Here is a 288,358-nt window from a genome sequence, read left to right as displayed (position 1 = left end):
AAACATACGAATTTAAATAAAAAAAAAATTACATTAATCTACTCGCGTGGTTCTACACAACTCCACTGTACTCGTATAGAATGACGCGAGTAAAACAGAATGCTCCGTTTTAAAAAAAAAATTTCAATAATCGTAATCTACGTAACGAAACAATCAAAAAAATGTAAGAATTACCTCCGATTTGTTATCGTCTCGGTCGGGATCTGAAATCGAAGTCCGAAAGCTTGAGAGAGTTTTTGTGGAAATTTACCTTTTGATTTTTCAAAAATGGTAAAAAAAGTGCCTGCACGATTAAATTGTGCCAGCACAAATCATTTCAGTTTTTCTTGTCTAGCATAGAACAAGCGTTAATAAAAAAAATTAATTTTGTTCACGTAGTAATTGAATTTTAATTTTCTTCGTTTCATCTTAATTTTTTTGTTTTTTTAAAATAACCCAATGCATTGTAATTAGTACTTTAACATATTCAATCAACATTTTTTCACAATAAAGAGTAATTCTTTATTTAATTACAAAACAAATATGATCCTATTCGGATCAAATCAGAAATGATTCTAATTAATGTGGATAAAATTGGTTGTGATAAAAGGAGGAAATTAATTCAATATAATCTTAATTTTTTTAGTCAACTCCATCAATATTTATTTCATATATGTATTATATAATTGTATTTCATTTATAGATAAACATCGTATGTATATTAGTGACATCATCAATATATTCATATATACAATTATTTTAAATAATATAATACATGAATTGCTATATAAAATATAATAGAATATCACAGTGTGTGAGAGATTAGTGCAATAAAAAAGAGTTTTTTGTACTTGAATTTTACATAATTTGTTCGTTGTTAGCTATTGGAAAGAATCCAACCACTTCATAATTTCTTGATACCAATATGCTCTTGTTTTTGTGTTTGTGCACAGTGACAATAATAAAAGATGTTCATAAATAAAATATGAACAATATGAAAAGAAAATCGCAGACGATGCAAAGGAATCCATCCAGGCATGCGTCTCCGAGTTCAACAACTTCATTACTGTCGAGGCGAACAACATATGCCACCGCGACTACCGAAGAACAGTCACGCCGGAGGACGTGTTGGCGGCGATGGCGTTGTTGGGTTTCGGCGACTACATAGAGCCCCTCATCGTTTTCCTCAACAAGCATCGAGCCCATCAGGACCTCGAGCGCGGCTCCATGAATCAGTTGGCGCAATTCGTTAGGCGCGACGACGACAATGCATATATGTCGTGCAGCTGTGGCCGTGGAGAAGGCTCCTCCGACAGCCGCGAGTTTGATCTGTTTCATAAATTTTAATTAATGCAAGTGTATTGTGATATAAATGCACCAAAAAATTATAGACAAATTAAATACTCTTTTCTATTTGTACCTTTTTATTTAGTTTACTTATTATTATTTTTATGGATTGTTAGAGATTTTTCTTTGCATTTAAGAATTGTTTTAAATTTCTATTTTCTAATATTCAATGATTTCATTATAATATGTTTCTTTACAAAAACATGACTATACAATATAGTCAATATCGTGATACGATAATTTTTTTATAGAAACGATATAACTCAACAATCGTGCGACCCAATAGGAAATTTATGATATTTTTTAGGGGGTTATTTGTGCGATTTCATCATATTTTGGGATGATTTTGTCCGATTTTCATCATATATGTGGTGATTTGTGCGATTTTTATCACATTTTGGGTGATTTATGTGATTTTCATTATATATATAAATATATATAACGAGAAAAATATATATAATGAGAAAAATACAGTTTACGTTCCTCAAGTTTGCACCGTATTCACATTTGGTCCCTCATGTTCACAAAAAGCACATTTGGTCCCTTATGTTTCAAAAATTCAACACTTTTAGTCCTTTTAGTCAATCTCCCGTTAAAACTAACGGAATCAAGCGTGATCCCGTCACTGCCTTAACTAACTGACTAAAGGTAAATTGACGGAAATGACCAAAAGTGTTAAATTATTGGAACATGAGCGACCAAATGTGTTATTTGTGAACATGGGTGACCAAATATGAAATCGGTGCAAATTGAAGTATGAAAACTGTAATTTCCCCATTTTACTATTAATTAATAAATAATTTGAATAATATTCTATTCCAAATAATTATCAATGTCACAAAATATTATGTTAATAACAATATAACTATCATAAATAAATTAAAATTAGATAGAAAAATTAATACGACGCGGTTGCACGCACCTTGTTAGTATTTGAAAATTTATGAAAGTTTTTGAAACTTTAAATATTAAAACTCATGTGGTTTTCAAAATTTTCTTACCTTTCGGAATTGAAATGAATTTCTAAATTGCGAAAATTTTGGAATTGAAATTGGAATTAGTTTTTTACTTCAAAAAAAAAATGGAAATTTTCCAAAAATGTTAACTTCGATCCGTTCCATCCGACTTCGCCCCTGTTAAATACCAATATTAACTAATTTTAGAAGTTCATTTCAAATTTTCAAAAGTTCACTATCATCGTTCAAAATCTATTATCATATTTTTGTTCATAAGTTTATTGCCAAAATTTTTAGTCTTACCGAGAAACGTCGTGGTTTCGAAGTGGAAGAAGACCGCCCATGGAAAAGCACCTTTGTGGAAGAAGTTCGGGTGGCTTCCACCATTGGAGATTTCATCACAGTAACGCAAGTTCTAGCCGCCGCTCTAACACAGCGAATGACTAGTTTTGTGATTTTCGCCGCCGACCTGAGATTGCACGACGGAGAGAGAGAGAGAGAGAGAGAGAGAGAGAGAGAGAGAGAGAGAGAGAGAGAGAGAGAGAGAGAGAGAGAGAGAGAGAGAGAGAGAGAGAGAGAGAGAGAGAGAGAGAGAGAGAGAGAGAGAGAGAGAGAGAGAGAGAGAGAGAGAGAGAGAGAGAGAGAGAGAGAGAGAAGATTACCAAATAATATATTTATGTTCAATTACAATATAAAATCAAGGGGTGTTGCTAAGATGCAAAAATAGAATGCACTTAAGGAATGTAAATGTGTTTTGAGGTCTTTGAGATATACCATTGTCCAATATTTGTTTCTTAGTGTGAACACCAAATTCAAAATTTCTAGGATTTCAAAAAAAAAACATTATCCAATAATTCTAATTCATCCTTAATTTTATCAAATGTGTAATCTGAGTCGACCATCTCAACCATAAGGGTGACATGCTTTCTTAATTTATCTTATCATACATGATTTATGTTTATTGTGGTTTACATCTCTCGTTTGATCTGCAAGCTATACTGTACAAGAACAGAGGTTCATCCAGTGCTCTTATATGATTGTGTATTTTTTATTATCTAAAAAATACTGATAAACTATAAAAAGTAAAAATAAACAAATAAATAAATCGTCTAATATCAATTATTTTTTAGGGGAACTACATATTACCCAAGGAAGATGACTTATTTGTAATCCTATTCAAATCAAAATGGTCATACCAAAAAACTCATCTCTTTGTCTCTTGCCCAAAATGCCCCTCACAATATAATTAACATCAATTTCATCCTTAATGTCCCAACTTAAGAATATTGCATATTGACCCCAAATTTAGCAAATATATCACATTAACTATTCGAATTTCAAATATATCACATTAACTTTAAATATTGTAAACCTTAACTATGCAAATTTTATGTACATAATGTAAAAAATTATGTAGATTCCTTAAAAAACACAAATCTACTTCAAATACTTCGAACATAAAATATACTATATATCCAGTTAATGAAGACATTCCCGTAAGTCAAACTTTACGAATTCCTTTTTAGTTTTCATCGATCTTGTCTCCATTTCAATGCAAATCGAGTAATAACTAGAAAAGCTGGTTCTCCTTCTTGATCGACCAGCAATTTCGACAAACTTATCGGATCCCATTCTTCTCTTTTACCGCCACAATCGTTTGGCAATTCCGGCAGACTTTTCGGACGCCATTTTTTCCGATTTTAGAAATTATAATTTGACAGTTCTGACAGAGTTACCGTACGCCATTCTTCTTCATCGCTGTCCTTAATTTGCAAGCTCACTTGCTCCAAATCTTGTTTACATAACTCATTGTCTTTTTCTCCAAGAACCTCCATCTACATTATAAACAATGCCTATATCATCTTTCCGACGATTACATAGACAAAAATTGCAACGGTCCAAAAAAAATATAGAATTAACAACCAACTTGCAAAAAATGATGGAATTATATGGATATGAAGTAACCGATACAAGAACCACCCGGGAAGCTCTAACACAGAAAGTGCTTCGAAGGTTAAATTCAACACACACTCAGACGCTCGGAGAAGACGAAGATAGACAACACAATATCAGCTGCCATCTCCATACTCAAACTTAGTATATATATAACCCTAATAATAGAAAGTGTTGGATAGAAATAGAAAACGTGAGAATGAAACACGACTCTAAGTTGTTGAGTATGAGCTGGAAGTCAGCTCCTCGGTTGCCGCGTGTCGTTCCCTCATTCGCCGTTACAAAGTAAATAATATAATAAACGCTACTGCTACTACTAAAAGAAACGCGTACATGAAATGCGTTTTGACTCAATACGACTTTACCCTACAAAAGTAATTATAACTATGTAATTATCGAACGTAATTAAGATGCATGGGCTGAGCTATGCATGGGCTGAGCTCTTCTTCTTTCTTAATGTGGATGCCATTTTTCTTGCACGTAACAATTCCCTCTTCTCGAAATGTCCTTGTTCTCAAGGAAAAATGATGGATAATGTCTCTGAAAATCTTCATAGTCTTCCCATGTGGAGTCTTCCTCTGCCATGTTGAATGATTTAATTAAAAGTTGAGTTGGTGCTCAGTTGGTGCGCTTAACTATCCTGCGATCAATAACAAACTGTGGTTCAAGTATAATGTGCCCGTGTGCAGTGATTGAAGTGGGGAGGTGTTTTTGACTGATATGTGTGCCTATTTTCTTCTTCAATTGAGAGACATGAAATGTACGATGAATCTTAGAGCCTTCTGGCAATTCCAGTGTATATGCAACCTCTCCAACTATATGAATCACCTTATAAGGACCAAAGTATCTTGCTGACAACTTATGATAAGTGTGACCCTCACTGATTGTTGTCTATACGACTGCAACTTCACAAAAACCCAATCTCCTTCAGCAAAATATCTCTCACTCCTCTTCTTGTCTGCATGCACTTTCATTCGATTTTGTGCTTTCTGTAAGTGATCCTTTATAATTCTGAGTGTAGCTTCCCTATTTTGTAAGCTTCTGTCCACCATATCATTGAGTGACTCCATGGGTGAGTAAGGTAAGTGCAAGGGAGGTTTCTGCCCAAACATGACTTTCATAGGATGTGGTATGAATAGCTGAGTGGTAGGTGGTATTATACCACCACTCTGCCAATGATAGCCAATTGATCCATTCTTTAGGTCTGTCTCCAGTCATGCACCTCAGATAAGCTTCTAAATATTTGTTCACTACTTCTGTTTGTCCATCTGTCTGAGGGTGGTAAGCAGTAGAAGTGTGTAACTGAGTTCCCTGCATTTTGAAAAATTATTGCCAGAAGTTGCTCATGAAAATGGGATCTCTGTCACTCACAATCACCTTAGGAATCCCATGTAATTTGTACACATGATCCATAAAAACTTGGGCCACTAAACTTGCTGTGTATGGGTGTTTGAGTGCTATGAAATGTGCTCATTTGCTTAATATGTCTACCACCACCAAAATAGAATCCTTTCCTTCTGAGCTGTGTAATCCACTGATGAAATCCATGGAAATTTCCTCCCAAATTCTATTTGGAATAGGTAAGGGTTGTAACAATCCTGGGAAGGCCACTGTCTCTCCCTTGTTCCTTTGACACACATCACAGTTTTGAATGAACTTGTAGACATCAGATTTAAGACCCTTCCAATACAACAATTGTTTGAGTCTATGTAATGTACTATGAATGCCAGAATGTCCCCCAACTGAGGAAGCATGGTAGTGGTGGAGGATGAGTTGTTTCAAATTTTCTTGGTTTCCCACCATGAGCTTACCCTTTCTGAATAACAGATTGTTATTCCAAGTAGAAGATGCCCTCTAATTGGTCCCATTCTGTATAGCAGTGATTATTTTCTCCAGTGTAGGGTCCATTCTATAAGCAGCCTTGATCTCTTCTACAAATGGACATTGGTGCAAGGTTAAAGTGAGTAATGTGGGATGTGTCTTTACTCTAGATAGACCATCAGCCACTACATTTTCCTTTCCCTTCTTGTACATAATGGTAAAGTCATATCCCATCAGTTTCACTAACCATTTTTGCTGAGCTGGAGTACATACTCTTTGATCCATAAGATATTTCAAACTTTGATGATCAGTTTTAACCACAAAATGACTGCCTATGAGGTAAGGTCTCCATTTCTATGAGGTAAGGTCTCCATTTTTGGATGGCAGTTACCAATGCTAGGAGTTTTTTCTCATAAGTAGATAGCCCCCATTGCTGGATAGTTAAAGCCTTACTCATAAATGAAATAGGTCTTCTTTGTTGCATGAGAACTGCTCCTAACCCACTGCCAGAAGCATCTGTCTCTACCACAAACTCCTTGGAAAAATCTGGCAGTTCTTGAACTGGAGTTTGTATCATGGCTTGCTTCAGCTCTTGGAAAGCCAATTGAGTTGATTCATTCCACTTGAAATTACCTTTCCTTAGAAGAGGAGTTAATGGTTGGGCTATCCTTTCATAATTTTTCACAAATCTCCTATAATAACTTGTCAGACCAAGGAACCCCCTTAACTCCCTCAATGTTCTTGGTACTGGCCATTCCACCATGGCTTGTGTTTTGGTTGGATCTGCTGCCACTCCATTAGGTCTAATGGTGTGTCCCATATATTCTATGAAAGTAGTGCCAAATAAGCATTTATTTTTCTTAAAAAACAGTTGATTTCTGTGTAATATTTCCAAGGTTTCTCGTAGCTGATTCAAATGAGAATTCCAATCTCTGCTGTAGACTAAGATATTATCAAAGAACACTAATATAAACTTCCTCAACTGCTGTTGCAAAACATTGTCCATTAAGCTCTGAAAGGTTGATGGTGTATTAGTTAATCCAAATGGCATCACTAGGAACTCAAAGTGGCCATGGTGTGTTCTAAATGCAGTTTTCATCACATCTTCCCTTTGCATTCGAATTTGGTGGTAGCCAGATCTTAAATCAAGTTTGGAGAAAACACTAGCCCCATGTAATTCATCCAAAAGTACCTCAATCACTAGAATAGGGAATTTGTTCTTGATAATATGCTTATTCAACTCCATGTAATCTATACACATCCTCCAAGTGTGATCCTTCTTCTTTACCAACACCACATGATAAGAGAAAGGGCTAGAACTAGGTCTAATTACTCTTGATTGCAGTAGTTCTTCTACTATTTTCTCAATCTCAGTCTTCTGAACAATGGGATATCTGTAAGGCCTCACATTTACCGCTTCAGTTCCTCCCTCCAAATGAATTATGTGATCATGTGATCTATTAGGTGGTAAGGACTTGGGCTCCATGAATAGTCTTCCATACTCAGAGAGTAAATGTTGTAAGGGTTGATCTAGATAAGCTTCCAATGACTGGAAGCTTGCTTCAATGGTGGCTGATTCCCCCTCAGCTCTTCCATACTCCTCACATTCTTGCATTGTTCCAATGCATTGGTATGTAATCTGTGAAGGATTCTGCAGAATCTTGTTAAGCTTTTTGTTGGAAACCACCTTAACATTATTCTGATGGAGGCCTCTAAGCATCACCTTCTTGCCCCCATAATTAAATTCCATCTTGAGCTCTTGATAGTTGCTAATTATATCTCCCAAGGTTGCTAGCCATTGTATTCTCAACACTAGATCACAAGTGCCCCATGGTAATGTCATCACATATGCTGTAAACTCCACACCATGCATTACAAAAGCAGTGCATTTGTACTGACTTCTCAACATGTTTCCTTCTGCTACTGTAACTGAGAAGGGTTTAGATTCCACCAGTTTACATCCCAGTAATTTGGCTGTTTCAATATCTATGAAATTATGAGTGGCTCCATTGTCAATCAATATCCTAATACTCTTCCCTCTAGCTGAACCCTTCAGCCTCATAGTTTTGTAATCATGAGCTCCAATTATTGCATGCACAGATACATGGGAGATAGGTTCATCTCCATCCTATTCATCTTTATCCTCAGATGTCAAGGTGGAAGGAGATTCCAACTCACTTTCCGGGCTCATCTCCTCATCCCCAATTTCCATTACATACATCTCTCTCCTTTTTGGGCAGTGATTATCTCTGGAGTACTTCTCATCACACAAAAAACAAAGACCCTTAGCTCTATGTTCATCAAAATCTTGGTTGGGTATTCTTCGGTTTGGGCTCATAGAAGGGTTTCTGGATGGATAGTTGCTTGGTTTAGGCAGGATTGGGGGTGAATAATGAGGGTTGTAGAGGGTTTGGGTGGTTGGGAATGGGGTGTGTAAGTAGGGTTTCGGTTGAGGGGTAAGGGATTGGGTCGATGGTGGGTGTAATTGGCTCTAATGGGTGGTTGAGGTGTGGGTTTTTTTGATGAAGTTAATTCCATGGACTGTTCTTGTAAGTTGGCTAGGCTCACTACTTCCATCATTGTCTTAGGTTTAAACATACAAATGGAACTGCAATCTCTGGTTTCACTCCTCCTAAGAAGCAACTAACTGCTTGTGACTCTGAAAGATCAACACTATTCATCAGCACATCGAACTGGTCCAAGAACTCTTGCAGCGGTCCAACTTGCTTCAGATTTATCAACTCAGACATGGGATCTTCGAAAAGCAGTGTTCCAAATCTGTTGTTGAGGGCTTGAATGTACTCCTCCCAATGAGGAATCTCCCTGGTTAATCTGGCCTTCATATATGTTTGATGCCACAGTAACGCTCTCCCATCCAAGTTCATGGAATCCAGCTTCACCTTAGATCCCATCGGTGTTTCATCCACGTCAAAGAATTGTTCACATCGGTACACCCATGCCTTCAAGTCTGTACCATCGAACCGTGGAAACTCTACTGAAGAGCATTTCGTAGGCATCTGGTAGTCCTGACCCCCTTGATATTCACCTCTGCTCTGTCTTCCCTCTGGATCTAGGACTCGAGGCACCTCCGCCGGTGGATCTGGAATTCCGGTGAGTTTAGCTAACATCACTGTCGTTCCCGCACGCATTTCTTGCATATGTCTGCTACTCTCCTCTCTACTCTTATCACTGCTCTCTGCCAGAGAATGGATCTGGTCCATTAGTTAATCCATCTCCTTGCGCAGCTCAGCGTATCTGGTTCCTTCTGCCATAACTACACCTTTCTACTCGTGTTCCCGAGCCGCCGAGGATCGACGGCTCTGATACCAACTGCAACGGTCCAGAAAACAAATATAGAAATAACAAGCAACTTGCGAAAATGATGGAATTATATAGATATGAAATAACGGATACAAGAACCACCCGGGAAGCTCTAACACAGAAAGTGCTTCGAAGGTTAAGTTCAACACACACTTAAGACGCTCGGAGAAGAGGAAGATAGACAACACAATATCAACTGCCATCTCCATGCTCAAAGTTACTATATGTATAACCCTAATAATAGAAAGTGCTGGATATAAATAGAAAACGTGAGAATCAAACACGACTCTAAGTTGTTGAGTATGAGCTGGAAGTCAGCTCCTCGGTTGCCGCGTGTCATTCCCTCATTCGCCGTTACAAAGTAAACAATATAATAAACGCTACTGCTACTACTAAAAGAAACGCGTTCATGAAATGCGTTTTGACTCAATAAGACTTTACCCTACAAAAGTAATTATAACTCTGTAATTATCGAACATAATTAAGATGCATGGGTTGAGCTATGCATGGGCTGAGCTCTTCTTCTTTCTTAATCTGGATGCCATTTTTCTTGCACGTAACAATTCCCTCTTCTCAAAATGTCCTTGTCCTCAAGGAAAAATGGTGGATAACGCCTCTGAAAATCTCCATAGTCTTCCCATGTGAAGTCTTCCTCTGCCATGTTGAACGATTTTTTCCTGAAATTTTTTTCCGGCCGGTTAACCACCGTTGACCGCCTGTCTCCGGCGTTGACTTTTTTTTTTCTTTTTTCGATTTTTTTTTTTCTTAGAAAAAAACATTTTAATTAATATTACTGTCTTGGCTACTAAATTACTGTCTCAGACAGTAATATTACTGTTTGGGACAGTAATATTATGAATATTATTTTCCCGAATAGCAATATTATTAATATTATTGTCTAAGACAGTTAAATTACTGGTTGAGAAAGTTATTTAGCAGCAGAGACAGTAATATTAATTAAAATCATTTTTTTTAAGAAAAAAAAAGTCAATTAACAGTTAAATTATTATCTCCAACAGTTAAATAACTGCTGGAGACAGTAATTTAGCAACGAATATAGTAATATTAATTAAACATATTTTTTTTAAGAATAAAAAAGTCAATTAACAGTTAAATTAATGTCTCCGACAATTAAATAACTGCTAGAGACAGTAATTTTGCAACAAATACAACAATATTAATCAAAAATATATTTATTAAGAATAAAAAAGTCAAGTAACAGTTAAATTACTGTCTCCGACAGTTTCATAACTGTTGGAGACAGTAATTTAGCAACGAATATAGTAATATTAATTAAAATATTTTTGAAGAAAAAAAAAAGTCAATTAATAGTTAAATTACTGTCTCCGACAGTGAAACAACTGCCGGAGACAGTAATTTAGCAGTCAAGACATTAATATTTATTAAAATATTTTTTTTAAGAAAAAACAAAATTACTCAATTAAAAAAAAAGTCAACGCCAGAGACCCAGGGAAAAAAATTTCAGGGAAAAAAGGTTTTTCAAAAAAAAGAAAGAAAAAAAAAAGGTAAAGTCAACGCCGGAGAAAGTTGGATTTTTGTGGACAAAATTGATTAAACCGGGGGTACAATTAAGAATTGGGTATAAAGGGTTTGGGGTAAATTGGCATATTCATGAATGTTTTTTTTATTTATAATAAATATTAAAGGGAGGAGTTTGTTGCTGAAAAAGATATATCCCCTAAACTTCGAATAATAAAGATGGTTTGGTTGGGGACTTATGCACAAAAACCTATAAAAGAAATAGTTATTATTTAGTAATATATTTGTGGGTTAATAGAAAAAAGGGCCATGACAATGACACTTAATTAAAAAAAGAAACTTTTCGTCTTTTAAATATTTCTAGTTCATTCAAATTTATTTGCAAATAAGGAAAACCCTTTTGCATATACAAAAATTACCCCCAGTTCCTTGAAACTCAATTCATCTCCAATTTCATGATTTACACCCCAATTTAGTCCAATTTCACCAATTAACCAATTTTGACCCGCCACCACCAGAGACCGCCGGTCTCCGGCGTTGATTTTTTTTTTCTTAAAAAAAATATTTTAATTAATATTACTGTCTTGACTGCTAAGTTACTGTCTCTAGCAGTTATGTAACTGTCGGAGACAGTAATTTAACTTTTAATTGACTGTTTTTTTTTTAAATAATTAAATTAATAGAAGTATCTTGGGTGCTAAATTACTATCCCAAACAGAAATTTAACTGTCTGAGATAGTAATTTTACTGCATTAATTAATTTGATCGTCTTGGCCAGCAATATTACCGTCTCCGACCGTAATATTACTGTCTCCGACCATAATATTACTGTTTGGTATAGTAATATTACAGTTCGGGAAAATAATATTGATAATATTACTGTCCCAAACAGTAATATTACTGTCTCAGACAGTACTTTAGCACCCAAGACAGTAATATTAACTAAAATAAAATTTTCTAAGAACAAAAAAAAAAGTCAACGCGGAGACTTGCTGTCAACGGCGGTTGACCGGTGGAAAAAAAATTCAGAAAAAAAGACGTTAACGCCGGAATCTGGCCGGAAAAAAAAAATTCAAAACAAAAAAGTATTTTCCAAAAAAAAAATCAAAAAAACTTTAAATGGATTAATGTGATATATTTGTTTAAATTCGGGGTCAATGTGTAATCCTAAGGAAGTTAGAGTATAATGGATGTAATTGATAAAAAAAATATATTATGGAGGGTATTTTAGACTAAATACATGGTGATGGGTTTATTTGAAAGACTGTTTTTTTTTTTTTTTTTTTTTTTTAGACTAATGTGCATTTAAGTCCCTTGTCATATCCCTCTTGGCCATTTGCCCTAAATTTGTATATGTCAGTTTTCTTGTTTAATTAATTAACTAGTAATTGTACATGTGCGATGCACAGGACAACAAATTGCATTGTTTTGATGTTGTAAGAATATTAATAAGCGTTTGATGTATCGTATGATCAAAATTATATTATAATCATTTATTAATAATTCATCGGTGGAACATTACTAACTATACTACGCAAAAAAAAAAAAAAAAAAAGCAAATAATTTTACTGTAGAATAATTTCCAAATGAATTGAATCAGCTAATTCCAGCAGATTGAAAATTTGAACCAGGAACAAAATCATCAACTATGTCCTTCATGTTGAGCTTAAAAGTAATTAGATTTAATAACTTAGTTAACATAATCAAAACTAAACTATCGACAACATACCATCGTAAAATGCCATCTATACATCTTGCATCGAAACTAAGTCCTTCTCCACTGCCTCGTTTTGGTCATATTTTGCCACTGGAATTAACAATTGGAAAATTAAGAAGCAAAAATAAATATAAACAATAAATTAAATGTAGCATACAAACAATAAGTCTTGAAGGCCGACTTCCAATAGCGTGTGGCTCTGCCCATTTTTTGTAATTATCTAAAATCACCCCTTTCAATAACATGTCCAATAACATATAAAATGAAATAATTGTTATACATAAAATTTGAAATCTTTGGTATAAATTAATGAAACACATACTTTAACAAAATGAAATTACCTATCAGCCATGATGGAAAAAGATGCAAACTAATTACCACACAGTCAATAGGATGAAGAAGAAAATAAGACAAAAAATCTAAAGTCGGGTTACCAAAAGAAGAAGCCTTAGGTAGGGAAGAAATAAAACTCAAACGTTGCAGACATTCTGCAAAACGATGTCACAAAATCTGCTAGGGATGAAAATAAGATTTATTTACCCTTTTTTGTAAAAATCGAAAATCAGATTTATTATGAACTATGAAGAGAAAACAAATTGCAAAATAGCTAACCTTTTATGAAGCCACAAACATTTGGTAGAAACGGGGAGCGATAAAACTGGGTGAAGAAGTTGAGAGATGGGATATAAATAAGAAGAGAAAACACAAACGTGTCGAAGTGGAAGAGAGAAGTTGAAAGTGTTGAGAGTCCTAAGGGAAGTCTTTCGGAATCGTCCGTCTTTCGGAATATGATAGTTAGTATTTTGTCATCAAAAAATAATATTTACTGTTGAGATGTTTATGGCTGAAAATTAGGAGATAAAATAATATTTAGGAGATTTAATTGGTTGTGCATTAGAGATATTTATGGATGAAAATAAGAGTGATTAGACTAGTTCGGGAAAAAAATCGAAAATAATATTTAGGAGATAAAAATCTGATAAAAATCAAAAATAATATCGATGAGATAAAATTTTGATTAAAATCGATAATAATATTTAAAATAATATTTATGAGATGAAAATCTGATCGAAAAATAAAATTTAAAATAATATTTTGGAGATAAAAATTTGATAAAAATCGAAAATAATATTTAAAATAATGTTAATGAGATAAAAGTTGATAAAATACGAAAATAATAATTAGAATAATAAGTAGGAGATAAAATATGATAAAAATAAAAAATATCATTTAAAATAATATTTAGGAGATAAAAATTTGATAAAAATGGAAAATAATATTTTAAAAAATATTTAGGAGATTAAAATGAAAATAATATATAGGAGGCAAAAATATGATAAAAATCAAAAATAATATTTAGGAGATAAAAAACTAATAAAAATATGATAAAAAAAACAAATTACAAATATGACATTAGGGTTTCTTTGGGTTGGCCTAGCGTTTCTTTATTTTATGGGATCATTAGCAATAAACCCCTCATATAGCTAATAAATGGTGATATGTCCACCCCTTAAATCTTTCTTTGTGATAAACCCCTTGAATTTGTATTTCCAATTCTACCCTTATGTCAATTAGCATAATTAGTCTCAATTATTCCTTTTTTCTCTCTTTCCATAACAATAATCTAATTCCTAAAAATATGCTTCCAAATTCCTAAACATTTGCTACCAAATCAAAAACAAAAATGATTTTTTTATATTTTTTTATTATTTCGGATTTTTTAGCTTATTTATTTATATTTTGAATATTTTTTCTAATAAAAAATATATTTTTTAATTTTTTTTTAAAAAAAAATTGAATTTTTTTTTCTCGACAGATTTACAACTCCGAATATGACTATAGTTGAATATGACTATTATGTGACTACGCTGTATATAACAGTGTAATTAAACTATTGTAGAAGCATAATTATTAAGATAACAGTAAGAATATGACTATTATGTGAATGTGACTGTGCTTTGTAAAACATTATAATTAACGGACAAGATAACAGTAAGAATATGACTATTATGTGAATGTGACTGTGCTTTGTAAAACATTATAATTAACGGACAGTAGAAGCATGATTCTTAACAAAAACAGAGAGAATATGACTATTATGTGACTACGGTTTGTATAACAGTGACTGAACATGATAGTGAAAATATGACTATTATGTGACTAGGTTCTGCGTAATGTGACTACAAGTAATCAGCACTTGAAAAAACTTGCAATATTAATAGCAAAATACATTGCAAAAAGAAAAAAAAAATGACTAAAAAAAACAAAAAATAACTAATGTGATCTTTCAACAATGGCTATCGAACATGTTTTTTTGTTGCGGTATCCAACTCAGTTGCACCGACTGCACTTAATCTTCCGTTTGATCTTGTGTGTTAAATATGACTACACTTTTGAATGTTGAACATATGCAACACTATGAAAAAAAAGAACAAATATAACTAAGTTGTTAAACATGACTACTCTGTCAAATATGACTACTCTGTTAAATACAGAGCACTACAACCGACTAATTTCGTAATTCAATGGGTTTTCCAGATCTAAACATTCAGAATATGCAGAATAACAAACCAATAATAGAACTGAAATTCAGATCCATAACATATTCCATTGCTAGTTCGACAATTAATTCGAGAAAAATAAAAAAATAAAATTTACCAGTTAATATAGTATAAATTGGTATTCAACTTCGAGAGAAGGGAAATCTCCATGTAGAAATCCGACGGAGGCGGCGACAAGGTGGGGGAGGCGCCGCCGCCAATTGTACCAGGCGTCGATGTGGTGGTGTTCGACGAGGGTGGAGACGATCTCCAACATCGGCGGAGGAGGGCCTCCTACAACGGGTTCGGCCGGCAGCGTTGAAAGATATTGTTGACTCCGGCGGCCGACATTTACAGATCTGAAGAAGAAGATAAAAAAAAAAAAAAAAAAAAAAAAAAAGAGAAAGAACGTGAACAGAGAGAAAGAACGAGAGAATAAAAGAGAGAGAACGCGTGAACAAAGAGAAATATCGAGAGAGTGAAAGAGAGAGAAATAAAATTGTATTAGGTTAAAACTAACACATAGGGGCACTTTAGTCTTATCATGGCTGGTAAGGGGGGTCTCACTAATTTAGATTGGGATATGGGTTATGAAAAAAGTCTTTAAAGTCAATTGGGTTTAGTTCAAAATATTTTTCAAATAAGGGGTGTATTGCATATTTCCCCTTCTTTTATATATAAGACTAGTTAGTTAACTACTATCCAATTAATGTATGGTCACTTTACAAATAAACTCATCAAATGGGACTTATTCATAGAGGGGTTCAGACAAAAAACTCTTTCAGAAAAAAGTCCACACATTGTCCAGAAGTTTGTAAAAAACTAAAATAGCCCCTCACATTTTAATATGCTCAAATTTCATCATTTAATTTAATTTAACATCAATTTGACTCCAAATTTCACAAATTATTCAATTTTGACCCAAAACATACATTTTATTATAATTTCGTCCGTCGCCGGCGTTGACTTTTTTATTTTTTCCTTCCTGATTTTTCCGCCGGTTTCCGGCGTTGAGCTGACTTTTTCGATTTTGTTTTCTTTAACATCTTTTTGCCCTCGTTTAAACAGCAATATTATTGTGGTTGATAGTAATATTAACTATATTACTATTAAACACAGTAATATTAACTATAATACACTTTAACATAGTAATATTGTTATATTAATCTCTAGCACAGTAATATTAACACAACAAAAGTCATTATTATTGTGTACTAGAGTAATATTAATACGCCGAGCGTTCAACAAAGGTAAACATAATAAAAAGGCAAAAGAATTAATATTGATGTGGTTGACAGTAATATTACTGTAACATTACTGCCAACCACGGTAATATTATTGTGTTTACAGTAATATTACAATCGCAGACAGTAATTTTATTAAGTTACTCCGTCAACAACTCAAACAAAACAAAAAAACTCAAAAAATAATAATATTAATATGGTTGACAGTAATATTATTATGTTGACAGTTATTTTACTGTCAACGACAATAATATAATTACCAGTTAATTGCCAATTAAAACTAACAGGCTGTTTGGTTTGCATTTTGTACTTTTCGTAATTAGAAAATTACCAGATAAAATAATATATATATATAATTACAAAAATGTTATTAGGTTTCCTTGCCCTAACATTTATTTATTTTATATAATAAAGATTTAATATTCTGATTAATATTAATTATTAGTGTGTATATATACATTCTCAAGATTAATTATATATATTAATTATTTGTGTGTATATATTTTAATTAATACTGATTATATATACTCTCCAGATTGTTTTAGTTAGATAAACAGAGAGGATTGTGATTCTAATTTTCTTTATACCAATATATATAGGCTGTACGAATCATATGTGTTAGAATCCTTTGGATTCTGACTTTGCAAGGAAACGTGTAAAAGAGTTGTACCACAAGTCTAGATATGCCGTGATATAAGAAGGGGAGTTTCCTTGTGTTTTAATTCTTTTTTAATTTGTCATTAATTGATTAATATTAGGAATTATCTTTATACAAAGAGTTTTCTTATTTTCCAACTTATTCTCCTACGTGAATAAGAATCCCTAACATAATGGATTTTATTTCCTTAGTATTTTAATTAGTATTTTATTAATTGTGGGAATTAGTGTTTGAATAGGAGTTAATATCTTTTAATAAGATTTATATCCTAATATGCCTGATACGTTTTTTTATGTTGGACTCTTGTAGGATTCTTTCATGAGGCTTATAAAAGTGGAGAAAATACACGTTAGTTTTTTGACGTTCTTTTTGGAGAAAACATACCTCTGTTTTCTTTGTTGCCATACGTCTTATTGGAGAGAAACATATACACAGGATATATTTCGTTACTCTCGTTATTTTATTGACGTCTTTTTATCGAGAGAAATCCACAGAGAAAATATCATTGGCTCTCGTTTTTATAGTTCCATCGTGATACGTGATTTTCATAGAAATATATCGGCTTCAAGGCTTTGTGGTGAAGACACCAAGATTCAAGGAGTATCACAAGTTTGCTTCTTCTATACAAAAAGAAAATCAGTTCTTCGGGAGAGGGGCTTAAACAGATCTCGGGAGGAGATCGATCCGCCGACTGAGTGATTCAGCGTTGAAGGGAGTTCAACCGTGCGGAGCAAGAGACGTGCTGCAAATTGAAGATTTATAATTCAGCGTAGTATACAAGAACGGCGTCAACAAAGAGGGAGTCTTTGTATTTTGATTAAGTCCTATTATTGTATTCGTAAAACTAAAAATTAGTAAATTTTATTTGCAGGTCCCCGTGGATGTAGGGTACAATTGTATCCGAACCACATTAAAATTTGTGTCTCGTTTATTTCTGTTTTTACGAATTGCTTCACGAACTGTTGCAACTCTTCACGCAACAGTAACGAAAAACTGAATCTGACACAAATAATTTATATCTGCACGAAATAAATTCTAACAATTGGTATCAGGAGCCTGTCACTAGATACACTTAGTGAGATTTTGGGATTTAATTTTTTAATTTGTTTTGTGCAGATATGTTTCATCGTGAAGGAGCGTCTACAGTACGACCACCTCTCTTGGATGGATCAAATTACTCTTACTGGAAATCGAAGATGAAGATGTTCATCAAGTCCGTCGATGAACGAGCTTGGCGTGCTATCGTGACTGGTTGGACCCCACCCATGGCTAAAGGAACGGATGGTATGCAAACGGTAAAACCAGAAGAAGCATGGACTAATGAAGAGATATCACTTGCCAATTACAACTCAAGGGCGATAAACTCAATTTTCAGTGGCGTTGGTGACAATCAGTTCAAACTGATAGCATCATGTGAATCAGCAAAAAGGGCATGGGAGATCCTACAAGTGACGTATGAAGGCACATCAACAGTTAAAACATCTAAGCTGCAGATGCTAGCCACGAGATTTGAGAGTCTTCATATGGAGGAGGACGAGACGATTGCTGATTTCCACGCTAAGCTGTGTGATATTTCAAATGAATCGTATGCACTAGGTGAACAATACTCGGAAACAAAGTTGGTAAGAAAGGCACTACGTTCATTACCAGAAAGATTCGCCTACAGAGTTGCAGCAATCGAAGAAGTGAGAGATATCAACACACTGAAGCTAGATGAACTCATGGGTAAACTGCAAACCCAAGAAATGAATTTTAGAGCAAATATTCGAGAAAAGAAAAAGGTGAAGAATGTGGCATTCCAAGCTGAAGCTTCCCATGGCATCTCACAAGGCCAAACATTTCATGAGTGTGACATTGATGTTGAAGAATCCTTAGCAATTATGTCAAATAACCTCGAAAGCCTGCGTCAAAAAATTGAAAATAGAGAAAATTCCTCTCAATCAGGTAAGTCTGTTAACCCTAACAAATTTAAAAAGTTTTCTAATAATGGTTATTTTGGTGATGCAAAGTCTAGGAGAAAGCAATGTCGAGAGTGTGGGGGTTTTGGACATATTCAGGCCGAGTGTGCGAACACTTTGAAGAAAAACAAGATGTCACTCACCACTGTTTGGAGTGATAAAGAGGACAGTGATGAGGATGAGAACAACAAAGGAGATCAAACCACTAACTTTATGGCATTCAGCGGCACTACTTCGATGAGCAGAACCGAGGGACGAACTGTTGCAACAGTCTGTCCGACAGATTTCAGGTATGATGAATTATCTTTAAATAAGGAAAATAGTCTGACTTCATCATTTAATTTTGCAGGTGAATCTGAGAGCAGTAGTGATGATGAAGAGCCAACCCTCGAAGAGGTGAAAGATGTATATGAAAAAATGTACCGGAAGTGGCTTGAAGTATCTGAGGTAAATAAGCGCCTTGAAAATGATAAGCATGTTCTCATAGAGGAAAATAAAGTGTTAAAGGTAAGAATTTCTACTCTTGAACAAAATGTTATTTCTTCCAGTAGAGAAATAGATAGCTTGCAGGCTAAATTTGCTCAAACCCAAGATGTTATTTCTAAGTTTAATACTGGTAGAGTAACTTTGAATGAAATTTTGAACAAAAATCAGCCGAACTACTGTCGTATAGGTATAGGGGGTAATCAGCTATCTAATGATGCATTGAAACAGAAAGAAGATCCAAAAAGAAAAATCAATTTTGTTAAACAATCCACTGTTTCACAAACTGTTGCGACAGTTGCACCAACACAGCCATTTCAAAGAAAAGTTTTTGTTCCTACCTGTCATTTTTGTCATGTTTCTGGTCATATACGACCCAGGTGTTTTAAGTACTTGAAAATGGTTAAAAGAATAATGGCCCGCTCACCACTTTCCGCTAAAATTGATCACACTTTTGTGTCGTCTCAAAAACCCAAGATAAAGGTTGATTTAGTGAATAAAACTCAACAAAAAATCTGGGTAAAGAAGTCTGATCTTAATTGTTTATCTGCCATTACTTCTTTAAACTCATGTGATGATAGTACTAACTGTTCCAACAGTTCTGGTGACAAAGCTAGTTTTGGGAATAAAAAACTTGGTAATCTGAATTGTGATAATTTGAATGCGAAAAATAAGTTTATGAATCCTATTCAGCATTCGAGAACTAAGCTTACTGATATTTGTCATTGTTTCATAAGGGGCTTGGTCGAAAAGGGGGTTGTCTCAATTGATTATGGTGCAACGGAGAATGAATTAACTGATGCTTTTGCAAAAACCATTGATGCACAGAAATTTGATTCCTTGCGAAAATCGCTTGGAATTTATGTTGTTTAATCTGATGCAGTTGCATGAACTGTTGCAACAGTCTGTGTGTCCAGACTTGCAACTTTTAGAGGTAGGACACTTCATATGTTTTTGCATCTCATATAGGACCTGCATTAAGCATACTGCATATGATTGAGACAAATGTGAATTTGATACTTCGTGTATTTCTAAATTTTGTGGGGTAGAACTTCACCAATTCCCAAAATGATTACTTAAAAGGCTCCAACTTATTTATTTCTCTGAATAGTCTTGTCATGGTTGGATGTTTTTATAGGGAAAAGCTGCCTCTTTTAATGAGTGAAAGCTACTCTTGAACTACTGTTATTAATATATATATATCTATAACCATTTGGTCAGTGAATAGTTCGAAGCCTTTTTGAGTCGAGCCAGTAAATCACGTGGCCGAAAGCTCGCTACAAGGCTCAATTAGAAAGCCCAGGGAACTACACATTGCACGGCCAATATAAATTATATATATGGTCAGTGAATAGTTCGAAGCCTAGTTGAGTCGAGCCAGTAAACCACTTGACCGAACACTTACTACAAAGCTCAATTAGAAAGCCCAGGGGACTACACATTGCACGACCAACATAATCTCGTTCCTTTTAATTGCTCTATTTTTCATGGGAAAAAGCTACCATTAGACGTGTGTGTACGCTACCTAATAAGAGCATCTTTGTGTTTGACTTGGGATTATTAAGTTTATTGGTTGCATTGGCAGTCGGATTTTTGGGGATTGCGCTTATCGTGAATGTGAAGATAAATCCCATATGTTTTGTTTGTCCATGCAGTATCCTATTCACATATGTCTCTTCACTCATGTCTATTTCTCATGTTTACTTTTTGTACTGCATTAGGCATTATTTAAAAAAAAAAAAAAAAAAAAAAAAAGGAGAGAGAGAGACGGGATTTTTGTTTATGTGCCGGTTAAATTTGATTTTTTTTGTTGCAACCGGATCGATTGGGCTTACTCTTCACATTTCCACGTTTCTTATGAAGTTTGGCAAAGTCTGTAGTCTTTGCTATTTAATGTTGGATTTGATATCACTATCCTTTGATTTTCGCATTGCAATTATCGTGTGGTATTGAGCTTGTGAGTTTGTGATTTTCTGTGCACGTTATGTATAGTGATTCTTCTCACTTCCTTCCAAGATTCTCTCTTCGTTTTGATCTTTTTGTTAAGTGTTTGAACAGCTTGCTTGAATCATCAAGATCATTAGTCCATGTTGAGTTATCTCTGCATGGTGATTGCCCAGAAAGGGGGAGAAAAGAACAGGAGAAAAGAACAGTAACGATGGCATGAACACAGGGGGAGTTCAGACAACTGTTGAAACAGTGCATGAGACAGTTGCTGGGCAGAAATATAGGACAAATAATAAGCATTGTGAAGAGAAGTTGTTTCTGCTACTGCATATCCTTTTAACTCGTGCTTATCTGAACGAATTATCTGCTTTTATTTTGGAACTATGGTTTATTTACGGTTTACACTATCTGGTGAACTGTTTGATAAACTGTTGCAACAGTTTATATGTGCCGATGTTATTCTGAATTTGCTAACCCTTGTTCATGCAGGTATCACATATTTAGGGGGAGTAAATATTCTGACCAATCAATGCCAAAGGGGGAGAGTGTTAGAATCTCGGTGGGATTCTAAGTCCACAACACCAAGTGGAATTCTGTGGAGATGTGTATTAATATGAGGAACATATTTTCCTTAGTTATCTCATTAGATAATTTGAGAAGATATAAATTATCTCTCCACACTAACACCTGAACGTGTGTATTCAAAAGAGAAGGAATTTCATTTTTTCTAATATTGTGTTTATTGTCATTAATTGGTTTAGATCTTCACAAGAATGAAGTCATTTACAAGAGGAGCTGCCTAAGGATCATTCACAGAGGGAGATACACATGCAGGGGGAGCTGACTCCGTTGTGAACCACCTGCCGAAGCCACTACTGTGGGAGCAGTTGCTGAAACTGTGGCACTTACTATTACAGCAGTTGATGCTACTCTTGTTGAAAAGAGTTGATGATGATCTTTAGTTTTATTTTCTTCCATCTAATCGTTACTGATTGTATTATTTTCAGGTTATTTTACTCAGGGGGAGAAAATGATTATAATCAATAAACGATAAAGGGGGAGATTGTTAGAATCCTTTGGATTCTGACTTTGCAAGGAAACGTGTAAAAGAGTTGTACCACAAGTCTAGATATGCCGTGATATAAGAAGGGGAGTTTCCTTGTGTTTTAATTCTTTTTTAATTTGTCATTAATTGATTAATATTAGGAATTATCTTTATACAAAGAGTTTTCTTATTTTCCAACTTATTCTCCTACGTGAATAAGAATCCCTAACATAATGGATTTTATTTCCTTAGTATTTTAATTAGTATTTTATTAATTGTGGGAATTAGTGTTTGAATAGGAGTTAATATCTTTTAATAAGATTTATATCCTAATATGCCTGATACGTTTTTTTATGTTGGACTCTTGTAGGATTCTTTCATGAGGCTTATAAAAGTGGAGAAAATACACGTTAGTTTTTTGACGTTCTTTTTGGAGAAAACATACCTCTGTTTTCTTTGTTGCCATACGTCTTATTGGAGAGAAACATATACACAGGATATATTTCGTTACTCTCGTTATTTTATTGACGTCTTTTTATCGAGAGAAATCCACAGAGAAAATATCATTGGCTCTCGTTTTTATAGTTCCATCGTGATACGTGATTTTCATAGAAATATATCGGCTTCAAGGCTTTGTGGTGAAGACACCAAGATTCAAGGAGTATCACAAGTTTGCTTTTTCTATACAAAAAGAAAATCAGTTCTTCGGGAGAGGGGCTTAAACAGATCTCGGGAGGAGATCGATCCGCCGACTGAGTGATTCAGCGTTGAAGGGAGTTCAACCGTGCGGAGCAAGAGACGTGCTGCAAATTGAAGATTTATAATTCAGCGTAGTATACAAGAACGGCGTCAACAAAGAGGGAGTCTTTGTATTTTGATTAAGTCCTATTATTGTATTCGTAAAACTAAAAATTAGTAAATTTTATTTGCAGGTCCCCGTGGATGTAGGGTACAATTGTATCCGAACCACATTAAAATTTGTGTCTCGTTTATTTCTGTTTTTACGAACTGCTTCACGAACTGTTGCAACTCTTCACGCAACAGTAACGAAAAACTGAATCTGACACAAATAATTTATATCTGCACGAAATAAATTCTAACAATATGCATACTTTGGAACGACCTTTGTGCCAAGCAATTTATCGAAATGAGTATCTACGTTGTTCTAAATGTAATAAAGAGCGTAGTTAAAAAGTATTATTTTGTAAAATAACAAAGATAAATGGGGAGATGAGTGACAACCCCGTAGTTTTGAAAATATATATAAGGAGGATTAATAAATTTTTCCTTCCTAGTTAAAAACTCAAATTCTAATATTAATTAGTGAGATCCCCTGGACAACTTGAAGTACCCTATTTTACCCTTTTAGTTTTAATTCAATATATGCCCTAATCTCCTAATCTTATCTCCTCACTCACACGTTCCCACACCGCGCCGTTGTCTCCCTCTCTCGCAGATTTGGCTTCCCCCCGCTCTCTCTCTCTCTCTCTCTCTCTCTCTCTCTCTCTCTCTCTCTCTCTCTCTCTCTCTCTCTCTCTCTCTCTCTCTCTCTCTCTCTCTCTCTCTCTCTCTCTCTCTCTCTCTCTCCCTCTTTCTTACTCTCTCTCGCCAATCTCGCACCGACAAAGAAGAGGAAGAAGAAGCGCAACACAAACTCTCCACCATTCGCTGCGCCGCCACATCACCGTCGAAAAGCTACACCCTCACTCTTCTCCCCGGCGATGGGCCGACATTTACAGATCTGAAGAAGAAGACAAAAAAAAAAAAAAAAAAAAAAAAAAAAGAGAAAGAACGTGAACAGAGAGAAAGAACGAGAGAATAAAAGAGAGAGAACGCGTGAACAAAGAGAAATATCGAGAGAGTGAAAGAGAGAGAAATAAAATTGTATTAGGTTAAAACTAACACATAGGGGCACTTTAGTCTTATCACGGCTGGTAAGGGGGGTCTCACTAATTTAGATTGGGATATGGGTTATGAAAAAAGTCTTTAAAGTCAATTGGGTTTAGTTCAAAATATTTTTCAAATAAGGGGTGTATTGCATATTTCCCCTTCTTTTATATATAAGACTAGTTAGTTAACTACTATCCAATTAATGTATGGTCACTTTACAAATAAACTCATCAAATGGGACTTATTCATAGAGGGGTTCAGACAAAAAACTCTTTCAGAAAAAAGTCCACACATTGTCCAGAAGTTTGTAAAAAACTAAAATAGCCCCTCACATTTTAATATGCTCAAATTTCATCATTTAATTTAATTTAACATCAATTTGACTCCAAATTTCACAAATTATTCAATTTTGACCCAAAACATACATTTTATTATAATTTCGTCCGTCGCCGGCGTTGACTTTTTTATTTTTTCCTTCCTGATTTTTCCGCCGGTTTCCGGCGTTGAGCTGACTTTTTCGATTTTGTTTTCTTTAACATCTTTTTGCCCTCGTTTAAACAGCAATATTATTGTGGTTGATAGTAATATTAACTATATTACTATTAAACACAGTAATATTAACTATAATACACTTTAACATAGTAATATTGTTATATTAATCTCTAGCACAGTAATATTAACACAACAAAAGTCATTATTATTGTGTACTAGAGTAATATTAATACGCCGAGCGTTCAACAAAGGTAAACATAATAAAAAGGCAAAAGAATTAATATTGATGTGGTTGACAGTAATATTACTGTAACATTACTGCCAACCACGGTAATATTATTGTGTTTACAGTAATATTACAATCGCAGACAGTAATTTTATTAAGTTACTCCGTCAACAACTCAAACAAAACAAAAAAACTCAAAAAATAATAATATTAATATGGTTGACAGTAATATTATTATGTTGACAGTTATTTTACTGTCAACGACAATAATATAATTACCAGTTAATTGCCAATTAAAACTAACAGGCTGTTTGGTTTGCATTTTGTACTTTTCGTAATTAGAAAATTACCAGATAAAATAATATATATATATAATTACAAAAATGTTATTAGGTTTCCTTGCCCTAACATTTATTTATTTTATATAATAAAGATTTAATATTCTGATTAATATTAATTATTAGTGTGTATATATACATTCTCAAGATTAATTATATATATTAATTATTTGTGTGTATATATTTTAATTAATACTGATTATATATACTCTCCAGATTGTTTTAGTTAGATAAACAGAGAGGATTGTGATTCTAATTTTCTTTATACCAATATATATAGGCTGTACGAATCATATGCATACTTTGGAACGACCTTTGTGCCAAGCAATTTATCGAAATGAGTATCTACGTTGTTCTAAATGTAATAAAGAGCGTAGTTAAAAAGTATTATTTTGTAAAATAACAAAGATAAATGGGGAGATGAGTGACAACCCCGTAGTTTTGAAAATATATATAAGGAGGATTAATAAATTTTTCCTTCCTAGTTAAAAACTCAAATTCTAATATTAATTAGTGAGATCCCCTGGACAACTTGAAGTACCCTATTTTACCCTTTTAGTTTTAATTCAATATATGCCCTAATCTCCTAATCTTATCTCCTCACTCACACGTTCCCACACCGCGCCGTTGTCTCCCTCTCTCGCAGATTTGGCTTCCCCCCCTCTCTCTCTCTCTCTCTCTCTCTCTCTCTCTCTCTCTCTCTCTCTCTCTCTCTCTCTCCCTCTTTCTTACTCTCTCTCGCCGATCTCGCACCGACAAAGAAGAGGAAGAAGAAGCGCAACACAAACTCTCCACCATTCGCTGCGCCGCCACATCACCGTCGAAAAGCTACACCTCACTCTTCTCCCCGGCGATGGCATCAGCCCCGAAGTCATCTCTAGCTAGGAGTGCCCTACAACAAGTAGGTTCCATCGAATGAATCAAAGAGAATCGAATTTATTAGAAAATTAATGAGAATTTGCAGAGAATATTTTCTGTGTTGATTGAATGATTTGATTTTATGAGGTTTTGTGTGCTGCTTTCTGAAGTTGGATTTTCAACTTTCCCTTTCTCTATTCGGTACAGCAATTGTTTAAGGATTTGAAGAAATTAATTAATTAATTTTAATTAATTAATTGATGGTTCTGTTCATGTTGTTAATCTATCAACTAGAAAGGTGTTTTTTGTTCACCTTTTATTTTATTATATTTTATTTTATATATCTTTTGTTGGCACAAAATTGTAGTTTCTCTTGGGTAATGAATGATTTAATGGTGTCTCAAATTGCAGGTTATTGGTTCGTTGACTAAACATTCAAGTTCAGTTGAGTTTGCTGCTTTTGAACCAAGGTTTATAACAGCTCCAAAAAATTATTTATTATCCTTGATAATAGTTCCTTTAGCTCTATTATGATATGAATCTTTTGGTAGTCATATATAGTCATGTAATATGTAGTAATTTATATTTATATATGCCTATGTAGTAACATGTCGTAATATATAGTTATATATAACTTATGTAGTAACATGTAGTTATGTATGAGTTATGTGAGGAGTATATGCTGGTGATGTGTATGTATATTAGTAGGTGATAGTGTGTGTGCATATTCAAATTTGAAGCAAAATTCGTTGTTTATTTATGTTTTTTTTTTTCTTTTTTCGCATGTCTTGGTGACTTTTGCTCTATTACAAAATGTCCATGTTTTCTGGTAATGTCGTGGATGCTTTTTTTCTATTTAAGGTATTCAAAATTGCTCTCTTATCTTGTTCATTTTTGTTATAAATCATATGTCATTTATTTTTTTGTATTTATTTGAAGACGATCTAAAATGCCTCATGTTTGAGAGCTTTGTTTGTGTGTAGTAGAAACTTAATCAGTAGTGAGTAGTGGTTACTTAGATGGGTAATTTGAGTCAGGTGAATATACAGTTATATGTAGTCATATACAATTATATATAGTCATGTATAGTCATGGCTACATATAACTATACATTGCTATAGAACTTGTGGTATACTATAGTCATTTGTAGTCGATTTCAGTACAGTAAATTTATCAAAGAAAAAAAAAGTTCATGTTTTTTGTATTTTTCATGTAATCTAACTCGCATGTTCCATTTTACTCTTTAACTCGTATTTTTTTGTCGCAAGTTTTGCTTTTATTATAATTTTATGAGATGCAGAGAATAAGATGCGGTGAAGTGCCTTGTGAAGTTAGATTCATGTTACAGTAGTCTAGACTGTATGTCACTATATATAACTATAAGTCACATGTATAGGTTTTTTAATGTACAATAATATATTTTTATGTTTGAAGAATATATGCATGTAATTGTGTTTTTTTATTTTTTGTTTGTTAGTTGATTTATATATGAAGATCCAAATTGTGAATTTTGTTGTTGGTGTAGATGAAATTTAGAGTAAAAAGATAGTACGTTACTACATATAACTATACATGACTATTGAACTTGTAGTACACTGTAGTCATGTGTAGTATACTTTCAGTAGAGTAATTTTACCAAAATTCGAATTAATAAAAAATATTAAAAAATTAAAAAATTAAAAAATTAAAAAAATTAAAAATTAAAAAAATTAAAAATTACAAAAATTAAAAATTAAAAAAATTAAAAATTAAAAAAAATTAAAAATTAAAAAAAGTAAACAAATTAAACAAATTAAAAAAATTGAAATATTAAAAAAAAATTTTGTATAAAAAAATATAATAATAATAAGGAGTCTTAGGATATAGGTCCCTGGTGACTAAATTTATTAGAACTAAATGACAAGTCTAACTAAACAAATGCTTCGTCCTTTATAAATTTTATTCCAAAAATGCCCTCCACGCACAAAATATGAAATTTGCACCAAATAATATTTAAACTGCATTTATCATTTTTTATTATGCATTTAATATTTTCATTTTGCATCGAACATTTTTTTTAATTTTTTTACGTAGAACACATTACTTTTTATTATTATTATTATTATTCATTTTCGTATTCTTTCATTAGGAATCTATTTTTTCCATTCTTTTCTACGTAATATTGAAAATTATGAATTTTAAAAAGAAAATCGGTCTCAGTCATATAGACACCCATAGGAAACTGTAGTAATCCATAGTAACCCGTAGTAATCCATAGACATCTGGGATAGCATATTCTTGAAACCCTAGCCTCTCATTTTAACCCTAGCCGTCAGACACCCATAGTAACCCATAGACATCAACTCGATAAACCTTGGATCCATCCCACCAAACCCTAAATCCACCCACCAAACCCTAGATCTGTTACGCCCAAGGCCACCCATCCCATCCACGCCACTAAGGATACCACCCACCCCCAACCACGCCGCCATCATCTACCCCAGCATCACCGCGCCACCGATACCATTCTCTAACTCCGAGCGCCGCCGCTGGCCAGCGTCACCCTCGAATTCCGAGCGCCGCACGACCACAACGGCTCCCCATCGTCGTCGCTTACTTACCTTCATAACTACCTTCCCCATGCTGCCGCCTCCACCGCTATGGTCGTCGCCATAGCCACCACCTTCTTCAAGCAGGGAGTGGTGGGCGAGAGAGAGTGAGATTGAGCGAGAGAGAGCCAGAGAAAGCGAGAAGAAGAGAGAAGAAGAAGAAGAAGAAGAAGAAGAAGAAGAAGAAGAAGAAGAAGAAGAAGAAGAAGAAGAAGAAGAAGAAGAAGAAGAAGAAGAAGAAGAAGAAGAAGAAGAAGAGAAGAGATCTGACGGAGAAACGTAAATAATTAATTTTTAAGATTTAGTGTATAAGGGTAAGATAGGGATTAAATTTTTTTTAGGGATATGAGGCATATATTATTTCAAATTAGGGACTTAATTAAAAAAATGATTTAAACTTGTCATTTAGTTCAAATTATGTTTTGTTTGAAGGGCTCCTAGCATATTACCCCTAATAATAAACAAATAGTGCAATATATATACAGGAATAAAAAAATATTAAAAAGAAATCATAATATATGCAGTACAAAAGATACTAAAAGCAGGTCCAAATGCTAAATACAGTTGGTGAAAATGCTGAATGCAGTTGGACGAAAATTGCACATAAGGGCATAATAGTACTTTTACCTCTCCAGGGGGTATCTCAAAGGAAGAATTTTAGGGGTGGACTTATCCCTATATATATATATTTTCCATATAAGGGGTGTATATAAATGGACCCAAAATAAATTTCACATGTTGATTATAAATTCCACACATGTTTGACAATTGCAATCGTCAAACCGACACCAGTCACATCCGAAACACACATTTCTCGAAACCTCCACATTTTGAATCTCTTGGACAACCTCTGCATACTTTTCAACTTCCTCGCTCCTCAGCATCATCGCAAGTTAACCTAGAAAATTGAAAAGAAAAATTAACAAATGACCAATTATGATTTTAATCTCATTTTTCATTTATTTTTTTCATGTTTACAAAGTAAACTATCAGTGCTATCTAATATAATTAAGATGTCTATCCAATACATAGTTGCACATCTTCATTTTAACATAAACTATAATCCATTGTGAGTAGAGCCTAATTGTATTTAACATTCCTCATGCATGCATGCAAACTACTTCTCAATGAAGTTTTGCACGTGCAATTTTTCATGATTGAATGACAATTAAGATTTTTTTTCTTACCGAAGGTCGGATAGTTACTGCTTCCCCAATTTCAGACCGGGTAGCTCGCAAACCCATGATGAAATAGGTCCTATGTGCAAGGTGCTTACCAATAGGCTACCTAGTTTTGTTTAAATTAAGATTCAAACACTTCTACGACCATGATTAACAATTCGGCATGTGTATATTTGTCAATAAATTAATATGTAATTTCCATCTTTGTAGAGAGTGAAGTTAATACTTACGAGTGGTTTGGGACATCTGAACATCTCCAGTTATTGTTGGCAATTGAGCTTGATGGTAGATCTTGATACCCTCTTTATTCCGAAGAATAAATCTACGTTCTTTATTACATTGAGAACAACGTAGAAACTCGTCTCGATGAATTACTTGGCGCAAAGGTCTTTGGAAAGTATGCGTATGGTACTTCAGCAAACATGTCCTCCATAAAGCTATTTTATGCCCATCGTGACTAAACACCCAAATCTGGCTCTTCCAATTGTTATGTGCATTAGTTCTCCCAGCATGTCTCGCAAATTCAATTGGAGATATATTAACTGCAACATATAATTAATTAAAACTCATTAACTCAATGAAGTCACACATAATAACACGATATTCAAGTAAAAGAACTTGATTATATCATGTATTTTATTAGTTGATTAAAATATGTTATTTTGTGCAAAAAAATATGAACTGAATATATGCACTCGATCCACATTATTAAACGACTATTGTAGGAAGGAGATATTGAATTCATATATATGTATACCTTTTGGACAATTGTCCATGCAAGTGCAGTCAATCTCGATTTTGCCTTCAATATAAACTCTGAGTTTTCCAGGCGTGTCGCCATATTTAGGATTTGTACAGCCGCAGTCGATCTCTAAGAATTCTTGTGTGTTTCGGAAGACTCCATGAAATTGGATTAATTCTTCTTGAGTAAACATCTTTGATTCCTTAAATTTCTAGAATGATATCAAGAAAATATTAGAATCACAATCCTTTATGCGCCAAGTAATTCCTTATATGTGAAAATCAATAATAGATGAGTTTTACTCATTAAGGTATTATTATAGAGCACAACTTGTAAATAATTGTATTGGTTTTGGACGTATGAATAGTATTTTTTTATTTATTTATATTAATGTGATAAGAATTAAACTACATTTATTTACTTATCCTATATTTTTTCTTATTTTTATTTGAAGCTTACCCCACCTAAAATATTTCACGGGTCTGCCCCTGCTAGTTTTGTAGACGCTATATCAGGTGATCCTGTACAAGTTAGTGATCTACATATAATAACGCACATGTTTATGTATGCTCGTGGATGTGAATGATTATTTGTATAGATATATGGTGCAGAACCACCCGATGACTTTTACTAGATCGTAACCTCTGCTTTGTCACTATTAGAAAACTTAAAACAAAAGGGTTCACAGACATATATAGTTAGTTACAACATCGTCAAAATTAGCCTAATTTGTGTTTTCAAATTAAATCTATATATGTTGCTTTTTAGATTAATTATAATTTTAGAACAATTCTCTACAATGCCCTTGGATGTTGATTTTAACGATTCATTGATAATAAAATTCATGAATAACAAATGTATTATATGATACGTAAAACAAATTTATTGATTTTATGAATAAAAAAATGAATAAACATCACGTATATATAGAGTCAAACGTATATTTATGTTTATCATGAATCTAGCTAACAAATTTTGCACACATGCAAAAGAACTCAAAGATGTATTCTTAGTTATGTAAAAAGTGATTTCTTCTAAGAAAATTCAAAAAAGGAAAACAAAAACATACCTTGAATTTCTGAAAATAAATGTATTTGAATCCTTTTAAGTCTTGAATACGTGATTTTATGATTTCACTACTGTGTTTATATTTATAGTAGTAAAAGTAGAGAATGCCATTAATTTTATTTTCTTTTTCAAGATTCTCAATAAATACACAATCATGAAAAATTTAAAACTAAATTAATTATTTTTTTCCCATAATAGATTTTAACGGTATAAATAATTTAATGCATAACTTTTTCTACATATCCTCGTAAGTGACAAAAAGTATAGTTCACATAATTAAGTGAAGCAAAGCAACTTCAAGTAATTACTAAAATAACCAACACCTATTGCATCGATCTATCGTTATATTAATTAGATAAGACTAGTATCTCACCCGTGCGATATACGGTGCTCACCTTCGAGAACAAAATCACTATTCAATAATTTAGGGTCGTAAAGAAAAATATTTCAAAATAAATATAAAACTAATATAAGTTAAGATGTTGGATAAACAAAAAAATCGGTACCAAAGCAATATATTATATTTTTTTTTAAACTTAAGCATAAAATAATCTGTTCGACATGTCTTCCAGATGAAAATACTATAACTAATCTGTTCGACATGTCTTCCAGATGAAAATACTAAGACTAACTAAGTTAATGGAACTAAATGAATTGCACCATCTGGTCCACAGAAATCAAAAAGTACACAGTAGTTAACCTGCAAAATTTACGTATTTCGCATTAATTCAGTTCAATGCATTTCTGAAACAACAATCACAATAATCATGTGTAATTAAATAATATTTACATTATAGTACTTACCAAAAGCGACTGCAGCTAATATGCTAGAAATAAAAATCACATGCAAATATACATAAATAAAATGAGCACATACACACATTAATAAGACAAAATATAGTTATAATACGATAAATAGTGGATGGCATGCATGTTATATATCTTCATATATTCTGAAATACTTCTTTATACGCCTGGGTAGATACAAACCGACGTGGGAAAGTGGTTGATCCTGACTCTTATTGATGGTCATTGCGAAGGAAACCATCAATTGAAATTGTAAGATGATCTTCCAAATGAAAATGCTATAACTAACTAAATTAATGAAACCAAACGCATTGTACCATCTCGTAGGTCCATATAAATCAAAATGTACATAGTTAACCTGCAAAGTTTACGTATTTCGCATGAATTCAGTTCAATGCATTACTGAAACAACAATTACAATAATCATGTATAATTAAACAACATTTACATCATAGTACTTACCAAAAGCGTTTGCAACGGATATGCTAGAAATAAAAAATGACGTGCAAATATACCTAAACAAAAAGCATAAACACATTAATAAGATAAAATATAGTTATAATAAGATAAATTGTCGATGGCATGCATGATCTTTACCTTCATATACCCTGAAATACTTCTTTATGCATCATGTTCCTAGTAGAACTCGATAATCCACCGGATTCGGACTTGTTTAGGATCTTTATGCCAGATTTACTCTTGACTCTCGAGAGTGCTACATACAACTGAATGTGGTTGAATACATGCCTGAGTAGATACAAACTAACGTGGGAAAGTGTTTGAGCTTGACTCTTGTTGATGGTCATTGCGAAGGAAACCATCAATGGAAATTGTCGCCTTTAGGAACTTAATGGGCAAAGTAGAGTATTAGCTAAGGGGATTTTTTCTAATTACTTTTTTGAGGGGAATTTTCCTTAACTATATTTTCTAGATGTGGAGTTTTTGATAATTTTCCCTTATGTATATTATGTGCATATCTACACTAAAAAAATTATACGTACCCTTCTTTTTTTTTTTTTTTTTGGTTGAATTCCAAAAGCACCCATGACAAGAGAACTTATTTAAAAACGGGATATTCAATTTTTTTGTTTTCCAAATATATTCGCTCATCAACACTTATATATGCAACGAAGGAAACTCTATTATATATATCAGAAGTACGCATAACTCTTGAAACCCTAATTCTCCCAAATTTCATGATGTAAACCTTATTTTAGCTCCAATTTCAGTAATTAAGCAATTTTGACTCTCAACTAAATTTTGACCGTCACCGCCGGTCTCCAACTTGACAAGTCACCCAACTTAATATTAATTCCCAACCAATTGTCGAACTAGCTTAGCTCCCAAAAACCAAAAAAAAAAACAACAATGGATGAGTTATATATATTAGCATTTTTTTCAGTCTCAATTTTGTTAATGTCCATTTTCTGGCACATCAAATTCTTACAAGGAACAGCTCCTCCATTGCACCAGGGCCACGTGGACTTCCAATCCTCGGATATTTGCCGTTTCTAATCGATAAAAACTTAGCAAACAAGTTCACATTTTTTGGGCATAAATATGGTCCAATCTTTAAGCTCGATCTCGGTAACAAACTATGCATTGTGATCAGTTCGCCATCTCTTGTGAAAGAGGTGGTCCGTGAAAAAGACGGCATTTTGTCGCATAGGGACACTCCAATTCCAGCACTAATTGCGTCTTACGGTGGAAACGACGTTGTGTTTTCGGAGCCGAATTAACATTGGAGAGCGATGAGAAAGATATTTGTTCAAGAAATGATGAGCAACAAAATTAACGGAATCTATAAGATTTTGTGAATTTAACACCATAAGGATGGACGTGTAAGAAAATTCATATTTGAGATGCGTGGATGTATTTACCTAAACATGAGGAGCTAGGTTTTTTTGTGATTTGATTTACCTAAAGGGTGACCATACAATATATTATGTTGATGAATGAATTAATATTGTTTTGAAATCAATAAGACAATAACACTATATAAATACCAAGAAAATAAAAAATAAAAAAATCTTAGACCACCGAAAGAATATAAATATATATTTTCTTTGCCCATTACATACGTTATTCAATGTAGTCCATTTATAGAATTTGACAAAATTGGTACAAGTATTTTTTATTACCCTTAATTTATGTGGATGAATAATATTATTGAGTTAACAATTAGTTTACACACACAACCCTCCATACAACTTTGAGGTTTCAACTTACAAGGGATGAATAGTGAATACTTAACTTTTCTTTAAACTTGTATTCGAGTTTTTTTTTTCTGACTAAATCTTGACAATGGAAATTTTCCTCTCTACGTTATCTGGTGCTGCTCGTCTACCGTATGATTTGCAAGTTATTATACGAGAGTGTATGTTTACCCTGTGCATGCACCTATACGATTGACTGCGAGTTCATTCATGTATTTCCAATCCAAAACAAAGATTTTTATTTTTTTATTTTTTTTATTTTGCTGAATCGACTGAAATAAATGAAGGTGAGAAATACATCGGAGTAAGCACACCATTTAAAGGTATTGAAAAAGAAAATAATTTCTGTAGTTAGGTCAATATTTTTTTAGCTCAAAATAATTCCATCAACTTGTATTAATTAGCTCAATATTTTTTTAAGAAGATGCTTCGATCATGCCTACACGATATTTAATTATGGTCGGTGCCTGTCACAAAGTTATTAGTCATCCGATAACTATTATTATTATTAAGTTAGAAAAATAAAAAATGTTCTAAATTAATTAATTATTTATCCCTACCAAATCAAACCAGAATAAGAAATCAAAGCATATCATATATATCAAAGCATACCAGAATAAGAATCTGAATCCGGACGATGTTCAGAATGAGAAATCGAGAGGACAGCTCGTAGTTTTGGTCAACTACAAAACCTTTAAGGAGGACGAGGATCCCACCAATGTCGATGGGGTCCACAAGGCTCCGGAAGGAACGCCAGCTGGCGGTGGCTTGCTCCTCATTTTTGTCCTCGAAGCTCAGGATTTGGAGGGCAAGAACCATACCAATCCTTCTGCTCGTATACTCTTTCGTGGCGAGGAACACAAAACTAGGGTAAAATATATATATATATATATATATATATATATATATATATATATATATATATATATTTAAACCTCTATAAATTAATACAGTTAGGACCAGAGAAATTCTATTAATTTAACGAATTATTAAATTATTGTGTTAGTAATTTAACATTTTTTCACCGAGTCATGACCGGGAGAAACTATATATATAAATATGATTTAAGACGTAAATTTGTCACAATTTTGTAGGTTGTGAAGAAAAATAGAGATCCGAGATGGGATGAGGAGTTTCAGTTCATGTTGGATGAGCCTCCGACCAATGAAAGGGTTCATATCGAAGTTACGAGTACTTCGAAAAGAATGGGTTTATTGTACCCCAAGGTACACTTACATTCATATTTCTATGAAAAAAGTTTATTGTTGATATAATAAAATTAAAATAAAAAAATAATTATAACCATATTTCGATTTTTTATTTGTTTATTTTTGCGGTCGTAGGAATCTTTGGGGTATGTGGATATATACCTGTCGGATGTTGTGAGCAACAAGAGGATAAACGAGAGGTACCATCTTATCGACTCCAAGAATGGACGGATTCAGATCGAGATGCAGTGGATGACTTTGTCTTGAGGGGCATTTCGGACATTTGTGAATAATAAACAACATATGCAGCAATGAATTGTTTGATTTTAGGAATGATTTTCTGTAGTTTTTCGTTACTTATTTTTGCAAGTGTTTGGATACGATCGTAATTAGTTTGAACTTTTATTTTTTTAGGAGGAATCATTCATCCGATTTGTTTCAAGTTATTTTCAAATTTTAATTTTAATTCGTCGTTGTGAATTTGAAATTTAACATATTTATAACGTGAGTATCTCAAATTCATTCATTTCAAATTCTTGGACAATCACCAACGCGAATCGGGATTTCGGGTTTCGGGTTTCGGTTTTTGAGTTTCGAATTTCGGGTTCCGGGTTTCGGGTTTTCGGTCTTCGGGTTTTCGGGTTTCGGGTTTTCGGGGGTTTGCGGATTTGGTGAGGCGCGCTGGAGAGCTCGCGCAATTTGGTGGAACGCGTTGAAATTCTCGCGCGATTTGGTTAAGCGCGTCAAAATCTACGCGCAATTTGGTGAATAGTAGTAAAAGTTGTGCGCGATCTGAGGTAAGCGCGCGCTCCGAGGCAGGATTGGGAAGGCGCGCGCGCATGCATGGGAAGGCGCGCGTGCCGGGGCTGCTGAAAGGTCCCCAAGCGCGTGTGAGCACGCGCTTCTCAATAAAAAAAAAAATTTGCTGGTCGCGCGCTCTGCTCAATTGGCGAGTGGCAGTCACGCGCGCCTGCTGTGCACGCGCTCTTCCTCAATTTTTTTTTGGCCACGCACGCGCTCTTCTGTCAATTTAATTGGTGTGTGGCAATCACGCGCCCTTGCTGTGCATGCGCTCTTCCTCTCAAAATATTTTTTTTTCTTTTTTATTTTTTTGAGGTGGTTGATGTCCACCCCTTGGGAGATGGTTGTTCTATTTTTTGAGTAGGGTGACCATATTGGCGCTTGAAATGGGATGTGAACCCCCTTTGGGTTGAAATCTAAGGGTGATGTCCAACATTGGGATGAGATGCCGAACCTTAGGGTGGGATAGCCCCCAATCTTGGATGAGACAATCACAAACCATTGGGATGAGATGTCCAACCTTCGGGTGGGATAGCCCCCCAACTTAGGATGAGGCGATCACGAACCCTTGGCGATGTATGGTGCCACTGTTCCAGTGGTAGCACGAGTTGAATCTTCCGTGATCATACGCGGAAGGTCTTCTTGGGTTATCTGAACCGTTCGAGGAGCAAGTACAAGTTGATCCTGTTGAAGCTTCCGTGATCATACGCTGAAGGTCGTCCTCTTTGGTTATCTGAACCGTTCGAGGAGCAAGTAGAAGTTGATCCTATTGAGGACCTAGTGGAACATCACGAAGAGGGTCTCGTGGTGGATCCCAAGCACGAGGAGGGGGAAGTGGCAAGCCAGAGCCTTCACGAGGTTGGAGGTTGTTAGCAGTGTCACATCCCTTGAGCAAATGTCTCAAGGACATCATGCGCGCTACGTGATTATGTATGCCTTCCTACAGACGGCGCCAAAATGATGATACTAGAAATAAATCACCTTAGATAGTTGAAGTAGGATGAGCTGGAAGAGTAGAGTGGATCACTGACTCACGAGCTTGATGACCTTGAGATATCTGCGATCATAGATCACGTGAACTAGGCCGGGGGTTGATCTGGCAGAAACCCCTCCGACGCTCAAGTCAGACGTGCGGATAACGGAAATAGTCCAGAGAATACAGTTGGTAGTATTGCTTAGATAATAAGACGTACCTTGAGGAATGAGTTCAAACATTTATTTATACCTCATTGATTGGGTTGAAGTTTAATTAGCTGAGATTATGGGGCCAAAACCTTATTTAAAGGTAATTGGGCCTCGGTAGTAGTGGTTTTCAATATTGAGCTTGTGACCCAGTAGATAAAGAAATTATAAGCCTATTGAGTTGGCCGAATTAGACATATCGTTACAAAATAATTAAAAGCAAACAAAATACAAAAATTAAATAAATAAAAATAAGAAAAAGAAAAGAGGATACCTGTTTATATTCTTCACATCACTCTTTCTCTCTCTCTTTCTCTATCTATATGCACTAGTGGTGATGCACCGCACAAGGCGCGGTGTGGGTGCCCAATGAATTTAATTGTACGTCTGTAAAATTGTAAATGTAAGAGAGAGATGAATGGATGAGCGCAGACGACGTGACGGAAAACTTAGAGGCACGGATTTGTAACACCCAAAAAAGGGGATTCAACTAGTCACAGGTAGACGACAACTTAGAGGCACAAATTTATTTAAGAAAATTTCAGATGCAAAGAAGATATGCAATATTTATTTTAACTATCGCATTTTGTAGCACCCTGTACTGGTACAATTTAGGTGTACATTAAACAACCATATAGTAAAAAATTGTTTGGTTTATTCTCCCATATTTCCAGTCCTCAAACGATTCAAAAACAACAAAAACCCAGTCAGGAGCACGGCTCTTATATAGTATTAATTAGGGGTTATTTTACATACCCCATAACCACCAAATAAACTAGGGATAAACCCAAGCCCAAATCATCCTTTGACATACCCCCTGGGGACGCGAAAGTACTATACTACCCTTATGTGCAATTTTCGGCCAAACTGCATTCAGCATTTATGGTCCTGCATTTATCATTTTCGCTGATTTATTTATTATTATTTTCTTTTTTTTTTTTTTTTTTTTTTTTTATAAATCGGTTTGTTAAATATATATATATATATATATATATATATATATATATATATATATATATATATATATATATATATATATATATATATATATATATTTAATTTTTTTTTAAAATAAAAAAAATTATTTTTTTTTTTATTTTTAATTTTTTAATTTTTTATTTTTTTTTAATTTTCAAAACAATATGTTTACAGTACTGAAAATAACTACATGTAACTACCTATAGTAATTCATAGTTATGTTCGTTTTTTCCCCATATTTTTAGTCGATCAATTGTATACACACACGAATACTGACTTGTAAAAAATAAATTCATAAAACCCCAACAAAAATTTACAAATTTAAATATTTTTATTATAAATCACATCAGAACCAATAAAATACAAAACGAAAATACATAAATATACGCATATATAACTACATGTAACTACATGTTACTATAGTAATGTATAGTAATGTATACAGTCTGTTAAACAGATCTGATGTAACTTAAAAAAACAAAAATTTGACACCTTCAAGGAAAGAATCAATGGCCTTCCTTAAGCTGCAATTGCAAAATCAAAACAAAAAAAAATTACTTTAGTGCAAATCAACAAATTTGAATAAAAACATCAAAACACTCAAAAATCACCAAACATTATTAAGAGATCGAGAGATAGAGAGAGAGGTTATTGCTGGGAAATGCAAAAAAATATAGAAATAAATCTGAAAAGATAAAAATAAACGAAATTACCATCAAAATATAGATCCCGACGAGAGGAATCCAACGGTGGATGACCCGTCAAATTTCGACGGGTGGAACACAAAATAAAGCTCCGACAAGACCACCGTCTTCGAATGAAAAAAAATTGTAGAAACAGATCCGCGCTCGAAACTGAATGAAATCACCACCAAAAGAAAGAGCTCGACGAGAGGAATCCAACGGTAGTTAAACCATCGAATTCTGACCACCGGAGAGAGAGTTATGGCTCCGGGAAGCAATTTCGCCGGTGAGAGGTTTGTAGAGGCGGGATTTTGAATCTGGGAGAAGAAGAGAGAAACCGTGAGTGGCTAGGGTTAAAACTGATTTTAGAAGGGTATTATAGGTACTTCAGGGTAGCCCAGGGGGATATGTCAAAATATTTTTGAAATGCGGGGGGTTTCACCTAGAGTGTAATCCACTTGGTAGTTAGTTCTATATAATTTGGAAATGAGGGGTTCTACAAAATAATCCCTATTAATTAATATGTAATATATGTATAATATATATACGTGTGTGTGTGTGTCAATTTTTTTGTTTAATTAATTAATATATTAACTATAACATTTCTCAGGGTATAATATTTCAAAAGTTAAAAAATATTTATTTAAATATATGACAATAACAATTACATCCATAATTGACCGAAACACCGCGAAATAACAGAAAATATAGTTGTGTTCTTTGAAAAGAGGAAAAGACATATAACAAAAGAGAAAAGAAAGATGTAATTTTAATTAGAGATGTATGACTGAAAAATAGGAGATATTGAAAGGATTTTATACGTTTTGATTTGAATTTTGTACTTTTCATAATTAGAAAATTATCCGATAAAACAATATATATAATTACAAAAAATGTCACTAGGACTGCTTATGGTTACGTATCTTTCTTTTATAAATAAAAATTTAATATTTAATTAATATTACTTATTAGCATATACATTCTCAAGATTGTTTTAGCTAGATAAACACACATAAATTAAAATTTAGGCTCTGATTGGTTCATGAATTTCAATATAAGGAAAATGAAAATGCAAAGGAAAAGGAAATCAAGGACTTTTGAAATCCCAATTGTGTTTGGTTCCTAAGAAAAATGGTGATGAAAATAATTTGAGGAAAATAATCTTCTTTAGTTTTGTTTGGTTGTTAAGGAAAAATAATAGAAAAAAATGCCTAGTAAAATGATATTATTACTAAAAACTAAATTAAATCTCAAAATTATTTTAAATTACTCCCTAACCCCAGACCCCCTCACCCCCCCCCCACCTCCCCACCCCACCACCCACCTAACAATAAAAATAAACATAAAAATTAAATTAAAGACCACAATAATAATAATAATAATAATAATAATAATAATAATAATAATAATAATAATAATAATAATAATAATAATAATAATAATAATAATTTTAAAGCAAAAATAAGGAAATATAAAATTAAAATAAATGAATCTCAATTTCCCACTTCACACACACGATGGGCAATTTATAGGTGGAAGTGGAGAAATCATCTGGCGGATGACAAGAAAGAGTTGGCGGCGGCGCAATGGTGGTGGTGGGCGGAGCGAGAAATTATTATATATATTATATATAATAATATATAATATAAAAATTAAAATAACCGAATCACATTGATTCAGTGAAACTCATATAAGAGTGCCGGCAGTGGCGGTGGGTGGAGCCGGTGGTGGTGGTGGGTGGAGCAGAGAAATTATCGGTGCGGAGGAGAAGAAAGAATGGGCGGCGCGATGGTGGTGGGTGGAGCGGAAGACATGATTCGCCGCAGGCGGAGGTGATGTGATGGTGGGTGGTGCAGAGGACAAGAACGAGTCGCCGGCGGTGGTGGGGGTGGTGGTGGTGGTGGGTGTAACGGAGAAATTATCCGTGCGGAGGAGAAGAAAGAGTGGGTTGCGAGGTGGTGGTGGTGGTGGTGGTGGGTGGAGCAGATAAATTTTGCAGGCGGAGGAAAAAGAAGAGTCGCCGGCGGCGGTGGTTGTACGGGCTGAGTGGAGAAATTATGTGTGCAGATGAGGAGTGAGCGGCAGCGGCCGGTGGCGGTGGTGGTGGTGGCGGCACTGGTGGGTGGAGAGGAATCATAGAAGAACAGATTTGATGATGAAGATAGTGAAGGGACGAGAAAGGCAGAGAAGAGGGGATCTGAGATTTTATTCAACATTTTCATCACTTTTTTTGAGGAAAAAGTATTTTTCCTCTTTTAGTGTATTTCTTTTGCCACTTTTTCCATGAAATCACTTTACCCAATGTTTTACCGTGTAACCAAACAGGAAAGTCAATTTACTCCACGTTTCCATCTTTTTACCTATTGTTTTCAAAGAACCAATCAGATCCTTAGAGGATTGTGATTCTATTTTCTTTATATTAATTTATGTAGGCCGTAAGGAATCATATGCATACTTTCGAAACACCTTTGTGCCAAGCAAATTATCAAAATGAGTTTCTACGTTGTTCTCAATGTAATAAAGAGCGTAAATTTTGTCTTTGAAGTAAAGAGGCTTACAATGTTTACGAATTGAATCTATTTATTTTATTTATCTATGTATTTCAATATGAGTGAAATAACAAAGAATAAATTTTACATGTTGATTATAAATTCTACACATGTTTGACAATTGCAATCGTCAAACCGACACCAATCACATCCGAAACAAACACATTTCTCGCAACCCCCACATTTTGAATCTCTTGGACAACCTCTACATACTTTTCGACTTCCTCGCTCCTCAGCATCATCGCAAGTTACCCTAGAAAATTGAAAACAAAACAATAACAAATGACCAATGCATGCATGCAAACTAATTCTCAATGAAGTTACGCACGTGCAATTAATTGTTACTGATTGAATGACGATTAAGATCTTTTTTCTTACTTAAGGTCGGATAGTTACTGATTCCCCAATTTTAGACCGAGTGGCTCGCAAACCCATGATGAAATAGGTCCTATATGCAAGGTGCTTACCAATAGGCTACATTCTTTTGTTTAAATTAAGATTCAAACAGTTCTAAGACCATGATTAGCAATTCGCGGCATGTGTATATTTATAAATAAATTAATGTGTAATTTTCATCTTTGTAAGTTAATGCTTACGAGTGGTTTGGCACGTCTGAACATCTCCAGTTATTGTTAGCAAGAGCTTGATGGTAGATCTTGATAGCCTCTTTATTTCGAAGAATAAATCTACGTTCTTTATTACATTGAGAACAGCGTAGAAACTCGTCTCGATGAATTACTTGGCGCAAAGGTCTTTGGAAAGTATGCGTATGGTACTTCAACAGACAAGTCCTCCATAAAGCAATTTTATGCCCATCGTGACTAAACACCCAAATCTGGCTCGTCCAATTGTTATGTGCATTAGTTCTCCCAGCATGTCTCGCAAATTCAATTGGAGATATATTAACTGCAACATATAATTAATTAAAACACATATTAACTCAATGAAGTTATAGGAAGAATAGAATTGGAGAAACAGAGAAATAATAATACGTAATATAATAGAAACTCCCGTTCTGTTATATAGAAAAATAATATGAGGTAATAGAGTTTCACTAGGTAACTAAATCCTAACTAATCTAGGTAACTGAATTATAATAGAATCCTAATATTACAAGAGTTCTATAATATAATATTCTTTAACAGAAGTCACAAAATTAATAGCACGATGCATGCTAAGTAAAAGAAACGTAATTATATCATGAATTTTATTAGTTGACATAAATATATTATTTTATACATCGATAAACTACTATTGTAGAAGGGGATATTGAATTCATGTGCATGTATACCTTTAGGACAATCGTGCGTGCAAGTGCAGTCAATCTCGATTTTTCCTTCAATATAAACTCTGAGTTTTCCAGGTGTGTCGCCATATCTAGGGTTTGTGCAGCCGCAATCGATCTCTAAGAATTCTTGTGTGTTTTGGATGACTCCATGAAATTGGATTAATTCTTCTTCAGTAAACATCTTTGATTCCTTAAAATCTAGAATTATATCAAGAAAATATTAGAATCACAATTCTCTATGCGCCAAGTAATTCCTTATATGTGTTTATCAACATCAAATTTATTGATTTTATGAATTAAAAAAATGAATAAACATCAGGTATATATATAGTCAAACGTATATTTATGTTTATGACGAATCTAACAAATTTTGCACACATGCAAAACAACTCAAAGATGTATGTTTAGTGATGTAAAAAGTGATTTCGTATATAAGAAAATTCAAAGAAGGAAAACAAAAACATACCTTGAATTTCTGAAAATAAATTTATTTGAGTCCTTTTAAGTCTTGCAGTGATTTTATGATTTCACCACCGTGTTTATATTTATAGTAGTAAAGAATGCAATTAATTTTAGGGCGAATGGCAAAAGGCCCATCACATGGGACTTAAATGCATTTTGGCTCATAAAAAAAACAGTCTTTCAATTAAACCCATACCCATATCTGTAGTCTAATATACCCTTAATATGCTCTAACTTCCTTAATATTACACATTGACCCCGGATTTAAACAAATATATCACATTAACTCCCAAAACTTTTTTTTTTCAGAAAATAATTTTTTTTCTGAAATGTTTTTTTGCCGGCCAGATTCCGGCGTTGACTTTTTTTTGTTTTTTTTCCTAAAATTTTTTTTCCGGCCAGTCAACCACCGTTGCCTGCCGGTCTCCGCGTTGACTTTTTTTTTTTTTTTTTTTTTTTCTTAGAAAAAAAAGTATTTTAATTAATATTACTGTTTTGGCTACTAAATTACTGTTTCAGACAGTAATATTACTGTTTGAGATAGTAATATTATGAATATTATTTTCTCGAACAGTAATATTATTAATATTATTGTCTTAAGACAGTTAAATTACTGTTGGAGACAGTAATTTAGCCTCCAAGACAGTAATATTAATTAAAATATTTTTTTTAAGAAAAAAAAATAAAAAGTCAATTAACAGTTAAATTACTGTCTCCGACAGTTAAATAACTGCTGGAGACAGTAATTTAGCAACGAATACAGTAATATTAATTTAAAATATTTTTTTCAAGAATAAAAAAGTCAATTAACGGTTAAATTACTGTCTCCAACAGTTAAATAACTGCTGGAGACAGTAATTTAGCAACGAATACAGTAATACTAATTAAAATATTTTTGAAGAAAAAAAAAAGTCATTTAACAGTTAAATCACTGTCTCCGACAGTTAAATAACTGCTGGAGACAGTAATTTAGCAGCCAAGACAGTAATATTAATTAAAATATTTTTTTAAGAAAAAACAAAATTAAAAAAAAAAAGTCAACGCCGGAGACCCGGCGGTCAACGGCAGTTGACTGGCCGGAAAAAAAATTTCAGGAAAAAAAAAAGTTTTTCAAAAAAAAGAAAAAAAAAAGTCAACGCCGGAGACCGGCGGTCTCCTGCGGTCAACACCGGTCAACGGCGGTGGCCGGCGGTCTCCGGTGGTGGCGGGTCAAAATTAAAATTAGGGTTAAAATTGGTTAATTGATGAAATTGGGCTAAATTGGGGTGTAAATCATGAAATTGGGGGTAATTTTGGGATGTATAAAATGATTTTCCTTACTTGCAAATAAGTTTGAATGGGTTGTATTTATTTGAAAGACAAAAAAATTGGATGTCCCTCTTTCAATTAAGTGCCCTTATCATGGGCATATTTGCCACTACCCCTTAATTTTATTTTCTTTTTCAAGATTCTCAATAAATACACAATCATGAAAAATTTAAAACAAAATTAATTATTTTTTCCCATAATAGATTTTAACGGTATAAATAATTTAATGCATAACTTTTTTTAGATATCCTCGTAAGTGACAAAAAGTATAGTTCACATAATTAAGTGAAACAAAGCAACTTCAGGTAATTACGAAAATAACCAACTCCTATTGCATCACCCATCATCAATCTATCGTAATATTAATTTGATAAGACTAGTATCTCACCCATGCGATGATGCACTGTGGTCACCTTCGAGAACAAAACTTCTATTCAATAATTAGGGTCGTAAAGAAAAATATTTCAAAATAAATATAAAACAAATATAATTAAGTTAAGATGTTGGATAAACAAAAAAATCGGCCGCAAAGCAATATATATATTTTTTTTTGATAAACCTTAATGCATAAAATAATCCATTCGACATGTCTTCCAGAATTTCGAAATTTTAAGTTCACAAAACACTCCAAAAATAAGTTTATATTGTTAAATTTTAATTCAAATAGTACATATTATAATCTTGTCATATTTCAAGCATCCAAAAAAAAACTAATTAATCCAAATCATTCTAATAATGTATTGCATTTAATTATTTAAGTAGTTCAAAACACAGTTCCATTTTATTTTTTAGAGATATTAATAAAAGAATAAAAATTAAATACATAATTATAATTTTTTATTAAAAATAGTACTAGTTTTCACCATTTTATGTTATATTATTATATTAAATATAATATTCATATATATATATATATATATATATATATATATATATATATATATATATATATATATATGTGTGTGTGTGTGTGTGTGTGTGTGTAATTTATATAAAATTATGGTGACAAAAAAAAATATTGAAGGGTTAAGAAACATATTTACAAAACAATTGGCGCGGCAAGACTAATATTAAAAAAAAACATTAACTACGAAATAGCTAAATTACAAAGATCCGCCACTGATCATGTATAATTAAACAATATTTACATCATAGTACTTACCAAAAGTGTCTGCAATGAATATGCCAGAAATAAAAAAAATCACATGTAAATATACTTAAACAGAAAAAGGACATACACATATTAGATAAAATATAGTTATAATAAGATAAATAGTCGATGGCATGCATGATCTATACTTTCATATAAGCTGAAATACTTCTTTATATGGCATGCATGATCTATACTTTCATATACGCTGAAATACTTCTTTATACACCACGTTGCTTGTAGAAGTCGACAATCCACTGGATTCGAACTTGATTAGGATCTTTATGCCGGATTTACTCTTTACTCTCGAGAGTACGACGCACAACTGACCGTGGTTGAATCCAGATCTGGGTAGATACAAACCAACGTGGGAAAACGTTTGACCGTGACTCTTGTTGATGGTCATTGCGAAGGAAATCATCAATGGAAATTGTTGCCTCTGAAACCCTAATTCACCCAAATTTCATGATTTAAACATTAATTTAGCTCCAATTTCAGTAATTGATCAATTTTGACTCTCAACTCAATTTTGATTGTCACCGCCGGCCTCCAGCTTGATTTTTTTTATAAATAAAAGAATTTGAAATTCTTTTTCGGCCGGTCGCTGTTGTTGACTGTATTTCACTGACATTGACCCTTTTTTTTTTACTTTTTTTTAGAAAACATTTTTTCCAGTCGGTCGCCACCGTTGACCGCCCCTCACTAACGTTGATTTCTTTTTCGTGAAACTTTTATTTGGTCATCGCCGTTTAACACAATAATATTATTCTGAACACAGTAATGTTACTGTATTGGATTGTAATATTGCTCTCTCACACAATAATATTGTTGTTAACACACTAATATTATTGTTTGGTCTGCAATATTACTATCTCAGACAATAATATTGTTGTTAACACATTATTATTACTGTCTTGGCCTGCAATATTATTGTCCCAAGCAATTATATTGTTGTTAACAAACTAACATTGTTGTCTTAGTCTGCAATATTATTGTCTTACGATAGTAAAATTATTGTTAACACTGTAATATTACTAATATTACTGACTCTAACAGTAATACTACTTTTAGCACACTAATATTACAATGTTGGTTGTAAAAAAAATTAAATAAAAAATTAAAAATATTTAATATTACTGTGAACATACTGATATTACTGTGTAAGACAATAAGATTATCGTCTATGTTTACAATAATCTTACTATGTTGACTGGTCAACGACGTGAAAATAAGAGAATTCAAAAAAAATAGAAAAGAAAAAATCAGCGCTGGAGATCGCCTTAGTGGGTGTAAAAAAGATCAGAGAAAAAAATTATTTTCTAAAAACAAATAAAAAAATTGTGAAAATAATGATTAATGTGGTATATTTGTTAAATTATGGGGTCAATGTGCAATATTTGTTAAGTTGATACTTTATGGATGAAATTAATGTAAATTATATTGTGAGGGACATTTTGGGCAAGAAACAAGATAGGCTTCTCTGTATACTGATTTTGTTCATGATACAAATGTAAACAAGTCCTTTTTTTAAGTGTTAGCTTAACCATATTATTTTATTTTCTCCTATTAAGTATCACTCCAGACTCCAGAGTTTGAAAACATTTTTTTTTTGTTTTCCAATGAAAGAGAAATAGATTGTGAAAATCCACAAAAGGGCAATGTAACCAAAAAAAAAAAAATTTGCATAAACTCATGATTATTTAATATATATTTTTTTAATTAATGCGTACTATACGTAAACGACACATGAAAAAAAAAAAACGGAATCAGTATATCTCACACGGCGTAACATCTATAAAAGCGATTTGGTGAGCACCCAATTCTTTTAATAATAGCCACGTTGTAGGGGTGAAGTTAGTTATACACACAAATCTTAGCTAACAGCAAGTGATGGAACCCAATCCGAACACTCAAATCAATGCCAAAATTAGAATAAGATCAATTAGCTTTTTGTGTATCAATAAACGGAGTAACTAAATCAAGATCTGGATTTGATTCTTAAGATTCATAAGTCTATTAATTGTACAAGTCACCCAACTTAATGTTAAATTCTCAGCCAATTGCAAAACTAGCTTAGCTCCCAAAACAAAAAAAACAAAAAAACAATGGATGAGTTATATATATTAGCGTTTTTTTGGGTCTCAATTTTGTTAATGTCCATTTTCCGGCACATCAAATTCTTACAAGAAAAAGCTCCTCCATTGCCACCAGGGCCACGTGGACTTCCGATCCTTGGATATTTGCCGTTTCTAAACAGTAAAAACTTAGTAAACGAGTTCACATTTTTGGGGCATAAATACGGTCCAATCTTTAAGCTCGATCTCGGTAACAAACTCTGCGTTGTGATCAGCTCGCCATCTCTTGTGAAAGAAGTTGTCCGTGAAAAAGACGGCGTTTTCTCGCATAGGGATACTCCAATTGCAGCACTAATTGCGTCTTACGGTGGAAACGACATTGTGTTTTCGGAGCGGAATTCACATTGGAGGGCGATGAGAAAGATATTTGTTCAAGAAATGATGAGCAACAAATGTCTCGAGGAATCCTATGATCTTCGTAAAGACCAGGTTAGAAAGGCAATCAGACAGGTCCACAACGACATAGGAAAGACGATTCAAATCGGCCACTTGGCATTCCGAACTTCACGTCATAATGAATATGTTGTGGGGTGGAGCAATTACAGGAGAAGAAGGCGAACTATTCGAAACGGAGTTTTGCGGTGTCCTCTCGAAGGTTATTGATTTGATGGGAAAGCTGAATATTTCCGATTTTTTCCCACTTCTTGTGGGGCCCGCGTGATATTCAAGGAGTAAAGAAACAAGCAGAGACTTATATAAAATCGGTGGACATGATTTTTGAATCCGTTATTGCTCAACATAAAAATACGATATGCGGAGAAGTTACGATATCCAAAGAGATCCTTCAAGTTGGGACAATCCAAAGGAATTCAAGCCAGAGAGATTTCTTGATGGCGGTATTGGAAAATGCGATTATAGAGGTAACCATTTTCATTATCTCCCGTTTGGATCCGGGAGAAGGATTTGTGCCGGCATACCCCTTGCGGAGAAAATGCTATTCTATTTTCTAGCTTCGCTTCTGCGTTCTTTCGATTGGAAAATAGAACAAGGGAAAACACTTGATATGTCTGAGAAATTTGGGATTACGTTGAGGAAAACTAAACCATTGTTTGGTATTCCGAGTCCTAGATTGACCGATTCAATCTTGTTTGCGTAGTTTCATGTTTACATGGTCGGTTCTGACTATAGGCTAGAGAGACGGTCGCCTCGGGCCCCCAATTTTTTGAAATAAATAGGGACCCCAAATAATATTTTGTATTATTTATATATACTAGTCACTGATACTTCAAATATATAAATAATTCCACAATTTGAATAATCATTAGTATATAATTTCACATAGTTGAAGTATTTGTTGGAAATTTTCATTTATTCTTGTATTTGATGTGAATGAAATGTCTTAGAACAATTATAATTAGCTAGACATTGAATTCTTCTATCAATTTTTTCTTTATCGATTTTAAGATTTTAAACTTTTTTTTTTCGTGCATTATTAATAATTTACATTGTCTAACTTTAACTTCAAAAGGTTTCGGCAAGTTGAAATATACTAAAATTTTATTTTATTATATTTAAATAAATTTACAAATATTTACTTGTTCAATAGTATTTCTATGACTATCTTCAAAAAAACTCCAGGGCTCTGCCTCAAACCTCGTAAACTTTTGATTTACCTTAACTTTGTCAATATTTTTAGTCTATTTTCCCTCAAAATTCTTAACTTCTAATAAAACAATTATTGTCGAGTCGTGCTCCTTAATCAATGATATGTATATTGTTGGCGCCAGATTTCTACCGAGAAAGAAATCCGCCTCACTTGGGAAGTAAAGATTGGCGAAAGATTTATTCCCATGTTTATTTTGGAAATTTAGAGTCCTACCTTTGTAATTCTTTAGGACTTAGATTTATTTCCTTGTACTTTACTCTTGTTAGGAATCTTTTATAGTTGTCTAGATTAGAACTAGATATTGACTAGGATTCTGTTTCCTAGTTATTCGGTTTCATTGGAAGACAGGTCTTTGGAGGCCTATATAAGGCTCCTCGCCTCACAAAGACTGTGAAACTTTTTATTGGGAGAAAAATCACTCCATAGCTATGAAGAATCGCTGAAACGTTCTGCTGAACAGAACTGTGCCATCGTTGGATGTGTCAACTTATACAGATCTGCTGTATAGATCTCTTGAGAGATCAACCGCGTCACTGAAGGGAGTTCAGGCCAGAAAGGAGTTCTAGGCACGCGGTGTGGAGCTGCTGTTGGAAGAAATACGGAGTTCGAGTTGTGTACAAGAACGACATATTACATAAAGAGGGAGTCTTTAGTGTTTTTATTAAGTCCTATTAATGTACACTATAAATCTGAACTAGTGAAATCGTGTTTGCAGGTCCACGTGGATGTAGGGCACAATTGTGTCTGAACCACATTAATTCTTGTGTTATGTTTATTTACTTTAGTAGAGTATAACTGTGTCAACACAAGAATTACAGTTGTAACTAAAATCTTGTTTCATCTAAACAAACTGTTACAACCTAGAATTACTGAATTTATAGGCATATAAATTAACAATTGGCATCAAGAGCCTCACACTAGATATACATAGTGTGTGATTTTGGGAATTTGATTTATTTGCCATTTATTGTTCATAGGTACTATGAGTTCTCATATGGAAGGAGGTTCCACTACTCGTCCACCACTGCTCACGGGAACCAACTACTCTTATTGGAAAACTAAGACGAAGATGTTCATAAAGTCAATGGATGAAGACGCATGACGAACAGTGTTGACTGGATGGAAGCGACCCGTTGCCATAGATGATAAAGGAATTGAAACCGAGAAGCATGAGAAAGACTGGAGCAAAGCTGAACAAATTGCAGCAAATATGAATTCCAAAGCCTTGAATGCTATATTCAATGGAATCGATATCAATCAATTCAAGATAATCTTGGCGTGTGAGTGTGCTAAAGAAGCATGGGAGAAACTCCAAACAGCTTACGAGGGAACTGCTTCAGTCAGACTATCCAAACTTCAAATGCTTGCCACCCGGTTTGAAAATCTTCGAATGGAAGAAAATGAGACCGTGAGCGAATTTAACTCCAAATTATGTGACATATCAAATAAAGCTCATGGCCTCGGTGAAACCTATCCTGAAGTTAGACTTGTACAAAAAGTGCTCAGATCCATGCCATACCGACTCGCGTACAAGATCACTGCCATAGAGGAAGCTAGTGATGTGGACTCATTGCGACTTGAAGATCTGATTGGAAATCTACAAACTTTTGGAAACAAGTTGAACATCAGTAGAATGGACAAGGAGAGAAAAATTGCTCTGCAAACTGTATCGGACACCACAACATCGGTGCCTACTGCTCCTATGACAGCACTTGAAGTCAAGCTCACAAAATCCATGTCCTTAATAGCAAAAAACTTCGGAAAATTCATGAAGAGAAATGGACATCCTACAAACTCTGAGAGAAAACCCAGGACCTCTACAAATAAGCCAGAAGTCAAGAAGGGAATTCGATGTAAAGAGTGTCATGGTTATGGTCATATCCAGGCTGAATGTGCTAACACTCTGAAAAAACAAGGAAAATCACTTGCCACAACCTGGAGTGATGACAACTCAGATTCTGATGATGAGAGTGAAGCTAGTGACGATGATACAAACAATGACTTCTGTGGAACTTGCAGAATCACAGAAGACACACTCGGAGACATCACATGCACAGAACTGCCACATCTCAGGTATGTCACACAGAAAAATGAAAATTATGAAGATCTAAATATACCTTTTCTGTCCACAAAGAATTACGAATCAGAAGATGAAGGTGAAGATTCCATCCAACAAATTCAACAACAATTGGATGATCTCCTTAAGCAATGTCATGAAGTCAGTAATGAAAATAAACTCCTGAAAGAAAGAATCAAAGAACAAGAGGAAGAAAACAAAGGAGTTATAACAAAACTGAAAGACAAAATTGATGATTTTGAGATGGAGATTGAAGTCTTCGAAGTGGAACAGGACTTCGCACAAAGAGACATCGACAATCTCAAAGATTTGTTGAAGTATTGGCAGGACTATGATGGTGAAAGAGGAAAAAGAATCAGGAAAAATCTTTTTCCAAAAATACATGTTGATGATCACCAAGATATTTCACCACCTGTTGTCACAATGCTTGAGGCTTCTGTCAGTAAGTTAAATCGCACTGCATTTGTTCACTCAAATAGATTAGATGAAATCATAAATGCTCATCCTTCTAATCCCAAAAGAATTGGTTTGGGGTATACTGATGGACAATCTAATGCTAACACTGGTTCAAATCAGAAAATTAGATTCGTCAATCTCACATCTTCGCATATGACTACCCAATCCCATTCTACTAAGTTTATTCCTATCTGTCACTTCTGTCACAAAGTAGGGCATGTCAGGCCTAAATGCTTTAAAAGATGGAAACTGATAAATAAACAGTTAGGATATCAGATATCCAATTCCGCTGCGTGGGTTAGTTACCCCCAAAGTAAAAACTCTTATAAACAATAGATGACAAAGGATAGTACTAACTGCTGGTCAGCTATTTTATCTTTGAATGCATGTGCTACTAACTCTTGGTATTTTGACAGTGGATGCTCCAAACACATGACATATGAAAGGAATTTCTTGTCAAATTTGCATAACATGTCTAGTGGACAGGTTACTTTTGGAGATGGAAATAAGGCTTATGTAAAAGGAAAAGAGGACTTGAATGTTGGAGGATTGCTAAACTTGAACAATGTTCTGTATGTGGAAGGTTTGAAATCAAATCTTCTGAGTGTAAGTCAGTTGTGTGATCTATACGACTCAGTATTGTTCACAAAGCGTAAGTGTAAAGTATTTGATGAAAACAAAAATTGTGTTCTAAATGGATACAGGTCATCAGATAATTGCTACAAAATTGATCAGATTGATAAATCAGATCAATGCCATCACACTTCTTCTGACCTCACTGATCTCTGGCATCGGAAACTAGGTCACCTAAATTTTCATGATCTAATCTGTCTTGTTAATGCAGGATGCGTGAAAGGAGTACCACAACTGAAGAATGACACACCTGAGTCATGTGGTGACTGTTCATTGGGAAAACAAGTACGGACATCTCACAAGAACACAGATCATGCAGGGACTAGCAGGACCTTAGAACTCATTCACATGGACTTAATGGGACCAATGCAAACTGAGAGCATTGGTGGAAAAAGGTATGTTCTAGTTTATGTTGATGATTTCTCAAGGTTCACTTAGGTATGTTTCATTAGGGAAAAGTCAGAGACCTTTTATGAGTTCAAAACTCTGTGCAAAAAATTGCGAATTGAAAAATTCAGCAATATTGGAAGAATTCGAAGCGATCATGGAAGACAGTTTGAAAACTCTTCATTCACAAAATTTTGTGATAAACATGGTATCTCACACGAATTCTCAGCACCAAAGACACCACAGCAGAATGGTGTGGTAGAAAGAAAGAACAGAACTCTCCAAGAAATGACTCGCGTAATGCTTATCTCAGCAAGAGTGGCCACAAAGTTCTGGGCTGAAGCTATGAGCACTGCCTGTTACACCATAAACCGTGTACATCTCAGACTAGGTACCAAGAAAACTCCATATGAAGTATGGAAAGGTAAGAAACCCAACTTAAGTTACTTTCATGTTTTTGGGTGTGAATGTTACATCTTGAATGATAGAGAACAACTTGGTAAGTTCTCTGCAAGAGGAGATAAAGGTACTTTTCTTGGTTACTCTCTAAACAGCAGGACTTATCGCATCTATAATGAACGTACAATGACTGTCATGGAATCCATTAATGTAAGTTTTAATGAAGTCTTATCAGCAAGAATGGATGAGGAAGACTCTAGTCCTGGAGAAACCATTGTACCAGTACAAACTCCAGAAGTCAGCACAGAAGAAGTGACAGCGGTGAAGGAAAGCACAAAAGAAAGAAAAAGGCCATCAAAACGAGTTGTAAAAAATCATCCTTTTGAACAGGTGATAGGAGAAATTGATGAAGGTATGAAAACTCTAAATAAGCCCAAAGTTGATTACCAAGAAATGGTCAGGTATGTTTGCTATACTTCTACTATAGAACCAAAGAACATCAAAGAAGCAATTCTTGATGAATATTGGGTACAAGCTATGCAAGAGGAACTTGAACAGTTCACTCGACATGAAGTGTGGGAACTTGTTCCACGACCTGACCAGGTAAACGTAATAGGTACTAAATGGGTATTCAAAAACAAAACGGACGAACTTGGTAACATAACTCACAATAAAGCCCGTCTTGTTGCTCAAGGATACACCCAAATTGAAGGAGTAGACTTTGATGAAACATTCGCTCCGGTAGCACGACTTGAGTCAATACGACTTTTACTCTCGGTAGCTTGTGCTTTAAAGTTTAAACTTTTTCAAATGGATGTAAAGAGTGCGTTTTTAAATGGTCCTTTAAATGAAGAAGTGTATGTCGAACAACGAAAAGGATTTTAAGATCCACTCGAACCTCAACATGTTTATAAACTTAAAAAGGCTCTATATGGTCTCAAACAAGCTCCTCGGGCTTGGTATGATCGACTTACGACTTTTTTAGTTGAAAAAGGATACAGAAGAGGTGGGGTAGATAAAACACTATTTGTCAAAAATTTTAAAAACAAAATCCTTTTGGCCCAAATCTATGTGGATGATATTGTCTTTGGATCTACTTCTGACCACAAGAAAGATGAATTTATCTCTCAAATGTCAAACGAATTTGAAATGAGTATGGTTGGAGAGCTAACATACTTTCTTGGCTTGCAGGTAAAGCAGATCAAGGATGGAATTTTCGTCACACAAAGCAAGTATGCTAAGAATCTGGTAAGTAAATTTGTGTTAGATAATGCGAAGCCTCTAAAAACTCCAATGAGCCGTACTGAAAAGTTGGGACGCGACTGTGACGGGACAGACGTGGATCCCACATTATACAGGAGTATGATTGGAAGTTTACTTTATCTTACTGCTAGTAGACCTGACATTTGTTTCAGTGTAGGAGTATGTCCTAGGTACCAATCAAATCCTAAAGAAAAGTCACTTAAGTGCACTCAAACGCATCATACGATACGTGAGTGGAACTCTTGAGCTAGGGATATGGTACTCCAAAGATACTAATACTTGCCTTGCAGGATACAGTGATGCTGACTGGGCAGGAGATGTGGATGACAGAAAAAGTACTACAGGAGGCTGTTCCTACATGGGTAACAACTTAGTATCTTGGTACAGTAAGAAACAAAACTGCATCTCTTTATCAAATGCTGAGTCTGAATACATAGCTGCAGGTAGCTGTTGAACTCAACTTCTTTGGATGCAACATATGTTAAATGACTATGGCCTTCATGAAAAACTCTTGCATATATTCTGTGATAATGAAAGTGCTATAAATATCTCAAAAAACCCTGTCCAGCATTCTCGAACCAAACACATAGATCTTCGACACCATTTCATCAGGCAATTAGTTGAGCAGAAACGTGTGACTATAGATTATGTGTCCACAGACAATCAACTAGCCGATATTTTCACAAAGCCTCGTGATTTCCTTAGGTTTGATTCATTGCGTAAAGCGCTTGGAATTTGCCATGTGCAAAACTGAATTTTCTATGATAATGCAATTAATACTTATGTCCGGATTGCACTTGATTTTTTTTTTCTCGGACATTATATGTGTCACCTGCTCATGTGACATCATTTTTTTTGGAACAGTAATGATGGGAGTTTCATTTTCACTAATGGTTGTGTGTTAGTTTTTGTGAATTAATTTTTTGTTTCCACAGTTAGCCATGATAGAAGTATGTTGCCCCCTCTATCGGGAGTGATCAATGTCTATGACCTCATTCATCTCAAAGATCATACCTCTATTGGAAGAATTATGCTACCGCATATGCATTCCTGACTTCTATTTAAAAGTTATGTGGATTCTTAAGGAGATTGCGCTCCTAATGTTTGCTTGAACATCATATCAAAAAAAAAAAAAAGGGAGAAACAAAGTAGTCCGAATCTGCGAAAAAAAGGGGAAAAAAGTTGGGATGATATTCAAGCATATATTAGCGAAATTCTCCTTGAAGTCCACGATCGAATTGTTGTGCTAATCCGATACGCATTCATAACCCTAATAAAATTACCTAATTTATGGTTTCTTGAGTATGGTCATGGGGTTATAGTTATATCGTGCATCCAAGAGTTTGCTCGGTGGCCTTCTATTGTGATTATCTTTAAGATTATCAAATTAATTCATGAAAACCAAGCCCTCAACTTTTAATCTTGTGATCTTCTTGATTTTCTTTTCCTTAAAAGATGTGATTTTTTTTCCTTTAAAATTTTTCTTTTGTATTTTTTTTATATGGGCTTTGTGAATTTTTTGGCTCCTAGTTGTCTCTGGCCACGTGGCTATGGCCATGTCATCTGCCTTCTCTATTTTTTGATGTTTCGTATGGAGAATATTTTGTTTGTTATTGGTCACGGATTTTGTGGGATCTTCTTCTGATTTGAAAATATCCGGTATTTGAAGAGTCCTCTCTTTTTCTGCCTCTTTTCTCGGTCCCTGTGCTTTAAATATCTGCCCCTTCTAGGGTTTCCCTCTCTCACTTTATTCTCTCTTTATTTTCACCTCTCTCTCCATCATCTTCTCTTTTCTACCGCCATTCTTTTTCTCTCGTTTCTCTTTGTGTTCACTATTCACCATTGGCAAAAATCGATCTGCTGAGGGCTCCAAGAAATGACGCCACACTCCCTCTGCCTCGTGCTGAGAAGAAGTCCAGAAAATCCTCCAAAAACGTTCGCCCTACTGCTGTTGAAGTCTCTCATATTCCCGTTATCAATGATCTGGACCCCATATCTACTCTCGTGGCTTCACCATCACCGAGTCTTAAGACAAGTGATGTGTCTGAACCTGTTGATACCGGAGTGGCTGATCTTGAAGGTGATAGCCTTTGTGCAACTCCATAAGATGATTTGGATCTGCCCTCAGATCCAGAGATTGCCCCCCGCAACGTTGTGTTTCCTGCTCAACTCCGTCGCTCTAATCGAAAACACGAAGGCCCATTTGTCTCCATTCCTCTCTCCGAGTCTGAAGGTCATCAATCCTCTTCTTCTGAGCCTATTCCTGAGGATGACCCTTTGCGTTCTGAATCCTCTAATTCATCTGTGGGCTCTCAACTCTCTGTTGGTAACTGTTTCTCATCCCTCTTTTATTCCGCTCTTGCTAAAGAAAAATGGGATACTATGAGTAAGCGTGCGTGCTCTCCTGAGCGTGTTTTGTCTAGGGCTGTTTTACCTCTGTCTGGGATTTTTCGTCTTCTTAAATCTCAAGGGTTGCTTGGCACTATTGTGAGTGCACAACCTTTCGAACGGTCTGTCATTGTTGAGTTTTATGCCAATCTCTCTGATCGTTTTTCTGTTGTGGGGTCTCGTGGGTATGGGAAAGTGTATGTGAGGGGTTCTTTCTATTTTGTGACTCCTGCCTTGATTAATGATTTTTATAAATGCCCAAACTAGGTTTCTTCCAAACCCTCTGTTTCAAAAGATACTATGGCCTCTGTTCTCACTGCCAAAGTGTTGAAAAAATGGCCCGGCCCAAAGTCTGCTTTTCATGTCTCTAAGTTGACTCAGCTGTATTCGGTCCTGTTTAAGATAGACATTTCCAACTGGTTTCCCACTACTCACAACGCTACTCTCAATCCCACCCAAGCTGAGTTTTTATGGTGCATCACTCATGACCATAAAATCAATATTGGTGAATTGATTTTCAATCAGATTGGTGCATTAGCCAATTCCCGAACCGAGCGTGAGCATCTGCCGTTTCCTTCTCTGATCTATCAACTTTTGATCAAACAAGGCCTTCCCACTCGTGATGCCACTCAGTTGGATCTTCCTGGCCGTCCAATCACTATCCATGGTAAGGTCCTTTCTGAACATTTTGATGATCTGCCTCATGTCGATCCTTCTGTTGTTCAGACGGTTCCTCGTGCGAAAAAGGCTTCCATTGTCTCTGCCTCTGTTCCGCCGCCAGTTTATATGGTCACCAAGGAGGAGCTCACCCGTTTTCAGGAGTCTATTCAGGCTCAGCTAGCTCAGGGATTTGGGTCTATTCAGGACCAGCTGCTTAGGACTTTGGCACATTCTGGTCAGAAAGGGGGAGTAGCAACAACTCCAACTCCTGTGGCTTCAACCAAGACCAAAGACAAAGGCAAAAAGAAGGCATCCCTCCTCACTCCTCCTCAGCCCAACTTTCGTGATGAGGATGATCTGTTCTCTGGCTTTAGTTATTAAAGCAGAGATTTATTTTTAATTTTTGCGTTTTAATGTCTTTTCATCTTAAACTATCTGCTATTACTTTTGGTCTGTAATAGCTAGTATTGTTTTCTTCTTTCTGCATCTTAGACTTTGTTGGTTATCTTTTTGTCTGCATTGATAACTATTTTTGAGTTAATTTTGGAGTGATACTATATCTCTCTCTTATTTGTCTCACTGATGCTAATACTTCTCACTGCAGGAAATTTTTATGTAGCCACTGCTATTGTGCTAACAGTATGTGCTATTGTGTGCTAACAGTATGTTATGCAGGGGGAGTCTTTCTCTTTCTGTCTTATCTGCAGGGGGAGTTCTTGTTAAACATGGGTTCTGACCAAATCTATGCCAAAGGGGGAGATTGTTGGCGACAGATTTCTACTGAGAAAGAAATCCGCCTCACTTGGGAAGTAAAGATTGGCGAAAGATTTGTTCCCATGTTTATTTTGGAAATTTAGAGTCCTACCTTTGTAATTCTTTAGGACTTAGATGTATTTCCTTGTACTTTACTCTTGTTAGGAATCTTTTATAGTTGTTGATACGCGTAAAACCTACGTATGAATAACCGCAAGTGTACAATATCGCGTTTTGTAGAATAGTGAATTCCAGATATCGATCCACAGGGAATTAAGTTCCTAAATTTACCAAGTACCGTAATTATACTATCCTAAACTCTATCTAGACGATCAAGAATGGATAGGAGAAATAAAACTACAAGGAAACAATAAATAAAAACAACGGTCCGCCAGTAAAAGCGAGGAATTCCGACGTGTGATGGCTTCTTGGGTAAAATCCACAAGTGTACTATCGATAAAGATCTACAAATCCGAATCTAATGTCAGTTCAATATTCGCTAACCCAGACACTAAAATACCCTAACCCCCGTCTCCAGTGTAGTTAGAGTCTACCCACAGGTCCGACGTCTCCGTTCAGAACTTGATATTAAGAGAGCATTTAGGTCAAGTCCTTAAGGGCTACCCGAGGTGCATCACGTCTCCGTTTCCACAACCCGAGCTATGTTTTCCTAAAATCAAACAAGAAATTCTCTCTCGAGTTCATTTCCATTTACAATCAATTCAACTGTTGGCCAAACAATCGAAAGCATTTAATACAGGAAAACATAAACAGAATCAAAGAACGACAAATAGATCACAGATCTGGAAATCAAAATTAATATATACAAGGTTTCATTTCCCTAAAAGAAAATGCTCAATTCATTACAAACATAGCATCCAAATGAAGAACACGAGAAATCATAAACTAAACGTAAAGAAAAGATTATGAAAAACCCGAGTCGAAACCCTCGTCGAAGCTTCCTGCGAAGAACTGACGAGAACCGAAGAGAAAACCGAAGAAGAAGTCGAGAGAGAGTCGAGATATTGTCGAGAGATTTTCGAGAGATTGAAAAATGAAAAAGAGACCTTCTATTTATAGTGAAAAATCAAAGAAAAATATCTAGTCTCGATTTCTGTGCCCAGATCGCGATCTGGGCTTCTTGGATCGCGATCTGGCAACCTCGAAAACTGCCCACCGCCTTCCCCGATCGCGATCCAGGAAGTTCGGATCGCGATCTGCCCCAACTTTTCGCTGCTACTGGAATTTGCCACCAGATCGTGATCCGGTGATTCTGGATCGCGATCTGGCCTCTGCATCAACTTCAAACACTTTTTTGCACCCTTTTTCAGCCCGAATTCGACAATTGTGCATTTCACAAAAGTTGTAGACCTTGAAGTTAGCCTTCTAAATCCACTTGAATCAGCCCAATCGGAGGTCGTATGAGATAGTTACGCTTCAAATACCAAACACTGCCACAATCCGCGAAAATGCACTTTTGCACGTGTTTGGTTTGGTTCTCGGCTTCGCTTCCAAAATCGTTTCGAATCGGCAAAAATAGCTTCTCTTTACCTAAAATAGAAATAAAACAAAAACAACATAATATATACAAATAAAGCCGAAAACTCGAACGAACGAAGACCAAAACTCGAAGATTCGATAAGTAAAAGTTGTGCAAAATGAACACTTATCACACCCTCAAACTTAGATCTTTACTCGTCCCGAGTAAATCAAAACGAAACAACAACAAAAAGGAAAAGAAACAACAAACTAAACCTAGACCACTAACGTAGGGAAACACGATTGCATTTAGCGTATGCAACAAGCAGTTGAACCCCTGGGTACCCCCAAAGGACGAGTTGTGTCTCGTGAGGGTTTTCAGACAACACGCCTACAAAGTTGCCGGATTGGTCAAAGCATTGAAATTAATTCCAAAGATAAAACGAGCTAGATAACTTAAAATCTTAGAATGGCATACGGCTTAAGGTATTTGACTTTCCTACCGACGCAATTAGTTGTTTCTACACCAAAATGAAAGATAGACTCAAGTATCCGTAATTAAACAATAAACACAATCATCGAGGGTTTTGAGTAGAAATGTGGGTGAAAAGCAAGTTTTGATTCTGAAATTCAAAAACTCGAGTTGGGCATAAGTAGGTCTATTTATTCAATAAAAGAAATGACAACAACAATATTTTTGGTGATTTTCATCACAATTTTTTTTTTCTTTCTTCATTTTTTTTTGAAAGGGGCATAATCGTGACTCGTGCAAGGCTTGACACCACTGTGTTATCTCCCTGACCCATGTATCGAACTTTAGTCCAAGAAACCCCCAAGCTCGACAGCTCGAGAGACTTAGGCGACGAGGTGCACCCAACGGGTTAAGCTCGAGTCAGAAAGGCGGGGAAATCAGAGCGTGAATCACAACAATACCACAAATTATTATTTTTCTCTTTTTCTTCCTTTTTTTTAACATAAAACATAAAATAAAAACGTAAAGACCATTGATACAACTTTAAGCCAACAACTGGAAATCGTGAACACATAATTCAATTCTAACTCGCCCCCCAAACCTCAGACTATTATACCTCTCAGAAAAGTGCGCTCAAGCTTAATCGGAAAGGATTCGAAAGGCTATCCACACAAGTTGCAAAAACGCAGTCGGAAGGTTCATCTATAATTAGCCGGTTATCCACAATTTCAATTTTAAAATCAACTAGCCCATCTACTAATTCATTAATTGCTTCGCTTCAATAGAATCCGGAAATGCAACTTACACTCAATCCTAAATGAAATGCATGTGACAAACATAACAAAATTACGGAAATCGAAATACATAAATGAAACTAAATTATATGATATGCATGCAAAAGACCAAATCAAAATAAGTTAAACTCACCCCCAAACTTAAATCATGCATTGCCCTCAATGCGAAAAATAAAAGATAAGAGAAAGAAATACGCCCTGAACAGTCGTGCCGCAGATTGATTAGTGTTCTACGGTTGTGAAATTGTTCTTTGGTTGCACGGGGTGCCGTGAATTTTGGCACCGAGGGCGAATTGCCGGAATTGTCTAGACTTCCCGACTTCTTACTCATCTTTCCTTGGGAACGAGCTACCGGCAAAAATCAAGAAAATGGGTGAAATTTAGCTTTAAATCAAAAAAAATGCAAAAATAAAAGAAAACTAACAAAATAAATAATGGGTTGCCTCCCATTCAGCGCCTGTTTTACAGTCGACGGCTCGACACAATTTGGACGGATTATGTCCAATCCAAAGCCTTGTAGATTGCGCATCCATCCGTCAGTCTTGATACATACTTTGCAATCATATCATAGACTAGATTGCAATCTTGTAATGACCATCCCAGCCCATGGTACTTTTTGTTTGCTTGGGAAATCAGTCGGTAGGAGACTAGGATGGGTTGCTTGCCTACCGATCTCTCAAACTCGTATACAAGATATTCGAGCTTTGGAGAAAGCTCTACCTCAAATTTGAAACTCGTCTCCTCGCTCACACTCAAATCCGGAGTAGCAATGTGGAAAGGATTTTGTTCGTCAAGTTCCTCTACCACCATCTTCATCCCACTCTCATCACACGCAAAAGTATCTACAGATATGGGATGAATAATTCCCTCAAGGTGCTCAACCTCATCGTTCATACGAAAATCTGTAAATACCTCGTTGTCTTCATAAAGGATGGTCGGATGTGGTTTGTGAATGTGACATCGTTGAAAATTTTCGAAAACATTTGCCAGATAATGGAGTTCTTTTTGTAAATAGCACAAGTGCTCATTTGTCTGTGCAATTCCATTTTCTGGGTTCAACCCTCGATGTCTTTCAATATCCTCCAACTCTTGTTGAATGTAATCAGCTCTGGATTGAATCTTGCAAAGAGAGAGATCATAAATCGAGGCCATCAATGTATACGAATCTGCAAAAACAAATGAAAAAAATCAAAAGAAAAAAAAAAGAAAAAAAAGTCTAAAGTAAAGTAAGGATAGTTGGTAACGATATTAGGAAATTCAAGATTAACTAATTCCCCGGCAACGGCGATAAAAACTTGATACGCGTAAAACCTACGTATGAATAACCGCAAGTGTACAGTATCGAGTTTTGTAGAATAGTGAATTCCAGATATCGATCCACAGGGAATTAAGTTCCTAAATTTACCAAGTACCGTAATTATACTATCCTAAACTCTATCTAGACGATCAAGAATGGATAGGAGAAATAAAACTACAAGGAAACAATAAATAAAAACAACGGTCCGCCAGTAAAAGCGAGGAATTCCGACGTGTGATGGCTTCTAGGGTAAAATCCACCAGTGTACTATCGATAAAGATCTACAAATCCGAATCTAATGTCAGTTCAATATTCGCTAACCCAGACACTAAAATACCCTAACCCCCGTCTCCAGTGTAGTTAGAGTCTACCCACAGGTCCGACGTCTCCGTTCAGAACTTGATATTAAGAGAGCATTTAGGTCAAGTCCTTAAGGGCTACCCGAGGTGCATCACGTCTCCGTTTCCACAACCCGAGCTATGTTTTCCTAAAATCAAACAAGAAATTCTCTCTCGAGTTCATTTCCATTTACAATCAATTCAACTGTTGGCCAAACAATCGAAAGCATTTAATACAGGAAAACATAAACAGAATCAAAGAACGACAAATAGATCACAGATCTGGAAATCAAAATTAATATATACAAGGTTTCATTTCCCTAAAAGAAAATGCTCAATTCATTACAAACATAGCATCCAAATGAAGAACACGAGAAATCATAAACTAAACGTAAAGAAAAGATTATGAAAAACCCGAGTCGAAACCCTCGTCGAAGCTTCCTGCGAAGAACTGACGAGAACCGAAGAGAAAACCGAAGAAGAAGTCGAGAGAGAGTCGAGATATTGTCGAGAGATTTTCGAGAGATTGAAAAATGAAAAAGAGACCTTCTATTTATAGTGAAAAATCAAAGAAAAATATCTAGTCTCGATTTCTGTGCCCAGATCGCGATCTGGGCTTCTTGGATCGCGATCTGGCAACCTCGAAAACTGCCCACCGCCTTCCCAGATCGCGATCCGGGAAGTGCGGATCGCGATCTGCCCCAACTTTTCGCTGCTAATGGAATTTGCCACCAGATCGCGATCCGGTGATTCTGGATCGCGATCTGGCCTCTGCATCAACTTCAAGCACTTTTTGCACCCTTTTTCAGCCCGAATTCGACAATTGTGCATTTCACAAATGTTGTAGCCCTTGAAGTTAGCTTTCGAAATCCACTTGAATCAGCCCAATCGGAGGTCGTATCAGAAAGTTACGCTTCAAATACCAAACACTGCCACAATCCGCGAAAATGCACTTTTGCACGTGTTTGGTTTGGTTCTCGGCTTCGCTTCCAAAATCGTTTCGAATCGACAAAAATAGCTTCTCTTTACCTAAAATAGAAATCAAACAAAAACAACATAATATATACAAATAAAGCCGAAAACTCGGACGAACGAAGACCAAAACTCGAAGATTCGATAAGTAAAAGTTGTGCAAAATGAACACTTATCAGTTGTCTAGATTAAAACTAGATATTTACTAGGATTATGTTTCCTAGTTATTCGGTTTCTTTGGAAGACAGGTCTTTGGAGGCCGACCTCACGCCTATATAAGGCTCCTCGCCTCACAAAGACCGTGACACTTTTTATTGGGAGAAAAATCACTCCATAGCTTTGAAGAATCGCTGAAACGTTCTGCTGAACAGAACTGTGCTATCGTTGGATGTGTCAGCTTATACAGATCTGCTGTATAGATCTCTTGAGAGATCAACCGCGTCACTGAAGGGAGTTCAGGCCAGAAAGGAGTTCTAGGCACGCGGTGTGGAGCTGTTGTTGGAAGAAACACGGAGTTCGGGTTGTGTACAAGAATGGCATATTACATAAAGTGGGAGTCTTTAGTGTTTTTATTAAGTCCTTTTAATGTACACTATAAATCTGAACTAGTGAAATCGTGTTTGCAGGTCCACGTGGATGTAGGGCACAATTGTGTCTGAACCACATTAATTCTTGTGTTATGTTTATTTACTTTAGTAGAATATAACTGTGTCAACACAAGAATTACAGTTGTAACTAAAATCTTGTTTCATCTAAACAAACTGTTACAACCTAGAATTACTTAATTTATAGGCATATAAATTAACATATATTGTTATACATACAAATATGGGCCCATTTTATAAATTCTTAAAACCCGTATATGACCCCCATTTTATCAGGAACGACCCTGCATGTTTGTATATTGTTAGTTAAGAATAATTCGTGAGGTATATTCGCTCGTTGTGATATATCCAGTGGCGGTACTAAGAAGGGGCAGGGGCTGTGGATCCTAAGATTAAACAATAATATATGTATTTTGTCATTATATATTTTAAATATTGTTTTTGGCACCCCTAAAGTTTTTGTAAATACATGTCACAACCCTTCAATTTTTTTTGTTTATTCTATATAATCTTACATAAATTATAGGAAAAATTAGCAAGAACCCTCTATCTAGGAAATGTAGTTAAAGAAACACCCCCTTCCAAATCGCGTAAATCGAATAAACACGTTATATAAACGTGTATATATATATATATATATATATATATATATATATATATATATATATATATATATATATAATAATAATAATAATAATAATTTAATGAAGAAACATGCAGCCAACATTATAGGTGTATTGGACAAACCTACACTCTCATATAATAACTTGTAAATTATACGAGAGACGTAAACCACACTAGGCTAACTATATGTGTCACAAACCCGACTTAGCGACCGTTGTCCATTGGCAAGAGGATTCGAACTTGGAAAAAAATTATACTTATGCTTGAGTTAGAAATGTAAAGAGACATTTTTATATCGACACTACTAAGGTGGTGTTTGCAAACGATTTTAGAAATAGATTCTGAGCTTTTTTTTCTCGATAATCTGTTTAGGTGTCTGCAAAACAAATTTTTACTTATGTTTTTTTTAAATAAATTGTTTTAAGCTATAGTTGTAAAAGTCCTCATGTCCCTGTTTTTTCCATTTTAGTTGATATTCCAGCTAATTTGCAAACACACCCAACTTTTAGAAATAAGTAATTAATTCCAAATTAATTCACATTAAGTAACATCTACTTTTAAATAAACTTTCGCAAACACTACCTAAATACTTCTAACTCACTTTTTTTTTTGTTTTTATTTTATTTATAAGACTGGGAGGATCGTAGTCATGAATTTTACCAAGTGCAGTTTACAAATAAGCCCATCAATGTGTACTTATTCATAAAGAGGTCCAGACAATAAACTCTTTTACAAAAAAGTCCACACATGGTCCAGAGGTTTGTAAAAGACTAAAATAGCCCCTCATATTTTAATATGCTCAAATTTCATCATTTAATTTCATATAACCTCAATTTGACCCCAAATTTTACAAACTATTCAATTTTGACCCAAAACACAATTTGTGGATAATTTCGCCCGTCACCGCCGTTGACTTTTTTTTTATTCTTCATTATTATCATCATCATCATCATCATCATCATCATCATCATCATCATCATCATCATCATCATCATCATCATCATCATCATCATCATCATCATCATCACCATCATCATCATAAAAGAAAGAAACGTTGGATAATCCTAAAAAACCCTAATGGTTTTTTATTTATAATATTTTTTCTCTACTAATTTCTAAATACAATTTTTAACAATTATCAAAACTGAAACTAAACCATGAAGAATCATACCCTAATGGTACTTCTGTAATTATTTATCTGTAATATTTTTTCTCAATTAATTTTCAACAATTATCAGTTTCCTATTTTTCATCAATATATCTCAAATCTTAAGGATAAAGATAGAAATTCGATTTTTTAAATCTTAATAATCTATATATTTGGATTACAAATCTTAATATGTAAGATTTAAAAAAGGGGAAAGTACAGTTTGGACCCCTGAACTATGTTGTTTGTCTCAAATACCCCTTGAACTACAAAACGTAACAAAACGCCCCCTGTTTTTTGAGGTCAACTTCAGCATCTAACACCGGAATTTACTTATTTGCCCTTAAATGTATTTACAAAATTGATTGACATGCCAAATACAGGTTCACGAACCGCATGTAGGCGGAGATCGGCGATTCCGCCACATGATACACAAATGGAAGCGGCAGAAGTGGCTGAAAGGCTTGTTGAGGCCCCCTTTGAGTACCGCCGTTTGGGGACGAGGTATAAGCTGGAGTGGACAACAGATAATCTGGGTGGGGGCAAATCGTCTGGAAGCGAGAGGTGGCTGTTAGAGAATATTATATTATAGAACTCTTGTAATATTAGGATTCTAGTATGATTGAGTTACCTAGATTAGTTAGGATTTAGTTACCTAGTCAAACTCTATTACCTTGCAATATTTCTCTATATATGTTCCATGTAATCAACTCATAACATAATCGGGGTTTCTATCTATCACGTATTATTATTTCTCTCTCTTTCTCCTATTCTATTCTTCCTATATGGTATCAGAGCTCCAGGTTTATGTTTTTTAACCTAGCCGCCTTTCTTCTCCATGGCGGTGACCACCCAATTTTCTCCCTCCCCCGGTGGTGTATCTATCTTCTCTATCTTCTTCTTCTTCTTCTTCTTCTTCTTCTTCTTCTTCTTCTTCTTCTTCTTCTCCATGGCCTAAAACCTAGCCGCCGCTTCTCTTCTTCTCCATGGTCGGCGACACCAAACCGAATTTTCTCCTTCTCTCGGTGGTGTATCTTCTCTATCTTTTTCTTCTTCTTTTTCTTCTCCATGGCCTAAAACCTAGCCGCTGCCTCTCTTCTTCTCCATGGCCGACGACCCCTCTCATATCTTCTCCCTCTCTCTCTCTCGATTCATACATAAAAAAAAAAAAGTTGCTTATTTTTCTCTCACCCGTTATTATTATTATTATTATTATTATTATTATTTTTAAATTTGGCAGATATTTCAACAGAGGAATTCTCTAGCGAAGTGTTTCGCGGTTTCTGTCTACTCTTCACGTTTGAAGAAATACTTCCGACTGCGGGAGCGTGTTAGCAAGGGATTGTCCTGTCTTCACGTTCGTCACGTTTCGACTGCGGGGGCGTGTTAGAGAATATTATATTATAGAACACTTGTAATATTAGGATTCTAGTATGATTGAGTTACCTAGATTAGTTAGGATTTAATTACCTAGTCAAACTCTATTACCTTGCATTATTTCTCTCTATATATTCCATGTAATCAACCTATAACATAATGGGGGTTTCTATCTATCACGTATTATTATTTCTCTCTTTCTCATATTCTATTCTTCCTATTCTATTCAACCCATAACACAATGGGGGTTTTCTATTATATCACGTATTATTATTTCTTTCTCTTTGTCCTATTCTATTCTTCCTATATGGTATCAGAGCACCAGGTTTTTTAACCTAGCCGCCTTTCTTCTTCATGGCGGTGACCACCCAATCTTCTCCCTCCCAGTGGTGGTACTCTAATATTTATCTTTTTCTTTTCTATCTTCTATGAACACCCCCGAATTTCTCTAATATTTATCTTTTTCTTTTCTATCTTCTATGAACACCCCCCGAATTTCTCCCTCCCCGGTGGTGCATCTTCTTCTTGTTCTTCTTCTTCTTCTTCTTCTTCTTCTTCTTCTTCTTCTTCTTCTTCTTCTTCTTCTTCTTCTTCTTCTTCTTCTTCTTCTTCTTCTTCTTCTTCTTCTTCTTCTTCTTCTTCTTCTTCTTCTTCTTCTTCTTCTTCTTCTTCTTCTTCTTCTTCTTCTTCTTCTTCTTCTTCTTCTTCTTCTTCTTCTTCTTCTTCTTCTTCTTCTTCTTCTTCTTCTTCTTCTTCTTCTTCTTCTTCTTCTTCTTCTTCTTCTTCTTCTTCTTCTTCTTCTTCTTCTTCTTCTTCTTCTTCTTCTTCTTCTTCTTCTTCTTCTTCTTCTTCTTCTTCTTCTTCTTCTTCTTCTTCTTCTTCTTCTTCTTCTTCTTCTTCTTCTTCTTCTTCTTCTTCTTCTTCTTCTTCTTCTTCTTCTTCTTCTTCTTCTTCTTCTTCTTCTTCTTCTTCTTCTTCTTCTTCTTCTTCTTCTTCTTCTTCTTCTTCTTCTTCTTCTTCTTCTTCTTCTTCTTCTTCTTCTTCTTCTTCTTCTTCTTCTTCTTCTTCTTCTTCTTCTTCTTCTTCTTCTTCTTCTTCTTCTTCTTCTTCTTCTTCTTCTTCTTCTTCTTCTTCTTCTTCTTCTTCTTCTTCTTCTTCTTCTTCTTCTTCTTCTTCTTCTTCTTCTTCTTCTTCTTCTTCTTCTTCTTCTTCTTCTTCTTCTTCTTCTTCTTCTTCTTCTTCTTCTTCTTCTTCTTCTTCTTCTTCTTCTTCTTCTTCTTCTTCTTCTTCTTCTTCTTCTTCTTCTTCTTCTTCTTCTTCTTCTTCTTCTTCTTCTTCTTCTTCTTCTTCTTCTTCTTCTTCTTCTTCTTCTTCTTCTTCTTCTTCTTCTTCTTCTTCTTCTTCTTCTTCTTCTTCTTCTTCTTCTTCTTCTTCTTCTTCTTCTTCTTCTTCTTCTTCTTCTTCTTCTTCTTCTTCTTCTTCTTCTTCTTCTTCTTCTTCTTCTTCTTCTTCTTCTTCTTCTTCTTCTTCTTCTTCTTCTTCTTCTTCTTCTTCTTCTTCTTCTTCTTCTTCTTCTTCTTCTTCTTCTTCTTCTTCTTCTTCTTCTTCTTCTTCTTCTTCTTCTTCTTCTTCTTCTTCTTCTTCTTCTTCTTCTTCTTCTTCTTCTTCTTCTTCTTCTTCTTCTTCTTCTTCTTCTTCTTCTTCTTCTTCTTCTTCTTCTTCTTCTTCTTCTTCTTCTTCTTCTTCTTCTTCTTCTTCTTCTTCTTCTTCTTCTTCTTCTTCTCCATGGCCTAAAACCTAGCCGCCGCTTCTCTTCTTCTCCATGGTCGGCGACCACCAAACCAATTTTCGTCCTCCCCGGTGGTGGTACTCTTCTCTCTATCTGTTTTTTTCTATCTTTTCTGTGAATTTCGTATGTGATGGTCTACTTTGAGAGGTTGAGTAAGAGGAACAAAAGAGAAAAGAGTGTATGGAATGGAAGAAAAGACGCTATGAATAATACAAATTAGGTTGAGATCTTGAAGCAATTGAGGCATCCAAATTTACTGTGCTTGTTGGGGGTTTACTTGGTCGAAGATGAAAAAGCTCTGTTTACGCTTTTTTTTTTTTTTTGTTTTTTTTTTTTTTTTTTTTAAGTTCATTTTGGCTTAATTTAGTGTATTTGTTGGTAGTATGTGGTAATAATAATTTGTTTTTTAGTGTATTCGATGTCAAAACGACATTAGTAAAATTGAAACGACGTTTAACATTTCAGTATAAGTATATATATATATATATATATATATATATATATATATATATATATATATATATATTAGATATAATAAATTGAGGTTAAAAACGTCAAAAGATATTACAATATAAAAAAAGGATTAAACATAAAAAAAAAAGTCAACTCGCCACGTCATTACAAACAAACGGATTGAAAATGGAGGTACATTCCCTTAAAAAACTAATGTTATATAAAATATAAATAATACTACATTATTAAATTTTACTATGTTGGTGTATTTTCTTATTATTTATTAAATTGATTAATTTTTCTTTTCCCTTTTGAAATAATATGCCGTGCATCGCACGAGAAAAAAATGCTACTTATTATTATTGTAAGTACAGCTCATCAAGATTAAATAATCTCCAAATATTTTCTTCAAGTTTTCACCAATTTTATTTATGATTGAGTAGAACATTGGGTATAGTTCTAAAAACACTATCTTCTTCAAAGCTTTCACGAGGAAACGTTTACATGAAAGTTTATATTATTCATGTTTTGCCACTATAACATATTATTAATAAGTGTAGCAATAAAAAGTATGGGTTCCCTAGGGTCTAAGAAAACCGTACCTCTCCAATCATAAGAGAATTGTTTTTTAATTTTTTTTGTGAAAATAATAATCAGGTTTTTTTTTTTTTTAAATAAATTCAAGTCTATTATAAGGGGAAGTATGTGAGAGGGGACTCGGACCCTAGACCGTTTACCCTATTGGTAAGGCTATATACCAACTCTCCTAGTAAGGGTTGGTTATAACAGAATCGATTTGGTCTGATGCATAAAAACTACTTGATCATCAATTCTGTATATTTATTTTAGGTGCAGGGCTAGTACAACCCTAATATTCCGTAAATTAATGGAGATATAATATATACAAAATAGATTTAATAAATAATAATATAAAATTCAAAATAAGATCGTCGTAATTAAATAATAGAATTTTGATTATTTCGCAAAATAGTAGATTTTATCAAAATAAATTGTAAATTTTAAAATGATCCCATGTCATTACACAACATCCGCTGCAAACTAGAACATTAGTATTTTATTAAAAAGAAAAACCTCGTCGAACAAGCCTAAACGGTTTAATCGTCACCACTGCTAGGGGAGCCTTCTCCGTCACCACCAGTACCCCTAATCGTTCAAAAGGTACTTCCTAATAATTTCAGCAAACCTAATATATATACTCATCGGGATCCACTTCTTCGTCGTAATCAACTATCACCGGCCCATCACCCATTATCACTATTGGCGCCTGAGATGGTGGTGGAACTGGTGGAGCTACTGGAGCAGCCGGCGGTTGTTGGGCGGCACTGCGCATGGCCATCGGCAATTGAACCTGCACCGAGGCTGTGCGCTTGGGATCCTCGGCCCGATATTTATTGAGGAAAACTGTCAGGGGCTCCACGTAGTCATTGAACTCCAGTGAGGCCATGCCGGCGGTTACATCTTCCGGGTAGATTGGTGTTTTGTACTCGCGGTGGGCCGTCTCATTGGCCTCACTGGTTACAAAGAAAATGAACTTTGAGACACACTCTTGGATAGTCTTCTTCGCATCATCGGAAATTTTTGCATGGGGTGGGAGCGCCCTACGTAACACTCGGACGATGTAGGTCATCGGCATATACAGATCTGCCTTGCGCCTGTAGTCTTGCGGTGGCGCTAGATTCTGATCGCCGACATTTATTGCGGGGAGATTGTGCCTGAAATGAATGAATTACATATTTTTATTTAACAACATATGAAGTAAATGCAACCCAATCTTATTTAACGACTTTCTTCTCTTAATCCCATTAATTCACCTCATGGATATATATATATATATATATATATATATATATATATATATATATATATATATATATATATATATATATATATATATATATATATATGTGTGTGTGTGTGTGTGTGTGAGAGAGAGACATGTATAAATAAAATCCATAAGATGCAACATAGTATTTAATTTTACTTAAAGAATTGTTTTAAGATTGACTTTTCCCAATTTTTCCATCCCAATCCTATTTTTCTGCATCATGAACGCCATTTTGATTTAAAATTTACTAAAAAAAAAAACAGAAATTCTATTTTTTTTGTAACGTATCCACATAAGATATATCATGTAAAAAGGTAAAAATAAAAGGAAAAATAATAATTCAAGTATATAAAAGCAAAACCAAATAAAGTAAACTAACGTGTGTCGTGCGCCGACAAATCGTAAGTTAATCAATAATATAACTTGACAAATATAAAAGTAATCAAAATAGAATCAGATACGAATGCCGACAAAAAAAATAATTTATGTTAATTCAAACAACAGTCTCTATATGAGGTATGTATAAGATTTGCAATCTTGAATCGTATTCATATAAGATAATAATAAAAAAAGCTGATCCAAAGAGTTAAATTAAGAGCATGAATGGTAGATTGCTAATACAAGAAAAAATCAAATTAACATTTTTCATATAGATTTTATCTAAATCGAAAATAAAAATGATAGCAAATTTATTTTGTGCAACTTTTACCAGATGCCGATGCCGATGCGGATGCTCTTGTGGTATCCTTATGTTGGTTATTTGAGTTTCCTCCAATCTCCATCTTTATGGTTTCTTTCTAATTTTGTTTGTAATTTTTTTTCTTCACACTCAAATGGCACACATTAATTCACTATATGCCTCTTAGATTTTTGCTATGAAATGTGAAGTGAAAAGGCAATTGTGCATTCAATATATATAAATAAGTTTAGGGTTTGAAAATGAGTCCACAAGGGCAAATGAGGGCGGTGGAAATATGTCATTAGTGGTGAAGGTAGGAGCAAATATGGAAAAATAAATATTTCTTTTACTGTCCAAAACTAGTGTATGTATATATATATATATATATATATATATATATATATATATATATATATATATATATATATATATATATATATATATATATATATATATATATAATGTTGTCGAATTAAAAAAACTGTATAATTGCTTGCTTTTAGGAGTAAGTGAATTATAATAAAATACCATAAATGCATTTTTGAATATGACTGGATTTATGTTATTCATGCAAGAAGATGAAATATTTGGTTATTTTTTATAAATTTTGGATTATGGTATATAATAAGCATTATGAATAACAAAAAAAATATGTCCGAAATTTGCAAAATATTATGGTAATAAAATATATACATAGCAACTTCATTAATCTTGGTTCACACAACCCAAAACGTATAATCCATCTAAAAATGTAAGACGAAACTCACATCCTAGCTTGATTCTTCAATTATATAGTAGAGGTAATAGAATTTTCAAATAAAAATTCAACACTTTTAAAATATATTTATATATGTAAACATTTATGATTTCGGCAATTATCTTTAAAATTGAATAACCAAATGTGTATGTCGATTTTCAGTTAGCGGTTTGTTATGAGTCATGTCACATTTTCGGCTAATTGTTGGAATATATAGAATTATAAACGAATGTGACAAAATATAATATTTTTCTATTTAATTAACGCAGCCAAAAAAATCCATGCATGAAGTACCTATAAGATTTGTAGACTAAATATGTATATACCTTATTTGCTAATATAAGATAAATATCCAAACAAAACTAGAGAGTTAACTATTAGTATTCATTTTTTGGGTTTTTGTGCATAAGTTCCTGAACAATCATCTTTATTATTCTAGGTTTAGAGGCTAGGGTTGTGCATGAATCGGTTTTAACCACCAACCAACCCATTTTCGACCCATAATTTTTGACGGATAATCAACCATCAACCGACCCATTTAAGTTGGGTCAATAATCTCAACCAACCCATGTATAGTTGGGTCGATAATAGTTTCTAATATGCTATAAAGTTGGTTAGTCGGATAATATCGGCCAACTTTGAATGTAACCCCAATTTAATCATTTTTTACCACAAAAATTCAATTTTGACTTTTTTTTCTGAAATTATTTTGCCGCCGGTTTCCGGCGTTGAGTTTTCAATATTTTTTTTCTGGTCTGTTTTTTCCGCCGCCGGTCTCCGACGATGACTTTTTCAAAATATTTTTTCAAGTCTGTTTTTGCCACCTCCGGTTTCCGGCATTGACCGCCGCTCTCCGAGTTGACTGTTTTTAGTGATTCTTTTTTTCTCCTAATTTTTTTTTCGTTTTTGTACGCCGGTTGCTAAACGTTGACCGTAGTTGTATTCTCATTAACTGTAATTATACTGTCACTGACAGTATATTAACATAATTATACTGTCATTGACAGTACATCAATATAATAATTGTAATGTCGTACATTTATGTAATTGTACTATCGTTGACAGTACAATTAGAGTCAACGACAATATTATTATTTTCTCGGGTTCTTTTTTTTTTATTTTAATTTTGCTTGATTTGTTGACAAGTCAACGTAATTATATTACTGTAGTTGACAGTAAAATAACTGTAAACACAATAATATTACTGTCAACCACATCAATATTATTTTTTTTTTTAGTTTTTTGGTTTGTTTGAGTTGTTGAAGGAGTAACGTAATAATATTACTGTCTATTATTGTAATATTACTGTAAACACAATAATATTACTGTGATTGACTGTAATATTACAGTCAACCACATCAATATTAATTCTTTTGGCTTTTTATTATGTTTACCTTTGTTGAAATGTCAACATATTAATATTATTCTATAATAAAATAATAATGACTTTTATTTTAATAATATCACTGGGGTTAATTACATATATTGTGTAATAGAGGAGTTATTTTACATGAATGGTGTATTTTTTACATAGTTTACAAGAATGGTGTAAATCACATTTACCACATGCAATTTTTAACCAAATTCTGACATTTAAAAGTCATCTGCAACAGGAATCGTTTATGACAGTTACGAAGACATCAGAAATTGCCACTAGTAAATGTGATTTACTCCAATTTGGTAAACACGAAAAAAGTACACCATTTGTGTAAATTAAATTGGCTTCTACGCCATATATGTAATTGACCCGATATTACTGTGCTTGAGATTAATATAGCAATATTATTGTATTAAACTGTAGTATAGTTAATATTATTGTGTTTAATAGTAATACAGTTAATTTACTCTCAACCACATCAATATTGTTGTTTAAACGGGGGCAAAAGGATGTTAAAGAAAAAAAAAAGTTGACACCGAAACCTGGCGGCGAAAAAATTAGGAAGAAAAAAACTATATAAGTCAACACCGGAGACCGGCGGTCAACGGCGGTGGCGGGCGAAATTGTCCATAAAATTATGTTTTGGTTCAAAATTGAATAATTTGTGAAATTTGAGGTCAAATTGAGGTTAGATTAAATTAAATGATGAAAGTGGAGCATATTAAAATGAGAGGGGTTAATTTAGTGTTTTACAATCATCTGGACAATGAGTGGACTTCTTTTGTAAAAGAGTTTTTTGTCTGGACCCCTTTATGAATAAGTACCAATTGATGGACTTATTTATAAAGTGCCCTTCATTTTTTATGCGCTAACAATAAATGAGAAGAAATGTAATATCATACACACTAATTCAACTCCAATTTCATGATTTACACCCCAATTTAGCCTAGTTTCACCAATTAACCAATTTTGACCCGTATTCCAATTTTGACCTGCCACCACCGGTCAGCCGCCGTTGACCGTCGGTCTCAACCGTTAACTTTTTTTTTTGAAAACTTTTTTTTTCGGAAATTTTTTTCTGCCAGGTCAACCGCTAGTTTCCAGTGTTGATTTTTTGTTTGGAAACTTTTTTTATTCTTCTGAAATTCTTTTTCCGGCAGGTCAAATTCCGTTGACCGCCAGTCTCCGGCGTTGACTTTTTTTATTTTGTTTTGAAAAAAAAAATTCTTAAAAAAAATATTTTAACTTACTATGCTGCTAAATACTGTCTCCAACAGTAATTTAACTGTCGGAGTTAGTAATTGAACTGTCTGAGACATTAATTTTACGGTATTAACTAACTTTATCGTCTTGGCCTACAATTTTGCTGTCTTCGATCGTAATAATACTGTCTCTGACCGTAATATTATTGTTTCTTGCAATAATGTTACTGTTTGGGACAGTAATATTAGTAATATTACAGTTCGAGAAAGTAATATTCATAATATTACTGTCTGAAACAATAATATTAGTCATATTACTGTTTTGATATTCAATATTACTATTTCAGACAATACTTTTGTTGTTAACACAATAATAGAAAGAAAAAAGTCAACAACGTTTGACCGATCGGAAAAATATTTCAAAAAAAAAGTTTTCGAAAAAAAAAGTCAACGCCGTAATCTAGCCGGAAAAAAAATTCTGAAAAAAATATTATTTTTTCAAAAAAATATAAAAATGAGGGTTAATGTGATATCTTTGTTCAAATCCGAGGTCAATGTATATTATTGAGGAAGTTAGAGTATAATAGATGGAATTGATAAAAATTATAATGTAGATGGTATTTTAGACAAAAGACATTGGTATGAGTTTATTTGCAAGACTATTTTTGTCTGGACCTATGTCATTTAAGTCCATTGTCATGGGTCTCTTTGCCATTCGCTATAATTTTATAGAACTCCTCACTGAAAATGACTTTTCTTTAGAGACCTCCAGTCTCTAACTGGGTCATTAAAAGGAAACTTAAAGACTCGTTTTGCTTACTCTATTGGAGATGCCTTAATGAAACTTAAGGACTCGTTTTGCTTACTCTATTGGAGATGCCTTTATAAACTTTAAAAATAGAAATTACAAAGAAATTTCTAGAAAAAAAAAATAAAAAAAATTAAAAGAATACAGCTAAGATTTTCGGATGGGAGTAAAATTTTGGAAATTTAAAGAGAAACTATAAAGAATTTCGAACATAAGTTATTTTCAAAATTTTGGGCTGGGAAATTAAATTACGGAAAAAGTTGAGAATAAACATTTAGTACAATAGTAAGAATGATGTATACCTTTTGTAGACCATCAGATGGGTACATTTAGACATGGCCACGGGGCGGGGCGTGTTCGGGTCCGGGTTGGACCCGTCGGGTCCGGGTCCGACTTTTAGGGGACCCAAAACCGACCCGCGGGGAGGCGGGTCCGGGGCGGGTCCATCCGAGTCTGGGCCGGGTCCGGGTCCACCCGGTTTTTCAATTTGTTTTTTTTTTCTTCTTATTTTTACAAGAAAGAAATAAAAAACTTATATTGAAACATGAAAAAGCAAGAGATTAACTTTAAATTCACAATTAAAAAAATAATTGAATTTAAACACTAAACAGTTTTAGAAAAAAAAATGAAACGATTAGGACTTTGAGACATAATCTAAATAAAATGAAAGTTGTGAAGATTGAATTATGGGTATTTATAAGTGAAAGTAATAATTGAGAAACTTTTCAAATTTTCAAAATTCAAAAAATATCAAAATTCAATCTTTCTTTTAAATTAAAATGTATTTTTTTATATTTTTTAAAATTAAATATATATATATGCATTTGTTATTAGTCGAGATTTTTGATATTAATAATAGTCAACATGACAATTAATGATTTATAAAACATTAGTTATACAATTATTATAATCATTTTACAGTGTTATTTATATTTATATATTTATAGTTAGGATTATTTTAACAAGGAATATAAATAACATAAACAAAAGGTGTAAAATTATTATAATAAATAATGTTAAATAGATTATTAATTATCATATTCATTATCATTAAATAATTTTAATTAAATTATTAACAAATATAATATAATAAAAAAATAAAAGAAATTAAAAAGACTTGAGATTAATTCATTTAAATCTTACGATTCGATTCTAATATTTGAATAAAATGTAAATGTAAAAAAATGATTAAATCATATGACCTACGATTTAATTCTTAGGATTTTTACAAATTAAACCAATTCTATAAAGAGAAATCACATCATAATATTTTGATTATACTCGTCATATATAGTTTTATTTTTAAAGTAAAAAATTAATTAGAATGAGATATCATCTGTTTTTGTTAAAATAAACACTATCTATATTTTTAAATAATTATCTTATGATTAAATAATCAATAATTTTAATAAGTTATTGTCAACAATTGAGGTTAATCAATTTAAATTAATTGAAATGAGTTATAATCTATTTTTTGAAATAAACATCTTATTTTATTTTTCATTCGAATTTTTCATACTATCCATTTTAATAACATAAGTGAGTTTGTATTAAGTTTACGCGTTTGCTTATATATTGAATTGATTCAATACTTTATATTTATCAATAGTGGAGATTATATTGATATAGTTATTAATAGTAGATGTTTTAAAGTATTGAACCGTGATTCTATATATATTTTTAAAAGTTTCTTATATTGCATTCGTTAATAATTTAATTAAAATTATTTAATAATAATTAATATGAAAATTAATAATTTCTTTAGCATATTTATGATTTTACACTAGCGTTTTATATTATATATATTTATTGTCTATATTTAATGAAATATGTTCGTTGCCCCAGTGGTTAGAGTTACCGAATTCTGCCCATTTACCCGAGTTCAAATGCCCCAATGCTCAATTTTTGGATAAAAAAATACCCAAAATCCGGGTTGACCCAACGGGTTCTCGGGTCCAAAATATCTGGACCCGAAACCGACCCATGCTTGGGCGGATCCGTGGTCAACGGGGCGGGGCGGTCAACCGGCCGGGTCCGGGTCAAACCCGGCCCGTGGTCGTGTCTAGGGTATATCCGTCAGAAATCATCCAACAGTTAGTGCCACGGTCGGTCAAATATGGAAAGTGACAGATTTTCTAACATGGGGTAACATGAAGGCCGATTTTTTCGCATTTCGAAGTACCGAGGTTATGCGACATTGATGATAGTATAGGAGAGCAAGTTGCATTTAGCCCTAAATATTATCTAAAATAAAAGAAATTCATAAATTTTGGGTGAAAATTTTAGGCTAGGAACAAAATTGCAAAATGTCATAAATTTAAAAGGAAAATATAAATAATTTTTTGAGTATAATTTTTTCCTTCAGAAAATTTGGATGAAATTATTAGGTTGTGGAAAATAAAATTATGGAAGAACCATGAAGACAAAAGATGAGAGTAAACTAAGTGAAACAGAAAAAGAAAGAAAGAGGCACACCTTTTATATACAATAAGTGGGGTATTTTCGTTCGAAATTGTTCAGCATTTAGTGTAATATTCGGTCAAATTTGAAAAGAGACGGATTCTTTAACATCGCTTGACGGCAGGAGTCACTTTGTCGCATTTTGTAATACAAAGACGTATATGCGACACTGGTAGTAATACATAGGTGCAATTTGTATTTAATCCAAAAAATAACTGTTAACGACATTACTAAGAGCAACTCCAATGCAAAACATCAAAATTGAAATATCAAATATTCATTTGATAATTAAGATAATATTTTAATATTCATTTACAATTCATCTACTCCAACCATGGTTATTAAAATTAATAATCAATTAGAAGTTTTTTAGTAGTTTTATTTGTAATTGTCACGTGTCATTTTGTGATTGGATGTTTAGGTGATTATTTTTTTGATAACTCAATTTTCAGAATGTAATTTTACTTATAAAGAGGTAGATATTAAAATACTTACCCATTTTGATACTCACATTGGAGTAGAAATTTTTAATTTTGGGATATCAAAAAGGTAGTTTATGAGTTTGATAATCCATTTGATACTCCCTTTGGAGTTGCTCTAAGGGTGCAATTTGTATTTAACCCGAAAAAATAAATATCCAGCATTGCATTAAAACCATGTTCCTCAGTTTGCACCTCAGTGGGATAAAAAAGAGGAAAGACAACCTCAAATTCAATATTTAAATAGCAAACAAAACCAATGAACCAAGTCTGAAACTGTTTTAACTTATCTATATATTGTTACAGGTTTACAATCAAACTAAAGTTCTAAGTTACAATTTGCGAAAATTGAAAAGTGCATCAAAAGCACCATTTGAACCTACATTTGAAGGGGACTCGTAGTTTCTCGCAGAAAACATCGATTATTTGTTTGTAGCGATGAAACTATTTTCACATGAATAACAAGACTGCTACTATTCAGGTGCTCGTTTTTCTTGTTGTAATTTGATTCTGATATTAAAAAAATATCCGTGGAACGTTATGAAACATATTTGTAATCGGGAATTACGAGTCTATAACATCAATATAACAGGTCAATTAAAGACGCAAAATACGTCCGGATGCTCGAAATTATACACGATATTATTATATCCAGATTGGTTGAGAAATTGTACGAGATTACTGGTTGGGGATTTTATGAACGTTACGTTTTTTTTAGATCAACCAATATAGAAATGATTCAACTATGATTCCAAAGGGGAAGGCATCAATAGCGGTGTCGATAATAACGTTTCTATTCGAATATTTGCCGAATAAATTCATTCAAGTACCCCTTTAAGTTCTTGAATTTTCTCATGAATCAAGTGACGATCTATTTCGACATGCTTTTGTTCGTTCATGAAAGATCGGATTCGAGGCAATGTGTAAAGGCAACTTGATTTATCACAAAGCGACGATGGTTTGTCGATGAAGATTTTCTCCCTACTCTTGCAAACAGTCTTTCAACTCTTTCGATACAATCTATCTCGAAATAGGCGATTCTCCAAGATATATACAATATCCCGTCTCAGATCTTGTTGTCTCGGTTTCAACAATCTAATTTTTTCACTTATTACAAATCTCACCAATATCAATTTGGGCTCGTTTGGTTGCCCATATAAGATTAAATAATCTAATCAAAACCCAATTGTTATATTCCCGAAATGTTCAATAAAAGAACTCTCTAAAAGACATGATAACATAATATTTTCGAGTTGACGCGGGAAGTTATTGGGTATACCAAACATCAAATAAATTCCAATTAATAGAATATTTAATAACATGTATATATTTGACATTGAAATAGAAAATGAATATCAATAACAATAAATTTAAAAAAAAAAAAAAAAAAAAAGTAAAATTGGAGTCTACAACAAATTAGACCACAATCAACATTGATTAAGCCATAATCATCTTATAGGCAGCCATGGCTGCAAGTATCCACACACAAGATCTCAAGGCAGAGACGACTTCAGCCTCAGCCGTCGATACGGTGATGACGAGCTTCATCCCCTTGAAGCAATGTTCACCAATGGTACAAATATACAGAGCCGGTCCTGAGAAATCGGGGGCCCTAAGCGGAGTTTAACATTATTACTTTGATTTTTTAAATATTATCTTATAGATTATATTGTTATTGGTAAACATTTTTAACAAATATCTTATTGAATAAACAAACTTTTTTTCTCTTTTATTGAAAATAACAATATGAATTTGAAATATATCAAATACGAACCTTAATGTTGTTGGCATTGTAAAAACATTTGATGACATAATGATATATGCATCTATTTCATCCATAAACAACACGTTATGTGGAGGAAAAAAAACAATCTTGGATCAAAATTATTAAAAGTACATATATTGATCATTATATTGTTCGTCTCAACCGACAACAGATGGTTTCAATCTTTTTGTGATATGAATGTTTGGTTTAAGATTTAATACGTTTAATCTTAAGAAAAATTGGCATATACATTTGGATATTAATAACATACTATAAATAATTACATAATTAACTTATAAACAATATTATCTACAAAACACAATATTTAAATTGGTCTTTTTTTTTTTTTTGAATAGTTGAGATTATAAAATATTCCATTAACATATAGTTTAAAACAACATCTAATAAAATATTGAAGGACTAAAATGTATTATATAACTAATTATTGGGGCCATATAGTAGTTTTTGAAAAAAAATGTGGGGCCCCCTTGGGGGGTGGGGCCCTAAGCCAAGGTTTCCCTGGCTTACCCCCAAGGCCGGCTCTGCAAATATACCACCTCTTGCCAGGTGTCGCAAGAGGAACCACGTCATTTCCGGTAGTACGTGGGACCGCCGTTGCATTTGAAGAAGCGCATTTCATTACATTATATATATATATAATTATATATATATTATTATTATTATTATTATAATAATAATGGTAAATTACAATCACCCCTGAGGTATGGTCAAAATACGAAAATCTCCTTCATGTTTGGGTAATTACAACCACCCCTCAATTGTAAGTCATCTTACATGTCCACCCTTGCGGTTTCAAATTTAGTGGAATCTTTTAGACTAATGGAATATTCTCAAGTTTTTACCCGTTTTATCCCATTCGAGCTCCACATTTTGAAGCAAGATGATCATAAGATGCGTTTTTTTGCTTATATATATCAAATTGTAGTGCATTAGAAACTATATTTTTGCACAAAACGAGTACAAAGTAGAACACATTCCACGATACCAATTTAACTAAAACATGAAGAATAACTATTTTTTCATAATTTGACCACACCTCAAGGGGTTGGTTATAATTTAACCTAATAATAATAATAATAATAATAATAATAATAATAATAATAATAATAATAATAATAATAATAATAATAATATACACATATATATTGCTTTAATAGAACATACCTTAACAAATGAGTTAAAACTTTAATTTGTACTAAGTTGGAGTTATTTTGTTGGACCCAAACCTTATTTAAAAGTCTTTGGGCTTTCGTTGTAGTGGTCTTCTAAATTTGGCTCGTGACCCAGTAGATAAATAAATAGTACGCCCATTGGGTCGGCCCAATTAAACATTTATTTTGACCTTACAACTTTACAATATTTGAATATCTTATTGCCATAACAATTCAACAATTCACTTTTACTGTCGTAATTAAGTTGTGTCTATCCCGACCTAATGAATTTTTGGATTATTTCTAGACGTTTGAGCGACGAGTAATTAATAGCATCCGAATCGATATTAATTCCATTTATTTAGTATAAATAAATAATTGGAAGTGTAGAAAATCATATACATGTAATATTGCCTCAAAGAATTTTCACTAAATTTCTGCAAGTTTTTTTGACTTAATTTTGTCAATTTTGCTTCATACACGTATCTCTTAGGTTTTAGAAACAAAAATTATTGTTTTTTGCCGATTTTGCCTCTACTTTTTCACAACACTAATTTTACAATTGTGCACTCATTTTAAATATCTCTCACTTATCTATATATTGAATGCAATTGTGCCTCTGACACTTCACTACTCATCACACACACAAGAGTAAGAGGCATAAAAAAAATATTTTGTTACATTTGTCTGAACAAAAGAAAGAAAGTGAAAAGAAAACACAGCTTGAATTAAAAGTAAAACTTGAAGAAATGGAGAGAGGAGAAAGCTCAAACGTAGAACATAAATACACCAGAAGAGCACGCACATCTGGTAAAAATTTCACTCGTTTTTTTCTAATATTTTGTTTTTAAGACTAAATCTATATGAACAATGTGCATATATCTGTATTTTTTTTATGTTAACATTTCTTATTTGTTGCAGTAAAAAATACGTTTTAATTCGTTGGATTTGTTTTTTGGATAATCGATCTTTTATTAGCAAATTTGGTGCGATTTAAGTTCGCAAATCCTTTTAATGCTTCAGGGATCTCCTTGCGAATTGGATAGAAAAACAATTTTTTTTTTGTTTTCGTGTATCATTCCATTTTGATTTTTTTTTTTATGTTTGACGAGTAAAGTTTTTTAATTTTTATGGTACTCTTTTAAGAAAAATCATGAATCGGTCTTCTATTAGGAAATTTGGTGCGGTTTAAGTTCATAATGTTTTTTATGCTTCATGGATCTCCTTGCGTGAATTGCATAAAGAAAATGATATTTTTCTTGTCGCTTTCGTGTACCACATTCTATTCGGATTCTTTTATATTTTACAATCTTTGAATTTTTATGATATTTTGATTTTTTTTGTCTAGCATAGAACAAGCATTAATAAAAAAAATTAATTCTGTTCATGTAGTAATTGGATTTCAATTTTCTTCGTTTCATCTTAATTTTTTTTTTTTTTTAAATAACCCAATGCATTGTAATTAGTACTTTAACATATTCAATCAATGTTTTTCACAATAAAGAGTAATTCTTTATTTCATCACAAAACAAATGTGATCCTATACAGATCAAATCAGAAAGGGTTCTAATTAATGTGGATAAATTGATTGAAGAGGAAATTAATTTAATATAATCTTAATTTTTAAGTCAACTCCGTGAATATTTATTTTATATATGTATTATATAATTGTATTTCATTTATAGATAAACATTGTATGTATATTAGTGATATCACCAATATATTCATATATACAATTGTTTTAAATAAAATAAAACACGAGTTGATATATAAAATATAATGGAATATCACAGTGTGTGAGAGATTAGTGCAGTAAAAATGAGTTTTTTGTACTTAATTTTTACATACTTTGTTCGTTGTTAGCTATTGGACAAAAATCCAACCACTTCATAATTTCTTCACATCAATATGCTCTGCTTTTTGTGCACGGTGACAATAATAAAAGATGGTTATATATAAAACATGAACAACAATTAACAGAAAATTGGCTACTCAATTTTACACATGTTTTCTTGAACAAGATCGAATTTATAAATTTATTTCGCTTTATATTTTTGAAAAATATTATTTTTTCTATATTGAATTGCATTTGTCGATCCTATATAGCTTGCCTCTATATTATGTGATTATTATATTGCCATCGGTATATTTTATTTACAAATTTAAATATATCATTTCAGGCATTGTCATTAGGGAAGGGGGCGCCGTTACTGCCCCAACCAATGCCACGCCCGGAGAAGTGAACCAAGAGCAACAACAAGGCGTCAAAAGAGAGGCGGACCAATACATGCCGACAACAAATATAACTCACATCATGCGGTGCGTCCTCCCCGCCCACGTTAAAATCGCTGACGATGCAAAGGAGGCCATCCAGGTGTGCGTCTCCGAGTTCATCAACTTCATTACTGTCGAGGCGAACAACATATGCCACTGCGACTACCGAAGAACAGTCACGCCGGAGGACGTGTTGGCGGCAATGGCGTCGTTGGGTTTCGGCGACTACATAGAGCCCCTCATCCTTTTCCTCAACAAGCATCGAGCCCATCAAGACCTCGATAAATGCACTACAAAATTATAGACAAATTAAATACTCTTTTCTTTAGTACCTTTTTTATTTAGTTTACTTATTATTATTTTTATGGATTGTTAGAGATTTTTCTTTGCATTTAAGAATTTCATAGATTGTTTTAAATTGCTATTTTCTAATATTCAATGATTTCATTATAATATGTTTCTTTACAAAAACATGAGTATACAATATAGTTAATATCGTGATACGATAATTTTTTTATAGAAACGATATAACTCAACAATCAGCATAGGTATTGCAACACAATAGGAAATTTATAATATTCTTTTAGGGGGGTATTTGTACGATTTCATCGTATTTTGGGATGATTTTGTCCGATTTTCATCATATATGTGGTGATTTGTGCGATTTTATCACATTTTGGGTGATTTATGAGATTTTCATTATATATAAAGATATATAATGAGAAAAATACAGTTTTCACTTCTCAAGTTTGCACCGATTCCACATTTAGTCCCCATATTCATAAAAAACACATTTTGTCCCTTATGTTTCAAAAATTCAACATTTTTAGTCCTTTCCGCCAATCTCCCGTCAAAACTAACGGAATCAAGCGTGTTCTCATCACTGCCTTAACCAACGGACTAAAGGTAAATTGGCAGAAATGACCAAAAGTGTTAATTTATTGGAACATGAGGGACCAAATGTGTTATTTGTGAACATAGAGGACCAAATATGAAATCGGTGCAAACTTGAAGTGTGAAAACTGTAATTTCTCCAATTTACTATTAATCGATAAATAATTTTAATAATATTCTATTCCAAATAATTATCAATGTCACAAAATATTACTCTAATAACAATATAACTATAAATTAAAATAGAGAAAAAAAATTTAATACGACGTGTACAACGCACGCACCTTGCTAGTATTTGAAAATTTATGAAAGTTTTTGAAACTTTTTAAAAATATTAAAACTCTCGGCACCAATTTTAGAAGTTCATTTCAAATTTTCAAAAGTTCAATATCATCGTTCAAAAGTCTATTATCATATTTTTGTTCAAAAGTTTATTGCCAAAATTTTTAGTCGCACTAGTTCATTACTGCTAATTATTAGACAAGTTCATGTTTCACAATCCACTTTATTATTTGCATTTAAGAGATTCCCCTAACTTTTCATAACCCCATTTTACTCTTACAATATTCAAATTCTGCACTTTTCTTACCTACTATCTATATATGGTTTTATTTTCAACCTTCTTTTTCATTAATTTATTTTTTTAATAAATTCATTTTCTTAATAAATTTATCTTTTTTTTCCTAGCAGATTTACCACATGTAAACAATTACAAGTTACAATAATCATATATAATTACTAAATTGTAAAATTTCAGCAATCAACTACAAAATATTATAGCACGACTACCATTTATAACAAAAACAACTATAAAAACACATAAATCCAACTACAAAGTTTAGTAACCAACTACAAGCTATAATTTAAACTATAATTTATAGTAATCCACTATAATTTATCGAAACCAACTACAAAATCATTGAAGCATGTACAGTATATTGAAATCAACTGCAATTTTATTGAAATCTATTATGAAAACAGTGAATCAACTACAGATCACCGAAACCAACTATTCATTATCGAAATCAACTGCAATTTTAATTTAAACTATAATTTATAGTAATCCACTATAATTTATCGAAACCAACTACAAAATCATTGAAGCATGTACAGTATATTGAAATCAACTGCAATTTTATTGAAATCTATTATGAAAACAGTGAATCAACTACAGATCACCGAAACCAACTATTCATTATCGAAATCAACTACAAAAGAATTAATTGTATCTTGTATCGCGCGATTAAATCGTAAGACAAGGTTCGCAACCAATATCGATCCCTAGCCTCGCCGTGTAAAAACCATTGACGCCACCGAAACCCAGATAGCAATCAATACCAATCCCTAGAGTCATCGTTGCTGGAATAGAGGAACGTCTTACCGAGAAACTTCGTGGCTTCAAAGTGGAAGAAGGTCGCCCATGGGAAAGTACATTTGTGGAAGAAGTTCTGGTGGTTTCCATCACCGGAGATTTCATCACAGTCGCGCAAGTTCTAGCCGCCGCCCTAACACATCAAATGATTAGTTTTGTGATTTTCGCCGCCGACTTGAGATTGCACAGCGGGCGGGGAGAGAGAGAGAGAGAGAGAGAGAGAGAGAGAGAGAGAGAGAGAGAGAGAGAGAGAGAGAATTTGTGGAGTTGGAAGATGTAGAGTTTGGTATAAAATATGAGGGGTGTTGCTAAGATAAAAACAGAATGGACTCAAGAAATGTAAATGTGTTTTGAAGTCTTGAGATATATCATTATATTGGCTAATAATATTTCTTTTTTAGTGTGAACACCAAATTCAAAATTTCTAGGATTTCAAAAATATTTATCCAATCATTCTAATTCATCCCTAATTTTATCAAAGGGGCGATCTGAGTCAACCATCTCAACCCTAAGGGTGCTGTACAAGAACAGAAGTTCATGCTCTTATATAGTTACTTATTTTTTATTATCTAAAAAATACAGATGAACTATAAAAAGTAAAAATAAATAAATAAACAAATCTTCTAATATCAATTATTTTTTTGGGGAACTACATATTACCCATGGAAGATAACTTATTTGTACTCCTATTAAAACCAAAATCAGTCATACAAAAAGGTTCATGTCTTTGTCTCTTGCCTAAAATGCCCCTCACAGTATAATTAACATCAATTTCATTCCTAATATCCCAACTGAACAAATATTGCACATTGACCCTAGTTTTAACAAATATATCACATTAACGATGCAAATTTTAAATATATCACATTAACTATAATTATTGTAAACCTTAACTATGCAAATTTTATGCACAGAGTGTAAAAACTATGAAGTTTCCTTAAAAACCACAACTACTTCACAAACTTAAAACATAAAATATACTATATATCTAGTTAATGAAAGACATTCCTTGGTTAAGGAGTCTTTAAGTATTTAGAGTATATCCCTTCCTCACCTTCCACGCGTATATATATACATATACGATAAAAAAAATACAAATAATAGTTCTTATTTAGTAATAAATTTGGAGTAAAAAACAGTTTACCCCCTAAACTATGAGCCGTTTTGCACTTTACCCCCTAAACAAAAAAATTTTGCACGTTTTTACCTGAACTCATTAATTCGTTGTACGGTGCCCCCTAAACTTAAGTTTCCGGCAATTTTGATCGGAATGTCAAAACACATGCGTTGCACGTGATATTTGTGGGGGTAAATTCGTCACCTCACTTATATTCTATATATTATCTATGAATTAATAATTAAAAAAATAAAAAAAAATAATAATTTGAAAATAAAAAGAATCATCTTCCTCTTCCGTCCCAAACCACCGTCCCAAACCCATCCCAGCCAGAAAATCTCGCTGCCCCCAACCGCCGATTCACTCCGCCTCCATTCCTTCATTCTCCCAATTCGCCACCACCTGTTTTCTTGACGTTTTCCTTTACAGATTTGATCCATGGCTGTAAGAAGTAGGTCGAAATCTTTGGCCCAATTGTTTAGGGGGAGAATGCTTCTCCGATGAAAAATTTGGGGGATTTCGGTAAATATTTGGGGCTTGTTTTGATCGTAGTGAAACCTTGGGTGTGTGTTTAATGGCTTGATTTTGTAGTTGTTGAAGAGTTTGTCGGCGGGCAACGAGCTTGGCGACTGAAATCGAAGGTGAAATCGGATGAGGCGGCAAAGCTTATTGCTGCTTTGGATGTTCCTGGTTATTCTTCCCTATGCCGCCGTGGAAGTCGTGGTAGAAGACGGCGATACGGGTAGAGCTGGAGGAGGCCATGGTGGGTTTCTTCGATGAAAAATTTCAACCCCTTTTTGCCGTCCGGAAATCCATCCACTCGTTAGCCTTAATAGCTCCTTGGAGAATGGAGATGGTTTGTCTTTTTAGATTTGTTTTTTTTTTTAATTCTTTTGAAGAACACTTTTGGCCTCTGTAATGGCGCTCTGCCCCCAAGATTTCTTAGGGGTTGCATTTGCTGTGTCAATAATACCTTTAGTGTGTGTTTGAGAAATGTCGAGATGATTTATGATTAGTGGGAATTGAAATTTGTTTGGCCTAGAAATTGGTGCACAAAAGGGTTTTGGAGATGAAAAGAAGCAGCCATGATTCAAACCAGGGAGGTGGAGAAGAAGACCAAAATGGAAGAGAAGAGAAAAATTGAAGTCGGACAAGAATAAAAGTAAAAAGACAAATTTGCCCCTCCAAATCCCACGTGAATGGCACGTGCGTGAGATTCCGGTGACATTTGCCGGAAAATACCACCTTTAGGGTACCGTGCAACAAAAAAACGAGTTTAGGTAAAAACGTGCAAAAAAAAATTGTTTGGGGGGCAAAGCGCAAAACGGGTCATAGTTTAGGGGGTAAACTGCTTTTTACTCATAAATTTCTGGGTTAATGGCAAAGAGACCCATGACAAGGACATTTAATGAAATAAGGGATGTTTAACTTTTTTGTCTTTCAAATATTTCCAGTTCATTCAAACTTATTTGCAAATAAGGAAAACACTTTTATATATACCAAAACCAAAATTACCCACAGTTCCTTGAAACTCTATTCAACTCCAATTCATGATTTATACTCCAAGTTAGCCCAATTTCACCAATTAACCAATTTTAACCATAATTTCAATTTTGACCCGCCACCACCGGAGACCGCCGGTCTCCGGCGTTGATTTTTTTTTCTTAAAAAAATATTTTAATTAAAATTACTGTCTTGGCTGCTAAATTATTATCTCCAACAGTAATTTAACTATATGAGACAATATTTTTACTGTATTAATTAATTTTATCGTCTTGGCCTGCAATAATACTGTCTCCGACCGTAATATTACTGTCTCATGCAATAATATTACTGTTTGAGACAGTAATATTTGTAATAATACTGTTCCAGAAAATAATTATCGTAATATTACAGTTTGAGACAGTAATTTAGCAGCCAAGACAGTGATATTAATTAAAATATTTTTTTCCAAGGAAAAACAAAGAAGTGAACGCCGGAGACCGGCGGTCAACGGCGGTTGACCGGCTGGAAAAAGTTTCAGAAAAAAAAAATAAAAAAAAAAGTCAACGCCGGAATCTGACGGAAAAAAAATTATTTTCTGAAAAAAAAAATATTTTTCAAAAAAAAATTAAAGGGGGTTAGAGTGATATATTTGTTTAAATCCGGTGTCAATGTGTAACATTGAGGAAGTTAGGGTATAATTGATGAAATTGATAAAAAATATATTATGGAAGGTATTTTAGACTAAAGACATGGGCATGAGTTTATTTGAAAGACTGTTTTTTTTTTCTGTGGACCAATGTGCATTTAAGTGTCTTGTCATGTTCCTCTTTGCCACTTGCCCTAAAATTGTATATGTCAGTTTTCTAGTTTAATTAATTAAGGGGTTATTTTACATATCCCCCTAGCCACCAAATAAACTAGGGATAAATCCAAGCCCAAATCATCCTTTGACATACCCCCCTGGAGAAGGGAAAGTACTATACTACCCTTATATGCTATTTTCGGCCAAACTGCATTCAGCATTTTTGGTACTGTATTTATCATTTTCGCCGATTTATTTATTATTATTTTTTTTTATGAATAATAATAAACCTGTTTGTTAAATTTATATATATATATATATATATATATATATATATATATATATATATATATATATATATATATATATATATATATATATATATATTTTAATTTTTTATTTTTTTTTTAAAATTAAAAAAAAAAAAAAAATTTAATTTTTTTAATTTTCAAAATAATATGTTTGCTGTACTGAAAATAACTACATGTAACTATAGTACCTATAGTAATTCGTAGTTATGTTCGTTTTTTTCCCCATATTTTTAGTCGATCAATTGTATACACACACAAATACTGGCTTATACAAAAGAAATTCATAAACCCCAATAAAAATTTACAAATGTCAATATTTTTATTATAAATCACCTCATAACCAAAAAAATAAAAAATTGAAAATACACAAATATATGCATATATAATATAACTACATGTTACGATATATGTATAGTAATGTATAGTACTGTATACAGTTTGTCAAACACTGCTTCATGTACATGTGACTGCAATTGCAAAATCAAAACAAAAAAAAATTACTTAGTTGCAAATCAACAAAATTTGATGAAACATCAAAACACTCAAAAATCAACAAACACTAAGAGATCGAGAGATAGAGAGATGTTATTGCTGGGAAATGCTACAAATTTTAAATCAACCATACAGTGAATCATCACCCCCCTCACCTCCTACCAAAACCCTAGGCGCCGCTACTAACCACCCACAGTTTCGCGCACCCACAAATGCAAAAAATTATAGAAATAAATATGTAAATATAAAAATAAACAAAATTACCATCAAAATATAGATCTCGACGAGAGGAATCCAACAGTGGGTAGCCCGTCGAATTTCGACTGGTGGAACACAAAGAACACCTCCGGCAAGACCACCGTCGTCGAATGAAAAAACAATTACAGAAACAGATCTGCGCTCCAAACTGAATGAAATCACCACCAAAAGAAAGAACCCGACGAGAGGATTCCAACGGTAGTTAAACCATCGAATTCCGACCACCGGAGAGAGAGTTATGGCTCCGGGAAGCAATTTCACCGGTGGGAGGTTTGTGGAGGCGGGATTTTGAATCTGGGAGAAGAAGAGAGACCGAAGTGTGAGTGTCTAGGGTTTAAAACTGATTTTAAAAGGGTATTATAGGTACTTCAGAGGGGCCCAGGGGTATGTCAAAATATTTTCGAAATTAGGAGGGTTTCCCTTAGAGTGTAATCCACTTGGTAGTTAGTTCTATATAATTTGGGAATGAGGTGGGTCTACAAAATAAACCCATTAATTAATTAGTTAACTACTATCCAATTAATATATTGTCACTTTACGAATAAACACATAAAAGGGGACTTATTCATAAAGGGGTCCGGACAAAAAAAATCTTTTACAAAAAAATTCACACACTATCTAGAAGTTTGTAAAAAACTAAAGTAGCCCATCACATTTTAATATGCTCCAATTTCATCCTTTAGTTTAATTTAACCTTAATTTGACCCCAAATTTTACAAATTATTTAATTTTGACCCAAAATATAATTTTTAGTACAATTTCGTCCATCGCCAGCGTTGACTTTTTTTTAACCTTCTTGATTTTTCCGCCGGTTTCTAGCGTTGACACGCTATCAACGCCGGTCTGACTTTTTCGATTTTTTTTCTTTAACATCTTTTTGCCATCGTTTAAACATCAATATTGTTGTGGTTCACTGTAATATTAACTATAGTACTGTTAAACACAGTAATATTAACTATACTACAATTTTACATAGTAATATTCCTATATTAATCTCTAGCACAATAATATTAACACAACAAAAGTCATTATTATTGTGTAATAGAGTAATATTATATGTTGACTGTTCAACAAAGATAAACATAATAAAAAGCTAAAAGAATTAATATTGATGTAGTTGACAGTAATATTGCCATAACAACAGTAATATTACTGTCAACCACAGTAATATTATTGTGTTTATAGTAATATTACAATAGTAGACATTAATATTATTACGTTACTCGGTCAAAAACTCAAACAAAACAAAAAACCCAAAAAATAATTACAGTTATATTACAGTTATTTTACTGTCAACGACTGTGATATAATTACCAATTAATTATCAGTTAAAACTAACGGGCCGTTGAATTACCATGATTTACATTATTCCATCAAATTTAACAAAATAAAAGGGAAACGTGTAAATTGTAATTAGAAATGTATGACTAAAAATAGAAGATATTGAAAGGATGTTATAAGTTTTGGTTTGCATTTTGTACTTTTCATAATTAGAAAATTACCAGATAAAAAAAAACTATATATAATTACAAAAATGTTACTAGGTTTGCTTGCCCTAACATTTCTTTATTTATATAATAAAGATTTAATATTTTAATTAATATTAATTATTAGTGTGTGTATATACATTCTGAAGATTAATTATATATATTAATTGTTAGTGTGTATATATTTTAATTAATATTGATTATATATACTCTCAAGATTGTTTTAGTTAGATAAACAGAGAGGATTGTGATTCTAATTTTCTTTGTACCAATATATATAGGCTGTAAGAATCATATGCATACTTTTGAAAGACCTTTGTGCCAAGCAATTTGCACACAGGCAAAAGAAGAACTCAAAGATGTATTCTTAGTTATGTAAAAAGTGATTTCGTATATAAGAAAATTCAAAAAAGGAAAACAAAAACATACCTTGAATTTCTGAAAATAAATGTATTTGAATCCTTTTATGATTTCACTACTGTGTTTATATGTATAGTAGTAAAAGTAGAGAATGCAATTAATTTTATTTTCTTTTTCAAGATTCTCAATAAATACACAATCGTGAAAAAATTAAAAGTAATTAATTATATTTTCCCATAATAGATTTTAACCGAATAAATAATATAATGCATTACTTTTCATAGATATCGTAGTGACAAAAGGTGTAGTTCACATAATTAAGTGAAGCAAAGCAACTTCAGGTAATTAAGAAAATAACCAACTCCTATTGCATCACTCATCAATCTATCGTTATATTAAATTGATAAGACCACTATCTCACCTGTGTGATGTATTGTAGTCACTTTCGAGAAGAAAGGCGGCTAGGTTTTCACCGTCAGGGAAAAGAAAGGCGGTGTGATGTACGAGGAGAAAGACGGCTAGGTTTCACCGCCAGGGAAAAGAAAAGCGGTTAGGTTAAAAAAACCTGGTGCTCTGATACCATATAGGAAGAATCGAATTGGAGAATGAGAGAAATAATACGTAATAGAAACCCCATTATATTATGTGTTGATTTATATGGAATATATATAGAGAAATATTGCAAGGTAATAAAGTTTCACTAGGCAACTAAATCCTAACTAATCTAGGTAACTGAATCATAATAGAATCATAATATTACGAGAGTTCTTATAATATAATATACTCTAATCGTAAAGAAAAATATTTCAAAATAAATATAAAACTAATATAAGTTAAGATGTTGGATAAACAAAAAAATCGATCACAAAGCAATATAATTTTTTTTGATAAACCTAATGCATAAAATAATCCGTTCTACATATCTTCCAGACGAAAATGCTATAACTAACTAAATTAATGGAACCAAACGCATTGCACCATCTTGTAGGTGCACATAAATCAAAAAGTACATAGTAGTTAACCTGCAAAGTTTGCGTATTTTGCATGAATTCAGTTCAATGCATTACTGAAACAACAATTACAGTAATCATGTGTAATTAAACAATATTAACATCATAGTACTTACCAAAAGCGTCTGCAACGAATATGCTAGAAATAAAAATTCACGTGCAAATATACCTAAACAGAAAGAGCACATACACACAGTAATAAGACAAAATATAGTTATAATATGATAAATAGTCGATGGCATGCATGATCTATACCTTCATATACGCTCAAATACTTCTTTATACACTACGTACGTTGCTAGTAGAACTCGATAATCCACCGGATTCGGACTTGATTAGAATCTTTATGCTAGATTTACTCTTGACTCTCCAGAGTGGAACGTACAACTGACCGTGGTTGAATATAGGTCTGGGTAGATACAAATCAACGTGGGAAAGTGTTTGACCCTGACTCTTGATGGTCATTGCGAAGGAAACCATCAATGGAAATTGCCGCCTCTGGAACTTAATAGGCAAAGTAGAGTATTAGGCTAAGGGAGTTTTCTCTAAGTACTTTTTGAAGGGGATTTTCCTTAACTATATTTTCTAGATGTGGCGTTTATGTATAAGTATGTGCATATCTACACTATAAAATTATACGTACCCCTCTGTTTTTTTGGGTTAGTTGCAAAAGCACCTCATGACAAGAGAACTTATTTAAAAGCGGGACATTCAATTTTTTTGTCTTCCAAATATATTCACTCATCAACACTTATATATGCAACGAAGGAAAACTCTCTTATATATATCAAAATTACGCCTCACTCTTTGAAACCCTAATTCACCGAACCTTTATGATTTAAACCTTAATTTAGCTCGAATTCCACTAATTAATCAATTTTGACTATCAACTCAATGTTGACCGTCACCACCGATTTCCATCTTGACTTTTTTTATTAATAAAAAAAAATTGAAATTTCTTTTTCGACCGGTCACTGCTACTATTGACCGCTAGTCACTTGCATTGGCCGTTTTCTTCACTTTTGTTTTTAGAAAAAAACCTTTTTTCCAGCCGGTCGCCATCATTGACCGCCCCTCACCAACGTTGATTTTTTTTTCCTGAAACTCTTATTAGGTCGTCGCCATTGACTTCTTTTTTTTTCCATGACTTATCAACGGCCATAAAATAATATTACTATTAACACAATAATATTATTCTGAACACAGTAATATTATTTTATTGGATTGTAATATTGCTCTCTCAAACAATAATATTGTTGTCAATATTATTGTTTGCCCTGCAATATTACTATATCAGACAATAATATTGTTGTTAACACATTAATATTATTGCTTTAATGTTTTTAGGTGCCTAAAAACATTTTTTAATTTTCATTCAAAAACTAATTTTATTTTAATTAATAAAATTTCCAACAATCCCCCATATAAATGAAATTAACGAAAAAGGATGGATAATTGTTGAAATTCTATTAATTAAAGTAAAATTATTTTTTATCTTAATACGTTGTTCTCAATATAATCTAATAAAGAGCGTAGTTAAAATGTATTATTCTGTAAAATAACAAAGATAAATTTCACATGTTGATTACAAATTCTACACATGTTTGACAATTGCAATCGTCAAACCGACACCAATCACATCCGAAACAAACACATTTCTCGCAACCCCCACATTTTGAATCTCTTGGACAACCTCTACATACTTTTCGACTTCCTCGTTCCTCAGCATCATCGCAAGTTAACCTAGAAAATCAATAACAAAAAGGAAAAAAATTAACAAATGACCAATTGTGATTTTAATCTCATTTTTCATTTACTTTTTCATGTTTACATACATGACTTCATTTTAACACACACTATAATCCACTGTGAGTAGAGCATAATTCTAGTTAACATTCCCATGCATGCATGCAAACTAATTCTCAATGAAGTTTTGCACGTGCATTTTTTTAGGATTGAATGAGAATTAAGATTTTTTTTTCTTACTTAAGGTCGGATAGTTACTGATTTCCCAATTTCAGATCGGTTGGCTCGTAAACTCGATAAAATAGGTCCTTACCAATAGACTACCTTGTTTTCTTTAAACTAAGATTCAAACACTTCTAAGACAATGATTAACAATTTGGCATGTGTATATTTATAAATAAATTAATGTGTAATTCCCATATTTGTAGAGAGTAAAGTTAATACTTACGAGTGGTTTGGCACGTCCGAACATCTCCAGTTATTATTGGCAAGAGCTTGATGGTAGATCTTGCAAGCCTCTTTATTTCGAAGAATAAATCTACGTTCTTTATTACATTGAGAACAACGTAGAAATTCGTCTCGATGAACTACTTGGCGCAAAGGTCTTTGGAAAGTCTGCGTATGGTACTTCAGCAAACAAGTCCTCCATAAAGCAATTTTATGTCCATCGTGACTAAACACCCAAATCTGGCTCTTCCAATTGTTATGTGCATTAGTTCTCCCGGCATGTTTCGCAAATTCAATTGGAGATATTAACTGCAACATAGAATTAATTAAAACAAACATGAACTCAATGAAGTCACACATAATAACACGATATTCAAGTAAAAGAACTTAATTATATCATGTATTTTATTAGTTGATTAAATATAGTATTTTGTGCAAAAAATATGAACTGAATATATGCACATCTATCGACATTATTAAACAACTATTGTGTACCTTTAGGACAATCGTCCATACAAGTGCAGTCAATCTCGATTTTTCCTTCAATATAAACTCTGAGTTTTCCAGCTGTGTCGCCATATCTAGGGTTTGTGCAGCCGCAGTCGATCTCTAAGAATTCTTGTGTGTTTCGGAAGACTCCATGAAATTGGATTAATTCTTCTCGAGTAAACATCTTTGATTCCTTATAATTCTAGAATCATGATATCAAGAAAATATTAGAATCACAAACCTCTACGCGCCAAGTAATTCCTTATGATAGATGAGTTTTACTCATTAAGGTATTATTATAGAGCACAACTAATAAATAATTGTATTGTTTTTGGACGTATGAATAGTATATTAATATTTATATGAATGTGAAAAAAATTAAACTACATATATTTATTTATCCTATATCTTTTTTTTCTTTTTTTATCCGAAGCTTACCCCACCTAAAATATTTCACGGGTCCGCCTCTTCTGGTTTTGTAGACGCTATATTGGGTGATCCTGTACCAGTTAACGATCTACAAATAATAAAACACATGTTTATGTACGCTTCTTGGATGTGAATGGTTATTTGTATAGATCTATGATGCAGAGCCACCCGATGAGTTTTACCAGATCGTAACCTCTGCTTTGTCACTATTAGAAAACTTACATATATATAGTTAAAATTAGCCTAATTTGTGTTAACAAATGTATATATGTTGCTTTTTAGATGGACTATAATTTCAGAAAAAATCTATACGATTCATTGATAATAAAATTCATGAATAAACAAATGTATTATGTCTAATGTAAAATGAATTTATTGATTTTATGATTAAAAAATGAATAAACATCAGGTATATATATATAGTCAAACGTATATTTATGTCTATATATCATGAATCTAACAAATTTTGCACGCAAAAGAACTCCTATTGCTTAGTTATGTAAAAAGTGATTTCTTATAAGAAAATTCAGAAAAGGAAAACAAAAACATACCTTGAATTTCTGAAAATAAATGTATTTGAATCCTTTCAAGTCTTGCAGTGATTTCACTACTGTGTTTATATTTATAGTAGTAAAAGTAGAGAATGCAATTAATTTTATTTCCTTTTTCAAGATTCTCAATAAATACACAATCGTGAAAAATTTAAAAGTAATTAATTATTTTTTCCGATAATAGATTTTAACCGTATAAATAATTTAATGCATTAGTTGTTATAGATATTGTCGCAAGTGACATAATTAAGTGAAGCAAAGCAACTTCAGGTAATTACGATAATAACCAACTCCTATTGCATCACCCATCAATCTATCGTTATATTAATTTGATAAGACCAGTATCTCACCCGTGTGATGCACTGTAGTCACCTTCGAGAACAAAATTGCTATTCAATAATTATGGTCGTTATAGGAAGAATAGAATTGAAGAAGGAGATAAATAATACGTAATAGAACTCCCATTATATTATGGGTTGATTTACATGGAATATATAGAGAAATAATACGAGGTAATAGAGTTTCACTAGGTAACTAAATCCTAACTAATCTAGGTAACTGAATCATAATAGAATCCTAATATTACAAGAGTTCTTATAGGGGTGAGAAAAAAAAACCGAGGAACCGAGGAACCGAACCGAAAACCGACAAAATCGAACCGAATTGCACCGAACCAAAGCATAAACCGCATACTCGGTTTTCAATTTTATGTGAACCAAAAATTTCGGTTCGTATTCGGTTTTCCAAGTAGGAAACCGAAACGAGGAACTGAACCGACATCAATACAACGTCGTTTCATTAAATATATATATTTTTTTACTTGAATGAATATCATTGATTTTTGGGCCTACATTTGGGCTTGTTTTTTAATGATTTTTTTATTACTGAATTTTGAGTTGATTTATTGACGTTTTTTGGGCTGATTTTCGGGCCCAAATGAGCCCAAAATCGAACCGAAAACCGAACCATTATTGAAACCGAACCGAGAATTTTATGAACCAAGAAGGAACCGAAACCGAACCGAAACCGAACCGCAAGAAACCGATCGATTTGGTTTTTTGTTCTTTAGGAACCGAACACAACCTTTCCGGTTCCGGTTTGTGCCTAAAACCGAACCGAACCGACCCGTTCTCACCCCTAAGTTCTTATAATATAATATACTATAATACGCCTCTACAGTCAAAATGTGACGAACGTGAAGACTGGACAATCCCTTGCTAACACGCTCTCGCATTCGGAACAAATAAACTCCAAACGTGAAGACTGAACAAAAAAACCCGCGAAATCTAGCAGTAGTGAAATCCTTGCTGAAAATATCTGCCAAATTAATAGAAAGAAGAAAATAACCTGGAGATAAAATAATAATTATTATTATTATTATTTTTTGGTGAATCGGGAGAGAGAAGATATGAGAGGGGGAAGAAGAATAATTAAAAGAAGTTGTTAAGTGTATATTTTTACACTTTATCGTACCTTTTTATTTGAGCTTTTGGTGTGTTTTAACGATAATCGGTGCTTAAAAAGTTGATTTATTGTATTTTAGGTACAAATTGAAGAATTGGAAAAGTATGGGGTCAAAACTACAATTTTGGAGAAAATATGTGCCAAAAGTGAAGAAATAAAAAATCTGAAGAAATTAACATGGGACGACCGTCCCAGATTTACACTTAAAACTGGGACAGCCGTCTGAGAAGCAGAAGCCACCTCTGGTTTTGGGACGGCCGTCCGAGTTTTAGTAAAAATTCGGGACGGCCGTCCGAGATGATGAAAAGGCACAGTTAAGGAATCCTAATTGCACAAGGAAACTACCTTCTTCTCCATATTTTCCACCCTATATAAGACCAAGACAAGCACACAATTGGGGATCGATCTTTTTACGCAATTTCAAGGGCAATAAAGCAATAACGAAGACAAAGAATTCGATGACCCCAAGCATATATTTTATCGTTTATGACTTATTTTATTTGCGTTTTTCCTTTAATCATGAGTAGTTAATTTTCTTATTTCTAGGATTTTATTTGGAACCCTATGTGGGATTTATGAACCCAATTCTATGATTTTATGCAAGTTCTAATTCCGGATAATTTCGTCTACTTGTTTTATTAAGTGCATGAACTTGATCAACTTATGTGCTTTTATGTTATTGTTAATCGCATGAATCGGAAGATCGGGTTAATAACTATAACTGTGGTAGAAGAGCCTTTGTGGTATTAATATAGGAATATAGTTGCTCTCTTAGGTAGCCATTATTGAGATTTGTGCTTAATGTTGTGTTCTAGAATTAATTGCATAGGAATATAGTAATTGAATCTAGAGTATTAGAATCGTAATACACGCGGAAACGGGTTATGATTATTTTAGCATCTCAGGTTAATAATCCGGGTCAATTGCTTGCATAATTGAAGGAATTGGGGGAATAATAATCACATAGGGCGAAGAATAAAATCCTAGGCTTGTTTACTCTGATTAAACCTTCGTTTTTAATTGCTTTGGTGTTCTTGTCTTTTTAATTTTCTTTTTAATTTAGTTTAATTTAGTTAATTCTCTCAAAATTCGACTGTGTAGGGTGGGCTTGATAATAATTGGTAGAATTTAGCGTCTAGGTTTAGATAATTAAATATTCCCTGTGGGTTCGATATCCGGACTTAATTGTCCACTATGTTACTTGTACGATACGTGCACTTGCATGTAGGTATTTCAACCAACAAAGTATAGATATTAAAGAGACAAAAAAGAAATTAACACACTAAGAAAGAACAAGAAGATGATGTCGGAAAATAATATAGGTTGGAAGAAAAGATTGCTACCACCACCGGGGGAGGGAGAAAATTGGGTGGTGTTCATGGATCTGATAGAAAAATATGTCGGAAAAGATAGAGAAGATGCACCACCGGGGGAGGGAGAAAATTTGGGTGGTGTTCGTGGAAAAGATAGAAAAAGAAATATATTATAGTACCACCACCGGGGGAGAGAGAAAATTGGGTGGTCACCGCCATGGAGAAGAAAGGCGGCTCGGTTTTCACCGCCATAGAGAAGAAAGGCGGCTAGGTTAAAAAAAACCTGGTGCTCTGATACCATATAGGAAGAATCGAATTGGAGAAGAGAGAATAATACGTAATAGAAACCCCCATTATATTATGGGTTGATTTACATAGAATATATATAGATAAATATTGCAAGGTAATAGAGTTTCACTAGGTAACTAAATCATAAATAATTTAGGTAACTGAATCATAATAGAATCATAATATTACAAGAGTTCTTATAATATAATATACTCTAATAGTCGTAAAGAAAAACGTTTCAAAATAAATATAAAACTAATATAAGTTAAAATGTTGGATAAACAAAAAAATCGACCCAAAGGAATATATTTTTTTTTGATAAACCTAATGCATAAAATAATCTGTTCGACATGTCTTCTAGCCGAAAATGCTATAACTAACTAAATTAATGGAACCAAATGCATGACACCATCTTGTAGGTCCACATAAATCAAAAAGTACATAGTAGTTAACTTGCAAAGTTTACGTATTTTGCATGAATTCAGTTCAATGTATTACTGAAACAACAATTACAATAATCATGTGTAATTAAACAATATTTACATTATAGTACTTACCAAAAGCGTCTGTAGCGAATATGCTAGAAATAAAAAATCACGTGCAAATATATCTAAACAGAAAGAGCACATGCACACATTAATAAGACATAATATAGTTATAATAAGATAAATAGTCGATGGCATGCATGATCTATACCTTCATATACGCTGAAATACTTCTTTACACACCACGTTGCTAGTAGAACTCGACAATCCACCGGATTCGGACTTGATTAGAATCTTTATGCCAGATTTACTCTTTACTCTCGAGAGTGCAACGTACAACTGACCGTGGTTGAATACAGGCCTGGGTAGATACAAATCAACGTGGGAAAGTGTTTGACCTTGATTCTTGTTGATGCTCATTGCGAAGGAAACCATCAATGGAAATTGTCGTCTCTGGAACTTAATAGGCAAAGTAGAGTATTAGCTAAGGGGGTTTTCTCTAATTACTTTTTTAAGGGGGATTTTCCTTAACTATATTTCCTAGATGTGGAGTTCTTGCTAATTTTCCCTTATGTATAATTATGTGCATATCTACACTATAAAATTATATGTACCCCTCTGTATTTTTGGGTGAATTGCAAAAGCACCCCATGACAAGAGAACTTATTTAAAAACGGGACATTCAATTTTTTTGTCTTCCAAATATATTCACTCATCAACACTTATATATGCAAGGAAGGAAAACTCTCTTATATATATCAAAATTACGCCTAACTCTTTGAAATCCTAATTCACCAAACTTTCATGATTTAAACCTTAATTTAGCTCCAATTTCACTAATTAATCAATTTTGACTCTCAACTAAATGTTGACCGTCACCACCGGTCTCCAATTTGACTTTTTTATTAATAAAAAAAATCGGAAAATTTCTTTTCCGGTCGGTCATTGCTACTGTTGACCGCTAGTCACTAGCATTGATTTTTTTTTTTCACTTTTTCTTTTTTTAGAAAAAACCTTTTTTCCAGCCGGTCGCCACCATTGACCTCCCCTCACCGACGTTGATTTTATTTTTTCCCTGAAACTTTTATTAGGTCGTCGCCGTTGACTTCTTTTTTTTCCATGACTTATCGATAGCCATAAAATAATATTACTGTTAACACAATAATATTATTCTGAACACAGTAATATTATTTTATTCGATTGTAAGATTGCTCTCTGAATTATGAATATTGTTGTTACTTGTTAACACACTAATATTATTGTTTGCCCTGCAATATTACTATCTCAGACAATAATATTGTTGTTAACACATTAATATTATTGCTTTGGCCTGCAATATTATTGTCTCAAATAATTATATTGTTGTTAACACACTAATATTATTGTCTTGGTCTGCAATATTACCGTCTCATGATAGTAAAATTATTGTTAACACAATAATATTATATCTTGGCCGGCAATATTACTAACTCAAACAGTAATATTACTTTTTTTTTCTTTGAGGAAAAAGTGATAAATAAATTAGGCTGAATGCCCTAAGTCTGAGGGAATGTAAATACCCTCATTACATGAATAACTAAGGTTCGTGGCAAAAGAGTGAGCTAAAGCATTGCCCTTACGATTAATAAAAGAAAAGATGCAACTAGAAAACGAAGAAGAAATCGAAATACATTCTTCGATGAATGCGCCAAACGAAGCTGAAGTGTTCTCTTTGTTCTTGAGAAAGTTTATGACTGTGAGTTTATCTCCCTCCAAAATGATATTGTCCCATTCTTGTCTCCGAGCCCAGACCATGGATACTAGAGCTGCGTGGGCTTCACAATCAGTGGGTGTTGGCTTCCCCGGAAAGTGGCGAATAGCCCAACCAAGACATTGACGATCCTGATTCCTCGCCACCGTAGCACACGCATAAAACGGCTTACCAGGAGGTAGAGCTGCATCAAAATTGATTTTGATGCTGCCATTGGTGGGACAGTCCAAGTAGAGAAAGAGAGGGGCGGGGCCCGCCATTATGGTGCAGATGGTGCATTTGGAACAGGGACAACAGATTCTCGCACCAGCTCAGCAACTCCGTAACATGGATGTCGTCATGCCCATGCAAATGGTTGTTACGTAGCTGCCAGCTCTTCCATGCAATAACAATCGCCAAATGGAATAAATGGTCGTCCAAGTTCCGCCGAATAAATTTAATCCAGTCCCAAAAGGACTCCAAACGAGAGAAAGGTAGGAGATTAAATGGGGGGGCTGCCAAATTCGGGACATTCCACTACACTCATATGTTGTATGCACCATTGTCTCTATTCGGCTTCCACACCTCGCCCACTCAGGGGTCGGAGTAATTCTTCGCCGAAATAACTCAGCACCCGTTGGCGTAATTTCTGCACAAGCGCGCCATGCGAAGTTTTTAATTTTTGGGGGGAGCTTCAACTTCCAAACCATCTTCCAGTCCTCTGCCACTTCCCCGCTTCCATCGCCACCCGCTCGTCGCTGCGAAGCCCTTGGCTCCAACCTTCTATTGAGAGCATTGAGATAGCACGAGCGGACCGTAAAGTTCCCATTAGCCGAGTAATGCCACACCCAACTATCCTCGATCAATCCACTACCAATAGGGACGTGAAGAATCCTATCTTGATCCACTGGCCAAAAATATTGGTCGATGAGGTCAACATTCCAACTATTCGAGTCTTGATTTATAAGATCCACCACTAGATTTGGAAATGCAGATTGCATTGAGCGTCGAGTAAAGACGTTGAGGTTCCCGTCCTCCATTAACCACGGCTCTCCCAAAATCGCCGTCGTTTTCCCATTACCAATTCTCTTGCGCATTCCCAATAAAACCAAAGGTCGGGCCTTAAGAATACTTATCTAGGTTGCGCTTGGTCGATTCCCAATTTGTGCTTGAAGAAGATCGCCCGACGGGAAGTATCTCGCTTTCATTACCCGTGAGATAAGAAGATCTGGTTGGGTAGTAAACCGCCACATTTGTTTGGCGAGAAGCGCCAAATTGAATAGCCTCAAATCCCTAAAACCCATACCCCCGATTGCTTTTGGCTTGCAAAGTCTCTGCCAAGATACCTAGTTCATTCCCTTCGATCCAGCCCTTCCCCACCAAAACTGCCTAATCAACGACTCCAAGTTCCGAATTAATCCTTCAGGTAATACAAAGCAACTCATAATATAAGAGGGAATTGCTTGTAAAACCGACTTGATCATGATTTCTTTTCCCGCCTTTGAAAGTTGTCGAGCGCCCCAACCCTTGAGGCGACCCCATAATCTATCCCGAAGAAATTGGAATATCTCCTTACGAGATTTTCCTAGTGATGTCGGCATCACCAAGTATGTATCATGTCTCTCCAATTCCTTGAAGCCTAAAATTCCCCTGGTATGACCTTTGGTAGTTTCGCAAGTATGAGGGCTGTAGCACATATTCGTTTTGGCCAAGTTGATTTCTTGTCCTGAGATGCGAGCGTATAGGTCTAAAATATTTTTTACGGTGTACGCATCTCCTGGTTCGGCGCGACAGAACAGAAGGGTATCATCGGCGAAGCAAAGATTAGTGATGTCAGGCGCCTGTGGTGCAATACGGACTCCATGAGGTTGGCCACGAGAAACCGCCGTCTGAATCATCGAGATCATAACTTCTGCACACAAAATAAACAAAAATGGAGATAGGGGATCTCCTTGCCGAAGACCCCGGGATGGGGAAATAATTCCAAACTGCGAACCATTAAAAAGAAAAGAGTAAGAGACCGAAGAGACATACAACATGATAAGATCAATAAAATGAAGGGGGAAACCAAATCGAGATTATTGTTGGTTGTTTCCAAAAAAAAAATTGAATAAAAAAATAAAAATATCTAATATTATTGTGTAAGACTATCCCACAAATTCTATATCTTCTCTTAGTGGGTTGTTTATGGGCAGGGCATAATATTCCTCAACTCTATAAATAGGAGAAGATCCAAGTTCATTTGTACTAATTTTTGACGAGAATCAAGAGCGCATAGCAGAGAGTGTTGGAACATCATCTACAATACCTTGTATTCTTTATAGATTTCTCATTGCAGAATTCAGTCTGTTTTGTATTCAATCCTATTGAATACTAATCTGTATTCCTAGTATATCATTAAGTGCTTTTGTACTAGTTATTAGGAATTAGTCTACGAAGAAATCATCTTGTGTTTTCTTCCTAGAAGAGAAGAGCTTGGCTTCTCAATCGTATTCTTTTGAATACTGGTTTAGCCTGTAAAGGCTTCATCCACAAGTTATTTACTTGTGGATAATGATTTAAAAACTTGTGTCATTTACATTCCGTTGCATAATCTTTCTTAACAAAAGTTTTTGTTTATTGTTTGAAAGAAATATCTGACTTTATATCGACTTATATTTGTTGGGAATCAGGCACGTGTACACAGATCGTTTTGCGCAAGGGCGCGCATAAGACGTCGCGGAAAATAAAAATTTTATATGAAAAACAAGTTAATCTTATAAACACATACTCGATAATAACAATTAATCGCGTACCTTGATGCTTCCAGCGAAATTTAAATTACAACATGCATATAATTAATTCGCTCGCAGTAAATCACGAATTCATACATAAACAATTTCACATAATCATTCAAGTAAAATTATACTGCGAATATTAACGTTTAATTTAATCTAATTAAATTAAAATCTAATTTATAACAGATCCAAAAATTAACTCTCGAAGCATGAGACGAACTTTCGGATTGTTGCAAACTGTCACGGAAACCAATTCGTGCAGTTGGGAGAAGCAGCGGCGAAGCAAGGGAGGCGGACGCGCGGATCAGCGGTGGCGCGTAAGGTTCACGCGCTGACTTCGGGCGGCGCGTGAGAGCGCGTGCGTCGGCGGATTGATGGCGGTGTTTCAGCAGATCGACTCATTTCTCTTCCGCCTCTCGAATTTCACCTCGTATACCGAATTCAAATGATATGTGGCACTAGACACGGAAAAGTCAGAATAAAACGGAAGAATAATAAAAGGAAATACTACCGAAGAACTAAACGGGGCGTGGGCGCCGAATTTCGGCAACGGCGGTGACGGCGGTTGGCGGCGGACGTGAGGAGTGAGAGGAGTGAGCGGCTAGGGTTTGTGTTATGACTTGTGTGTGTGCAAGACCTATAAATCTTATATTTATAGTGTCTTGTATAAAAAAACTAACGGGCTTAAGTTGGACCGGGCCCAACAACTTTAGTTCGTTAGTCTTTCTTCGCTCGTTTCTCACAACTCATTGATTGGAAAATTATAACAATTATATTTTCGGAATCATTGAAACGTCCTAGTCATTAGAAATGCCAATTCTCGATTTTCAATTTCTAAAATTGAAAACCCTAATTCAGTAGACCTTCTAAATTTGGAAACTTCCCAATTTAGAAAGTTCATTAAGATGTTCGCCTAATTCTTTCCTTTTCTTATTCTCATTCATAATTCCAAATTACGAATGTTGGACTCAATCATATTGACTTCCAATTATGCAAAGATTAAACATTTTATCTTTGACCGTTTATTCAAAGAACTCGAGTGCACGAGCAGTGGAGACCGCCGGTCAGGCGCCGTTGACTTTTTTTTTTTTTTTTTTTTCTTAAATTTTTTTTTTTTAATTAATATTACTTTCTTGGCTGCTAAATTACTGTCTCCAGCAGTTATTTAACTGTCAGAGACAGTAATATAACTGTTAATTGACTTTTTTTTTTCCTTCAAAAATAGTTTAATTAATATTATTGTCTTGACTGCTAAATTACTGTCTCCAGCAGTTATTTAACTGTCGGAAACAGTAATTTAACAGTTAATTGACTTTTTTTTTTAAATATTTTAATTAACATTATTGTATTTGTTGCTAAATTACTGTCTCGAACAATTATTTAACTGTCGGTGACAGTAACTTAACTGTTAATTGACTTTTTTTCTTAAAAAAATGTTTTAATTAATACTACTGTCTTGGCTGCTAAATTACTGTCTCCAGCAGTTATTTAACTGTCGGAGACAGTAATTTAAATGTTAATTGACTTTTTCCTTTTGTTTTTGAATTTTTTTTTCTTAAAAAAGTATTTTAATTAAAATTACTGTCTTGACTGCTAAATTACTGTCTCCAACAGTAATTAACTGTCTGAGACAATAATATTACTGTATTAATTAATTTTATCGTCTTGGCCTGCATTTTTGATCTGTTCGATTGTAATAGTACTGTCTCCGACCGTAATATTATTGTCTCATGCAATAATACTACTGTTTGGGACAGTAATATTCATAATATTACTGTTCGGGAAAATAATATTCTTTATATTACTGTCCTAAACAGTAATATTACTGTCTGAGACAGCAATTTAGCAGCCAAGACAGTAATATTAATTAAAATACCTTTTTCTAAGAAAAAAAATCGAAAAAAAAATCAATGCCGGAGACCAACGGTCAACAGTGGTTGACCGTCTAGAAAAAAAAATTCAGAAAAAAAAATGTTTTCAAGAAAAAAAAACTAAAAAAAAATCAACGCTTGAATCTGGCCCAAAAACAATTCAGAAAAAAAATATTTTTTGAAAAAAAAAATATTTTTTAAAAAAATTATTAAAATGGGGTCAATGTGATATATTTGTTTAAATCTGGGGTCAATGTATAATATTAAAAAAATTAGAACATGATGAATGAAATTGATAAGAATTCTATTATAGAAGATATTTAAGACTAATTGTATATTTGTTTATTCCAAAAAGGTAAATTTAAACTTTTAACATAAAAAATATGATAATTTGTGAATCATTAAAAATTTGCTTGGAAGTTCATATGGCGAACAAATGGATTTGGCACTACACGAAGGACGGAAAATTTATGGTGAAGTCGTGTTAGCACCTCGCCCTAGCAACAACACACGGCTATCATGCTAATAGGGGTCTAGCGAATGAATCGTCGAGTGGATTATCAAGAAGATGATGGAAGAACATATGGAATTTGGCACTCTCCCCGAAAATTGGTATGTTTCTTTGGAGGGCCTGTTCTGATATACTCCCCACACAAGCCGAGTTGTTTATAAGAAAGATTGCCACATCTCCAATGTGCAACCATTGTGGGAGAGAGTGGGAGACACCTATGCACGTCTTTCTCCGTTGTCGAGGAATGAAAAAAATATGGAAGTCACACCCTTTTGGCATTATAGGGCAGCCAAAGCCAGTGTCTATGTGGGATTGGATAACTCAATGGCAGCAACGGTTAACAGAGGATTCCTTTCTCTTGGCGGTCGTCGTAGTGTGGAAAGCTTGGGAGTCAAGAAATCGAGAGATGCATGGACAGCAAGGGATGGCAACGGACGAGTTTATTAGCTGGGGTCTGACTTTTCTCAATTTGTATCAACAAGCACAACTTCCACGTACTCCCATACAACAACGCGCTCTTCCAACGGAGTGGAAACCGCCTCGAGAAGGAATAATTCTGAATTTTGATGCAGCTCTTCCAGCTGGAACAGACCATTATTCGGTGTCTGTGATAGCTCGAGATTGGCGAGGTGACTGTATTTTTTGGGCAGGTAGAAGCTTTAGAGGCCGACCAAGGGCAGTCGACTGTGAAGCTCACGCTGCACTCTTCGCATTGACTAGAGCCAAAGAGGAAAGTTGGCCATCAATTATTCTGCAAGGAGATTGCCTCAAAGTTGTCGAAGCTCTTCGAGGAGAGGATGCTCAATCATGCTCGTTTGGCGCTTATGTCGAAGATTGCTGGTGTGTGGCTAAATTTTTTGAAAGTTGTGCCTTTGATTTTGTTAAACGTTCGGGAAATATTTTTGTTGAATGACCATCACAACCAAAAGCTTAAGCTGTTAGTGAAATGTATCATTTAATATTAATATCTCCAATACGCCGCCTCAAGTGCAGGCGAATTACATTTAAAGTCTTGCACTTGAAATATTTTTAAATGGGTGGCAGTGGGATTCGAACTCAGGACCTTTCATTTGGCCTGGCTCTGATACCATGTTAAATGACCATCACAACCAAAAGCTTAAGCTGTTAGTGAAATGTATCATATAATATTAATTATCTCCAATAATTTTAGCTCATCTTATAGCTAAAAATTATGGTGACTCTTGTAACGAAGGTTATATCCTTCCTTCAAATTTGGCAAGGTATGCCTAAATAAAGTTATTTTTTTTTCCTCAACAAAAAAAATTGCTTGAACCGTAACGAACATATAAATCGCACACAAATTGTATAAATCGAGAGAATAAATGTCAAATTGAATTTCTATATATATATATATATATATATATATATATATATATATATATATATATATATATATATATATATATATATATATATATATATATATATATATATGGAAGCGGTTGAAGGAAGATTCATGGTTGGTGGTGTCACAAAGACATGTAGTGATTTTTTATAGTAGTAGTTGATTTTCGTAATGGAATTTGTTAATTGCATAGTGGTTTTCGTTAATTGCTGAGTGGTTTTCAGTAATTACAAAGTGGTTTTGGTTAATTGATAAGTTTATAGTGAATTTTTCGTAATGAAATTCGTTACTCACATAGTGTTTTTCGTTAATTACATAGTGGTTTTCATTAATTACAGACAGGTTTTTTTTAATTACAGAGTGGTTTTTGTTAATTACATAATAATTTTCGATAAGTTTATAGTGGATTTTCTTAACGGAATAATATAATCACGTAGTGGTTTTTGGTAAGTTTATATTTACATTTTTAATTTGTTAAAAACGTTTTTTTTAATTTAACATTAAAAAACAAAAGTATAAAAAATAAAAAATCGAAATTAAAAAAATGAAAATAAACTTAAAAAAAAATACAAATCACACTGTTCTTAAGAAAAAATCGAAAATAAATAAGAAGTAAAAATTGAGATTTTTCGAGTTGATTTGGGAGCATTATTGGGGGCATAAATCCTGGATCGTGATTTGGGGCCATAATTTTTGGAGGAAATTTGGCTGTAGATTCGGAGCAAGATTTGAATTTATGAACATAATTTATTTATTTAATTTCTTGGAATAGTTAATTGGGACATATACAGTATTTTTTATTGATTGGACTTATGGGAATATCAACTATTAAAATTGGATTTATTAAGAAGTCAAAATGGTATGAAGGGTGTTTATCAAATAGCCCTTATCCATAAGTCCATCAATGAGCATTTATCCATAAAGAAGTCCAGACAATAAACTCTTTTACAAAAAAATTCACACATGGTCCATATCATGTCTTTTGACCGCCAGTCCCCGACGCAGACTATTTTTTTTCTTTCTGATTTTTCCGCCACCGGTTTCCGGCGTTGACTTTTTCGATTCCCCCCGCCCCCCCGTTTAAACAACAATATTGTTGTGATTGACAGTAATATTAACTATATTACTATTAAACACAGTAAAATTAACTATACTACAGTTTAACACAGTAATATTGCTATATTAATCTCTAGCATAGTAATATTAACACAACAAAACTCATTATTATTGTGTAATAGAGTAATATTAATATGTTGACCGTTCAACAAATGTAAACATAATAAAAAACCAAAAGAATTAATATTCTGTGAGTGACATTAATGTTACTATAACAACAGTAATATTACTTTCAACCATAGTAATATTGTTGTGTTTAAAGTAATATTACAATAATAGGCAGTAATATTATTACTTTACTCCGTGAATAACTCAAACAAAACAAAACGACCTAAAAAAAATAATAATATTGATGTGGTGGACAGTAATATTATTGTGTTTACAGTTCTTTTATTTTCAATGACTACGCTGACTTGTCAACGGCAGTACAATTACGTTAATGTATTGTTAGTGATAGTATAATTACCGTTAATGACAGCACAATTACTGTCAATGTTTAGCGGCAACCGTAAAAAAAAAAAAAGAAAAAACCACTAAAAAAGTCAACGCCGAAATCCGGCGGCGGAAAAAACAGACCAGAAAAAAAAAATTGAAAAAGTAAACGCCGAAAACCGGCGGCAGAGAATATTTTTTGAAAATAAAAAAAGTCGAAATTGGATTTTTGTGGTCAAAATTAATTAACTTTGGGTTACAATTAAAAATTGAGTGTAAACGGTTGTTGGTAATTTTGTCATATACAATTAAAGGGATGAGCTTATTGGCGAAAAATATATAGCCCCTAAACCCAAAATAATATAATGGTTGGTTAGGGACTTATGCACTAAAACCCCTATTATTAATAAGGAAACCACGCGATGTGTTGGTTGAGGCCGTACGTAGCTGAGGAAGTTGTTAGGTTGTGAGTGGAGGGTTGATTCAACTATGGCGATGGAAGGTGTTTGATGTTTAGACTACGGTGCCTCGTCGGAGGTAGAGTTGTTTTGATCTCCAAACTCCTAGGCAGCGGTGGAGGTGTTTGATGTGCATACGGTGGTGCCTCAGCTACGGTATAGGTGTTTGATGTCCAGACACTAGTGCCTCGGCGACGGGTGTCAGTGAGGAAAAGGTTACCGGTGGAGTCAAAGACCATAGCCACAAGTTGACTTGTTGGCCACTTACTCTAATAACATTGAGCAATATATAAGCTTAATCCCACTTTGCACCCTTGAAATGGAACATTTTGACACTATGCACCCTTGAAAAACAATAATAACACTTTGCACCCTCAAAACACAATAAATCATTCACAATGCACCCTTCATTGATTAATAGAGGATAATTCATTTTTTACTGATTTTTTTTAGGGTTGCAAAATAACAAATTAAATATTTATTTTATTCAGCCTCTAACCTAATTTCGAGTGCAGAAAGTGCAAAAAAATAAAAATCACATCGAATAATTGAAAAAAAAAATATTTTCTTCAACATAAAATCAATGAACTTTTTATCACTAAATTATTCGATTGATAAATCTTTTATTGTAATTGGTGGAAATATTAGGTAGAAATATTTGGAAGAAAATATGATTTTCAAATAACTTGATAACGAAATAGTTGAAGGATTTTTTTTCGTAAAATATTTTTTTGTGATAAAAAATATATACCACCAAAAATATTAAATGATCTTTATGAGCTTTAAAAACTCACGTGGGGTGCATTATGCATAATATACTGTGTTTTGATGCAAAGTATTATTAATTTGTTGGAAGGTGCAAATCGTCAAAATGGTATATTTCAATGGTGCAATGTGAGATTAAGCTGAATATATATTGATGATGCTAATTATTTAGATCACCTAGGGTGGTGTAGAAAATGAACTGGGAGAGCAAAGCAGATCAGTAGCTTGACAACTTGATGATCCTGAGGTACCTGCGATCATAGAACATATGAACTAAGCCGGGGGTTGATCCGACGGAAACCCCTCCGACGCTCAAGTCAGACGTGCTGATCATAGAAATAGTCCAGAGAATACAATTAATAGTATTGCTCAGATAATAGGACGTACCTTAAGGAATGAGTTCAAACCTTTATTTATAGCTTAGTTGAGATTGTCGGGTCCAAACCTTACTTGAAGGTGATTGGGCCTCGGTGATAGTAGTCTTCGATATTGGGGTCGTGGCCCAGTAGGTAAATAATTTGTAGGCCCATTGGGTTGGGTCAACTAGGCATATCATTAAGCCCCCCACTCTCGAGTCGATGTGGGGGCCATGTTGAAATGGGTGACAGATCGTGTCGAGAGTGAAAATTGTAGTGGTCGATGGTGTGCGAAAACGCGTTGGAGCGTGTGTCAGAGGGGCGTGAATGCGCGTTGGCGCGACGATGTAGTAGCGAATTATCTCCTCGTGGGAGTTGTCTCGTGGCGGGGTAATATAGTTGATCGAGTTATCTCCTCGTGGGAGTTGTCTCGCGATAATGTGGTAGCAAGGATCAAGTAATCTCCTCGTGGGAGTTGTCTCGTCGTGGGGTAATAGAGTTGATCGAGTTATCTCCTCGTGGGAGTTGTTTCGCGATAATGTAGTAGCAGAGAGCTAGTATTCTCCTCGTGGGAGTTGTTATTTATCGACATTGTCAATGTTTTGACGCGTTGCTTGTATGTGTTTACATATAGCCTTGTGCGTGATGTACTTAAGGAGGAGATCAGGCTCTCAAGAGTTTTTTTATGGGGATCGTGCCCCTTGTTAGACCTCGTGGGTCGTAAGTATGTTTGGACCGTGGCCACGTTTTAATGAAGGACCCATCGAAAACAAGTAGATACATTTTGAGTAATCAAGCTGGCCAGGCTATATAGATTCTCATAATATCTTTACGTGTTTCTAGGGTTGTAATCGTGCTAACTTGAGCTTGCGATTATGTAGTGCATTGCGAGCGAGTTGTCTCTTCGAGAGAGTTGTCTTGCAGCGAAGTTGTAGGAGCATTGGATGACGCGCGATTGAGGCGCGTGCGGATTGAGGTTGCTCTGAGCGAGTTGTCTCCTCGTGGGAGTTGTTTCACAGCGAGTCTTATTATCGAGCGAGGTGGTTGCACGTGGGAGTTGCCTTGCAACGGATTTGTAGTATCAAGCGAGTTGGCTCCTCATGGGAGTTGTCTCGCTGCGGGTTCGTAGTACCGAGCGAGTTGGCTCCTCGTGGGAGTTTCCTCGCTGCGGGTCGTAGGATGGAGCGAGTGGTCTCCTCGTAGGAGTTATCTCGTTGTGGGTTCGTAGACCCGAGGGAGTTGACTCCTCGTGGGAGTTGCCTCGCAACGGGTTATATGACTGAGCGAGTTATCTCCTTGTGGGAGTTGTCCCGCTATGGGTATGAGACCCGAGGGAGTTCGATCCTCGTGGGAGTTGCCTCGCAACGGGTTATAGGACGGAGCGAGTGGTCTCCTCGTGGGAGTTATCTCGCTGTGGTTTCGTAGACCCGAGGGAGTTGGCTCCTCGTGAGAGTTGCCTCGCAACGGGTTATATGACCGTGCGAGTTTGCTCCTCGTGGGAGTTGTCTCGCGGTGGGTTTGTCTCGCAAGCCCCCCACTCTCGATTCGATGTGGGAGTCTAGTCGAAAATGATATCGGATCGTGTCGAGATTATATCGGTGTCGTGGTGTACCGATAACTGTTGGCGTGGTGCGGAGAAATAATAATTTTTTTTATTTATCCGTTTGAGAGCGCGCGCGAATTGGGGAGGTGCGTTGGAGAGCTCGCGCAATTTGGTGAAGCGCGTTGAAATTCTCGTGCGATTTGGTGAAGCGAATCAAAATCTACGCGCAATTTGGTAGAGGGTAGTCAAAATTGCGCGCAATTTGATGGGAGCGCGCGGTCCGAGGGCGCCTTGGGAAAGCGCGCGCGCGCTCTAATAATTTATTCATTTATTTATTTATTTTTTATTTTTTTTTTCTCCTGCGCGCGTCAGCGCGTGTAGGTCACGCGCGCTTCTTCCCTTTTTTTTTCATGCTGACGCGCGCGCACGTCAGCGCATGCAGGTTAGCGCGCGTGCTGTGCACGCGCGCCTCTTCCTTTTTTTTTTTTTTTTTTTTTGGCTATCTTTTTTCTTCTTCTTCTTCTTTCTTCTTTCTTTCTTCTTCTAATTCTTCTTCTTTTACTCTCTTTTTTCTTCTTCTTCTTCTTGTATTTTTTATCTTCTTTTTTCTTCTTCTTTCTTCTTCTCTTTTTTCATCTTCTTTTTTTTTCTTCTATTTTTTCATCTTCTTTTTTTTTTTTTCTTTTTCTTTCTTCTTCTGTTTTTTCATCTTCTTCTTTTTTCTTCTCTTCTTTTTTTTTTCTTTTTTCTTCATCTTCTTCTGGGGTTCCGCGTGCGCGATTTTACCCTTTTTTTTTTTTTTTTGGTGGTTGATGTTCACCCCTTGGGATGTTCTATTTTTTGAGTAGGAAGATTATACTCGTCTCGTGCGATGTGATGTGAACCCACTTGGGGTTGAAAGGTAAGGGTGATGCCCAACCTTGGGATGGGTTAACCACCCACTGTAGGATGAGGCGCTCGAGACCTATGGTCCGAGGTGAATGCACACGGTTGTGTCGTTGCTTCAGTAACAACACGAGTTGAAGCTTTCGCGGTCGTATGCTGAAGGTCCTTGTCGGTTATCTGAACCGTTAGAGGAGCAAGTAAAAGTTGATATTGTTGAAGTTTCGGCGATCATACGCTGAAGGTCTTCTTCGGTTATCTGAACCGTTCGAGGGGGGGCGGAAGTAGGCCCCCAGAGAGTCGATGACCCATGGCGAGCAAAATATTTTGGGGCACTATAAACCCCCAGGGAGTCGATAACCCTTGGCGAACGAAATATTTTGGGGGCAGATGTAAGCCCCTAGGGAGTCGATATCCCTTGGCGAGCGAAATGTTTTGGGGGCACTGTATACCCCTAGGGAATCGATAACCCTTGGCGAGCGAGATATTTTGGCGGCAGAGGTAAGCCCCCAGGGAGTCGATAACCCTTGGCGAGCGAAATATTTTGGGGGCAGATGTAAGCCCCCAGGGAGTCGATAACCCTTGGCGAGCGAAATATTTTGGGGGCAGATGTAAGCCCCCAGGGAGTCGATGGCGGTGGTGCCATAGGTGGCTCCACATGTGGAGCAAGTGCTGGTATCGCATTGGGAGCATTTGCTCCCATCGTGGCGATATATTGGGTCACGACCTCTATGGCAATGCGAGTTGAAGCTTCTGTTATCATGCGTTGAAGCGCATCCTCGGTTATTTTAACCATTCGAGGAGCAGGGGGTAGTGGATCGGCGAGTGGTGGGTCCCGAGGGGGGATCACCTGAACCTCGCGAGGCGGATCCATGGAACGTGGAGGAGGTGGCAAGCCAGAGCCTCCACGAGGTGGGAGGTCGTTAGGTGTGTCATTTTCTCTCCGAGCAGACGCCTCAGAAGGATCTTGTTGGCTACGTGATCTGGTTTGCATCGTTCCCACAGACGGCGCCAAAATGATGATGCTAATTATTTAGATCACCTGGGGTGGTGTAGAAAATGAACTAAGAAAGCAAATCAGTAGCTTGACAACTTGATGATCCTGAGGTACCTGCGATCATAGAACACATGAACTAAGCCGGGGGTTGATCCGGCGGAAACCCCTCTGACGCTCAAGTCAGACGTGCTGATCATAGAAATAGTCCAGAATACAATTAATAGTATTGCTCAGATAATAGGACGTACCTTAAGGAATGAGTTCAAACATTTATTTATAGCTTAGTTGAGATTGTCGGGCCCAAACCTTACTTGAAGGTGATTGGGCCTTGGTGATAGTGTCTTCGATATTGGGCTCGTGGCCCAGTAGATAAATAATTTGTAGGCCCATTTGGGTTGGGTCAACTAGGCATATCATATATATATATATATATATATATATATATATATATATAGTGAAGATTTCAATAGGCTTTAAAATCAGTGTGTGTAACTTATCGTCATTATTAAGTTTTAATTGGAATTATTGCTGGTATTTTCGTTGGATAGGGAATACCGTCATTCGTGACGAGAGTATTCCGCAAATCAGTGCCAATTGAAATATTTTAATGTTTCTCAAAAAAAAAAAAAATATATTTTAATGTGGAGTTGGACCATACATTTAGTTATTTACATTTAAGGGTTATTTTACATACCCCTAGCCACCAAATAAACTAGGGATAAACCCAAGCCCAAATCATTCTTTGACATACCTCTGAGGACGCGAAAGTACTATACTACCCTTATGTGCAATTTTCGGCCAAACTGCATTCAACATTTATGGTCTTGCATTTATCATTTTCGCTGATTTATTTATTATTATTATTATTTTTTCTTTTTTATAAATCTGTTTGTTAAATATATATATATATATATATATATATATATATATATATATATATATATATATATATATATATATATATATATATATATATATATATATATATATTTTTTTTTTTTTTTTTTTATTTTAAATAAAAAAAATTATTTTTTTTTTATTTTTTTTATTTTTTTTTTTATTTTTTTTTTTAATTTTCAAAACAATATGTTTACAGTACTGAAAATAACTACATGTAACTACCTATAGTAATTCATAGTTATGTTCTTTTTTTCCCCATATTTTTAGTCGATCAATTGTATACACACACGAATACTGACTTGTACAAAATAAATTCATAAAACCCCAACAAAAATTTACAAATTTAAATATTTTTATTACAAATCACATCAGAACCAATAAAATACAAAACGAAAATACATAAATATACGCATATATAACTACATGTAACTACATGTTACTATAGTAATGTATAGTTATGTATACAGTCTGTTGAACAGATCTGATGTAACTTAAAAAAAAAAAATTTGACACATTCAAGGAAAGGATCAATGGCCTTCATTAAGCTGCGATTGCAAAATCAAAACAAAAAGAAATTACTTTAGTGCAAATCAACAAATTTGAATAAAAACATCAAAACACTCAAAAATCACCAAACATTATTAAGAGATCGAGAGATAGAGAGAGAGGTTATTGCTGGGAAATGCAAAAAAATATAGAGATAAATCTGAAAAGATAAAAATAAACGAAATTACCATCAAAATATAGATCCCGACGAGAGGAATCCAACGGTGGATGACCCGTCAAATTTCGACGGGTGGAACACAAAATAAAGCTCCGGCAAGACCACCGTCTTCGAATGAAAAAAATTTGGAGAAACAGATCCGCGCTCGAAACTGAATGAAATCACCACAAAAAGAAAGAGCTCGACAAGAGGAATCCAACGGTAGTTAAACCATCGAATTCCGACCACCGGAGAGAGAGTTATGGCTCCGGCAAGCAATTTCGCCGGTGAGAGGTTTGTAGAGGCGGGATTTTGAATCTGGGAGAAGAAGAGAGAGACCGTGAGTGACTAGGGTTAAAACTGATTTTAGAAGGGTATTATAGGTACTTCAGGGTAGCCCAGGGGGGTATGTCAAAATATTTTCGAAATGAGGGGGGTTTCACCTAGAGTGTAATCCACTTGGTAGTTAGTTCTATATAATTTGGAAATGAGGGGGTCTACAAAATAATCTCTTACATTTAATGGATTTCAACCATACATTTGATTAAATAATCATAGATATGGATGTGTGTTAGATCGATAAGATTGATTTTATACAACTGTATTTGTATCCTAGTTGTCAATCCTTTTCTATTGAAGATATTTTAATACGTCAACCGTTTTGTTTGATTATCAGGGATAATATAAATTGGGACAGTTTTTGTTTTTTGGTTTAAAACCCTAAATCGATTTAAAAACCCCAAATAATTTAAACTCTAATTCAGTGAAAACTCTTAATTTTAGTTTAAACCCTCAAAAATTCAAAACTCGAAAATTCAATTGAAAACTTTCTTTTATTGCTTTCTGCCGCGGCTCAAACCAAAACTCATCTTCTCCCAGTAACATACATCCATAAACCCTACACCCACATTAATTACTAAATTTAAACTTACAATCGACCCCAAAAGCTTTAAACGAGTTGGGCATTCCTTCCTGTTAGAGAATATTATATTATAGGATATTAGGATTCTAGTATGATTCGGTTACCTAGATTAGTTAGGATTTAGTTACCTAGTCAAACTCTATTACCTTGCATTATTTCTCTATATATATTACATGTAATCAACCCATAACATAATGGAGGTTTCTATTATATCATGTATTTTATTTCTCTCCAATTCTATTCTTTCTATATGGTATCAGAGCACCAGGTTTTTTAACCTAGCCGCCTTTCTTCTCCATGGCGGTGACCACCCGATTTTCTCCCTCCCCCGGTGGTGGTATTCTAATATTTTTTCTTTAATTTTTTTTTCTCTATCTTTTTCAATCAACACCACCCGATTTCTCCTCCTCTCCCGGTGGTGCATCTTTTCTATCTTTTTCTATCTTCTTCTTCTTCTTCTTCTTCTCCATGGCCTAAAACCTAGCCGCCGCTTCTCTTCTTCTCAATGGCCGGCGACTACCAAACCGAATTTTCTCCCTCTCTCGGTGGTGTATCTTCTCTATCTTTTTCTTCTTCTTCTTCTCCATGGCCTAAAATCTAGCTGCTGCCTCTCTTCTTCTCCATGGCCGGCGACCCCTCTCATATCTTCTCCCCCTCTCTCTCTCGATTCATACATCAAAAAAAAAAAAAAAATTATCTCCATTATTATTTTTTTTTTTTTAAATTGGACATATATTTCCACAGAGAAATTCTCTAGCGTTGTGTTTCGTTGTTTCTGTCCAGTCTTCACGTTCGTCATTTATTCGTTCTAACTGCGGGAGGGTGCTAGCAAGTGATTGTCCAGTCTTCACGTTCGTCACGTTTCGACTGCGGGGGCGTGTTAAAGAATATTATATTATAGGATATTAGGATTCTAGTATGATTCGGTTACCTAGATTAGTTAGGATTTAGTTACCTAGTCAAACTCTATTACCTTGCATTATTTCTCTATATATATTACATGTAATCAACCCATAACATAATGGAGGTTTCTATTATATCATGTATTATTATTTCTCTCCAATTCTATTCTTTCTATAAACACACCAAATCTTTGTACGAATTAGAGACACATCCAAAGCAAGTAAAAAAACCAACATGAAACAATAAATACCCAGCCACGTCAGCGGGACGATTTCTAACCGGTTAATTATCCACAACCAAGATCCCATCTAGTCAGCTTCCCAATTAGTAACGCTTGTCATCAATTCTTTTTGCCGCCGACAAAAAAAAAAGGGGTCATTAGCAATACACCCCTCATTTAGATAAAAACTAGTGATATGTCCATACCATAATTCTTTCTTTGTGAAAACCCCCTAGAATATTTATTTCCAATCTTACCCCTCTAGTAGTGTATCACGTTTTTTTTTATAATTATCCAGTAATTTCGAAATTCCTATTAATAAGGCACATAATCCCGCTAATTAGGCTTAATTATATATTTTCCCTAACTTATCTCAATTATTCCTTTTTTCTCTCTTTCCATAACAATTTAATTCCTAAAAATCTGTTCCAAATTCCTAAAAAATTGCTACGAAATCAAAAAAATAAAATAAAAAAATAATCGGATTTTATTATTTTTATTTTTTATTTTTATATTATTTTTGGACTTTATTTAGTCATTTTGAATTTATTTTTATTTTTGATATTTTTTAATAAAAATATTATTTTAAATTTTCTTTAAAACTTTTTTTAAACAAAAAATTGAAAATTTTCTCTTAACAGTTTTGCAACGCCGAATATGACTATGGTTGAATATAACTATATGTGACTATAAACTGTAGTCATATTCATTCTTTATATTGTTGTTTTTTACATTTTGAACTTAAAAGTTCCGATTATATGGCATAGTCATGTTTACCAAATCATATAAATAACCATATCATATAAAACAACGAAGATTCCCTATTATTTACGAAAACAATTCGATCAACATCCACACAAAAAATCACAATTTGAATCTTGTTATTAGAAGTCAACTTGAATAGTCATATTCGAAAAATACATTAAATATGACTATAGTCATATTCGAATATGGCTATAGTCATGTTACTACTGCTTTTCAGATCTGGAAAAAAAATCAAAAAATAAATAAATAAAGATAGAAAAATAACGAGACAGAGGGCGAGGTCTTCATACACAAAATCACCCTGGCATATCTTCACCCCGAACGACCCTCCATACTTTAATCATGAAGGTTGACGACATGATGTGCAGCACTACAAAAAAAACATGAGAATGTGACTACAATGTGACTACCGAATTGTGATACTTTCACAATTTATATCCGGAGCTAGGGGGCACCAAATTCAATCTCCTCCGTACAGTATATAAAAATATATACTATGAATACTCTATCCAAATTTAGGGCACATCCAACGGTTCAATTGTACAAAAAACGCGTCCAATCTAGCTGCCATGATCAATTATTCAGTAACAAAAACCAGCAGCGAGTTTTAAGATCCGATCTATATTTAGAGAAGTCTGATTCCGATCTCCACCGTTCATAAGTTAGATTTATGTGTTACGAATCATGTGTAAAAATATCAACCCGATCCGATGGTTAGATCTTCCGATCTGGCCTCTGCACGAAAACTGTTGCATCTCAAAAACTTGATTTTTCTCTTTTTTTTTCGTTCGCTCTTCGGAAGGAGAATCAAACCTGGCGCGGGCGCCGTGTGCAGCTGAGTGGTGTCCATTGGCGAGTGATGGAGGATTATGGGCTGAAGAAGAAAAAAAAAAAAAAAAGAGAAGTTGCGTGAGAAAGAGAGAGAGAGAGAATGAAAGAGAGATATATGGAGAGAATTAATGTAATCCTACAATCACGTGAGACGGTTATGGAAAATAAATATTGCAATTATTTTAAAAACTACTGATAAGGGTAGTTTCGTCTTATCAAAGTTGTTGAAGGGGGTTTCACTAATTAAGATTGGACTTTGGGTGTGGGCAAAAGTCTTAAAAGTCAAATGGGTTTAACTCATAATATTTATGGTTTGAGGGGGGTTTTGCATATTTCGCCAAAAAAAAATTCACATCTGCATATTTGCACCACCACCATTCTGAGGATGAGTCAACTCACCTCCCGATTTCAAGATTCCACTATATCCATTTCCTCCAAAACCCATCGGTCCATGTGCAGCACCATTTACAAAAGTAGGATACATAGGGGCAACACCTCCGCTGTAAGGGAAGAAACCCCCCCTAAAACCAACCATTGCAGGGGGCCAAGGCCCCCTCGGAGCAATCGGCGCAGACCCATAACCAATTGGGCCGTAACCTCCAAAAGGGTACCCCCCACCCCCACCGTAAATTCCAGCTCCATATGAATAATTTACAACATTGCCCTACACTTGGTAAATAGCTTCCTTGGTTATAAGAGTTGTTTAAGTTATGACCTCTTCCATTATTACTATTGCCACTACCCATAGCACTGTCTTTTGGTACAGCTCGTTTGACCTCCACGAGTTTCCCGGTCAACTCGTGAAATTTCTTGCGCATAACTTCCTCGACAGATTCCTCAGAGTCGAATGTAATAAAACCAAACCCTCTTGGCCTATGGGTCATGTTATCGTGCATGACAACCACATCGGTTATTCTGCCGAATTTTCCAAAGTAAGTCCTGAATTCGTCGTCGGTCAAATTAGCTGATAAACCACCGTTGCTACTAAAAGTTTCGCTGCTACTATTGTTACTCCTAGTGTTGTTCATAATCAATCTCGTTGTTGATTTTGCTGCTCGTTCCTCGGAATAGCCCTTTTCACTTCCACCGTTCTACTAAGAATGATATGGGGATTTTGAAGGGCACGATCAACGGCAGAAGATTCAGAGAAGGTAACAAACGCAAATCCCCTAGGTTTACCGGTATGCCGATCCACAGCAATCACAGAGCCCAAAACGACGCCGTATTCAGCGAAATGCTCTTTCAGAATATCGTCAGTCGTTTCCCATGAAATACCCCCAACGAACAGCTTGTTCGGCTCGGCCTCCTCCATACCTATTTTTCCTCAAGCACACTCCTTAACGATTAATTATCCAAATATTGAATTATTTCAACGAATCGGGTCTGTACGAATACCTTCAGGATTGCAACCAAATTATCGAGGAGGAACGACTGGAGAGAGTGAAATGAGGGTCTTTACGAATATTTTTTTCTCGAAATGCTGAGAGAGAAAGAGAGTGCAACTTTTTTTTCTGTTTTTTTTCTTTGTCCGGATGCATGTTTTTAACAGAAAACATAACACGTTTAATGTTTTTTGACAGTTATTAACATTGACTGGGTTACGAAAGAATACAAACACACTATCACAATTTATAGTTAATCGCATTTTGGATTGGAACCCATAGCCCAGAGGGTTTAACTGTTACTTGCCCCTAAGATAAATTAGTTTCTGAGGGATCTATTATCCAACAATCCGAAATAAATATTTAGGCCCGTTTGATAGAATTAAGCACTGAACACTTAATGCTGAATAAAGATCTGAATGACTAACAACAATGTCTGAATACTGAATGCTGAATATTTAAGTTCGTTTGGTAACTAGAAGCCTATTATATCTGAATAGTATAATTTTACTTTACTAGCCCTATGGTAGAAATTGGAACGCAATTTTTTATTTCCGTTAATTTCGATCCTAGTTTTTCGATTTTAGAACAATATTTTTTCATTCAAAATTCGGAAAATCGGATTTTGAATTTTCTCGAATTTTTTCGATCGGAATTGGAATGTATATGAGATGCCGATTTCCGATCCTATTTCAATTTCCGAAAACAATTATGAAAATTCTGAGTTTTTTCGAAAATTACACTAATAATATCAATAAAATTATACATTTTATATATAAGTGACTGAAGAATCGTAATTTTCGATTTTCGCAGAGTTCGATTAGAAAATTTCCAATTTTAGAATGAGTTTTTTCATTCCAATTTTTGAAATCCCGATATTTTACCTTTTCAGATATTTTTGGAATAAAATTGAAATGAATCCTTCCAAAAAATTGAAATTTTCTGAAGGTGCTTATTTCGTTCCGATTCATCCAATTTTCAATCCTCCTAAGTAATCTCAATGTTGTTGAACAATTAAATATATTTACCAATTAACTATCAATCATATGTGAATAAATATATTTATGTTTAACTATGACCTTTATAATAATTTAATAATATAATTTTGATTACAATAACATGCTAGTGGAATTTGTATGGAGAATTGTACCACCACTACGTATCATTTATTATAGCATTTAACTATTTGAATAAAATAGTCAGAAATAGAAATTTTAATAGGATAAAATTGTCTCAACTCTGTTCAGTTAACATCTGAATGATTAAGTTAGATTTTTCCAACTGAATCGCTAAGCAATAATTGGATCCGTTCAGGTCTCCTTACCAAATGCACTGAACAATGACCCATCTGACCGAATAAGAGATGGGTGCTATTAAGAGGCCATTAAGAGATCATTAAGTGCAATCAAACAAGACCTTAGTCGGTAACGCCCAATATATAATTCGGAAATCAATTAATCAAGTCACCCAACTTAATGAAAAATATCTAGGTTTATCACAATTCTATAGTGCGGAGTGGACATTTGTTGGAATTTTAAATTGAACCCTTCACTTATAAATTGCATGTTACCCAACCAGTTGTAGAAATAAATCAATAATATCTTATGCCCAAAAAAGGAAAGAAACAAAAACAATAATGGATGAGTTGTATGTAGAAGCAACTTTTTTAGTCTCAATTCTTTTGATGTCCATTTTTTGGTACATCAAATCCTCACTAGCATCAAGAGAAAGAAGATTCAGAGTATTCAATTAGCCATACACAAATCAAGGCCATATTTATGGTAATTAACTATACCTTTAGTTACATTTGCTGTTAAATTTGATTTATTAAATTGATGAGTTTAGTGAATTTTTTAGGGCTTAATCCCTTCAAAATTATAAAAAAAAAAAAATGAAATTCACACACCTATCTAATTTGAAATTGAAATACACATAATGGACGGCGTTTTCTCAATAGAAAATTTAATGTTTTTATAGACATGTAATGTGAATTCCAATTTTACCCTTCATTCTAAAGAAGTTTCTATAATCCACCGATTTGGCACTCTGCACCCTCAAAACACAATAAATCATTCACAATACACCTTGAATTGAATAATAAAGGCAATTTCATTTTTCATTGGTTTTTTTTTCGGGTGCAAAAAAAGAAAAAAAAGAATTGTTATTTTCTTGAACCCCAACCTAATTTCGAACTGACAAAGTGCAAAAAAAACTATATTTTCTTACAAATATATTTTCTTACAAAAAAAAAAAAAAAAACTTTTATCACTAAATTATTCGATTGATGGATCTTTTATTGTAACTGATTGAAAAATATTAGGTAAAAATATTTGAAAGAAAATATGATTTTCAAATAACTGTATGTTGATGAAATTTATTTTTATTTTTGCACTTTATAGTTTCAAAATGATTGATAAATAAAACAAAATATTTGACATTTGCCATCCTAAAAAAATATCACTAAAAATATTAAATTACATTTTTTAGCTTTAAATATTTATTTGGGGTGCATTATGTATGATTTATTGTGTTTCGATGGTGCAAAGAGCTATTAATTTGTTTCGAGGGTAAAAAGTGCCGAAATAGTATATTTCAATGGTGCAAAGTAGAATTAAGCCATTTATTTAGCGCACAACCCCCCTGAATATTAAGTTGTTACTATTTTGCCAACACGGTGAGTATTTTTTTTAATAATTAGAGAAAACACAGGGTGCTGAATGCAATTAACCCTTGACTAAAAAATTCTTAAGATTGTTTTTTTCATCAAATTATAGGATATCTTGGCAGGCGGGACCGACACTACCAGTACGACAATCGAATGGGCAATGGCCGAGCTAATGAACAATCCAGATGTAATGATGAAAGCGCAAAAAGAATTATCCGATGTCGTTGGATTAAACACCATGATTGAAGAGTCCCACACGCCAAAATTGAAATACGTGGAAGCAGTTGTGAAAGAAACATTGCGTTTACATCCGGCGGTACCTCTACTTGTTCCAAGGTCTCCAGCACAATCTTCGACTGTCGGGGGATACACTATCCCGGAAAATTCAAAGATATTTATAAATGTATGGTCGATTCAAAGAGATCCTTCGATTTGGGATAATCCATTGGAATTTAGGCCGGAGAGATTCCTTGATGATGATGATGAGAATAACGAGAGATGCGATTTTAAAGGTAACTATTTTCATTATCTTCCGTTTGGATCCGGAAGAAGGGTGTGTGCCGGTGTTCCGCTTGCGGAGAGAATGTTGACTTATTTGCTGGCTTCGCTTTTGCATTCTTTCGACTGGAAATTACCGCTAGGGGAAAAAATTGATATGTCGGAGACATTTGTGATAGCGTTGAGGAGAACTAAACCATTGTTTGGTATTCCTAGTCCGAGGCTAGTTAATTCAAACTTATACATGTAATTCCATGTAGTGGCGGAAACAAGATTTTATGTTTCTCATGATTTTGTGTTTAGATTTCAATAATTTTCATAAGAAAAATAAATTGAGTGGGAGGCTTATTCAACTCTTGCAAACATCTGTATAGTTGTGATTCTTTTACCATAAACACTGTTAAAAGTACTTTTACCATAAACATTGTTAAAAGATGTAATAATAATTATTAAGGCTCTAGAAAAAATATGTCATGTAGTGTTGGACGTAAAAAAATGTAATGCATGAATTTTGAGAATTAGATCTATCTGAAGCATTTAAAATCGAAAATTTTTGGATTGAAGATGAAATTATAAAATTTCAGAAATTTAAAAAGTTTATAAATATTAGGGTTAAATACAACTTGCGCTCCTGTACTATATCACCAGTGTCGCGTATACTCCATGTACTACAAAATGCGACAAAGTGGCCCCTCATATTACCAGTCAATTCTCACATCTTTAACACCGTTAGTTTCTATAGCAAAATTTTTTTTTACCCTTACCCATTTTCTAACTTTATAACTTGGCCAATTTTTTGAACGCGTAGAACATAACTTCCCCTTTCGTCTTCTCCACTACGATTGAACATACCATAGACATTTTTGAAGCAATTTGAAGAGAAGTTGGAATAGATAAATGTAAGTTCTCAAATTATCGCTTATTTTTTGGTTCAACCACAGCTTACGCTTTTCGATTAAGTAGTCATTAAAGGATATTGAATTAACATAACAATAATTGATTTTTTTTGTCAAGCGTGAGGGCTGCGGATTTAGTTGGTGTATATCAACCCTTGGAAAACGGAAAATCTCAGAGGATTAATAATGAAGATCGCCTTATAACTTCTACAAGACTCGAGGCCGAAGAAGCTAGAGGTGTATTGTACTGTGACATTGGTACCGATGAAATTGATAAGAAAAATCGAGTTAGTGCCGCAGTTGAAAAGCCTTGAAAAAGGGTTTGATTTTTATCGAACCTTGTGTTTCGTAAATTTTAATAATAATAATAATGTAGTATGCAGCATACTATGTTTCTGTAGATGAGAAAACATTATATTCTTGTTTTGGAGCCACAATGTATATACATATATTTGTATTTCTCAGCTATTATTATTAATTTTTTTTATATAAGTTGTTAATTCATTCCAGAATCAACGTTTAGCTTAATTTTATTAAAAATTTACAGTTCAGGAGAGGAGCAAAAGATAAAATCAATTTAGCTTTAACAGAGAGAAAAAAAAAAAGAATTTAGTCCCACATCGGAAGTTTACTAGTTTTGATAACTATTTATTAACAAAAAAAGGCATTGTTGTTCGTCTAGCTCAGTCGCGTGAGCTTGTACCCAAGTGGAGGCAATAATGTGATTGGACATTGGGCTAGCTTGTTTATCTGGGTCATAGTTGGAGGTTCACAGGCCTGCCCGGTCCAAGTGGGGAGTTGGGTCATGTGGCTCGGGCGGAGGCTCGGACCGCTTGGCTCCTAGAGTGGAGGGCAACGCGCTAGGCTGGCTTCACAGAGCAGCGAAAACTTCCCTGTCTCTACAGTGGAAGGATTACAGGCTGGTTGCATTCTTGTCCCACTAAAAGCTAAATGGGCTAGCCCAAATTGGACAATCACTTTTTTTGAAAAACAGAGCAACGAAAACTTCCTGCCGGTCTATACAGTGGAACGATTACAGGCTGCTTGCTTTCTTGTCCCACTAAAAGCTAAATGGGCTAGCCCAAATTGGACAATTACTTTTTAAAAAAAAAAAACTTCCCAATCTCTATAGTGGAAGGATTACAGGCTGGTTGCTTTTTTGGCCCACTAAAAGCTAAATGGCCTAGCCCAAATTGGACAATCACTTTTTTTGAAAAACAGAGCAACGAAAACTTCCTGCCGGTCTATACAGTGGAACGATTACAGGCTGCTTGCTTTCTTGTCCCACTAAAAGCTAAATGGGCTAGCCCAAATTGGACAATTACTTTTTTTAAAAAAAAAACTTCCCAATCTCTATAGTGGAAGGATTACAGGCTGGTTGCTTTTTTGGCCCACTAAAAGCTAAATGGCCTAGCCCAAATTGGACAATCACTTTTTTTGAAAAACAGAGCAACGAAAACTTCCTGCCGGTCTATACAGTGGAACGATTACAGGCTGCTTGCTTTCTTGTCCCACTAAAAGCTAAATGGGCTAGCCCAAATTGGACAATTATTTTTTTAAAAAAAAAAACTTCCCAATCTCTATAGTGGAAGGATTACAGGCTGGTTGCTTTTTTGGCCCACTAAAAGCTAAATGGCCTAGCCCAAATTGGACAATCACTTTTTTTTTTAACTATATTTTCCTCTAGTTTATTTAAATAGAGGAAATGTCCAATATACGATGATTTAGTGGTTAGTTTTTTTTATAACTCGAATTTTGCTTGTGTCTTGCACAGATGGATTTAAAAAAAATGAAAAAGAGAAATAAATGTAAGTTATTAGAAAAATAATATCAACAGTTAATAAAGATCATGTTCAAAACCAAATTATACTAATTCTATAATTGCAATCATAATATAAATATCTATTTTCGAAACAAACTTTAATACACATACCAATATACGTCTATATACCGGGGGAAAAAAGAGAGAATCGACTTACTATTATTTGTGGCGTTGCAATTTTACAATCAACAACAGAACATGCAACATGTTTAGGTACAAGAATCCAAGTATAATTATCATGCAAGAATTTCATTTGTTCATGCACGGTAGATAACTAATTAGTAGATTCTTTAGAGTCTAAAGCTTCTTTATAGGTCTTATGTTTATTTCCATCTAGGTTCTCAAACACATCGAAAACAAATGAAGCAAATTCATCAAGATACTGAAGTTTTCTGGCCCCTCTCCTAACTCTATCCCTATCAAGTTGTTAATCATGTAAGTTATCATTCATATGAGGTAAATTAGGTTAATCATTATGATCATACACATTATCAGATGGCACATAAGGTTCATCTTCACTATCAGATTCATCAGGCTAGTTGCTCCTAGTTGAAGTTGTTGGAATCTCCACCTCATTTGAGGGAGACTCAATAACTACTACATTAGGAGTAGGCAAACAAGAGAATTCAAATTCATTAAATATCACATCTCTACTAATGATAACTTTATAACCTTGTTCCCTTTCAACCAGCATCTAGACTCCTTCACACCCTCAGAGTAACGAAAGAAAACACATTTAGCATATCTAGGATCTAACTTATCGTGTTTCTTATGCACATATGCAGTACAACCAAACACTCGTAAGTGTGACAAACTAACAGGTTTACCACACCACACAGTTTCATGCAAATATCCACTTAATGGGACAAAGGGGATCTATTAATGAAACGAGCAGCAATTAAGAGGGCTCCACCACAAAACAGTTTAGGGAAACCAGAGAAATTCAACATAAATCTAATGAGCTAATAGCACAGATCCCCCTGTGTTATTTCTAATTGGTGAAAAACACCTCGTGTTAAAAATATTAGCAAAAAACCCCCTATATAGTGTTTTGCAAAGCACACCAGCCCCTATTTCGAAATTGAATGTTGACTTCTATGAAATGACTGAACTACCCTTACAAAAGAAATATTAAAAAAAAAAAAACCCTAACAAAACGCTAAAATCAACTGCAACAAAACCCAACCCATGTCTTCTTCTCCAACGCTACGGAAAAATAATGTCCATACCTCATATCTTTCCACAATCAAATCTCGGCTGACGGGGAAGATATACAGTATGAAACCACCTCTTCCACTCTCCGGCGAGCGGTCCAACACTACCGTCGAGATAGATGGGCGGGCGGGGAAAGAATTTCGAGAATTTGGCGGTGGAGGGTCAGGGTGTCTGTGGCGTGGCGAGAAGAGCGGAGGAGGCGGGTGGTAGAAGAAAGGGGTACCGGCGGCGGCGTGAAAAGGGGATTGCCGGAGGTGGTATTGTGAGTTTGGTGGTGGTGGTAATTTCAATGGGGAAGAAGAAGAATTTTAGGGAGGACGTGTTCTTTCTCTCTGTTTGAGGCGGTAGCTTGACGAGGTGATTGCCGGTGGTGGTGGTGGTGGTGGAGGTGGTGGTAGTGTTGGTGGTGTGCAGGTGGTCTCGCACTCTCGCTTCAACAGGGGGAAGAAATTTTGGGGAAGATCAATTTCTCTCTGTTCTTTTACATAAAAATATATGTTATTTTTTTTTATTTAAGAAATTTTAAAAATTGCAGTTTGATCCAAATTTTTGGGTTATTTATATTTAAATCAAATTGGAATTTTTCTTTCTTTTACAAAAAAAATCAGAGGGTATTTTCGAGTTTTCAAGTAAAAATACACATTCCTACTCGCATTATTCGCGCGTGCAATGTACGTTGAGCTGTTAGGGTTTTTTTTGGCTTTGACTTATTTTCATAAGGGGGTATTTGCTAATTTTTTTAACACGATGGGGTTTTTAGCAATTAGAGATTATACAGGGGTAGATTTTGCAAAAAAACCCTAAATCTAATCCTATCAACCAAAGTTCTATTCATCTTCTCAGAAACACCATTTTGTTGAAGGGTGTATGCAATAGTTATATGCTTCTTAATGTCAAAAATGCAGTATACGTATCATCAAAGTCATGATTACAAAACTCACTACCATTATTAGTTCTAAGTGCCTTTATTTTCTCTCTAGTTTGATTTTCAATAAGGGTTTTCCATGCTCTAGAATTTTCAAACACATCAGATTTATGCTTAAGCAAAAAACAAATATCTTTCTAGAATAATCATCAATCACAAAAAAAAAAAAAACAATTGTTTCCACTATGAGTGGGATACATCAACATGCAAGTATTTAAGTATCTCAGTGCACTTAGAGGGATTGGGGAAAGTGGAGATGGGGAATTGGACCTTAGTCTACTTCCCCATTATGCAGGCATGTCAAAAACAAAGCATTTTCCAAAATAACTGTTCTTATACAAAATTTCTAGACCCTTATCACCAATATGACCTAATCTCTTATACCATACATTAGTTTTATCATGTTGCACATAAATCACAGAAATGGGAGTTGCAACATACATGTTCTGCATTTTAATACCTCTAAAGGCTAGCATACTTCCCTTCATAATTTTCATAATGCCATTTCCCCATTTACCATTAAAACCAGATTCATCAAGAAAAGCACAAGACATCAAATTACAACTTAATTCAGGAACATGTCTCACATTTTCAAGAGTTAATTTGGTAACCAGTATCAAATTAAGACAGACAGTTCATATGTCATGCACATGTCTCATAGTACTATCAGCCATAGAAACAGATGCTCTATCAAGTTCAGCATATGAAGAAAACATGAATTTGTTTGATTTCATGTGACGTGAGCATGCAGAATCAAGCAATCAGTCATCTTTATGCACAAAGGTTATCCCAGAACTCACAGATGCAAACTGAGAATCAGAAACTAAACACATCACTCACATTTGCACTCACTTGATTAGCATTATCATTATTATGATCTTTCTTAGGCTTAGTACACATATTAGCATAATACACAGTTCCATTGCAGTTATAATATCTTTTTCTTCTGGCCTGGATTTAGACCTAGTTCTACCTTTGCCTTTCTGATTACTCCGAGGGCCATGCTTTTGGTTATTAGAACTTGTAGAGTTTTATCAAAAGTTGTGGACTTTTTATCTTTCCCTCTCAAAGTTCACCTCACCCAGAGACTTGCCACCTCTAATATTCTTTAAATCAAGTTTTTTGCTTTTGAGACCATTAATAACAGTATCTAGAGACACTTTATCCTTACCATACTTAATAGCAGATTTGACATCACTATAAGAGTCAGGAATAGCATTCAAAACTATAATAGGAGTATCATCATCAATGTTCTTATCTCATGTTAGTTTTATATCCAGAACCAGTTTAGTGAAGCTATCAAGATTCTCATCAATATCTTTATTAAGGTCCAATTTATATCTGAAAACTCTTTCAAGCCAGAATATTTTAGAAGGAAGAGAAGTTTCAGTGTGTAATTCTTCAAGTTTTTTTCCCCAAAGCCTTAACACTAGGGTGCTTGCCTAATTTTCTAATCATAAAATCAGACAGATTTAATATAATTAGAGAATATGCAAGTTCATCACATTCAGATTTTACTGGCATCTCAAGTGGCTTCATAAAACATAGTAATGGCCTTAAAATATTTCTGTTGGACAAGTATACCTTTCATCTCTTGTTGCCAAATAGAAAAATCACCACCATCAAAGGGAGCCATCACATAAGCATTAATTTTCATATAGGCACACAAAATATCACAAAAGACAGACAATATCTGAAAGAGAGCAGGCAAGACCACTCAGGGTCACAAGTAGTGTAAGACAGGGCATAAGCAAGACCACACAGGGCCAACAAATAATACCATACAGGCTCAACAGCAAGACCACACAGGGTCAACAGTATAAACGAAAGCAGTAAATTCCAAAGCCCAACTCACCCAACCAACCCCCCTCCCACATTCCTAAGACTCAAAGCGGTCCGGACAAGGAGGTTTGTGTTAGAGTAGGTGACTGAAGAGACAACTAATTGTTGTATTTTCTCACGCTACTAGTAAATAATCTATTTCGTATTATGATAAAAACCCCATTTGGCATTCTATATCTTTGTCCCTTGCATAAGCATAGATGTAGTCCTTACAGTTACTTTATTACTATAAATAGATCTAGTAGAATTGTGAGATTATATATTTAAGTATAGTAACAATTAAACATAGTTCCTAGTCAACGGGTTACGCCACTAATGAGGACATCGGCCTTTCCCATTCAAGACTAGCCCTTAGTGTATGTGTAGTGCATATCATCAGTCAACGGTGTTGTGACATCGGCATACATAAGTGGGTGCTCATAAGTTAATGAGTTCACCGAACTCCCTCAATCTAGAGATCTATAAGTGGTTCCCAATAATCGAGTAGAGGTTTCTATGATATAGTTGTACACCATTAATGTTTGGGATCGTGCATGTATACAAATCGGAATTTAAAATATTTTAGATCGAACTAGTTTCGATTACATGCATAAACTAATCACATAGCCAACGTACCTTAACGCTTCGCCATACACATGGTAATTATCGATTTTTATCAAAACATGTAAAACCGAAAAATATAAAACATGCTAGTTCACACAATTTCATAAATCATGATAACAATTAATTCACAACATCAACATGCTCGCAAATAAATCATAAATTCAAATTTATAATATATTACGAGAGATTTCGGTTTACCTTTTGAAGCGTGGGATTTCGACGAATCGAAATCTAGAACCGAACACGTACAAGCTGCGAAGTACCAATCCTCGGGGCAACAACTCACGGCTGGAGCAAGCTGGTCCAGCAGATGGCAGACGACGGCGCGTGGCAGACACGGTGGCGGCGCGTGCGACTCACGCGAAAGCCGCGTGCTGCGTAACGGCGGCGCGTGCGACTTTGGCGGCGGGGCAGTGGTCTTCCTCTCCTCCAATCAGGTTTCACCTCGTATATTTTGACCCACTCGAACTACAACACTAGATATAAACGAGTTAGATTAACAACAAAGAATAAACGAAGGAGTAGAGAGGAGAAAACCGGCGACAAGCGGCGGCGCGGCGGGGCAGCGGCGGCCGAGAGAGCTGGGCGGCTAGGGCTGGACGGCTAGGGTTTTTGAGTATAATATGATCTCAAACTCTCTTTTGAGGTCTATTTATACTAGGGTTCTCAACCCTAGTGGGCTTAAGTCATTGGGCCTGACCCACTGATCCATTAAGCCCATTGCCTTGTCGTCCTCGTTTCTCACAAACGATCGTTCATAAAAATATAACAAAATTATATTTGTGACGAGCTCAAAGTCCTCGTCGATACGAGTGTCTCTTCGAAATTTCCAATTTCCAAAAGTGGAAACTTCTAATTCAGTGGACTTGTTAAATCGGGAAACTTCCCAATTTAGAAAGTTCACTAAATTCCGCATGTCTCTTTCTCTACGTTCATTCCAATTCGTAATCCACAATTACGAATCTTGGATTCAATCATATTGACATCCAATCGTTCAAAGATTAACATATTAATCTATGCTTGTTGTTATCAAGGATCTATATTACACGAGAAGTGTGACCCTCAATGGTTCAGGTGTATGCTAGCCGTGGGCTCACAACTCTTTGTGATTCGAACAACACATTGTTCTCATATGAACTCCTCCCAAGAGTCCCGATTAAAGTAAAACTCATTTTATTTAATCGCCGATCAAATCGGTGCCCAACGAATCAAGATTGGCGCCTAGCAACTACGCATCAGGATTCCCTAGATACAAGTGAATTGCCTGCAAGAACCTTATGATATAGTTAGCGTACAGTACGATCCCTTCGCAGCACATGTCCCGATTGAACTAGAGGCATTGGTTCACCGAGACCTCTTATAAAGTTCAATAACCGTGCGAACGTTCTAGGTATTATAAATCCGTTCGTGTGTGACTTAGGGAAACACATTTCCCTAATCACCCCACTATCAACTCTGGCCAGAGATTCCTTGGATTATAAACCGTCATAACACACAGGACATCCATGACTACTCAAGCGCTCGAATCCCCTACTACAATGCACAGACTTCACACTAGATTTCGGATTGCACGAACGTTGGCCCTTGGAGTGGTCCGTTGTGGGACTCAGGGACAGGTCACGATACAATCGGTCCTCTAGTGAAGTCACGGTGATGTCTGGGTCTTAAGGACTAATGGTGTACAACTATATCTTAGAAACCTATTACTCGATGAATGAGAACCACTTATAGATTTCTAGGGCGAGGGAGTTCAGTGAACTCATCTAGTATGAGCACCCACTCAAGTATGCCGATGTCACAACATCGAGGACTGATGAGACGCAGTACACATACACTAAGTGCTAGTCTTAAAAGGGAAAGGCCGGTATCCTCATTATTGGCGTAACCCATCGACTAGGAACAAGGTTTAACAGTTACATTACATTGATGAGTTATCTCACGATTCTACTAGATCAACTCACAGTAATAGAGTAACTCGTTAGGACTATATCTATGCTGCTTGCATGGGATAAGAGATATAGAATGCCAAATGAAATATTTTATTATTACGAACGAAAAACGATTGTTTTATTACAAGGAAAAAGAGAAAGACCACAGCGACAAGTTGGCTTGTTGGTCACCTACTCTAACAATTAATCCTTAAGACCCAGACACCACCGTGACTTTACTAAAGGACCAACTGTATCATGACCTGTCCCTGAGTTCCACCGAGGACCGCCCCAAGGGCCAGTGTTCGTGCAGTTCGAAATCTAGTGGGAGGTCTGTGCATTGTAGTAGGGGATTTGATCGCTTGATCAGTCATGAATATCCTGTGTGTTCTTGCGATTTATAATCCATGAAGTCTGTGGCCACAACTAAAAGTGTAGTGATTAGAGAAATATGTTTCTCTAAGTCAAATACGAACGGATTATATAATCAAGAACGTTTACACAGTTATTGAACTCATAAAGAGGTCTCGATGAACCAATGCCGCTAGTTCAATCGGGATATATGTATCGAAGGGATCGTACTCTACGTTAACTATATCACATGGTTCTTGCAGGCACTTCATTTGTATTTAGGGAATCATGATGCGTAGTTGCTAGACGCCAATCTTGATTCGTTGGGTAGTTAAGTTGAAACTAGCTTCAACTTAATTATAACTCTAGCTTCAACCAATTTTTATTTAGTTTATTATTATTATTATCTTTTTTATGAATTGTTAGAGATTTTTCTTTGCATTCAAAAGTTTCAGTGATTGTTTTAAATTGATCTTTTCTAATATTCAATGATTTCATTATACTTCCATAACAAAATGATTTCATTAGAATATGTTTCTTTATAAGAACATGACTATACAATATAGTCAATATTGTGATACGATACAATTTTTATAGAAACGATATAACTCAACAATCAGCATAGAAACGATATAACTCAACAATATTAACCAAATTTAGAAGTTCATTTCAAATTTTCAAATATTCAATATCATCATTCAGAAGGCTATTGCCAGAAATTTTAGTCTCACTAGTTCATGACTGCTAATTTTTCCATGTTCATTGTCATCTTTTCGAAGTTTACTTCCATATATCATTAAGTATATGGAAGTTATATTTTCATTATATTGCAAAATAATTATTAGACAAGTTTATGTTTCACGACCCACTTTATTATTTGCATTCAAGAGATTTCCCTAATCTTTTATAACCTCATTTTACTCTTACAATATTCCAATTATGCACTCCTCTTACCTAATATCTATATATGGTTATATTTTCCACCTTTTCTTTAATTAATTTATTTTTTAATAGATTCATTTGTTTTAATAAATTCACTACAAGTTATCGAAAAAAACTACAAATTCATCAAAGTTAACTACAAAATCATTGAAACCATGTACAATATATTGAAATCAACTACAATTTTATTGAAATCTACTACGAAAATAGTGAATCAACTACAAATCACCGGAACCAACTACTAATTATCGAAATCAACTAAAAAAAATTAATTATATCTTGTATCGCGTGATTAAATCGTAAGACAAGGGCCACAACCAATATCGATCCCTAGCCTCACCTTGTAAAAACCATCACCGCCACCGAAACCCAGATAGCAACTAATACCAATCCCTAGAGTCATCGTCGGAATAGAGGAACGTCTTATCGAGAAACGTCGTAGCTTGGAAGTGGAAGAAGACCGCCCATGGAAAAGCACCTTTGTGGAAGAAGTTCTGGTGGTTTCCACCACGGAGATTTCATCACAGTTGCGCAAGTCCTAGCCGGTGCCCTAACACATCGAATGATTAGTTTTGTGATTTTCGCCACCGACCTGAGATTGCACGACGGGCAGAGAAAGAGAGCGCGTGAGAGAGAGAGAATTGCGAAGAGCGGGAGAGAGGGAATTTGTGGAGTTGGAAGAAGATGTAGAGTTTGGTATAAAATATGAGGATATATATGGTAGATTACCAAATATTATATTTATTTTCAATTACAATATAAAATCAGGGGGTGTTGCTAAGATGCAAAAATAGAATGAACTTAAGAAATGTAAATGTGTTTTGAGGAAGCCTTCCTAGTTAACCCATTAATTATATCAACATCAAAGCACGTTGGATAATAATCTTCTTGAGATATATCATTTTCAAATATTTCTTTTTTAGTGTGAAATTCAAATTCAAAATTTCTAGGATTTCAAAAACATTTATCCAATAATTCTAATTCATTCCTAATTTCATCAAAGGTGTAATCTGAGTCGACCCTTAGGGTGACATGCTTTCTTAATCGACCTTATCATACATGATTTTTGTTTATTGTGGTTTACATCTCTCGTTTGATCTGCAAGTTATACTGCACAAGAACAGAGGTCCATCCGATGCTCTTTTATGGTTGCGTAGTTTTTATTATCTAAAAAATACTAATAAACTATAAAAAGTAAAAATAAACAAATAAACAAATCTTCTAATATCAATTATTTTTTTAGGGGGGCTACATATTACCCAAGGAAGATGACTTATTTGTACTCCTATTCAAACCAAAATCAGTCATACAGAAAAGCCCATCTCTTTGTCTTTTGTCCAAAATTTCCCCTAACAATACAAATGACATCAATTTCATTTTTAACAAATATTGCACATTTACCCCAGATTTTAACAAATATATCACATCTTTAATGCAAATTTTAAATATGTCACATTAACTTCAAATATTGTAAACCTTAACTATGCAAATTTTATGTACAGAATGTAAAAATTATGAAGATTCCTTAAAAACCACAAAACTACATCACAAACTTCAAACATAAAGAATTGAGATTACGAAAGTCCGCTCCTTTCTGGAACCAAATATCGCCGTCTCTTATATAGATGGTTTCAAGAGAAAATGGAGCACGGATTTCGATGCTACAATACTCTTCCTCACCCATGGGGTACATATAAAGCACTTCGTCCGAAAAATAGAAGTGCTTGAGATTGTGAGGATTATTAGTCAACTCGATTTTTGCTATATCTAGACATTCTTTAACATGCAACGATTCGATCAAAGGGCGACATGAGATTATCTTCTCAATGTGTAACAATAAAGAAATTAGAGTATAATGGATGGAATTGATAAAAAATATATTATGGAGGGTATTTTAAACTGAAGACATGGACATGAGTTTATTTAAAAGACTGGGTTTTTTTTTTTTTTGTGGACCAATGTGCATTTAAGTCCGTCCCTCTTTACCATTTGCCTTAAATTTGTATATGTCAGTTTTTTTGTTTAATTAATACTAGTTAGTTAACTACTATCCAATTAATATATGGTCACTTTAGAAATAAAATCATCAATGGAGACTTATTCATAGAGGGGTCCAGACAACAAAACTCTTTTACAAAAAAGTCCACACATTGTCCAGAAGTTTGTAAAAAACTAAAATAGTCCTTCATTTTAATATGCTCCAATTTCATCTTCTAATTTATATTAACCTAAATTTGACCCCAAATTTCACAAATTATTCAATTTTGACCTAAACCATAATTTTTAGTACAATTTCGTCCATCGTCTGCGTTGACTTTTTCTTTTTCCTTCATGATTTTTCCGCCGATTTTCAGCATTGACCGGTGGTCAATGCCGATCTGACTTTTTCGACTTTTTTTCTTTAACATCTTTTTGCCATTGTTTAAACAACAATATTGTTGTGGTTGACAGTAATATTAACTATATTACTGTTAAACACAGTAATATTAACTATACTACAGTTTAACACAGTAATATTGCTATATTAATCTCTAGAACAGTAATATTAACACAACAAAAGTCATTATTACTGTGTAATAGAGTAATATTAATATGTTGACCGTTCAACAAAGGTAAGCATAATAAAAAACCAAAAGAATTAATATTGATGTGGTTGACAGTAATATTACTGTAACAACAATAATATTACTGTCTACCACGGTAATATTATTGTGTTTACAGTAATAGTACAATAGTACACATTAATATTATTACGTTACTCCGTCAAGAACTCAAACAAAACAAAAAACCCAAAAGATAATAATATTAATGTGGTTGACAGTATTATTATTGTATTTATAGTTATTTTACTGTGAACGACAGTAATATATATATATATATATATATATATATATATATATATATATGGAACCATATGCATACTTTCGAAAGACCTTTGTGCCAAGCAATTTATCGAAATGAGTACCTACGTTGTTCTCAATGTTATAAAGAGCGTAGTTAAAATGTATTATTCTGTAAAATAACAAAGATAATTTTCACATGTTGATTACAAATTCTACACATGTTTGACAATTGCAATCGTCAAACCGACACCAATCACATCCGAAACAAACACATTTCTCACAACCCCACATTTTGAATCTCTTGGACAACCTCTACATACTTTTCAACTTCCTCGCTCCTCAGCATCATCGCAAGTTAACCTAGAAAGTTGATAACAAAAAAAAATTAACAAATGACCAATTGTGATTTTAATCTCATTTTTCATTTACTTTTTCATGTTTACATACATGACTTCATTTTAACACACACTATAATCCATTGTGAGTAGAGCATAATTCTAGTTAACATTCCTCATGCATGCATGCAAACTAATTCTCAATGAAGTTTTGCACGTGCATTTTTTTATGACTGAATGAGACTTAAGATTTTTTTCTTACTTAAGGTCGGATAGTTACTGATTTCCCAATTTCAGATCGGTTGGCTCGCAAATCCATGATGAAATAGGCCCTAGGTGCAAGGTGCTTACCAATAGGCTACCTTGTTTTGTTAAAATTAAGATTCAAACAGTTCTAAGACCATGATTAACAATTCGGCATGTGTATATTTATAAATAAATTAATGAGTAATTTCCATATTTGTAGAGAGTAAAGTTAATACTTACGAGTGGTTTGGCACGTCCGAACATCTCCAGTTATTCTTGGCAAGAGCTTGATGGTAGATCTTGCAAACCTCTTTATTTCGAAGAATAAATCTACGTTCTTTATTACATTGAGAACAACGTAAAAATTCGTCTCGATGAATTACTTGGCGCAAAGGTCTTTGGAAAGTCTGCGTATGGTACTTCAGCAAACAAGTCCTCCATAAAGCAATTTTATGCCCATCGTGACTAAACACCCAAATCTGGCTCTTCCAATTGTTATGTGCATTAGTTCTCCCGGCATGCTTCGCAAATTCAATTGGAGATATATTAACTGCAACATAGAATTAATTAAAACAAACATGAACTCAATGAAGTCACACATAATAACACGATATTCAAGTAAAAGAACTTAGTTATATCATGTATTTTATTAGTTGATTAAATATATTATTTTGTGCAAAAAATATGAACTGAATATATGCACATCGATTGACGTTATTAAACAACTATTGTATACCTTTAGGATAATCGTCCATACAAGTGCAGTCAATCTCGATTTTGCCTTCAATATAAACTCTGAGTTTTCCAGGTGTGTCGCCATATCTAGGGTTTGTGCAGCCGCAGTCGATCTCTAAGAATTCTTGTGTGTTTCGGAAGACTCCATGAAATTGGATTAATTCTTCTCGAGTAAACATCTTTGATTCCTTATAATTCTAGAATCATGATATCAAGAAAATATTAAAATCACAATCCTCTACGCGCCTTATATATGTGTTTATCAACATCAAAATCAATAATAGATGAGTTTTACTCAATAAGGTATTATTATAGAGCACAACTAATAAATAATTGTATTTTTTTTGGACGTATGAATAGTATATTAATATTTATATGAATGTGAAAAAAAATAAACTACATTTATTTATTTATCCTATATCTTTCTTTCTTATTTTTATCCGAAGCTTACCCCAGCTAAAATATTTCACGGGTCCGCCCCTTCTGGTTTTGTAGACGCTATATCGGGTGACCCTGCACCAGTTAACGATCTACAAATAAATTTATTGATTTTATGAATAAAAAATGAATAAACATCAGGTATATATATATATATATATATATATATATATATATATATATATATATATATATATATATATATATATATATATATTTTTTTTTTTTTTGTTATGTGCATTAGTTCTCCCAGCATGTCGCGCAAATTCAATTGGAGATATATTAACTGCAACATAGAATTAAATTAAAACACATATTAACTCAATGAAGTCACACAAATAGTTATACCATGCATTTTATTAGTTGATTTAAATATATTATTCCGTGCAAGAAATATGAATTGAATATATATATATATGCACATCGATCGACATTATTAAACAACTATTCCAGAAGGAGATATTGAATTCATATATATGTATACCTTTAGGACAATTGTCCATGCAAGTGCAGTCAATCTCGATTTTGCCGTCAATATAAACTCTGAGTTTTCCAGGTGTGTCGCCATATCTAGGGTTTGTGCAGCCAGTGGCGAATCCAGGATTTTTACCAAGGGGGTTCGAAATTGTAGAAAAAAAAAATTTAATAGCACTTTATAAAAATAGTGGACCAAAAATTTACAATTTACAAATTTTAGGTGAATTGTGGAATTATTTAAAGAGAAAAAATGTGAAAATGTTAAGATTTGAAAAAATAGTGGACTGTAATGGACTTGAATTTACTCAAAAAAAAAAAAATAGTGGACCAAAAATTTAGAATTTATAAATTTTAGGTGAATTGTGGAATTATTTAAAGTGAAAAAATGTGAAAATGTTGAGATTTGAAAAACAATCAGAGTTCGAGTGGATTGGAAATCGAACCCGCGACCTATTTATGGAAGAAGATTATCTTTACCACCTCAACCAATAGCCCTTTGATAAATTTATATATAACAGTACTATTTGTTTAAAATCAAGGGGGTGCAACTGCACCCCCTAGACCATAGCTAGATCCGCCACTGTGTGCAGCCGTAGTCGATCTCTAAAAATTCTTGTGTGTTTTGGAAGACTCCATGAAATTGGATTAATTCTTCTTCAGTAAACATCTTTGATTCCTTATAATTCTAGAATGTTATCAAGGAAATATTAGAATCACAATCTTCTATGCGCCAAGTAATTCCTTATATATATGTATTTATCAACATCAAAATCAATAACAGAGGAGTTTTACTCGTTAAGGTATTATAGAGCACAACTTATAAATAATTGTATTTTTTTTGACGTATGAATAGTATTTTAGTATTTATATTAATTAATGTGAAAAGATTAAACTACATTAATTTATTTATCCTAGATTTTTTTTTCTTATTTTTATCCGAAGCTTACCCCACCTAAAATATTTCACGGGTCCGCCCCTTCTGGTTTTGTAGACGCTATATTGGGTGATCCTTCACCAGTTGTTGATCCACGGAGGATAACACACATGTTTATGTATGCTTCGTGGATGTGAATGGTTATTTGTATAGATCTATGGTGCAGAATCACCCGATGACTTTTACCAGATCGTAACCTCTGCTGTGTTACTATTAGGAAACTTAAAATAAAAAGGTTCACAAACATATATAGTTACAACATCGTTAAAATTAGCCTAATTCGTGTTAAAATAGTATATATGTTGCTTTTTAGATTGATTATAATTTCACAACAATTCTATAAAATGCCCTTGGACGTTGATTTTAACGATTCATTGATAATAAAATTCATGAATAACAAATGTACTGTGTGATATGAACAACAAATTTATTGATTTTTTGGAAAAAAAAAATGAATAAACATCACGTATCTATAGTCAAACGTATATTTATGTTTATCATGAATCTTAGCAAAATTTGCACACATGCAAAAGAAGAACTCAAAGATGTATTCTTAGTTATGTAAAAAGTGATTTCGTATATAAGAAAATTCAAAAAACGAAAACAAAAACATACCTTGAATTTCTGAAAATAAATGTATTTGAATCCTTTTATGATTTAACTACCGTGTTTATATATATATAGTAGTAAAAGTAGAGAATGTAATTAATTTTATTTTCTTTTTCAAGATTCTCAATAAATACACAATCGTGAAAAATTTAAAAGTAATTAATTATTTTTTCCCATAATAGATTTTAACCGTATAAATAATTTAATGCATTACTTTTTATAGATATCGTCGTAAGTAACAAAAGGTGTAGTTCACATAATTAAGTGAAGCAAAGCAACTTCAGGTAATTAAGAAAATAACCAACTCCTATTGCATCACCCATCAATCTATCGTTATATTAATTTGATAAGACTAGTATATCACCCGTGTGATGCACTGTAGTCACCTTCGAGAACAAAACTGCTATTCAATAATTAGGGTCCTTATAGGAAGAATAGAATTGAAGAAAGAAAGAAATAATACGTAATAGAACCCCCATTATGCTATGGGTTGATTTACGTGGAATATATAGAGAAATAATACGAGGTAATAGAGTTTCACTAGGTAACTAAATCCTAACTAATCTAGGTAACTGAATCATAATAGAATCATAATATTACAAGAGTTCTTATAATATAATATACTCTAATACGCTCTCGCAGTCGAAACGTGACGAACGTGAAGACTGGACAATTCATTGCTAACATGCTCCCGCAGTCGGAACGAATAAACTCCAAACCTGAAGACTGAACAAAAAAAACCCGTGAAATCCAGCAGTAGTGAAATCCTTGGTGAAATTATCTGCCAAATTAATAGAAAGAAGAACATAACATGGAGAGAAAATAATTTTTTTTAAATTTTTTTTTTGTGAATCGGGAGAGAGAAGATATGAGAGGGGAAGAAGAATAATTAAAAGAAGGATAGATTAAAGAGACAGAAAAGAGATTAAACGACTAAGAAAGAAGAAGAACATGATATCGGAAAATAATATAGGTTGGAAGAAAAGAGTACTACCACCGCTGGGGGAGGGAGAAAATAGGGTGGTGTTCATGGATCTGATAGAAAAATATGTCGGAAAAGATAGAAAAGATGCACCACCGGGGGGGGAACGAGAGAATTCGGGTGGTGTTCATGGAAAAGATAGAAAAAAAAATATTAGAGTACCACCACCGGGGGAGGGAGAAAATTGGGTGTCACCGCCATGGAGAAGAAAGACGGCTAGGTTAAAAAACCTGGTGCTCTGATACCATATAGGAAGAATCGAATTGGAGAAGGAGAGAAATAATACATAATAGAAACCCCCATTATATTATGGGTTGATTTACATGGAATATATATAGACAAATATTGCAAGGAAATAGAGTTTCACTAGGTAACTAAATCATAACTGATCTAGGTAACTGAATCATAATAGAATCATAATATTACAAGAGTTCTTATAATACAATATACTCTAATAGTCGTAAAAAAAAATATTTCAAAATAAATATAAAACTAATATAAGTTAAGATGTTGGATAAACAAAAAAATCGATACCAAAGCAATATATATATATATATATATATATATATATATATATATATATATATATATATTTTGTTTTTTGATAAACCTAATGCCCGTTCGACATGTCTTCTAGACGAAAATGCTATAACTAACTAAATTAATGGAACCAAACACACTGCACCATCTTGTAGGTCCGCATAAATCAAAAATTACATAGAAGTTAACCTGTAAAGTTTACGTATTTTGCATGAATTCAGTTCAATTCATTACTGAAACAACAATTACAATAATCATGTGTAATTAAACAATATTTACATCATAGTACTTACCAAAAGCGTCTGCAGCGAATATGCTAGAAATAAAAAATCACGTGCAAATATACCTAAACAGAAAGAGCACATACACACATTAATAAGACAAAATATAGTTATAGTAAGATAAATAGTCGATGGCATGCATGATCTATACCTTCATATACGCTGAAATACTTCTTTATACACCACGTTGCTAGTAGAACTCAACAATCCACCGGATTCGAACTTGATTAGAATCTTTATGCCAGATTTACTCTTGACTCTCGAGAGTTCAACGTACAACTGACCGTGGTTGAATACAAGCCTGGGTAGATACAAATCAACGTGGGAAAGTGTTTGACCCTGACTCTTGATGGTCATTGCGAAGGAAACCATCAATGGAAATTGTCGCCTCTGGAACTTAATAGGCAAAGGAGAGTATTACCTAAAGTGGTTTTCTCTAATTACTTTTTGAAGGGGAATTTTCCGTAACTGTATTTCCTAGATGTAGGGTTCTTACTAATTTTCCCTTATGTATAATTATGTGCATATCTACACTATAAAATTATACGTACCCCTCTGTTTTTGTGGGTGAATTGCAAAAGCACCCCATGACAAGATAACTTATTTAAAAACGGGACATTCGATTTTTTTGTCTTCCAAATATATTCACTTGTCAACTCTTATATATGCAACGAAGGAAAACTCTCTTTTAAGATCCATTAGAATAAATGCCAAAATTAGAATAAGATCCATTAGCTTTTTGTGGGACCAATAAACTGAGTAACGAAATCAAGATCTGGATCACCAACTTAATATTAATTCCCAACCAATTGTAGAACGGGTGTAGCTCAACTGGTCTCGGAGGTGGTAAGTTGGTGCAAGGTCCTAGGATTGAATCCTGGCAGCCGCAGTGTGGAAATTTCAACTCCAATGAGGTTTGGTTCCTTGTGGGCACCAGGTCCGGTCCGCTACCTTAACGGACCGTTGAGTTACCATGATTTACATTCCTCCATCAATCCTTATCGGGCCAAGGGATGGGGGCCCTGGGGGCGAAGGATTTCGCCTTTTGGTGCAAGCTTAGCTCCCAAAACCAAAAAAAAAAAAAAAGGATGAGTTATATATATTAGCATTTTTTTCAGTCTCAATTTTGTTAATGTCTATTTTCCGGCACATCAAATTCTTACAAGGAAGAGCTCCTCCATTGCCACCAGGGCCACGTGGACTTCCGCTCCTCAGATATTTGCCATTTCTAATTGGTAAAAACTTTGTAAATGAGTTCACTTTTTTGGGGCATAAATACGGTCCAATCTTTAAGCTCTATCTCGGTAACAAACTATGCGTTGTGATCAGTTCGCCATCTCTTGTGAAAGAGGTGGTCCGTGAAAAAGACGGCGTTTTCCCGCATCGGGATACTCCAATTGCAGCACTAATTGCATCTTACGGTGGAAACGACATTGTGTTTTCGGAGCCGAATTCACATTGAAGAGCGATGAGAAATATATATGTTCAAGAAATGATGAGCAAGAAATGTCTCGAGGAATCCAATGTTCTTCGTAAAGACGAGGTTAGAAAGGCAATCAGACAGGTCCACAACGCATTGGAAAGCCGGTTCAAATTGGTTACATGGCTTCCCGAACCGGACATCACGTCATAATGAATATCTTGTGGGGTGGAACAATTACTGGGGAAGGAAGCAAAATATTCAAAACGGAGTTTTGTGTTGTCCTCTCTAATTCGCTTATTGATTTGATGGGAAAACCGAATATTTCCGATTTTTTCCCACTTCTTGCAGGTCTTGACATCCAAGGAGTAAAGAAATAAGAGGAGACTTATATGCAATCGGTACGGTGGACATGATTTTTGAATCCGTTATTGCTCAACGTAAGAAGACGTTATGCGGAGAAGTTATGTGCAAGAAAGAAGGAAAGAAGGATTTTCTCCCAAATCCTTTTAGAGATTCAAAAGAAACAAGATTCGGAGATGCCAATTAGTCAGAAACAAATCAAGGCCATGTTACATGTAATTACTTATTTTATGAATTTGATGAGTTACATTAATTCGACTACTTGTACCAACTTACCAACCCCGAAACCAGTTGAACTACCCATGTGAACTATTGATTTGATTACTAGACTTATAAATAATTGAGCATTGTTTATTGAATTATAATAGGATGTTGTGTCTGGTGGGACCGACACTACAGCGACAAATATTGAGTGGGCAATGGCCGAGCTTATGAACAATCCGGAGGTCATGAGAAAGGCGCAAAAGGAATTATGTGACGTCGTCGGATTAAATAACATGGTCGAAGAATTACATATTCCAAAATTGAAATATTTGGAAGCAGTTATCAAAGAAACAATGCGGTTACATCTGCCTGGACCCCTCTTGCTTCCAAAGTACCCGGCTTGTACTACAGTTATCCCCAAGAATACAACGGTTTTTATAAATATGTGTTCGATCCATATAGATCCTTTAATTTGGGATAATCCAATGGAATTCAAGCCAGGGAGATTTCTTGATGGCGATATTGGAAAATGCGATTATAGAGGTTAACATTTTCATTATCTCCCGTTTGGATCGGGGAGAAGGATTTGTGCCGGCATACCCCTTGCGGAGAAAATGTTATTCTATTTTCTAGCTTCACTTTTACATTCTTTCGATTGGAAAATAGAACAGGGGGAAACACTTGATATGTCCGAGACATTTGGATTGCGTTGAGGAAAACTACACCATTGTTTGGTAACCGAGTCCCAGATTGACAGATTCAAGAGAGGCTGTCGCCTCGGGCCCCTCGATTTTTTGAAATAAATAGGGGCCCCAAATGATATTTTGTATTATTTATATATACTAGTCACTGATACTTCAAATATATAAATAGTTCCACAATTTGAATAATCATAAGTATATAATTTCACATAGTTGAAGTATTTGTTGGAAATTTTCATTTATTGTTGTATTTGATGTGAATGAAATATCTTAGAACAATTATAATATTAGCTAGACATTGAATTCTTCTATCAATTTTCTTTTATCGATTTTAAGATTTTAAACTTTTTTGTTCTTGCATTATTAATAATCTATATTGTCTAACTCTAACTTCAAAAGGTTTCGGGATTTTAAGATTTTCAACTTTTTTGTTCTTGCATTATTAATAATCTATATTGTCTAACTCTAACTTCAAAAGGTTTCGGCAAGTTGAAATGTACTATATTTTATTTTATTATATTTAAAGAAATTTACAAATATTTATTTCTTCAATAGTATGTCTATGACTATCTTCAAAAAAGACTTCAGGGCTTTGCCTCAAACCTCGTAAACTTTTGATTTACCTTAACTTTGTCAATATTTTTAGTCTATTTTCCCCCAAAATTCTTAACTTCTAATAAAAAAATTATTGTCGAGTCATGCTTCTTAATGAATGATGTGTATATTATTATACAATACAAATATGGGACCATTTTATAAATTCTTAAAACTCGTCTATGGCCCCCATTTTCTAAGGAATGACCCTGCAAGTTTGTATATTGTTAGTAAAGAATAATTCGTGAGGTATATCCACTCGTTGTGATATAAGTGGCGGTACTAAGAAAGGGCAGGTGCTGTGAACCCTAAGATTAAAAAATAATATAGGTATTTAGTCATTATATATTTTGAATATTGCTTTCGGCACCTCTAAAGTTTTTGTTTATTGTATATAATCTTATATAAATTATAGGGAAAATTAGCAAGAACCCCCCATCTAGAAGATATAGGGAAAGAAACATCCCCATACAAAATCAATTAGAGAAAACCCCTTAAATAATATTCCACTCAAATGTTATTTTCATAATTCCAAATCTACTTTTAATTGTCTATTATACTCTTTCAAAACCATAATCTTATTTTTTATTTATCCTAGTACGTAAACTCTCTCTCTCTCTCTCTCTCTCTCTCTCTCTCTCTCTCTCTCTCTCTCTCCCCGCCTTTTCCTCATTTTCTTCTTCTCTGTACAATTGGGAAAAGTCGTCACTCATATCATCAACGGGATTGAAGTTGTATATACGTTAATATCCTTTTTTATTTTTATTTTTCCTTGCAGTAAATCGCGTAAGAAATTAAGAGAGAGAAAGGCAATACCCAGTTTAGTTTCTTTTGAGATTAATTTCTGCAAATATGTCGTGAGTGTGAGTAGATCTGTCAGAATTTTCTGTTGATTTTGACAAGATTATAGTTTGTTGGGAACAAAGTATGAATTTCCAGATTCTTCATCTTCTCTGTGTTTTTTTCGTCTCTTTTCTTCTTGTTAGATTTTAGTTTAGTTCTTCAGTAATATAATGTCATTAATGGGGGATTCTAATTCTTGAAACTGGGATACTGGGAGATCGAACTCCCACTTTAGTTGACAAAGTATGGTGTGGCGGCGGTGTAGTGACGATGGGGAGGCAAATTTAGGGTTTTGTAGTGGATCAGGCAGATGACGGCGCGGGTAGAGAAATTCGCGCAGGCTGAAATCTTAATCGACTACGTACATATTCAATAGTAGATTAGGTTAATCGACTATGCTCTGATAGTCGATTAAGGTTAATCGACTCCAATGTTTAATTTTTTTTGGATTTTTTTATTGATTCCAATTGTATAAATCAATTATAATGTTTATATATTTTTTGTTTTTATAAAATATAGTTGATTTTTTGCATTTTTTGTAGTTGTGATTTGTTATTTTTAGTAGCCAGTTCCTTAATCGACTATGCTTCATCATAGTCGATTAATATGATTCATCGACTTCAATTTTAATTATTTTTTTTATTGATTCCAATTTTATAAATCAATTATAATGTTTGTATATTTTTATTATTTTGTAAAATATAGTTGAGTTTGCATTTTTTTGTTGTTGTGATTTGTTATTTTTCGTAGTCGGTTCCTTAATCGACTATGATTCGTCATAGTTGATTGATATGGTTCATAGTCGATTAATATACCTGATGGATAACAAAGTTAAAAAATTAAGAAAGAAAAAAAAGAAAAAAAATAAAAAAAAAATGTCTCAATGTGGTCCTTGCAGTTAGTTTTCAAACCTTTGACATTAACACCGTTTGGTCTAAGGTCTGAAAATTACAAAAAAACCACTTTTCCCAGTTTAAATAATTATTAAAAATTTGTAGTTGTCGTTGTGGACTATGCTTTCTCGTTGTCTTGATTTTTTTTTTTTTTTTTGTATTTTTAACAACTATTTAAACTGTGAGGGATGGCGTTTTTGGAATTCAGAGCTCAAACCAAACGGTGTTAAGGTCAAATGTCTATAAACTAACAGCGAGGGCTACATTGAGGCAATTTTTCAAGTGCAAGGGAACAAATGGATGCAATCGAGAGTATAAGCAGGTAAACTGATACCGAGCCAAAGTACAAGAGGAGAAAGTAGAATTCGCCCATAAAAATTATATAGGTATCAAACTAAAATATCAAGTAAATATTTGATAATTAATTTTGATATTACATGCAGCGTAATTAAGGATAATCACATTGTCTTTCGATACACATTTATGAGCAACTCCAACCCAAAATATCAAAATGAGAAATCAAATATTAATTTTGATATTTAATATTATATTTTGATATCTATATAAATTAAATTGCTCCAACCATAAACATCAAACAGTTATTAGTTAAAAATAAATAAAATGATCATAGATTTAATTAACACACATATTTTTTAAGTGGTCACTTGGGTGGTTAAATTTGTAACTTTCATTTGTGATTATTTTTCCAGGACGTATTTTTACATTCCAAAATTTCAAAATATAAAAAATACAAACCTCATTTGATATCATCATTAGAGTGGAATTCTTTTAGTTTGTAGTATCAAAATGGTGTTTATGTGTTTTGATATTAGGTGCAAGGGTGTAGCATTGCTTGAAGGAAGTCTAAGCAATAGTTTTTAAATCGCATATCCAATCGAAAAGTGTTTTGCTAAATTTACAAGTTGTAAATTGTAATTCGTAAAGAATCATATATCGATTAATTTTTATTTTCTTTAATTTAAAATTATAAAAAATAGACCAATAGATGTACATTTAATGACATAATAAGTAATAACTTTTCAAAACCTATGTAGCAATTAGCAATAGTTGTTTTTTTTTTCTTTTCTTTTTTTGTGTGTGAGAAAACCAGACTTATAATTCTATTAATGAGAAAAATCGGAAATTATAATGCTAGATATGACATCTGTGAGACCATTAGCCGTAAAAGTCGACCTTAAGGACAATTTTGCAATATATATATATATATATATATATATATATATATATATATATATATATATATATATATATATATATATATAATTTAATGAAGGAACATGCATCCAACATTAATTATAGGTGTCCTGGGCAAACCTACACTCTCATATAATAACTTGTAAATCATACGAGAGAAGTAAACCACACTAGGTAACTATATGTGACAAGCTCGACTTAGCGACCGTTGTCCGTTGGCAGGAGGATTCGAACTTGGAAAAAAAAATTATACTTATGCTTGAGTTAGAAATGTAAAGAGACATTTGTATATCGACACTACTAAGGTGGTGTTTGCAAACGCTTTTAGAAATAGATTCTCAACTTTTTTCTGTCAATAATCTGTTTTTAGGTGTCTGCAAAACAAATTTTTACTTTTGTTTTTCTTAAAACAAGTTGTTTTAGACTATAAATCTAAAAGCACTCATGTCCCTTTTTTTCCATTTTTGTTGATATTCCAGCTAATTTGCAAACACCCTGATATGACTATTGGCCCAGCCCAATAGACCCATATTTACTGGGCCACAAACCCAGTTTAATAGCTATTTCTACGGAGGCCCAATCACATTCAAATTAGGTTTTGGCCCAATATGTAACACCCCACCTTTCCAAAACCCTAAAAGCCGAAATTAATATTCCAAACTCGAGAATCCTTAGGTAACATTATTACGTGATAATATTTATATGACTTACGTGAATTTAATTATGTGAATTAGTTATGTGTTATATTTAATTGGTAGATTTATTTTTCTAACAAATTTATGTGAATTATGTGAATTAGAATACTATATGCTATATTTGATTAATTAAGTGTGATAATACACTACCCTAGACTATCCTATACCTACATAGACCCATACTTGATAGCATACATGCATACATACATGAATTCTGCATGCATTGCTTTATTATGTAATATTATATTATATATGTATATGTATATAGCCGTGTGAGTGTGTGTGTTAGTAAAAAAGGTGGTTAATTTAAATAGATATTTAATTAGTAATTGCACATGGCACATAGTTTAATTCTACACTTAACACCTCAAAAGACACTCTACTAATTTCCTCTTGCAACACCTCACCCTACTACTTGTCTTCCTCCCTTCATTCCACCGAGACCTCACCACCACCTCCATTCTTCATCTTCTTCCACATCAACTTCCATTTTTCAAAGAAAATGGAAAATCATTTCAAATTTTTCCCTATTTAACCAAGTACTTTGAGTATCCTAAAACACCATTCACCAAAAAGAAATATACATTTCACTTGAAGATCCACTCTATCTCCTTCACCATCAAAATAATTTGGCTAGAGCTTGGCACCAACCTTTGAAGCATTTTCCTTCGATTTTCCTTCATCTTTCTTTCGGTTATTAAGGTAAGAAATTCGAGTTTCTTGCTGCAATTAGAAGATATCATATTATTTTAAAAGAGTTTTCAAGATTACCTAAAAGACTTTTAAGTATTTCAAAATTTAGGGCTTTTTGGGGAAAAATGGAAAAGAGATGTTTAGTGTTAATTTCTTGTTCTTGCATGCATCATCTATGTTGGTAGTGGGTAGATACAAGTTTTATTGGCCAAAAGCATTAAAAAATTCGGATTTCAAAAAGGGGTTTCAAGAAAAATGAATTTTTGAACTTTTATGGGGTTGCATGTGTAAATCGAAAGATTTTTGGGTCAAATCTGTAATTTTTGAGAAGTCAGTCCTAAATGTGTTTTCAAAACTGTTTTCCAGCATTTATTGAACAAAAATATCGGATTTAAAGAAGTTTTGTAAGAAAAAAGTGATTTTTGAACTTCGAGTGGTCTTGCATGTGTAGATCTAGAGATTTTGGGGTAAAATATGTAATTTTCGAAATTTCTGCATAAAGTAAATTTTTAACTTGGTTTTCTGCATTTATTAAAGTAAAATTTCATATTGTTAGGGGTTTTCATGAAAAAGTGGATTTTGAACTTCTAGTGTGGTTGCATGTGTAAATCTTGAAACTTTTGGGTCAAAACTGCAATTTCCGAAAAAATCCTTCATTTTTTAAAGTTTGGATCTGTTTTCCAGTTAGTATTTAATGGGGAAAAAGTTGTCTTTACAAAGGTTTTGAAAGTAATTAAGGTTATATTAGAGGTTTTGATTTTTAAAAGAAAAGGGGCTTTTCTAGTTTTTAATTTCAAGAAAATTCGAAACTTTGTGAAAATTTAAAATAATTTCAGAATCTGAAATCTGGATCAGTTAGGAGTTCTAGTATTTAATTTGGGAATTTTTGGAATTGGTTTGCTATTATTTCGAAATTTGGACAAATTACATGTCATTTATTATGTGTTGTGCTTTTATTGTCATGCCTTTGATTTAATTAGTATGAGTGATGAGATTTGGGATTTGTACCTTAAAATGGCTGCATGGATGTGTTTATTACTGCTGAAATTTATTGGAATGGATTATTACCTAGAAGTGGTAATTAATTCATTAAATGAAAGGTGAAAAAGGGGTGCTTGCTTTACAAGCATGGTTTCATATTAAATGGTGATGTTTTAATGTGTGGCTGCATGTGTGTGTGCTCAGAGTGTGTGTGTGTGTGTGTGTGTGTGTGTGTGTGTGTGTGTGTGTGTGTGTGTGCTGAATGTGTATGTGTGGCCGTGGGTGTGTGTTTGTGTGTGGATTTGGGGAATTTTGCCCAAAAGTACAATTATGTGGTAATTGTGATATTTGTGTGGTTTTGTGATACTTGATTGATATTTGTGATGTTTAAATGATTTTTACATAAATTGTAGTCATTCCATGACATGCATTTGCTTTTGACAAAATTGAAAGATTAATGGAATGTTTGGGTAATAAACGAATCGGATACGGTGGGCCGGTATCCAACTAGGGTTGAGATGAGTGATATGAGTGATATTGGATCCATAGACGGGCTCGAAACGGTTTATTATCTGAATATAGAAATTAATCTTTCACGGATCCGATAAATGAAAAAAATAATTTTTACACGGATTGCATTCATGAGCATGTTTGTGACTTATATGCTTTAGAACTTTTTGACTCGATTCTTGTTTGATGTTTGTATGACCCGGTGAAGGTGATCGGAATGTTATATATACTATATATATGTATAACCTATTTTCAATCCTCGGTAATTCCTCGAGTTTCTTACTGAGCTTAATAGCTCATATAGATATTTACTAATTGCAGGTAGTGCTAGTGGTAACCCTCCCCCGGAATGGACCGAGTAGTGGATCGAAGTCTTGCCCGGAGTTTTGGAAGTTCGAACGAGGGTTCTATAAGTGTGGCTAAGTACTATTTTGGTGATGTAATATAAAGTAACTTCCGTTTTCGTTTACTATCGTACTCATCTTTAAAGTACGGGACTTTAATCGGTAACGGATCCTATTTTGAACTCTATAATATATTCATCCGTTTATGATTATGAATAGTTCGTATATTTCATGCTTTAATCGTTTATCGCCAAAATATTTCTAAACTCTGATTTTAATTTCGAACATATGTTTCATGATAGTGTAGCACTCGATTAAACTCCTTCAAAAAAAAATATATAAATATAATCGACCAAGCTTTTCAAAACAATGTTGCGAAAATTACTAGAATTCTAAATATTCAAGTATGGTTTTGAAATCGCAAGTGTTGATTTTTCGTGTTTTAAAAGTGATCCTATAAGTTGCTTCCGCTAAATAACTTAATTCCGATAAACCGATTCGATTTATCGCCTATAATAGAGGGGGTGCTACACAATAAATTAACCGCAACCCAATCAACAAGGTATAAATAACGACATAATTCATTTATTAAAGGTACGCCCTATTATTTGAGTAATACTATAATTTGTATTCTCTCAACTATTTCCACAATCCGCACGTCTGACTTGAGCATCGGAGGGGTTTCCGCCGGATCAACCCCCGGCCTAGTTCACGTGTTCTTTGTTTGCAGGTATCTCGGGGTCATCTAGCACGTGAGCAATGATCCACTTTGCTCTCCCAGCTCCTTCGATCTCAACTACTTAAGGTGATCTATTTTTAGCATCATCATAATGGCGCCGTCTGTGGGAACGCATACAAGATCACGTAGCGCGCATGATGTCCCTGAGTCATCCACTCGCAGAGAACGTGCCAATGCTAACAACCTCCCACCTCGTGGAGGCTCTAGCTTGCCACTTCCTCCTCGTAATCAGGATCCATCTCATGAGGTCCAGATAAAACCCCCGCAGGATCCACCACTCCCCGCTCCTCGAACGATTCAGATAACCAAAGAGGCCCTCCAACACATGATTGCGGAAGCTTGGCACAATACATCGCCACAACGGAAGGCAACGCTCCCCTTGCATCTCCACCCGTGCAACAACAACCTCCACCGCTAGCGGATACCGCATCCACCTCAAACCCTAGGTCTCGAATGCAACAATCTACTCATTGCCAAGATGCACGAACTGGGCGACAAGACCCACGTTCACCTTCAAGAGGCAACGCCTCTCGCCAACGAGCTCCTCCACACAATGGTGGAGAAGATGAAATTAACAATCGGGTATCTCGCTCAAATCACCTTCCCCATATAGCTAATCCCATTGGTGGAAGGGCAACACCTCCAATAAGGCGCAGTCCCTTCACCGCCGCAATAATCAATGAGATACTGCCCCAACGGGTAAAGGTTTCGAGTCTACCGTAGTTCGATGGCTCTAGCGACCCACATGAGCACCTTGAAAAGTTCTACGCCATGGCAGATCTATATGGCCCAACTGATGCGGCGATGTGCAAGATGTTTCGTGCAACACTCTCCGAATGAGGATTGAGCTGGTTCAACTCCTTGCCCATGGGTCAATTGAAGCTCTCTCCCAACTAACGGATCGCTTCACCCACCATTTCGCTATCAACAAAGAGTACGCTAAGACTCCCGCATACCTCTTCACTATCACCCAGAAAGAGGGCGAGACCCTCCGCAACTACATTCAACGATTTGTAGAGGCATCTCACAAAGTTCCTAACATGGGAGGAAGCATGCTCGTTGGAATCATTCAACAAAACTTGAAGGAAAGTAGATTCAAGGAATCTATTGCAGGAAGACCTCCAACCACTCTGGAAGAGCTACTAAGTCGCGCTGAGAAACACGTGCGCATCGAAGAGGCTTCATCCCTCCCTCATCCCAAGAGGAAAAGAGATGAAGATCACTTCAACACCCGGCAACGAGATGGCCGACGACAATCGTCCACATCTCATTGACAATCTCTTTCTACGTCCCTGGACTTCCAATGATGTCAATGACCCTTGGAGTCTCTCAAGCCCATAACATTGTTAGTGATCGCATCATCCTAAACTGGGGGGCTATCCTACCTTAAGGATGATGCACCTCTTCATCTCTCTACATCAATTGGACGAAACACCTACATCATCTACTTAGTAAAAGTTTAGTTATTTCGAGCGATTCGCTCCCTACTTGTTTAGTTACATTCGCCTCATGTAGGCTTGTAACCTTCACATTTTCAAGCAATGAATAAAACAAGTTATTTCTCTTACACTCGGTGTTATTGCTTTGCCACTACATAATTATTAGCTCAAGTCAACATTAACCCTGGGAACACTTAGAGATGTTATGATAATCTATATAGCCTAGCCAGCTTGATTTCATAAACTTCTCGATTTGTTTTCATTGGGTCCTACATTTAAAACGGGGTCACGGTCCTAACAACATACTTACGACCCATGAGGTCTATTAAGGGGCGCGATCCCCATTAAAAAAAAATCTTGAGAGACTGATCCCCTCATCAAGTACATCTCGCACAATGCTAAATGTAAACACATACAAGCAACGCATCAAACCAATGACAATGTCATACAAAATAAACGTCGGCAAACCCATGTACTCCAAATATGTCGACAAAATGAAGAACCTACGATTCCGCACCCCTCGGGCCACGTGCCATTAAAAAGAAGAAGAAAAAAGAAAAAGAAGACGAAGAAAAGAGGAAAAACAAAAAAAAAAAAAAAAAAAAAAGGAACGCGCGCACAGCACGCGCGTTTGGTCCAAAGGGGTCCTCGGTCAGCGCGAACGAGCGGAAAAAGAGAAAGACAAAAAAAAAAAACTACGCTGTTCGCGCGTGAAACCATGTGCCAGCTACACATATTGGGCGCTTGCTCCTCACGCGCCCGCGCGTTCCCCTAAGAAGTCAGATCGCGTGGTACCCCCCCCCCCCCCCCCCCCCCCCCTCCCATGCCAATACAATGGCGCGGACCCACCCACACCCCCCCCCCCTCTCTCTCCTTCATCTCTCTCCTACACCACCCACCCCCTTTTCTCTCTCCTGCACCACCCACCCCCCCCCTCTCTCTCTCTCTCTCTCTCTCTCTCTCTCTCTCTCTCTCTCTCTCTCTCTCTCTCTCTCTCTCTCTCTCTCTCCTGCCGCACCCCCTACCCCGGGCTCCGTGCACAGCTGCCCCCTCACATGTATGGAGTCGCGCGGAGCCAAGGCGGCTCCTCTCTCATCCTCGAGTCGCTCGGCTTGGCCTACTGGCTCCGCAGCCATATCTCCGATCACCCTAATCGCGTGCAATGGGAACGCACGATTTCATTCTCCGGTGCAAAATTTTTTTTTACCGGAACTCGACCCAATCATCTTCCCTACTGATTTCACAAGGAAAATTTATTACAAGGCAAAAATTTATATGACACAAACAAGAAGATCAAGATACAAGTCTACTCTCGACACGATCCGAACCTCTTTTCAATTCGCTCCCACATCAGTGGGGGGCTTAATGATATGCCTATTGGCCCAACCCAATAGACCAATATTTACTGGGCCACAAACCCAGTTTAATAGTTATTTCTACGGAGGCCCAATCATATTCAAATTAGGTTTGGGCCCAACAAATTAACCGCAACCCAATCGACAAGGTATAAATAGCGACATAATTCATTTATTAAAGGTAGCCCTATTATTTGAGTAATACCATAATTTGTATTCTCTCAACTATTTTCACAGTCCGCACATCTGACTTGAGCGTCGGAGGGGTTTCCGCCGGATCAACCCCCGGCCTAGTTCACGTGTTCATTGTTCGTAGGTATCTCAGGGTCATCTAGCACGTGAGCAGTGATCCACTTTGCTCTCCCAGCTCCTTCGATCTCAACTACTTAAGATGATCTATTTTCAGCATCATCAACCCCCAACTTTTAGAAATAAGTAATTAATTCCAAATTAATTCACATTCATTAGCTTCTACTTTTAAATAAAGTTTTGCAAACACTACCTAAATACTTCTAATCCACTTTCTTTTTTTTTTTTTATAAAAGATTGGGAGGATCGTAGTCATGAATTTTACCAAGTGCACTTTACAAATAAGCCCATCAATGGGTACTTATTCATAAAGATGTCCAGACAATAAACTCTTTTACAAAAAAATTCAAACATGGTCTAGAGGTTAAAATAGCCCCTCATATTTTAATATGCTCAAATTTCATAATTTTATTTAATATAACCTCAATTTGAGCCAAAATGTCACAAATTATTCAATTTAGACCCAAAACACAATTTTGTGGACAATTTCGTCTGCCACCCCATTGACCGCCGGTCTCCGGCGTTGATTTTTTCTTCTTCTTCTTCTTCTTCTTCTTCTTCTTCATTATTATTATTGTTATTGTTATTGTTATTGTTATTGTTATTGTTATTGTTATTGTTATTATCATTATCATTATTATTATTGTTATTATTATTATCATTATTATTATTATTATTATTATTATTATTATTATTATTATTATTATTATTATTATTATTATTATTATTATTATTATTATTATTATTATTATTATTATTATTATTATTATTATTATTATTATTATTATTATTATTATTATTATTATTATTATTATTATTATTATTATTATTATTATTATTATTATTATTATTATTATTATTATTATTATTATTATTATTATTATTATTATTATTATTATTATTATTATTATTATTATTATTATTATTATTATTATTATTATTATTATTATTATTATTATTATTATTATTATTATTATTATTATTATTATTATTATTATTATTATTTTTATTTTTATTATATATAAAAGAAATGAACGTTCGGCAACCCAAAAAAACCCTAATGGTATTCTGTAATTATTTATTTACTAGCATTTTCTTCCCGTGCGATGCACGGGATCGGATTTTAAAAGTGAAAAAAAATGATCAATTTAACAAGTCGATTTTTTTTTTATTTCTTAAGATTTGAGATATACATATATTGATGAAAAATAGGAGATTGAAACCAGGACGATTATTCACGGTTCAGTGTTAGTTTTGATAATTGTTGAAAATATAATTAGAAAATTAGTAAAAAAAATATTAAAAATAAATAATTACAAAAATGACATTAGGGTTTCTTAGGGTTGCCCAGCGTTTCTTTCTTTTATATATAAGATAATATTTTTTCTCTACTAATTTCTAAATACAATTTTTAACAATCATCAAAATTGAAACTAAACAGTGAAGAATCCTACTCTAATGGTACTTCTGTAATTATATATTTTTAATATTTTTTCTCAACTAATTTTCAACTATTATCAGTTTCCTATTTTTCATCAATATATCTCAAATCTTAAGGATAAAGATAGAAATTCGATTTTTTAAATCTTCATAATCTATATATTTGGATTATAAATCTTAATATATAAGATTTAAAAAAGGGGAAAGTACAGTTTGGACCCCTGAACTATGTGGGTTGTCTCAAATACCCTCTTGAACTACAAAACATAACAAAACGCCCCATGTTATTTTTGGTCAACTTCAGAACACTAACACCGTTAACTTTTATGTGAATTTACTTATTTGCCCTTAAATGTATTTACAAAATTTGTACCAGCCCTACCCAACGTTTCTCTCCCTTCCAAACACCTCCCCACATCGCACCCGTCACAATCCTCTCTCCATTTCTCCATCCAAAGCTAGTGATATCCCAAAATTGATTAACCGGCCAAATACAGGTGCAGGAACCGCATGTAGGCGGAGATCGGCGATTCTGCCACATGATACACAAATGGAAGCGGCAGAAGTGGCTGAAAGGCTTGCTGAGGCCCCCTTTGATTCTGCCACATGATACACATATGGAATGGAAGAAAAGACGCTATGAATAATACTAACTGGGCTGAGATCTTGAAGAAATAGAGGCATCCAAATTTACTGCCATTGTTGGGGTTTGCTCGGTCGAAGATGAGAAAGCTCTATTTATGGTTTTTTTTTTAAGTTCATTTTGGCTTAATTTAGTGTATTTGTTGGTAATATGAGTTAATAATAATTTTTTTTAATTAACTTTGCTAATATATATATATATATATATATATATATATATATATATATATATATATATATATATATATATATATAATAAAGTAGATATAATAAATTGAGGCTAAAAACGTCAAAAGATATTACAATATAAAAAAAAGGATTAAAAATAAAAAAAGTCAATTCGCCACGTCATTACAAAGAAACGGCGTGTTGTCACGTTTTGTAGTTCAAGGGGGTATTTAGGACAACCCTCATAGTTCAAGGGTGCAAACTGTATTTTCCCCTTAACAGAACTAATGTTATATAAAATATTAAGAAATTACATTATTAAATTTTACTATATTGGTGTACTATATTTTCTTATTATGTATTAAATTGATTATTTTTTCCCTCTTGAAATAATATGCCGGGCATCGCACGGGGAAAAATGCTAGTTATTATTATTGTAAGTAAAACTCATCAAGATTAAATAATCTCCAAATCTTTTCTTCAAGTTTTCACCAATTTTATTTATGATTGAGTAGAAATAACCCGCATGGCGAACGAATTAACACCGTCGCAACAAGCATAAAAACATTGGGTATAGTTCTAAAAACACTATCTTCTTCAAAACCTTGAGGAGGAAACGTTGACAAGAAAGTTTATATTATTCATGTTTCGCAACTATAATATTTCGAGGGGGATTCGAACCCTAGACCGTTTACCCTATTGGTAAGACTATGTACCAACTCTCCTAATGAGGGTAAGTTATAAGAGAATTGATTTGGTCCGATTCATAAAAACTACTTAATCATCAATTCTTTATATTTGTTTTAGGTGCAGAGTTAGTAGTTAGTACAATCCTAATATTCCATAAATTGATGCACATACAATATATACAAAATAGATTTAATAAATCATAATATAAAAGTTAAAATCTGATCGTCGTAATTAAATAATAGAATTTTGATTATTTCGCAAACTAGTAGATTTTATCAAAATAAATTGTAAATTTTAAAATGATCCAAAGTTATTGCACAACATCCGCTGCAAACTAGAACATTAGTATTTTATTAAAAAGAAAAACCTCGCCGAACAAGCCTAAACGGTTTAATCGCCACCACTGCTAGGGGAGCCTTCTCCGTCACCACCAGTACCCCTAATCGTTCAAAAAGTACTTCCTAATAACTTCAGCAAACCTAATATATATACTCATCGGGGTCCACTTCTTCGTCGTAATGAACTATCACCGGCCCATCATCCATTATCACTATTGGCGCCTCAGATGGTGGTGGAACTGGTGGAGCTACTGAAGCAGCCGACGGTTGTTGGGCGACGTTGTGCATGGCCATCGGCAATTGAACCTGGATCGAGGTTGCGCGTTCGGGATCCTCGGCCCGATATTTATTGATGAAAACTGTCAGGGGCTCCACGTAGTCATCGAACCCCAGTGAGGCCATGGCGTCGATTACATCTTCCGGGTAGATTGGTGTTTTGTACTCGCGGTGGGCCTTCTCATTGGCCTCATTGGTTACAAAGAAAATGAACTCTGAGACACACTCTTGGATAATCTCCTTCGCATCATCGGAAATTTTTGCATGGGGTGGGAGCGCCCTACGTAAGATTCGGACGATGTTGGTCATCGGCATATACAGATCTGCCTTGCGCCTGTAGCCTTGCGGTGGCGCTAGATTTTGATCGCCGACATTTATTGCGGGGAGGTTGGTGGCTACTACCTCCGGGTTGATTGTACCTGAAATGAATGAATTGTATATTTTTATTTAACAGCATATGAAGTAAATGCAACCCAATATTATTTAACGACTTTCTTCTCTTACTCTCATTAATTCAGAAAAATAGTAATTTGATAAAAATCATTAATAATTCAATAAACTATACTATATATCTATACACACACACACACAGCAATTTGATTGATCTAATTGCCAGGGCAAAAAAAAAATGTTAATGTTTAAAATTGAATAAATTTTTTATTACATTTTCGGAGCAATTTTTGTTTTCTTCATCGATGCATAAAATAGCCAAATAATGGTATGTCAACTATGTAAAAAACAAATATAACCCTAATTTATTGCACTTAATTAGTTTCAACAACAAAAGAATATTGAGAACTATGCATATTTACTCTGTTTTTTTGCACTTATGTATACAATTAATTTCTCTCACTTTTATTCTTCTATTACACTTCACCTATATATCATCTCACATTTTATGTTATTAATACACCTCATGGATATATATATATATATATATATATATATATATATATATATATATATATATATATATATATATATATATATATATATATATATATATATATATATATATATATATATATATATATATATATATATATATGTGTGTGTGTGTGTGTGTGTGTGTGTGTGTGTGTATGTGTGTGTGTGAGAGACATGTATAAATAAAATCCATAAGATGTAACATAATATTTAATTTTACTTAAAGAATTGTTTTAAGATTGACTTTTCCCAATTTTTCCATCCCAATCCTATTTTCTGCATCATGAACGTCATTTTGATTTAAAATTTACTAAAACAAAAGCACATAAATACTATTTTGTTTTGTGACGTATCTACATAAGATATATCATGCAAAAAGATAAAAAATAAAAGGAAAAATAATAATTCAAGTACATAAAAGCAAAATCAAATAAAGTAAACTAACGCGTGTCGTGCGCCGACAAACCATAAGTTAATCAATAATGTAACTTGACAAATATAAAAGTAATCAAAATAGATCGGATACGAAAGCCGACAAAAAAATAATTTATGTTTAATTCAAACAACAGTCTCTATATGAAATATCTATAAGATTTGCAATCTCAAATCGTATTTATATAAGATAATAATAAAAAAGTTGATCCAAAGAGTTAAATTAAGACCATGAATGTTAGATTGCTAATACAAGAAAAAATCAAATTAACATTGTTCATATAGATTTTATCTAATTAGTAAATAAAAATGATAGCAAATTTATTGTGTGCAACTTTTACCAGATGCGGATGCGGATGCGGATGCTCTTGTGGTATCCTTATGTTGGTTATTTGAGTTTCCTCCAATCTCCAACTTTATGGTTTCTATCTAATTTTATTTGTAAATTTTTTTCTTCACACTCAAATGGCACACACTAATTCACTATATGCCTCTTAGATTTTTGCTATGAAATATGAAGTGAAAAGGCAAATGTGCATTCAAATATATATAAATAAGTTTAGGGTTTGGAAATGAGTCCACAAGGGCAAATTAGGGCGGTGAAAATATGTCATTAATGGTGAAGGTATGAGCAAATATAGGAAAAATAAATATTGCTTTTACTGTCCAAAACTAGTATATATATTTTTTGACTGAGTGAAAAGTTGTCGAATTAAAAATAAACTTTATAATTGCTTGCTTTTAGGAGTAAGTGAATTATAATAAAATATCATAAATGCATTTGTGAATATGACTGGATTTATGTTATTCATGCAAGAAGATGAAATATTTGGTTAATTTTTATAAATTTTGGATTCTCGTATATAATAAGCATTGTGAATAACAAAAAAAATATGTCCTAAATTTGCAAAATATTATGGTAATAAAATATATGCATAGCAACATCATTGACATAGGTTCACACAATCCAAAACGTATAATTCATCTAAGAATGTAAGATGAAACTCACATCCTAGCTTGATTCCTCAATTATATAGTAGAGGTAATAGAATTTTCAAATAAAAATTCAACACTTTTAAAATATAGGGTAAATTACAAACACCCCCCTAAGGTATGGTCAATTTACAAAAAACCCCTCTTGTTTGGATAATTACATCTAGCCCCCTCAACTATGATTTTTTCTTACACCTCCACCCTTATGGTGTCAAATTCAACATAATCGTCTAGATTTCGTGGAATGTGCTCTACTTCGTACTCATTTTGTGTAAAAATACAGTTTCTGATGCACCACAATCTGATATATACAAGCCAAAAACACATATTATGATCATCTTGCTTCAAAATGTAGAGCTCGAATGGGATAAAACGGGTACAAAAGTGATAATATTCCATATAATCTCGAAGATTCCACTAAATTTAAGGGGTTGAGGGTGTGGTTGTAATTTACCCTAAAATATATTTATATATGTGAACATTTATGATTTCGGCAATTATCTTTAAAATTGAATAACCAAATGTGTATGTCGATTTTCAGCTAGCTGTTTGTTATGAGTCATGTCACATTTTCAACTAATTGTTGGAATATATAGAATTATAAACGAATGTGACAAAATATAATTTTTTTTCTATTTAATTCACGCCGCCAAAAAAATCCATGCATGAACCTATAAGATTTGTAGACTAAATATGTATATACCTTATTGCTAATATAGGATAAGCAAACAAAACTAGATAGTTAATTATTTTAGTATTCTTTTTTGGGTTTTTGTGCATAAGTCCTGACCAACCATTTTTAGTATTCTAGGTTTCGAGGCTCTATCTCTTTAATATGTATAATAAATAAAAGAAAAATTAATGTATACGTCAAAATTACCCCCAATTCTTAAATGTAACCCCAATTTAATCAATTTTTACCACAAAAATCCAATTTTGCCTTTTTTTTTTCTGAAATTAATTTGCCGCCGGTTTTCGGCGTTGACTTTTCAATATTTTTTTTCTGGTCTGTTTTTTCCACCGCCGGTTTTCGGCATTGACCGCCTCTCTCCGAGTTGACTTTTTTAGTAATTTTTTTTTTCTCGTAATTATTTTTTTCGTTTTTGTACGCCCGCTGCTAAATGTTGACCGTAGTTATACTGTCATTAACTGTAATTATACTGTCACTGGAAGTATAATAACGTAATTATACTGTCATTGACAGTACATCAATACAATTGTTCTGTCGACATTTATGTAATTGTACTGTCGTTGACAGTACAATTAGAGTCAACGACAATATTATTATTTTTTCGGGTTTTTTTTTTTTTTTTTAGTTTTGCTTGATTTGTCGACAAGTCAACGTAATTATATTACTGTTGTTGACAGTAAAATAACTGTAAACACAATAATATTACTGTCAACCACATCAATATTATTAACTTTTTGAGATTTTTTGATTTGTTTGAGTTGTTGAAGGAGTAACGTAATAATATTACTGTCTGTTATTGTAATATTGCTGTAAACACGATAATATTACTGTGATTGACGATAATATTATTGTCAACCACATTAATATTAATTCTTTTCGCTTTTTATTATGTTTACCTTTGTTGAAATGTCAACATATTAATATTACTTATAATAAAATAATAATGACTTTTATTCTGTTAATATTAGTGGGGTTAATTACATAAATGGTGTAATAGTGGAGTTATTTTACATGAATGGTGTATTTTTTACATAGTTTACAAGAATGGTGTAAATCACATTTACCACATGCGATTTTTCTTTAACCAAATTCCGACATTTAAAATTCATCTGCAACAGTAATCGTTTATGACAGTTACCAAGACATCAGAAATCGCCACTAATGAATATGATTTACTCCAATTTGGTAAACACGAAAAAAGTACACCATTTGTGTAAATCAAATTGGCTTCTACGCCATATATATAATTGACCAAATATTACTGTACTTGAGATTAATATAGCAATATTGTTGTGTTAAACTGTAGTATAGTTAATATTATTATGTTTAACAGTAATACAGTTAATATTACTGTCAACCACATCAATATTGTTGTTTAAACGGGGGCAAAAGGATGTTAAAGAAAAAAAATCAAAAAAATCAACACCGGAAACCGACGGCGAAAAAATCAGGAAGAAAAAAATATATACGTCAACGGCAAGTCAACCGCTAGTCTCCAGCGTTGATTTTTTTGAAACTTTTTTTTTTCTGAAATATTTTTCCGGCAGGTCAACCGCTAGTCTCCAGCGTTGATTTTTGTTTTAAAACTTTTTTTCTTCTTCTGAAATTCTTTTACCGGCAGGTCAAATTCCGTTAACCGCCGGTCTCCGGCGTTGACTTTTTTTATTTTGTTTTGAAAATTTATTTTTTCTTAAAAAAAATTATTTTAATCAATATTACTATCTTGGCTGCTAAATACTGTCTCCAACAGTAATTTAACTGTCCGAGTCAGTAATTTAACTGTCTGAGACAGTAATTCTACTGTATTAATTAATTTTATCGTCTTGGCCTGCAATTTTGCTATCGATCGTAATATTACTGTCTCTGACCGTAATATTATTGTTTCATGCAATGATGTTACTGTTTGAGACAGTAATATTAGTAATATTACAGTTCGGGAAAGTAATATTCATAATATTACTGTCTGAAACAGTAATATTATTATCTGAGACAGTAATTTTACTGTTTGAGACAGCAATATTACTGTTTGGGACAGTAATATTAGTAATATTAGTGTTTTGATATTCAATATTACTATTTTAGATAATAATTTTGTTGTTAACATAGTAATAGAAAAAAAAGTCAACTGCGTTTGACCGGTCGGAAAAAAATTTAAAAAAAAAAGTCAATGCCGTAATCTGGCCGGAAAAATAAAATTCTGAAAAAAGAATATTATTTTTTCAAAAAACTATGAAAATGGTGGTTAATGTAATATCTTTGTTCAAATCCGGGGTCAATGTTTAATATTGAGAAAGTTATAGTATAAATTATAATGGATGAAATTGATAAAAAAATATAATATGGATGGTATTTTAGACAAAAGACATTGGTATGGGTTTATTTGCAAGACTATTTTTTGTCTGGACCTATGTCATTTAAGTCCTTTGTTATGGGCCTCTTTGCCATTCGCCCATAATTTTATAGAACTCCTCACTGGAAATGACTTTTCTTTAGAGACCTCCAGTCTCTAACTGGGTCACTAAAATGAAACTTAAAGACTCGTTTTGCTTACTCCATTGGAGATGCCTTTATAAACTTTAAAAATAGAAATTATAAAGAAAATTCTAGAAAATTAAAAAAAAAGTATATATATATATATATATATATATATATATATATATATATATATATATATATATATATATATATATATATATATATATATATATATAATTTAAAAGAATACAACTAAGATTTTCGGATGGGAACCGAAATTGTAAAATTTTTGAAATTTAAAAAGAAACTATAAAGAATTTCGAGAATATAAATTATTTTCAAAATTTTGGGCTGAGAAATAAAATTATGGAAAAAATTGAGAATAAACGGGGTATACATTTAGTACAATAGTAAGAATGAGGTATACCTTTTGTACACCACCAGATGGGTATATCCGTCAGAAATTATCCAACAGTTAGTGCTATGGTCGGTCAAAAATGGAAAGTGACAGATTTTCTAACATGGGGTAACATGAGGGCCGATTTTGTCGCATTTGGTTGTATCGAGGTTATGCGACATTGACGATAGTATAGGAGAGCAAATTGCATTTAACCCTGAATATTATCTAAAATAAAAGAAATTCATAAATTTTGGGTGAAAATTTTAGGCGATGAACAAAATTGCAAAATGTCATAAATTTAAAAGGAAAATATAAATAATTTTTAGAATATAATTTTTTTTTCTTCAAAAAATTTGGATGAAATTATTAGGTTGTGGAAAATAAACTTATGGAAGAAACATGAAGACAAAAACTGAGAGTAAATTGAGTACAAGAGAAAACGAAAAAAAGAAAGAGGCACACCTTTTATATACAATAAGAGGGGTATTTTCGTCCGAAATTGTTCAACATCTAGCGCAATATTCGGTCAAATTTGAAAGAGACAGATTCTTTAACATCGCTTGACGGCAAGAGTAACTTTGTCGCATTTTGTAATACAAAGGCGTATATGCGACATTGGTAATAATATAAAGGTGCAATTTGTATTTAATCCAAAAAATAACTGTTAACGACATTGCTAAGGGTGCAATTTGTATTTAATTAACCCGAAAAAATAAATATCCAGCATTGCATTAAAACCATGTCCTCAGTTTACACATCAGTGGGACAAAAAAGAGGAAAGACAACCTCAAAATTCAATAATTAAATAGCAAACAAAACCAATGAACCAACCCTGAAACTGTTTTAACTTATCTATATATTGTTACAGGTTTACAATCAAACAACATTAAATAAGGCCAACTTTAAGCCTCAAACTAAAGTTCTAAGTTACAATTTGCAAAAATTGAAAAGTGCATCAAAAGCACCGGAGAAATCTGTCGTGGTGGTTACTCGTCGTCTTCGAGTGCGTTATAAATCATCCTACACGAAAATTAATATTATGTTGATCAGTAAACGAATTCTTTAAGAAAAAGGCTTTTTTTACGGCGAATTGAAAACGGATGCAGATTTTTCACTCACCAGAACAAGCACATGAAGAGAAGAAGTATGACGTAACCGAGCTTGAAAAGCCGTTGCTTCTTTTCCCAATTTAGCAAGTTAAAGATCTCGGTTACGTCGACTAGATGCTTTTTCTTAAGATACCTGATCCAAGAAAATAACAATTCAAGAACAGTATAGACTCGTGCTTACTTCTTAATTAACAGTGTAAAAATCTCGAGAGAAATTTGTGATTTAAAAAAAAAAACCCGAGGTTCAATTTGCGGGCCCCACTAGGGTTTTCATTCCAATTGAGATTTGTTACAAGGGAGTCGTAATTCTTTTTTATCCGTACCGAATTCTAATTTATGTTGTAAATGACTTTTGATTTTCGTATTAATACATTGATAGGAGGTCCAGGCCCCCTCAGTCTGGACAAGGAGGACTTCACTAAAAAAACATGTAATTTAATGTGTGCTTGATTCAATTTTCGAGAAATCGAGGGAGAATGAAAATGCTTTGTAATACCACTCTGTGCTATACAGTACAACAACAGAGCGAGCATATACATATAAAAACATGCATTCTACAATTAAACCTCTACAAATTAATACAGCCGGGACTACGGAAATTCTATTAAATTAGCGAATTATTAAATTATCGAGTTAATAATTTAACACATTTTCACCGAGTCGAGACCGAGAGAAACTATTACTTAATCGAGCTTATTAATTTATCGAGTTTCTACTGTATATTATTCAAGAATCCGAAACACACTTCCCCATAGGAGTCAAACGTCAAGAAAATAAACGAAAAATTAATATCCGGAAAAGGGAAAAAGACTAGAGCTATTAAATAAGCCAATGAAATGAAACTTCGGAAAAAGCTTCGTTCGGCAAAGAAGCACGTGCATGCTACCAGACAATCAATAGATACCGTAATGCAACTCTCATAAGTATACGATGCATGCATATATTCGTACAAAACATATAATTATTTATTTAACTCGAGACGATTTGGGTAAAAGTGAAAGGTAAGTGAAAATCTTACAACATCACGTTGTAGTAGAGGTACGGTAAACAGAAAAGCGACATGACCCAATGCCCCGTTAGAAGGAAAAGCAAACACAAAACCCCTTCGGTAATGATTTCAGGCAAAACCACATTGTTTATTCGAGACGCCGAGTCGTACGGATTGATATAATCGAACTCCAGATCGGTCAAGCACATGAGCTGCACAAAAAAGTCAACAGCTTCAGTCAACCCCCTTTTTTCTACTAAATACCTAAAGAAGGTAACAATTGCTTACACAAAGCAATCAGTACTAATTCATCTCAAATTCCCAATTTTTTACACTATAGTTCGTAATTTTGAAATTAAAACATCATATTTCAATTTCAATTGATTTACTACATGATCCAAAAAAACAAACAAATTAATACAAATTCACATAAAAAAAAATTAAAAATTGAAACTTTCCGGCAATTATTGAAAATCGAATTTCCCAGCAAACGAAATTAAATCTGTAAAAGAAAAAATTAAATTAAATTAATACCTGGTAAACTAACATAATAACAAGGGCGATTAGAATGAAGAAGAAGAGAGCCCAGGCCCACACATCTCCCATATTTTCCTCCTTTTATGTAATTTTTTTTATTTTTTTTTGGTTTGAATTATTGGATGTGTTGTGGTATTGAGAGGTAGGTTGAAGATAGAGGAAAGAGGGAGAATGTGATAAAGAGCGCCAGGTGCGCAGGTTAGCGCCCTGGTGCTTGATTTCGGAAGATATGAATCGGTGAGCTGATCGGAAACTGAATCTCTACCGGCAGAATTTTTTCAGGTGGGTGCGACGACCTAGCTTTTTTTGATTTTGGAATAATTAGGTAAAAGTCAGCCTACGGTATTATGCAAAAATAGAAAGAGGGAAATTATGCGAATATCCCATCAACGTCATACTTATTTAACTATTTTATTTATTTATTTATTTATTTATTTATTTATTTATTTATTTATTTATTTATTTATTTATTTATTATTATTATTATTATTATTATTATTATTATTATTATTATTATTATTATTATTATTATTATTATTATTATTATTATTATTATTATTATTATTATTATTATTATTATTATTATTATTATTATTATTATTATTATTATTATTATTATTATTATTATTATTATTATTACTATTATTATTTTTATTTATTTTTTGAGTAAATTAGAGATGCCAAAAAAAATACCTTTTATTTAAGGGAGGTAGTCACAAAAAGACCCATGACAAGAGCACTTTTAATTAAAATAGGGACATTCAGTTTTTTTGTTTCGCAAATAAACCCAATACTTCAAAGTTTATTTAAAATCAAGGAAAGGGTCTTTTTTCGGACATAATTGCCCCTGTATTTAATGTAAAAGCCCTAAGCTCGTTTTTTATGAATTCTGCGTGATTCTTCTCTTTTCTCCCCCCGAATCCCTCTCTGCAACTCTATATCTCGAAACTGAGCTGCATCTACCTGTTTCTCGCCGGCCGTCGTTTTTCGCCGGCCGTCGTGTACTTTTACCGCCGATCATATTATTTTCAACGAACGTGTGTCAATTTTTTTTATCTGCATGCGAATGTTTTTTTAAGTTACAAATTTCAACATCGCTATATGTATAGTTTGAATTGTAGTAAATTGAACACCATGATGTATGGGTGTTCGATGACTGTTTACAGAATTGTGGTTTTTTGTTTGTTGTGTATTTTTGTTTTCACGCTAATTTTTTTATTTTTTTTATTTTTATATAATGTTGTACGATTGGCAGTATAATTGCATGTGTATGTTTATTTCGCTGGTTGTTAATGTATTTTGACTTCCATTGGCAGTATAATTGAATGTATACGCGGATTTACTTGATGTATTAGTAATATGACTGTTGGCAGCAGTGTTTTTATGTTTTCCTATGTTTGTTTGCAAGTGTTTATATAATGATACTGTAATTGGCAGTATAATTGAATGCACACAGAGATTTACTTGATGTATTAGTAATGTGGCTGTTATTAACAGTATAATTATGTTTTATATGAAATTGCAGGATGACTAGTTCGATTGTGTTGTTGTTTAGATATGGTGCATTTTGTTCGATCACAGATTTTACAAGAGGGATGAGTTTTTCCAATCTTGTGCATTTTGTTTGTTCAAGATGGAATTCTTTAAGTGTTGATAACCTGTCATTATCGTACTCTGTTTCTGAGATTTGTGTTTTTTCAATCAACGATGATGAAGATGTAAAAGGGTTATTTATTATTGTGGAACAATGGTCGATTCAGAGGATTGAAATTGTTGTGAAGCAAGTTCATGCATCTCTTGGTATGTCTGATACTAGTTACAGCTCTATGGTAGGTTCGTCGAGTGTGTTACCTGTTGCTGCAATTGAAGCAGCAGTTAATCCCCCATGCAACACATTACGTTCCATTGCCCCCCAGAAAGACTTTGCTGAGCTCACATTGGATAAATCTGATAACCGATGTTGGACAAGTTTTCCGTGGGGGACGTTCAGAATTTAGAATATGTTTGGCTAAGTTTGCGTATGAGCTTGGATTTGGATTCGATTTTATCAAAAACGATACGAAGAGAGTGACTGCAGTTTGTAAGCTTAGATAGGAGAAAAATTGTTTGTGGAGAATTCATGCTACAATTCAACCTTCAACCGAATATTGTATTATCCGCACATATGAGAAAAATCACACGTGTGAGTCGGCATTTAGTGCTGTCAAGAAGGTTAAAATATGCGTTAAGCTCGTAGCTGATTAAATCGTGGAGGACATTCAGAATAAGTCGTTGTTGTGTACTAACGACGTTATTCATGACGCCAAAAAGAATTATGGCATTGATATTGACTACAATACAACATGGAGAGCTATGGAATCTAGTCGGAGTTTTGTGTTTGGAGATGATGGAATATCTTATTCGTACCTGAAAGTGTATTTTGAAGAAGCTGGGCGTTGCAATCCAGACAGTGTGTTTCACCTGGAAGTTGATGAGAAGCATAACTCGTTTAATCGTTTTTTCTTCAGTTTTGGAGCTTGTCTGTCCGAATTTATGTTTTGTCGTCCGATTCTTTTTTTGGATGGAACATTTCTGAATGGTAGATACAAAGGTATTCTTTTGAGCGCCATGGCGAAAGATGCAAGAAATGGTAATTTTGTTGTATTACATTCTTTATTTCAGTCCCACATATCTGTTAATGTCATAGATAGTGTATTAAGGTTATATTACTGTCACAGACAGTAAAATAAGTTTTACTGTCTATGGCAGTAAAATAAGGTTTATAGACCAAGAGTTCATGAAATGACAAGTTTTTTTTTACATTGATTTTACGGTGTTTCAGGTCTTTATCCAGTGGCATTTGCCGTTGTGCGTGAGGAAAATGATTCAAACTGGAATTATTTCATGGAACATTTAAAATTTTGCATTAGCTCAGATCGTGTTTTGACATTCGTATCCGATCGGCAGCACGGTATCTTGGAAGATGTTAAAAATATTTTCCCTAATTGTTACCATGCATTCTGCTTGTTGCATTTAGAGAATAATTTGAGGTATAAGTTGAGTGGAATGAGCTCTAGTTATAGAGATGTTCTAGTTAGTCAGTTGATAGCATGCGCGTATGCTCCCACTAAGGAAATCTTTCATGAGAAACTTCAGAAATTCAAAATTGATGGTTCATGGAAAGTTGTTGATTTTTTGTCAGATTTGCCTTTTAAAAATTGGGCAAATGCGTATTTTGAAGGGCATAGGTATGGTGAGCTGTATTCAAATGCTGTGGAATCATGGAATGGTACAATAAAGAAATTCCGACATTTGCTGATTACCCATATGATTGACAGCATTAAGGGTTATATGATGGATAAAATTTGCAAGAGGTCTGCAGAAGCGAGTCGCTGGACTACGATGCTTTGTCCAAAGATGGAAATGATTTTAAGCAGTTTTGTCGAAGACGGGAGGACATGGACTATTAGAAAATCAAATCAATTTGTCTTTGAAGTGCATTCAGACTCTCATGAGATTGTGGATTTGTTTGCTAGAACGTGCACATGTCGGGATTGGCAGCTTAAAGGATTCACTTGTTCTCATGTGGCTGTGGTTCTCAAGAATATCCCCGTTGGTGAAAGATATGGGTACATTGACCCCTTGTTTTATGCCTGCAATTTCCGATCTACATATTCTTTTTCTATTTACCCATTTATGGTGGACTTTACAAAAGTTGAGCAGCCACCTGTTGGACCTCCAGTTTGCCAGACAAGACGTGGAAGACCAAAAAAGAATAGGATTCCATCTCGTGGTGAGAATATCAAGAAGAAGATCAAGTGTGGAAGATGTAAAGAGATTGGTCATCACAACAAGAAGACTTGCAACAAAGCTATTTGAAGATCTACTATTTAATTTTTTTTTTGACAGTTTTGGGATTGCATATATGAATGCTTACAGTTTTTTTGTTCAGTAATTCTATGTTACTATCAGCGACAGTTATATTGTTTCAATAATTTTCTTCAGTAATTCTATGTTACTTTCAGTGACAGTTATATTGTTTCAGTAAATTTCGGCAGTACTTATATGTTACTGTGATTGAGAGTTATACTGTTTCAGTAATTTTGCTTCAATAGGTCTATGTTACTGCAAGTGACAATTATATTTTGTTTCAGTAATATTCTTCAGTAGTTCTACGTTACTGTAAGTGACAGTTACTATTGTGTAACTCATGTAATTTTCTTTTGAATGGTTCTGTATAACTGTCTACAACAGGTACATTATGCATGAACTGTAAGTAAGTACAACATTTTCAAATTCAGAATAATGCTACATGGCAGCAGTATATTTGTTGCACTCTTGAACATAAAGTACGTAGTGTAACATACTACAAATACTTAACAGTACATTAAGACCACGTCCATAGAGTATCATACTACAAATACTTAACAGTACATTTAAACCTACAACCATAGAGTTTTATACTGAAAATACTTAAAAGGTCATTTAAACTTGCATTACATTAAGCATATCACACTGTTTTTGTCCGCCTAACCCTGTGATTAACAGTGTTTTTGTGGTTCAGGAATAAGTGAACTAGTTCCTTTCTGAAATTCTTAACATTTTTTTCTGCATCCAACTTGTCCACTGGCTGTTGACGGAAATACTGTCTGATGATATATAGTACAAAAATCCCGCAATCCTCACTGCCGTACTCTTGCTGAGGTGAATCTTCAACTTCTTCAAGTGTTGCATCTAGCGGAATTTTCTTGAATTTACATTCTCTGGTGACTGCTTCAACAGCTCTTACCTGCAATTTAGTTTATTCAGTTTTACAATACGGAGTTTCCTTTATTTTGATTATTCAGTTTTACTTACCATTTTTTCCGCGATACACAGGTACGGATCTGTGCGTTTCTGGTTTTCCACTGCCCTTGGCTTGTAGGAGTTGTAATGTTTCCACGTGTTGAGCTTTATATCCAGGACAACCAAAGTCCAATGATCATTATTCTTGCGTGTGTTGCCTTTGGAATGAAGTGGAAACAAGAGGAATCGATACTGGTGAATATGTATTTTCCGAATGAGTTGGCTCAGAATTTTATTGAAAGATTTTTCACCATTGGGTTGCTGAAGAATGGCCTGTATGTTAACACACCATTATATACATAAATATATATATATATATATATATATATATATATATATATATATATATATATATATAAATAGAATAATATATAAATTTTAATATTTGTTGTTGACATCAGTCACATACCATAAGTGAACTTGAAAAGACATAACTGTCCCCATCCAAACCATGATTGATATTGTCATTAAAATATCATTCCTTTTGTCGCATTTGCAGAATGGACGAGTATGAATCAAGTACCTATATGCAACAAGAAAAATAGAGTTAGTGTAGAAAATCATTTGTGTAATTTACTGGTTTTGGCAGTTCTTTAGGTAAAGTGTCTGTGGTTGACAGTATTTTTGTTTTTTTGTTAGTGGGTGCTCACTTGTGTACTGGTTGATCCCTCCTTCAACAATGTCATTATGTCAGCCATCTCAACAAACTCATACACAGTTCCGTCTTTATTGTACCAAATCGAGATCAGACCCCTACATAAAGAGCTAATGCGTTAGATTTATTTAAAGATGAATAAAAAAATGATTATATTCTCATACATACCTATGATCCTCCTCTGCTATATCTATAACCATATTCTCTACAATAATTTTGTCCTCATTAGATAGCAGGTCGAAGATATCCTTTTTTTGGTACGAAAAGTCCTTTCGTCTTTTTTTCTTGACCGGCTCTGGTTGGTTGTTGTTGAGTGCAGGCTCTTTACGTTTTCCCCGTGTCCTGTCGGCAACAGCTGATTTACGATTATTCTTTTCAGTTTGATTCAGTTTTGAGCGCGTCCTTTTGTGCACACCACTTGTTTTTCTTGTTTCGATGTCCCGCATTGTTTTTTGTGGATCTTCAAAGTTTGTATCAACATCATCCGGCTTCTGCTCTTCTTTTAGGGTCGAATCAATAAAAGCTTGCAGATTCTGCTCATTATCCTCAATCTTCGTCTTCAACTGCTTATTTTCGACACACAACTTTTCATTTTCCTGCTTCAATTCAACAACTTGGCAGTGTAATTCTTGGATGCTGCTAAATGATGTATCCGAGTTGGTTTGAGATTTGTTGACATCATCATTTGGTTCTGCAGGTTGACAAACAAATGCATCTCGCTCTTTGGTTAGGACGTCGTTTTGTGCACGAAGAATGGCTATCTCATGGTCATTCAACGTGTTTTTCTCAATTGCAGAAGTGAGTTTTGTTTTCAGTTCTTGTACTTGTCTCTCCAATCTTGCACTTGAGGATGCCTCAATCTGGCTGTTAGTTGGTATATCAGTTAACCTCGCCAGATCTTGTTCTTGTATTTTGTTCGTCTTTTCGAGATTTTTAATCTTGTTTCTCAAAGTTGTTTCTTCCTCTTTCGACAGTCTTTCATCAACGTCAACTTTGAGAGCGGTTATTTGACCAATGAGAGTAACATTTTCACCTTGAAATTTCTCAATGGAACTTTGCTGCTCTGATACTTGTTCTCTCAATATCTTGTTCTCAGATTCAAGCCCCTCAATTCTGTTGTTCAGATTGGTCACTTGTGTTTTTGAACTGCCAGCAGCATCAAACTCATTACCTGCTTCTCTGTGTTTGTGTTGATCAAACTCATTACCTGACATATACACCCCCAAGTCTTCTGCTTCATCAGAGTCAGAAGAACCACCCTCCGGCTCATCCACTAACTTCCTTTTGCCCTTCGATCTTGCTTTAATTAGTACGCTCCTTTGAACCGTTTGTTCTTCCTGCTCTTTGGTAGCTTCATTTTCATCCACATCTTCCTCTTCATTTTGAAATTGTCCTAGTAATTGAGTTTCGTATCTTTTTGCAGCCAACGGCTTAGCCGACATCTGCAAACAGACATTGTTATAGTAATTTCAATATGAAGGATAATCAATACTGTCATTGACAGTGAAGTAGAATATAGTACTGCACTATGTTAATGGTTATGACAGCATAATTGCATATGAGGATGTGTATGTGCATGATCATCAACAATAAACAAACATATAAGCAATATTACTGTCCATGGCAGAAAAGTTATAAATAATTTTGCTCATTGAATATTTTTTGACCTGATCTGGTTCTATGTGCCTCATCGAGAGTACATGGGCTTGTCGGCAGACTTCATGCAAGTTCCATTTTATGTATCTTGGAAACTTTCTCTTTTGTTCCGGCAGAATCAAGGAACAACGTTCAAGGAACCAGAACTAAAAACAATAAAACAAAATATGAGTATAACAAGAAAAATATTAATAAAATTTTAGATTTGTTATTTGCGTACCAGTAACAGGGTAACACATCCATGTACGAAGTCCACAACATTTTCTATAGGTTGATTCTCAGACTTTGCCTTTGCAGTTACTTTGTGTACAGAGTTCATGAAGAACTTGACCACCTCTTCTGCCCAATTGAAGTCATTGATCCTCTGCAGATCATCCACGTACTGAAAGTACGACCAATTAACAGATTGACTTGTAGTGAAGAAGAAGTTCGTCATGAGGCTGAGGACTATTATCTTGTAACATCTTCATGTGCTTCTTGAGTATTTGAACCTTGCAACCTTATCAATGCTGCTTTCAAGTCTTTGGAAGTGACTTTATTTAGATGACCAAAATTTCTTCTATAAAACTCTGTGTCTGGCCTGTTACTTCTTGTACCATCGGCAATTGCCAGTTTTGTTTGGCCATTCGTCAAGCCAAATATAAGTTGACATTCTGTGGTTTTGATAGTCAACCTTTTTTTCCCAATAATAAAAGCTTGTTTATCTGGGTCATATGTCGATAAAATCCTGTGTATTAGGTGATCTGACTTTTTAACTGTACAGGGGGTGATTCTTTGACAAATGATGGGTATGTAAAATTCACCAAATGGTGTTTGCCTTAAGGAGGTTAGATGATCTTCGGTAAGATGAACCTGATCACTAAAGTGAAAAAGTCTAGTGAAGCTTGATCTGTATTGAGGGTTCGATGGATTTTGATGTCGAATTTGTCGTATTCTTGCCTGTGTTGGCAGTAAATGTTCATCTGAATCCCTCTTTTTAGGTTTTGGTGTTTCTGGACGATCTGAGGGGGAGGAACAAAGTATAACAATAAATAACGGAATTGAAAACAGATATGTAGTGTATATAAAAAAATGAATTGGATGGAAGAAAAAAATTACGTGCTATAGCTTTTGTCCTCATTTTTTCGTCACTGAAGCTGACGCAATGATGGAGAGCAGCACCAGATAAAAATCACTGTTAGATGCAGGAAAATAGCAGGTAATTAAAAAACTATTTAACAAGGGTCATGTGTACCACAAAATTACTGTGAGCAGCATGAAAACAGTGCACATACAAATAGCTATTTCTCAAACATTAGGGTTATGCAACACACAAAATCACTGTCAGATGCAGGAAAATAAGGTGAAACAGCTATTTGTCAAACAGGGGGTCTATGCAACACACAAAATCACTGTACTTAGGCAGTAAAATAAGGTGAAACAGCTATTTCTCAAACAGAGGGTCTATGCAACACACAAAATCACTGTCAAATGGAGTATAATAAGGAGAAACAGCTATTTTCTCAAACATGGGGGTTATGCAAACATACAAAATCACTGTCAGATCCAGGTAAATAAGGAGAAATAGCTATTTTCTCAAAATCACTGTCATGCAACACACAAAATCAGTGTACTTAGGCAGTAAAATAAGGAGAAACAGCTATTTTCTCAAAATCACTGTCATGCAACACACAAAATCACTGTACTTAGGCAATAAAATAAGGTGAAACAACTATTTTCTCAAAATCACTGTCATGCAAACACACAAAATCACTGTACTTAGGCAGTAAAATAAAGTGAAACAGCTATTTTCTCAAAATCACTGTCATGCAAACACACAAAATCACTGTACTCATGCAAACACACAAAATCACTGCCAGATCCAGGTAAATAAGGAGAAACAACTATTTTCTCAAACAGGGGGTTATGCAAACACACAAAATCACTGTCAGATCCAGGTAAATAAGGAGAAACAGTTATTTTCTCAAAATCACTGTCATGCAACACACAAAATCACTGTACTTAGGCAGTAAAATAAGGAGAAACAGCTATTTTCTCAAAATCACTGTTATGCAACACACAAAATCACTGTCAGATCCAGGTAAATAAGGCACATAATAACATTTATGTTCAAACATGGGGTTGTATATAACAAAATCACTGTCAAATTCCCGAAAATAAGGCATATAAATCACTGTTAGATGCATGCAGGCAAAATTACTGCAAATGCAGAAAATTGAGCCCTAATAATGAAAAAACATACACAATAGCAGGATTTATGTCATAAAACAAACATTTGTATAGAATACTGTTAGAAAAAACTCACAGAGTTCGTACGGTTAGGGTTTCGCAGAGTTCAACTGTATTTTTTTGGGGATTTGACAGTAACTTCGAAAGATTTAGCCGAAATCGTTGAACAATCAACAAGATGAGAGTATATTTTCAAAAATCGGAGTGATTTTTTACAATTTCCGGCGAAAATCGTACTCACAGCAGCAGCGGTTTTGGTGAAGAAAGACCGGTGCAAAAATCGCAGCAGTTTGAGTTTGGAGGGGATCCGTATTTTTTCACTATTTAAGGGAGGGTATTTTCGGAAAGTGAAAGCAGATGGGCTTTTTTGTAGAACTGTTTTTTGTCTGGATTTAAATGCAAATAAGTACCACTCAATGGGCTTATTTGCCATTTGCCCTTTATTTAATATTTAAAAGAATTTGCATTAAATTTTAGAGCATGATACAAAATGAATCTTGGAGAAATTGCCAACTTACAAAAGTTGAAGATTTTGAATCGGTTTTCAAACGCAACTTTTTTTTTGAATGAAGAAATCCACGATCAACCAGATAGTGCACACTGGGTAAACCAACGCAACTTCGCTCAATAGAATCGAGGTTTGTGTGACAAAATATAATCAAAATAAATAACGAAACTTGTTTTGTATTCATTTTTTACAATGATATACAATAATTTGAATCTCACAAATTGCAAAATTGAATGTTGTTGGATGATTTGTAAGCTTCACAACAAATTGAATCGACCCAATGGGAATAGATCAAATGCAAAAGTTATGGTGTAAATGCGTAATTTTATCGTTGTTCGACATTGAGATTAAGATAGTTACATCCAATGCGAGTTTTGACCAAAATCCAAATAAAATCTCACAAAACAAAAACATGAAAGTTGTAGAACTTCTCATTTTCTTTCTAATGCAACTTGAATAAGTGCAATCATGTGGTTCCTATGCAAAAGTAATGGTAAAAATAAAACATGTAGTAACTTAATGTCGTTTCACGGTAAGATTAAGACGGTGAGATTCAATACAATATTTGACCATGATTCAAATAAAATCTCATAGGGCAAAAAACATGGTAATTTGTAAACTTGTCACCGTATTTCTAATGCATCTTGAATCAGTAGAATCAAGATTCATATGCAAACGTTATGATAAAAGTACAAGTAGTAAGAATACATAATCTTATTGTAGTTGAACGCAATGTTTAATAATGATCCATGATGGTGCAATATGTGCACTCTCAAGACCTTTCCTCATGCCCAACTCATTCAAACGCCCGAAAATCCACCTATCACAGGATCATTGAGCCGATGGCGATGGACAAGATGGTAGAATAAAGATAAAAGAGAGAGAATTCAAGAGAAAATATCAAAAGTGTATTCTTTTTTGTAATTGTCAACGTAACCCTAATATGGTTCATACACTTTGTTTATATTGAGAGCCATTTATGGTTTTTTTCTAATTTACAATCGATATTCTTGTCTATGATTTATTGTGATTGCTTCAATCAACGATCCTTCCTTATTTAATCACGTAAATTGATCCCAAATCTGATCCTTCAACTATCATGATACCGGTTTGTTGCGCACCCTGCTCTCCCCCGTATTCCCACCCATAAGGGAAGTTTTGGTGCAAGTTCTTTAATCAACTTTGGTCATTCGCAATACCATTTGAGGTAAGCTTCTTGGCCCACCTTTATTTCCTTCATGCCGTTGGGATTTTAGCCCACTATGCCGAGAAGATGGTGGTATGGCTCAGTGCCAAATTGACCCCCATTATCTACTCCCTCCTATTCTCTGGTGAATAGCGAAGTGGTTTGGTAGAGAATAAGGAGCGAGTAAAATATGTCCACTCAATGAACCTCGAAATCATGCGTATTTCTTTCGCACGCTATCATGATGACGATGTTATCCTCGAATGTCGTGCCTTGTCAGCCACGCCCCTCCTCATTACATTGTTGACCACCTGTGTTGACGGTTCAGATTCAAACCTTTCTTTAGCAGTCACCTAACCCTAATTTCAAATTCTCGGGCCCCAGAACGAAGTGCGAAGGAGCGTGTCTCAATTGCGGCTTTCCCTGGCCTTACAATCGATGGTCGACATCGTTTGGTCCTTTCATCTTCCCGCTCATGTGCCACTATATAAATTTCCGTTTTCTTCCCCTTTTCAATTTTGTTTTGCTTATCTTAATTTGTGACGCGTAAGACTCCGTAGACCTTCTTGGCTGCTGCCGCTCCATAATTGACGCTCCGTCGTAGAAAAGCCCCCTCGTGACATGTTCGCGATTAAGTCTCGACAATCGTTCAACTTCACTTGCAACTTGATCTTGCAAAACACATCATGTTTTGAACCCATGACTGAACTTATAAAATTCCAAGTTGCACATGTATCCTATAAAGGGATCAAATCAAAACGTAATTCGAAGATCAACAATTTTTTTTAGAGTTGTTTACCCGTATACAATAATGCAGTTTAAGCTCCTCTTGATAGATCAATTGTCCTGAATTTATAGATATATAGTTTACACTCCTATCAAGGAGTTTTGAATTGAATTTAGATATATAGATAGTTTTGTGCTCGTATCAAAGAATATTAACTTAATTTACGTATATAAATAGTTTATGCTCGGAGTCTTAATTATTATTTGAAGTTTGACATCAAGATAGTTTTTGCCAATACGTACATCTCTACCACTCGGAATGGTGGCGAATCTATAAATTTTTTTAAGGGTGTACAAAATTAAATGCAATAAAACAAATTGAGAACATTTATAATAAATAATGATAAAAGCAGGGGAAATTGAGAATAAAAAATAAAAAATAATGATAAAGCAGGGGAAATTGAGAAAAAAATACAAAAATAATGACATCGAGAAAATACCAATAGTGTTTGTATGGGAAACTGAAAAAGAATATAACAAAGGTCGTGGTTATATGTAATACTAATTTCATTTGTGCAAGAGCAAATTAAATAAAGATTTCAAAAGATTCTATTGTATTAAGATGAAATGAAAAATATAGCCATAAATTAAATGAACTTTTGTTTGCTCATGCAAGACCAAATAACAAATAGTGCCACAAAAAAAAAAAAAAAAAAAAAAAAAAAAAAAAAAAAAAAAACCAGTCCCCTGTGAAACCCTTTCCGTTGCCACAGCAGCGTTGCTCAAGCAACGTCGCCGAAGCTCCTCGCCGACCCCCGCCGCTCACAATTATGAGCGACCTATACCCGCCCAACAACGCTTAAAAAATGTTGATTCCTCATTTTGTTTAACCTTAACAAAAAAAAAGAGGAAAAAAAAAATTAAATTTGAAACTGGTAAAAATCGACACCTATGTGTCGAAAAACTATGCTAGAAATCGACACTTACGCGTCGTAAAAAAGACCCAAAAAATTCAACATCAACAATATGTCGAATTTGATAGGTAAAAATCGACACTGGGATGTCGAGTTTATAGCAGACAAGTAAACATTGTGAAATGTCGAATTTGCTACTACAAAATCGACATCTCAGTGTCGATTTTTACCTATCAAATTCGACCTGTACATATCGACCGCGTCTGTGCGGGGTTTTGTTTTCGGAAAAATGATATTCTAGCTAAAAACACATAAATGCATACCTTTTTGGGTTCTTTCACCGTAAAATCTTCTATTTTGATGCCTGGAGACTCCATATTTGTCATCTTTGTAAGATTTGTTGAGTTTTGACGATTTTGAATGTTTATGTTTTGTGGGTTTATGGAGGAGGAAGGAAAAATGTTTTGTGGGTTTTAGAAGATGGAGAAGATGAAAGTTGGTCTTGTGGTTTTGTGATATCATTTTTTTGTGGTTTTGAGTTTTTGGTATTACACATTTGGATTTTTCTATTTTTTTAACAAGCAAGGGTATTATAGTATTTATAATTGAAAAAAAAAATTAATTTGGTCTTGCACAAGTGAAATTAGTATCGAATATAGCCGCGGCCTATAAAAAATAGTGACCATCAGAGGGGAAATTGAGAATATTTTTTAAGGGGCCTTTAACAATAAACCGCTAATAAATAGAGATAAATTCAACCTAAATTCATCCTTTGCAGTATCCTCCTAGATTTTTTTATACCTAAAATACCCATCATTTACATATTTCATCAGTAATTATATGGACTGCATTTTCTCAATTTCGAACTGCATTTAACATTTTTTTAGATAATTTTTTTTTACAAAAAAATGATTTTTTTTCCAGGTAAGTTTACTACGCCGAATATGACTATTGTCTAATATGACTATATGTGACCATACCAACTGTAGTCATATTATTTCTTTATATTGCCATTTTTACATTTTCAACAAAAAATTATGATTATATAGTGTAGCACAGTCATATTTACCAAATTATATAAAAAAAAAACGAAGATTGCCTATTATTTACGATAACAATCCAATCAACATCCACACAAAAGATTTCAATTTGAATCTTCTTATTACAAGTCAACTTGAAACGAAAAGATAGAACATATTCGAATATGACTACAGTCATATTCAACAATAGTCATATTCCAATATGATTATAGTCATGTTACTGTTGCTGCTCAAATCTGAAACTATATGTTTAGATCTGCAGAAAAATAAATAAAGAGAAATCGAAACGTATAGAAACAAAACTTAAATATGACTATATATGTAACTACATATGACTATGCATGTATATGTTTAAAAAACTGATTCTTGTCATTTGGCTTGCAAGTTGCTCCATTTTCATTAGTGCATTTCATAGCCACTGCCACCATTTATTCTGAAGTTTCCTCATCGGATATGCAGTAATGCTCAAACTGCTTCTCAACAAAAAAATGCTAAGTAACAATAATTGGAATATCAAAATAAAAAACAAATGATCCGAGCAAATTTTAAATGAAAAATCTTTCACAGTGAAGAGTAAAAAATGAAAACAAGTCACACCAAATTGTGATACTTTCACAATTTATATCTGCAGTTAGGAGGCACCAAATTCAATCTCCTTCGTACATAATATAAAAATGCGTCTAATCTAGCTACCCCAAATTATTGAGTAACAAAAATCAGTAGCGAGTCTTAAGATCCGATCAATAGTTAGAGAAGTCTGATTCCAATATGTACCATTCAGAATGTATATATATATATATATATATATATATATATATATATATATATATATATGTTGCGAATCCTATATAAGCAAATCAACGCGATCTGACAGTTAGATCTTCCGATATGTTCTCTGTGCAAAAACTGCCACGTCTCAAAAAATTGATTTTGCTCCCCTTTTTTCGTCTGCTCTTCGGAAGGAGAATCGAAAGTCGGCGCCGGCGCCGTGTGCGGCTTAGTGGTTTCCATCGGTGAGTGGTGGTTTGATGGAGAACGTGGATGAGAGAAAAGGAGGAGTAAGAGGAGAGAACGCCGGATAATATGAAAAATGAAAAATAAAAGAAAAATAAAGAAATAGGGTTTAGGGTTATGTTTGGTGAGGGTATTTTTGTCTTATCGCATAAGTCTAGGGAGGTATAACTAATTAAAAGTGAGATTTGGGTGAGAGAAAAAGTCTTTAAAGTCAATCGGGTTTAATTCAAAATATTTTCGAATTGAGGGGGTATTGCATATTACCCCATTTATTAATAACTATTAAATAAGAGACATGTTGTTTCCATCCTCAAAATAACTTATTTCACCATCAAATTAAATATATTTCTCATTTTGTCCCTTTCTTCTTTCACCTATATATTTTTACAAATTTATAAATCGTCCACCACTAAACTAATGAAAATATGTATAAAAAACAAATCACAATTTTCACTGGAATTATTACCGCAAAATATCGCCCTCTCCACTTTAAATGAATAATAATTTCGTTAGAGAAAAATATTTTCGAAGGTTAACAGGAGAAGGAATTCACGTTCTTGGAGAAAATAAATTAAGAGTGCTTGTATGGAAGGTCCTAAACTTCCTCCAGAATTGGCCAGTTTGGCTTAATATAATTTCATTTCCTAGAAAAAAAATTATATAATATGTACGTCATCTGATATGGACGTTTAAATATCTTGTAATAAAAATTTCATTGCAAAAAAAAAATAAAAAAATAAAAAAAAAATAGAAAATAACTTAGAACGCATGAGGATTAAGTAAATATAAGGAAGGGCGGTGGATTATAAATTTGAGGGGTATTTATGAAATTTTATATTTCTTTAGTGGTGAATTGAGATACTTTGGGGCAGCAAATAACACCGCTCTTAAATAATGATATATGGAGGGGACATTGAGGAAAAATTATAAGAATAACGACAAATTGGGAGGGAGGGAAGCCAAACTCTAAGGACATGTTTGTTTTCGTTTTTAAATCCATTTCCAACTTCTATACTATTCATAAAACTGAGATTATATTTGTTTCAGGAATTTTACTTGAAATTACACACCTTTTCCTATCAAAATTTCCAATGAAAATACACTATTCATATTTTTTCCAACTTTCAAACCTACTAATACCTACTTTTTTTTTTTTGAATAAGAATGGATATTATTAGGCTATATAGCCAAACTACCAGGAAGAAGAGAGTCTTCACTACAATTTGTTCCGAATCTAGTACCAAGTAAATGCGCCAACTGGTTACCTGTGCGCGTAACGAAAGAAAATTCAGACAACTCAAAAAACTTCGTAAGAACAAGTGCTTCTTCGATGTAAAGCGCCATGCGTCAAATTCAAAAATTCTCCAGCTTTGAGATCATTAATAACATGTAAACAGTCCCCTCCCACGATGATTGATCGCCAAACCCGTTATCTAGACCGAGAAACTACCTCAAGTGACATTTACGAACATCCCACCAACAACACTCTCCATTCCAGTTCCTGGCAACCATTGAAACCGAATAGTAATTCCCACCTGAAGGTATTGTCGCGTCAAAATTAATTTTAATGAACCCCTTAAGAGGAGGGATCCATTGAGAGTGGAGACAGGGTTGTCTAGGTACTTCAATGTGTAGTTGAGCTTGCTGAAACGGTAGGAGCTGCTCCAACTCAGCAAATCTTCCGTCTTGAGCCATATTCCTTGAATTCCAAGCTTTCCACGAGATGACCATAGCCAGGAGAAATTTGTCCTTGTGAAGATACCTGCCCAAATCGATTCCATTCCCTTGCATAATTGTATCACATGCATAGTGGTCTCCATAGGGGCGCTGCAACGAGCGCAAGACGGTGAAGCTGTGATCTTCGTTCGAAATAATGCAGCCCCGTTTGGAAGTATCTCCGAGCATGCACGCCTGATACGCGTTTTCCTCACGTATAAATTACCGCAAGTATACGGTATCGCATTTTGCAGAACAGTGGTTCCGGATATCGATCCACAGGGACTTTGTAGATTCAAATGCTGAGTAGTGTAATTATATTATCGTTATATTATCTAGCCGATCGTAAATAAGTGGATTGGTGATAAACCCTAATTTAAAAACATGCAAGATCGTAAACATGCAAATATGGAATGTACGTAAATAAAGTACGACAACTCAACGCGGGGGGACTTTGATTTAAAGGGGACTTCTAGGGCCAAATCCACCTATGTATAATCAACAACGATCTACAAATCCGTTATCTAACGCCACATTCCTATTCGTTAACCCAGACGCTAAAGTACTCTAACCCCCGTCTCCAGTGTAGTTAGAGTCTACCCACAGGTCCGACGTCTCCGTTCAGAACCTGCTATTAAGAGAGCATTTAGGCCAAGTCCTTAAGGGCTACCCGAAGTGCATCACGTCTCCGTTTCCACACCCCGAGCTATGTTTTCCTAACTTCAAACAAGAAATCCTCTCTCGAGTTCATTCCTATTTAATATCAATCTGAGAGCTGATCAACACAATCAGAAGCATTTAATACAGGAAAACATAAACGAAATCAAAACACGACAAATAGATAACATAAATGACGATCGAAATCAATATATACAAGGCTTCATTGCCCTAGAAGAAAATGTTCTTAGTTCATAACAAACATAGTATCAAAAGAATGTACAAAGGAAATGAAGAACAAAACGTAAAGAAATTTCGTAAGAAAAACCCAAGTCGGAACCCCCGTTGATGATTCCCGCGAAGAACTGTCGAAAACCGTAAAAAGTCGAAGAAGAAACGAAGAGTGAGGGCTTGCTTCTATTTATAGTAAATTGCAAAGCTTCCTCAAGAAGCTTTGCTTTTTAAAATATCTGCCCTCGAAAATCGTGCCAGATCGCGATCCAATAAAGTCAGATCGCGATCTGGCTTCTCGAAAAAACGTGAACCGCCATCCCAGATCGCGATCCAGGAAGTGCGGATCGCGATCTGCCCCAAAATCACGATGCTACTGGAATTTGTCACCAGATCGCGATCCGACTTTCCTAGATCGCGATCTGGGTCTGAATCTTGCTTGCTACTGGAATTTGCATCCAGATCGCGATCCGACTTTCCTGGATCGCGATCTGGGTCTTAATGATCACTTTCTCGGCTTGAAAAATCAGTTTCGCTTCCAAATGGCTTCGACTTGGCTACAAAAGCTAATAAAACCTAAAAAATGAAATAAAACAAGAAACGCAATAATATATACAAATAAAGCCGAAACTCGGACGAACGAAGACCAAAACTCGAAGATTTGATAAGCAAAAATCGTGCAAAACGACCACTTATCACACCCTCAAACTTAGATCTTTACTCGTCCCGAGTAAATCAAAACGAAACTACAACAAAAATGAAATAAAAACAACAAACTAAACTAGGCCACTAACGTAGGGAATCACGATTGCATTTAGCGTATGCAACAAGCCTTTGAACCCCTGGGTACCCCCAAAGGACGAGTTGTGTCTCGTGAGGGTTTTCAGACAACACACCCACAAAGTTGCCAGATTGGTCAAAGCATTGCAATTAATTCGAAAGATAAAACGAGCTAGATAACCTAAAATCTCATAATGGCCCATGGCTTTAAGGTATTCGACTTTCCTACCGACGCAATTAGTTGTTTCTACACCAAAATGAAAGATAGGCTCAAGAATCCGTAATTAAACAATAAACACAATCATCGAGGGTTTTGAGTAGAAATGTGGGTGAAAAGTAAGTTTTGATTCTGAAATTCAAAAAACTCGAGTTGGGCATAAGTAGGTCTTTTTATTCAAAAGGAAATGACAACAACGAAATTGTGTGATTTTCATCACAACTCTTTTTTTTTTTTTTTTCTTCTTCTTTTTTTTATCGAATAAAAACGTAGAGACCCTTGATAGAACTTCTAGCCAACAACTCGAAATCGTGAACACATAATTCAATTCTAACTTGCCCCCCAAACCTCAGGCTATTATACCCCTCAGAAAAATGCGCTCAAGCTTAATCGGAAAGGATTCGAAAGGCTATCCACACAAGTTGCAAAAACGCAGTCGGAAGGTTCATCTATAATTAGCCGGTGATCCATAATTTCAATTTTAAAATCAACTAGCCCATCTACTAATTCATTAATTGCTTTGCTTCAATAGAACTCGGAAATGCAAATTACACTCGATCCTAAATGAAATGCATGCGACAAACATAACACAATAATAGAAATCAAAATACATAAACGAAACTAAATTATATGATATGCATGTAAAAGACCAAATCAAAATAAGGTAAATAAAATAAAATAAAAACAAAGTCTAGCAAAGATGTATCGTAAATGAAATATCAATCCAACGACTTATCCCAAAACAAACGAACAAAAAAAACAAACAGGTTCAACACACACCAATCACCCTCAAACTTAAATTCTAGCATAGTCCCTATGCTCAAAAAGCAGAATAAAAAATAAAAGGGATAGAAAACACAACGTCCCCTAGTTGTCTTGATCGTCCTCGTGGGCTCCTCCCTCCTCTTCCTGTCGTCCCCGCTCGTACTCCTCCCAGGCCTGTGCCAGCAGTGTAGTGGCTGCCGCTTGTGCTCGTTCGTCGGCGGCGGAGGTTGATGCTGCATCATATCGAGGCCGTGGTGGGAACGGCCGTGGCTCGACAATGTCATCGGTCCTGCACTGAAGCGCTGCAGCCATGGCCTTCATCATTTTCTTGAACCATCCCACATTTTCCTCCATAACATCCATCCATTGGCCGACATACTCCGGGAGCTATGGTTCTGCTTCTTGTCTGCCTCTTCTGGCCCTTTGTTCTGGTCGAGCCGCATGAACACCTGAGGGACCAGCATCTGGTAAGTCTGAGTCGCCCTCGCCTAGGGGTCCACTCGCTGGCTGGAGCTTGTGGTAAGGGAAGATAGGTTGTGGTGACCTGGTGAGCCGGTCATCAGCGTATGTGGGGACCCCTGCACGATCACACAATGTAGTGATGAGGGAAGGGAACATGAGACCTAGAGAGGTATCACCTAAGCATCGTCGGATCTCAGCGTGTATTATCGCGCCCACATTCACAGGTGTCCTCTTCATAATGGCATACATCAGTGTAAGACGTGGGGCATAGGTCTTGGCCGTCGACTTTGTGGGCATGAGCCTGCTACTGACGAAGTACATCCATACCTTCGCTTCCCTTGAAAGTTCCCCCCGACGGAACCAGTGCTCTCCTTTTTGCCACTTCGAACCCCTAGGGCAAAGAGTCTGAATCAGCTCCTCATAGGTCGTTGCCATCTTTAGTTGTTGAAACGGCTCGGTCGGGACTTCGGGTAGGTGGAAAAACTTGTTGATTGTAGCAGCATCATAGCGCACCTCTTTGTCTCGAAGAACGACCACCGACCCCGCGTGAAAACCGGCATTGGCATAGAAGAGCCTCACTAGATTCTCGTTGTAGTCCTCCGGTCGTTTGGCCAAGTACTTCCATTTTCGACGATCAAAGTTTGTTATGATCGATTCTTTTTCCATGCCATAGATATCTAATTCCCTTTCTGGAACAAACGGTCGGCTATGGCGACGTATGAATTCTCTTTTGGCCTCGACGTTCACGTACAAAAACTCATCTCCCGGTTCGAGGACTACGTGGTCAAGTATGGTGTGTTGATTAGCACGGGATCCCATCTCAAGTTGCACGTTTCCCGTGCGTGGGGTTTGTTGCTCTTCCGGCACCTGAGATGGTGGTGGTGCGCTCGAAGTGCCTTCTTGGCTTCCCGTGCCTCCAGAAGCTGCCTTTTTCTTCGGTGCGGCTTTTCCCTTTGCCGGAGCCTTCTCCTTGGGTTGGGCTTTTTTGGTGGTTTCGCCCGTCTTTAAGAGTTTCTTGGCCGGCGACGTCATTTCGCTCGAATTTGTGCGAGATGGAAGGTCGAAAGCTTTTGGAAGTTCGTTCGGGAATTTTGTCGAACACTTGGCGTGCCCAACTTGGTAAGCCTTTCGATTTCCACCGGTTGTCCGGTACCTATCCCTCCTACATCAATCACCACACCCAAGTGAGAATCCACCACTACATACAACAATAGGTAGCTAAACAATCAACCCAAGTCATTCAAATTTTTATTTTATCCTTCATTTCGAAATTAAGAACAATAGGGCAATTCCTATATCTAAACATTGGTTCACCCGCAAATTCATGTTTTGAATCCCAACACCTAGTACAAAATCACGTACTAGCATACACAATTAACAAACAAGGGGAAAAAACATGAAATTTTGGGGAAATTCGAAAGAATTGAAGAAAAAAAAAATTAGGACTAGATTGAAAATTTACCTTTTCTTGAAGATTCACCCACAAATTCTTGGAGTAAATGTGCAAATCGTGAATTTGTGATGATCAAGTGTGTGATTGATGTGCTTTTTATGAAAGAAATTGAATATTTTGAAGTTGGGGAGGGGTTAGGGTTTGGAATTAGAAAAAAGGGGGAATAAGAAAATGAAGGGGGTTTGTGTTTTTTTGAACTATTTTTCGACCCCAGATCGCGATCCACAATACCCGGATCGCGATCTGGAGACTTACCTTGCAGCTTCTGGAAAAAGGCCCCAGATCGCGATCCGACTTACCTGGATCGCGATCCGGCCCTTAAAATCGCAGTTTCTGGAAAAACGTCCCAGATCGCGATCCGACTTACCTGGATCGCGATCCGGGGCCAAAATTGGTGGCTACTGGAAAAACACCCCAGATCGCGATCCGACTTACATGGATCGCAATCCGGGACACCTAAAACCTGCCAAAACAAAAATTTAAATGGGTGAGATAGAGATGTTGAACCCTAAAATATAAAAATGCACGAAAAAGCTATAAAAAAAAAAATAAAAAAAAAAAACGAAAACAAGAACAAAAGGAAAATGACAGAATATGAGCAACAATGGGTTGCCTCCCATTTAGCGCCTGTTTTACAGTCGACGGCTCGACTTCTTTTGGATTTATTGGGAGAAAATTAGTGCGACACGCTCCACTTCCTCGGGAGCACCATTCGGGTAGTAATGCTTAACTCGTTGCCCATTCACTTTGAACGACGGACCGTCTCGTCCTCGTATTTCGATGACTCCTTGTGGGGTTGCGCTCAGGACTACGAATGGTCCCGACCAACGGGACTTGAGCTTTCCCGGAAATAGTCGTAGCCGAGAATTGAATAGCAGGACTTGGTCACCTGCCCGGAACTCTCGCTTCGTAATTCTTTTGTCATGCCACTTTTTCGTCTTTTCTTTGTAAATCTTGGCATTTTCGTAAGCATCATTTCTGAATTCCTCCATCTCGTTGAGTTGAAGCAATCGACGATCGCCGGTAGCTGTTTGATCGAAATTGAGCTTTTTGACTGCCCAATAAGCTCGGTGCTCCAATTCCACTGGCAGGTGGCACGCTTTCCCATACACGAGTTTGTACGGAGACATCCCAATCGGTGTCTTGAATGCGGTTCGATAGGCCCAAAGTGCATCATCGAGCTTCAATGCCCAATCTTTTCGGTTCGTGCTCACGGTCTTCTCCAGAATCTGTTTGATTTCTCGGTTTGACAACTCAGCAAGGCCATTTGTTTGCGGATGATAGGCAAGCGCTATTTTGTGTCGGATCCCCAACTTGCTCGTGAGATTAGTGAGCAGTTTGTTGCAGAAGTGAGATCCTTCATCGCTAATGATCGCTCTAGGTGTCCCAAACCTTGAGAATATGTTCTTGTGGAAGAATTTGAGGACCGTACGAGCATCGTTGGTAGTGGTGGCAATCGCTTCGACCCATTTTGACACGTAGTCCACGGCAAGCAAAATGTATAACTTCCCGTTCGACGAAGGGAATGGTCCCATGAAGTCTATGCCCCAAACATCGAAAAGCTCCACCTCTTGCATGTTGTTCAAAGGCATTTGGCTTTTGTTGGATAGGTTCCCTGTTCGTTGGCATCGATCACATCGTTTCACGAACTCGTAACTATCTCGGAAAAGGGTTGGCCAAAAGAAGCCTGACTGCAGAACCTTGGCGGCTGTGCGAGATTCCCCGTGATGCCCGCCACAAGGTGAGGAGTGGCAATGTGTGAGGATCTCACGTACTTCTGTTTCCGGAACACATCTTCGGATGACACGATCGGGGCCGGTTCTGAAAAGCAATGGCTCGTCCCAAAGATAGAAACGACTGTCGTGAAGGAATTTTTTCTTTTGATGATAAGAAAGATCGTCAGGAATGATTCCACTGGCCAAGAAGTTGGCCACATCAGCATACCACGGAGTGTGAGTACTAATGGCGAGCAGTTTCTCGTCTGGGAAGGATTCCTGAATATTTCCTTCGGCTGGAACTTCTTCTAGTATGAGTCTGGAAAGATGATCTGCTACCACATTCTCGCTCCCCTTTTTGTCTCTGATTTCCAAGTCGAACTCCTGGAGTAGGAGTACCCATCTGATGAGTCGGGGCTTGGCGTCCTTCTTTGCGAACAAGTATCGAATAGCTGCGTGGTCGGTGTAAATGATCACCTGAGACCCCAAAATATACGGTCTGAACTTGTCAACGGCATAAACGACAGCAAGCATTTCCTTTTCGGTCGTTGAATAGTTCTTCTGTGCTTGGTCAAGTGTACGACTCGAATAGTAGATGGCCTTGAAGATTTTGTTCCTCCTTTGTCCCAATACTGCACCTACAGCATAGTCGCTCGCATCGCACATGATCTCGAATGGTTCCTCCCAATTGGGAGTAATCATAATCGGTGATTGGGTTAGCTTCTCCTTGAGAAACGTGAAAGCCTGCAAACAAGCAGAATCAAAATCAAAGACGGCTTCCTTCTCAAGCAAATGACACAATGGTTTTTCTATTTTCGAAAAATCTTTAATAAATCTACGGTAAAACCCAGCATGCCCCAAAAAACTTCTAACCCCCTTGACATCCTTCGGTGGAGGCAATTTTTCAATCGTTTCGATTTTTGCCCTATCCACCTCAAGACCCTTTTTCGAGACCTTGTGACCTAGAACAATACCTTCACGAACCATAAAATGACATTTTTCCCAATTTAAAACAAGGTTCGTTTCTGTACATCTTTTCAAAACAAGTTCTAGATTGTGCACACAATGATCGAAAGACGATCCAAACACAGAAAAATCATCCATAAACACCTCAAGAAACTCTTCTACCATATCATGAAATATAGACATCATACAACGTTGAAAGGTAGCAGGCGCATTACACAAACCGAAAGGCATCCTACGAAATGCAAAAGTACCGTAGGGGCAAGTAAAAGTAGTTTTCTCTTGGTCTTCCGGGGCGATTGAAATTTGATTGTACCCCGAATACCCATCAAGAAAACAGTAATACTCGAAACCTCCTAGCCTGTCTAGCATTTGATCGATAAAGGGAAGGGGGAAATGGTATTTTCTAGTGGCTGCATTTAATAATCGGTAATCGAAACACACACGCCACCCAGTGACTGTCCTAGACGGAATAAGTTCATTTTTATCATTCACAATAACCGTCATCCCACCCCGTTTTGGCACAACCTGTACCGGACTGACCCACGGACTGTCAGAAATTGCATAAATCATACTAGCGCCTAACAGTTTTAAGACTTCTTTTTTGACTACCTCCTTCATTGACGGGTTTAACCGCCTCTGAGGTTGGACTCTCGGTTTATAGACGTCTTCCATTAGAATTTTGTGTTGAACAATAGACGGGCTAATTCCCTTAATATCCTCAATAGACCAACCTATAGCTGACCTATATTCTCTAAGGACCTCCAGCAGTGTGTTTGTTTCGGCCTCGCTCAAACTAGAAGAAATAATCACCGGATAAGTCTTGTCTGCTCCAAGAAAAGCATAACACAGATAATCCGGTAATTGCTTCAATTCCAGTACGGGGGCCGTTTTCACACTAACTGGTATCTCGGGGACAATTCCTACCTCGTCTACACCTAAAATCTCGGCACACTCAAGAAACAACACACAATCAAGCACATCGTTTTCAATAGGGGTTTCAGGGGAGGCATATTGTAAATCAATAGAATTAACAATGCAGTGCTCAATAGAATCACATAATTCATACAAATCAAAGAAGGAGGAAACACAGTCCTCGATCACATATATTCTACTGCAATGCTCAACATGCTCAGAGTGTTTAAATGCATCTGTCAAATTAAAAACAACTTCTTCCCCATTTACCCTAAGCATTAAAGATCCTAATTCCATATCAATCATCGCCTTACCAGTGGCTAAGAATGGACGACCTAAAATGATTGGTGCTTCATCATCTTCAGGCATTTCAAGTACCACAAAATCAACAGGCAAAATGAATTTATCTACTTTAACTAGCACATCTTCTACAATCCCATCGGGATATTTCAATGAACGATCAGCTAGTTGTAAAGTCATGCGAGTGCGGTTCAAATTTCCTAAGCCCAGTTTTAGAAACACAGACATAGGCATCAAATTAATACTTGCCCCCAAATCACATAAAGCTTTATCGAAAGTAGAATTTCCAATAATACAAGGAATAGTGTAACTCCCTGGATCTTTCATTTTCGGTGGTAGATTCGACTGAAGAATGGCACTGCAAGTTGCCGTGAGTGTCACTGGTATGTCTTCTTCGATCCGAATTTTCTTGGATAGGACTTCCTTCATGAACTTGGTGTAGTTTGGCATTACCTCCAAGGCTTCTGCAAAAGGGATGTTGATTCGAATCTGCTTGATCTTTTCAATGAACTTCTTCAATTGATCCTTGAACTTCTTCTTCTTCTGTCTTTCTGGAAAAGGAATAGGAGTTACCATAAGAGGGGGATTATCAGGAAAAGAAATGTTATTGGGCTTACTAGCCTCTTTTGTACTACTTCCTGAAATGGTGATTTCCGGCTCGACCGGGGTCGGTTGTACAGCTGGCCTTGGTGATTCGTCTGTCGGATAAGGAGGATCAGTCATTTGCAAACAACTTCGGGTGGTTATGGCTTGACAGCTTTCCTTTGGATTGACTTCGGTATTGCTCGGAAATCCACCCTTGGCCATTGTGGACATGGATTGGGCGATTTGCCCTATTTGCTTCTCCATGTTCTTCATTGTTGATTTCAGGCCCTCCATTTCCTGTTCTTGTCGGTGAAGACGCTCGTCATACGTTGGCCCTCGTTGCTCTCTTTGATGGTTGAGATCGGGAGGTGGTTGTAGAGCATTCTTCGGATTGGCATAGGAGAAGTTCTCGTGATTCCGAATTCCCGGGTGATAATGAGTAGGGTTTTGTTTCTGATTGTGGGTTCCCCGGAAATTGTTGAATCGGTGGTTCATAAAGTGTGCCTGCTCCCAATCGTCGTTTGTGGCTTGTGAAGTACTTGCTGTTGCTACTCGTTCGATCTGTGGCCCTCGAACTGAAATTTGGGCGACCTGATTTGATAGGATCGCTAATTGTGCTGAAACTGCGGCTAAAGGATCGAGTTGGTGGACTCCGGCCACCTTTTGTATACCACTCCGTTCGGACGGCCAATGGTAAGCATTCTCACACATTCGCTCGACAATGTCTCGAGCGTCTGTGGGAGTCTTGTTTTGCAATGATCCACCTGAAGCAGCATCGACTAAAGATCGGGCTGGTTGATCGAGCCCATTGTAGAATAACTCCATTTGATCCCACGGGTTGAATCCGTGTTGAGGGCATTGTCGTAATAAGTCCTTGAATCTCTCCCAAGACTCGTGCATCGGCTCTTGGCTCATCTGTCTGAAGTTGCCTACATCTCTTCGTAATTGTGCGGTCTTCGAGGGTGGAAAGAATCGTGCCAGAAAGGCTTGTGATAATTCTTCCCAATAGGTGAGTGATCCTGGATTAAGACTCAGAAGCCAACTCTTCGCTTTATCTCTGACAGAAAATGAGAATAGCTTCAACCGGATGGCATCATCAGAAACACCGTTAACTTTGATTGTGTCACAAATCTCCAAGAAATTGGCAAGATGGAGATTTGGATCTGCAGTGGCTGCTCCGGAGAATTGGTTCGCCATGACCATGTTGATTAGCCCCGTCTTTAGCTCGAAGTTGTTTGCGGCTATCGTCGGTTTCCTGATTCCCGAATAGTTCTCATTCACAGCTGGAGTTCGGTATTCTCGCATTGTTCGCTCGGGTGGCAGGTTCGGTCTTGGCTCCTCGTGATCTCGTCCTGGCTCTCGATCGTACTCAAAGGCCAGGTGCTCTGGATTTCCTTGATCTTCGGCCATTGGTTCACTTTGTTGGTTGCGCGTGGCCCTTAGTCTACGTAATGTCCTTTCAATCTCGGGATCGTAAGGTATGATTTCCAAATTTCGACGCCTGGGCATAAACAAAGTGAGTGGTTAAAATCAAGGTAAAAATCGAAAATAAAACAAGTAAATGGCTGAAGTAATATTCAGATAATTGGTAACACTATCAACAAAGATAAAATCAAATTGGTCCCCGGCAACGGCGCCAAAAACTTGATACGCGTTTTCCTCACGTATAAATTACCGCAAGTATACGGTATCGCATTTTGCAGAACAGTGGTTCCGGATATCGATCCACAGGGACCTTGTAGATTCAAATGCCGAGTAGTGTAATTATATTATCGTTATATTATCTAGCCGATCGTAAATAAGTGGATTGGTGATAAACCCTAATTTAAAAACATGCAAGATCGTAAACATGCAAATATGGAATGTACGTAAATAAAGTACGACAACTCAACGCGGGGGGACTTTGATTTAAAGGGGACTTCTAGGGCCAAATCCACCTATGTATAATCAACAACGATCTACAAATCCGTTATCTAACGCCACATTCCTATTCGTTAACCCAGACGCTAAAGTACTCTAACCCCCGTCTCCAGTGTAGTTAGAGTCTACCCACAGGTCCGACGTCTCCGTTCAGAACCTGCTATTAAGAGAGCATTTAGGCCAAGTCCTTAAGGGCTACCCGAAGTGCATCACGTCTCCGTTTCCACACCCCGAGCTATGTTTTCCTAACTTCAAACAAGAAATCCTCTCTCGAGTTCATTCCTATTTAATATCAATCTGAGAGCTGATCAACACAATCAGAAGCATTTAATACAGGAAAACATAAACGAAATCAAAACACGACAAATAGATAAGAGAAATGACGATCGAAATCAATATATACAAGGCTTCATTGCCCTAGAAGAAAATGTTCTTAGTTCATAACAAACATAGTATCAAAAGAATGTACAAAGGAAATGAAGAACAAAACGTAAAGAAATTTCGTAAGAAAAAACCAAGTCGGAACCCCCATTGATGATTCCCGCGAAGAACTGTCGAAAACCGTAAAAAGTCGAAGAAGAAACGAAGAGTGAGGGCTTGCTTCTATTTATAGTAAATTGCAAAGCTTCCTCAAGAAGCTTTGCTTTTTAAAATATTTGCCCTCGAAAATCGTGCCAGATCGCGATCCAATAAAGTCAGATCGCGATCTGGCTTCTCGAAAAAACGTGAACCGCCATCCTAGATCGCGATCCAGGAAGTGCGGATCGCGATCTGCCCCAAAATCACGATGCTACTGGAATTTGTCACCAGATCGCGATCCGACTTTCCTAAATCGCGATCTGGGTCTGAATCTTGCTTGCGACTGGAATTTGCATCCAGATCGCGATCCGACTTTCCTGGATCGCGATCTGGGTCTTAATGATCACTTTCTCGGCTTGAAAAATCGGTTTCGCTTCCAAATGGCTTCGACTTGGCTACAAAAGCTAACAAAACCTAAAAAAGGAAATAAAACAAGAAACGCAATAATATATACAAATAAAGCCGAAACTCGGACGAACGAAGACCAAAACTCGAAGATTTGATAAGCAAAAATCTTTCAAAACGACCACTTATCAACGCCAAATAAAATTACGAATTTTTGGAGGAAGAGAGAGACCCCATATTTGCTTCCAATTATGGACGGACTCACCGCTATTTGATTCATCTAAACCAGCCCGATCTCCTCTCAAGTTGTGTGACCGCATTAAACTGTTGTGATAGCACGAGCGGACCGTAAAATTACCAGAAGAAGAATAGTGCCACACCCATCGATCCTTCGAAATACTACTGCCCACGGGAACCGCCAATATTCTTTCCTTATCTACTGGCCAAAAAACATCTCCAATCAACTCAGAATTCCATGAACAAGTTTCTTGAACAATGAGATCTGACACTTTGTCCGGAAAGGTTTTCGCAATCGATCTTCTTGTCAAAATTTTAAAACTACCATCTTCTTGAAGCCATGGGTCTGCCCAAATGCAAGTATTGCCACCATCTCCTATCCTTCTCCGAAGCCCGTCAAGGAGGAATGGTCGAGCCTTAATCAAGCTTCTCCATGTGGCCGACGGCCGCTGCCCAACCACCGCCCGAAGAATATCACCGTGAGGGAAATATCGAGCCTTGAAAATTCTGGAGAGAAGAAGATCTGGCTGCGTTAGAACTCGCCACACTTGTTTTGCTAGTAGCGCATAGTTGAAAGTTCTCAAATCCCGAAAACCCATGCCCCCTTTTGAACTAACCGTGCATAATTTCTTCCAAGAGGTCCACGCCATCATTTTCCCAGTACTACCCCCACCAAAATCTTTTAATCACCGACTCCAACTCCTTGAGCAAGCCATGCGGTAAGGTGTGTTGGGAATCAGGCACGTGTACGCAGTGAAAAATAAAAATTTTATATGAAATACGAGTTTGATCATATAATTACGTACTCGATAATAACAATTAATTGCGTACCTTGATGCTTCCATCGAAATTTAAATTACAACACGCATATAATTCATTATATAATTAAATCATGTAGCATGCTCGCACTAAATCACGAATTCATACATAACCAATCACATATAGTAATTCAAGAAAAATAATACTGCGAATATCAAAATTTATTTTAATCTAATTACATTAAAACCTAATTTAAAACGGATCCAAAAATTACCTCTTGAAGCGTGAGACGAACTTTCGGATTGATGCAAACTGCCATGAAAATCAAATCCGTGCAGTCGGGAGAAGCAGTGGTGAAGCGACGACGGCGGGCGCACGGATCAGCGGCGGCGCGTGAGGGCGCGTGCGACGGTGGTTCTGCGGTGGCGTTTCGGGAGATCGACTCCATTGTCTTCCTCCTCTCGAATTTCACCGTGTATACCGAATTCAACTGATACGTGACACTAGACACGCAAAAGTCAGAATAAAACGGAAGAATAATTAAAAGGAATTACGTGAGGTGAGCGGCTAGGATTAGGGTTGTGTATTGTGTTTTGTGCAGGACCTATAAATCTTATATTTATAGTTTCTTGTATGAAAGCCCTAATGAGCTTAAGTTCGACCGGGCCCAATAGTTTAAGTTTGTTAGTCTTTCTTTGCTCGTTTCTTACAACTCAATGATTGGAAACTTATAAAAATTATATTTTCGGAATCATTGAAATGTCCTCGTCCTTACGAATGCCAATTCTTGATTTCCAATTTCTAAAATTGGAAACCCTAATTCAGCGGACATTCTAAATTTGTAAACTTCCCAATTTAGAAAGTTTACTAAGATGTTCGTCTAGTTCTTTCCTTTTCTTATTTTCATTCATAATTCCAAATTACGAATGTTGGACTCAATCATAGTGACTTCCAATTATGCAAAGATTAAACATTTTCATCTTTGACCGTTTATTCAAAGAACTCGAGTGCACGAGCAGTGTGACCCTCGACGGTTTAGGTGTAAGCTAGCCGTGGGTCCACAACTGTTTGTGTTTTAAACCCGTCCCTAGAGTTATAATTAAGATGAAGCTCGTTTCAACTTAATCACCCAAAGAATCAAGATTGGCGTCTAGCAACTACGCGTCATGATTCCCTAGATACAAATGAAGTGCCTGCAAGAACCTTTTGATATAGTTAGTGTACAGTACGATCCCGTCGATTCATATGTCCCGATTGAACTAGAGGCATTGGTTCATCGAGACCTCCTTTGTAGTTCAATAACTGTGCAATCGTTCTAAGTCTGTAATCGGTACGTGCATGACTCAGAGAATAGAATTCCCTAATCATCACTTAGTCAGTTCTGGCCAGAGACTTAAAGATTACAAACTATGAGAACACACATTATATCCAAGACTATTCTAGCGATCGAATCCTCTAGTGAAGTCACGGTGATGTCTAGGTCTTAAGGACTAATTGTGTACAACTATATCATAGAGATCTCTACTCGATTATTGAGAACCACTTAAAGATTTCTAGGATGAGGGAGTTCAGTGAACTCGTCAACTTACGAGCACCCACTTATGCATGCCGATATCACAATACCGTTTACTGATGATACACAGTACACATACACTAAGTGCTAGTCTCTTAATGGGAAAGGCCGATGGTGGCGTAACCCATCGACTAGGAACATGGTTTAAGAATTATAATACTTCAGTAAATATGTCACGATCGCAAAATATCAATTATAAGTTATTGTAATAACTGTAATTAGGACTATATGTATGTTTGTACAAGGGACAACGATATAGCATGACAAGGTGTTTTTATCATTAATACGAAAAATGATTATTTATTACAAGAATAAACGAAAAGACCACATCCACAAGGTGGCTTGTTGGTCACCTACTCTAACAAGGTGAAGCAACTCATCATATATGATGGGATTGATTGTAGCACGGCTTTAATCAAAACTTATTTCCCTGCTTGAGACAAATATTTTGCACCCCACCCCTTAATCTTGACCCACACACGATCCTTGAGAAATTGGAAAATATCATTTCTCGATTTTCCAAATGAAGCTGGCCTGCCCATGCATTTTTCGTGACGATCTACCACCCTAAAGCCCAACATATTGTATATAGATTCTTTCATAATCAACGGAGAATAGCAGGACTAAAGCACATTGTAGACTTCTCACAGTTGATTTCCTGCCCAGAGACTCTAGAGTATTGATCCAGGATCGATTTTAAGGTGTTGGAGTCTTCTTCAGTAGATCAGTAAAACAAGAGTGTATCATCGGTAAAACAGAGATTGGAGATGATAGGGGCTGTCACGCAATTTGAATCCCATGTGTAGTGGCCCTTATTACTATGGTACAACGAACCGTGAACTTACTACTAACCTATATATTTTATTCATTCAACTCATTTCTCTCACCTTCTATTCATCTCTAACCATTAATATATGGGCAAATGGCAAAAAGGCCCATCACATGGGACTTAAATGCATTTTAGTCCACAAAAAAAACAGTCTCTCAATTAAGCTCATCCCCATGTCTTTAGTCTAAAATATTTTTTTTTCCGGCCAGATTCCGGCCTTGACCGCCGGAAACCGCCGGTCTCCGGCGTTGACTTTTTTTTTTTTTTTTTTTTTGAAATTTTTTTTTTCCTGAATTTTTTTTTTTTTGAATTGTTTTTTCTTAGAAAAAAAATATTTTAATTAATATTATTGTCTTGACTACTAAATTACTGTCTCAGACAGTAATATTACTGTTTGGGACAGTAATATTATGAATATTATTTTTCCGAACAGTAATATTATTAATATTATTGTCTAAGACAGTTAAATTACTGTTGGAGACAGTAATTTAACATCCAAGACAGTAATATTAATTAAAATAATTTTTTTTTAAGGAAAAAAATAAAAAAAAAAGTCAATTAACAGTTAAATTACTGTCTCCGACAGTTAAATAACTGCTGGAGACAGTAATTTAGCAACGAATGCAGTAATATTAATTATAAATTTTTTTTTTTAAGAATAAAAAAGTCAATTAACAGTTAAATTACTGTCTCCGACAGTTAAATAACTGCTGGAGACAGTAATTTAGCAACGAATACAATAATATTAATTAAAAATATTTTTTTAAGAATAAAAAAGTCAATTAACAGTTAAATTACTGTCTCCGACAGTTAAATAACTTCTGGAGACAGTAATTTAGCAACGAATACAGTAATATTAATTAAAAATATTTTTTTTAAGAATAAAAAAGTCAATTAACAGTTTAATTATTGTCTCCGACAGTTCAATAACTGCTGGAGACTGTAATTTAGCAACGAATACAGTAATATTAATTAAAATATTTTTGAAGAAAAAAAAAAGAAAAAAGAGTCAATTAACAGTTAAATTACTGTCTCCGATAGTTAAATAGCTGCTGGAGACAGTATTTTAGCAGCAAAGACAGTAAAATTAATTAAAATATTTTTTTAAGAAATAACAAAATTATTAAAAAAAAAAAAAAAAAAAAAAAGTCAACGCCGGAGACCCGGTGGTCAACGGCCGTGGTCGTTGACCGCCGGAAAAAAAAATTCAGGAAAACAAAAATTCAAAAAATAAATAAATAAATAAAGTCAACACCGGAGACCGGCGGTCAACGCCGGAATCTGGCCGGAAAAAAAATATTTCAGAAAAAAAAATTATTTTCTGAAAAAAAAAAGTTTTGGGGGTTAATGTGATATATTTCTTTAAATCCGGGGTCAATGTGTAATATTAAAGAAGTTAGAGCATAATGGGTGGAATTGATACGAATTGGGGTTAAAATTGGGGTCAAAATTGAAGGGTAAAGAGCACAAAACCCCCCTGTGTTTTGTAAAATCTGCACCAAATCCCCCTGTGTTAATTATATTGCATATAATCCCCCTCTGTTTTGTTTTTTTCTTGCACACACTCCCCTTCTGTTAAAATCTGTCAGTGCGTGTCTTTCACGCCAAGGATCCGAAAGTTGGCTTCCATTTTTCTACAACTTTCAACCTTAAATGACCGAAATAACCTTCAAATACCTTGTATTAAATATACCTTCATATTTTATATTTATTTGCATAAAGTCCCTCTTTTAGGGAAAAAAATTAAAAAGAGGCACATATTTTTTGCATATCAATAATTTTCAATTATATTTATTTCCAATTATTTGCATATCAATAAATTTATAATATTTTAATGTTAATGTTAACTACTCGATAAAATTGGAAACAAATGTCAGACTTCATTTTATTTCTTTCAAATATTATATATATTCTTGAACTTCTACAAATAAAAATAAAATATTGAACAAATTGAATACACACAAACAAAAATCATATATATAATTGATAAGCAACAATAATTTATCATTACATACAATAATTAAAGTTAAATTAAACTCGTCCATAACCAATTCCATAAGAGAGTAATGGACAAATATGCCCGTGTCATTACCAATTAGCCAAAATATGCAACATCGTCAAACAAAAAGATATTTGCATCCATAATCGAGCCAAAATATTCATCTTAAACAAAAAGATAACTGGCCACAAGCCAAATTCAAAAAATAGCAAATAAATTTGCCACCAACAAAAGGATAATCAGTCAAATGCAAAATCTACGACTACAATCAATATATCATACAATAAAAGTCAAAATGGCGCATTTCCTCTTTGTCTTGATTTAATTTTTTGGAGCACCTAAAAAATGGTTGTTTTCTTCTGCCTAGGCTTCTTAGTTAGATTACCTTCAGGTTGATTTTGATCCGGGGGCAAATTTGATGACGAACAACATGCTGCTTTGAAAACATTTTCCTGCAAGAATAATTGTATGTTACATATTTAACACTAAATATATTATACTAATTAAGTACTTGTAAAATATAAACTAGAAATACTTGAATTATTTTTACTTTTGCTGCAACAGAGGGCAATGCATTATTCCCTGGCCTTAAACTACAACGAGGGGGAACTACATAAATATTTGACCTTGGTACCTAAATAACCAAGAACCATAAAGTAAATATTATTTATTATTAGAAATAGTTACACAAATAATGATAAAAGTACATTGATCCTATTGATTACATCATATAAATTCTCTTAAACAATTTACCTGGATATCTTGTTTCTTCTTTATAACTTTTAATTTTGTTGCTTTTGTAGATCGATGAAACGGAACATCAGGTGCAACATCTTGCATTGTTGTCTCTCGTTCTTGTCCTCTAGCTTCATTATCTTCCGTGATGTTAGTGTCTGATGGTTGTTTTAAAAATAAATAAGTATCTAAAAAAAATATTTTAGATAAATGTAAAATTGTAAATAACTTACTTTGTATAACTTTGACTTCTTATGAGTAGGATTTCTACAACTTTTCTTGTTGTGTCCAAGCTCTAAGCAATTAGAACAAGTGTGCGTCAAACCTTTCCTTGATACAATATTTGAATTTCTCGTGTCATTACCATCCTTTCTTCTTTTCTTTTGTGGCCTGCCACTCTTTATTTTAATGATCGGAGGATCTACTGGGCCGTGGTTACTATTTGCAAAAAACTTCATTCCAGGTACCGGATAAATCATGTGATCATAAATAGCCAAATATGTGCCCTTTTTTAACCAATGCTCCACATAATCTTCTACCTCCAACCTGTGATGTCCGATGGCAGCCATTGCATGGCAACAAGGATAGCCCGACAACTGAAACATCCCACAACTGCAATATTTGCTATTGAGTTTGACAACATAATTGTTCTCATGATGCAATACTTCGAAATTGTCATCTCCTGCCCAACTCGGGAAGCAATTCCTACTTAATTCCACTTGTTTTTCTATCTTCTTCACAATGTTTGGACAAATAATTTTCTCATATTTCAACATACCCATCCTCTTAACTTGAATCCTGTTCATGAACTTGCTCCTGATCCACTCCCATATGCTAATAATTGGCAAATCCCTTGCCTCCAATATATAGCTATTGAAAGACTCGGACAAATTGTTGACTAACACATTACATTTAGTTCTTGTGGGGAAATGAGATCTTGCCCAATGATGTGCAGGAATTCTACTAAGCCAAACGTACGGAGTAACTTCATTTTCCACGGTGATAGGATATTTGTCATCAATTGCTTTCATGATCTGATAATGCTCATTCACATTCGCCGTTGAAGCAGCACTCCAAAATAAATCTCTCATGTTGATTCCCTTGAATTTTAATTTAAAGTTATTATACATGTGCCGCAAACAATACCTATGTTCAGCATGTGGAAAAAGCTCTGATACTGCTTCAATGAGGCCTTTTTGTCTATCCGATATGAATGCCCACCCTCTCTCCTCATATGGTCCAATATCACGTAGTAAAATTTCTAAAAACCAACGCCAACTATCATATTTTTCTATCTCAACAAATGCCATAGCAATCGGATAAATATTATCATTAGCATCTCTCCCAATGGCAGACAACAAATGCCCTTTAAATGGTCCTTTCAAGAAACAACCATCCAAGCCTATGATAGGCCTACATCCAATTTTAAAACCAGACTTCAAACCCCCCAAGCTGTAATACATCCTAATAAGAGCTGGAGGATTTACCGATCTATCAAGCTTTAACTGGAGAGTACTTTCTTTGTTCTCATTACAAACAGTAGCACAATAATCCCATAGCCTTTCGTATTCTCTCTTTACATTTCCTTTGATCAGCACTAGTGCGTATCTTCTTGCTCTACATACAATGTGCAAGCTACAATCTACCTGAATGTCCCTCCAAATTTTCCTCTTAAGTGTCTCCAAGCTCTCACAAGGATTATCCCTGACAACGTCCACAATTCTCTTCCCTATATATTTGTATGTGGCTTGTTTGTTGTCCATGGTACGCGCGCATTTATGAGACCCTTTTATACTCTTCACCTGAAATACTAATGTTTTCATAACAGAAGAAGCGTGAATCTTCCAATTGCAACCTTTCTTACAAATTGCTGTGATTTTATGCCTTTCACACTTTTTGAAAGATAAATCCCAGCCATTCCTAACTACCCAATCCCTCAAGACCTCCCTGAAGATGGCTCTATTAGCGAATTTCATACCAATTTTCATCTCAAACTCATTCATGTTGGGGTAGTTTTTCTCTTTCCATAATTCATACCCATCACCTTCATGATCTGAACCTTTCAAATTCTCTAGATCACTATCACTGTCGCTTTCAACATCACTGTACCAATCTTGTTCATTGGAGCTGCCGAGTTGGTCTATATCGTATGTTTGAGCATTGGTCTTCTGTGCAGATTCTTGCATGACAACTCTCATTCTTTTTAGTTCTTGATGAGCGTGGTCTTCAGGTCTCTCGACAAATATATCATCATCATTTGGACCTTCAAAATCTTCAGCCATCCATGAATCACAGTCAGAATTATCGTCAACTTCATTTTCAGCATTATGATCTAAGTCTCGATCAATATCCACATCACGTTGGGTTGAATTTTCTACATTTACCCCATTAGGCTCATCATACAAAAACCAATTTGTTTCCGGGGAAAAGTTTGTTCGCTCAATATTTTTTTCCCAACACACTATCTCTGTCCATCTGTAAAAAAAAAATAGACAAATTAGTTGATAAAAGAACAAAAAAAAAATCATTATTAAAAGAAATTAAATAGTACCAAAGCTCAATTTTTTTACAACTTATTGATTTTATTTTACAAAGCTCTAAGATCGATAACAGAACATATTTAAATGATTCTCTCAACATTATACAGTGACTTTTTACAATTAACTTGAAAACAAAAGGTCTGCCTTCTCTTTGAAAGAAGATGACATTTTTTAATGTTTTTATTCATTTCCTCCACTCTTAAAAGGATCCCACTCATTTATAAATACCACTTGCTTCATCCAATATAATAAGTAGAAGTATTGTGTAATTTATTTGTAAGGCCTTATACCTTTGCCAAAGAAGTACCCTTTCAAGGTAAAACGGTGGTCGCCGGAAGTGCAAGAAAAGTTACAGAGTCCATGGTGCTTGGACGGTGGCCATGGTGGAAGATACCGGTGTTGATTAGGGTGGTGCAGAGAATTGTTTTGTGCTAAAAAGATTTAGGGTAATGAAATTAGGGTCTGGGTTGAGAAGTCCGATAGTTTTTTTTTTTTTTTTTAATTTAATCTTAATTGATTGAAAGGGCAAATTCATAAATTTACCACTATATCTAACGGTGTTAGTAACTAACGGAGAAGGGGAGTGTGTGCAAGAAAAAATAAAACAGAAGGGGATTTTACGCAATAAAATTAACACAAGGGGATTTGGTGTAGGTTTTACAAAACACAGGGGGGTTTTATGCTCTTTACCCCAAAATTGAAATTAGGGTTAAAATTGATTAATTGATGAAATTGGGCTAAATTGGGGTGTAAATCATGAAATTGGAGTTGAATTGGGTTTCAATGAATTTGGGGTAATTTTGGTATATATAAAAGGATTTTCCTTATTTGCAAATAAGTTTGAATGAGCTAGATTTATTTGAAAGACAAAAAAATTGAATGTCCCTCTTTTAATTAAGTGCCCTTGTCATGGGTTTTTTTGTGATTACCCCTTAATATATACACTATCTCTCATTAAATTTCTCTCCTCATTAATATTCACACTCTGTCTCCTCCAATCCTTCTCTCTTCATTAAAATACACATTCTCTCTCCCCTCCCATTTATCTCTCCTCATTAATAATTCCACTCTGCCTTTCTATATTAACCTCATAATAATAATAATAATGGTTAATATTGGAGACACCCCTCAAACCAAACTTAATTAGATGTGAGGGACAACCTCTAATAGAACATTATAATTAAATCCTTAGTTAAAAATATAATTGATCAACATCATTTTATTTTTATTTAACCCAAAAATACCCTTATTATACCTAATAAAAATCAACGTTTCTCTCTCTCTCTCTCTCTCTCTCTCTCTCTCTCTCTCTCTCTCTCTCTCTCTCTCTCTCTCTCTCTCTCTCTCTCTCTCTCTCTCTCTCTCTCTCTCTCTCTCTCTCTCTTCCGCCGCTCACCAAGGCCTTTTCTCTCTTTTTTCGATTTTTCGACCACCTCATCATGGCCTTCATTCTCTCTTTCTTCATTGGCTCCAACCCTCTCTCTCTCATTCTCTCTATCTCTCTATTTCTCTATTCGGTGCTGACTTGGAGGAATTAAGAGATTTTTAGATCGGATCTTGGTGTGGGGGCGGCGGGCGGCAATGGTTTTGGTTGCTAGGGTCAGCGGTGGTTTTGGTTGCTGGGGGCGGCGGTCGTTTTGGTCGATATGGGCGGCGGCGGTTTTGGTCGCTGGGGGCGGTGGCGGTTTTGGTCGCTGGGGGCGGTGGCGGTTTTGGTCGCTGGGAGCGGTAGTGGTTTTCTTCGATGACGACGGTGATTTTTTGTTAGAATTTGATGCTGGGTCTGGGGAAGGGGAAGGCTAATTAAGATGGAAAGTGAGACATAGAGGAAGAGGGTGGAGGTGGTGGTGGTGGCGGATCTATGGCTTCTTATTGGATGAGTTCGAATGACTACGAGTGTCTATGAGTTACTATGAGTGTCTACGAATGGGTAGCGACTAAGGTTCAAAATGCGAGCTAGGGTTTTAAGAGTATGTGATTACGGATTACTATGGTTCCTTTAGGTGTTTATAGTCGACTACGACCGATTTTTTTTTAAAAAACCTTCATAATTTTCAATATTAGTAAATTATAGTATACTATAGTACACCATAATATACCATAGTACACCATAATATTTTAAAATCTGGTGTTTTATTTAACAAAAACGAAAAAAAAAACTCGTAATTTTTTTTCAGTAAAATGTTAAAAATAAAGAAAAAAATTAAGTTGTTCATAATAATGTAAAAAATGCTAGAGTGAAAAACGAAAAAATAAAGACGACAAAGTCTATAAAGATATAATAAAATATGTCAGATGAAAAAATAAGATATTAAATGCATAATAAAAAATGATAAATGCAGTTTGAATTTTATTAAATGCAAATTTCGAATTTGTGAGTGGAAGGGCATTTTTGGAATGAATTTAATAAAGGATGTGAAGCAAAGATTTCGTTTGACTTGTCATTTAGTTCTAATTAGTTTTGTCACCAGGGGCTTATATCTTAAGCCCCTAATAATAATAATAATAATAATAACTACCACCATCATCATCATCGTCACAATCATATCCAATCATACAACCAAATATATTCTCATTTTCCACACCTATATAAAACTAAAAGTTTTACTTCATTCAAACGTATTCTTATTTTCTACACAAAAACCAATACATCTACTTTTTCCATTTGAAATTTTGAAAACTAGAAAATCTCATTACAAACATCCCCTACACCTTTCAAACACACATATAATATAACGTTTTACCATTTTAGCTACAACCCAATTTAAGAAATTTATCACAAGTAAAGTTATAATATTGTTAAATATATAGATAGTGTTTTTTTTTTTTTAAATTAAGGGTGTACGGTTGAATACTATTGCGCCATACCAGCTCGAATGGGAAGAGAACGCTCATACCCCAACCCCGCTCCCATAACTCTCTCTCTCTCTCTCTCTCTCTCTCTCTCTCTCTCTCTCTCTCTCTCTCTCTCTCTCTCTCTCTCTCTCTCTCTCTCTCTCTCTCTCTCATCCGCCGCTCACCATGGCCTTTTCTCTCTTTTTTCGATTTTTCGACCACCTCATCATGGCCTTCATTCTCTCTTTCTTCATTGGCTCCAACCCCCTCTCTCTCTCTCATTCTCTCTATCTCTCTATTTCTCTATTTGGTGCTGACTTGGAGGAATTAGGAGATTTTTAGATCGGATCTTGGTGTGGGGGCGGCGGGCGACAATGGTTTTGGTTGTTGGGGGCGGCGGTGGTTTTGGTTGCTAGGGTCGGCGGTGGTTTTGGTTGCTCGGGGCGGCGGTGGTTTTGGTCGATATGGGCGGCGGCGGTTTTGGTCGCTGGGGGCGGTGGCGGTTTTGGTCGCTGGGAGCGGTAGTGGTTTTCTTCGATGACGACGGTGATTTTTTGTTAGAATTTGATGTTGGGTCTGGAGAAGGGGAAGGCTAATTAAGATGGAAAGTGAGACATAGAGGAAGAGGATGGAGGTGGTGGTGGTGGAGGATCTATGGTTTCTTATTGGATGAGTTCGAATGACTACGGGTGTCTATGAGTTACTATGTGTGTCTACGAATGGGTAGCGACTAAGGTTCAAAATGCGAGCTAGGGTTTTAAGAGTATGTGATTACGGATTACTATGGTTCCTTTAGGTGTTTATAGTCGTCTACGACCGATTGTTTTAAAAAAACATTCATAATTTTCAATATTAGTAAATTATAGTATACTAGTACACCATAATATACCATAGTACCCCATAATATTTTAAAATCTGGTGTTTTTTTTAACAAAAACGAAAAAAAAACTCGTAATTTTTTTTCAGTGAAATGTTAAAAATAAAGAAAAATATTAAGTTGTTCATAATAATGTAAAAAATGCTAGAGTGAAAAACGAAAAAATAAAGACGACAAAGTCTATAAAAATATAATAAAATATGTCAGATGAAAAAATAAGATATTAAATGCATAATAAAAAATGATAAATGCAATTTGAATTTTATTAAATGCAAATTTCGAATTTGTGAGTGGAAGGGCATTTTTGGAATGAATTTAATAAAGGATGTGAAGCAAAGATTTCGTTTGACTTGTCATTTAGTTCTAATTAGTTTTGTCACCAGGGGCTTATATCTTAAGCCCCTAATAATAATAATAATAATAATAACTACCACCATCATCATCGTCGTCACAATCATATCCAATCATACAACCAAATATATTCTCATTTTCCACACCTATATAAAACTAAAAGTTTTACTTCATTCAAACGTATTCTTATTTTCTACACAAAAACCAATACATCTACTTTTTCCATTTGAAATTTTGAAAACTAGAAAATCTCATTACAAACATCCCCTACACCTTTCAAACACACATATAATATAACGTTTTACCATTTTAGCTACAACTCAATTTAAGAAATTTATCACAAGTAAAGTTAAAATATTGTTAAATATATAGATAGTGTTTTTTTTTTTTTAAATTAAGGGTGTACGGTTGAATACTATTGCGCCATACCAGCTCGAATGGGAAGAGAACGCTCATACCCCAACCCCGCTCCCGTAACTCACTCTCTCTCTCCCTGCCCCCAATCTTATCTTTATATATACTAGCAAGGTGCACGTGCGTTGCACGTGTCGTAATATTATTATATGGTGAAAATAATTTTCCTGTATCCATATTAGATTGCAAGATCCCTTTTATAAAATATTAGTCAATTGGTTTTAGGCCAAAAACATATTACTACTTCTGTAAATATTGGAGAAATGTAAACTACATCAAATCAAATTTAAAATGCCTTTTTTATCTTCTTTGTATTGCATATACATTGAAATTCAGGTGAATCCTAGGAAAGCACATTTTTCGAGATTTATGATCAAATTTGCAGTCAATTACGAGATTTTGTTTAGTATTGCTATTGTAATATGATAGTTGTTGAAGTTAATGATATCTATGTGAAATCATTGAAAACTAATACAACTCTTATAACTCTCTGGTGGGACAGCAAATGTACACATGATAACCAAAATGCATCATCCAATTGTAATGTTCCTCATGGCACACCTAGTCCTTATGCAACAGGCTCTACTTATTATGGATTACCCGCTCTTTAACCAATTCCATTATTTTTTCTTATTGAACGATGAAACATACATCAGAAAAATAAACAAAAAACTCAGAATCTTGTGCATTAACATAATTTTCCAGCTAGCAATGAGCATGAATGTAAATTATGTTCCAAACATACTCTACACAAATTTAATTGGTCTATGTGCTTCACAATAGTGTAAAGAGAAGGTTATGTTCGTGCAACCTTTACAAAGAGTATCACTCCACATGAACGCAAGTCTAGAGTAGCTCTATAATGGTCTCGATCGTTTAAGTGTTAGAGAATTTAGATAAATTCGAAATATAGAAGAAGAGAGGTTCTCATAAACAAAAAAAAAAAAAAAAGACTTGCATATTTTAATAACATACCTTAGGGCATTTTGACTTTGACATACTATGTACCAGGCCATCATCCTGTCAAAGTAATGACAAAATAATTTCACAAAGTGAAACTATGTCTAATTCATTGAAGAACACTATCTTTGATATGTTACAAAGATTGAGAGATATATCTCAAGTGAACTTGTATCTCAAGGGTCGTAAAATGTGCCTTCTTTCTTCTAGAGCACTGAGTTGATTATCTGTTTGAATACATTCTAAAAGAGCGTATCAAAAGCATAATCTTGACATGTGTACAGTAAAACCTGCTACAATTCTAAATAAAACAATGAAATATATTAATGAAACTAAAACAGTTTGTCTTCAGCCATTGGTATGTCATGAAATATCAAAACAAAAAACGGACTACATGTACAACCATTTAGTAAAACCATTCGAGATTACAAGATTGAGCTGAAATTTCTGCCTATGCATATTGGGTGGCTTCATTTTGTCCTTCAGCTATAAGTTTCATCATCATGTGACTACACCATGGATCGGAGAATCGATTTGTTGTTGACTTCACCTGTACGGTTGTACCTCCCCTGCCTGCTATGTCTAAGAAATATGATATACATCCAACATCCTTATCTTGTAGTTTTGACGGATCACATCGACTTGCTATAAAGGGGAAAAAAAACCAAATATAACTGTTGAATGACCACCTCAACCAAAAACTTAAGCTATTATTATTTAATAATAATATCTCCAATTCGCCCTCCAAAGTTCAATCAAATTACATTTGAAGCATTGCACTTGAAATATTTGAAATGGATGGCGGTGGGATTCAAACTCATGACCTTTCATTTGGTCTGACTCTGATATCATGTTAAATGACTACCTCAACCGAAAGCTTAAGCAATTAGTGAAGTATATCATTTGTCACTAATATCTCCAATAATAACAGTGATAAAGCATATAAAGTATACTGGCATAATTCACTCTAGTATCCCATTGAATGGCTCGTAGATTTTCTATAATAATATCTCCCTGAAACTCACCTAAATAGTGACGGGAACCAGATCAAAGATTTGTGTTAAAGGAATTTAATATTTAATAACATTAAATTTTTTTATGAGAGCACAACAGCGAATACAAGTGTTTTACATAAGGTGGGAGGTATTGTCTGCAGGAAGGCGAAGGAGACTGATGATTCAATCAGAGCCTAAAACTTAACTCGTGATTTTTAATTTGGAGTAAACACAAAACTTACTAAATTGAAAAGGAAACTAGCTATAGCCATTGGACCCTAATATTTAGAGGGAAAAAATATGAATTGAAAAATATAAGAAGTTCATGAACAAATAAAATCACTAAAATTTCAAAAAATATAGAAGGTAAAACAAACAAGGGGCATTAAAATTTTCGCCATCAAAATAAAAATCACGGAAACAAGTTTATATAAATAAATTACATGAGAAATAACTTTTAATTTCATGTTATATTTGTCTACCATTAGACAACATAAAACCATCAGTCAAGTGCATAAAATTTAGGGTAAATTCCACTTTCCCCCTTGTACTTTGGCTGAATATGACTTTACTTGAAAAATTGTCTCAATATGGCCCTCGCCGTTAGTTTTCAGACCTTTGACCTTAACACCGTTTGATCTAAGTATGGAAATTACAAAAAAACCACTCATCGTAGCTTAAATAATTGTTAAATAATCCAAAAAATAAAAAATAAATAAATGGCGGCAGACGTCGTTGACTATGTTCTCTCGTTTCTTGATTTTTTTTATTATTTTATTTTATTATTATTACTTTTTTTAAATAATTATTTAAATTGGGAGGGGTGATAGTTTTGTAATTTTAGAGCTTAGATCAAATGGCGTTAAGGTCAAATGTCAGAAAACTAACAGCGAGGACCACGTTGCGATAATTTTTCAAGTATGGGGGGCAAATGAATAGAATGGGGTAAAGTGATACCGAGCCAAAGTAAAAGGGGAGAAAGTGGAATTTCCCCTAAAATCTATATCACTAACCAATAGAGATAGTCAAGCCACCAAAGTGAAGTCTCGGAGTAACTAAAACATGACAATCCAATATAATCATCTAATGCAAAACTACCAATAGCAATATAAAGCCCATTTAACAGATTATTTCCTATTTATCCACTCACAATTCATAATATTAACAAAGATTAATAACATGGTAGTTCAATTCCTACTTTCATAAACGGGATGTGGAATACCAAGAGCCACGTAAATAAAAAATTAAATTATGGTTTCCAGAAAATGTATAGCTTAGTCTTGTTGGAGAAAGACTAACAACTTTGATGAGATTGGATCATTGGCTAAACCCAAAGTCATGCAAGATCATCTTTGGATTAAGCAAATAAAGTAGTTGCTGGATCAATACATTTTCTTTCTTTTGTTATGAGTCCCTGATAATGTACATACATGAATTTGAGATGACAAGAAGAAGCCAATTGAAATAGAAAGTCCTTTTACAAACTTCACGTATAACATTCTTAGTCACAAACTATATCACAATGAATCTTAATCTTAACTGCTAATACATAAATAAAGAATTGAACGGAAAAATAAAATGTAATTGCAAGTAAATTTAGTAGATAAAAGTTAAATCAATAATCCCCATGCATAGACCATTAATTTTATGAAACTGACACGTGTTTTGAATTACCTGAGTAGAAATAATTTTAAATCAATAACCCCCATGCATATAACCCATGCATGTTTATTAGGTCAATTAATTCAAATGAATAAAAAAAATTAACTTAATACATAGAAGTGGGTAAAATATGCAAAATAACTTACGAACTTTATTAACAGAGGTTCAATCCGATCTTGATATGGAGGATTTATTTATTCATTAATCTAGAAAACTTTATCAATGTCTCAAAATTTAGGGTTCAAACTATTAAACATAGAACTGAAAACAAAAAAAAAAAGAAAAAAAAAAGAGAAGAAGAAGACGAAAAAGAAATCGAGAGGAGAAAGAAAAGAAGAATGAGAACTTGAAACTGGAAGTTACGGTCATTTATTTCTTTCTTTGGTGTAATTGATGTAAAATTGAAATTCATATTGAATTATCGAGACAATTGAGTTTCTTTGAATTTCTTATATGACTAACATTTAATAGATACATGAGTTCATCTTTTCAGATGCCTTTATACATTGAACTCTAAAAAATATAAATTATTTTCATAAACATACATTAAAAGACTAATTATAAATTACTATTAATTATTTTAATTTTGATAGGGGCATGTTGGTCATCCCAAAAAAGGGAAGAAACTTGCCCTAACATTCCCACTTTTATAAGTAGTATAGAAAAGAAAGAAACGCTAGAGAAACTTAAGAGATCCTGATGTCATTTTTATAATTTTTTTTGTAATTTAATTTTTCACTACCTTTATAAATATATTTTTCAACCATTATACATCTCAGCATATTTGTTAGGAAAACAAACTAAAAAAATAGAAATATAAAAGTAGTTATATAAAATTTGAATATTACTACAAAAAAATATATTTGTTTGGAAGATTAAAGACTTAGTTGTTATATTTGTTTGAAACTTAAATATGAATATGTGAAAAAAAGCTATAAATCTCTACTAATTATTGTTTTTCTGTGTTATCTCAATGGAACAATTTTCCACTTTTTTTTTTTTTATTCCGCTATATATGGAAGTAGAAAATTATGATAATTAAATTGCTTCATTTACATAACAATCAATTTCATGTTATGATAATTAAATTTAGGGGCGTGCTAAATTCTACACTAAAATTTACTAAATCCCACACATAAATTAAAAAAAAAAAATCTCTATTCAAATTTTCTCTAACTTCTCTCTAAAATGATTTTATCCAAGTCACTCAAAATTTATTTTTTTTACGTGAATAATCATAAAAAATGAGTTCCATTTTATTTAATATTTATTCAATTTCATTAAGCATTTTTAATTATTCAAATTCATATGAATTCGATTTTTTTTCCTCAAATTCCAACTTTATTTTAGTTTGAATATGTGAAGATTTTTGTCAAATTCGAACTTGGAATGCTAAGGATGTTTTTAATGTGTGATTTTATGAAAAAAAGTTAGGGAAAAAGAAGAAGAGAATATTTTAAAGAGAGAAATATTTTTAGTTATGTGCATGATTTGGTAAAAATAGTGTGGGATTTAGCATTTCAGTTAAATTTATATATCTTTACCGAGTGGGTCTGTATTATCAAAGTTGTATGAACGTTGACGTTTTCTAAAATTTTATTATATCAGTGTAATATATGTATTTATTAATTGTTATAGTCATGTATTAAATTGGTCAGTTTTTTCAATTTTAAAATGTTATCTCGTGCATCGCACGAGAAAATACTAGTGTTGTATAACACAAACATATGCAATTTCATTTTTCTTTTTCAATTTCAATAATTGAAACAAATAATATTTTCTTTTTTTTCAAAAAACAATTTTCAATTATCATAACTACAAAATATACAGAGGGGTGAATGAAAAGTGCGTGTAAGTTAATATTTCATATATATCGGTGTGATTCCAATATGAATTATATGAATATGTGGGCCAAATTATATAACTAATAACTACTATTGTACAACCTGGTCGGTTACTGAGCAACACAACAACATAATACCTACCATCCGGGTCGACTGGTAGTAGAGACATGCTTATAAGTTGACACACAATTCTACATTTTATCTTTCTGGACGAGGATGTTACAAATTTCTCAACTTATACCCTTAGGCCTGAACATCATCATCAATGTTCGGGCCTAACGGTGCATACGACCTCACCGGTAGATGGTAAATGAGTCTAATCCGACGACATAACATATCCCAATGCATAATTCTCGATGAGAGAACTTAAATTCAATGTTTAATCTTCGCTCGTTGAGAGCACTAGAAGAATAAATTGAAATTATTACACAATATGACGAATTTAGTATTACAAAATCTCAAATACATACAAATCAACCAAAGACATTTAAAATTTACGAATTCTCTAGATGAAGCAATATCAAACTTCGTTGCGTAGCTTTGGACACAAGAAGAAATTCCTGGAACCCAGATCAATTAGTTTTTCATCCTCCCCCAAACCTGCAATTGAAAATGAATGAGTCTACCCCTATTTATACAATTCTATTTTCTCAATAGATTGTGGTGATCATCTTGATCTAAATGCTAATATTAACTTCTACGATCTCCTAACAAATATATACTAAAGAAATCCTCTAAGGATCTCTACATTAATGGTATAATTCTAGAAGATATTCTAGAATCCTCTACTATTGGATTTAACTGGGCTCCCTTCGTCTTAGGAAAAATGGGCAGCCCGTGACACGAAGCCCAAATTAACTTCATCACATGTATTAATAAGTTTTAATCTACGGAATTAAGGTTTAATCACATTATGAAAATTGACGGGTTTTCGACCGGATTAAACCCCGGTGTCCTAACACTTGTTTGTGGTACAAATAGCACCACACATGTATTCAATGAGTTTACCAATTATTGTTCTCGTAAAATAGTACCCATCTTATTTTATTGACAAAAAAGCCCTCTAAGATATATTTTTTTCCGCAATTAGTTCTCTTGTTTACGGGGTTGTGTGCTAAAACAAATTAGATCGTAAGGGTGTTTTTGCAAATAAAATAACATACATATTTTTTTTAGCAATTCGAAATAACAGTGCTACTAATTGCAAAATAAAACCTAATTCTTAATTAGAAGTTAAAGAGAGGGAGGGAGACTACTTACATTCAAGACTAAATTGAGAATAATGCAGCTGAAAACACCCTGGATTACTATTCCCCAACAACGGCCGCCTCTTTTCCTTCACATAAACAGCTACCGCCGCCTTCGTCAAATCTCCCACGGTGTTTTCCGGCGACATAACAACATGTATCGGCCCCAAACTATTTTGAATGTTCACTTTCACTAGAAGTTTCGTCATCTGCCGTTGCTTCTCTCCACCACCGCCGTACATGGCAGCCAATTTTTCCACAAGGCCACCGTACTTCCGCCGCGGCTCCACCACAATACCATCATCTTTGTGCTTGGATGCATTTTTGTAATCCATGGTCGTAATTTGCTACGGAAAATAATAATTGTAGTAGCAATTTAAATATATGTTCAAATTTTCAAATGGTAAAAATAATATATATTCATTTTTTTTAAAATAGGGTAGAAGTATATATATTCATGAATTATGGGAGATAATGTTGCACTGGAATCCATATGTAATAATGTTGATGGAATATTGTACACACAAAAGATGGGAAGAAGGGAAGGTTCTAGGAAATTCAGAATTTTTGTCTTTGTCGAATGAAGTTAAACTGGATACTAGCTAACAATTTTTATTACCAAAAAATTAATTAGATACTTCATAAAAGAATCTTTAATTACTGAATAAGAGTCGCTGTCATGTAATCTTTCAAGCCATCTCAACTCTCATATAGTCACATTCATTTTCGTCTTCTTCTTTGGGCGGTTTTGTACTCTGTCTATGGAAATTAATCATGCGGCCAAAAAAAAAATAATAATAACAACAACAATAAAAAGAAAAAACCAGAGTACTAGTATAATCGAAATTTTCTTTCCCTTGAAACAGAGTGTTGGAAATTTTATTTATTAAAATAAAATTATTTTTTGAATGAAAATTAAAAAAATATTTTTAGGCACCTATTTGATCAAATAGGTGTGACAATATGAAGAGGTGTGGCCACACCTCTTCACTTGTTTAATTTCCTAAGGATTGTGTTCATTAATCACAACCATTCGAAACTTATAAATAGAAACTCCACATGTTTGATTTAATAATAACATAAAAATCAATTCAATTCCATGACTCTGTTTTACGGAATTCTTCTTTCTTTACCCCGGAAATATTCTTCGTATAATATTTTCTTCCATATTCGATTCGAGAGTTTGAGACACAAAGTAATATTCGTTGTACTCGGGATTTTGAGTGCTCATATGCCGAGTTAGCCGTTGTATCTTGGTAGACCATTGTCAAATAACAGTAAGCACCGTAGTGGGGCAATATCGTCTTAAGGAAAGAGTATTGTGGCCTCGACTAATCTTTTCGTATTTTCACTAATTAATTTTTCGATCATTTTACTAAATTGACTACCCGTTTTATATATATACCGGGAACAACAATCTTAAGACGATATCTTTGTATGATTTAGTAAATTGTGCTTTCTGCACACGTTGGTAAACGGGATGGAGAAGAAGATAGTCTGCCAAAAATCAAGAAGTTACAAAATCAAATTGGAGGAAAAAGTTCATTTTCCAGGGTGTTCAAGTCAGAATATGGAAAATTATCATTTCACAGAAGTTAAAGATAATCAAGTTGGATTTCCAGAACATGTTAAATCATCATAATCGGAGATTACAGAAGAGTTATGATGAAAACACGAAAGGGTGCCAAAACTGCCAATGCACCTTTTCATGTAAAATACAACCGTTCGTGACCAATGCAAGTTGTCGCATATTAACGCCTCACCAATGTCCAATGCACGAAAATTTGGTGAAAGAAGATTGAGTCGAAGAATAATGATGAGGTTTTATATTATTTTCGATTCATAAATATTATTTAATAATTTTTGTGTTCCATTGTAGGTGCATTTTTACCGCACACCTATTCGGACTTCGAGGATTACTTTGATCATGATCCAGTCCGAATCTCAGAAAACGTGAAATATAAAAGTGTAGAAAAGTTTGTTGGCTATTCGGATCATATTGAATCAACAAAATCGGACTTTAGACGGAAGAGATATGATTAAAACATTCAGCACTGCCATAATATTTACACAATTTGGTGCTACCCACAAAATTTTGAATTGACGAACATATAATTTATCGGGTACGTTTTTTTGATTATAAGATATATATTTGTGCAATAAATTGATAGTGTTATATGATATAATGGTGGATTACTGCATGATAGTTCAATTTTCATATGTGGAAGAATGGTAAACCATATACAATATATATGCTTAATGAATATTCATTATATTTGTGTATCTACATTAATGATATAAATATTTTTATCCTAAATGCAATAAAGTGATAGCGTATATGCTAATTATTTGAATAAGTGTATCATAAACCGCATGATAAGTGCTATACTACATGACATTTCTCATGAAAATGCAATATTTATTTGCAAATTGCATATAGTACTTTTGATACGGGATTAACTTTCTCCCAATTGTCATTTGATGTGGAGCCGTCGAGTTGATTGATTTCGAATATGTTGTATGACATTTGTGAGTACGTGATTTTATTGACCTTTTTATTATTGTCTATGAACGATTAGACTTGTCTAGTATATTAAGAATATTATTATTTGCGTAAGCCATACCAATTCCATAGAATTGTGTAATTGCATGGACACATATTGATTACATGCTATATATTTATATAAATCAACTATGTTGGACATGAATTAATTCATGCCATAAAATAATATCCATACTTGATGTTATTATGTACTCTTGTGTATACTGTGTATATGTTGATAAAGTATGCTTGATCTATTGTTTTTTTCTATGATCAACTAGTATTGTTTCTTTCTATGATCAACTAATATGAAAGTCGTGGTCACATGTCAAATAATATGTTTATTATAATATTGATGTACATATGTTTTATATATGAATCATACCACGGTGCAATTAAAAGCATAATCTAAATGAAATAGAAAGAAAGAGAAGCTCAATTCATGAGGGCACATGAGTAGTTCTTGTCTCAAGAACATAAAAGAAGATTGAATCGTTCGTTTGATTTGATATCACATTTGCAAGATGATGATCTACAATGTGAATGGATGAGATCGGATTTTGATTTTTCAAAGATCCGAAATAGTTGTAAACAACAATGGATGTTTTGTTGAAATAAAATTCGAGCAGTTTACTTAAGAGCTCGTTTTGTAGAATTAATTCGTTGGATTTGGCTGAATTTCGAACGACATGTTTAGCACATACATTCCTAAATTATGAACGATTAAGATTAGAATTTGTATATTCTAACTTTAATATTGAATAGTGGAGATCAACCACCATTTGGTGAGATTAATATTCTCTTGTTTATTGACAAGATTTAAGTATCTTGATGAGTTTTCTCTTTTTGAGGAAAAGAAAAAAATCTTCTTGTCTTATTTGTTGACAAGATTTAAGTATCTTGAGAAGGTTTCTCTTTTTGTGCTTTCTTGAGAGAAAGAAATACAACTATTTGTAATTAAATCATATTGGTGATCCGATATATTTCTCTAACTAAAGAAGAAATGTATTTTGTTACATTGTGTATCCTTATTAATAAAATAAAAATAAGGATTTCAAAGCATTTAAATGCTATGTGAATGAAAGATGGAAAATGCCAACTTTGACAAATGAATTAAAGAACGAGTACTGAAACTTTTGAAAAAAGTTTATGGATATCATATTGATAAATTCTAGAATACATTACTCTATAATTGTGGGGGAAATTAGATATCACGGGCTAACCACATTAATATTTAGAAATGTGAGGGTGTTTAGGCCAAGGTAAAAAAAGTACCTAAGTTAATATAAGGCCTAGTATAATCAAGTGAAGAACTATTGAATATATAAATAATGATTGTGCACAAGATAGTCGCTCTTGATGAAAATTGATTATATTGTGTTTTCTTGTAAAATAAGAAAATAAATAAGTTCTAAATAAGAGAACTTATAAATGTGTAAGTGGTAAATCATCAAAGTGATGAACAACCAAGTTAAAATATGTGTGAGTGGTTAATCATCAAGTGATGAACAACCAAGATACAACAAGATGGCAAAGAAAATCAATATGTTTGATTTTGATTTGATTTTATAACTTATGAGTTATAAAATGAGCGAATGACAATTATTGAAATATTGTCTACATCGGAAGAATGTACGTCGAAGTTAGTTCGTCTTCTCCAAGTAGTAAACCATTAAGGTTCAGATGGACTATTCAAAAGAATATTAAGGGTGGTCCGGTAAAGCTAAATTAGTAGCTATGGAATTTGTTTTTAATTATTTATAACAAGATATTGGAATCCGTTAAGTCCTTCTAAAGTAATATTTGATAAAATTGTGTTATCAAATAATTCTTGTAATAACGAGTGTGACCAGTGTGTTTATATTAAAAGCACATGGAAGTATATATCTATAGATGACATTATAATCATGAGATAGTGATCATGATATTATTTTGAACGTTGAGCAAATATTGAAAAAAATAAAAAAAACAAATTAAATGTTTGATGTGAAAGACGAGAGTCTAGACGGTGTAATCTTATAGATTAAATTTACTAAAACAAAGATAGTCTTATTGAAAGTCTTATGTTGAGACACTACTAGAAAATTGATCTAGTTGTCTAAAGATCAAGTCTCTACTATTGCCAAAAATAATGATCAACAATGGTTCAATTACAAATAATTTTGGATAGTTTGGCGGTATTTTTTTAAGTAGCGCCCAAATAAATAATCATTCAATGATATTATAAGGGTTATTTGGTAATCTAAGTATCACCTTTAAATGGATTATATCTATCTATACTCCTTATAAAAGTGTGAATAAGTTGGAGGTTTCTTCCCTTTTTCGTTCTTACAAAATTACCCCTGCAAAATAACTATTACAAATCACATTCCAAGGTCAATTAAGTAACTTCATTAAATATATTAATTTTAATAATGACGTTCATTGTATTTAGACCATATTAAAAAGTAGTAACATTAATAATATTCATTAAGGGGGATTGTTGGAAATTTTATTTATTAAAATAAAATTATTTTTTGAATGAAATTAAAAAATATTTTTAGGCACCTATTTGATTAAATAGGTGTGACAATATGAAGAGATGTGGCCACACCTCTTCACTTGTTTAATTTCCTAAGGGTTGTGTTCATTAATCACAACCATTGGAAACTTATAAATAGAAATTCCACATGTTTGATTTAATAATAACATAAAAATCAATTCAATTCCATAACTTTGTTCTATGAAATTCTTCTTTCTTTAGCCCGAAAATATTCTTCGTAGAATATTTTCTTCCGTGTCCGATTCGAGAGTTTGAGACACAAAGTAACGTTTATTCTACTCGGGATTTTGAGTGCTCATATGCCGAGTTAGCCGTTGTATCTTGGGAGAGCATTGTCAAATAACCGTAAGCACCGTAGCGGGGCAATATCGTTTTAAGGAAAGAGTATTCTCGCCTTGGCTAATCTTTTCGTATTTTCACTAATTAATTTTGTTAGAATCCCTTGGATTCTAATTATACGAGAATTAAATGTAACTTGTGCCACAAGTTTGCATATACCGTGAGCTAAAGAAGGGAAGAGTCCTTGTAGCTTTTAATTCTTTTAATTTGTTATTAATTGATTTATAATAGGAATTATTCTTCTAAAGAGTTTCCTTGTATTGAAAATATTATTTCCTACGTGATTAAGAGTTTCCTAACCCTAATGGACTCTATTTTCTTGTAGGATTCTTTTCACCTGTAGAAAGTATAAATAGAGCAGCACGGGATCGTGATTGTTAGAATCCTATGGATTCTGACTTCGCAAGGAAACGCGTAAAAGACTCGTACCACAAGTCTAGATATGTCGTAATATAAGAAGGGGAGTTTCCTTGTGTTTTAATTCTTTAGTTTATCATTAATTGATTAATTGTGGGAATTATCTTTATACAAGCATAATTATCCTTTTATATTTTATTGTCATATATTTGTAGAGTTTTAATAGATATGAGAATGATTTGTTGATAAGGCAAAGAAATCTCATATATCTCTAAGACATATATTCTTATGTGACTTATGTATTTTTAATATTTTGGTCTCTGACTTTTCCTTGCATAGGGATCTTATGGCGTAGGATATAAAAGGAGAGCTATCTCAGCATAAGGTTTTACGCGTTTTATTGGAGAGAAAAAATATATTTTTTCTACTCTTATTTTTCGCTGCTCCCGGAACGTCTTTGATCGAGAGAATTTTTTCACATAAAATATTTTTGCTCTCGTTTTTATTGTTCCATCGTGATACGTGATTTTCATAGAAAATATACCGGCTTCAAGGCTTTGTGGTGAAGACACCAAGATTCAAGGAGTATCACAAGTTTGTTTCTTCTATATAAAAAGAAGATCGGTTCTTCGGGAGAGGGGCTTAAACTGATCTCGGAAGGAGATCGATCCGCCGACTGAGGGATTCAGCGTTGAAGAGAGTTCAACCGTGCGGAGCAAGGGACGTGCTGCAAATTGAAGATTTATAATTCAGCGTAGTATACAAGAACGGCGTCAACAAAGAGGGAGTCTTTGTATTTTGATTAAGTCCTAATATTGTATTCGTAAAACTAAAAAATAGTAAATTTTATTTGCAGGTCCCCGTGGATGTAGGGTACAGTTGTATCCGAACCACATTAAAATTTGTGTCTCGTTGATTTCTGTTTTTACGAACTGCTTCATGAACTGTTGCAACACTTCACGCAACAGTAACGAAAAACTTAATCTGACACAAATAATTTAATATATGCACGAAATAAATTCTAAACAATTGGCATCAGAGCCTGTCACTAGATACACTTAGTGAGATTTTGGGATTTAATTATTTATTTATTTTGTGCAGATATGCTTCATCGTGAAGGAGCGTCTACAGTACGACCACCTCTCTTGGATGGATCAAATTACTCTTACTGGAAATCGAAGATGAAGATGTTCATCAAGTCCGTTGATGAACGAGCTTGGCGTGCTATCGTGACCGGTTGGAATCCGCCCATGGCTATAGGAACGAACGGTATGCAAACGATAAAACCAGAAGAAGCATGGACTAATGAAGAGATATTACTTGCCAATTACAACTCAAGGGCGATAAACTCAATTTTCAGTGGCGTTGGTGACAATCAGTTCAAACTGATAGCATCGTGTGAATCAGCAAAAATGGCATGGGAGATCCTACAAGTGACGTATGAAGGCACGTCAACTGTTAAAACATCTAAGCTGCAGATGCTAGCCACGAGATTTGAGAGTCTTCATATGGAGGAGGACGAGACGATTGCTGATTTCCACGCTAAGCTGTGTGATATTTCAAATGAATCGTATGCACTAGGTGAACAATACTCGGAAACAAAGTTGGTAAGAAAGGCACTACGTTCATTACCAGAAAGATTCGCTTACAGAGTTGCAGCAACCGAAGAAGTGAGAGATATCAACACGCTGAAGCTAGATGAACTCATGGGTAAACTGCAAACCCAAGAAATGAATTTTAGAGCAAATATTCGAGAAAAGAAAAAGGTGAAGAATGTGGCATTCCAAGCTGAAGCTTCCCATGGCATCTCACAAGGCCAAACATTTCATGAGTGTGACATTGATGTTGAAGAATCCTTAGCAATTATGTCAAATAACCTCAAAAGCCTGCGTCAAAAAATTGAAAATAGAGAAAATTCCTCTCAATCAGGTAAGTCTGTTAACCCTAAAAAATTTAAAAAGTTTTCTAATAATGGTTATTTTGGTGATGCAAAGTCTAGGAGAAAGCAATGTCGAGAGTGTGGGGGTTTTGGACATATTCAGGCCGAGTGTGCGAACACTTTGAAGAAAAACAAGATGTCACTCACCACTGTTTGGAGTGATAAAGAGGACAGTGATGAGGATGAGAACAACAAAGGAGATCAAACCACTAACTTTATGGCATTCAGTGGTACTACTTCGATGAGCAGAACCGAGGGAACTGTTGCAACAGTCTGTCCGACAGATTTCAGATATGATGAATTATCTTTGAATAAGGACAATAGTCTGACTTCATCATTTAATTTTGCAGGTGAATCTGAGAGCAGTAGTGATGATGAAGAGCCAACCCTCGAAGAGGTGAAAGATGTATATGAAAAAATGTACCGGAAGTGGCTTGAAGTATCTGAGGTAAATAAGCGCCTTGAAAATGATATGCATGTTCTCATAGAGGAAAATAAAGCGTTGAAGGTAAGAATTTCTACTCTTGAACAAAATGTTATTTCTTCTAGTAGAGAAATAGATAGCTTGCAGGCTAAATTTGCTCAAACCCAAGATGTTATTTCTAAGTTTAATACTGGTAGAGTAACTTTGAATGAAATTTTGAACAAAAATCAGTCGAACTACTGTCGTATAGGTATAGGGGGTAACCAGCTATCCACTGGTGCATCGAAACAGAAAGAAAATCCTAAAAGAAAAATCAATTTTGTTAAGCAATCCACTGTTTCACAGACTGTTGCGACAGTTGCACCAACACAGCCATTTCAAAGAAAAGTTTTTGTTCCTACCTGTCATTTTTGTCATGTTCATGGTCATATACGACCCAGGTGTTTTAAGTACTCGAAAATGGTTAAAAGAATAATGGCCCACTCACCACTTTCCGCTAAAATTGATCACACTTTTGTGTCGTCTCAAAAACCCAAGATAAAGGTTGATTTAGTGAATAAAACTCAACAAAAAATCTGGGTAAAGAAGTCTGATCTTAATTGTTTATCTGCCATTACTTCTTTAAACTCATGTGATGATAGTACTAACTGTTCCAACAGTTCTGGTGACAAAGCTAGTTTGGGGAATAAAAAACTTGGTAATCTGAATTGTGATAATTTGTATGCAAAAAATAAGTTTATGAATCCAATTCAGCATTTGAGAACTAAGCTTACTGATATTTGTCATCTTTTCATAAGGGGCTTGGTCGAAAAGGGGGTTGTCTCAATTGATTATGCTGCAACGGAGAATGAATTAACTGATGCTTTTGCAAAAACCCTTGATGCACAGAAATTTGATTCCTTGCGAAAATCGCTGGGAATTAATGTTGTTTAATCTGATGCAGTTGCATGAACTGTTGCAACAGTCTGTGTGTCCAGACTTGCAACTTTTAGAGGTAGGACACTTCATATGTTTTTGCATCTCATATAGGACCTGCATTAAGCATACTGCATATGATTGAGACAAATGTGAATTTGATACTTCGTGTATTTCTTAATTTTGTGGGGTAGAACTTCACCAATTCCCAACATGATTACTTAAAAGGCTCCAACTTATTTATTTCTCTGAATAGTCTTGTCATGGTTGGATGATTTTATAGGGAAAAGCTGCCTCTTTTAATGAGTGAAAGCTACTCTTGAACTACTGTTACTAAGATATATATATCTACAACCATTTGGTCAGTGAATAGTTCGAAGCCTTTTTGAGTTGAGCCAGTAAATCACGTGGCCGAAAGCTCGCTACAAGACTCAACTAGAAAGCCCAGGGGACTACACATTGCACGACCAATATAAATTATATATATGTTCAGTGAATAGTTCGAAGCCTAGTTGAGTCGAGTCAGTAAACCACTTGACCGAACACTTACTACAAAGCTCAATAGAAAGCCTAGGGGACTACACATTGCACGACCAGCATAATCGTGTTCCTTTTAATTGCTCTGTTTTCATGGGAAAAAGCTACCATTAGACGTGTGTGTACGCTACCTAATAAGAGCATCTTTGTGTTTGACTTGGGATTATTAAGTTTATTGGTTGCATTGGCAGTCGGATTTTTGGGGATTGCGCTTATCGTGAATGTGAAGATAAATCCCATATGTTTTGTTTGTCCATGCAGTATCCTCTTCACATATGTCTCTTCACTCGTGTTTATTTCTCATGTTTACTTCTTGTCTTGCATTTGGCATTAGAAAAAGAGAGAGAGAGAGAGAGAGATGGGATTTTTGTTTATGTGCCGGTTAAATTTAATTTTTTTTTTTGTTGCAGCCGGATCTATTGAGGTTACTCCTCACCTTTCCACGTTTCGTATGAAGTTTGACAAAGTCTGTGGTCTTTGTTATTTAATGTTGTATTTGATATCACTATCCTTTGATTTTCGCATTGCAATTATCGTGTGGTATTGAGGTTGTGAGTTTGTGATTTTGTGTGCACGTCATGTATGGTGATTCTTCTTACTTACTTTCAAAATTCTCTCTTCGTTTGATCTTTTTGTTAAGTTTTGAACAGATTGCTCGAAACATCAAGATCATTAGTCCATGTTGATTTATCTATGCATGGTGATTGCCCAGAAAGGGGGAGAAAAGAACAGTAACGCTGGCATGAACACAGGGGGAGTTTCGACAACTGTTGCTACAGTGCATCAGACAGTTGCTGGAACAGTGCGGAAATGCAGGGGGAGTTCAGACAACTGTTGAAACAGCGCATCAGACAGTTGCTGGCCAGAAATATAGGACAAATAAAATATAAAAGGATAATTATGCTTGTATAAAGATAATTCCCACAATTAATCAATTAATAATAAAATAAAGAATTAAAACACAAGGAAACTCCCCTTCTTATATTACGACATATCTAGACTTGTGGTACGAGTCTTTTACGTGTTTCCTTGCGAAGTCAGAATCCATAGGATTCTAACAATCACGATCCCGTGCTGCTCTATTTATACTTTCTACAGGTGATAAGAATCCTACAAGAAAATAGAGTCCATTAGGGTTAGGAAACTCTTAATCACGTAGGAAATAATATTTTCAATACAAGGAAACTCTTTAGAAGAATAATTCCTATTATAAATCAATTAATGACAAATTAAAAGAATTAAAAGCTACAAGGACTCTTCCCTTCTTTAGCTCATGGTATATGCAAACTTGTGGCACAAGTTACATTTAATTCTCGTATAATTAGAATCCAAGGGATTCTAACAATCTCCCCCTTTGTCGTTTATTGATTATAATCAGTTTCTCCCAAAGAGTAATAAACCTGAAAATAAAACAATCAGATGATAGACGGAAGCAATAAAACTAAGGAACAACCAACAATAAGAGTTGCATCAACTGCTGCAATAGCAAGTGCCACAGTTTCAGCAATTGTTCTAACAGTAGTGGCTTCGGCCGGTCGTTCACAACGGAGTCAGCTTCCCATGCATGTGTTATATGTGCATAACAGCTGCACATATAAACTGTTGCAACAGTTTATCAAACAGTTCAGCAGATAGTGTAAACCGTAAATAAACCATAGTTCCAAAATAAAAGCAGATAATTCGTTCAGATAAGCACGAGATAAAAGGATATGCAGTAGCAGAGACAGCTTCTCTTCACAATGCTTTTATTTCTCTGTGTGATTCTAAGTCCACAACACCAAGTGGAATTCTATGGAGATGTTTATTGTCATTAATTGGTTTAGGTCTTCACGAGAATATAAAAGGAGGAGCTATAATGCCGACTTTATTTGTTGAGTCTCTTATCACGTGGATAATTTACCACGTCGTCATCCACCGACTCCCAAGTCTACCAAGCCAAGTAAGCAAAGGGAAAAGATTGAAGTCATTTACAAGAGGAGTTTACCTAGGATCATCTACAGGGGAGAAACACATGCATGGGAAGCTGACTCCGTTGTGAACCACCGGCCGAAGCCACTACTGTTAGAACAATTGCTGAAACTGTGGCACTTGCTATTGCAGCAGTTGATGCAACTCTTATTGTTGGTTGTTCCTTAGTTTTATTGCTTCCGTCTATCATCTGATTGTTTTATTTTCAGGTTTATTACTCTGTGGGAGAAACTGATTATAATCAATAAACGACAAAGGGGGAGATTGTTAGAATCCCTTGGATTCTAATTATACGAGAATTAAATGTAACTTGTGCCACAAGTTTGCATATACCGTGAGCTAAAGAAGGGAAGAGTCCTTGTAGCTTTTAATTCGTTTAATTTGTCATTAATTGATTTATAATAGGAATTATTCTTCTAAAGAGTTTCCTTGTATTGAAAATATTATTTCCTACGTGATTAAGAGTTTCCTAACCCTAATGGACTCTATTTTCTTGTAGGATTCTTATCACCTGTAGAAAGTATAAATAGAGCAGCACGGGATCGTGATTGTTAGAATCCTATGGATTCTGACTTCGCAAGGAAACGCGTAAAAGACTCGTACCACAAGTCTAGATATGTCGTAATATATGAAGGGGAGTTTCCTTGTGTTTTAATTCTTTATTTTATCATTAATTGATTAATTGTGGGAATTATCTTTATACAAGCATAATTATCCTTTTATATTTTATTGTCATATATTTGTAGAGTTTTAATAGATATGAGAATGATTTGTTGATAAGGCAAAGAAATCTCATATATCTCTAAGACATATATTCTTACGTGACTTATGTATTTTTAATATTTTGGTCTCTGACTTTTCCTTGCATAGGGATCTTATGGTGTAGGATATAAAAGGAGAGCTATCTCAGCATAAGGCTCTACGCGTTTTATTGGAGAGAAAAAATATATTTTTCCTGCTCTTATTTTCGCTGCTCCCGGAACGTCTTTGATCGAGAGAATTTTTTCACATAAAATATTTTTGCTCTCGTTTTTATTGTTCCATCGTGATACGTGATTTTCATAGAAAATATACCGGCTTCAAGGCTTTGTGGTGAAGACACCAAGATTCAAGGAGTATCACAAGTTTGCTTCTTCTATATAAAAAGAAGATCGGTTCTTCGGGAGAGGGGCTTAAACTGATCTCGGAAGGAGATCGATCCGCCGACTGAGGGATTCAGCGTTGAAGAGAGTTCAACCGTGCGGAGCAAGGGACGTGCTGCAAATTGAAGATTTATAATTCAGCGTAGTATACAAGAACGGCGTCAACAAAGAGGGAGTCTTTGTATTTTGATTAAGTCCTAATATTGTATTCGTAAAACTAAAAAATAGTAAATTTTATTTGCAGGTCCCCGTGGATGTAGGGTACAGTTGTATCCGAACCACATTAAAATTTGTGTCTCGTTTATTTCTGTTTTTACGAACTGCTTCACGAACTGTTGCAACACTTCACGCAACAGTAACGAAAAACTGAATCTGACACAAATAATTTAATATCTGCACGAAATAAATTCTAAACAAATTTGTTCGACCATTTTACGAAATTCACTACCCATTTTATATACCGTGAACAACACATAGTACTAGTGGTCAAATTTTCGTTCCCTTGAAATCTAAACCTGAAACTCTCTCAACTCCAATTTTTCAGTTTTGAGAAGTAAATCGACGGGTTTTTTTCCAATAAAGTTGAGCGAAAACGAAAGATTATCAACATGGATCGTCATATAAAGCATATGCCAGGGTATAAATTTCGTCAAAGCTCGTTTCTTTTTCGGTCATGAAATCAACATGGCTCTATTCGAACTCGAACCACCGTTTTCGGATCGATCCCACTTTTTGATGTTACTTTTTGACTGGAGGGCGTTGATTGATTATGTGTAATCCAAACTCAAAGTTCAACATGTTCCAGTCGATCTTATTTTTAATTTTTTCATTAGTTACATTTTTATTTTATGTCTTGTATAATTATGTGCATTTCTTATATTTTTCATGCTGGTTGGTTTTGATTATAACGTAAATGCTGAAGATAGAATTGAGACGTTCGAGCTTCGAGATTTTACCGAGTACCTTCATATATCTACTATGTTCGAGAGTTCTCAATAATCGATTGATTGGGCAAAAGAAACTGGTCTTAGTCATAACAAATGTAGAGGATAGAGAATAAAAATATATCAATATTCCTTAATAAAAAAAATAATATAAAAGTAGATAACATATTCAATGAAGTACTAAATTATAGAGATTTCAACATTTAAATACAAAACCAAACAAACTTAATTCCAACATCTTATCAGAATTGCCATAGCGAAACAAATAATTTTGAATAAATAATAAATAAAACATAGGGATTTTTGTGCATAAGTTCCCAACCAAGCATCTTTATTATTCTAGGTTTAGGGGCTATATTTCTTTCACCAATAAGGCCATTCCTTTAATATTTATTATAAATAAAGGAAATATTCATGTATATGACAATATTACCCCCAACCCTTTATACCCAATTCTTAATTGCAACCCCAATTTAATCAATTTTGTTCACAAAAATCCAATTTTGACTTTTTTTTTCAAATTTTTGTTTTTCAAAAAAGTATTTTTGCCGCCAGATTCCGGCCTTTAATTATTTTTTTTTATTTCTTTTTCTTCTTTCGGATTTTTTCGCCGGTTTCCGGCGTTGACTTTTTTTACTGTTTTTTTAATTTTTTTTTGTTTTGTTTGTTTTTTTTTTATGTCCGCCGTTAAACGTTGACCGTAATTGTGCTGTCGCTGACAATAAATTAACGTAATTATACTGTCAATGACAGTTAATTAACGTAATTGTATTGCCGTTGACAATACATTTATGTAATTGTTCAGTCGTTGACAGTAAATTAACGTAATATTATTATTTTTTATTTTTGTTATTTTTTTATTTTTATTTTATTTGATTTGTTGACAAGTCAGCGTAATTATATTACTGTCGTTGATGGTAAAATAACTGCAAACACAATAATATTACTATAAAAAACATCAATATTATTATTTTTTTTTGGGTTTTTTGTTTTCTTTGAGTTATTCACGGAGTAACGTAATAATATTACTGTAAACACAATAATATTACTGTGGTTGACGGTAATATTACTGTTGTTATAGTAATATTGTTGCCAACCACATCAATATTATTATTTTGTTTGGATTTTTTTGTTTGTTTGAGTTATTAACGGAGTAACGTAATAATATTACTGTCTATTATTGTAATATTACTGTGGTTGACGATAATATTACTGTTGTTATAGTAATAGTACTGTCACTCACAGTAATATTAATTCTTTTGCCTTTTTATTATGTTTACATTTGTTAAACGGTCAACATAATAATAATGAGTTTTGTTGTGTTAATATTGTTGTGCTAGAGATTAATAAAGCAATATTATTGTGTTAAACTGTAGTTTAGTTAATTTTACTGTATTTAATATAATATTACTGTCAATCACATCAAATATTGCTGTTTAAACGAAAAAAAAATGTTAAAGAAAGAAAAAAAAATCGAAAAAGTCGACGCCAGAGACCGGCCGGTCAACACCGGAAACCGGCGAAAAAAACCGGAAGAAAAAAAAAACTGAAAAGTCAACGCCGAAATCCGGCGGAAAAAAAAATTTGGAAAAAAAAAATTTTGGATCAAAATTGAATAAGTTGTGAAAATTTGAGGTTAAATTAAGTTAATGATGAAATTGGAGCATATTAAAGTATGATGGGCTATTTTAGTCTTTTACAAAAATTTGGACCATGTGTGGACTTATTGGTAAATGAGTTTTTTGTCTTGATCTCTTTATGAATAAGTACCTATTGATGAACTTATTTGTAATCACCCCTAAAAAATATCAACCGTATGAGTTCAATCGAATTGTTAAGTAACCAAACTTGTAGAAAGACGTTAGTAAGAGAAAAAGAAAATAATTTTGACTTTCTTATTAAGTCATGACCCGTATAATATATACATGAGCAATAAAGAAACCATAAACACTTACTGCTCGTACCATAGCTAGAAGATTTCTATATAAATTAACTACCTGATATACGTAAAATATAATCTTACGTATCTACACAATATCATATCTAAACTATATCTCAATACTCCCCCAAGTTGGCGCATGAAGATTGTGAATGCCCGATTTGCGAAAAAATTGATCAAATTGAGGTTTATCGAGTCCTTTGGTCAGAATATCGGCCAGTTGTTCATGCGTGGGCACATGTGACATAGCAATATTTCCAGTCCGTACCTCATTGCGAACAGAATGACAATCGATCTCAATATGCTTCGTTCTTTCGTGGAAAACCCGATTGGCGGCGATATGCAACGAGACTTGACTATCACAATACAAGTGCATTGAATTGGCATGCGAAATACCAAGAAACTTCAAAATTTCCTTCAACCATTTCAATTTGCAGCAGGTTGTGGCCATTAAACGATACTCGGCCCCATCCGATGATCGGGAGACAGTATGTTGCTTCTTCGTCTTCCAGGCGACAGGTGAACCACCCAACATCACAAAGAAACCCGTCAATGAGCGACGCGTCAATGGAATACTACTCCAGTCCGAATCACAATACCCATACAAATGCAAATCGCTATCAGAACGCAGCAACACACCTTGTCCAGGACACCCCTTCAAATAGCGTACGACACACAAGGCAGCCTCTCAATGATGTTCTCTCGGATTCTGCATAAATTGGGCCAAAGTATGCACACAATAACTAAGTTCTGGCCTGGTTATCGTCAAATAAATCAGCCTACCAATTAATAGCCTATATTTCTCTGGATCAGACATAAGATGTTGTTCCTATAATGTGAGATTGTGATTTTGCTCGATCGTAATAGAAGCTGGTTTGGCCCGTAAGAACCCGACTTCAGCGACAATGTCCGCGCATACTTGCGTTGACACAAAAAAGTTCCCTCTGACTTACAACTTAGTTCAATCCCGAGGAAATATTTAAGTACACTTAGATCTTTCATATGAAAACAACTTCCAAGGTACTTCTTGAAATGAGTCACGACCATAGAATTATTCCCAGCAATGACTAGATCATCAACGTTTACCACCACCCTCAAGAGAATAAAATTGTTATTATATATGAAAAGCGAGTAATCCAAATACGATTGAATAAAACCGTCTTATTTCAAAGCCGTTGTCAATATTGTAAACCAACACCGTGGAGCCTGTCTCAACCCATAGAGCAATTTCTTTAGTTTGCACACCTTTGTTTGATCAGCGGAAGAGAACCCTGAAGGTAATTGCATATACACCTCCTCACTTAAATCACCATGCAAAAATGCATTATGCATATAACCAAACGAGCCTTGTATCTCTCAATGCTCCCATCAGACTTGTACTTAATTTTATACACCCACTTTGACCCTATAGCCTTGTTACTGTAAGGTAGAGTCTCCAACGTCCAAGTCCCATTATTTTCCAAATCTTGTATTTCTACCCTTATAGCTTCCCTCCATTTTTTTTCTTTCATTTCTTCAGAGAGCTGCGTGGGCTCAAAGCCTGCATCAATCTTAGCCAGTGCCTAGCAGAAAATTTATCACATGTCACATAATTAACTATGGGATAAAGAGTAGTACCTGAGGGTCCTTTTGGAGAGTCGGGTGTCGTCCATACGAGGCCATAAGAGCATCAAATGCTACATGTAACAAAATCCTTCAACAGCATAGAAGGTTTGGGTTCTCTACAGCCTCTTCCCAAATGCTCAATTACGGTCACAACCGCCACTTCTCTATCCACATTTGGACTCTCCACCATCTCCTACTTCCCTGGCTCCATGGTTCACTACATTATCCTGAACTTCAGTCGTGTTACTCCCCCTCACATTGTGCGCGCCACTTCCCAACTCATTCAAGTCATCGTCAACAAAGACATCGTCAAACTGCCCCAACGTGTTATCAGATTCGAGAGAGACGCGCGATGCACAGGGAAACACATGTTATGTAAACACCACATCACGAGACATAAAAAATTCTCCAGATTCTATGCCGTACACTCTCCATCCTTTTTTGCAGTGAGGATAACCCAAAAAATGCATGTTCTACTTTTTTACCCAAATTTATCTTTGCCTCGATCAACCCGATGGGTATAGCAAAGACAACCAAATGTTCGCAAGAGCCCGTATTGTGGTGGTTTTCCAAATAACAACTCATATGGAGTTTTGCCGCCATGTAATGAGGACGGAGTTCTGTTTATTAGATAACTTGCAGTCATGATACACTCACCCCAAAATCGAATAGGCAATTTTGCTTGGAAATGTAAAGCTCGAGCAAAATTTAGAATATGTATGTGTTTGCGTTCCACAAGAACATTTTGCCGGGGTGTCCCGAAACACGACGTTTGGTGGATAATTCTATGTGTTTCAAAGTACAATTTCAAGCACAATAATTCTGTTCTATTATCACTTCGTACAGTTGAAACTTGCTTCTTAAATTGACGCTCAACCATAGGACAAAAAAATTTAATTGTTTGTTCAACTTTTTTTCTTTTCAATCAAAAGATAAACCCACACAGCTCGTGAAAAATCATCAACAATAATAAAAAATATACTGCCCCAGAAGTTGCGGGCGTCCTATAAGCACCCCATAAATCAACGTGAATCAAATAAAAACAATCAACGACTTTATTGTCACTTGCAGGAATAACATATCGAGATTGATTTGCTCAAAAACAAATATCACAATGATTTTGATTGTTGCTACTACTTTTAACTACTGGAAAAAAGGAAAGTATCTGCTTGGACGGATGCCCGAGTCGTCGGTGCCAAAATTTCTGCTCATCTAATCCACTAGCTTTACAGGCTCGTGCCGGTGTGATTGCTCCAAAAAGATAGACCCAGTAGCACAGCTCACCCACTCCAATCAGGATCCTCGAGGTGCGGTATCACGCATAATTCATCAGGAAATTTAACAATGCAATTCAATTATTTCGTCATTTCTGATACATAAATAAGAGTGCAGTTCATGGACGGAACAAATAGAACATGATGCAAATAATGACGATTTCCTAGAAATATTTTTCATTCTTTTAAAGCAATCGCATCTTTTCCATTTGTAAGCTCCACCAGAATTGGTGTTATCCCATAAGTATCGGACAATAATTCTATGTTTCACGTCATGTGATGCGATGCCCCCGAGTCTATGACCCCATTCATCAAAGGTTTTCTTACCAGAGAGTCGCTCCATACCACCATTATTTGCATTAGTCATCTCAAGTAAAGTTGCCCATTGATCTCCGTTGAGTTCGGTGAATACGCGAGGATCTGACTCAAAATGAGTACCATGCCTTTGTGCCTTGGTTTCAATAGACATACGAATAACATTCACTCTTGCACCGCCTCATCTGCCGCACCCAAATTGACCTGCTCCTCTGCCTCGAATTGCCCCTCTATCACTCGTTCGATCCCTATCTCCCCACCATTCCGGATACCCAACAATTTCGTAGCATGTCTTGGCACCGTGCCCATGTTTTCCACAATGTCCACATAACCCTTGTTTCTCTTTTCCGCGAACAATCATTATTTTTGTATTTGACCCCAGTTGAGCAACGAAACCCACTACGTACATCTCTACGTTCGTCGCCACTGCGGGCAATACTCCGATGTCGTTCCTCTTGAATGATCATGGCGTATGATCTATTAATATTAGACAATGGTTCCATGCTCAAAATATTAGAACGAACTGTTTCGTGCACCACATCGTCAAGGCCCATCAAAAATTGATGCACCTTCTCCTCATATCTCTTCTTCTCAAGTATTACAGAGATATCGCATTTACAACCTCTACACTACACGAAGGTATCGGTTCGTAATTCACCAATTCGACCCACATCACCTTCAGCCGTCCAATGTAAGCCACCACCGCTTGCCCTTGTTGTTTACATGCAGCAATATCAGCCTTCAATTGATGAACTCGAGGCCCATTCCTGATTGAAAAACGTTGGTGGAGATCATCCACTGGTCTTTCACGTTTTCCATGTAAGTGATGGTAGACCTCAACGATGGTTCGATCGTATTAAAGATCCAGGCAACCAACATGGAGTTCACCATCCACAATCTTCCATCTCCGACGAATCTTCCGCTGGTTTCTTCAACGTCCCATCGATAAATCTGAGCTTTTTCTTTGCTCGAAGCGAATTGCCCATCGACCTTGCCCATTCCTCATAGTTATCCCCTTTCAATTGAATTGGCGAGATTAACGATCCAGGATTCTCAGAAGGGTGAAGAAATTATGGCAAAACAATCATATGTCCCTTGTCGGATCCCTCTCCAGTCGTCGTGGTCTTCTCGTCGCCGCTTGTCATCTCACCGTCGACCAACGTTTGTTTATTTTTTTTTTATTATGTTTTCTTTAATTGTACGTTTGGCTGTGATGCCATGTAGACATGTAGAAAGACGTTTGGAAGAGAAAACTATTCTGTCTTTCTCATTAAGTCACAACCCGTGTGTGTATATATATATATATATATATATATATATATATATATATATATATATATATATATATATATATATATATATATATATATATATATATATATGAGCAAGAAAGAAACCCTAAACACCTAATGCTCCTACAATAGCTAGAAGAATCCTATGTAAATTAATCACCTAATATACGTATAATATAATCTTAGGTATTTACACAATATCATATTTAAACCATATCTCAATAAAACTCACCATTTTTGTTAATTTATACAATATGCCAAACAATTAATTACTAAATTTTAGAATAAAAAATATTAAATATAATGGATCAGTTCAACCGAAGCAAGTCGAACTTAACCCTTTGAGTTCAGCTTCATATCACTGAACTTGGTGTATTGAGTTCGACTATATCTAACCGAACTCAATACACTGAGTTAGGCTAGATCTAGCCGAACTCCAAAAAAAAAAAAAAAGACGAGTTCGGCTAAATCTAGACAAACTTAGTGGATTGAGTTCATCTATATCTTTTATGAAATAATATTGGTTTCTGGTTATTTATAACCATGTGGTCAATATTCCACTTTGATAATAATCGTTTCTAACTCTTTATATCTATGGGATCATTATTCCTTACTTCCGCTAACTGGAATCCTTATTTTTTGATGTTTCGATATTGCTTCAGCATAATTGATGTCACATATGTGTAATAAAAGTTTCTATAGTTGAAATTGGAATAAATAGCCATTTGATTGAAGTGGGAATTAACGGGGAGGTGCGTGTTTTGTGGGTCAAGGGCCTCAAGGCTCACAGGAACCTCAATCGATACAATAGTGTTTTCATCACTACCTTTTCCACTCCCTGCACAATAAATATATATATATATATATATATATATATATATATATATATATATATATATATATATATATATATATATATATATAATGTACAAAAGCTTCAATAATCTTTGTGATTTTTTTGTGAGATTATTCTCTTTGACCTGCAAGTTTTTTGTGAGATTATTGTTATAATATATACCATAAGTAATCACTTTTATCAGCATTAGCATTCCAACGGCTTGACTAAATAACGCCAACTGAAAAACGTTGCACGGTTAATAATCAAAGTAATTAGCCATTTTTTTAGCAAAATTGCTACTGAATCACTCAAGACAATAATGAAAAGTTATAATTGTGCTTATGTGACATTTTGGACATAATTATTCCAAGAGAGACAAATATATTTTTTAACTCTCTCATTACCTTCTATGTTCTTCAGCTGCATATATTTTCTAAATAAAAATGACGAAGCATAGGTGTTGGGTTTTGCTAGATGATCATCGGTTGGAAGCATTTCAAAATGGTTGTCTAGAGTTTCTAGACTTGAAGATCCACGTGATTATCCATGAGTGATCCCTATTGTAATTAAACCAACGGACAACTTTACTTTAAAACCAGATGATCCTACTGCTGAAGTTGAACAAGAGTGTTATGAGATACTTTTGATAAATAGTGGCATAAATACTATAGATGTCATGGATCGGTATTTTTTCATTATAAATGTTCTGAAATATTACCATAATTATATGTTGATTATTTAATTCATATTTATGCATGTTGAATTTAATGAGATTTTATTTCATTTTCAGGTGATCTAGTTGGGTGCTTGCGATATCGGAGAAAGGCCACTATTATGGAGTTTGATAATAGGAGTATTCCATTTGATCCTCGGAGGACAGAATTGGTAAATGAGCTTACTAAACATGTTGCATATCATGACATCTTTAATCCATATATTTCATGGCCCAAACACAAAAAAGATGGACGTGTAGATGTATTTTAGGCACGGTTCAAGGTACGCGGTATTAAAATTCTTGTATAACAATGGACAAAATTACTGTTTCAAATTAGCAAATGTTATTTTTATGTTTCTTGAGATAAATATAATCTTCCGGATAATGATGCTACCAGGAAGTGGTTCAATCAGACTGCAAATGCTCGTTGAAAGGACTTCAAGTTTAGGGTTTTAAAGGAACATTTCGATCGCATGTCGGACCCTGAAACTGGAAGACGAACTCGTCCGGAGGAATTTATTAGTGATGATTTATGTGGTCAATTGTGCGATCAATTTATTGCTATGAATGAGTCGGGGAGTGATGGGAAAGTAAAATTATAATTTTTATTAATTGATATATGATTTATGCATTGCATCAAAATATAGTAACTTATTTTCTATTATTACTTGTCCAAATCTCAAAAATGTAGCAAAGCACGAAAGTCAATTGCAACCGAACACCGTTACGGTCGAACTAGTATCACTGGTTGGTCTCGTAAACATGTAAGAGTTATTACTACAGGTTCAGAAATTTGGCAAAGTTCCTACCATGGCAGCTAAATTCAGAAAAGGCTACATGAGCATCGATGCATTGAAGGAATCGGAGCCTTTCACCGTTGAGGGTAATGATGGTGAAAGTGGTGGAGGTGATGGTGAGCAACAAATAAATCAAAAGGAAAGCCCGAAATAAGTGCCATTACAGTAAGTTATTACTTTAGTTGTATCGATGCTTTATTTTCTAATTGAATATGTTTGGGTTGTATATTATAGTTGGTGGATTACGGATTTACTTCGTACTTAGACATGTTTAAATAGTGCAATGTAGTTGGTGAATAATTATATTGATCAACTATGTATTTTGGGTACTTTAATGTAGTTGGTGAATATTTTTGTTGAATTATTGTTTTATTTTCTACTTGAGCATTTGTTGCTTGTGTAATTGTTGGTTGATCTTTTACATGAATTATTTTTTCTAGTCGAAAAAATATAGAATAACGACGTTTCTTGGAAATCGTTGCACACGATTGCGACGTTACTACAAATGTGTTGCAAAATTTTGCGACGACCACTTTTTTTTCCGGCGCGTTTCGTCGCAAAATAGACGTTGCAAAAAAATTATTTTTGTCGCAATAAAATGTCGCTCAAAGTGCATTTTGGCGCAGCAGTATTGGGTCTTGTAACAAGTTCTAGAAGGTTCGTATCAGTTTGTATCAGAGCCAACATTCGAATCAGGTTGCATATCATTTATTTTTATCGTTGAGTATGTCGTGTCCGTTTCTTCGTTCTTCGTTCTTGTTCTATAATTAGAAAGCATTAAAATTTATACATATACCCACAACAAAATGGTGTAATTGAATGAATGAGCAGAACACTACTAGAAAGAGTTACGGTTATGATATCTAGTTATGGAATCCCAACTTTGTTTTGGGGTGCCCTCGTTCCACCCTATCTTATTAATAAGTCACATTATGTTCCTTTAAATGAGAAATACGTGAAAATGTGTGGTCTGCTAAGAAAGTTGATTTGTTGAATTTGCATGTTTTTGTTGCACTGTATCTTCATCACCAATATGACAAGTTGGAATCTCGTTCTGCAAAATGTGTTTTCTTGAGGTACCCTAGAGCGGTAAATGAGTTCAAAGTTAAAAGGGAACCTAACTGTAAACATTCATTAGTAGGGATGCCATATTCAATGAGTTTGAATTTATTTCCTTACATATTCATAAATTACCTTATATTTTTTTATGATGAGCTTAAAGATGAATCTGAATTACCTCAAAATTTGCACAAACAAAATGTTGAATAGGTTGATGATGATTTGTTTGACTATCAACTTACTAGAGATAGACATAGATGTGAGCATGTTAGGCAACCTAAACATTTTTTTAATATTTTTTCTCTTCCTTTCTTTGTTTCAATGTGTTTGAATTATTAGATAGAAATGAACCTAAATCTTATAGAGTTTTGAACTATGACAAATTTGTTGAATAGTTAAATGTTATATATCAATGATGAAATAAAAGATTTGCACGTGAACAATACTTGGATTCTTGTGCCTAATTAATTTTTTTAATTGTTCATTAGTTGATTGCAAGTGGCTTCTTATTAAGGTTAAAAATGAGATATATTCTATTAGATATAAAGTTAGCCATGTTAGCAAAACATACTGCATTGAAATCTTTGTTCTAGTTGTTGAATTCATTATTGTTAGGATCATACTTGCATTTTGCTCATCATAATTGAGAATCAAAACGAATTGTGTCAAATATGTATTCTTGCTTGGTGAATTGGATAAAAATAAGTTATACGGAATAACCTGAGGGCTTTATAGATACTACTAAACCTACCATGTTTGCTTGCTTAAGAAATTTGTGTATGGTTTGAAGCAATCACCTAGGCAATGAAAATTTTGATTCATGCATGATTTTCTTAGATTGTAAAAAAAGTGCTTATGATCATTACTTTTACTTTACAAAAAAACATGATGTTCCTATATACTTGTTATGTGATTGATATGATTTTAATAGGTCTTTGACTAAAATTAACTGATCATGTAAAAATGTGTCTAAGTGAACAATTTGACAAGAAGTGCTTGAGTGATTTTATGACAATTATTGGTGTAAATATTGTTTGAAATAGAGATGATTGTACTTTGTTTCTGAATCAAATTTCATATGTTAAAAAAAATCTTGGAAATATTCTCTGTGTCTTTTGCTAAACTTGCTTTTGTGCCTTTAGCTGCCCATTTTAAATCGAGTAAAAAATCAGTCTCCTTCAACTGAAACTGAGATTACGAATATGAAAATATTCTATTGGTTCTCTCATGTTTAATAGTAAGCAATCTTCATGATAAAGATTATATTGCTAGTTGCTTGAGTCACTACATGTCAAATCATGAAATGTCTCATTGGGTAGCTCTTAAATGATTTCTACATTATTTGAAACACTCTTTGCATTTGGGTCGATTTTTTTCTAAATCTGACTAAGAGGTTGAATTAGCTAGCTATGTGGATAGTAATTATTCTAATGATAAAGATAATAAAAAAAATAAACTACATGGTATATTTTCACTTTGTGTGAATCTTGTACTATTAAGTCTGATTGTATTACAACAACGAGACTCTAAAAGAAGCCATTTGACTTAAATTGTTTTCTTAAAATAAGAATGCTAGTTTTCTTGGACAAATAATCAATTGAGTTGATGGTTAGATTCTAGACTCTATCTATTGAAGACCCCATACAGGGAACAAAACTTGTGATGAAGTTGGATTATATAGTCCAACACGCTTCCTCACCCAAACCAAACATGCGCATTAACATATCTATCACATATATGAACAATTGATACTTACAAGAGGTAACAAAGAAGGAAAAAAATTGACAGAGCAACATGATAATATTACGTTACTCCGCCACAAAAAAAAATGGACTACAATTATCCAATTCAAGAAATGCAGCCGAAAATTTTCCAAAATCTTTTTGTTCTTCGGATAATTCTCTTCATCTTTTGATACACAAAACTTGGAAAGAAAGGCAGAGTTGTTGTTGAGTTCTCCAGCTGATTTGACGAGGCTGAAGTTTTATCCGTTATGCTGTAATTACTGCTATTGTTGCTGTTGCACTTGCGAAGGTAAAAGCTTCTGCTCCCAATTTCGCCGATCAAATCCGACTTCCTGAAGCCTATATATGCACACAAGTCATTAATTTGGTTTTAGAAAGAGTACTAAAAATATTAAATGAAACAAGAAAAGACAATACATAAAATGAAATGTTACATATGTACGTACTACTCCGACGAATTCAATTATTTACTCGACAAACGGAAAAACACGGGAATCAGGTTGATTTATGAACCCTACGCATAAAACAAATTTTGCAAGATGGGCTAGTGAATACTTAATCCTATATATATATATATATATATATATATATATATATATATAAAGGAATATAATACATAAATTCTCCTGAAGAAAGCTGTCTGAAAACACATGCCCTCCACTCACATTTTGGGAAGAAGAATCAAGGCATCTACATATTATATATGTGTGTGTGTGTATGTATATATATATATGTATATATATATATATATATATATATATATATATATATATATATATATATATATATATATATATATATATATATATATATATATATATATATATATATATATATATATATATATATATATATATATATATATATATATTGAAAAGATGGAACTTACTTTCAAGACTGAAATAAGAGTGGTGTAATTGAAATGTTGAAGCTGTGTTATTATTGAGAAAAGGAGTTCTTCCTTCTTCATTGTACTTTTTAACGACAAGATTTATCATATCCTCGACGTTTGATCCTAATTTCACCATTGTTCGAATAGGTCCAGGACTTCCTTCCACCGTTACAATAATCACAACCTTGGCATCTTTGTTATACCCCTGCGAAACGAAACAATTACTTCCTTGTTTTATTTTTTCGAATTATTCGTTTTTAATTTCAGTCTAAATATATAATAAGAATAATCCTTCAATTATATTTCTCAATATATCAAATTTCAGAACAAAATCGATGTTTGACAGTTATCGTATTTGTAAACCAATTTTGTTCGATTATTTATTATGAAAAGTAACTAAATCAATTTATCAAAATACAAAAAAAAAAAAAGACGAACTAACTAAATCTGTCATATTTAACTACATAAAACATAAAAAAATTGAATAATTTGATTGGTGATTACGTTTGGATTACCGGTCATATACACCTAGATGTTGTAAAAATATGGGGTTTTTTTTCAAAAACTACCCATGTCTAATCTCTAATTGCTAAAAACCCCTTTTGTTAAAAAAAATTAGCAAGAACACCCATGTGAAAAATAATCAAAGCAAAAAAAACCCATACCAGCTTATCGTGCGATGCACGTGTGGATTGTGAAAGTACAACTGTATTTTTGACCTGAAAAGTCAAAATTACCCTCTGAAATTCTTTTCATTTCCTTTTTTGTTCTGTTTTTTTTTAATATTTCTTTTGTAAGGGTAATTTGATCATTTCAGGCAAGCCAACAATGTGTGCTTTAAAAAACACAACATTCGGTACTTCTTGCTAATTTTTAACACAATGGATTTTCGGCAATTCGAAACATATTATTAGCTTGTAAAAATTATTTACGAATCTTGACACGTGTAAAGAAGATATTTGTCATGTTTTTTGAACAAAAAAAAAAAATATTAAAATAAGAGCATTAATTTAACAACCCAATATTTTTCATCAGAATTAATCATAGGACTTGAGATGGAAATATATGATCTGCAGCATAATAGTTCTAATAAAATAAATGAATAGTAGAAAAAAAATATATATATAAAATAAAAAATGACCTCGGAATGATTCCCCGGAGACCGGGGCAGCGAGTTATCCGGCGACGAGGAGAAAATATCCGTACATGTCCGAAGCCGATAAAGCACTCCCTCCTCCTCATCCAACGTCAACGCCGCCGCCGCTGAATTAGCAGCCTCCCCGGCGCCGGATTTCGGGAGCGACGGCTCCGACTTGCTTCTCCTCAGTTCCTTGACGTTTTCCGACGGTCTCCGCAGCCTCAAACCACCGGAAAGTCTTATTTTCCGGCGGGAAGGCGATGGCGATGGTCTTGGTGGTGCTCTGCTGTTGCTGATCGCCGTAACCCTTCTCCTCAAATCTCTCCCTGACATTATATATATTACTGATCGATTTGTGAGCACAGTCGTCAATCGACGGGTGATGGAAAATAGATAGATACAGAGGGAGTTGTATGTATAGATTTGTATGGTGTAGAGATTGAAAGTGACAAAGGAAGTTGCTTGGGGGAATAATAGATTGTTGGTTGGTTGGTTGGTTGGTTTCGTTGGGGGGGGGGGTGGGGATCCCGTAACAAAGCTGTTTATAATGCGTGATGCGTCTATTATTTTGACTTTTTTGTATCTTTATTTATGTCGGTCCACATTTCTCCCGCTCTCTCTCTCTCTCTCTCTCTCTCTCTCTCTCTCTCTCTCTCTCTCTTACTAATGTTATTTTTACTTTTTTTTTCTTTTTGTTTTCACCCTTGGAATTTAATAATATTTTCTTCTTTTCGACATTATCGGATTTTTCTGTTTATCGCAACTCGCAGCCAAATATATAGGTGCACTGGGTAAATCTATACTCTCGTATAATAACTTATAAATCATACGAGAGACATAAACCACACTAAACTAACAATGTGTGACAATCTCGACTCTAAACTAGTTCTTGCTCTAGTGAATGGTCAGAATTGTATCTGAATTATTCTAAAAAAATGATTATATCAGAAGTATTTACTTTTCGTCTCCTAAATAATTTTATGATTGATTCCATGATAGAAAATAGTGTACGTATTTTATATCTGTAGTGTTAAATGTCGTTCAACTCTTTTAATATCATTTTGACTTTGAATGTGATTTTGATCATTTTCTAGTTTGGTTTTTGTAAAATTTAAAATACGGAAACTGCAGTAATTTAAGTTCGCTTTGTAATCCAACTTGAATTATTAATAATAAACTTCCGGTGACAAAGTTATGAATTAATGGTGTTATATTTTAAATTTAGATAATTCAAAATATTGAAGTTGAAGGTATCATTTTTTAATTCATGCATATTTTTCTCATTCAATATCCAATCTTGGTGATTCAAGATGATTTAGAAAGATAACTCGACGAAATATGAATTCCGTGCTTTGAGCATTGCCGAATTCGAATTCGGAAATGGTAAATCACATTAGAAATAAAAATAGTATTATTAGAACTGGAACGACATATATCACTTCATATACCTTAAATCTATTTTAATTCAAGGTTTTATTCAAATACCATTCCCTAGATCAGCTCATCTAAAAACCACATGTTTTACGCTGTTTGGTCTTCTTATTCACAAAGTACCCCTCATTTGTACTTAGCCCACCAAATTTATTTTGTTTATTAGTCTAATTTATACTTCATGTTAATTGAAAGGAATGAATTTTTTTTTTTTTTTTTTTTTTTTCTAAAATAGATTTGACACAAATACACAAGAATTAAGGGTGTTGTTACTCAATTAGTAACATTATATTATAAATTTTCGAATTGTAAAAATATACCCCTCTTTCTTGAATCTCATTATCTTGTCTCTAAGTATATTTTCTTGAAATTCTTTATTTACCAAGTTGTTAATGACACCATTAACAACTTGTTGATGACTAACTATATTAAATTACAGTTACTTAGTCTTTGCTAATACAAAAATAAATTTATTACTAAATGCTCATTTACATGAGAGAATTCTTGTTCATGCAAATACAACTCTTTTTTTGCTATCTTTTTAGCTCGTGTTACTTTAAATCATGGCTCCACTACTACTACTGGTCTTATAGTTTGTTAATACAATAATGTTTGTTTTTAACATGATCAAAATTAAATACAAAAATTGCAAAACAAAAATTTTGTGGATTTTTATGCGTTATTCAACACAACTTGAATTAAATGGAGTTGGATTTTCTATATAAAAAAAATTAAGACCCAAGTAATAAAATCATAGATGAAGCCTAAATACAAGCCAAACCCACTCCAAAACAGCTTATCTACTCTACACTCCATAAACCTCCTTCCACGTGGTATAGACAGACGATGGATGTAAGCACATTTCAGCTATGACACCAAAGACATAAAGTCTGCAAAATGACATGAACTGGGGAAGTGACTACTTGTGATTTAAAAGGAAGCGATCACTCCCGCGAGCCCTCCCCATTCGAGCTGATCCAACTCGCAAGGAACGAACAGCTCGCCTTCAGCACACAAGCAGCCCAAAGCAATCACATAACACCTACGTGTGAATACGACCAGAAACTTAAGGGGACCCCACCACTCCATCTCCAAGACATGTATAAATATAGCTACAAGGTACAAGGAAAAGATAAACTCGTATTCCTAGTACACCCTACTCTCACCACATCATTAAAAATACGCATACATTATTTGCAAAGATTCCAACTGACTTAACCGTTGGAATGCTGATACCAATAAAATCTTTCCCGACACTCCTTTTTTTTTTACGCTTCTTCGTGATACATGGCTTTTTCTTTGGGCTTTCCTATTTCCCGTCTCATCCCATTCATTTATCTTGGGTTCGCCATGTAGGCCACATCAGTAGTCTATTTGTCCTATAAAAAGAAATACTCAATTATAATGCATGATTTCAAAATTATAACAATATATGGTCATATTAAATTTTAATTCATACCTATTTTAAAATTATCCCTAGAAAAAGTAAATGGCTGCACGTTGCTCTTGACCCCCTAAATCAGTAGTTCGTTATTTTCGTACTCTCGCCCCTAAAAATAAAATGATTTCGGATCCATTCATAATGTATGATACATAATGTGTAATGACAATTTTGTAGACCTTATACCCTGTGGATTGGAGGTTCAAATATACAATCAATGAATAGGTTTTTATGCTCCCAATGTTGTACTTTCCAAAGTTTTTGGAAATTTTTCGAAAAGGCTAATTTCCATCTGACTTTCGCCCCTAATCATAATTAAGTATATTTTTGCCTTTTTGTCATTTTTCCTGACTCTTATTGCTAGGAAAATAGAATCAAATGACAAAGAAGAATAATGAAAGAAGAAAGTTCATTTCATTACTGTGCATTTGGATTAAAAACATGTGATTTATTTTGTCCCCGAGAATTTTCGGAGAAACATTAATATTGCATGAGTATAGAAACATATAATAATGACCGTTGTCGTTTCACTTCCGTAACAAGATCGTTTTGCTACTGATCAATTTCTCAGCATGCATGGACAGATATATGCTATGTTTTTATTTTTAGGATTAAATTCTTGGAAACAAATTTGCATACTTCTCTTTCTATATCTACTCTATGCATATTCATTTTTGTGTTTCCACTCTTATTTTTGTATTTAACTTTTGTTTGCTTCTTTTAACATCATTTCTGAATATGTCATAACTTTCTGATATCTCTGTATATCACATTAAATTGAAAGGCTTTAAGAAATCTCTCTCTCTCTCTCTCTCTCTCTCTCTCTCCCCCTTCGTTTTGTAGAGATGACTTCTTCTTTTATTTATTTTTCTGAGGGATTTGTTGTCTAGTTGTAAGCACGTATATCTAAAATCCCCTTTTTAATTCAGTCAACTTGTGAGTAGCATATCCGTTTTATTTTGATAAACAAATCTTCCTAAATGTTGACCAGAAGCATTGTTCTGAAAACCAATTTGATTACCTAGAGAGAGGGAGAGAGCTGGAGAGACAGAGAGGAAGAAGAAGAGAGCAAGTTAATTAGAGATGGCGGCCTATGCAGCTGTACTTTCTCTCAAGTATATCATCCAACAGATTCAGCTTCATCCTTGCCCTCCAATTTCTTTTGACCAAAACCAGGTTGATTCTCTCACCGACACCCTCAATTTCTTGCAAAAATTTCTCGAGCAGGGATATCCTTGTGTTGGCATCAGCAGAGAAGCAATAGATGTTTTTGAAAGTCGAATTGCAGATGCAGCTCATGTGGCCGAAGATATAATCGAAACCCGTGTTGTTGATCAAATTCTTGCTGAATCGAAAAAAATGAAGAATACTAGAATGCAAGACCGTCCGCGCAGAATTTTGTCCACTTTTTGTGGTGCTGGTTCATCAAGATCTCCTTCGACGAGGCAGAATGTTGTAGCTGGTTTAGATGTCATGGAAAAAATCAGTTCCGTTGACTTGTACCGAGATCTCGATAAGGTGATCCAAGACATTGGTTTAATCAAGAATGATGTGATGGAGATTAAAAAGAGTATTGTAATGGAAGATCATCTGCACATAAATTCTTCAACTCTTGCTTCATCAAGGTCTCATTTAACAACGAGGCAGGAAACCGTGGTTGGTCTTGATGATATCTTAAATGAACTAATGGATAAGCTCACCGGACAACAATCTAATCTCCGCATAATCCCGATTGTTGGCATGGGCGGCATTGGTAAGACTACTCTTGCTAGAAATGCGTACGTTGAGTTTATGAAGCACTTTGATATTCGAGCTTGGGTTACAGTATCTCAAAACTACAATGTGCGAGAAATTCTTATAGAAATTCTTCTTTGTATAAACAAAGCTGAGAGCAGAGAAACCTTAAGTGCAAAGAGTGAAGGTGAATTAGGTGTAAAAGTACACCAAAGTTTATGGGGAAGGAGATATTTGATTGTAATGGATGATATTTGGAGTGTTGAGGTATGGGATAAAGTAAATCTCTTCTTTCCGGACAATGTTGGTCAAAGAAGTAGAATAATAATAACCACTAGGCTATCAGACGTTGCTTCGATTGGCTCTCATGGCGTTGTGATGGATTTCTTAAATGAAGACAAGAGTTGGGATCTACTGTGCAAATCTATATTAGAAGAAGAAGAAGAATGCCCTCCTGAATTGGAGGAAATAGGAAAGAAGATTGCCAAAAATTGCGAAGGACTTCCTTTGTCAATAGTTGTTATTGGAGGACACCTAGCGAAGTCTAAGCGCACAAGAGAACATTGGGAATATGTTTCAGAAAACATAAAAAACATTGTAAATTCGGAAGACGATGAACGTTGCTTAAAAGTATTACAATTGAGTTATAACCATTTGCCGGTACATCTAAAGCCATGTTTTCTTTATATGGGAGTTTTTCCTGAGGACAAAAAGATACGTGTCTCGTGGCTCGTAAAACTATGGGTTTCTGAAGGATTTGTGAAACCAATTAAGGGAAAAAGCTTGGAAGTGGTTTCAAGAGAGTACTTGCAGGAGCTCTGTGATAGAAACTTGATTTTAGTTCATGAAAGGGGGTCTTATGGAAATATCAAGTTTTGCAAAATCCATGATCTCTTGAGGGAACTATGCTTGCGAGAAGCTGAGAAAGAGAAGTTCCTTTATGTCAAAAGACCGCATGAACTTACCATTCCATATGGCATAAGTACCCACCGCCGCATTGGTATTCATCAAAGCATGTCAGAGAAGGATTATCACCCTGATCCAGTCCTTCGTACGTTGCAATATGTGCCTCTTGTTCGTTCTTTGATTTGCAATTTTGAAGAACGTTTACCATTACTTGATTTTAGATTGTTGAGGGTGCTGAACGCGATGATAAAAAGTCATATTTCGATAACAACAGACAATACGAGTATTCCGTAGAAGTTGTCTTTCGGCTAGTTAACCTGAGGTTCATTGCTATCCGATCTGATGTGCTTAAAAAGTCCGGATTTCCTTCTTCAGTCAATCTCCTTTGGAATCTACAGACCTTAATTGTAAATGGTAACTGGGGCGTTGTTGCACCATGTGAAATTTGGAACATGACTCAACTTAAGCATGTTCATTTCGATCGACTTGAGCTGCCTGATCCTCCTATCGGTGGGAAAGATGACGAGTTTGTTTTGGGGAACCTACAGACGCTTACTCATATAAGAAATTTCAAATGTGGAGAAGAGGTGGTTAAGAGAATCCCCAATATCAATAAATTACAAATATTTTACTTTAAGGAACCTCAGGGATATTTGAGTTACATAGTCGACAATATTGGCCATCTACATAAACTCGAGTCCTTGCGCTTCTCCCTTTATTCCCTAAAAAAGCCATCCGTGAACGATTTGGTGCAGAATATCATCCTCCCCAATTCCCTCATGAAGTTGACTTTGCACAGGACCTGTCTCAAATGGGAAGACATGAAGACAAAGATAGGTTTGTTACCCAATCTTCAAGTCCTCAAACTGAAGGAATATTCTTTTGTAGGGACCGAGTGGGAAACGGTTGAAGGGCAATTCCGCAACCTTAAATTCTTGCTAATCTACATGTGTAGTGACCTGGAATGGTGGACGACAGGCAGCAACCACTTTCCACGCCTTGAGCATCTTCATCTTCAGTTATTGGATAAGTTGAAGGAGATCCCTTCATGTATTGGAGAAATATCAACGCTTCAATCGATTCAGTTGATTTGGTGTAGCAAGTCAGCTGTCATTTCTGCTAAAGAAATACTGAAGGAACAACAGGATTTTGGCAATGTAGGCCTTCGAGTTCAAGTCTTCGACGAGTAGAGCAAGGGTTGTTCAATTTGAAACTTGGAGAGAACTCAATCTTCATAACATGATCCTTTTGCTACTGATCAACCTCAACATATATATATATATATATATATATATATATATATATATATATATATATATATATATATATATATATATATATATATATATATATATATATATATATGTGTGTGTGTGTGTGTGTGTGTGTGTGTGTGTGATAATTTTATTTTTAGGATTAAAGTCTTTTAAACAAATTTGAGATCTTCTTTGTCTACATCTAGTCCATGCACATTTGATTTTGAGTTTCTACTTTTGATTGTTTCCTTTAACGTTTTACCGCCTTACATCAATATACAATGAACCTACGATTCATTGTTTCTTCTTGAGAGTCGTTTTAATGTTGAAGATACCTTCTTCCAGTCATTCATTTGGCGTGAAATTTAGACTCCGGTTAATTTAATGGAAGCATTTGTGTGATCTTGTAAACAACTTCTACTTTGGTTTTCTTTCATGTAAATTTCTATTTGAGGCTTTATGTAATAGTTGGTAGTTGGTATTCAAGGATTCACTACAAGAAATTTTGGTTTTAGTGACGATTTTGTATGGTCGCTAAAAGTTAGAAAATGGTAGCTAAAACTTATGGCGACCAAATTAAGGTTGGTCACCGGTGGTCACAACAGGGTAGTTACTAAAAGTACTCAGTGACAAGAAAATTAATTGGACGCTAAAAGATGAGATTTAGTGGCGAACTAATAGTGGTCACTAAAAATATAATTATTAACGACCAGTTTTTGACTCGCTAATGTAAATTTTATGGTGGCAATAATATTAACATGGTTGCTGTAGCAACATATATAGTGGCCATATAATTTTGGTCGCTAAATGATATATACGTATAGTGACCATATATTATTGTTGCTATAGAATATATATTTGGCCACCACATTTTTTGGTTGCTACATAATATACATATAGTGACGGTATATATTGGTTGATAAATAATATAACTGTTGGTTGCTAAAATATATACATATAGTGACCATATTATTGGTTGCAATAGTTTTTACACGATTGCGGCAATTATTAAATTTACTGACCAATTCAGACCAACAATTAATTGGTTGCATTAATCATTAATGTTTATTTGCAACCGTGACTGTAAAAAAAAATTAAAATAAAACTAAAGCTTGCAAATTTACACATTATCAATCAAATGTGAATATTATAATTTCAATCTATCATACTACATACAATAATAAATCAATCATTTCAAATAATAAGAAAGATTACTATAATTATTTCATAATAAATTCCACTTCATAAATTGTTAAGCGACAACAAATATGACTTCCACGATAACGTTCTTTCACTTCATCAAACAGTCCAACCTGACCTGAAAAAGGGAAAAAAATCAATTAGAAAATAAGAAATCATATGATAGAATCAATTCCAATCATTTGTCACTTAGTAGCACTCAAAATTCAATAATGTATCTGCGCTCAAAATTTAATAAATAATAGTGAAGAAATAGAGATTCTCACCTGAATCCAATGCAAGTGCTATAAAAACACTTTGGAGTCATGCTCAAGTCTTTAATGAGAGCATAAATATACTCAACACCTATCAAATATTAGAATTAAACAAGTTATCGAATGTTAACATAATCGTTCACTATTCGGTTCTATTTCATATAAACATCCTAATTTAAATCTTATGCCATAACTGACAATCGAACATAATACACAATTTCTATGGCGTTCTATTTACCAAATACAACACACTCCAGGCATCAATTCACATGGTACGGAGTTGACTCGTGTTTGTTTGACGAGTTCTCGAAACAAAGGTTTAAAACATTTGTTTCCACAATTTCTTTGAAAAATCATAACAATTGGTACAATTATCCAAATTGGGAACGTAATATGCCAAATGAAAGCTAACAACTGCATCTACATGTTCACTGAAGACTCTGATCACAAATTATGATCCCAGCATATGCAAAACAGGCCCAAAAGATGATTACAGAAAACTGCCAGAATTTCGGATAAATTCTCTTTTCTGGTACAGTTTATTGTAAAATTCATAAGTATTTGCAAAGTTATCCAAATTGGCCAAACAATATACCAAATCAAAGCTGACAACTTCATCTAAAAGTTTACTTAAGAAATATATCCCAAATTATTACCCTAAGACGGTAATAAAACCCAACGAAGATGATTCATCAAAACTGCCCTGTTTTTGGCAGACTCACTGCCGTCAAATTCTCATTTCTAAAAGGCTATAAAACTTGCTCGAATTAGAAGCAATTTAACACTTACATATAATTATCACGGTCCTCGACGACTTTTGTGAAAAGACTGATTCGAAAATCTCACTCCAAACCCTTCGATTTCGGCTCCGAAAACAGGTGCGGCAGAAGGTTTACTATTTCTCAGAATTTCGCCAACATAGCTGTCGGGTTAAATTTGGTTATATAACTTGAAGAAATACCTAACAAAATCTTTCTCAAATAACAAAGTCTTCTCACCTCGAGTTAGCACCAAAAGCAACATCATAGACCAAAATTTTCTTAGGTACACAACCACGAATGACACCTGAAATAAGAATCCATTAGTTTCTTAAGCTTCACCTTCGATCACATTACTTTAAACTTGTTGCTCAATGTGCATAAGACAAATTTCAAATAACTAATGACTCAAATAACTAATGAAACAGATAGATGCTAACTATGGACATTAAACTAGAAACCAACGTTATTTGTTGTCACATTTTCTTCCAAAAATCGTAGCAGGCCGTACGCTTATCCAAATTGGGAAAACAATATACCAAATAAACGTTCACAACTTTATCTACAATTGTGATGAAGATACCAACCCACAATTACTAAGATAACACAACAATAACAGCCCGAAAAGTTGAATACAGAAAACTGCCAGAATTGTTTTGGACAAACTTGTTTGCTGTCACAGTTTATTTGAAAAATCATAACAATTTGTAGAGTTATCCAAATCGACCAAATAATATACCAAATCAAACCTCACAACTCAATATACAAAACATCAGAAGATACATAGCCTAAATTATTACTCCAACATAACAAAAACAGCTCCGTATGATGATTAGGCAAAACTGCCCTGTTTTTTGACAGATTCTCTGTCGTCTGATTCCGACCCCTAAGAGACTATAACATGTGCTCCAATTGGAAATAATTAAACACTTACTCACAGTTTTCGAGGTCCTCTACGAGTTTCGAGAAGGAATGATTCCCAAATTCACACTCCAAACCCTTCGATTTTGGCTCCGAAAACATATGCGGTAGCAGATTTATTTCCTTCCGGCGAGCATGCTGAATTTCACACAAAATTTCGGCGACCACCGCCGAATAAAACTGCCTTGCACCACCATTAATGGGACGCTAACTTCTCGAGGTTTGTAACAGTACCTTCTATCATCGATACTCCACCGTTAACACCTCCGTTCATTTAATTCTTTGAAGAGCCAAAAGCTGAACTCCAGATAACGGCCACCATCGGCGACCTCTGCCGGAAATCACCAACACGTACCGGTGTACATCTGAACTCACAATTATTCCAAAGGTGGGACCTGATCGACGGGATTCATTCTCGAAGGTCTCCAAACTATTATTTTTCCTTAAAACCCAAATCTGAAATTATCTTTTCAAAGCCCCAATTCTTTCCCTGTAATCAAATCTTCCGAATCTCCTTAATGAATTCGAAAATTCTCGAACAGGGGTAGGAACTAGGGCTTGGAGAAATTGGGTGAAATAGGCGAATATTTTTGTGGAAAACAAAAGAGGTAAGATAAGAGGGATTTTGGTGCAAACATCACGAAGAAATTAAGAGAAAACTCCATCTTGATTTTCTGTGATATAAGCCGAGAATTGATAGAGAGAGAGAATGAGAGCGTAAGGAGAGAGTGAACAGTTGTGATGAAGGAACGAAAGAATGAGAATTGGGCCAATTGGCTGTATTTTCCATTATTTGCATTTTGGCCCTCCATCTTTCTTTTATTTTCTTTTCTATTCTTGATTTGTTTAAAAATTAAAATAGTGACCAAATCGATTTGATTTCCGAAAGAAGTTTCATAGTGACCAAATTCAAGTGGTTACTAGCAACCTAATTAGATGGTTGTTAATAATTAAATTAAAGACTTGTAGCAAATGTAAAAAAAATTAATGTTACATTGGTCACTATTGACACTAAGTTATAGTGACCATAAAAATTGTCGCTACAAACTTTAACTTTAGTTGCTACAAGATGTCTAGCTATTAGTGACCACTTATAGCTACCAAATGTTCGCTCGTCGCAACAAGATTTAACCATTACCACTTTTGCTACAAAAGAACTTTTGGTCACTAAATGTGAATATTCAGTGACCATTAAGTTATGGTCACTGAGAATTTGGTCACTGAAACTAGTTTTTCTTGTAGTGATTGTAATATTTTGCCTTTATTTAAATCTTAAATCATTTGCATGTTGTGCTTCAGTTTAGTTGATTTTGTTGAGACCCAACCGCTCGATACGGGAAATCTTGAAAAGCTCGTAAATGATGAAACATCACGAATTTATGATTTGTTTGACGAAATCGATATTTGTTGTGAAATATTCCATTGAACCAAAGAGACTCCGTCAAAATTCACACTAAACATTCTTTATTTTATTAATAACAGTTATATTTTATAGATGGTAATATATACTATATAGTGAGAACTGTAAATTTAATATTAAAAAATAGCATTGATGTAATTTTTATTATTCTTTATTTTTCCACAATTTGTTAAATTGTAGTTTTAGTTTCTCAATTTTGGATATGCAGGACCTCCTTACCAGCTTTAGATAATTGCTTTTCGCCCCACCCTTTGATTTTCGTGCATAGCCGTTCCCTAAAAAAACCAAATATTTCTTTCCTTGATTTTTCCATAGACGCTGGCATTCCAAGGTTTTCTCATGTCGATCAACTTCTTGAACACCCAATCTAGTGTGAATCTGTGCCTGCTAAAACAAACTGTTGTTTTTTCATAGTTGAGCTTTTGACATGAGATCCTTGCATATTGATTAAGGATTTGCGTCAGCTTTATAGCGTCTCCCTCCGTTGCCTGACTAAAGAGAAGTGTATCGTCCACAAAGCATAAATTTGAGATAGTTGGCGCTGTCGGTGCAATTTTAATTCCACGGAGTTCTCCTTCTTCCACCGCTTTGTTTATCATTGAAATTAGAACTTCTGCACAACATATAAACAAATATGGGGAGAGAGGGTCTCCTTGGCGAAACCTTCGAGATGGAATAACCGACCCAAACTGAGAACCATTAAACAAAAAAACATAAGAGACGGTTGTAACACAAAGCCTGATAAGTTCGACAAACTCAGATGAGAAACCAAAGCGAGAAAGAATTTTCCTCAAAAAAATCCATTCGATTCGATCGTACGCTTTACTAATGTCTAGTTTAACTGCCATGAAACTAACTCGTTTGCTAGTTGTGGTTTTAATAAAATGGTTTACTTCGTAGGCTACTAGGATGTTATCAGTAATATAGACGATTAGGAACGAAAGCGGATTGAGTGGGAGAGATGATGTCATTTAAAAATCGCTTGAGCCTATTAGTTTCGGAACTAGAAGCTGCTTCATATTGCTTGTTGGTTTAGTTTCGGAACTAGAAGCTGCTATTCGGCGATTTTGGTGGGGTAATGGGAGTGACAAAAAAATGGCGTGGCTAGCGTGGCACCGACTATGTTTACCGAAAGCAAAAGGAGGCATTGGTTTCATAGATTTACGCAGCTTCAACTTGGCGGTTGTAGCAAAACATATCTGGAGAGTTCTCACTCAACCGGAATCGCTTCTTTCAAAACTCCTTAAAGCGAGATATTTTACAGAAGGGGAAATACTCACGGCAGGCTTTGGGCATCGTCCGTCGGCCACATGGCAGAGTCTCATCAAGGCACGACCATATCTCTTGAAGGGTCTTCGTCGGAGGATCGGCAATGGTAAGGACACATCGCTATGGGCTGACCCTTGGCTCGTCGACGAGGGAAGTTTCAAGATTTTTACTAGAAGGCCCATTGAGCCAGCATGGCTGGACCGAGTTGCTGATATTATTGATCAAAGCACAGGTGCATGGGATGTTCCAATTATCGAAGAAATTTTTTGGCCAATTGATCGGGGCAGAATTTTATCAATCCTAGTTGGAAGCCGAGAAGCAAGTGATAGATGGGTATGGCATTACTCAGGGAATGGAAAATTTACGGTTCGCTCGTGGTACCACAATTTCATATCGGGACAAACGCTTACGAGCGGCAACAATCCAGAGTGCAAGGGTTCGAGTAGCGGCGAAGTTGATAGGAACTTGAATGTGCTCTGGCATCTCCCCATTCCTCCAAAAATTCGGATGTTTTTGTGGCGAGCTTGCTTCGAGATTCTAACCACGCAAGCCGAACTGACTACAAGAAGAATATCTCAATCGGAGGTGTGTAACATATGCGGTAATGAAAGTGAAACGTCCCTTCATGTTTTCTAAATCGGAAAGTTTCCAAATTTAGAAAGTGCAGTGAATTAGGGTTTCCAGTTTTAGAAAGTTGGAAATTGAGAATTGGCACTCGTAATGACGAGGACATTATGGTGATTCCGAAAATGTAATTGTTACAATTTTCCAATCATCGAATTGAGAGAGACGAGCGAGTAAAAGAACTAACGAGCCTAAGCTGTAGGGCCCGGTCCAACTTAAGCTCGTTAGGGTTTTATACAAGGCACTATAAACACTTGATTTATAGGTCTTGCACAAAACAGATCAGACACAACTTGAAAACCCTAACCCTAGCCGCGCCCTCTCTCGGCCGTTCTTTTTTTTTCCCCGCGGCCAACACCGTCATCGTCACCGTTAGATCGCCGGAATCGGCCATCCCTTGGTCGATCCAAATTGGTAGTTCTTTTCTCTTTTTATTTCTTCCGTTTTATTCTAACTACTTCGTGTCTAGTGCCACGTTTTAGTAGATCGAAGTACACGAGGTGAAATCCGAGAGGAGGAAGATCGAAGATCGAAGAATCGAGGAGCAGCCCACGAGCCGACGTCGCACGCGCCCCCACGCGTCGCCCGAAGACAGCGCGTGAGCCACATGCACCGCCGTAGCTCGCCTAGCCACTGCTACCGTTTCGCCGTTGCTGCCCCGGATTGCACGGATTGGTCTCCGTGGCAATCTAGCTTCGATTAGTGCACCTACCTCACGCTTCAAGAGGGAAAGTTTCGAATCCATTGTCGTTCGATTTGGTTTCATTTAAATTAAATATGCATGTTCGTTTTAGTAAGAAACTTGTATGATTTTATGTGACTACATGAAATGGTTTTTATTACTGCGAACATGATTATTTGATTTAAACGCGAGCATGCTAATTGATTTAATTTCGATTAAGTAATTAAGCATGTATGTTGTTTTTAATTTCGCTGGAAGCGCAAAGGTACGCAATTAATTGTTTTCAATTATCGAGCATGTGTTTATGTGATTTAAATTTGTTTAAATCGCATAAAATTTTTGTTTTCCGCTGCATACACGTGTCTGATTCCCAACACACGCGGCCCTACATGCATTAACCAAGGCGCAGGGAAATAGATGGTTGAAAATCGCGCTAGAAGGGGATTGTCTACAAGCAATTATCGCACTCAAAGGAGGGGAACTTACGGAATCATATTTTGGAGCATACATAGAAGATTGTTGCAGTATTGCTAATACTTTTGTTTCATGTTAGTTTAGTTTTGTTAAGCGGTCCGAAAATATTCTAGCTCACCACCTAGCTTCAATGTCTGTTTCTTCTTGTACTGAGGGAGATGTCCTCCCAGCCTTTTTGGTACTATTTAATTAATGAAATTGGTGTTTTCTTAAAAACAACAAAATTGGATATGCAAAGTTAAAATCTAAATTTTTTTGCCTTTTTCCATTTTATTGTTGGAGATGTAATTTTAGGTTGAAAATGTGCAAAAGATGTATATTATAGGTATGCATCATCCTCTTGGAGATGCTCTTAATGGAGGGAGAATCGCAGTTTTTATCATTAATGTTTGGCCATGTTTCATATTTTGTCCCTAGGGATTGCAACGGGTCGGTTCTGGGCCGGGTTTGCCTAAACCGAAAACCCAACCCACGAAAAATATATAAATCCCAGACCCACCCATCCATTTTAGCTTATACCCAAATCCGCCCCAATCCAGACCCTAACTAACGGTGTTGACCCGCCCGACTCGCTAGATCTGTTAACATACAAAAAGTTTAGTATTTTTTAACTTTCATAACATTTTGCTTGTACATTTTTACGAAATAATCTTAATACTAAAATACAATATTTTAAAAAATCTCTACAAGTGATATAACATGAACAATAAAATTACGTAACTAATTATATTTAACTTCGATAATAAGTAAATTCAAAATCCAAGACAATTAGCGGTGGTCGACAAGTGATAAATGTTACACCTCCCAAAACAACCCCATTTTAAAAACTACAATAAAAAACAACACCAAAAAAAAATTGCCCCGATATATATATATATATATATATATATATATATATATATATATATATATATATATATATATATATATATATATATATATATATATATATATATATATATATATATATATATATATATATATACGGGTCGGTTCTGGGTCGGTTCCAATAAGACCCGTAATCCGACCCAGAACCATCCGGTTCTATAAACTTAAATCCATTACCCGACTCAGAACTATTTAGCTGACCCAGGCTCGCTCAAATGGGTCGGTTCCAGATCCGAGACCCGCCAAACCCGTACGCATTGCCATCCCTATTTGTCCCAGTTGTTTCAAGATGTCATTAGTAGCTAACTAAAAAATACCACATGCATCGCACGTGTGTCTGAATTATGATAAAGTGAGACAGAAGATCAACTCTAACGGGGTTATTAAATGAGTTATCAAATCCCTTAACCTCCATTTGACTCCCCAATTTTAAAAACTCTCTCCTCCAATGGGGTTATTAAAATAGAGTTCTATTTTGATAACTCATCCATCGGGAAGTAAAAATACATCCCAAATAAATAATTATCAAATACTCTCCTAAAAAATAGGAGCACGTGAAAAAAGAAAAACCTCAACAAAATTGAGTTTTCTTTTCTTTACGTAAAAGATCTCAACACAATAAAATTAAATTCTTTACGTTTTCAACAAAATTTCACTGGAAAAAAAATCTCAAAAATATCTCAACAGAGTTTTTTTCTCTAGAGCTTCAACAAAGTTCCACCAAAAAAAAAATCACTATGTATATATAATTTTTTTTTTTTTTCCGTTTTGAAAAGATAAAAACTTGATTAATATTGATTTTGAGGATAGTTTATCAGAAAAATCGATTTTGTACAATTATTTAAAATGGATTAAAAGATAAATAATATATAAATAATCATAAATTTGTTTGATAATTGTTTTTTGATACTTGTGGTTGGAGTTCACTTGTTGTATAGCGATATCAAAATATAATCTTGGTTATCAAATGAGTATTTGATAACATTGGGTTGGAGTTGCTCTAAGTACACTTTTCATCCCGGTGTTCCATATTAAATATCAAAAATTGCAAAACATAAAATTTGTTTGGCTTAAAAATGGACTTTGACATGGGAAAGTTATGATAAATACACCTCACATCAACTAATTATTTGAATGCGAAAATCAAAGCTGCCTTATATAATAATTTTGAGTTAAATATGACGAAATCTGTAAATGTTCCATCCCTATTCTCGTATTTTACCTTATTTCGAGAATCTCCCGCCAGCCGTCTTCTCTTCCTATCACTGCTTATTTTCGTGCAGCAAAGCAAAAAAAGGAAAAAAGGATGCAAGTGTCTATAATAGATTCGTGTTGTGTTAGTTCACTTGCTTTAACTTTTTATATTCCCAGTGCCTTAGCTTAGGATTACTCATGAGTTGCATATTTTTGGGAAAAAAGCGCATTGATAATAACAGCTAACGAGAGTAACATATTTCGACGTTCTTTTCTAATGCAGGTTAAAGTCGGGCGCCTCTAATAAAGTTGTTGAGCCAGTTCCAGTCTAGACTTCCTCGACTGCAATAATTTTATTGATGTATGTTGTAATTTCTAAACTGACTCGGTCTCTCGTGTAGTATTGTCGTTGGTCTCAATTTATTGATTTTTACTCCACAACTTTGCTTGAAAAAAAATGGCGAAATTTCTATTGTTTGGACTTGTGTGGTGCTCTAGGAATCCAATTTTGTCAATTCCATCCATCAGTTTGTTGTATTAATTTGTCGAATTTGAAATTAATAATCGTGTTGTTGTCTATTTGGGGAGGCGGTGGAACTTCAATTATCATAAAGTGCATTATGCTCATATGATTTATGTTCCGAAAGTATCATTTGCTGGTGATACGGGCCATTCTGACCTAAGTGAATAAATATGAATTGAGAAGGACCAACCCCCTATTATAAGAAGGGGTACTGAACTACGACCCCCGAGTAATGACTCAAGACTTCGGAACACCGTATCTCGCAGCCCAGTGTAAAGACGACCTAAAGCAGGCCCAAATAGTAAAGGCCCAAAATATGTGACTTGAGGGAAAAACAAACCCTAAAAAAGGAAAGCTTGGCCTCCAAGGTTTCTTCATCTATAAATAGAGGAAGCATCATCTATTCACACACGTACACACACACTTTTACTGCAATAATCTTTTAAATCAAGAGATAACTGACTTGATCGTCGGAGCTTTCCCGCCAGGATCTCCCCCCGGCGTTGCAGGTTTCTTCACCGGAGGACGAACCAGGTGTCTTGGAGAAGAAGGAAGCCCCACGGACCAAATCAAGTGGCGCCGTCTGTGGGAAAGGCCAAATTCTTGAGTACACAACTTCCGGGAAAAACACCATATCTGCCCCTGGAAGTTCAGATCTGAACTGAAAGACGTGGAGAAAATGGAGCAAGGAGATAATATCATTCGAAAATTACGAAAGGAGTTAGATGCAGCAGCTCGCGAAGTACCCACCACTGAATCATCACCTGCTCAGAAAAACAAATCGGGATGCAGCACGGTCACGCCCATGGAGGAGGGCCCAATCTCTCCTATCTCGGATAGTCATTCTTTCGAATTTCAACAAGGCAGCCCCACCCCGAGGAAACCAATTGGCGTCGCCCCTGCCCCTGCTCAACCTCCTGCTGGCGAACGAATGTACACCAAAAGCGAAGTAGAAGCGATGATTACCGCGGCCATCAGAAGCTACGCCCAGTCTTCACCACAAGAAAACAGGCCCAAAAGAGATCCCAAACGCCCCATGATCGAAGAGAGAGCCGAGAATGATTGCGACAGTCACTCAGAAAATAAAGAAGGCGGCAGTCAGGGCGTCCGAACCGAGGTCGACAGCTTGAGGCGAGATATAAATGAGCTAAAGGCCCTACGAAGTGGTCTAACGCGAGTTTCCGAAGACACCAGCCCTTTCGCTAAGCATCTCGATAATGATCCCATACCATCTAATTATCGACCTATTTTATTCGAGTATAACGGTGCATCAGATCCAGCTGAGCATCTGAGTCGATTCAATAATACAGCATCACTCCATCAGCTCACCGAAGGAGTGAAATGTCGCGCTTTCGTCACTACTCTGGCTGGGCCAGCCCAAGCCTGGTTCGGCTTACTACCACCTGGAAGCATACACTCCTTCGGGCAATTCACCAAGGCTTTCATGAACCAATTCGCTAGTTCGAAAAAGTGTAAGAGAAAACATCACTGTCATTGTTCAGCATCCGACAAAGGGAGAAGGAAAGTCTCCGGAACTACATCAAATGATTCACCTTGGCCACTTTAGAGGTCCCCACTACTAGTGACGAGGTATTGATGGCCGCCCTCTCCCAAGGACTAAGGGATTGTTAGGATAGTAGACGGAAAGCCTTGCTTTTATCTACATGAACTATTTAATTTTGAATAAAGCTTATTCAGTCATTTATGAGAATCAATGCATGTGTGTTTCTAGTACTTTTAATTAGATATTGATTAATTGTCAATTAATTAAACGCACAAGTCTATTATTCTAATAGTATTCAAAATGGTGTGCTACGGCGCACATAAAGATCATTTCGAAAGTTCATTTAGAATTTAAAGATTAAATGTTCACAATCTAGATGGAATTGGACTAACCATTGGTAAATGATTGTAGCACAATATTTTAGTGATTGGTCTTGATCACAGTAAACAGAGGATAACTTTTGTAGTTATCGTTTTGACTTATTGTGCTAGCACATCCGGCATGTGTTGAACAGGACAAAGTGAAATATTTGTTTCATCACTGATTAAATATGAAACTATTTTATTTCTAGGTTTACGAGAAATTACTTAACTTCTTAATCCCTAGATAATCAACGTACACATTTAATTGGTGATCTCTACTTTGATGTCACAATGGGAGAGATTCCTATATTGAGTCAAATGAGCCCCAGTGCGTTGGGTAGAAACACTAAGAATTAATAGGTGGAAATTGATTATCGAAAGGAATTCGCATCCCTAAAATATGGGATTGAATAATGACCCTTGAGTAGCTTATGAGTTTTGTTTATGTCAGAAACTCGGCCGAGTGGATTTCGTATCCGACATACACAAATAAGTTAAGCGGGAAAGACTCAAGATAATATGCCAAGCTAATTTATTTTTCAGTGAATAAATTAATTGGTGGTCATTTGATCTTCTTAATGCGAGGGGAAATTAAGTAATGATAAACGGGAGCTCGAAATGTAATTTTGAGAATACAATCGGGAGTCAATAATTATTTGGTAGTGGAAAATAAATAATTATTTAATATTTAATTAAATGAATTCTTTTTAGAATTTGAATTTAATTAATTGTTAAATTGCCCGTATTGTATTTTCTCCTTTAGTCCCTATTGTAGCCCAATGGATATTTCTAAATAATTGAGAAAATAGAATTAAATCAAGTTAGTAAGGTGAAAGATAAATTGGAAAATTATTTGGCTAATTTTTAGCGTATAATTTTCGCCCATAGCAAGAAGGGGAAGAGAAGGAATTTTTCCTTGGACTCTTTTCCTACTTGGACTCCTTCTAGAATCTTTGATGAATCTTTGGAGATAAGATGAAGGAAAATTGGAGTCTTTAGGACTCAAATTTTCGGCCCTTTGCTAGAGTTGGAGGAAGATTTAATTCTTCAATCCTTCTCCTAGTGCAACTCTTTCTAGACCCTTATATATAGTACTTGATGGAAGAGAAAAATCAATTGTTCAATAACCTAATAGTGACCGATCTTTTGCTAGAAAAGTTAAGCAAAATATTTTCTCTTCTCTTTCATTATTTTCTTAGATTATAGATTTAGATATTTTTCTAGGTACGATCCCACCATCGTAGAAAAATAAATCCGGGATATACAATAGAAGATTAGAGGTTTATAGAGCAAAACATAAATCCCGAATTTTTCTGAGCAGTCCTGCGAAGAAAATCACCATATATCAACCATTAGTTGGATAGGCACTAAATTTATGCAGTATCTTCCTAATCCTTAGATCTACAATCCGTCCGAAGGGTTTCTCGATCGGATCAACGGTCGCGGAGATATCGCAGAAGGAAGAGGACTGGAAATTTCTGGACTGCAGCTCTTCGAAGGTTGAAGGATTGGCGTGGATCCTCGTTCGTGCGCCGAAGATAGTTTTGATCTTCTCTTCGAAACGTAAGTCCATAGATTAGATTTATTCCGCTTTAATTGAATCAAATCTATGCATGCTAATTAAGATTTAAAAATCGGCTAACCTAGAACCTCATACGAATTTTCATGGGCACTTGGGCTTCACATCCCAACAATTGGTATCAGAGCTTCTTTGATTAATTCATTTGAGGTTCACCATGTTGTCCAAAGTTGCATGAAACGAGAAATTCATATGTTGCATGTAGCGTATTATTTCTGACTTTGTTTTGCAGAATAGAAAATCCGCTATTATGGTTATGATTATTTAATTATGTTTTATGTGATTGGACCCCACTGCTTCGTGAGTGGTTGCATGTCGGTTTTTAATCCCATCGCGTGATATTGATGGAAGATCGTGTGCCTACGATATTTTTTATTTTTCTTTGTAATTTTTCTAGATTAGATTTAGATTAAAATTACATAGATAGAAATAGATTAGCATGTTGTATTTTTCGTTTACGAATTCCCGGGAGAATCGAGAAAGACGAAACGGTGCAAGGCAAGGCGAACCGGTTGGTGCCCGAACCAACCGGTCCGATGACCAGCAACACCCGGTCCAGCATCACGGTGACTCGGCAGGCGGCGGTTCGAGGACGGTGGTCCGGCAGCGGTTCGGCAGTCTGGTCGAGCTGCAGTTCGAGTTATACGGGGACTTTTGGACTTCCTGTTTTTAAGGAGTCTAAATCCGAGAGTCCCAACTTAACCATAATAGCGGTTTATTTGCTTGCTTAATTTATGGTTATTTATATTTGATTATTATGAGCATGTTTTAATTATGTTTATTATATGTGTTAATTATGTGTGCACGTCACATGATCATATAATTGGACAACATGGAAAATTAATTTTATATGCTCATGATCGCATGTCATATTTTTTTCTGGTTTCCCTCATGAAAATTAATTTTAAAATATTAAGTGTATTGGGGAATTTATTACGTATAAATCCTAAGGTCTCCATCATGGACTTTAAGATAAATTAATTAATTGTGAGAAATGAGATTTATCGAATTTTGTTCCCACTCCGGGCACTTTTAATTAAAGATTTGTCTAGAAAAGTCTCCTAACGGATAATTATTAGATAAATTGTATTGATATGTCTATCTCACTCCGAGGTGACGGATATCATAGAACAATTTGTTTAAAGATGATTTGATGGTTAAACACTTAACAATAAAATATAATTATAACTATACTTCACTCCGAAGTCCCTGTTATATTTTATTGGACCAAAGCCGCCGACTATTTAATTTTATTTTCCAAGACCGCCGAATTGGATAGATAATAAAATTGAAGATGCTTTTGGCATGTCTGTCTATTGAAAACTTGTAGTCTGTCTACACTCCGTAGCCTACCGGTTCCTCATAGTGATGGATTGTCGGTTGATGTTTTCTAAAGAACGGCTTGAGGGAGCCAACTAAATGCATACATCTAGAGTAAATTAGGAAACACCCAAAAACTGAATTATTTCCTTGCATTATTCTCAGGAATAAAATGACTGGTTTTAACCCACTTACCACAATCCTTAACCAAAACAAACTTACCGGCCCAAACTATGTCGATTGGAAACGCAACCTTTTTATTGTTCTTACTGCCGAGGATTACCTAACTGCGTTAATTGATGAGTGCCCTGAACTACCGGACGGGACAACCCCTCCTACGGAGGAGTTGACTCGTGCCGTTGAAGCTTGGAAAAAAGCAGACAAAATGGCTCGGTGTTACATATTGGGCTCTATGTCCAGTGTGTTGCAAACACAGAACGAATCATTTGCCACAAGCTACAAGATCATGGAGAACCTAAAAGAAATGTTTGGGGATCAGAACCGTGCCGCTGGACAGGTAGCTATGAAAGCGCTCATGAATACGCATATGGCTGAGGGAACACCGGTTAGGGATCATGTCCTTAAGATGATGGGTCTTTTGGGCGAGATGACAACCCTTGGAGCTGTAATCGATGGCGAAAGCCAAGTCAATATTGTTCTACAGTCGCTGCCTCACTCTTTTGGAAATTTTCGACTAAATTATAACATGAACAAGATGAGTTATTCTTTGTCGACACTGCTAAAAGAGCTTCAAGCAGCAGAAGGGTTAATCAAGACAAAGACAAGCACTGCAATGGTAGCCGAGAATGCTTCCTCTTCAAAGCGTTTTGCTAAGAAGAAGAAGTTAGGTAGAGCTAAGAAATCTAAGGGTGGGAAACCATTCAAGACAGCAGCTCAAGCACCTAGGCAAGCACCTTCGTCAAGTGGAGATAAGCAAGCCAAGGGCAAATGCTTTCACTGTGGAGGGAAAGGACATTGGAAAAGCGCGTGCCCAAAGTTCCTTAGCAAGACAGGTACGTACTATGCTTATATTACTGAGTCATGTTTAGCGGTCCGATCCGCCAAAGATTGGTGTGTAGATTCGGGAGCCACTGACCATGTCTGCAATTCAATGCAGGGGTTTCAACAAACCAGGCAGCTTAGTAGAGGCGAAGTATGGCTGTACCTAGGCGACTCAACCAAGGTGGCAGCAGTAGAGATAGGAAATTTATCTTTAAGTTTTAATAGTGGTAGGACTTTGGTGCTAAAGGATTGTTGTTATGTACCAACGATTAGGAGAAATTTAATTTCAGTACCTAAACTAGCAAGAGACAAAGTTTCTTTTTGTTTTGAATTAGATTACGTTTTAATTCGAGAAAACAACGATTTAATTTGTCGTGGCTCGCTAGTAGACAATCTATATGTGCTAAATTCTATCACTTCACAATCGCTACAGCCAGAACCTAGTAACTCAATATATCTAACTAAAAAGAGAAAGTATTCTTCTAGCATAAATCAAACGTATCTTTGGCATTTACGCCTTGGTCACATTAACCTTAATAGGATTCAAAGACTGATCAAAGATGGACCTTTGAGTTCATTGGAAGTTGAGGAACTGCCAGTCTGCGAATCTTGTTTGGAAGGAAAGATGACCAAGAGGCCCTTCAAGGCTAAAGGTAATAGAGCAAAAGAAGCGTTAGAACTAGTACATTCCGATGTATGTGGACCAATGAGCACTGCAGCAAAAGGTGGTTTTGAGTACTTCATCACTTTTATTGATGACTACTCTCGCTATGGGAGTATTTATTTAATGCGCCATAAATCCGAAGCTTTTGACAAATTCAAAGAATTTAAAGCCGAGTCGGAGATGAGCTTAAATAAAACTCGCAAGACACTTCGGTCCGATCGAGGTGGCGAATACCTTACAGGCTCATTCCGACAGTACTTGGTTGATCAAGGGATTACAACCCAGTTGACAGCGCCAGGTACACCACAACAGAATGGAGTTGCAGAAAGAAGAAATATAACTCTTTTAGAAATGGTTAGATCTATGATGAGCTACTCAACCTTACCTGTTTCTTTTTGGGGGTATGGCTTGCAAACTGCAACACATCTACTCAACAGAGTTCCATCGAAATCAGTACCCAAACCCCACTCGAGTTATGTTTTGGCAGAAAGCCAAACCTTAGCCACATTCGAGTATGGGTTGCCCAGCGCATTTGCTAAAGGCAGATGCAGATAAGTTGGGGGCGATAACGGATGTGTGTTTGTTCATAGGATACATAAAAGAAACAAAAGGATGGTACTTCTATGATCCTAAAGGAATGCGAGTTGTGGTTTCCACAAATGCAAGATTCCTTGAAGAGGACTATATAAGTAACCATAAGAGTAGGAGTCAAGTAAGAATAGAGGAACTAGAAGCAGCCCAATCGATGGACACTAATGCACCCGATGTACAACCTAAATCAACACCAATCTCGGTTAGAGATCCATTACCCATCACAAATAGGAGAGTTGTCGAGAATCAAACCAATGCGAACGAACCGGTTAGCAACCCGGATCACGTTGAAAACGAAGGGGTTGTTGAGAACCAAGTTCAAACGCAAGTAACGATTGACAACCCGGAACCCGATTTGAGTGGGAGGGAAACCGAGAATCAGCCCGAAGCACCAGTGCCTCGTCGTAGTGGGAGGGTTCCAATTAGACCCGAAAGATATATGTTCTTGGGAGAGTCTCACGACAAGATCCCGGAAGAACAAGAACCCGAACCGAGAAACTATGATGAAGCACTTAGTGACTTAGATTCTAGTCACTGGCTCAAGGCTATGAAATCCGAAATGGATTCCATGTACGCGAACCATGTATGTGAACTCGTAGAACCAGCAGATGGGATTCGTCCCATAGGATGCAAGTGGATCTACAAGAGGAAAAGAGGCGCAAACGGAAAGGTGGAAACTTTTAAAGCAAGACTAGTGGCGAAAGGGTTTACTCAAAAAGAAGGGATCGATTATGAAGAAACATTTTCGCCAGTAGCCATGCTTAAGTCTATACGCATTCTTCTCTCAATTGCCGCCTATTTCGATTATGAAATATGGCAGATGGACGTCAAGACAGCTTTCCTAAATGGAAGTCTTGAAGAGCGCATTTATATGATGCAACCCGATGGTTTCGTGGCCAACGGCCAAGAACACATGGTATGCAAGCTTAAGAAGTCCATCTATGGACTTAAGCAAGCATCGAGATCATGGAACATTCATTTTGATCAAGCAGTTAAATCTTTTGGTTTTGATCAATGTCCGGATGAACCATGCGTGTACAAGAGGTGCAACGGAAACGTAGTGGTGTTTTTAGTACTGTACGTAGATGACATACTCCTCATAGGAAATGATGTGGGAGTACTATCATCAGTTAGGGTATGGCTATCGAGTCAATTCGATATGAAAGACTTGGGTGAGGCTGCATATATTCTTGAGATCAAGCTATTGCGAGATCGCAAGAATAAGATGCTAGGACTCTCACAGGCAAGTTATATCGACACAGTCCTTGCCCGTTTTAGCATGCAAGAATCCAAGAAAGGTTCATTACCTTTCAGGCATGGAATCTCACTATCTAAGGATCAATGTCCTAAGACATCCAATCAGATAGAAAGAATGAAGACGATTCCTTACGCTTCGGCTGTAGGAAGTCTCATGTACGCTATGCTATGCACTAGACCGGATATTTGCTATGCCGTGGGCATGGTGAGCCGATATCAGTCTAATCCGGGAGAAGAGCATTGGACCGCGGTAAAGCATATTCTCAAGTATCTTCGGAGAACTAGAGATTATATGCTAGTTTACCAAGGCGAGAACATAATGCCGATAGGATACACCGACTCGGATTTCCAAGCCGATAGGGATTCTAGAAAATCCACATCGGGCTATGTGTTTACTTTGGGATGAGGAGCTATTAGTTGGAGAAGTATCAAGCAATCTTGTATTGCTGACTCAACTATGGAAGCCGAGTACGTTGCGGCTTCAGAGGCAGCAAAGGAGGCAGTATGGCTTAGGAATTTTCTCATGGACTTGGGAGTGGTTCCAGCAGCTCGATCGGCTGTGACACTGTAATGCGATAACAGCGGGGCAGTTGCCAATTCGAAGGAACCTAGAGCTCACAAGAAGGGAAAGCACATTGAGCGCAAATACCACATTATTCGAGATTTCGTTTGTCGAGGAGACGTGGTGGTCACAAAGATAGCATCGGAGGACAACCTAGCAGATCCATTCACGAAGAGCCTTCCAGTGAAGACTTTCAATAAACACGTAGATGGATTAGGGTTGAGATGTATAGCCGCATGGCTTTAGTCTAACTGGGAGATTGTTAGGATAGTAGACGGAAAGCCTTGCTTTTATCTACATGAATTATTTAATTTTGAATAAAGCTTATTCATTTCAGTCATTTATGAGAATCAATGCATGTGTGTTTCTAGTACTTTTAATTAGATATTAATTAATTGTCAATTAATTAAACGTACAAGTCTATTATTCTAATAGTATTCGAAATGGTGTGCTACGGCGCACAGAAAGATCATTTCGAAAGTTCATTTAGAATATAAAGATTAAATGTTCACAATCTAGATGGAATTGGACTAACCATTGGTAAATGATTGTAGCACAATATTTTAGTGATTGGTCTTGATCACAGTAAACAGAGGATAACTTTTGTAGTTATCGTTTTGACTTATTATGCTAGCACATCCGGCGTGTGTTGAACAGGACAAAGTGAAATATTTGTTTCATCACTGATTAAATATGAAACTATTTTGTTTCTAGGTTTACGAGAAATTACTTAACTTCTTAATCCCTAGATAATCAACGTACACATTTAATTGGTGATCTCTACTTTGATGTCACAATGGGAGAGATTCCAATATTGAGTCAAATGAGCCCCAGTGCGTTGGGTAGAAACACTAAGAATTAATAGGTGGAAATTGATTATCGAAAGGAATTCGCATCCCTAAAATATGGGATTGAATAATGACCCTTGAGTAGCTTATGAGTTTTTTTTTATGTCAGAAACTCGGCCGAGTGGATTTCGTATCCGACATACACAAATAAGTTAATTTATGCCAAGCTAATTTATTTTTCAGTGAATAAATTAATTGGTGGTCATTTGATCTTCTTAATGCGAGGGGAAATTAAGTAATGATAAACGGGAGCTCGAAATGTAATTTTGAGAATACAATCGGGAGTCAATAATTATTTGGTAGTGGAAAATAAATAATTATTTAATATTTAATTAAATGAATTCTTTTTAGAATTTGAATTTAATTAATTATTAAATTGCCCGTATTGTATTTTCTCCTTTAGTCCCTATTGTAGCCCAATGGATATTTCTAATTAATTGAGAAAATAGAATTAAATCAAGTTAGTAAGGTGAAAGATAAATTGGAAAATTATTTGGCTAATTTTTAGCGTATAATTTTCGGCCATAGCAAGAAGGGGAAGAGAAGGAATTTTTCCTTGGACTCTTTTCCTACTTGGACTCCTTCTAGAATCTTTGGAGAATCTTTGGAGATAAGATGGTGGAAAATTGGAGTCTTTTAGGACTCAAATTTTCGGCCCTTTGCTAGAGTTGGAGGAAGATTTAATTCTTCAATCCTTCTCCTAGTGCAACTCTTTCTAGACCCTTATATATAGTACTTGATGGAAGAGAAAAATCACTTGTTCAATAACCTAATAGTGACCGATCTTTTGCTAGAAAAGTTAAGCAAAATATTTTTTCTTCTCTTTCATTATTTTCTTATATTATAGATTTAGATATTTTTCGAGGTACAATCCCACCATCGTAGAAAAATAAATCCGGGATATACAATAGAAGATTAGAGGTTTATAGAGCAAAACATAAATCCCGAATTTTTCTGAGCAGTCATGCGAAGAAAATCACCATATATCAACGGTTAGTTGGATAGACACGAAATTTATACAGTATCTTCCTAACCCTTAGATCTACAATCCGTCCGAAGGGTTTCTTGATCGGATCAACGGTCGCGGAGATATCGCAAAAGGAAGAGGACTGAAAATTTCTGGACAGCAGCTCTTCGAAGGTTGAAGGCTTGGTGTGGATCCTCGTTCGTGCGCCGAAGATAGTTTTGATCTGCTCTTCGAAACGTAAGTCCATAGATTAGATTTATTCCGCTTTAATTGAATCAAATCTATGCATGCTAATTAAGATTTTAAAATCGGCTAACCTAGAACCTCATACGAATTTTCATTGGCTCCTGGGCTTCACATCCCAACAGGGATGATGAATTCTTTCGAGCTCTAGCATTGGAGCCATCACCTGATTTCGACAACCTGTTAGGAAGAGCATCTAGGTTCATCAATTTGGAAGAAGCCCGACTGCAAAAGATGGAAGAATCCCATCAGACCTTGGGTGTGCGGGCCCATGAAACGAAGAAGAGTAAGAAGTCCATCTTGCCACGAAGGGATGCGACGTCCGGCCGAAACAATATCCCAGAAGCTAAAGGTCCCCGATATCAATAATACCAGCCCCTCACAGCTCCCTTATCCCATGTCCTGTGTGCGATTGAGAAAAGAAACGATTTACGCTGGCCCCGATTCGCCTGTGAAGAACCCCGCCGAAGCCCGGCATTAGGCGCTTTTTGTCGCTTCCATAATGAGTACGGTCACCTGACAGACGAATGTTCGCATTTGAAAGACGAGGTAGAGCGTCTCATCAGGGATAATAAGATCGGGGATTTCGTAAAATTGGACTCCCCCCGAGGACAGAAATGCGAGGCCCAGTTCGGAAATTCGGCTCGAGCCCCCCCCCCCCCCCCCCCCCCCCCCCCCCCCTCCCCCAATGCCAAAGCGAGGATACATTCAGATGATCTCGGGAGGGCCCACGGGAGGAGATACCCATCGAGCTAGACGACGTCACCTCGGTGATATTAAAAACAATCATGAGATCTGCCAAATCTCTCCGATGGCGTGTCGCGAATACCCCACCATCTCTTTTGGACCAGAAGACGGTGCAAACCTCGATGATTTTCATTGTGATCCCCTTCTCATCACAATTAATGTGGGTGGATACGATGTAGCTCGCGCTTTTGTCGACCCAGGGAGTTCTGTGGATGTCATATCTAATGAGTGTTTCCAACAAATGGAGCTCGACCTCCCCATCTTCCCTGTCACTACCCCAATATTCGGGTTTACAGGAGGATCCTTAATACCACTTGGACAGGTTAAGATCCCCGTTACCATTGGGACGCCACCTCGCACGCGCACCCAAACTGTCAATTTCGTAATCGTTGAAGGGTCTCCCACCTCGTATAACATCGTGATAGGACGGCCGATGATGCATATTTTCCGAGCAGTCCCTTCCACAATACACCAAAAGCTCAAATTTCCAGTGGATGGAGTAATAGGAGAAGTCAAAGGTGATCAAGCTCAATCAAGATCTTGTTATGTCGAGATGGTCAAAATGGCAGAAAAAGGGCGACGTACCACTTTCTCTAAAGAAGATCTAGGGGACGAGAAACGCCCTCGAATCGACCCCGAAGATAAGGTTGCCCATGTGCAACCCATGGACGAGCTAATGACGATCGACCTGATCCCCGGCATGACAAAGCAAACTTGGATAAGCAAGGACTTAGAGCCGTCTTTCCGAGATAGGCTGGTAGCACTATAGCGATCCAACACAGATGTTTTTGCGTGGCAACCGAGCGATTTAACTGGCATCGCACCTCACACCGCTGTGCATCGGCTTAACTTACGGCCGGAGTGTAAACCCATTAAACAGAAGCGGCGACACTTCGGGACCGAAAAGGATGAAATTGTTAGAAAAGAAGTCCAGCGACTGTTAGACATCGGACATATCCGGGAGATTCAGTTCCCCACGTGGCTATCTAATGCAGTACTAGTCCAGAAGACCAATGGGCAATGGCGGATGTGTATTGACTTTCGAGATTTAAACAAGGCTTGCCCCAAAGACGACTACCCTCTACCTCGCATAGATCAGCTCGTAGATGCTACCGCCGGATGCGTGCTACTCAGTATGATGGATGCCTCACACGGGTACCATCAGATCCCATTATACAAGAAGGATCAGCCCGCAGTCAGTTATATTACAGCCACCGGCACTTATTGCTACGTGATCATGCCTTTTGGCTTGAAAAATGCCGGAGCTATATATCAGAGATTGATGGATAAGATGTTCCGGGTTCAGCTCGGACGTAATATAGAGGTCTATGTCGACGATATGCTAGTCAAAAGTAAAAAACGTTCGACACACCTTTCCGACTTAGCTGAAACATTTGCCACCCTTCGCCTTTATGGGATGAAGCTTAACCCTGAAAAATGTGCGTTTGGAGTGAAGGCTGGAAAATTCCTCGGATATGTGATCACTCAAGAGGGCATCAAGGTGAATCAGAACAAAGTCGAGGCGGTACTTCGGATGACGCCTCCTCGGTCTATTAAAGAAGTGCAGTCTTTAGCAGGAAAAGTGGTGGCCTTGGCTCGCTTCATATTACGAATGGCAGATAAAAGTTTACCTTTCTTCAAAGTCCTAAGAAAGGCGGCACAATTCGAATGGTCCAAGGAATGCCAATCCGCCTTTGAAGCATTAAAAGTTTCGCTATCCCATTTACCCACCCTTAGTACTCCTGAAAGGGGTGAAACACTTTTCGTTAACTTATCTGTGGGCGACGAGGCGATTAGCTCAGTCTTGTTCAAGGAAGTGGATAACCGGCAAATGCCGATTTATTACATTAGCAAAATTCTCACCAGCTCGGAAATCAAATATTTCGAAGTAGAAAAACTTGCTTATGCACTGGTCCTTACCACGCAACGGCTTCGACCTTACTTCTTATCGCATACTATTGTAATTCGTACAGGTTTACCACTTCGTCAAACTCTAGGCCAGCCTACGGCATCTGGGCGAATTGTCAAGTGGGCTGTTGAGTTAGGACAATTCGAGATCCAATATCAACCTCGTACTTCGGTAAAAGGACAAGCATTGGCGGACTTCATCCGAGAGACTACCAGAATACCTATGGTAAAAGAGTGGAAAGTTTATGTGGACGGATCATCTACAACGATAGGAGCGGGGGCAGGAATAATAATCATCGACCCTACAGGAATAGAGGTCGAATTCGCTATTAAACTACCACGGGTTTCCAATAACGAAGCAGAATACGAGGCCGTTATCCAGGGCATGGAAATCGCGCAAGAACTCGGCGCCCGAGTAGTACGGGTAAACTCCGATTCCCAACTAGTAACACATCAGCTAGAGGGGGATTATGAGATTAAAAACGATAGAATGAGATGTTATGTGAACAAAGCAAAAGCTGTGCAAGAAACCTTTGAGGCCTGCACCATTTGCCAAATCCCGAGAAGCGACAACCAGCGAGCTGACTTCCTCGCCAAAATTAGGTAGTCGGTCATTGACTGTGTCGAGAGAAAGATATCTATCCTCATTGCTCCCACCCCAACCCCTGGAATCATGGTGCTCGACGAAGGAGAATCCGATTGGCGGACGCCCTTGTACGCATACTTTAGAGGAGAACGAACTGGGACGACCTGAGAACAACACCGCTTAGCGTACAAAGCCCGGCACTTCTATGTGCGACACGGGGTATTGTACAAAAGAAGTTTTACCACGGTAGATGCAAGGTGTTTGGGAAAAGGAGAAGTGAAGCACGTCCTCGATGAGGTACACCGAGGAGGCTGCGGCGAACATGGGGGAGCTCGAGGACTCATGCAGAAGTTGCATCGGGCCGGATACTATTGGCCCGGTATGAAAAAAGACACCCATCAACACGTCAGACGCTGCATACAATGTCAAAAGTTCGCCCCACTCGTTCATAAACCGGGGGAAGATATGACCATTATGAGTGCTCCGTGCCCCTTCGCACAATGGGGAATTGATCTGGTAGGACCTTTTCAACAAACGACTGGTAGGAAAAAGTTCCTCATTGTCGCGGTGGACTACTTCACCAAGTGGGTTGAAGCAGAGCCCTTATCAAAAATATCAGAGGACGAAGTTATGCATTTTATATGGAAAAATATTTGTTGCCGGTTTGGCTTACCTCGAAGCATCGTGTCGGATAATGGCACCCAGTTCAATGGCAAGAAAATTAGAGCATGGTGCGAGGAAATGAAAATCACATAGAAATTCGTCGCAGTTGCACACCCCCAAGCCAACGGACAAGTTGAATCCACGAACCGGACCATTGTCAATGGCTTGAAAAAAAGGATAAACGAGTTGGGCGGAAGCTGGGTGGACGAGGTACCCTCAGTCCTTTGGGCCTACCGAACCACCGCCAAAGCCGCCACCGGTGAAACGCCATTTCGATTAACATATGGAACCGAAGCAGTTATCCCGATCGAAGTGGCGATGGACACACTTCGCATAACCACATTTGATGACGAAAAGAATGACGATGCCCTGAGGGCGGAGTTGAACGAGGTTTTCGACCTGCGGGAGGCAGCATACTTACACATGGAGCGAAGCAAGAATTTGATCAAGGCCCAGTATGATCAAGGAGTCCGGTCTCGCTCTTTCCAGATCGGTGACTTAGTTTTGCGACGAGCTGACGCTCTGAAACACACAGGGAAACTGGAGGCTAACTTGGAAGGACCATACGTAGTCACAAAGTGTTTGGCCGGCGGCGGATACGAACTGGCAGACATGGAGGGAAAAACACTGCCACGAGCATGGAACATAATCCACTTGAAGCGCTTCTTTGCGTAAAAAAAAAAACCAAAAAAAAAGGAATGATGAAGAGAAGGGAAGAAGCGACACACTCTGTAAAGCAAATACCATCAATAAACATATATTTTCCGAGCTGGGCTAGGCCCCGTGGTTTTTTCTCTCCTTATTTGGAGGGTTTCCACGTTAAAATTCTTGTGTCATTTATTTGAGTCGTTAAATCGAGCTGAGTTCTAAATTGATGAGTCGTTAAAATCGAGCTGAGTTATAAATTGATGAGTCGTTAAAATCGAGCTGAGTTATAAATTGATGAGTCGTTAAATCTAGCTGAGTTCTAAATTGATGAGTCGTTAAATCGAGCTGAGTTACAAGTTGATGAGTCGTTAAATCGAGCTGAGTTATAAATTGATGAGTCATTAAATCGAGCTAAGTTCTAAATTGATGAGTCGTTAAATCGAGCTGAGTTACAAGTTGATGAGTTGTTAAATCGAGCTGAGTTATAAATTGATGAGTCGTTAAATCGAGCTGAGTTCTAAATTGATGAGTCGTTAAATCGAGTTGAGTTACAAGTCGATAAGTCGTTAAATCGAGCCGAGTTCTAAATTGATGAGTCGTTAAATCGAGCTGAGTTCTAAATTGATGAGTCGTTAAATCGAGCTGAGTTACAAGTTGATGAGTCGTTAAATCGAGCTGAGTTACAAATTGATGAGTCGTTAAATCGAGCTGAGTTACAAGTTGATAAGTCGTTAAATCGAGCTGAGTTACAAATTGATGAGTAGTTAAAATCGAGTTGAGTTATAAATTGATGAGTCGTTAAATCGAGCTGAGTTATAAATTGATGAGTCGTTAAATCGAGCTGAGTTATAAATTGATGAGTCGTTAAATCGAGCTGAGTTATAAACTGATGAGTCGTTAAGTCGGGCTGACAACACGTCGAGGACTCAAGTTGACTCGAAACAAGTTGTTAGAACAAGATAAATTGAAAATATTAGCATGCTACAAGTCAAGTCGACTCGTCATTGAACCGAACCAATCAATGGTAGTTTAGTAAGTGTTGATACAAAAATCAAGCTAAATTCAGAATATGACACGATTTTCTAAGTCCCGAGAAGTTCAAGAAAAGCCAAAGACCACAGCAAGATAACTTTAGAATTGATTGAAGGAATTCTGATTCAAAGCCAAAACTCATTTTCACGCATGTATGAAAACACTAGAGCATAAGAGTTTGAACGAACACAAGGGGTAAATCTCAAACAAACAAACTCCCGAGGTATTGAAGCAAAACACGAAAATAATAACAAGGACAAAAAATTATTCAATACATGAGATAAAAGGAAGAACTACGAGGTACGAGTACATTGTCTCAAAATACATAGTCAAAATCAAATCAGATAAACTGGCTAAGTACTTTCATTCCTCGTTTCGGAAGGCTCCACTCTTGCTTCATTCGGATCTTCGGCATGCGGAAGGGGAGATGAGATGGGGTTCGATTGTGCTTCATTGAGGCTGGTCATCGCCTTGACGGTCTCCACGTCCCCGACAAAGTTGGTAATGATCATTGACGATGACCCTTGCCAGGAAAAGTCTTCAACGAGATTGCAATAGGCCTGCTTCCACCACTCCAAATTGGTGTCCTCATTTACGTCCCCCTCGAAACCCGGGATCTCGTCATCTGGGAGATCCTCAGCGAGCTCTGCCTCCGGCAGTGCGAACTCGATGCCAGCCCCGCTCAATCTTTTCTGAGCAGCCTTAACGGCAGCAGAAAAGAAAAAACGAGCCAGGGATGAAGCCTCACGAGTAAATGTCGTAGATCGCCACAGCCGGTGGAAGAACCGACGAACGAACTCCTGTGCAAAGCGGAACCCTTCGGACGACCCAGGGAACAGCCGGTGCCCCTCTTTCACCCCTTCAGTGAAGTTAGAAGACGCTTGAACTCCGGCAGCGAAAAGCTCGTTTGTGAGGGTCTTCGCCTTTTCTTCCAAACTGGCATTATGAGATGCCAACGAGTCTCTCTCCGCCTGTAAGATCTTCTTCTCTTCTTGCTCCTTCCACACCTCGGCAAACAGCCCCTCCTTTGACGACTCTGCCAGTGCTAGGCTCTCTTTCAGAGCTCGGATCTTCTTCCGAAGTTGGGTGACCTCCTTTTTCTGGTTGCCGTACGCCTCTTGCGAAACGTCATCCCACCCCAGAGGGCCCGAGAAAGCAATAGCGAATCGTTGCATATACAAAAAAATCAAGTAAAAATTAGTCACGATCGAAAACACAAAGATAGTACTAACCCGTATATATGAAAGCTATTACCAACCTGAGTCATGTTATACAACAGTAGCTTGAGCCTATCACCTTTGCTCATCTGGCGATAGTGAGCAACATCTCGGGGGAAAGCTAGAGCCCGACATGCGGCGATAGCATTCTCCGCATTCTGGCAGAGGTGGAGTGCAAAGTTCGGGAGGGGATGAGAACCAATCGGTCCTAAGACCTGATCGGCCTTCCTTTTCTTCGAAGAGGGCTCCTTTTCGACAATCTCTTCGGTAGTAGGGGGCACTGAAGGTGGGGCCACGACTAGAGCTGACGACTGCTTAGGAAGCTCGGGCTCCTCAATTCGTAAGACACCTCGGGGGCGTGTAGGCCCGGTACTCTTTGGAAGGTTTCGGTTTCGAAGGCCCCTCCTCCACCGGCCTTTTCTCGGAATCAGTGGCCAAAGGGTGTTGGAAATCCGACGCCTGGAACCAGGTTCCGCTCGGAGGGGCGAGTCACTGGTTTACCACCCTTGAACATCCTCTTCATCCTTAAGTCTGTTCGTCAAATTCAGAAAAACGAGGTGAGCAACCACTAGAACCGAACAAACACAAGTATGACCGAAAGAAAAATGACGAAAAGAAAATCAAAACCAATAGGGCGAGGTAAGACTAGCAATATGTCTGGACCCACCTAGATCCGCTTGGGTTAAAGCATGAGTGCCGTTGTCGTGAAAGTAGAAATGGCGGAGCATCGGTGGAAAACTCGTAAGACTATCAGGAAGACCATAGCTCGGTTGAAAATGAGCGATCATTTTCAAAAGCCAATCATCCATGGCTAAGGACTTCCCCCTCCTCTTCTCGGGTAAAGTAATGGACCAAGAGCACAAATAAGGGGTATCGTTGGGGTTTTTGGCGAAAAAATAATGACTGTGCCATCCATCCGTTTTATTGGGTGGCATTAACACTTTGAAACCCGGACGAGCCGAGATCGAAATGTGGAAGGGACTGGAATTCTTCAGCACCATAACACTCCGAAACCAAGCTGGAGTAGGGACTACTCCGGACCAGGCACAGAGCATGCGAAATCCGGTCATGATAATTATGGCATGGGGATGAAATTGGTTAAGGGATACATTACATATTTGAGCAATCTCAGAAAACCAGGGCGAGATAGGGAAGGATAGGCCGAAATAAAACTGTTCCGAGAACCAGGTGCTAAAACCTAGAGGAAGATTTAAGGGACGCTCATCTCGGGAAGGCAAAATTAGTTCGATGTCAGAAGGAAGACCTATGTAGCGAGCTAAATTAACTAAGTCTATCTCGCTAAGAGTGCTGGGCCCCCATTAATCATCTAGATCTCGTCCTTCAGACAACGAAGGAGAGCCACTCCTCGCGCTGAAGACAGAAGATCATCCCTAACCCCCTTCTTGGACTTCTTTAAAAGTTTACCCGAGGGAGAGAAAAAGGGCCCCTCCTCCGAAGAGGAAGAAATAGTGAGGGTAGGATGTTCGTCCCCCTCCCCAGAAGAATGGCCCGAAGGCATTCTCTGACCAAAAGGATCGGGGGAATGGGAAGACATGTATGATCGAAAGATAAAAGAAAGACAAGTACCTTTGTCGGCGAAGAAAGCAAACACGGAGAGAGGAACTCTGTTCCGAAAGCAGAATCATCGGAGGAAATTAGCAGTAGGAGGGAGCACAAAGGTGGAAAGAGGAAAAATTTTGGAAATTCGTAGAAATGGGGTACTTATAGGAGGAAGGAAGATGGGGGAATCAATCCTAACCGTTTGTTCGGACGGATGAGATTCAAAGAAGGATGCCTCGAATCTAATGCAAAAAGGCACCGATTGAAATCTACTAATAATGACCTAGGGAACTCGAATCGACCATGTCTGTTGTCAGAATAATTAATGGAAAAGGAGGGGGGAGGCACGCGTGCGCGTGACGAGAATAAGCCAAAATCGAGCTCGTACCTCGTACTCCATACTTATAAAACGAGGTGAGAAAACAAAAGAACTCGTCTTATAAATAAGGAGTAGGGGGGAGTAGTTGATACGGGCCATTCTGACCGAAGTGAATAAATATGAATTGAGAAGGACCAACCCCCTATTATAAGAAGGGGTACTGAACTACGACCCCCGAGTAATGACTCAAGACTTCGGAACACCGTATCTCGCAGCCCAGTGTAAAGACGACCTAAAGTAGGCCCAAATAGTAAAGGCCCAAAATATGTGACTTGAGGGAAAAATAAACCCTAAAAAAGAAGGAAGCATCATCTATTCATCTATTCACACACGTACACACACACTTTTAATGCAACAATCTTTTAAATAAAGAGATAGCTGACTTGATCGTCGGAGCTTTCCCGCCGGGATCTCCCCCCGGCGTTGCAGGTTTCTTCACCGGAGGACGAACCAGATGTCTTGGAGAAGAAGGAAGCCCCACGGACCAAATCAGCTGCATTCATACAAGGATTAGGTACTATATATAGCATCGACATAAAGAATTGTTATTAAATTGAGAAAAAAGTTCATTTCATTTGTTTGTTCTTATCACATTTACATGAATTCTCTAAGAATTCATCTCAAAGTACGTGCTAGTAAATTTTGAAAAAAAAAGGTATATAGTGTGTTTGTCTCTTACTTCTGACATTTAACTTTATTTTCATTAAAATACTCATGTTATACAACGTTAAACAACAAAATTCATACGTATGAGTCAAAATTTCTAGGTTAAATAGGTAGACCCTTCAAAATATATTTGTCAATTTCTAGGGTTAATTAGGTAGACCCTTCAAAATATATTTGTCAATAGTGTAGATCTAAACTATTTTTACCCTTTTTTGATAACCCCTTATATAGTATTTTAACTTACGCATAAATCTATAACAAACTCAATTATATCCTTACTATATAATTTATCAAACCAAATAAGGATTTCTCTCATTCGCTCACTCTCGATTTCTCTCTATCTCTCTATCTCCTCTATTTTTTTCTCTCCTCTATCACCGTCCTTCGCCACCGCTCCTCCATCGACGCCGATGCCTCCTCTAACGCCGATGCTAAAAACATATGGCCGTACTAATTTTGGAGAAAATTGGGTGGTCACCGCCATGGAGAAGAAAGACGGCGGCTAGGTTAAAAAACCTGGTGCTCTGATACCATATAGGAAGAATAAAATATGAGAAAGAAATAATAATACGTAATATAATAGAAACCCCCATTATGTTATGGGTTGACTACATGGAATATATATAGAGAAATAATGCAAGGTAATAGAGTTTGACTAGGTAACTAAATCCTAACTAATCTAGGTAACTCAATCATACTAGAATCCTAATATTACAAGAATTCTATAATATAATATACTCTAACACGCCCCCGCAGTCGAAACATGACGAACGTGAAGACTAGACAATCACTTGCTAGCACGCTCCCGCAGTCGGAACGAATAAACTTCAAAAGTGAAGACTGGACACAAATCGCGAAACACAACGCTAGAGAATTCCTTTGTGGAAATATCTGCCCAATTGATAAAAGAAAAAATAATAATAATAATAATAATAAACGGGTGAGAGAAAAATAAACAACTTTTTTTTTTTATCAAGATAGAGAGAAGAGATGAGAGAGGACGGGAAAAGATTGGGTGGTGTTCGCCGGCCATGGAGAAGAGAAGAGGCGGCGGCTAGGTTTTAGACCATGGAGAAGAAAAGAGGAAGAAGAAGAACGAAAAAACTAGAGAACCACCGGGGGAGGGGGAAAATTCGGGTGGTGTTAAAAAGATAGATATTAAGAGTACCACCACCAGGGGAGGGAGAAAATTGGGTGGTCACCGCCATGGAGAAGAAAGACGAGAACCACCGGGGAGGGAGAAAATTCGGGTGGTGTTAAAAAGATAGAAAAAAATAGATATTAAGAGTACCACCACCGGGGGAGGGAGAAAAATGGGTGGTCACCGCCATGGAGAAGAAAGACGGCGGCTAGGTTAAAAAACCTGGTGCTCTGATACCATATTGGAAGAATAGAATATGAGAAAGAAATAATAATACGTAATATAATAGAAATCCCCATTATGTTATGGGTTGATTACATGGAATATATATTGAGAAATAATCCAAGGTAATAGAGTTTGACTAGGTAACTAAATCCTAACTAATCTAGGTAACTCAATCATATTATTGGAGAAAATTGGGTGGTCACCGCCATGGAGAAGAAAGGCGGCTAGGTTTTCGCTGCCATGGGGAAGAAGCTCCATGGCGGTTAGGTTAAAAAACCTGGTGCTCTGATACCATATAGAAAGAATATAATTGGAGAAGGAGAGAAATAATAATACGTAATATAGTAGAAACCCCCATTGTGTTATGGGTTGATTACATGGAATATATATAGAGAAATATTGCAAGGTAATATAGTTCGACTAGGTAACTAAATCCTAACTAATACAGGTAACCGAATCATACTAGAATCCTAATATTAGGAGAGTTCTATAATATAATATTCTCTAACACACCCCCGCAGTCGAAACGTGACGAACGTGAAGACTGGACAATCACTTGCTAACACGCTCCCGCAGTCGGAACGAAAACTCCAAAAGTGAAGACTGGACAGAAACCGCGAAACGTAACGCTCGAGAATTTCTCTGTCGAAATATCTGCCCAATTGATAAAAAAAAAATAATAATAATAATAATAACTGGTGAGAGAAAAATAAGCAACTTTTTTTTTTTTTTTTATCGAGATAGAGAGAAGAGATGAGAGAGGGGGGGGGGAGAATAATTAAAAGAAAGAAGATATGAGAGAGGGGGAGAAGAATAATTAAAAGAAAGATAGAGATTTAAGAGAGAGAAAAGTAATTAACCGACTAAGAAAGAAGAAGAAGATCATGTCGGAAAATAATATAGGTTGGAAGAAAAGAGTACCACCACCGGGGGAGGGAGAAAATTGGGTGGTGTTCATGGATCTGATATAAAAATATGTCAGAAAAGATAGAGAATATGCACCACCGGGGGAGGGAGAAAATTCGGGTGGTGTTCATAGAAAAGATAGAAAAAGAAAAGAAAGATATTAGGAGTACCACCACCGGGGGAGGGAGAAAATTGGGTGGTCACCGCCATGGAGAAGAAAGGGCGGCTAGGTTAAAAAAACCTGGTGCTCTGATACCATATAGGAAGAATAGAATAGGAGAAAGAGAGAAATAATAATAGGTCCCCATTATGTTATGGGTTGATTACATGGAATATATAGAGAAATATTGCAAGGTAATAGAGTTTGACTAGGTAACTAAATCCTAATTAATCTAGGTAACCGAATCATACTAGAATTCTAATATCCTATGATATCTAATAATATAATATACTCTAACACGCCCCCGCAGTCGAAACGTGACGAACGTGAAGACTGGACAATCAGTTGCTAGCACGCTCCCGCAGTCGGAACGAATAAACTTCAAAAGTGAAGACTGGACATAAACCGCGAAACACAACGCTAGAGAATTCCTCTGTGGAAATATCTGTCCAATTGATAATAAATAATAATAATAATAATAATAATAATAATAATAATAATAATAATAATAATAATAATAATAATAATAATAATAATAATAATAATAATAATAATAATAATAATAATAATAATAATAATAATAATAATAATAATAATAATAATAATAATAATAATAATAATAAACGGGTGAGAGAAAAATAAGCAATTTTTTTTCTTTTATCGAGATAGAGAGAGGAGATGAGGGGGGAAGAATAATTAAAAGAAGAATAGAGAAAAAAAAAGAGAGAAAATAGATTAATCGACTAAGAAGAAGAAGATGTCGGAAAGAAGAAAAAAAAATATATGTTACCACCACCGGGGGAGGGAGAAAATTGGGGTGGTGGTCGCCGGCCATGGAGAAGAAGAGAGGCGGCGGCTAGGTTTTAGGAAGATGCACCACCGGGGGAGGGAGAAAATTGGGTGGTGTTCATGGAAAAGATAGAAAAAAAGAAAAAAATATTAGAGTACCACCACCGAGGGAGGGAGAAAATTGGTTGGTCACCGCCATGGAGAAGAAAGGCGGCTAGGTTTTCACTGCCATGGGGAAGAAGCTCCATGGCGGCTAGGTTAAAAAACCTGGTGCTCTGATACCATATAGGAAGAATAATATATGAGAAATAGAGAAATAATAATACGTAATAGAATAGAAACCCCCATTCTTCTCCATGGCGGTGAAAACCTAGCCGCCTTCCTTCTCTCTTTCTCCTATTCTATTCTTCCTATACTAGAATCCTTATATTAGGAGAGTTCTATAATATAATATTCTCAATCATACGTAATATAATAGAAACCTCCATTATGTTATGGGTTGATTACATGGAATATATATGCTCTGATACCATATCTTGATGTTTCCCCGAATGGTGTGGAAACACTGACATCATCCGAAATATAACTGCGTTCAACTGTAACAACTTTCATTTGCGACTCTAATTCAACACGAACCGTTGAACCTTTAACTTCTACTACTCGTCCCTTGCTTCCCTTATAATGGCCCACACGAATTTTAACCGCAGCTCCAACTAAACCTCTTCCACCACCTCCATTCCTCCCTCCAAAATTGTTTACGGGGCCAGGGCCTCCTCTAGGTGGTCTCATCGGATATTGTGGGGCACAAGATGGCGTTCTGAGATGCGCAAATCTCGATATCAATGTGTTACCATGGCGATCACTGTTTGCACGAGATCCACCCATAATCATACAAGACCCAGATTTAACGCAAATAAAGCCAGTATGCTCAAGGTGGTGACGGTCATGAATAAACAAAACTCCTTTGTATATATGTTCAACCGGACATTGTTTCCCCCTACACGGACCCTCGAGAATCTTTACAACATCTTTCACGGATACTGTGTTCTTATATTGGTCCGTTGCAAAAATCTTCCTAAATATCTTCTGTTCAATATCTCTCAACATCACAAGGGCAACTTCAGGGCATTCCGGAACACCCTTAAGAACCTGGAAAGCATCGCTCAACACACGTATAATCAAGCCAAAGCTATTGTCCTCAAGTAGCACAAGGTCATGAAGCTCTTAATCCCCGATCCT

The 288,358-nt window shown here is 35.2% G+C and overlaps 18 protein-coding genes, 5 long non-coding RNA genes, 1 other non-coding gene and 2 pseudogenes across 29 annotated transcripts in view; 11 read left to right on the top strand and 15 right to left on the bottom strand.

The window, feature by feature from the left end:
- The window catches only part of LOC105954506 (ATP-dependent Clp protease ATP-binding subunit CLPT2, chloroplastic), a 93,866-nt gene extending 13,187 nt beyond the window's left edge, over positions 1 to 80,679 (top strand). The window contains exon 6 of the mRNA XM_088817715.1: positions 80,577 to 80,679. Coding sequence (XP_088673841.1) covers positions 80,577 to 80,599 — 23 coding nt within the window. The 3' untranslated portion in view covers positions 80,600 to 80,679. The remainder of the gene's footprint in view (positions 1 to 80,576) is intronic.
- Positions 30,277 to 31,898, bottom strand: LOC148770683 (uncharacterized). The gene is made up of 3 exons (XR_016031271.1): positions 31,854 to 31,898; positions 30,800 to 30,995; positions 30,277 to 30,584 (listed from the first exon to the last, which is right to left on the bottom strand). It is a non-coding gene; the product is annotated as an uncharacterized LOC148770683 (long non-coding RNA).
- On the top strand, positions 34,964 to 36,578 carry LOC105954507 (synaptotagmin-2-like). The gene is made up of 4 exons (XM_088818281.1): positions 34,964 to 35,036; positions 35,483 to 35,745; positions 35,970 to 36,101; positions 36,219 to 36,578. Exons 1-4 carry the CDS (start codon positions 34,964 to 34,966, stop codon positions 36,348 to 36,350), a joined length of 600 nt encoding a protein of 199 aa, XP_088674407.1. The 3' UTR covers positions 36,351 to 36,578.
- Positions 42,132 to 46,890, bottom strand: LOC105954511 (protein ULTRAPETALA 2). Its single transcript, XM_088818280.1, has 4 exons — positions 46,692 to 46,890; positions 43,568 to 43,762; positions 42,873 to 43,182; positions 42,132 to 42,529 (listed from the first exon to the last, which is right to left on the bottom strand). The coding sequence occupies exons 1-4, from the start codon at positions 46,888 to 46,890 to the stop codon at positions 42,361 to 42,363; spliced, it is 873 nt and encodes a 290-aa protein (XP_088674406.1). The 3' UTR covers positions 42,132 to 42,360.
- Positions 80,680 to 81,662: 983 nt separating the features above from the next.
- LOC105954485 (nuclear transcription factor Y subunit B-1) lies at positions 81,663 to 85,712 on the top strand. The gene is made up of 2 exons (XM_088817996.1): positions 81,663 to 81,789; positions 85,315 to 85,712. The coding sequence occupies exons 1-2, from the start codon at positions 81,663 to 81,665 to the stop codon at positions 85,710 to 85,712; spliced, it is 525 nt and encodes a 174-aa protein (XP_088674122.1).
- A 10,622-nt stretch (positions 85,713 to 96,334) lies between these two features.
- Positions 96,335 to 97,643, bottom strand: LOC148770682 (uncharacterized). The gene is made up of 2 exons (XR_016031101.1): positions 97,191 to 97,643; positions 96,335 to 96,739 (listed from the first exon to the last, which is right to left on the bottom strand). It is a non-coding gene; the product is annotated as an uncharacterized LOC148770682 (long non-coding RNA).
- A 6,086-nt stretch (positions 97,644 to 103,729) lies between these two features.
- LOC105954486 (uncharacterized) lies at positions 103,730 to 104,218 on the bottom strand. Its single transcript, XM_012978158.2, has one exon. It carries the CDS (start codon positions 104,216 to 104,218, stop codon positions 103,730 to 103,732), a length of 489 nt encoding a protein of 162 aa, XP_012833612.2.
- Positions 104,219 to 105,283: 1,065 nt separating this feature from the next.
- LOC105954508 (uncharacterized) lies at positions 105,284 to 105,844 on the bottom strand. Its single transcript, XM_012978178.2, has one exon. It carries the CDS (start codon positions 105,842 to 105,844, stop codon positions 105,284 to 105,286), a length of 561 nt encoding a protein of 186 aa, XP_012833632.2.
- Positions 105,845 to 109,400: 3,556 nt separating this feature from the next.
- Positions 109,401 to 110,009, top strand: LOC148770681 (uncharacterized). Its single transcript, XM_088817990.1, has one exon. The coding sequence runs from the start codon at positions 109,401 to 109,403 to the stop codon at positions 110,007 to 110,009; it is 609 nt and encodes a 202-aa protein (XP_088674116.1).
- Positions 110,010 to 121,520: 11,511 nt separating this feature from the next.
- On the bottom strand, positions 121,521 to 123,600 carry LOC105973962 (heterogeneous nuclear ribonucleoprotein 1). Its single transcript, XM_012999010.2, is given in 3 exon segments — positions 121,521 to 122,920; positions 122,922 to 123,294; positions 123,297 to 123,600. Coding segments are annotated over 3 exon segments (960 nt in total). The 5' UTR covers positions 123,568 to 123,600; the 3' UTR covers positions 121,521 to 122,604.
- A 1,673-nt stretch (positions 123,601 to 125,273) lies between these two features.
- LOC105954510 (flavonoid 3',5'-hydroxylase CYP75B138) lies at positions 125,274 to 127,078 on the top strand. Its single transcript, XM_012978179.2, has 2 exons — positions 125,274 to 125,288; positions 126,412 to 127,078. The coding sequence occupies exons 1-2, from the start codon at positions 125,274 to 125,276 to the stop codon at positions 127,048 to 127,050; spliced, it is 654 nt and encodes a 217-aa protein (XP_012833633.2). The 3' UTR covers positions 127,051 to 127,078.
- Positions 127,079 to 128,372: 1,294 nt separating this feature from the next.
- Positions 128,373 to 128,678, top strand: LOC148770680 (signal recognition particle RNA). Its single transcript, XR_016031459.1, has one exon.
- Positions 128,679 to 140,269: 11,591 nt separating this feature from the next.
- LOC148770679 (uncharacterized) lies at positions 140,270 to 143,966 on the bottom strand. Its single transcript, XR_016031270.1, has 6 exons — positions 143,351 to 143,966; positions 142,406 to 143,083; positions 141,935 to 141,996; positions 141,485 to 141,680; positions 140,989 to 141,298; positions 140,270 to 140,527 (listed from the first exon to the last, which is right to left on the bottom strand). It is a non-coding gene; the product is annotated as an uncharacterized LOC148770679 (long non-coding RNA).
- A 2,910-nt stretch (positions 143,967 to 146,876) lies between these two features.
- LOC105954490 (labd-13Z-ene-9,15,16-triol synthase, chloroplastic-like) lies at positions 146,877 to 148,507 on the top strand (annotated as a pseudogene).
- A 4,460-nt stretch (positions 148,508 to 152,967) lies between these two features.
- On the top strand, positions 152,968 to 155,416 carry LOC148770678 (uncharacterized). The gene is made up of 2 exons (XR_016031099.1): positions 152,968 to 153,374; positions 155,178 to 155,416. It is a non-coding gene; the product is annotated as an uncharacterized LOC148770678 (long non-coding RNA).
- Positions 155,417 to 156,775: 1,359 nt separating this feature from the next.
- LOC148770677 (uncharacterized) lies at positions 156,776 to 157,213 on the top strand. The gene has a single exon (XM_088817989.1). The coding sequence runs from the start codon at positions 156,776 to 156,778 to the stop codon at positions 157,211 to 157,213; it is 438 nt and encodes a 145-aa protein (XP_088674115.1).
- Positions 157,214 to 169,291: 12,078 nt separating this feature from the next.
- LOC105954512 (protein cornichon homolog 4) lies at positions 169,292 to 171,542 on the bottom strand. The gene is made up of 4 exons (XM_012978181.2): positions 171,146 to 171,542; positions 170,642 to 170,823; positions 169,634 to 169,756; positions 169,292 to 169,534 (listed from the first exon to the last, which is right to left on the bottom strand). The coding sequence occupies exons 1-4, from the start codon at positions 171,215 to 171,217 to the stop codon at positions 169,501 to 169,503; spliced, it is 411 nt and encodes a 136-aa protein (XP_012833635.1). The 5' UTR covers positions 171,218 to 171,542; the 3' UTR covers positions 169,292 to 169,500.
- A 1,958-nt stretch (positions 171,543 to 173,500) lies between these two features.
- Positions 173,501 to 175,006, top strand: LOC105964422 (protein FAR1-RELATED SEQUENCE 4-like). The gene is made up of 2 exons (XM_088817988.1): positions 173,501 to 173,777; positions 173,970 to 175,006. The coding sequence occupies exons 1-2, from the start codon at positions 173,501 to 173,503 to the stop codon at positions 175,004 to 175,006; spliced, it is 1,314 nt and encodes a 437-aa protein (XP_088674114.1).
- A 631-nt stretch (positions 175,007 to 175,637) lies between these two features.
- On the bottom strand, positions 175,638 to 178,730 carry LOC148770676 (uncharacterized). The gene is made up of 5 exons (XM_088817987.1): positions 178,295 to 178,730; positions 176,796 to 178,069; positions 176,623 to 176,725; positions 175,985 to 176,164; positions 175,638 to 175,916 (listed from the first exon to the last, which is right to left on the bottom strand). Exons 1-5 carry the CDS (start codon positions 178,316 to 178,318, stop codon positions 175,638 to 175,640), a joined length of 1,860 nt encoding a protein of 619 aa, XP_088674113.1. The 5' UTR covers positions 178,319 to 178,730.
- A 14,113-nt stretch (positions 178,731 to 192,843) lies between these two features.
- On the bottom strand, positions 192,844 to 198,184 carry LOC148770675 (uncharacterized). The gene has a single exon (XM_088817986.1). It carries the CDS (start codon positions 198,166 to 198,168, stop codon positions 192,844 to 192,846), a length of 5,325 nt encoding a protein of 1,774 aa, XP_088674112.1. The 5' UTR covers positions 198,169 to 198,184.
- A 6,737-nt stretch (positions 198,185 to 204,921) lies between these two features.
- Positions 204,922 to 208,863, bottom strand: LOC105964420 (uncharacterized). Of its 3 annotated transcripts, none has more exons than XM_088817713.1 (4): positions 208,466 to 208,863; positions 205,654 to 208,110; positions 205,436 to 205,534; positions 204,922 to 205,352 (listed from the first exon to the last, which is right to left on the bottom strand). In XM_088817713.1, the coding sequence occupies exon 2, from the start codon at positions 207,915 to 207,917 to the stop codon at positions 205,824 to 205,826; it is 2,094 nt and encodes a 697-aa protein (XP_088673839.1). In that variant the 5' UTR covers positions 207,918 to 208,110; positions 208,466 to 208,863; the 3' UTR covers positions 204,922 to 205,352; positions 205,436 to 205,534; positions 205,654 to 205,823. The 3 variants fall into 3 exon arrangements, with proteins under 3 accessions (XP_088673839.1, XP_088673838.1, XP_088673840.1); XM_088817712.1 differs by having other exon boundaries at positions 205,451 to 205,534; XM_088817714.1 differs by lacking the exon at positions 205,436 to 205,534.
- Positions 208,864 to 218,450: 9,587 nt separating this feature from the next.
- On the bottom strand, positions 218,451 to 219,851 carry LOC105964411 (uncharacterized protein At4g22758). The gene is made up of 2 exons (XM_012988922.2): positions 219,374 to 219,851; positions 218,451 to 218,713 (listed from the first exon to the last, which is right to left on the bottom strand). Exons 1-2 carry the CDS (start codon positions 219,693 to 219,695, stop codon positions 218,634 to 218,636), a joined length of 402 nt encoding a protein of 133 aa, XP_012844376.1. The 5' UTR covers positions 219,696 to 219,851; the 3' UTR covers positions 218,451 to 218,633.
- A 24,703-nt stretch (positions 219,852 to 244,554) lies between these two features.
- LOC105964410 (PPR containing protein) lies at positions 244,555 to 247,120 on the bottom strand. The gene is made up of 3 exons (XM_012988921.2): positions 246,622 to 247,120; positions 245,478 to 245,685; positions 244,555 to 244,927 (listed from the first exon to the last, which is right to left on the bottom strand). The coding sequence occupies exons 1-3, from the start codon at positions 246,949 to 246,951 to the stop codon at positions 244,692 to 244,694; spliced, it is 774 nt and encodes a 257-aa protein (XP_012844375.2). The 5' UTR covers positions 246,952 to 247,120; the 3' UTR covers positions 244,555 to 244,691.
- A 3,415-nt stretch (positions 247,121 to 250,535) lies between these two features.
- On the top strand, positions 250,536 to 253,320 carry LOC105964413 (putative late blight resistance protein homolog R1A-3). The gene is given in 2 exon segments (XM_012988923.2): positions 250,536 to 252,374; positions 252,377 to 253,320. Coding segments are annotated over 2 exon segments (2,745 nt in total). The 5' UTR covers positions 250,536 to 250,573.
- A 1,193-nt stretch (positions 253,321 to 254,513) lies between these two features.
- Positions 254,514 to 257,270, bottom strand: LOC148770674 (uncharacterized). 4 transcript variants are annotated; one of them, XR_016031095.1, is made up of 5 exons: positions 256,533 to 257,270; positions 255,839 to 255,905; positions 255,630 to 255,762; positions 254,853 to 254,931; positions 254,514 to 254,704 (listed from the first exon to the last, which is right to left on the bottom strand). It is a non-coding gene; the product is annotated as an uncharacterized LOC148770674 (long non-coding RNA). The 4 variants fall into 4 exon arrangements; XR_016031097.1 differs by having other exon boundaries at positions 256,537 to 257,270; XR_016031098.1 differs by lacking the exon at positions 254,853 to 254,931 and having other exon boundaries at positions 256,533 to 257,268.
- A 30,341-nt stretch (positions 257,271 to 287,611) lies between these two features.
- Positions 287,612 to 288,358, bottom strand: part of LOC148770673 (putative transcription elongation factor SPT5 homolog 1 pseudogene) — a 1,122-nt pseudogene continuing 375 nt past the window's right edge.

This window comes from Erythranthe guttata, chromosome 5 (genome assembly GCF_056151865.1).
Source record: "Erythranthe guttata isolate IM_541 chromosome 5, IM_541, whole genome shotgun sequence".
In the NCBI taxonomy this organism is placed as follows: Eukaryota; Viridiplantae; Streptophyta; class Magnoliopsida; order Lamiales; family Phrymaceae; genus Erythranthe; species Erythranthe guttata.
Note: the sequence above shows the minus strand (reverse complement) of the source record. Positions and strands in the feature narration are given on the sequence as shown.

What these genes read in the sequence shown, in the direction of transcription:
- LOC105954507 (XM_088818281.1), top strand. Translation starts at nt 34,964, where the DNA reads ATGGAAATTTTCCTCTCTACGTTATCTGGTGCTGCTCGTCTACCGTAT. An exon ending in GCGAGGAACACAAAACTAGG is followed by an intron (nt 35,746 to 35,969) that starts GTAAAATATATA and finishes ACAATTTTGTAG; the next exon opens with GTTGTGAAGAAAAATAGAGA. An exon ending in TGGGTTTATTGTACCCCAAG is followed by an intron (nt 36,102 to 36,218) that starts GTACACTTACAT and finishes TTGCGGTCGTAG; the next exon opens with GAATCTTTGGGGTATGTGGA.
- LOC105954511 (XM_088818280.1), bottom strand. Translation starts at nt 46,890, where the DNA reads ATGACCATCAACAAGAGTCACGGTCAAACGTTTTCCCACGTTGGTTTG. An exon ending in GTATAAAGAAGTATTTCAGC is followed by an intron (nt 43,763 to 46,691) that starts GTATATGAAAGT and finishes ATATAATTCTAG; the next exon opens with ATTTTAAGGAATCAAAGATG. An exon ending in CACGCACGATTGTCCTAAAG is followed by an intron (nt 43,183 to 43,567) that starts GTATACATGCAC and finishes TATATGTTGCAG; the next exon opens with TTAATATATCTCCAATTGAA.
- LOC105954485 (XM_088817996.1), top strand. Translation starts at nt 81,663, where the DNA reads ATGGCTGCAAGTATCCACACACAAGATCTCAAGGCAGAGACGACTTCA. An exon ending in GGTACAAATATACAGAGCCG is followed by an intron (nt 81,790 to 85,314) that starts GTCCTGAGAAAT and finishes ATATCATTTCAG; the next exon opens with GCATTGTCATTAGGGAAGGG.
- LOC105954486 (XM_012978158.2), bottom strand. Translation starts at nt 104,218, where the DNA reads ATGGCGGGCCCCGCCCCTCTCTTTCTCTACTTGGACTGTCCCACCAAT.
- LOC105954508 (XM_012978178.2), bottom strand. Translation starts at nt 105,844, where the DNA reads ATGATCTCGATGATTCAGACGGCGGTTTCTCGTGGCCAACCTCATGGA.
- LOC148770681 (XM_088817990.1), top strand. Translation starts at nt 109,401, where the DNA reads ATGTGGGATTGGATAACTCAATGGCAGCAACGGTTAACAGAGGATTCC.
- LOC148770677 (XM_088817989.1), top strand. Translation starts at nt 156,776, where the DNA reads ATGAGGATTGAGCTGGTTCAACTCCTTGCCCATGGGTCAATTGAAGCT.
- LOC105954512 (XM_012978181.2), bottom strand. Translation starts at nt 171,217, where the DNA reads ATGGGAGATGTGTGGGCCTGGGCTCTCTTCTTCTTCATTCTAATCGCC. An exon ending in CTCTACTACAACGTGATGTT is followed by an intron (nt 169,757 to 170,641) that starts GTAAGATTTTCA and finishes TTCTTGGATCAG; the next exon opens with GTATCTTAAGAAAAAGCATC. An exon ending in CTCTTCATGTGCTTGTTCTG is followed by an intron (nt 169,535 to 169,633) that starts GTGAGTGAAAAA and finishes ATTTTCGTGTAG; the next exon opens with GATGATTTATAACGCACTCG.
- LOC105964422 (XM_088817988.1), top strand. Translation starts at nt 173,501, where the DNA reads ATGGAATCTAGTCGGAGTTTTGTGTTTGGAGATGATGGAATATCTTAT. An exon ending in GGCGAAAGATGCAAGAAATG is followed by an intron (nt 173,778 to 173,969) that starts GTAATTTTGTTG and finishes ACGGTGTTTCAG; the next exon opens with GTCTTTATCCAGTGGCATTT.
- LOC148770676 (XM_088817987.1), bottom strand. Translation starts at nt 178,318, where the DNA reads ATGAGGCACATAGAACCAGATCAG. An exon ending in AGGGATCAACCAGTACACAA is followed by an intron (nt 176,165 to 176,622) that starts GTGAGCACCCAC and finishes CATATTCACCAG; the next exon opens with TATCGATTCCTCTTGTTTCC. An exon ending in TGTGTATCGCGGAAAAAATG is followed by an intron (nt 175,917 to 175,984) that starts GTAAGTAAAACT and finishes ACTAAATTGCAG; the next exon opens with GTAAGAGCTGTTGAAGCAGT.
- LOC148770675 (XM_088817986.1), bottom strand. Translation starts at nt 198,168, where the DNA reads ATGCCCAGGCGTCGAAATTTGGAAATCATACCTTACGATCCCGAGATT.
- LOC105964420 (XM_088817713.1), bottom strand. Translation starts at nt 207,917, where the DNA reads ATGGCTGAAGATTTTGAAGGTCCAAATGATGATGATATATTTGTCGAG.
- LOC105964411 (XM_012988922.2), bottom strand. Translation starts at nt 219,695, where the DNA reads ATGGATTACAAAAATGCATCCAAGCACAAAGATGATGGTATTGTGGTG. An exon ending in TTCTCAATTTAGTCTTGAAT is followed by an intron (nt 218,714 to 219,373) that starts GTAAGTAGTCTC and finishes TTTCAATTGCAG; the next exon opens with GTTTGGGGGAGGATGAAAAA.
- LOC105964410 (XM_012988921.2), bottom strand. Translation starts at nt 246,951, where the DNA reads ATGTCAGGGAGAGATTTGAGGAGAAGGGTTACGGCGATCAGCAACAGC. An exon ending in CTCCGGGGAATCATTCCGAG is followed by an intron (nt 245,686 to 246,621) that starts GTCATTTTTTAT and finishes TTCGTTTCGCAG; the next exon opens with GGGTATAACAAAGATGCCAA. An exon ending in CTCTTATTTCAGTCTTGAAA is followed by an intron (nt 244,928 to 245,477) that starts GTAAGTTCCATC and finishes GTGCATATATAG; the next exon opens with GCTTCAGGAAGTCGGATTTG.